We start from the raw sequence: 285,277 nt of genomic DNA on the forward strand, positions 1-285,277 counted from the left end.
AGAATCAACCCTCAAAAGGGCAATGTTGGGATATTTAGTTGTCAAAAAAGTCAAAATTTTCAAACCGTGATAATTAATATGGTTTAAAGATATTTGTTTTTATTCTAGTTTCACCAGGCTTAGTTCGAGAAGTGTACTGCAATATTACTGCAGAGTCAGTTGCTGACAATAGTTCAAAGTTCGAATTAAACCCTGATTTTTATGAAGTTATAGAACTATTTGATCCCCCAGAAGTTTCTAAGGGCCTTTGTTTTCAGAGAATTCATGGTTGGTTCCTTGCACACAGAGATGGCAATTATACTTTTTACAGCTCTTGCAATAACTTCTGCAAATTGTATTTGAGCAATAACAGTGAAGCTGAAAATAAGAAGTTAATCATTCAGCAGTTGGTCAAGTCAAGTTTTAATCAGTTCAGCACTTTGTTATAAAAAATTTTTTTAACTCAGCAAAATTTTTTTTCATTCTGTTTTTATCTAATAACTGCTTAATTCTCCTGAATTAAAAAAAATTATAGAGCTTGAACTTTGAAACTTGTAGCTGTTTTTTTGGAACCACTTTTAGAATGTTTGACAATAATATCAGTATTTCTTTAGCATTTTTAATCATATTATTTTGCAGATAAGAAATTCAGAGCTGAAAAAATGGTTAAAAAGAAAATCTTGATGGTTTAACCATTCTATTTGAATTTAATTAGACTTTTTTATTGTCAACTTTAACTTTTATAACAAAAGTAAAATGTTATAATTAAATGATTTAGGTTATCAAGTGAAGCATCACCCATCATATATTTATTAGGAAACAATAAATATTACATTGAATCTCTGATGTTAACTGATAGTGCGTGTGATTATTTATCAGTGAGTGTTGCTATATCTGAATCTTTAACTGGATCTATATCAGAAAGTAATCTATTGAAAAACTTGCTAAGCCCTCTGAGGATTGGTAAGGGGATGTTTTTTTTTATTTAGGCTTCAGTTTTTTGTATTAACTTTAAAACCTGCGAAAGTATTTAGTTGAGCTTATTAAGTTTTTAAAAATCAGTTTTTAATTTTAAAAAGTTTGTAAAGATTATATTATAAAGAAATGCAGACTATATTAGATATTTGAAATTCGTAATTAAAGAGGATAAAAGTAAACTTCTTTCTTTTGAAAATTTTGTTTAAATAGAATTTAAATTTTAAATCTTAAATTAAATTTTTTTTTTTAAAATTAAAATCTTGAAAAAAACTAAACTTGCATCAGTTTACATAATATGCTGGTTTTTTTCATTTAGAGTTAGCATGATATACATGAACAGTCAGAATAGAATGTACAGATTCATTTTCAACTTTAATCCTGCTAAATTAAAAAGATATATATCTGTTAAACTCTGCTTAAGTAGAGTTCAACAGATATTTATCTTGTAAGAAACCTTTTTTAACAATAAATATAAGAAACAAATGGATTTTACAAAAAAGTATTATTTAGTGCTACTATCTTTTAGGAAGAAAGTTCTTTAGTCTGGTAAATCTAAGTTTAACTTGAAAAATGAGATGTAGTACAAAACATTTTGCCACACAGAGGAAAAACTTTTCCTTTATTTTACATGAATGGAACCATTAAACATGGTGATGGCATTTGGAGATTGAGACATTTGGAGATTGAGACATTTGGCAAAGACCACAAGGACATGGATTCATTAAAAATTAATGCAAGTTCTAAAATATGACAGCATCCTAGGTGTAAAAACTTTTTATTTAACAATATTTAACAAAAAAAAAACAGAAATTGCCATCGCAAATTTATTAAATAAAAACCAAGAACTTTTTAAATTTTACCTAATTTTATTTTATAAAGTTCTCTAAATTGTATTTTATAAATTCCTATGGTTTGTATTAAAAAATTTATCTTAATTTTTTCCAATAAAACACATGCTCTACTTAGTCTTCCAGTGTTGTTGAAGCAATTTACTTTCACTTTATCTACAAGATCCCTATCATCCAGAATTTTTGCAGTGCTTGCAGGTATCTGTGTGTGCATGTGTGTTTAGAGGTGTTTGAAATCTTTTTTTAGGAAATGTTTTTTTTTTCCTTGTAAAAACAACATTCTCTTATTAAATGAAACATCATCAGACTTACCTTCATTTCAGGGAAGTTCTGCCATGCCTTGCTTCCATGATTTTCAGTTTATCATAATTTTTTAATAAATCCAGCATAAAATTGCATTAATATTTAGAGATCCAGTATTCAGTTATTCATAACATGCTTCAATACTTTATCTAACAAGTAATATTGACATCTAATTATAAGTATAGGTTTGCCTTCATCTTTATATTCAAAAATCTTTTGTAGACTTATTAACACTTAACTTTTGCATACTATATTCCTACTGGTTGTTATTGAAGCAATCATTTTGATGTAATTTCAAACATTATTTTTATTCAACACCATCTTTATTTCTTCAGCAATATTTTTCTCTGTGCCACTTTCATGACAATAAGTCTTCAATTTCAAATTCAATTCTATCAAGCTGGATTCATTGACTTTTATTTGCAACTCAAACTCTATCAAGCTGGATTCATTGACTTTTATTTGCAACTCAAACTCTATCAAGCTGGATTCATTGACTTTTATTTGCAACTCAAACTCTATCAAGCTGGATTCATTGACTTTTATTTGCAACTCAAACTCTATCAAGCTGGATTCATTGACTTTTATTTGCAACTCAAACTCTATCAAGCTGGATTCATTGACTTTTATTTGCAACTCAAACTCTATCAAGCTGGATTCATTGACTTTTATTTGCAACTCAAACTCTATCAAGCTGGATTCATTGACTTTTATTTGCAACTCAAACTCTATCAAGCTGGATTCATTGACTTTTATTTGCAACTCAAACTCTATCAAGCTGGATTAATTGACTAGAGTAGAAGTTACTATACTTTTTATAAAAACCAGGCTTATTTTAGGCCCTTCAACAAACAAGTAATTAGCTAAACTGAGCTTTCTATACTTTTGACAATAATGTAATTTAGAAACATTATAGCAACTTGCCTACTTAATTTTCCAAACAATAAAAGCTAGGTAGTAGGTGAATAAAACTAGGTAAAAACTAAAAATTGGAGATCTGAATTAAAGATCCAACCAATAAAACTGTTTTTGGAATGATTTTTGTTTGATTTATATCAAGTTGTTTAATCAGTGTTCTTCAAACATTTGCATATTAAATTGCCTAAAAAATGTTGATCAATTCTGTATTGTAGTATACTACAGAATATATATATATATATATATATATATATATATATATATATATATATATATATATATATATATATATATATATATATATATATATATTACAGAAATACTAAATGATGTATTCTATATCTGAGGAAAACTGTTTTAAGTTTTGAGTAAAAACTAGATTATATTTTTCCTAGAAAAAACCAAGTTTATCTGTTAATGATACAAGCATGCAAAATTGTAAAAAGGTTCATCACACTAATGTATATTATAAAAAGAGTTTTTCTTTCAATATTTAGAGAAATGCATTTCTGCTGATTGTACAACGAATCCTAATGAGAAATGTATACCTGAAAATGGTGTTTATGCAATATGCACTTGTATAAATGGACAGAAAATCATAAATAATCAAATTGTATGCCATGGTATAACTCACTGTTTTTTTTGTTTTTTTAAGTTTTCCAAATAAGTTTTATGTTGCAAATGATATTAACAATACGTAATTTTAGATGGCATTGAGACAGTACAAGACTCAATTTTTATGGAAGAAGAAATTCCTCTAATAAGAGATACTTATTTGGCAACATTAAACACTCTTAATAAAGAATACATGGTATCTTTTGATGTAAAGCCAACAGCATTTTATGATAATTGGGTTAATGTTATTCAATCGACAGGTTATGAAAATAAGGGTTTGAATGGTTTCAGATATCCTGATGTATGGTTTTCTCCTTTTAGTGAAGGGTCATATGGTAATTGGTCTTCAATAAGTAGTTTAGTAAGCAGTGTTTTAAACACAAAACAACTTCTATTAATGCAATGGTCTTCTATAAAGGTTTCACAAGTTTTAGTGGATGACAGCTACATATATTCTGTATATTTAAATGAAACACTGTTGACTTCTTCTATGAACATGGCTCCATTTGTGTTATCAAATATAACAGTTTATGCTGCAGATCCTTGGTATGCTGCAATAAGTGGATCAATTAGAAATCTGATTATTACTTCACAAGGTGCAAATCTTTTTTGTTTTTTTTTTTTTTGCTATTGAGTCTTTAAACATTTTTTTACTTTAGCTAAGAATAGACATTTTTTTTATGAGCAATTAACATCCTTCTTGATAAATACTTATTTCAATGTCTTGTATTTCCTTATTTGAGATTTTTTATTTTTTTTTATACCATTTTCCTCATTAATTGCTTTCTTTAATTTTGACACAACTTTAAACAAATCAAGTTAACTTACAGTTCACATTGCATCCATGGCCCTCTTTATTTTTTACACCCTTATATTGATATACAGCAAATGTCTCTTTAGTTGGTAAAACTATATTACAGTTAAGTGCAAGAATATACATACAATTTCTATACCATTCAGTTTTCTGGTATAAAATTATTATGTTTATACCAATTTTTGAAATATTTATACAAGTTATTTATTAAAACATAAACAATTAAAAAAGGCAATAATTGTTTTTCAAATAATTCAAAGTCATAAAATTTAAATTGATTTCCAAAAAAGTTCATATGCTTATAGTTTATAGATTTTGTTAACATTAATTCCTAATATATTTGTTTACAAGTCTATAAGTAATACATTAACTTGTTTGAAGTCATTTAATGACCAAATGTATGGTAAAATCAAAAAAAATTTTTGTTATAAACATTTACAAAATGGGCAGAAAAAAACACTGCTCTATTGATGAAGACAATAATATCTTAAAATAAAGAATGATGGATTTTCACGAAGAGAAATATTATAATTGGTTGTTGATTGGCATTGTTACAAAATGCAAATAAAAATCAAGATGATAAAGAAAAAAAAATGCAGACCAAGAAAAATGTCAGAATAAATGGATAGAAGAACTTTATGTCAAGCTTAGAGATAAGCCTTTGTGTCAAGATTCCAAATTTTAATTGAGATGTGAGCAAGTGTTTTAAGTGGCGCACAATACAGATGACTGTACAACAAAATTTTAAAAATTTTGCAAAGTGCCACAGAAAAAAAATTTGCAAAATTATGTAAAGTTTGCTAGAGACTATTTCATATGGAATGGAGATGTAGAGTTTAAGGAGTGGAAATATATTTTGTTTAATGATGTAAGCAAGTTTTTGTTATTTGGTAATGATGGGAAAATATTTTTTAGATATCCCAAAAATCAACCATTTAACCTATAAACTAAAAAGATCATAATACACGGTAGAAATATCTTTGTTTAGGGTTGTTTTACATGGTATGGCATAGGTTCCATTTTTCAGATATATAAAGTTATAAAGGATGCTTGCATTAACATATTTAAAAAAATTTCCCTTATGCAGAGTGGAAAATCCTTTTGAAGACATTTTAATATAATAATTTTCCAAAACACAGGGCCAAGCCATATAATTTTGATCCAGACAAATCACCTCAATGTTTTACCTCAGCCCACGCAATTTCTTGCATTGAAATTTTATGGAAATATGCAAAATGCACAATAAAGCTTAACTGTGGACTGCAGTGTAACAAGCTTGGTTCCTAATAAAAAGTGTTATCAAATAAACAAATTAATGCTCAACTGATACAGGTCTATTTTGTGTGACAGAAGGGCCATGACATTAATTATTAGATTTCTATTTACAATTTTATAAATGTTCATAATTATTGTTAACTAATATGTTTATTATATGTATTTATTTTTTTGGTACATCTATTTCATGTATGTATTCAATAAAGATTTAAATACCGATGTAGTTTTTTAAAAGATTGGAAATGAATTCTGCTTTTTTTAATTACTTTTGAAGTAGTTAATTATTTTTAAAAATATATTTTAAAATCAATAACAACAGTTTAGTTTTATTTCTAAAAATCAAAAGCAATTTATTTATTTTTGTGCACTTAACATGCTTTTTATTACTTCCTATTAATTGACATTGAAGTATGCTAACTAAACAATTAAGCTCAAGTAAACAAGTTTTTGGTTCCAATGAGAAAATCATGGCAGTATTATTTCTAATTTTATGTTTTTAAAATTAAATAACAAAAGTAAAATTCTAAAGTTTTTTACTAAATATTTTTTAGCTGAATGGAGTGATTGGTCAACATGTAATTCATCCAGTGGTATTGGGTTTATGAACAGGACACGAAAATGTAGTACCAAAAGGAATATAGAATTATGTTTTGGGAGTAGTACTGAATTTGCTCGTTGTGACAAAGAGTGTCCCGGTAATATTTGAGTTTTATTTTATGTAATATTTAAATGATCTTGTAACTTGAACATTACTTTTATAATGGATATTTAAGTATATTTGTTTTTTTTTGTTAAAAGTTATTGATGCATTGTTGTTAACTGGTAATTGTATTCTTTATTTATTTTCCTAAGAATTGGAATCAATTTTTCTGCCACACGAGATCATTTTACAAAAAAATAACATAGTTGCTACTCTATCGAAAATTTACAAAGAATATGCGCTTTCATTTGATGTGATGCCAATGTCTTATAGTTCTGACTGGCATAGTGTAATTCATTTGACAAATTCAAGTAGTAATATTAAGTATGGAGATAGAAATCCTGCTGTGTTTTTTCATGAGAATAGTAATGGAACAATGCAAGTATGCTCAGCAGTTAATGGTAATAAAAATTATGATTTTTTTACAAGCTCCCTCCCATTGATGCAATGGTCTACTTTAAAGATATCGCAAGAGTTATTTAATGGAAGTTATGTGTATTCAATCACTTTGAATGAAACAATAGTTCATTTAGTTGCAAATAATCAACCGGTGGAGGTATCTAATGTAAAGGTTTATGCTGGAAATCCATGGATTGATCCCCAACATGGGTTGATAAAAAACTTTGTAGTAATAACTGGACCCTCTGGTATGAAATAAGAATAATCTATAAAATTTTTACTGCAAAACAGTTGAAAAGTTGTTTTTCAAGTGTTTTTTCAATGCTTTGTGTTCTGTTTATTACTTTAAATTATTTTTTTAAGAAAGAAAAACAAAATTCAAAAATCTTTTTAGGGATCAGCCATCAATGGAGTGCTTGGTCAAGTTGCAATGTGTCTTGTGGATATGGATGGAGGATTAGGACTCAAGATTACTGTTTGACTGATTATTGGGAAAAATATAATATGGCTAGTGAATTGATAAAATGTTTCAGCAATGATTCTTGTGAAGGTGTGCACTTGATTCTTAACATTTTAATGAATGTCTTTGAAATATATGTTTATTGCAACAAACAGTTTATACCTTGAATCAGTTTGAAATATTCTGATGTTTTTGGTAGCATTTTGTCATTTTATCTCTTTGAATATATCCAAGATATATTTTAATTAAACATAGAAGAATTTTTGTTTTACATGATTTTTGATGTGTTTGTTTTAAAATTGTGTTTTAAATGATATTCTTTCAAGAGGCATGTTTTACTTTATGTTCATTTTAAAATGAGTTCCTTTTTTCTCTAGCGAGTTGGTCTGAATGGAGCAATTGGTCTCAATGCAATGTGTCATCTGGAATTGGTTTCATGAATAGGTCTCGGATATGTGATAGTACAAATACTTTTGAATGGTGTTCTGGAAACAGTAGTGAACTTTCTGCTTGTCCTAATAATACATTGGGTAAGAGTAGTTTTGTGGGACATTTTCTTGTGTTTGTCAAAGAATGTTCTGCATAATACTCTCCATGAAAAGTGTCATCAGTTTTTTTTTTTTTTTTTTTTTTTTTTTTTTTTTTTTTCAAAAATGAATATTTTGTTAACAAATGGTTTTCCCTTGTTTGAATTAGTCAGATATAACACTGGGGAATGAAAAAAAAATTTTTTCTCTGGTGCCTGAAATGTTATAACTGATTCTTATTATATTTTTGAAGCAAATTCCAATGATATCTTTGATTTATTGCTATCAGTTCTTGTTTTTGAGATATTCAAGTTTTTTGGATCTAGCGGTTCTATCGTTGCCTGCATTATTTGTTGAATTTATTTATGAAAAATTTGCTTTATTGTATTTTAGATGTTATGATATATTAAAAATTAGAAGTTAAAAGTTTTTAATATGGCATCATTACAAAAATGCAAAAATGATCCTAATGTATTCTGTTTTCTGCCAGAATTGAAAATCTGTAAAAGAATTTGTTAAAAAAGCGTACTTGGCTTATTTTAGAGTTAAATTAGGAGACCAAGATAAATCTTTGGCACCTCATAGTGTGTGTAAGATGTGCACAGAACATCTGCATCAGTGGACATATGGGGAGAGAAAGTGCATAAAATTTGGTATCCCGATGGTGTGAAAGAGCAATGAAACCCCCCGGATGATTGCTACTTTTGTTCAGTTAATCAACAGAAGCAATCCCTGTAAATGGATATATCCTGATCTGGATTCAGCAAGACGATCCGTTCCACATTGTGACAAGATCCCTGTGTGAACTTATACAAATCTACCAGACATTTCATACGAGTAGAATGAATCTGAGATTGAAACCTGTGGTGATCAAAAAGACATAGACTTTGATGAACCTTCATTATCAAAATCAAGGTTCAGTCAGGAAGAATTGAATAACCTCATCAGAGACATCGGTCTGACAAAGAAGTTGTCAGAATTGTTGGCATCCAGACTAGTAAAAAAAACTGTCTGTTACCAGATACAAAATGCAGCCTTTACTGTAAGCTTCTACACAATGGCAACAAATACAGGTCAGTACTGATTGGTTATTCAGTTGGAATGAAGGAAGATTGTGCAACAATAGCCACTGTACTAGATATTGTACCACAATCATCAATGGGTCATTTGTGTAGATTTGAAAATACTTAATTTTCTTCTTGGTCAGCAATTTGGATATACCAAATTCCCTTATTTTATATGTCTTTGGGACAGTCAAAATAAACAACAACTCTGGATAAGAAGAGAGTGGCCACTAAGAGAAACCATGACAACAGGCAAAAAAAAAATTATCGCAGAGCCATTGGTTGACCAAGAAAAGATAATACTACCACCACTGCACATTAAACTGGGTTTGATGAAAGCAGTGAATAAAGATGGTGCCTGTTTTAGGTACATATGTAAAAGTTTCAATTACTGACCAAGGAAAGGCTGAAAGCAGGTATACTTGATGGACCGCAAATCCGAGAAATTTTGAAGGATCAACCATTTGAGAATTCCATGGAGTTAAGTGAGGCAGCAGCTTGTTCCTCATTTAGTTTGGTTGTCAGTAATTTCCTTGGAAACCATAAAGCGCCTAACTACGTGGAACTTGTGATGAATATGTTCACATCCTTTTCTGCTCTTGGTTGCAGTATGAGCATCAAAGTTTATTATCTCCACAGTCACTTGGATTGGTTTTCAACTTGCCTCAGTGATGTTAGTGATGAGTAGGGTGGGAGATTTCACTAAGAAATAAGGGTGATGGAAGAAAGGTACCAGGGATGATGGGATGCTCATATGATAGCAGACTACTGCCGGAGTATACATCATGAATGTCTGCGAATATTTCATCACAGGAATTCCTTGCTTTCAGTGACATGAGTGACTGTACTTGGTGTATTATATATATATATATATATATATATATATATATATATATATATATATATATATATATATATATATATATATATATATATATATATATATATCACCAAGTTCAGTCACTCATGTCACTGAAAGCACACTTTTCGGAATTCCTGTGATGAAATGTTCGCAGACATTCATGTACCAAACTGACACTTTTTGTCTTATAAATAGACATAGTTAATAGTAGACCATCCAACTATTCGAGCTTTTCAACTATTCGAATATCAAATAGAAAAATCTGAAAATATTCGAGTAATCGAATACTCGAATAATTTATCAAAAAGTTAAAAGACATTAAAAAAATAAAAAATAAAAATAATAATCTAATTAAAAAAGTGTTTAATATTTTATTTTCAACAATTTTATTATTTTATATATATATTATTTTTTTTCTAAAAACATATTTTAAAAATAAAAGAGAACTGAATGTTTTGAAATTTAGACTTGTTCTTCTTTTCGTTTTAATTGCACCTGCTGTTGAGAATACTCTTTCACAAGCTGTTGAGGTAGGGCGTATTGTTATTAAAGCGTTATACAAAACATCCAGCGCTGTCGATCGTTTTTTAAAAGAATCCAATTGACGAAATTCTTAATTCAATTCAATATATTTATCAATTTCGCTGCGATTGCTAACATCACAGTTTTTTGGTTCTGTAATAGAAATTATTGCATTTTGGAGTTTTTTTTGCAATCCGACTGCAACTGGTGATGTTAATTCTATTAAATCATCTGCATCAGATGAGGTAGAATCATTATTAGTTTGCTCTTCTTCAAACATTTGTGGATATATTTGTTCCATAACTTTAACAGCGAATAATATTGCTGCATTTTTTGATGAATATTTAAAATGAGCGTTAGAACTTGGTATATTTCCACTCTGCAGATAAATGATCAATGTCATTAAAACTGGATCTCTTCTTTCATCCATCCTTATTTTGGTTGCATTTATCAGTTTTTTTTGCTATATTAGTTTGCATTGGTTGCAACTTTTCAAACAAAAATTTGTAAACTCCTTCAGCAGTTATGAGATTTGCATCATTTTTACTTAATTCAGTAACAGCAGTTTCAACTGGTGCCAGAACATCAACCAGGTTTTGTAGCGCAAAATTATCATTTTCTGGAATTGGATCAATATTCAATTCGACTAAGGATTTGTTAACACATTCTGATAGAATTAAAAATCGTCAAATCATTACACTCAAAGAATTCCATTGTGTTTTTATGTCTAATTTTAACTTGAGTTTTTTCCCCATTTTTTGAGCTATATTTTGTTGCAAAATAGAATGCTTTGTAGCCGATTTTTTAAACATTCTTATAACACCTCTTAACCTGTTAATAATTTGATCAAAATCTAATGTCATATCATATTCATCTTCCTCAATAAACACCAAATTGTAATCAGAGCACTGATCTTCTGTGGAATCTTCTTCTACATCTTCATCAACAAAATCTTCGGTATTGTCAAACACTTCATTGCGAATAGAATTTTTTGGTATATAAAAACAATCCATCACGGCTAAATGAAGCGCGTGATTATGGCAAAGTTGATTTAAAACACCTAATATATTGCCATATTTTTTCATTATGGCTGCTGCATCGTTAGTAGATGCAATAACATCATTTTTTAAGCTTCAACCAAATGTTTAATTGTTTCTGCATTTGCCTGCTTAATTATTTCCGTTAAACCCAGAACATAGCATTCAATTGTATTTGAGTCTATTCCAATCACATGAGCTGTTACATTTACATAACGTAAAATAGTACAAGCTGTCCATTCATCCACAGTAATAGCAAATTTACGATTTGCTGTTTTTAATTTTTCAAATATTTCCCGCAGTTCAACACATTTTTCTTTATAAAAGCTATTGATACATTTTGAAATAGTTGTCGGACTTTTCGGCATTTTATAACCTTTTTGTTGCACGTAACCAGCTATAGCTTGGGATTTACTCATTGCTGTGATAGCCATTCCATCAAAAGCTGCAACTTTTGACAATATTTCATTTAAAGATTCTTTTTTTACAAATGGCCAAATATTACTTATTTCAGTATTTTGTTTTTTCTTAGGAATATTATTTTCTCCATCATTGTCATTTGATACCGATTTAGATATCAATATGTTGTGTCGTAGCTTCAAATGATTAATCATAGCAGTAGTTGAACTTCTTCATCCTATGTTTGTGTTGTTTTTTTTTTTTCAAAAATGAATTTTTTTTTCAACAAATGGTTTTCCCTTGTTTGAATTAGTCAGATATATACTTTTATGTATAACATTTAGATAACATTGCAACTGTCTTTTTGAACATCTTTCTTTAAATCCCAAAGTGCAAGTAGATGGTTTTTTTATGTCATTTCAGAAAGCAAGAAAAAGGATTTCTAGCTCATTACTAAATGAGTTCAAATTTTGAATATATTATTGAGTTTTTGTAAATAGTCAATTTTTTCATTACAAAAGTTTTTTTCAGCATTTTTTTTTTTTTTTTATTAAATTTTTTTACATATTTTTAATCCAAATAAGGATTTGTTAACATTTGTTTTCTTTAACACTCGTTCCAAAGTTTTTATTTATTTAGTCTAAAATGTTTGTTACGGTTTTTGAGCTCATTTGCATTTAAACTGTGAAAAGAAAATTATTTTGTATTAAATTATTAAAGTCTCTCCTAACATTTTCGATCTTATATTATTTTTATCGTTCAGTTTCGCTTTTAAATATCATTTTTTATGTCATCATTTCTATTTAACATTTAAAAAAAAATTGGTGTTCTTACTTTTTTTATTGAAAGATTTTTTAAGAATCGGAAAATCGCTTTTTATTCAGTCCACAGTTGATATTTTTGTATTGTAAATAAAGTATTAAAAAGTAAAACTACAAAAATAAAATATAAATTACCTTGCTGCATATAAATTCAACAAGAGTTTGCTCTTCTTCACCTATATATTAAAATATCTTTTTATTAACCCATGGCTTTATACCCCCAACGACAAAGTTTTTATAAGTGTTATAAGTTTTTATAAATTTATTTCACAAGTTCAAATGATAATACTACTAATGAAGATAGAAATCCTGCTGTGTTTTTTCATGAGAACAGTAATGGAACAATTCAGATATGCTCAGCAATCAACTGTGATAAAAACTACAGATTTTTGACAAGATCCCTCCCATTGATGCAATGGTCTACTTTAAAGATATCACAAGAGTTATTTAATGGAGCTTATGTGTATTCAATCACTTTGAATGGAACAATAGTTCATTCGGTTAAAAATTATGAAACAGAGGAGATATCTAATGTAATGGTTTATGCAGGAAATCCATGGATTGATCCATACATTGTTATGTATCCAGATCATTGTTATGTATCCAGATCATTGTTATGTATCCTGATCATTACACAAACATGAATTCTAAACATTTAAGTAACACAATTTGATTGTAACATAAACAACAAAATCAACTAATAACTCTGAGTAAAATTGACAAATAATTGAAAACGGTAACTGCAACATCCTTCCCAAAATTCTTTTAGTATAAGAAGATTTTAGTATAAGAGATTTAGTAATTTAATTTAGTATAAGAAGATTTTCATTAGAAAAATAATTGTTTTACATATTTTGTTTGTTTTCTTTGTAAAATTATCAATTTTTTTCTTACACTAACACTGAGTGTAACAACTTAATGATCTTGATGTCTTAATTATTATCATCATCGTTACAGTTTATTACTTCCAAAATAATTAAAATTACTATTTTTCTAATTTTGTCAAAGTTTTTATAATTAACATCATCATAAATTATGATGATAATTTTGAGAAGGATGAAAACAAACAAATTATGCGAAACAAAATGATTATAAAAGATAAACCACATCATTAGGTGCTTAAAGATAAACCACATCATTAGGTGCTTTAAGATAAACCACATCATTAGGTGCAGAAACTGGTAGAACTGACACAGAAAAAGAATTGTGTTCTGCATATTTATGTGTAAATATTTTTTCAATTTTAGTTATAGTATTTGACTGATCTCAAGCTATATTTATCTAATATATGAAAACTACGTTGTAATTTAGAATGAGGCTGCATGTAAACGACTATTTTCTATTGTACTAGAAAATTGGTACAATATTTGGTACAATATTTGGGAAGGATGAAAACGCATAATTTGTTTGTTTTCATCCTTCCCAAATATTGTACCAATTTTGAAACTTAGAAAATATTGATATCAAATCATTATTTCTAAAATAATATATATAAAAATAAGATGTCAGCTGTTGGTGGTGATGCAGCTTTTATGCTGGAAAAAGCACTTGAAGAAATGGATATACTTATAACACAAATGTGCAATCATTTCTGAGGCAACTTAGTTATCAGTTGCAACTCAACCAGTTTTATGAACAGTTCTATCTGTGCAACGGTGTAGAAGTCTTTTGCCAAGAATTGAGAAGTACTTTGAACATCTCTTTTGGTTCCTCTCTGGCTGTTTTGAGATGATTGGCACTGATAAAGGATGCTTAAATTTTGCCTTCATTTGGGCAATATTGCAGATGAGATAAATACAGTTTTATAAATGAATACATTTTGTTGGTTTGATAGTGGAAAAATCAAAGAGCTGTGGTAACTGAACCTTTTTTTATATTTTCACATCTTCGTATGGCTGTTCTACAGGCCTCACAAATACCACAAGGAATCTTTGAATCATCAAAATCAATGGATATTTGAAAAATAGCAATTACCTTTTTTTTACTGTTTATTGCTCTCTAGAGGTTTTTTTTCATGCACAGAAAACATGTTTTCTATTTTGTTCATGATCCTCTTGGTTTATTAGGCATTTTAAATGAACTTGCTGTGAAGTATCATTTTTAAAGTTTAAAAGAAATATAAACAGCATTGCAGTCAGATTTACTTGTTAGTTTACAATCAGCTAATGTGATATTAGCTTTACTAGCCTACCACTCTGGCACTATAAAGGGAAGGGTTTATTGTTAGAAAAAGTTATGTGCATAAATATTAAGTTACCTTTTTAAAAATGTCATTTAAAATTTGTTACATAGAAATTATTTGTAAAATTTATGAAAATAAAGATTATTTAACTTTCCTATTATGACCAATAGATAATAATGGTGCAGCAAGCACAATAGTAGGTAACAAATTTAATAGATTATATATAAGCTCTTACTTTAATTAAAGAAGAATAAGAGATCAAAAATCTTGCTTTTAATATTGCCTAATAACAAAGTAAGTAATAAAATAATGATGCTAACAATAACCTGATGTAATTATATTGTAAGGCATTTTGAAAGCAATTTTCTCCCACGGATGCAACAATTCCATTTCAAAGTTTACATATTTGAAGTCAACTAGGTATCCACTATCACCACCTTAGAGATTTTCTCTGAGTCAAAAAGTTTGTGGGTTAGGGTCAGAAAAAATTCAGTAAAGAACATTTTTAATGTATGGTTTTGAAATTTATGTTTATGGCAACAAATGGTTTTTCCCCTTTGATTGAATCAGTTTGATATATTCTGATGTTTTCAATAGCATTTTGTTATTTTATATTTTTAAACTAATGGTTTTAGTTTAACATGGAAATTTTGAAAAATGAATTTCTTTTATTAAAAGTAAAGGAGTTGATTATAGTTTTAATTGACTTGAATTTAGTTGCTTTAATATGTTTTTACGAAAACTAAACATTCCTCTGAAAAGCTCTACTTTTTCATAGCAACTCTGAATGAAGTTGTCTCTAATTTCCTAAATCTAAAATAATTAACTTTAAGTAAGTTTATTAGTTTTTTTTTTTAATCTAATCTTCCTTTAGGCCATTGGAGCAATTGGTCACCCTGTAGCGTCTTATGTGGTAATGGTTTCAAAAGTAGATCGTGGGTTTGTAATAGCACACAGAGTTTAGAGTTATGTGCAAACAAAACTTCTGAAATATCTGATTGCTACAGTAATGAATCATGCAATGGTAAGTATGAAATGTTTTGTGGTCTTTTTATCTTAACCAGTGTTAATATTTTTTTGTTCTGCAACACCATGTGCTCTGAATGTGGTAACAAAAACTTGAGTAACTAAAATTTGTGAGCTAAAGTTACTGTTTCATAAAAGCAGTCAGTGACCTAAGATGGGCATTTTACAAAAGTTATCCACATGAGATTTATCAGTCTTCATAATTAACATCGATTGTTAACTATAACATTCCTATTATGCCAAATTGTGTTACAAATGTGGTAGCTATCATGAATACATTTTTTAACATGATAACTTATCACCTCTATTGAACCAGATTTTAGTTAACAAAACAGGGGAAGTTTGTAAAGTTTTGTTGTTACAATCAAAACATGTATAACTTCAACATGTAATCAAATATTTTGCATATATAAAATTTATGCATTATAAACAGAGGGGGTAGTAATTGCATAACTCCTAAGTAATAACTTCCTTGATAAGTAATAGTTTTTTTTGATTTTCTTCATAAAAAATGTCCAAGCCTAAGAATAAAGGAAATATTTTTTTAAACATTTCAATTTTTTTTTTTTAATTTATGTACATTCTTGTGCTAGTTATCAGACACTTTAAAATGCCCCCATAAAAAAAAAGAAAGATGACAAAGGGTATTGACTTGCTTCCCCTGTTTTTTTCACTGAAGAAACCCAAGCCAGTTTTTTTTTTTTTTTGGGCTGAGTTGAAATGTGAAATGTAACTTCACTTTAACTTTCATTCTATAATCTTCAACTAATTATTTTCAAATAACTCAATGTCTTGTTTGAATGTTGGCTTCTGGTTTAGTCTAAAACATGTGTTAGCTAAATTATCTAAAAACTTTATTGCTTCTGCTTACCGTTCCAATCAAACTGGAAAGCAAGTTGTAGTATTTCACCCATTTTTCTGCAACTATTTCAAATAATTGATTCCTGACCAATTTTGAATTGCTAAAATCTTTTTAAACTTTTTAAAAATATTTCTGGCTTTGCTATTTTTCTCATGTTTTGAAAATATGAATGGTTAAGGCTTCCATCAAATGTTATTTAGGGGAAGAAAGATGGTGAACAACTAATTATTATTAGTTCAACGTAAACAAACTTCATCAGGCAGTTAAAATATTCTTTAGCTTGAATATTTTTTGATCCATTTGAGTTTTCACTGTTGAGTTTTAGTGATCCTAGTGTTCTTATTTCAAAGCAGTCATTTTCCAATCCATTCTATTCCATATGTAAATATGCCAAGGATATATTGTTATTGAACTCATAGGCATACTGCGCATAACTTGACAGAGTTATGGTATATGCCACACAACACAAGTATATCTTAATCCAACCAAGTTCGGGGTGAGCCAAGTTTCTTAAGATTTCATACATCAATGGAAATTTTCATAAGCTGATTATGGGGATTCACTTCCTTTTTATCAATTATTGCCACAGACCTTTGTTGTTTGATAAATGGGATTTTTACAAATTTTTTTCCTCTGCTGATTTAACATTAAAAAGTTAAATATCTTGAACAAAAAAATCATCAAGCTGCTGATCTACATTATTCAGTTCTGTTTTTAACCGGAATTCTGCAGCTATTTATTTTGTGCTGTGTTTTGTATTTTCATTGTTCTAAAGTTCGCTGTATGTCAATTATACTTTGCTTTCATACACAGATTTTTTTAGGTCTATCTTGAGTAGATTTAATTTTTTTAGGTCTATCTTGAGTAGATTTATTAGGTTTACTGGTTGTGTATATTAATGCAAACACAAATATAAATTTGTGAAAATGTACTTATTTTCATTTAAATAGCATTAAGTATCAATTTATTAACACTAATTATTAAATATTTATTTGAAAAATGAAAGACATAAAATGAAAATTTGCATTTTGGTAATAGATGTGTAATAATGTACAAAAGATGAGTTATGATGTGTTTAGGCCAAGACTATCTTTGCACTTTTTTTTATTCATAAATTTTATTCTAAAAAAGTATTAGATGATATTTATAATTTTATCTATTTGTTGATGTTTCCATATTTATAAAGTTATAAGTTTTTAAATGCAAGTTTTTATCATAAAGTAGTTTAATGATTTTTCACACTTATTTGGTTGAATGGTTTAATTCTAATGATTCAAAAGGGGTTTATCAAATAGACCATATTTAACTATTTTTCTCTGTACTCAATACATTAGGTCTGTACTTGGTCTTCCTTTCTAAGGTCTTGCTAATTAAATTCCAAACCTTTTAAAATCTACATTTGATGAATTCAGTTTATGAATATTGTCATAAAAATTTGTGATGAATGTAAAAGTATTTATTCAGTAAACTCAATTTAAATTCTCTTTTTGACAAGTTCTTAATCCCTTTATTTGTTACTATTACCTTCAGTATTTTTTTTTTTTTCAAACTCAATTGTTTGTTTTCTTTAGGAGAATGGAGCATTTGGAGTGAATGCAGTGAAACATGTGGATTGGGCTATAAATCTAGTTGTTTAAGGAATTTATTATTTGAAGGTCAAAATGAAATCATACGCATAGAAAAGTGCATGAATAAAAAGTGTCCAGGTCTGTGCAATCTAGTTTAAAAACCTATAAACTCTTATATGATAAATGAAAAGTTATTTATTTAGTAGAGTTAGTTTTAAAAAAACCTTAATGATTTTTTTTTTCAGATGTAGTTAGATATATTTTGTTTTTGCTTTAATGTTTTCAAAACTGTTTTGATAATTGTTTTAAGAACTAGTTAAAATTGAAGTTAAAAGTCATTGATAAATATCTTAAATTTGAATATTTAAAATATTAAAACTATAAACCAAATCAAGCAACAAAAAAGATTATAATTTAATACTAACAGGTGATGCGGAAGTTATCAGACAAAATAAAAACTTCAATAACTTATTTATAAATAAAAAAACAAACTACTATTATATTTTTTTTAAATAAAGCATTTATCTTTTAATAAAAATATATAATTTTTTATATGAAAAAACACCACCATCTGCAATTGATCTCAATTTTGCTCTGACGCCTTTCATATGCGACTGTAAAAAGTTTAAATCAATTTCTTGTAGTTTTAGTTTAATGCGATCAATCAAAACTTATTCTGTTGAAGCTTGCCAATCTCCCTCGTAAACCTTCTGTGCCAAATGTCCCCGAAAATTTTCAATTGGTTGTGCTTGAGGCACATTTGGGGGATCAGATTCTTTATCAACGTAATAGACATATTGGTCCATCCAATTTAGAGAATCTTTAGAATAATGAGAACTTGCTAAATCTATTTAAAAAAAATAGTTAAAGTTTCCATGATACTTGTGAATAAATGGAAGAAGTCGTTTTTCTTAACATTCATTAATATAGATTGATGAATTGATCGCTAGAGCCTTGGAAGTGCGAAACAATGGCTCGGACATACCACGGTCAGATATGGCTATCCACATTAATAATTTTTTTGGAAATTTCTCTTTTCCTATAAAACGAACACGTTCTGGGCATGTCTTTTTGTTGTTTGTGTAGTATCCAGAATTTCCAGGCATGTTGTCCCCTGCAAAACAAAAGTATTTTTCGTCATCGATGACTAGAAGCGATTTTGTGTTATAGAGTTGGTTAACTAGTTTCCTGCTTCTTTTCTTTGCCTTTATTTGTTGTTCTATAGTGTATTTTGGAGTCTTTTCACATTTTCTATATTTAATATTTATTTTTTTTAACTGAAGATCAATTGTCGATTGATTTACACCGAATTTAATACCTATTTTTCTCTGACTGACCCCTTTTCGATTGTTGACAAGTCTCGTTAATTCGGCTTTCTTTTCTTTAGTCCAGGATGTTGGACAACCAGGGTGCTTTCTATCAGAAAACGATTGAACAGTTTCAAGTCTTTTTAGGTTATCATATATTGTACTTCGAGCAAATCCTTCCTTTTCAAAATGATTTACGATTATTTTTTTTATATATTAGGTTTATTTACAAAAAACATTTTTAGTCGCTTTCGAAAAGATTTTCGTTCAGCTGCATTTAACCTCATTTTAAATGATTGTGTTTCAAATAATAAAGTTTATATTTTATAGAACGGTTATGCCTACGCATAAAACCACAAAAACTAATTATTATGCTCAAATAATGAAATTAGGATTTGTCCGATAACTTCCGCATCACCCGTTAAACAAATATTTTAAGAAATTATTCTATAAAAAAAATAATCTTATTATTTTTTGTACAAGTGGATGGAAAATGGAGTGAGTGGATAGACAACAAACCATGCTCAGACTCATGTGGTTATGATTTGATACGGCGGAAAAGGTATTGCAATGATCCTTCACCATCAGAGGATGGGCTAGAATGTTGGGGTCCGAGTGAGGATTATCAACTTTGTAACAATAGCACAATATGCCCAGGCTAGTAGCATGACTTTTTCATTTCTGTTTATTGTAACAAATATAGTAATGTATAGTAAATATATAGTTAAAAGTAACAGACAAGTAAAAGTTGCATGTAAAATTTTTAGTGGATGGTGGCTGGACGTTATGGTCTTCATGGGCATTTTGCAACAAGCCATGTCAAGGTGGCAGTCAACTTAGGTCACGTCATTGCACTAACCCAGCACCAAAGTATGGTGGTCTTCCTTGCAATGGAAGTGATAAAGAGTCTATTGTTTGTCATTCAACAGAGTGCAAAAGTATTTCAATCTTTTTTTTTTACCCTTCTCATCTCTAGACATATGCTAGTTACAGTACTGAAGGCTCCCTTTTCCACATCTCTTTTGATTTAATTAAACTAATTTAGATTGGTTTTTATTATTGGTTTAAATTTGGTACTAATATTCAAAAACAAATTTATTTGTGCTGGTTTTAAAATTTTATGAAGGAAAATGTAGTCATTACAATTGACTTTTAGTATTTTGAACTCGTTCCAAGGACTGTTTATATTTTTCTTTCATACAATAAAAAACGAAGAAGTCCAAAGAGAATGGTTACGAATTTTATAAGTTTTAAGTGCTTAAATATTCAAAAACAAATTTATTTGTGCTGGTTTTAAAATTCTATGAAGGAAAATGTAGTCATGCAAAATGTTTTACTTGTTGTGAAATGTTTTTGTGATTTCATTATGTGCTTTCAAGAAGAGGAAACTGATCATACACCATTCATCAAAGTGAACACATCATTGCAATCACAAATTTATTTGTGCTGGTTTTAAAATTCTATGAAGGAAAATGTAGTTTAAAATGCAATTTTTCAAAACATGGACTTCTTTTCACAAAAAAAAGTTACAATCAACTTCAAAGTCAGTTATTGAAAGAAGAACTATAGTGTTCTAGTTCATTTCTAATATGTGACAGATTTTCAAATTTCAGAGTTGTTGCTTTTAGATGCCATAAAAAATATCCTTTTTGAACAATCTTCTCACTACTCTTACAATTAACATAATAATTAATTTAGAATTATAGTTTTAATTATGAAAAGTTATTTCAAAGATCACCATGAATTCATGTTAATGGTTCTTTAGAACATAGTTATGTTTTCACCTGTTTTATGTTCTTAAAATGAATTAATAAAATCTTTCATGAGACCACAGGAGGGAATAATGTTTAACAGGAAATCCCTAAATAAGTTAGAGTATGCAATTAAAAAATATAAATGTTCTTAATTTGTCTGTGGTATACTACCATTAATTTAAAAGTACGTTGAAATATTTATAAAAAAGCCTGTAGAAAATAAGTTTTTTGTTAACTATTATTCTTGTTTACATTACTTTTTAAAGCTGTTTCTAAAAACAAAGAAAAATTAAGTTTTGAACCTTTTTTTTCTTACTAACAAGCAAAATTTATTTGATGTAATTTAAAAACTTTGAGAGTTTTTCAGATAACATTGCCATAAAATCCATTTGACATTTTGAACTTTGACATGGTTATAGAAGTTTTTTTTTTTTTTTTTTTTTGAATTATTAAAACGTTAACATTTTATGAATTTATGAATTTAATGAGTATAAATGATGTAACTAAAAAAATATTTTTTAATTCAAAAGTTAGAAGACCAATTTTAAGGTATTTTAAAATCAAGTTAAATGGGTTTTATAAATATTATTTCATATGAATGTGCTTAACAATCCATATTTTCAATTTAGAGCAGTATCTTTACCTTTCAATCCAAACAACAGGAAAACTTTTAGAGCCAACCAACTGGTTTTTACAATAAAACTTTTGTTTAGTTAAATCAAAAATAATTCATTAATCAAGGTTTTTAAAAACCGCAAGCTAACAATAAAGAAATGACTCTTAACCTAAAAGACTTCATCATGCACTCGGCTAACTTTTTTATACCATGCTGCTTATGAAACCCTTTTATTTGTTAGTTAGAAGCTTATGAATAAATCTGATAGTTGGCTACGATCACAGACTAAATATCTGATAAAATACACAGGAAGAACAATATACTAGGTGCATTTATACGCCAGTCAAAAAAATCTCAATATTGTTACGCCTTTCCCCTTCTTTTTTTTTTTTGCTATCCGACTTAAAAATAACAAGGAATATTAAGAGTACTTTATTATTCTTCCATTAATTTTTAAATTTACATGTAATGTAAGACACTAAAACACTCTGTTTAGAAGTGTCAGTGAACATCAACTTGTTTTTTACGGATGAAGATTATATAGAACAGTATTCTAATCCAACCAAAGAAGCTTCAATGGAACTGAAAAGCAGAATCAAAGCAGCGGTAAATTTATTCAAAATACCATCAATAATAGTTCTGTTGGCTTTCGCATTGCTTAATGGCGTTTTTATTTTGTTTTTTAGATTAAAAACCTTTACATAAAATACGATAAAATCGTTAATTATGACTTGGAATTACACTCCATGAGGTATGCAGAACAATTTTTGTTGTTGTCATTATTATTTATATTGTCATTTTCATTATCTGAATTATTATAATTGTTGTTATTGTTAACATTATCATTATTATTACTGTTGTTGTTATTATCATTACTTAATGTTATCATTTATTGTTAATATAAATTTATTAATTATTATTATTAATTATTAGTTAAATATGTTATTAATTATTTACTATAAATAAAAAATCTTTATGATTTTTTGGGCAGATATTTTTTGGGCAGATATTTTTTTTAGGGATGGAACTGGATAGTGAATCCTTATAAGATAATCGAAATCGACTTGTGGTACGAAATGGTGCTTGTTTGCCAATTTGTTCTGAGCGATATTGAGAATGCGCCTACTATCGCTTTATATTGCCTCAGTTTTGATGAAACCCCTTACTTTCATTTGGAGAAAAAAATTTTAAAAAGTGGTAAACTAAAATGTGTAAAATGTGTTCAAAGGAAATGAAAAAAATCTAAAGCAGTTCTAATTTTAGTTTACGAGATGAAATTCTTCTTGGGTGAATGAGTTCAATATTGCAAAAATACAAAATTTGCCATCTTTAGTCAACTTAAATTCCTTCTTTTTAATCTTTAAATCTCTGTTTTTATTTAATTCAAATGCTCCTTTTGTATGGAAATTGTTATTGGAAAAATCCGTCTTACTGAGACTGATGCCAATACGGTATCGGTATCGTAGGACGGGTATTAAAAAAAATGACCGATCCAGTGACGTAGTGATGCATACTGTAATGGTTAGCATGAAGTAAACAAATGGTGTAAGTCTTTCTCTACATAGGGCTTCGTTCTGAAAATTATCTTATTTGATTTGGTTGATAAGATACTGATGGTGTTATTGTGTCGTATGAAAAGGAATTTTGAAATTCTACAATAAAGTTCTATGAAAAATAACGTTTCCAAGCAAAATAATGAAAGATGGAACATCAAGTCATTAATTAGTAGATAATTCATCGGTTCATCTAAAAATTTCCTCTTCACTACTATCAATATTTGTTAATGATATCTGAGTGGAATTAGATTAATCCGTTCACACGATCCACGTTAAGTATATAAACTGCTATACAAACATTGTTTTCTGTTCCTTATTGAATATATTGATGTTTGGCTTGCTCATGCTGAGTGACCCTTATTTAAGTTTGATAAATAGTTTCAAATAGTTTTTTGGAGAAGATTCCAATACTTGCGTTAATTCATCATCAAAGATAGAATTGTTTTTAATTTAAAATATTTAGGAACAGGACTGATCAATTTTTAATGTTAATGTAGCTTTTAACCGAGTTCTGCAACATGGAAATGTCTTTCAATTCCTTTTGGGGACGACCAAAAAATATTTACAAACTTTTATTGATCGAATAAAGGTGAAGTTTTGGCCAACAGGGAAAAAGCTATTATGTTGCAATTTAAAAAAACTTGTTAAGTTTTTGAAGATGGTTTGCGTAATACTTTTGCAAAACTCATGAGAAAAAAAGATCGAATGATGCCAATCAAATGATACTCGATTATTGAACAAAATGTCAGTTGTTGCTTTTTTTTCGCGTGTAAACTTTTAATGTTTTGATCTTATTTCTCTCTTGTGCTTTGTATTTGATGCTCAATATTTCGGTTTGTGGAATTTAAAATTTTATTTTAAGGGCAATGTTAAGAATAACTACAAATTAGATCGATGATATTTGATTCAGTCTTTCAAGTATAATTTTGTCAAGTGTTAGAACAAGACAGCGTCACGTAATGACGCAGTTCATCATGACGCAGTCCATCAGCACCTTATTCAATTTCAAAAACATTCCCATATACAAATATTTTGACAAGCGGTTGCGTTTAGATGATGTAAGGTAACCAGTTAGAGAAAATTAAATTCTCTCAATATACGCTTCGCTCGCTGGAGCAGCAAGCAGATCTTAGTTGTAGGAAACAACTCTGCATAAAGTGCTCTTCTATTCTTTCAGAAAATAAATAAATTTTTAACATAAATGTCTTATCTCACTCATCATCAATGAGTATTATGCTTGTAACAGAGCTGCTTGCCGTTAATGTCTTGTTCTGGAATTCTAATGCTTTGTTGAATAAATGTGGTAATATTTTCATCTAAGGTGACACCATTTTCTCCACATGCCCGCCAATACTGCTGCTTAGTACCAGCCATAGGACTTGTTACAAAACTATTGTTATCATTACGGTTTCTTCTGCTCACTGCTGCCATGCTGACAAGAAAATAGATAGCTGCTAGCTCAGGTGTCAAGAAGATACCTATTTAAACTGCAACTAATTCGTTAAGTTCTATCAATATTAATATGGTAAATTGTACAATGCTTACAAATGTGTAATACTAATAATAGACATAATCTACATAAATGATGAAAATGCTTCATACAAAGTATAAAAGTCATCACATCAAGGTTTCCACTTTCCACCACTGATATTTTTCCACCACTGATATCTTTCTGCCTTTCTAACTCTTTACTCCAAAAAGCTTCCTCTTGACGTTGCTTCTTCTTACATAATGCGCAGTGTTGGTCATATAACGCATTATCTGATTCAATCAAAGATTTTTCATCTGACAGACTCCAGTCATTAAAATACTTTATAACAGGTTGGGAAACAACTTTTCCTGTATGAGGATGAGGTACTTCTATTACGTCCACAGTTGCATGACATCTTGAAATTTTAGACGAGTCAAAAACGCTTGCCGATATACCCAAGTAAAGACAACTTTATTTGACCAGCAGTTTACACATAACGTTACTTTTCTTATATGTTTCAATTTTTCTTTTATTAGCGCCATCTTCAATTTTTCAAGTTGCCTGTTCAGTGTGACTGATCCTATATCAAACAAAAAATCAAAATTTAATAAAATTATTGTTTTACTTAAGAGTCGTATTGTAAAATGAGTTCAATTTATTAATATATTATAAGAGTATTGTTATACAAATATGCGATAACACAAAGAAGAGCTTGTATGTCACAGCTAGTGGCAGAAGTGTTGCTCGAGTCCATAGTTGTTTGACAGGTTACTTCAAGAGAGCAAAGTTTTGATGATCACGCTATTTATACATATTAACCGGGGGGACATTAATTGTTTAATGACGACTTGATTTCCGCAACATTTGTAGATATTCCACATTAACTGTTTTATGACGATTTGATTACCGCAACACTCCCGCCACCAACAGTAGTCACTAATAGCTGAATATCATTTTCATTCACAAACGTAGCTTCGACAGAATTAAATTTATTTTCTTCAAGTAGACACAGTTTATTAACTGGACGGTTCAAATGCATAATTTTTCCAGCGGAGACGCATCTTACATTTGCTGGACGCACTTGTCCATCTGTTGAAGGTAGAGGTTTTTCAATAATGCCAAGTTTCTATAATCCTGGAACCAAATTCGAGTCTTGGATTATCACTACATCGCCTTTATTTATAATATTGTTACTTCCACTTTTATTATAACTTTTATGAAATTCACGGAGCTATTAAATATTCATTGCGCCATCTATTCCAGAAATGTTCTAAAATAGAGTTTCTATATGCAACCCAGTGGGCACAAGAACGTTTTGCAAACGTTCTTTAAAGATCCCGTGAAACGTTTTTAAATGGTTTTTTGAACGTTCATATGAAACGGTGACCGGACGTTTTCCTAAAAACGTTTTTTGAACGTTTTTTAAGGTCTCACGAAAACGTTTTTTTATGGGTTTTTATTGTGTGTAAATGAAACGTTTTACCCTTTTCAAGGATTATCCTAAATGCATTTATTTAAGTATAAGTTATTTCAGTAAATAACTTATGTTATGCAGAAAAAAAATCTTTTACAAACGAAAATTTAGGAGCAACAGCGTCGATCCCGATAATTTAATAAATTTCTAAGTTTAATTTTCTGTTTATTTATAATATAAGCATACAAAAAAAAAAAGCATACATTTGTAAAAAGCCTACAAAAACGTAATAAAATAATTATGCTATTCTGTCAAGACCTCTCTTCAAATGATCTTCAACTTATCAACCGAATCGAACTTCGTTGTATGCGACACCAGTGTTTCTAAAAACAGAAATACCATAGAATTTTTTTTTTCTCCATATACTAAAATAGTAACTTTTATCTCATTTAAATTAGTAATTTTTATCAATTTTATTATAAAAAATGCTCTTTAAAATTAACTGAAATTTGGTTGAGATTGTTTTCTTGCAACTACTTCTTTGCTACTCATTACTGAGAACATATGCACAAAAATCTTTGTATTACATTATATCTATAACAGTAACAAATATAAAAACTACAAATTAGAAATTAATAGATTAATAGAAATGCACTAAATTGTTGTAAAAATTAAATAATTTTATTTTAATACTTTGTAATAAAATGTGTATAACAAAAACTAAAAAATGTAAAATTTCATACATTAAATAATTAAAAAACAAATAAACTGCTTTTATATATATATATATATATATATATATATATATATATATATATATATATATATATATATATATATATATATATATATATATATATATATATATATATATATATTTATATATATAGTGCACAATAAGCATCAATTTATAAAAATAAATTTATAATAAATATATATACATATTTTTAAATAAATGCATAAATATACATACGTGTATACACAGATATTTAAGGAGTGTTGCTACATTAACTGAGGGTTTTGGTTTGGGCAGGCAAATTATTAATTAAAAATCTTTTATTTATAGTTTTTAAACTTTTTCTAATCTTCTAAGTTAATTTCTTTTTTATTTAAATTTGACATTTAATGGTTATATATATATATATATATATATATATATATATATATATATATATCAAAATACAACAATCACAAAAGAAATATGTAGGCTATGCAGTTATCTATATACTTTATTATAGCTATATAATACTATAATACAAGTTAATAGATTAATAATTCTACTATAATAATTTACTTTAACAAAATTACATTATTATATAAAAATAATTTTATATGACCATATGAAAAATCATAAAGTGTATAACAGTTATATTTAAAAAAGTTTTATTAAAAAACGAAAACTTGTAGAGCATTCATATGAAGGCATTCCATGTTCTTGTAAAGCGTACACATGTGTAATTACATGATTACAGTTTGTTAGATAAGGGTTGTGAAACCATTTTTATAGGTCCAGCAAAAATAGTATATGAAGTAAAAATTATTAGTTTAAGAAGTTTTTAAAACATTTATATACATTTATATACATTTATATACACAAAGAATATTAAAAAATGGAAGTTACTAAGTTGACATGGAACATTGGTAAACCTTAAATTTCGAACTTCAACTCTTGCAAATACTGTTATTTTTGCAGTGGTTATGATAAATTGCATGATTTTAAGTAGCCATGAAGTATTCTGCTGCAGTGGGGGGCGGGTCCTTCGGACCCGCTCATCTCCTGCTGCAATGGGGACTTGCGCAAGTGGGGAACACGCCCTTCGGGCGAGTACACCTCCCCTCCTCCTAGGCGAGCTATTCGGGCTCGCCCACCCCTTACTGTCTTGCGATGTCTTGCGATGTCTTGCCACTGGACTTCTATTTCAATGTCATTCATTGAAATGATAAATACCGACCGATTAAGAGTTACTGAGAACCAACATGACTGCTGTTTATTCCTATTTTCCAAAAAAAATTAAATTGACTTAAGAAATTTTCTTTCCTAATAAAAATGAGATATACAAAATCGTATTTGAAAAATTTGTTGAATGAAAACGGTGTTAGTAAAACAGCAAACGGTGATGCTCGCGGTTGAAAATAGTTTGATCAGTAAAGATGAGCTTTTAGGAAGAGCAAAAGAAAAGAAAATACGTAAAATAAAAGAAGAAAAGCCTGTTGATCCAAAATGGGACTGGCTTCGTTCAGTTAGGAAAAATCCCATCACTGTGAGAATGACTAACATCGAAACAGGTGAAGTGATTGAATACAAGTCTCTTTACAAAGCGATGGCAGGGACTGGTCGCGGATGGAGATATTTAGAGAGCCGAGATGGAAAGGTGGATGATGGAATTAAGATTGAATTTCTAAATTTTAAAAAGCTTGAAAAACGTAAAAACCATTGATTTTTTAACATGTTAAAAGTTAAAAATTGAAAGCACTGAAAAATTTTTTTCTTTCCTTAATAAAAAGATGGAAAGGAAGTATGTGATTGAATTTGATGATATGGGTCGTGCACATGTATTTACTGAAGAGGGCTATGAAATTCATGTGACTAGATGTGAATTTACTGCATATGATGACTGGGGAAGGAATTATACGATTAGATTTGATGACATGGGTTAAGCGCATGTATACGATGCTATAAGCGAAATTCATGCTAATTATCTTGCTGCTTAATTTTTTAATTCTTTTTGAAGAATTGAAAAATTGAATTCGAGTTAAGAAATTTCTTAGTATCTTAAAAAAGATGAACAACGTGCGAGAGTCAAGCTTTTCAATCAATAATCAAGTTGCTCATCATAAAATATTGAACAATAGCCGAGAAATTGAATATCGCTGTCATTCTAAAGAGTGATCTTTTGGATGCTCTTGACGGTAAATATTCTAATTCAAAATTTAATAGCTTAAATAAATTTCTTAGAAACGTTAGAGAACTTCCGAAGGAATACCGAGTTGCTTTTAAAGAAATGCTTCAACTCGCTGAATTAAATACAGTGATGAGCACTTTAAAAATGGTTGTTGAAATGCATATTGTTTTAAAAAGCCGTCAATATAATTCTAAATTACGTGATGCGTATCGTAAAACCATAGAAGATATTAAATCATTTAATAATTCGCGTAAAAATGTTGCTTAATTTTTTTAACTCTTTTCGAAGAATTAAAAAGCAGTCAAGTAATAAAAAAATTGAATTGACTTAAAGAAAATCATGGTATGAATAAAATGAGTGATAATAAAGCTTCATGTAAACTAATCACGAAAGATCGAAAAATTGAATTGACCGAAAATTTTTTTTCTTACCTTAATAAAATGAGCGAAAATAAAGCTTCAAAGAACTTAATCGCCAAAGAGCGAAAAGTACCAATGGCATCATTGCGAAGGGATGCTAAAGAAAGGGCTATAAAAGGTTATACCAGAATGACTAGGGAAAAGCTTGTTGAGGCTATTAAAACAACAAGACCTGTTTTTGGTGCTCAACCCGCAGCTCGTAGACGGACGACTGAGGCAAGACTGGTTCCAGCACCGCGTCCTGTTTCTAACGACTTGATTTCATTCGGGCCTGCTCTCTTGCAAAATAGGGTGACTAGAGATGAACCATCTATCCTTGACATGCCTGTTACTGATTCAACGAATCCTGGTTTATTTTCAAGGATTGCAACGACAGTCTCCAACGGTTTTAATCAAGTGCTTAATGTCATTGATCCGTACGTTCCAACACCTGTGAAGAATACAGTGGGCAATGTCAAAAGTGGAGTGGAAAAAACAATAAAGTCTCTCAAAGGTCTTATATTCCCTGCTCCTACACCGGTTCCTGCTCCAAGACCTGTTCCTGCACCAAGACCGGTTCCCGCACCAAGAGTCAAGTTTGAGTTGACTCAATCAGCTCTCAATTATATCACCAAGCAATTTACATACCGACCTTCTGTCTCCTATCAAGACCCTGCCGCCTTTTTAAGCATGGTCAGAGAAGCAGCGATTAAAGTCGTAGAGAAAAACACAAGAACGAACCTTGTTTTAACCTGCGACATGATTCAAGTTGACGCTATCACTGGTTTGGATAAAATTCGAACTGTAGTCTTCCCGTCTAAATACGATATCATTCTAGAAGGGACTGACGAAAGGGAAAGCTTTGAGACGTGGAAAGAAAGAATTCTTGAAAATATGGTCAATTACAACAAAGAGGGGTCCAATTGGAAAGTTCATAAAATTTTAGAAATAAGCGTAAACATGATTGACTATGAACCTCTTACCGCCTCGTCCTACACTGAGCTTCCTGATGAGTTGAAAAACAAAAAGGTCATCATCAACATAAAAAACATTGACGAACAGTGCTTCAAATGGTCTATCACCAGAGCACTTAATCTGAAAAATAGAGAAAACGAAAGAATCGATGAAGAGTTGATTCTAAAATCAGAAGAGCTCCATTGGGACGGAATGGATTTTCCAGTACCTCTTCCTCAAATTGACAAGTTTGAAAAAATTAATCCAACCCTTAGCGTTAATGTCTTTGGATACGAAAATAAAAAGGTACACCCTTTACGAATTTCCAAATGTTTAAACCGAAAGCATGTTGGTTTGATACTCATTTCAAACGACGTGACAAATCATTATTGCCTCATTAAAAGTTTAAGTCGATTGTTAGCTTCTTCTACATCAAAAGGTAAAAAAAAACAACATTATTGCAGAAATTGCTTGCAAGGTTTTAATTCCGATGAGGTGCTTCTTACACATTGGGAATATTGCTCTGATCACAGCTCGGTTCGTATTGAGCTCCCTGAAAAAGGGACATTCCTTCAGTTTAAAAACTTCAACAGGTCGATGAGGGTTCCGTATGTCGTATACGCAGACTTTGAAAGTTTCATCAAATCTGTTCATGAAAACACCTCCTATCCCGATAGCGAGTCGTACACGAAACAATATCAAAAACACATCCCAAGCTCCTTTTGCTATTACATTAAAGGTCCTGAGGGTTTTAAAGAGAAAATGGTGACGTATACCGCAGAGAACGATGAGGATGATGTAGCTCAAAAATTCATTAACGAGCTTGAAAAAGATTCTAAAGCCATTTTTAACAAACACAAGTATAAAGTAAAGCCTGTTATCACTTATGAAAATCGGAAAAATTACAAAGAGGCTACCCAATGCCATATCTGCAAAAAGGATCTTGACAGCGATAAAGTTTTAGACCACTGCCATCTCACTGGAAAGTACCGTGGAGCTGCTCATAACAAATGCAATTTAGATTATCAAATTCCAAAATTCATCCTGGTCGTCTTTCACAATTTGACTGGTTATGACAGCCATTTGTTTATTAAAAAATTAGGTGGAAAACTCAATTGCATTCCCAACAATGAAGAGAGATACATCAGCTTTTCGAAACATATCAAAGTGGGCGAGTTTAAATCTAAAGACAAAAAATTGGTTGAAGTAATGAGAGAATTGAGATTTATTGACAGTTTTAGGTTCATGGCAAGTTCATTAAAAGAATTAGCAGACAACCTTATTAAAGATTTATGTTATGAATGCGGCAGTTCAGGTCCGGATGCGTGTAAAAAGAGCTGTCCGGATCAAAAAGGAAATAAATGGCATTGCAAAAAAAATTGTGAAGATTGCAAAGTCCAACGAATTAAGAAAGCCGATATTGAATGTAAGAACCTAAATTTGATGTTCAGCGGAACGAAACGAAATTTGCTTCTCGGAAAAGGCGTCTATCCTTATGACTGGGTAGACTCGATTAAAAAATTTTCAGAGACGTCATTCCCTCCTATTAAAGAATTTTACTCTAAACTTCACGACAAAGATATTGAACCTGAAGACTATGAGCATGCGCAAAACGTTTGGAATGAATTTGAGTGCAACACCTTTAGAGACTACTACGATCTTTACAACGTGTCTGACGTCTTGTTTCTAGCTGACAATATGGAAAATTTCAGAGACGTGTGCATGAAAAATTATGGATTAGATCCTGCTTGGTATTACACCTCTCCCGGTTTGGCTTGGGACGCTTGTTTAAAAATGACTAAAATAAACTTGGAGTTGTTAAGCGATCCTGATATACTTCTCATGATTCAAAAAGGAATACGCGGTGGAATCAGCATGATCTCCAACCGACTTGGAACTGCTAACAACAAATATATGGGCGACTTGTATGATCCTTCAAAACCGTCTACATTCATTCAATACTTGGACGCAAACAACTTGTACGGATGGGCGATGAGCAAACCTCTTCCTACTCACGGATTTGAATGGATGGCTGAAGATGAACTCTCCCATTGGAAATCCATGCCTTGCATTCTCGAAGTTGACTTGGAATACCCACAACATCTTCATGATGAACACAACGACTATCCCTTAGCTCCTGAAAGATTGAAAATAGGCAAAGTCGACAAACTTGCCCCCAATTTAAACAGCAAAGAAAAATATGTCATTTATCATGTCAACTTAAAACTTTACGAACAATTAGGTCTTAAAGTAACTAAAATTCATCGAGGCGTTAGATTTGAAGAAAGCGATTGGATGAAGCAATACATTGACCTCAACACCAATATAAGAACCAAATCTAAAAACAATTTTGACAAAGACTTTTTTAAACTCATGAATAATTCTGTGTTTATAAAAACAATGGAAAACATTGAAAATCATGTAGACGTGAGATTGGTGACTGAAGAAAAAGAAGCCTTAAAATTAGCAAAAAATCCCCGTTTTGAAAGTCGCACCATTTTTGACGAAAACCTGATCGCGGTTCACATGAAAAAGGCAAGGTTGGTTTACAACAAGCCCGTTTACTTAGGAATGTGCATACTAGACATAAGCAAAACTCTCATGTTTGAGCACCATTATGACTAGATGAAACCGAAATACGGCGATAAGGCTAAATTGTTAATGACTGACACCGACTCACTTATCTATGAAATCAAAACTGAAGATTTTTACAAAGACATTGCCGCAGACGTGGAGAGCAAGTTTGACACGAGCGACTTTAAAAAAGACCATCCTGCTGTTCAAAGCGCTGAGTTTAAAGTAGGCTTAAACAAAAAAGTCATTGGCATGTTCAAGGACGAGACTGAAGGTAAACAAATTGAAGAGTTTGTTGGGCTTCGACCGAAACTTTATTCCTACAAAATCCATGAAGAAGAAGAACACAAAAAATGCAAAGGAGTAAAGAAAAGCGTTGTTAAGAAAAAGATACAACATCAAGACTATAAAGACTGCTTGTTAGAAGGAACTAAAAAGCTTGCAAAAATGAAAATTATTCGGTCTCATCTTCACGATATTTACACCGAAAAAATTAATAAAATAGCACTTAGCGCTGAAGACGATAAAAGGATCATTTTGAGAGATAAAATCAGCACCTTGGCTATTGGACACTACAAAGATAGGATTTTTGAAAAAAAACTAGGATAGACTTTTACTTCCACTTTTTAATTATTATTTTTTAATTATTATTTTTGGGTTGTTTTAGCTAAAATAAGATGCGGTTTCTGACGCATTGACGTGATTTTTATGCCGTGCGCTAGAATCATCGTGCTGAAAAGGATGCCTTAAGTATGGAAAAGGTATCCATGCGCCAGAACACGCATTTCCCTACTACTTATGGCCACCATATAAATATCAAGACACAATTCAGCTTGCTGCCATTTTTGGCACAGGGCAAATCAATGATGAATGGGTGGTGCATAATTTTCATAATGTTGCTCAAGAAGGTACTTATGTTGTAATGTTGTACATATGATGTAATGTTATGTTGTATCAAAGTTAGAAACTTTTTCTAGCACATCCCCTCCATCCCTTGAGCTCGTGTAGTCGCTGATTTGCTTTCTATACCATATTACATAGCCTATTGTACTTGTGTTTGTGTTAATGAACTTAAAAACATACAATCAATGAATAATGGTAATAATTTTTGTTGTATAGAAATAAAAAATTGCAATATTTATTTAGAAATATTACAGTATACTTCTTGTATCAATCAAGTGCACCTTTTAGATAGCTACTCAAAGGGCGTTGAGAAAGATATTGAGGAAAGACTAATATCAAATGTAAAGAATCAAGATGAAGAGTATTATTTATATATTTGTTTTTTACAATACATCACAAAGAAATTATTACAGTTAGTCATTGCAAGCATGAATTATTATCTATATTAATGAATTATTTTTTACTATATGTCTTGAACTTAATGATAGTTGAACAATCTATTTGAAATGCTTGAGTTTAAAAATTTATTGGTTAGAAGAAAGTGAAATAATAAATTATTTATAATGATTTTGGCGATGCTTCTCTTTATGTAGTTGTCATAAGCTTGTACTGTTGTAAAATACGTTACCGTATGGTCTGCATTATTGCTTACTATATACTGTTACCATACAGTTTGTATTACTGTTTACTATATACTGTTACTATACAGTCTGTATTAATGTTTATTATGTATTATTACTATATAATCTGTATTACTGCATACTTGATATCATTACTACACAGTTTGTATTACTGTTTAATGCTGTTACTATGCAGTTTGTGTTACTGCTTAACATATACTGTTACTAAATAGTCTACTAGTGCTTATTACATAATGTTGCTATAGAGTAAGCACTAGTAGACTAAGAGTAACAGTAACAGTATATAGTGTCTATTAGTGTTTACTATGTACTGCTACTGTATAGTCTGTATTACTGCTTACTATATACTATTACTATTCAATCTGTATTACTACTTGCTATATACTGTCACGGCACACTCAGTATTACTGCTTCATTTCTGTAATATATACAATCTGTATTACTGCTTATTGTATATTGTTACTACATAATATGTATTACGGTTTGATGTATGTTGAAATGTTATTAACTATAATACTGCTTCTCCTAAAAAGACTGTTTTGCCTAAAAAGAAAGTCTCAATATTGCTGTTTTGTTTTTTAAAATTACAATATCTATACATCTTTTCTTCAGCTTGGAATATACACATATGTACTTATATATCTACTCATAATACAAATTATGATAATGTAACAAAATAATGTCTTACTTAACTGTGTTTGCTTTTTGTTAAAGAAATTTGTTAGCATATATATAGCGTCTGTTTAATCTTATACTCAGCCATTGTGAATATTATGAAGTATCTTAAACTTTTGCTTATTGTAACTTGATGTTCAATAAAGTCTTTTTTGCTTGTAACATCGAGAGAAAAAATTTTATAGTAATTAAATAGCATGTAAAAAAAAAAAAAAAGAAAAAAAGTAAAAACAATCAACTGGTAACCATAACGGAATCGCAACTGTTTTAGATAATTGTGGCAAGCCTATGATGATACGGCATTTATACATGTTGCGGTCCACTATCGGTCCATCCAATCTATGTTTGTTGATCAATCAAAAAATGAAACTTTTTTTACTTATTAATTTATTCTGGCAGTTCAATAACTTGTACATTTTTTCAAATGTTCAATACTTGTACATTTTTTCAAATGTACAAGTTATTGAACTGACAAATAGTGACACATTTGAAGAAAAATAATGAAGAAAAATAAACTGACAAATTTGAAGAAAAAAAATGAACTTTACTTGGACACTTCAAATGGCATGGCAACTTTAATATAAATATACACACCCATGCATGCATGTGTATATTTATATTAAAACTGCTAATTATTTGCAGATTTGTAAATTTTCCTAAAGATGGTTTAGTAGGAACCATGTATAGAACGTTTAACACTATACTATATAAAACTTTTAACTATACGAGTGAGATATCCGCAAAGACAAAAATTTAAAATGACCTCCATCGTTGTCGTTTCCGGTGCCTGTCATTAATAAAGAATAACTTTTAGCGAATACTAAATAATTAAAAATTATTTAGGTTGACCCAATCAATGTCATTTCTGGTTTTCCATTTTTGTGAAACGCGATAAACTAAAGTTGCATTATTTATTTCAATGAATGGCAAAGATCTACTGCAAATCAGTAACAAAACATTCAAAATCAGCAAATGAAGAAGAATCTTAGAATAAATCAACTGTAAAATCTAAAAATGAAAATTTTTATGCTCATAATGTTTTTGGTAGGTTTACTTTTAAAAATTGTTTTAGTGGTCAAATTAATTTTTTGCTTTTTATAGTTTTGACATGTTTTATTTCTCATTTTTGTTACCTTCATTTCTCCCCTAAAAACATAAATAGAAGTATTACAATTATAATTGAAAAAAAAACTTGAAAGTAATTGGAATAAAAAGATTTAAAACGAAAAATTATCACCAAAAGTTATGTTAAATAAATTTTTTTAAGATTGACAATCTCTACGTAATTATTCCTTGTCAAAATTTATCTAAATTTCAACTTAACCATTAAAATATACTTCGAAAGGAGTTAATATTTTTAAATGTAATTTGATTTAAGTAAAACACCAGCGTTTTTTTTTTCTTTAATAACAAATAATAATGAATTATAACAAATTAAGTACAAATATCTATATCAGTCTTTCAAAATCGGTTTTTCTAAAATTTATTAAAATTGAATTCTTCATGTTTCAAACAGAGGAAGCTTATGATGTGGGATGTTCGTATTTATACGATTTTTTATACTTTAGGAATATAGGTTTAACAGTTTTAATCGAATGTCTCTTTTGCACAATATCTTAAAAGGTATTGCAAACTTTTATCTTATAACTTTGTAAATCTTAATACAAAATTTATTTTAAATACGATTTAAGATGTGTAAATGATTCCTAGTTTCAAAGATCTTTGAATGCCTTGATTTTGCACGTTTATTCTGTGCATTTTAAAGATGATCAGCTTTAAATGATGATCATTTTCAGGTTCATTAAGATTCTAGTCAGTAATATTGTTAATAGCTATATAACACGCAAATAATTTCTCCATTAAATGGTGGCAGCTCAATTAAATTGGCTTCCTTTACTTTTTAACATGCTCTGACGTGTTTAGACATTTATCTAATTTCATGCGCAACTCGCCTTCGATGTTTAACTAAGTTTTCGTCGGTTTCATCCGCAGGTCCTAAATTGATGTAATATGCGTGGTTAACATTTTTCTATACATACTTGATTAAATAATTTAAATAGACATGAGATCAGGTGATCTTGCTAATTATAATGTGATTGGTTACTTGTTTTTAATAAACCAGAGAGAAGTTTATCTTGTCCTGTGTGCAGTTCAACAACCGTCTTGTTGAAATTTCAAGAGCTTCCTATTCAAGCATTTTAATTGGAAGATAAACCTTTTTGATCATGTCTATTAACAACATTCGTGGTTTTTAACTTGGCTTTAATGTAATTTTTTTGTTGTTCAACATTGTTTTTATTCACTGTCACCTTTTATTTCTTAGTGCTAAGACAATTATGAAAGTCTATGAAGCTTTAACTTTAAAAATATTTATAAAGTTTTACAAGTTTGCGATGATGTTTCTGCTGTAATCACTATCTATCATAATCAACTTTAATGTATGCATAATTGCTCTATCAATATCGCGTTTTCTGTCCGAAAAAAGTTATCTTTTTGATTTTGCACAGACATTTTTGAGAAGATTTTCATTTCTCTTTCAACCAAAACTTTTATAGGTCGACACAACCATTTTAGTTAAAGATGAGGATTGTACCGTTGTAATTAACCTTTATAGGTGTACATTTGTAAAGGGAAGAGTTGTAGAATATGAATATTTATTTATACATCTCTAACATATAAATAAATATTCATCGTTGTTGTTCTTTTTAGTCTCTCTTATTGGTACATTATAACTCGAATAAATGTTAGCATTTCAAATATTGGCTCCTTTTTGCACAGATGAAAGCAGGAACATTTATTGAAATAAAAAAAGACTTCTTTAAACTAAGTTTCTTATGATACCTTTTATCATGTTGGTTCAAAAAATATTAAATTTTTTTTTTTTTTTGAAAGTTGTGACTAGTTGATAATATTTCATTTGCCAATTAAAAATCCGTCTTTTTAAAATTACCAATAATAATGTATGGGTAGATTTTTGTACAAAAGTTTACATCAACAAAATTAAGGCACAATTGGTTCGGAAAATGTTTTTTTAGGGGATATTTTATATTAGGTGGTATACGCATTTGACGCATCCGTCAAAGTAAACTGTTAAGTTCGAGTTTAAGACTTTGCATTAAAGTAACTCTTAGCATTGTGTCATCCAAACGTCTGAATGCAACAATTGATCATCTAGTTTAAGCATTGATAATCGTTAGATATTATCAAGACTACAAATGATCATGTGTAAATCATGTGTAAATTCTCAACACAGAAAAAAAAAAGCGAGATAAGAAAAGTTGTTCCATTCATCTGGAAAACTATCCGTATAGTCAAATCTTAAAGGATATATACAAAGTAAAGATAGACAATTGACTGATTTTTTTAACTCAGTCAAAATAATTGAAAATCCATTAGAGAATGATCTGAAAAAAGAAATGTGATGAACTGTAACCATGGCCGCCGAGAGGGGGGGGGGGTAGACGAGGAAGATTCCCGGGGCACCGTGTGTGTACAAATAATTTTTTTTCATGAAGTCTTATTTATTCATCACTTATTAAATTTTCTTTAGTGCTTCCAAAAAATCTTAAAGACAAAAAATATTTTTAACAAATATGCTTCTTTTTATTCTCGCTATTTTTCTTTTGTAATATTAAAATTCGAATTTTTCAATCGATTTTTTTCAATTGAATTTCAATCGAAATTAAAATTCGAATTTTTTCAATCGACGTTAACTTCATTTGTTAATTTTCTTTTCAAACTTTAACAGTTGACTTGATCTCTCATTAATGCTGCATTTTAAAATTTTCGTTTTAGACACTGCTGATGTTTTTTGTGAGCGTATATTTAAAATTTTAACTTTAGTTTACATTTTGTAAATAACATGTGTTAAATAAAAACTTTTGATAAATATTACAATTGCGTTCAGGGCCGGATTAAACAATTGTGTGGCCCTGAAATTTGAGGGGCCCTTGAGAAAGATTTTCAAGCAAGCAAAGCTAACTTTTAGTACCGTTTACTGGTACTAAAATTGTATTGTAATGTGTTAAAATCTAAAGTAACTAAGCATAAGGTTTGACCATCATATAAATTGGGGGTAATGCTAAAGCAATGTATGGACAAATAAAAACAATCAATAGACATGAAACATATAATGATATAAACATGTATTTTGTCAACTTTGTAAAAATTTGTAAGATTATAAAGAAATGTAAGCCTTTCTAGCTTTTTGCGAAACAAATGTTTTCACAATATCTGAAAAATTAATCTCCCGTAGTAAATCGGATTCTATGCTCATTAGTAACAAATAAGAAAGTCGATTTTGGCTCATGTTGGTCCTTAGTCTGTTTTTGATAAGTTTCAATTTGGAAAACGATCGTTCACCCGAACAATTAGAGACCATTTGGACCAAGTACATCCTTAATAGGATTTCTACATTTCAAAAACTTGAGATGAAGTTATTCGCATTTAAAATTTTGTAAAAGAAAAGTTCTTTGGGCACATTTGCATTAGCATCATAGTCATCCATATAAAGTTTTAGAAGGGCTGAAAATTGAACAAGCTCATTTCCGAGACTTTCTTCAAGGTCAGGCTTGTACTTGTTAACCAAATTGTTCGCAGACATCATTATTTCGTTTGGTTTCATACATTCTTGTAAGCATTTATTCTGTCTTTAAGTGAGACATAAAATTGGTCAATCACTGGGATAAAACTTGTTGTGCGAAACTGATCACTTGGGGATTGCTGAACTTCATCTCCAGTTTCATAACCCAATGGATTGAGGCGAACATTTCTATTCCGCTGACGACGTTGAGCTCGGGAATATTAAGTTGAACCAGATAATTTTTTTTTATTTGTTCTTCATATTGAGCAAAACATTCTCGTTTTTATTCCACGAATGCTTTCAGTGAAGTAAGGGCATCTACAGCAGACTGCAATACCATTTCAGGACTCTGGAGTATCTTGTTTGTGGCATTGAATCGCATTGATGGCAAATTCCTCCAGACTTTTTGCCACGCTGTGCCAAAGTTTTAATTCCTTCTAGATGGCCTTTAGATGATTCATGTTCACTGACACGCACTGAGGCATGTTTCCAATAGCAAAAACCAGAACTTGAAAAATTAGTAGTGATATTTTTGGACCCAGTCAATTTGCAAATAAAGCAGAATACTTTTCCTGTGTGTGAGGAAAAGCACAACCATTTACGTTGACATGTTTCACTATTTGTTGTTTTTTGTAGGAACAAATTTGGGGTACATTTCTGAAAAAAGGTTGAGCCATCAGGTTTTTTCTGTTTCTAAGATATTGAATATTTCCTTAGGGTATCTTAATGACAATTTCGCAACAATGAGGTAGGTCCCTTCTCTACCCAAAATGTTATCATATCCGTTGAAGCTAATTCTGGCCACAAACCAATATCATTGCCAAATCCAAGCATAGAGTCATGTTCGTGTTTAATTGTTACAGCTTTTGCCATCATAGCTACTGTTGCTTCCTGTTGTTCATCTGCTTCTACTATTGTTTGATTGTCACCAATGTCTTGCGATAGAAACTTCTCAATTGATGGTAGTATAGCTGAAGCTCCAGGCAGTGACTTTGAAGAATCTAAAGCTTCATCTCGTTTACTAAAAAAGGCACTAATTTTTCTTGATTTTGCAAAAGCTTCCTGTACTTTTTTCTCTTTTTCTTGAGCTGACTTACGCTTTGAAGATCCACTTTCATAATTGCGAAAAGTGTATGTCTGTCAGACATTATTTTTCTAAAAAAAATTAAATTTTAGCGTTAAATGTTACCGCTATAACTTAATATGTAAACTTATATATATATATATATATATATATATATATATATATATATATATATATATATATATATATATTAGGGATATGACAATTTCATAACCCTATATGCCCTTTCTGACTCTATCCCTAAACCCTATATGACTTTCAAAGCCGAAGTCTTTTTTTGATACTCTGTATCATTATTTAAAATGTTGGTGATCAGCTAATGCTAAAACTGTTCCTAATATATATTTGAAAATAAATGCTATCCAATAGAAGTTTGACCCAAATGTTGAATTTTTTATATGGATAATAACTTATATAAGCTACATCTATTTTCTAAGGGTAACGATAAAAAATACATCTATTTTTATCGTTACCCTTATTTAAGGCATGTCATTGAATTTTTTTTTTCATAATTTGTGGGCCCCCCTTTTGTGGGGGCCCCAGGCTAGCGCTTCGGTTGCCCCCCCCCCCCCCCTTTAATCCGGCTCTGATTGCGTTAAATACAAAATATTATTATTCAAATATTAATATTATTAAAAAAATGTTATTATTCGTAAACTTTAATATGCATTATTTATTTATAAATTCTGTATAAAGAGCTACGTTTTAATTTCTGAAATACAGAATATGATTTCTCGTCATAAATCTGGATACGAAAAACGAAAAGAGCGACAAAAAAGGAATTAAGAAAGTTCTAAATGGAAGCATTGATGCGGACCCATTAAGCGCAAGGAATGAAATGGAATTTGTCGGAATTTCCGCGTAATCTGATATTTCGACATTTTCTTTGTATACCGACTGTGCCAATATCGATATTGGAGTGGTAAAAGTAAATTTAACACCAAAAGACGTAGAAGATGCCATTCTAAGAGGTCCAGTACCACAGTCAACAACATTTCCTGTAGGTAAACACGGTTGTCAATTCCCTACCTATTTATTAAGCTTTCGTTTAAAAAATAAAGAAATAGTTCCTCGTGATTGGTTAGTTTGGAGCAAACCTAAAAATGCTTTGTTTTGTTTTCCTTGTCGTTTATTTTGTAAATTTCATGAGCAAAGATCAATTTTTGCTACAGAAAATGGTTGGCAGGCTAATAGTGGGTACAAAAAATTATATGACAGCATACCTGACCATGAAAAATCGACAATGACGATCCGCTTTTAGAAGAACGTTTAAAAAACGTAAAGCAGACACAAAAAGAAAAGCAGAGATTGCAAGTACATTACTTATCGACAGACATTCAAAATGAATTCATATCATGCTGTGCAGATTATTTGAGAACTTGTATTTTAAAGGAAAGAGAAACTATGAAATATTATTCCCTTATTGTAGACGCAACACCCGATTCTGCGCATACAGAACAAACTACATTCATTTTACGGTACATTACTATTAAGTCCAACAAATTCTCCAGTCTTCTTATTGCATTTGTTAACTGCAATAAGAAGACTGGAGAAGATATTGCTAATTTAATTCTTGAAATGCTGCAAAGGTATAATATTCCTATAAGTGACTGTCGCGCACAATTGGCAATTTTTTCTCCTTGTGCATGTCATAGTTTAAATTTATGTGGTGTTCATGCAGCAGAATCTTGTATTCAAGTTGTAAGATTTTTCGGCACTATACAAAAATTATACAATATATTTAGTAGTAGCCCACAAAGATGGGAAATGTTAAAAAATAATACTGGATGTTCTTTGCACACTATATCAAATACACGGTGGTCTGCAAGAATTCAAAGTGTTAAGCCATTTGCTGAAAAAATTAATGAAATTAAAATAGCAATAAACGCTGTTTTGGAATTCAACTTAACGTCAGAAACACTATCAGATCTTATCAGAATAAAAAAATATATGGAATCTTTTAAATGCTTAGTACTGGCAAAAATATGGCACAAAGTTCTTGCAGCTATAAACTACAGAAGTACTGTTTTACAAGCTCGCAATGCAACAATTGATGGAGAAATAACCAATTTGTCAAGTCTTCTTGTTGAATTAAATACAATAATAGATAGTTGGGATACTATTTTAAATGAATGTAGATTGTTGGACACATCTTTACAGATAAACACAGAATTTTCGGGGAAAAATATACTAAAAGAAAAAAAACAACACACGAGTTAAAAAAGACACTGGCAGAAGAATTTAGAATTAATGCTTTCAATGTTTTTATGGATAGCAATATTGGAAATATGACAAGAAGATTTAATGCAGCAAAAGAAATAGATTCTTTATTCAATGTATTACGGTTGTTCCGTGACTTAAATGATCAAGAAAAACAAAGTAAGTGTGAAAAGTTGCAAAAAATGTATGAAAATGATATTGATGATCATCTTAAAAATGAAATACTTCATTTAAAATCAATTTATGATGCCAATATACAAAATATTTCTCTTCAGCCCGTTGAATTGTTAAATGAAATTAAAAAAAAAAAACTGGATGTGCTGCTTCCAAACATTATAATTGCAATAAGGCTATTTTGCACAATTCCAGTGACAGTTGCCCAAGCAGAAAGATCTTTTAGCATGTTGAAAAGAATAAAAAACGTGTTAAGATCAACAATGACACGAAATCGTTTAAATGACTTAGGACTTTTATCTATTGAAGCCGAAATGGCTGTGAAAATTAATTTTGAAGAAGTTATCAATTTGTTTGCGAGTCGAAAGGCTCGCAAAGCTCTGTTATGAAACAGTGTTTAACATTATTTTTTGTGCACTTTTTCCTAACTTTAACTTTTAAAAGATTTAAATAGTTTTGACTTTAAAAGATTTAATTCATTTTCATACTTTTTTTTTCAATGACCAGAGCAAGCTTCTAGCGGTCCTGGGTATAGCGGTTCTGGGTATCATATTGAGGCCCCGTAAAGAAAACTTCCCCAGGGCCCCAAATTTCTCTCGGCGGCTATGACTGTAACAGTGTAAAAAATTTTAACTCATATTCTTGCAACATTTGATCATTGGACATTCTGAGTTTTAATCTAAAACTTGGAATATATGTTAGGGGAGGGTGGTTGGATTGTTCAAGTTATGCTTTATATTATTTAAAGATTTTGAACATAAAAAATAAAAATTAAGCATTTACTTCATAACGTTTGAATTCAAATGTACATAAAACTTTTCTGAACATTAAATCAATACTCGATATTTTCATTATGACTTAATATCATTAGAACTAACACAACCTTTTTATCTTGAACTTGTAAACATAATGTGTGTGTGTGATTTGCAGTTGCACTGTTCAACTTTTTACAAGCGCAAAGTACTCTTGCCCTAAATCATAACTTTCAGATCTTCAAATCCGAATTGCACTTACCCTTCAAAATTATTAAAAACTTCTTTAAAGTTCGTTTAAGTGAAGCTTTGGTTAAGTAACTACTAATTTCTTTAGCCTTTCATTTGGGCCACAAATGAAAGGCTAAAGAAATTAGTAGTTACTTAACCAAAGCTTCACTTAAACGAACCAAATCGAATTTATTCAGGAGTCATCAAGCAAATGGAAAGAGTGGATTTTTAAAATTTTTTTACGTGCTGCACGCATTTAACAAAGTTCAAAAATCATGTTTTAGATATAACTTGGGTTCATGATTTCGGTACTCTGTATAAATCTCTTCACATCTCAGTTGGTACAGCCTTTTATGTGGTCATCAATCATTTTATTCATTTTTATAAACTAGAAGTCACTTTAATCAATTTTATAATATCAAGAAGCCTGGCTTGGGAAAGTTTAACAAACTAGCAAGTAAGTTAAAAAAAATTTCAATGCACTGAAAATGACGGGAAAGGTTGATATGCAGTATAGAATTTTTTTTACAAATTTGCGACTTTAAGTCGGTATAACTTGACATTGAAATTTAGAGAGATTTGCTATATACAATTACCAAATAATTTTATCGCCTATAAATGTTGTATCATTTTTAAATATATTAGCAAATTAAATCTACTGTAAGACACAAAGACTTTCATCGAAATTTTTTCCCTTAATATTTAGGAACTAATACTTCATTCTTTTACATATTTTTTTTCCGTATATTATTACTACAGTAATAGATACTGAAGTATAAAGTTAATAAGTTTTATTTTCATTGTACTTTATATCATAATAAATACCAATTGAATCAATGATTTCTTTTTAAATGTTTGACGATGATTTTTCAACCGTCACAATAATTTTTGAATATTCATTCAAGGTGAAGGAGATAATTTAGTTTGAATGGGTCGTATTTTTTGTCCACTGATTTAGTTTTTATAACCCACTATTGTTTATGATAAGCATCAGAACCTTGAAAGTCTCGTATGAACTACACTGCCATCAACGATACTTCAAAGTTGATTCATCCCCGATGCCAATTCTGTAGCGGTATTGGTATCGTAGGACGGTTATCGTAAAAAATGACCGATCCAGTGGCCATACGATACTTTCCGTACCAAGACTCTGATGATAAGTTTATGACGCTATGTACATCGGATTTTAAATCGAACGCGTACGGATAAAAACTCGAAAACAATATAAAGTAATCTATTCGCTTATTTTTTATTGGTTATCAGATTGAACATGCATTTTAATAATCATCTTTTTCATCTAGATCGTCACTAACACTTCAGAGCTTTGTTTTAATGAAGAATACACTAGTAAGGCAGTAAGATTTGTAATTATAAAAAGTTATTACTATTTTTTTATACAATCTAAATGAAGTTTAACATCCAATATTACTAAAACTCTACAACAAATGTCATAGTATGCTATGAATAAAAACACTGTTTTTAATGCTCCAAAAAATATTAGTGAGAAATATAACCAATTACTACAGGGTTGGTTTCTAGCTCCACAAAATCATCATCATCATCATCATCATCATCATCATCATCATCATCATCATCATCATCATCATCATCATCATCATCATCATCATCATCATCATCATCATCATCATCATCATCATCATCATCATCATCGACAGCAACTACTTTATGACAAAAATGTATAAACTTTTTGCATGTCTAAAATGCACATTTCTATTGAATAAAAAGGTTGAAAAATTGAAATTTTTGTAGATTTTTTAAATAAGTTTTAAAAACAAGAAGTGATATATTTGAAAGTTTAACAATTGCTGATAAGCTTATACTTTTTTTCAATGCTTTAACAGAGGTATGCTTCAACAGAGGTATGCATCAACAGAAGTATGCTTCAACTGAAGTATGCTTCAACAGAGGTATGCTTCAACTGAGTTATAAACATTTTTAGTAATATTTACTTTTTTTCTTAGATGGTATTAAAACTGTACAAGATTCTGTGTTCATAAATTTTAAAATACCTTTACTAAAAAATTGTACTCTAACAACATTAAAGAATCTTGGTAAGGAGTATACAGTATCATTTGAAGTATATCCAACAAGTTTTTATAATGACTGGGCAAATGTGATACATTTGACAACTGGAGAAGATCAAAATCATTTAGGAGACAGAAATCCAGCTGTTTTTATTAACTTAGCTCAAAAAATTCTTGAAATTACATCAGCAATAAATAACATTAAAAACAGTGTTTTTCATATTCCAATTATTCCGTTACTACAGTGGACTTCAATAAAGATATCACAACAGTTAGTTAATCAAAACTACATATATTACATTTATGTGAATGGATCCATTGTTTACTCAGTTGTGAACAAGACACCAGTGAAAGTATCAAATGTAAAAGTATATGCTAGTGATCCTTGGTATGATGCTCAAAGTGGATTCATCAGAAATTTGGTAATTGTTAGTAGACTAATGACAAATGGTAAAAAAAAATTTTTTTTTTTAAGTAAAGCATTCTATATTAGATATTTTTGATTTATAAAATAAAATTTTAACATAAAATAATAATTCTTTAAAAGGAAACTATGTATATACTGCTCCTTTTATAGGTTGTTAAACATTTGAGTAAATTGAAGGAATGATACTTGAATGATACTTGGAATAATGACTGATTTTTAACAATGATCTGAAGATCATTTTTATATTTCACACTCTAGGTTTAAATGCACAAAGTTAAAGTGCAAAATTTGTTATCAACATCTGACAAGTTATTTATTTTTGAGACTTCTGTTCCTATTTAAAAACATCTGAAGAGCTCAGATCACTTTTCTCTTGCCTCTTTAGTGTTAAGTTAGATACAATGATTAACCTAAAAATTAGCCTAAAAATAACTCTTGAAGATAAACAATTTTTAATTGACCAACAATTAAAAATTATTTATCTTATAGACAAATGTCAATGATTAGAGAAGACAAGAACTGTATATTGCAGCTAAATACATGAAGCACAAATAAAAGATATGAAATATTTACACAACTAACTAACTGAACTAAAAGTCTAATCTCTTAGTGTTAGGAGCATGAATATTCAAAAGACAACCCACCAATATTGTTTTATAAAGCTCCATCAAAATATTTAAAAAAAAACTTTTTCACTCAAAAACAATAAAAATCTCAGTTTCTAAAATAAATTCAAATGCTGGATTTTTGACAATCAACTGTTTCATGCAGCACTACATTGGATTAAAATAACCTTACATCAGGGTATGATAATGGTTAATCTGGCTCTTGCAGCAAAAAAAAAAAAAATACAGGAATCATGTTACACAGTAAGCTTTGATGCACAAGCCTCTAACTATTTTTTAAAAAGTTTTACATCAAATACTTTCTAATCAAATGTTCCTTTAGTTGTACAATTTGATGGGTAAATATTCACAAATCAAAATAGAACCAAATTTTACTGTATGGTGGTAGTCATATCTAGTTTGGGTATTAAAAAAAAACTTTATGCTTTATAATTTCATAAGGCAATGGAGTGGATGCAGGAATATATAAATTGTTTTCTCAGTTTTAAACAACCAAAAATCAAATTAATATTATTTGCTGCTAACCATTGGTATACTGCTTTATAAAGCAGGTTTATTAGAAACTTGATCATAATTAGTAAATCATCTACAGATGGTAAAAAAGTATTTTACATACAAGTACCTTACAAAATTGACTACTTTTTTTTTTTAAATTAACAAAAACTGAATGTAAAAACAAAGACTTCTGACAAAAACAAATAAAATGGTCTTTAATTCTTGTCATTGGTTCTAGTCATTTAGCATGTTTAACAGAAGAAGAAGAAAATTGGATTTGGAATAACAATTTAAGGAAAATGTATTTTTTCACAATTCTTATGTAAATCATGAAACATGATTTTCACAAAACATGATTTTCAAACATTATTAAATGGACTGAACAAAGGAATGAATTTCAAAAGTTGTCTTTCATTTTTACTAATAACTTCCTTCCAAGAGCAACAAGCATCATGTAAAACTTGATTATTGATAAAAGCTATTTTTTTTTTGTGATAAACTCTTAGAGCTTAAATAAAGTAAATCAAATTTTTAAAGTTATTCAACAGCTATTTAATCAGTTGTTTACTGTAATGAGTTTATTCTTACCATTTTTAGCACCGAAGAATTGAATCCAGAAAATTTGTGCTTAAAGAACAAAAATTGGTTCGTATTTTAAGTCCATCTTGGACTTATGTTACTTATGTCAATTTTGTAGATGGACTTAAATTATGACTTGGTTCGTAATTTAAGTCCATCTAAAAAATTGACAGAGTTGTTAGCCTTAAAAAATTTCTATAAATAATTTATTTTATTATTATGCTATGATTACTGGATTGTGATGGATTATTTCATTGAGGAGGAGAATTGTTTTGTTCAGGTTGAATTTAACAATGAATCTATCTTTAAGATTTTGGTAGAAAAAGCCCAGTTCGTGCGTTGCAGATCAGGAGAAAAACACAAGCAGGAATGCATTGTGAGCCCTGTGAAACACCCGGCATCTATAATGGTTTAGTCATCCATATCAACCAGGTGACCAGTCAGTTTTACATTTTTTAAAGAATGATGAAACAAGATCAGTACAAAATTGTCCTGCTGACGAGACAGAATCCATAGCTAGGAGAGTGGTTTCCTAATGGTGAAAGAATGATTTTTATGCAAGATGGTACTCTGTCTCACACTGCAAAACCCATAAAGACATTCCTTGCAAGTGATAATATCCAACTACTTGATTGACCTAGTAATTCTCCAGACCTAGTAATTCTCCAGACCTATTGAAATTTTAAGCGAAGTTGTCAAGCACAAAGTCAGTGATAACATAATAATAAGTAAACAGAAACTCACAGAAAATGACTAATTGAAGTATGGTGTTAAGATCCAGATGTTAAAGCATTAATCTAGTGAATGAAAATGTTTCTTAGTTGAAAACACACAAATTTTATATGTATTTTACTAATTTTACAAATTTTGTATGTATTAATTTACTGATATAGAACCAGTAAATTAATACTATTAAAAAGTGCTGAATACAACTGAAGGAAATTCCATAATGGTTTTGATAAAAATACTAAAAGTTTTTTTTATATGTAATAATTTGTAATAAAAAACTGGAATGTAGTTTGTAATAAAATCATTATATGTAATTGCCTATTATTTTGCACACAGCTGTACATAATTTCTGAATTTAAACTTTGAATAAAAAAAAATTGTTAATGAAGAACAAAATTTTTAATAAAATTTGGCAACTTTTGTTAAACTTTTTTTTGTTTTTATAGTAAAACAAGTTTATTAGGAGTATAATACCAAAATTTTATTTTTCCAACATGTAGATTCAGTGCAATTCAAAAAATGGTGGGCTGTAACTAAAAAAAATGCAACTAAATTTGATAATATAACAAGGATACTTCTATGTTTAATGCTGTTTTTCTGTATTAAAATAGTACTCAGTAAAGTTAATTGAAAAAAAAATAGAGAAATAAATTAATTAACTAAAAGATAGTAACATAAGAAAGTAAATAACTAAAAGTCTCCCTTGTATTAAGGTATCGATTCTAATGCATTGAAGTAAAAAAAATGTGAAAAGAAAATAGATAACTAAAAAGAAACTTGTGAAAAGAAGTTTGGCTTTTGCTAAAAAGTATCTATGCCAATTGAGTACTGAAAATAAGTTTTGTACAAGCGTACTAAATAGTCTGGTTTCTTGGTGCATCTTCAATTTACAGCTTATGTGATGATTTTTGTGAGCTCTCTATATGTGACTATCCACAGTAAATAACTTTAATTACGCAATGCAACTTGATGATAGCTGTTGTGATTGCTGATAGAGTACTCACAGGAAAGCCATTTAAACTATATAAAGTTATGATGTAATTCTTAAGTATTAACTGATCTCAGAAGTCTCAATATTTCAAAGTGTTTTAAAGTGTGATTTGTTTAATAGTTTTAGCCATATTGATATAGTGAATAACTGTAAAAATGATAAACATAATAATATTAATTCTTCTTTAGTTTCTAGTGGGTAATTATGCATAGGATTAGTGGATTAAAACTTAATCTAAATATTTTCATTCACCAGTTATGGAATAATTGATCTACTTTATGCACCACAAAATGTAGCTAAAAATATTTCAAAATCAGTTAGTTCAGTTAAAAGCATAGCTGATACTATAGTAAAAAAAATATTTGATTTGACTGCCCGACTATTATAAAATACGGGTATTAAACTTTATTTTGATAATATTCAAAGTTGTTGCTTTTTTTAAGTAATAGTATCTGACTATAACTTTTTTTTTGCTGTGTGAGTTAAATAAAATAGTGTTGATAATTTTCTTTACTTTAATTATAAAAGTAATACACTTAATAACATTCAGTTTTTCTTTTACAGTTTCTAATGGTTTAATACATGAGGTTTACAAAAATGATAATGTCATACACAGTATTGATTCTCTAACACGAAATCCTAAATATCCACATTCACCTGACAGTTATGGAATTATTGATGTCTTTGATGCACCACAAAATATAGATGATTATTTTGGACAAAGAATACGTGGTTGGCTTTTTGTTCCGGAAACTGGCAATTATACTTTTTACACCTCTTGTGATGATTTTTGTGAACTTTATTTAAGCAGTGATGCTACTTCAACAAATAAAGCAATAATTATAAGCCAAACATCTTGCTCTCTATATATGAACTTTACAGAGTAAGTTTTTAAGATAAAAATCTACTGTTGATGTTTTTTAATTGTAATTACTATATCAATAATCTATTTTAAATAAATATAATATTATTAAATCTAATATTTTATCTTTATTTTCCTTAATATAGAATTTATTTATTTAACAGAATGGAGTAAATTAAAGGCAAAAAGCTCTATAGAACATTTGATTCCAATTATTTTTCCAGGCTAACTATTCTATAATAATTTAGCTGGCCAATGAAAAATTTCAATGATACAAATGAAAATTTTTTTCAATTTTAAACTTTTTTTTTAAACTTTCTCTATAGGTTGATTTTTCAATTGAATCAGTGATTGCAGAAACTACATAAGTCACGATTCTTAAATTTTACAGGAATGAGAAAAAAAGTGTTTTAAAAAGAAACTAAAGATTATTTAAATTTGGGGTTTGGTTTATTTAAGACTACTATTCTTTCTTGTTAATTCAAGCTTAAAAACATTTTTGTAAGTATATGGTGGGCTGATATATGATCAGTTATATTGATTTAAAATTTTAATGTTGTTAATGACTTATATCGTTTCTGCAATCATCGATTCAATTATATTGTTTAACTAATTTGATATTGGTAGATCCCATATGTAACTAAATTATGCAAAATTATACAAAAATTTTTGCATTAATCTTAATATAATATGCATAGAGTGAAAACATTTTTTACTTAATTTTTTTTCTTTTCATTTTTTTATTACTTTTATTTTATCATACAAAAAATTAGTTTCAGCTTTGAAAGCATATAAATGTTTTGGAGAGTCTGACTCCTCAATTTGGATATTTTGGTGTTTTCGATGTCTTATTATGATATTTTGAGTACTAGAACTAAGTAAATAAAGTCAGTACTTAGAACAACTTGTTAATTCTTAGTTCCAGGTGAATTTTTAAGGTTAGTAAGTCTCAATATTGAATTACTAAAGAAACATAAAAAAATTTAGCAGCCTAAAATATCTTACTTTTTGTTTTTATTCAAAATGGAGTCTCACTAATTGACTTGTGTTTTATAGGTTCAAGTTTCAATCTTCAGAGATAAAGTTTTTAGAAGGAAACAAAAAGTACTACATTGAAGCTTTGATGTCAGAGGTTGAAGTTGATGATCATTTATCTATTGGTGTTCAAATATTTAATACAAAACCAATATTAGTTATTCCAAGCATCATGTTAAGTCCTTTGCGCATAGGTAAATCTACTTTTGTTAAGTATTTTCATGAAAGGAAACTATGATATAAAAAAGTCATGACTAAATATATGTTTAAAAATACATTTTCATCAATTTCTACTTTTAAAGTAAATGCCTGTTTAATGTATGTAGTTTCTATCAACTGTTATTTAAATATAAATCAAAATGTTTAGTTTTTTTTATTTTTGATCCCACAAAATATAGTTATTGGTATATGAAATTAAAAACTATTTCTATGCTAACTTTTACCATACGTCAACACAAACTTTGTTTTATACTTTAATTGCATAGCTTCTGCATGAATATAAATTTGTTTGCAAAAAATAAGCAAAAAACATTAAACAATTGAAAAATTAGTAAACTATTATGTATTAATAATAGTAAATTAAGCATTAATAATTTTACTCCCAAAATTATAGTTAAGTTATTATTTATATGGTTTAAGTCAACATCATTTTCAAACCACAACATCATTTTTGATATTGTGGTTTGAAGCGTTTTACTCATTACAAGGATATATTACTTTTACTTTTTTATTGCATTTTCACTCAACTACAAACCTTTTAGTACTGTGCTTGTTGAAAGTTTGTAACTTGGTCATGTGGAATCACCTGTACTAGGCTGTTTCATTAAACTAAAATTTTTCATTTACATTTTAAAATGAAAATCTTTTCAAATGTTACTATAAGTTCAATTGAAAATCTTTTCAAGTTTGTGTTGTTTTTTTTTAATAAGTTACTCAATGAATGAGCTTAAAAAATATCAATTTTTAAAACTCTATTCAAGCACATTTCACAAGTAAACAACTGTGTGGCTTTTAGAATTTCAGATTTTCTCATAACTCACATTTTACTACTTTTCAGATGCATATCTTATTATTATATACATTTCTTTTATAAGATAATTTTTGTTTGTGTACATATATAACCTATGTGTACAACTATGTGTGTATATATGTAAGCTAAATCATAATTCTTCAGTTAAAAATTATTACAATGAAAATTTAATGTTAAGCAAGATCAAGCATAGTTTTGGAATGATCTAAAAAAACACAATCACTATGAAATGTTGTATGAGAAAGAAAATATGAGGAAAATTTTCTTATTTCATTTTTTGACATTTAAAAAACTGTTATTTAGATACTTGTATTCAGTGGTAATAGAATTTATGCTTTTTTTTCTTTTCTTTTCTTTTTTTTTTTTTTTTTTTCTTTTCAATTTAAAAGTTAAAAAACTAAAAGCTCTTCACATTTCTAGTTTATTTTTTCATTTTTTTTTTCTTTAAAAATCTGTATTTTTCTGTTTACCATAATCTCTTAATCTGTTTTTCTGTTTACCATAATATCTTAAAAATAATCTGTTATTGTTTATGATATTTTAAAAGGAAAACAAATTAGCATATTTATCATGTTAAGTTACATTTGTTAAAATATTACCAAATAATATTTTCAGTGTGCAAAAATGACAACAGGTTTTCAAAGTAAAAAATCAATTACAAATTTTTTATAAGATAGTACATTAGAAAAGAAAAGACCTTTCTCAATATCTTCTCTAATAAGTTTTTATTAGATGAAACTCAAAATGCTTAGCATTCATGTCAATGAGATTTTATGTAATATTTTATATTACCTTTGTCATAGAAACGTGTGTTTCTGCTGACTGTCCACGGTCTAGCAATGAAGAATGTGTATTTGAAAATGGAGCAGATTATGGGATTTGTACTTGTAAAGATGGACAAGAAATTAAAGAGAATCAATTAGTTTGTCGAGGTACGTTTTAGTTTTTTGTTTAATTCAACCAATGTATTAACAAAAAAATTCTCATCATTTTATATAATTTTAAGAGTTTACAGTTTTTTTTTTTGTTTTTTTTTTGTTTTTGTAAGTTTTCTTTTCAATTTGTTTTCCACAAAAATTCGCTTTTTTTATTTCAAAATTTACAAAAAAAAAAAATTAAATTAGAAAATCAATATATTGAAAAAGGAATGCTTTTTGTTTTTTCTCAAATAAAATGGGAATGTTTTTTAATAATTTAACAATCTTTACATTAAAACTTTCCGACCTATCAATTTTTTCTCAATTATAGGGAGAAAAAAAATGTGTTCACCAATTTAATCAAATTGTTTTAAATTAATATTTTTAGATACAATTGGAGAGTTACAGCAATCTTCTGTGAACTTAGAAGCTGAAGTCCCTTTAACAAGAAACACATATATTGCAACTCTAAAAACTCTTTATAAAGAGTACTCAGTGTCATTTGAATTGAAACTGACTTCTTTTTCTTTGAATAATTTTTTTTTTACAAATATCATTCATTTGAAAACAGGTGGACAGATAGGAAAGTACAAGGACAGAAATCTAGGTGTCTGGTTTAATTCAGATTATAGTTTTAGCAAAATTGCTTTACATATTTCATCTGCAAAAGATAGCACAATTGATAAATCTTATAATACAAAACAACCTCTCCCTTTGCTGTGTTGGTCTTCTATCAGAATAAAACAAGTGTTAGTTGATGGTCTTTACAATTATTCTATTACTATAAACAACACACTTGTATATTCTACCATAAATAATGATGCAGATAATTTTTCAAATGTGACTGTGTATGCTGCTGATCCTTGGCATTTAGCGCAAAGTGGTTTAATAAGAAACTTGATGATAATCAGCACACCTTACAGTAAAATATACATTTTTTTTTTTTTTTTTTTATTAAGATTTGTTAACAATTTTCACAGATCTAATCATTTTAGAAAATGAAAAATGTTCAAATTGCTGAAAAGTTTATAGGCAGTTTAAAAAAATTGCAGTAACTCTGGAAAAAAATTTTCCTGTTCTTCATTTTGATTAAATCTATAAGAGGTTATTACAGGTATCAAAATGGAAAGCATTGCCGAAGATACTTTTGTGATTTTTTTGTTTTGTTTACAAATAATAAATTGTTTACCACTAAATTATGCATCCAAAATGATGAGATTTTTTACTGTTTGTAAACTTTTTTCTGCTGTTGTTTATAAAATTTAATAATAAGGAAAGATCTTCTAATCTCACATCATATTTAATACAGAGAGTAGCTATAACTTTTTTTCATTTCTATTATTTTGTTGATGTGCATGCTTGTTTTTTATTATAGTTTCGCATGGATTAGTACAAGAAGTTTATTACAACATTAGCTCAGTTTCTTTTTTTAATTTAAATACAAGTTTTCCACTGAATCCTGACTTTTATCAAGTTACAGATGACTTTAATGGACCACAAGTACTTATCGGCTATTACATTCAGCGGATGCGTGGTTGGTTTTTGCCATATCATGATGGCAATTATACTTTTAACTGCTCTCGCAAAATGTTTTGTGAATTGTATTTGAGCAATGGCATTGAATCTCAAAATAAGAAATTGATTACTCAGCAGTTACCAAATTCAACCCTTGACCAGTATAAATCATATTTTTACATTTTATTTAAATTTTTGTTTCATTTTTTTATGATAATATTTTAAGATTTTTTCGAACTTTTATAGAAGAATTATAAACTCTGGCTTTGGATTATGAATGGATCACATCATTTATTAGTTATTAAATTTTCATCTTTTCCCTTTAATGGTACAGTAAATGTATCAAAATAACTGAAGATAAAATTTGTAGTCTTGACAGTTTTTGATTTTTTTGTTTTTTTTGTTTTTTTGATTTTGTTATTTTAAAAGTTTAAATTTTATATCATTTTATTAAAGGAATATTAAAAGTAACTAAAGAAAAATAAAAATCATGATATAATTAGATCAGAATTTAAAAATGATCAGAGTTTAGGAGAAATTTTTGTTAAATTATAAGTTTTACATAAAAATTTAATTCAAGGGTGGGAGATTGAAGAAAAAATAAACTCCAAGTTCCCCCATAAAAAAAATAAATACCAGTTGATGCACTCCCCTATAATTTGGTAATCACCTTACTTGTGTTGCCAATTTATAATATTGTTATTTTCTTTAAATTTGTTGCATATCACAGTTGATAACTCACTGGGCATCACAAATAAAAACGTTATAAATGGGAATTCGTAATTTTAAACTTGTGTGCATTTAATTTTACGCAGTATGCAAGTCAGTGGAAAAAAACAAACTTTATTCACATTAATAAAATCAAATCATATATACAAATTTTTAGATGAGTGTGGAGTTTCAAACTATTTTCACACTAGTTACAAAAATTTCTGCTACATTAGTATCAATACAGTAGGCTCTTTACATCATCATAAATAAATATTAGATAAAGGAATGAAAGGAAAAAAAGTTTTTTTTTATTTATTTCTGTATTAGTTCTTGTTTTTTATTTAGTAACGTTTCAAAGGAGATATATTTGTCTCAGAGAAAAAAATATTACATTGAAGCCCAAATGTTTTCTAATATTCCATCTGACTATTTATCAATTAGTGTTCTTACTCCTGATGCTGAGTTAATATTATCTAAAAACATGTTAAGTCCAGTGCATTTAGGTAAATAGTTCTGTTTGCTACAAAGTAAATCCAATTTTAGTTTCACCATGTACTTAAAATATATTTTATTTAACAGTTTTGAATATTTTAATTTAAAAATAGTAACTACTTTCTTTTATTAAGATTGTTGTTTATAAATTTCTCTTCTTTAGATTTGCGATGCTCTTAAAATATTTTGTGTATAATTTTCTTTACTGCATTATTTACAAATGTCAAGCCAAAAATCAAAAACCTAATTTTTATGAAGACAGATTTATACATATTTCTTTTTCAAGGAATTTGTTTAATTTTTTAAACATTTTAGAAATATGTGCATTTACTAACTGCAATGGATCTGTATTTGAGAAATGTATTCTTGAAAATGATCTTTACGCAATATGTACTTGTGTAAATGGGCAGAAAATCATAGACAATCAAATTGTTTGTCATGGTATAATAAAACATTACTCTATAAAATAATCTTTTGGGAAAATGTGTTAAACTATGAGATGTTTAATTTTATATTTTAAATGATATTGAGAATGTTTGTTTTAAGATGGCAGGGAGACAATGCAAGATTCAATATTTATGGAAGAAGAAATTCCTCTAATAAGAGATACTTATGTAGCAACATTAAACACTCTTAATAAAGAATACATGGTATCTTTTGATGTAATGCCAACAGCTTTTTATGACACTCAGCTTTGTTTTGTTCGATTGACAGTCTATGAAAACAGCAAATTGAATGGTTACATTAATCCTGACAAACAGTTTTTTCCCTTTAGCGAAGGGTCCTTAGGTATTTGGTCTTCAATAAATGATGATGAAATAAGCTGTGCTTTTTACACTAAAGAACTTCCATTAATGCAATGGTCTTCTGTAAACATTTCACAAGTTTTTGTGGATAACATCTACAATTATTCTGTATATATCAATGGAATACCTGTTTTCTCTACAACAAATATTACTCCAGTGATATTATCAAATGTTACAGTTTATGCTGCTGATCCTTGGTATGGTGCTACATATGGATTCATCAGAAATTTGATTGTTACAACTTATGGTACATGCTAATATTGTTTTGTTTAAAAAAAAAAATTATGAAGATGTATTTAAGGAAAAACCTACATTTAAGCCACCAATGAGAATAACGTTTTTTATATAAAATATTCATGATAAATATAGTTAAGTTTTATATATATATATATATATATATATATATATATATATATATATATATATATATATATATATATATATATATATATATATATATATATGAACACTAAACTTTAACCTGGGTTGTATTAGAAAGAAAAAAAAGACTCTCAATTCTGCCACAGGAAGGTTAAAATATAGTTCAAACATAAATTCAGTTCCCAAAGTACTTTAATTTATTTTAAACTGTTTCATAATTTGAAATGAAATAGAGTAAAAGAAGTTTTTTCACTTTGGTGTGAAAAGCTTTAACCCTTGCAGATTTGCAACAGTTAAAGGATAGTTCTAAGTTATATAACTAGTCGAATTCAAAAGATAATTTCAAATTCATTAGGCTGTGATAAACTGATATTAGTTATTCCTCTAGTAAAAAGATTGAATTTAAATTGTATCTATGAAATATGCAAGACAGTTAAATAAAATTCCAAAAACCTTGAGAAACAACTTGAGTTGTCAGTTAAACAATTCAAAAGCACACCAAGTATGTTACCACAAATTGAGGACATTGTTCATCTCTTACCTCAATAATGTGCCTCATATTTGCACCAAAACATGTTGATTAGAAAAATTTGGTAAGTTGTGTCACCAATAACCATAGATTAGAAAAGCATGGGAAATCAAATGACAAGCTATCAATTTATTATTTGGGATCAGATTTCATTTTTTTAGTTTTAGAGTTCAAGGTAACTGTCACTACTTCAAAAGCTCAAATTCACTTTTTTTCTCTGGGATTGTTACCAAAACTTTTGAAATTGAAGATTTCTATTACTAATTAGGTTATTTTTTTGACCTCCTATGGGCAATTTTAGAGGTGGTTTTTATCTTTTTTAGCAATTTGGTCAAAATGGAATGAGTGGTCAGAATGCAATACATCATGTGGAATGAGCAATAGGGTAAGAATTCGTACTTGCAACTCAACAAATATGAATTGCCTAGGAAATGATATTGATCAGATTGCCTGCAATGTTTCATGTTTAGGTAAGAAAAGTATGTAAAATAGAGTTAGAAGTTTGATTTAGTTCTGAAAATATTTTAACCAAGACTTAACCAGAGAATAAAAAAAAAAAAATAAATGTATAAAGTATTTAATTAACTTGTAATATTTTTTTTCATTTTTAAAAAAATAAATTTCATTCATTTAAATTTTGTGTTTGAATAGTAAGTTGGGCAGATTGGAGTGATTGGTTTATGTGCGATCTATTATCTGGGATCAATTTCATGAACAGGTCCCGGGTTTGCAACAGCACAAGCATTTTTGAAATATGTTCTGGGAGCAGCACTGAAGTTATTGAATGTTTTGAAAATGATACTTGTGGTAAAAACATTTATTTCAAACATTTGTTATTAAATATAAGAACTTTAAACTAAATTTTTAAGTAAGCTTTGTTGTTAAAAACCTTTTTTTTTTTGATAATTTTTTTACCTGCTGTTATAATTTTCTTTTTGCATTGTTAATAGATTCATTGTTTGTCAATAATCAGTTGGATTTGAATAAAGGTAGAATTCTTAAAGTTTTCAAGAATCTTTTCAAAGAGTTCTCAGTATCATTTGAAGTGAATCCGTCTTACTCTGGTGACAATTCAACTGATTGGTTAAACATTTTGCATTTAACAATAGGAGAAGATATTAGAAGGTATGGTGATAGAGTTCCAGGTGTTTGGTTAAATTCTATAACACAATATTTGTATATAAGTTCTGCAATAAATGGTGAAGTTGACTATCCTGTATATTTGAAAAGTGTTTTTCCTTTTTCACAATGGACTAATATAACAATAGTGCAAGAATTTGTGAATGAGAGTTATTGGTTTTCAGTGTATGTGAATGGAACATTTAAAACTAGTTCAGAAAATAGAAATGCAAGTGTGTTTCATGCAGTTACAGTTTATGCCTGTGATCCTTGGCATGTAAATTTTACTGGTTTCATGAGAAACCTGAAAATTCTTACAGGATTTAATGGTAATTGTAATGATTTTGATATATATAATTGTTTATAAAGGGCTTTTTTTGTATAATATAAAGTTTTTTAAAAGCAACTAAGAAAGATAAAATAAAATGATGCAGATCCAATATAACACTTAACAGTGGTTTTGCAAATTTTACAAAAAATTCACAGATAAACACTTACTTTATTGTGTTTTGGTTAAAAGACGACTTGTTTTTATTTTCATCTTGTAATGCTGCTAAAAAAAGATAATAGGAGTTACACTATTTAATTTCTTTCTTTTTATTCTGCAAATTTTATTTATCATTTAATGTTAAATAAGATGAAAAAACAGTTAAGTAGCTCTAACAGTTATTCACCATTAAAATTCCTTCAGTTTTTTCTTAAAATTTATTTTTTTTTCAATTTTTCTTAAAACTTATTCAGCTTTAAAAAATGATTAAAAAAAAAAACAAGAAAAAAAAAGATTTTTAAAGTCTTGAAGATTTTCAAGAAATGTTTAATACTTACATGGTATTTGTAATTAAGGAGTTAAGATTATGGAATATAAAACAGTAAGTTTTAATCCTGGAGAAAATGCAAAACTTCTGTTGTGACTATGATAATAAAAATGGTGATTTTGCTTGATTAGTTTTTAGAATTATGTTTAAAAATTTTTTAAACAAAATATTTCTTCAGGAACAAGGCCAGAATGGGGTGAATGGTCAAATTGCAGCACAAAATGTGGGATTGGTTTTATTAGAAGAACTCAAGTGTTTTGCATGAGTAACATGGAGGATATCAGTGAAACAATGAGCTGTTTCTCTAATGAAAGTTGCCCAGGTAAAAATTAAATATTAACTCAGCATCAGGAAAGCTGTGTAAGTACTCAACTGAAAGAAAAAATCTTTTTTTAGCTTAAAACAATTCTTTTTAAAAGTTTTTTTTTTTTAAAGAAGGATCCATACTTTGCTTCAAAGTTTTCATAATATTTAAGATATTTTTACATATATATATATATATATATATATATATATATATATATATATATATATATATATATATATATATATATATATATATATATATATATATATATATATATATATATATATATATATATATATATATATATATATTAGAGTAGGTCGATTTTACAATTTTTCTCCAATATCAAATTGAGTAATGTTGCAGTTACTGTATCTAGGGTACAACAACAACTCCACCAAATTTCAGGAATACTGTATTAAAAATGGCTTGCAGATTTGTATTTAAAGTTTTCAATTATGCCCTATACTTGTAAGTTTCTAAAATATTTGGAATTTCAATCTTTGAAATTTTAAATTCCAAACAAGTATCTCGTTTCAAAATATCTCAATTTGAATATATAATGCAACCAATAAAAATGTTTGTTAAGTTACAGCAGCCAATCAAATTTATCGCATCTGGCAATTGTAAAATAAATTAACTGATAAATATAAAGTAGTAAACAAAAACTTGAACAAAAACTACAAGTATTATCAACGAAAAAAAATGCCGAAAATTATAGTTACACCTATTACACGAAAAACAAGTGGAAAGAAGTATGGTGGTGGTCCATGTGAAGTATTAATGACGGAGCCAAGTACTTGCAGACAGGTTATTCAATACTACTACTATCTTATTCATGTGAAGCCAACTGCAGATATCATAGAAGTTTCTGAACATATTAAAAATAATTTAAAATCAATTTGGGCTGCAGTGAATCCTAATCTACCCCTAATAACTGACAAATCTATTGCTAAAAAAGGTAAAGGATCTTCTTATTCTAGTGAAAAACATTAATCTCAAGCATGGTAGAGCAAGTACCAAACGAAATCTTGATGCAAATTTGGATAAGCTTTTCGATATGTTTGTGCTTGTTCTTGCTCATTGGATATGCTACCTTGCAGTGATAGAAAAGTATCATGCAATAAAGCGAATTGCTCAGAAGAACATATTATATGTATTTGCCCTCAAAACGTGAAAGTACCTCTTGAAGATAGAGATTATCTTTGAGATCAGAGGCAGAAAACTGGTCCAAAAGGAGCTTATCAACTTTCTTCAGTTTATAAAGTAGCTTTCAAAAGAAACAAGAGTATTGATAATGAGCGACAACAACTATCTCAAAGGGTAGTTGATAAAGCAGAATCTCTCATACAACAAACAATGTCATCTGCAGAAACTAGCTGTTCAACTGAAACTGAGGTAAACTTATTGTAACTTTATTGATATGTTTTAAGTACACGCAAATTTTTTATGCTGCAATTTCTTTCAGGAAGAAGCTGAATGGCAACCAATAAAGAAATTTCTTGGAGACTACAACTTAACTAAACTTCCCAGGTTTGCTATGGAAATAGTCAAAAATGAGTGTTCGTCAAACTTTGGTGCAGCTCTTGCAAATGCTTTACTACATGACATTAAACATATTTTGAGAAAAGATGTTGATATCAATCACATCTTGATTGACAAATGCAAATTAGATAGGGCTAAAGCACAAGTAAAGATAGTTAGTGAAGGTAAAGATCTAGAAAAAAAATAAACAGTTAGTTTGCCTTGGTGTGGATAGCAAACTTGATCAGACCACTCAAACTTCTTGCATAATAAACTCAACTGAAGGGGAATTCCTCAAAAAATCTTGTGAACCTGAACATCACCTCACATTTACTTATGAAGATGGAAAATCTACTGGAACCTATTTGACTCATAGAACAATTCCTATTATTGGCGCGACTGGTTTAGTACTTGCAAAAGAGACGTTCAGTGTTTTACAAGAGTTTAACAGTGTTGAAAGTATTCAGGCAGTTCTTCTTGATAATACTGCTACCAATACTGGCCCAATAATTGGTTTAGTGGTAAAACTTGAAGAGTTGTTAAAACGAAAACTGCACCTCATTGGGTGTGCGCTACATCAAAACGAACTTCCTTTAAGAGCTCTTTTTAAAAAACTAGATGGTGTAACAACTGGACCAGGAAGCTTTAGTGGCATTCTTGGCAAAAGATGTGCTGAAAATATTCAAGATTCGCATCAAGTTTTGTTTGATTCTGTCACAAATCATATAGTTGATTGATATATTCCAAAAGAAGTACTGAAAGACCTTAGTAGTGATCAAAGACTTTTATTTGAGTATTGCAAAGGAGTAGGGTCTGGTAAAGTTGCTGATAAATGGGCTGCTTATGAAATTGGTCCACTTAACCATCCAAGGTGGTTAACTCTAGCTTTCGCATTCTCTGTTTATATACAAGAGACAATCAACCAAAACAGTCTTTAAAAAAACTAGTCTCCTTTATTGTTCAAGTTTATGCTCTAGCATGGTTTGAAATAAGGACATCATCCAAGCTGCACGACTCTCCTTGTCTTCGACTAAATATTCTCCCATTTAATGATGTGATACATATTGTGAAGCAGAACATTAAAAATAACGCATTCTGCCAAAGACCTGAAAACATTCTCTATGCCATGATTAAAGATGATGACAACAAGATCGGAAACCATGGTTTTCAATCAATACTGACTCTTAGACAAAGGTATCTTTTTAAATTATTTAATTATTCTATTAAATTATCTTATTATTCTTTCAAATTATCTTATTATTCTTTTAAACACAATCATAACTCAGTATTGATCACAATTTTATATTTACAGAATGAACTTGACCAATTTTTAAAATGAATTGAAAAAAATTCCTGTAATAACTTTTAATGGCAATTACTGGTATGAGTTGTTAGATCTCACTGCTCCAGACGTTACACACCTCCTACTACGCAACATTTTACAGTTCAAGAAATTCAATACTTCATAGACAATTCTATTAAACCAGATATTTGGACTTCCCATCTCACTCCCTGAGTGTAGAGCGAACTGTTAAACTATTATCGGAAGCATCCTATTACGTTTATGGGTTTGAGAATCGACAGAGCTGCATCTTGACAAAATTGCTCAGCAGAAAGATGCATCAAGCATATATGTCAAAAGGATATTATTCCCATTCATATGATGATATTTTTAAATAAATTCAAAAAGTTACTAAATTAGATAAGCAACATTTTATAAATTTAGAATCATAAATTATAAAAAAGGTGTTAAGAAAACTTTTTAACATATCCTCACAAGTAAAAATTTTAATTTCTGCTTATTGCGCCTTTTATAGCTTTTTTTGTAAAATCCCAATAATCATTAAAATTAAATCCGCAAACCATTTTTCATTGAAAATTGCTGAAATTTTTTGAGGTATCTAATTTCAACTACCTCCAACTACTGCAACATTATGCAATTGGCCAGGATAAAATCAACCTACCCTAATATATATATATATATATATATATATATATATATATATATATATATATATATATATATATATATATATATATATATATATATATATATATATTAGGGTAGGTTGATTTTATATATATAAAAAGTATAGGTCATGGATTTATATATATATTATATATATAAATCCATGACCTATACTTTTAGTAAAATATGTTTTATTCTCAGCAATCAATGTTAATATAAATGTAGTTTTTTTTTATTTTTATGTTTAATACTTACACATACAGAAAGAGAGATAAGTATCTGAACAAAACATTTTATTGTGAAAAATAAACTTTGTCAGATTGTTTCAGAAAAACATGTTTTTGATAAATACTTTTATAATTATTCTAAAAACAAATTTAATAACGATTTTATATAGCAAAAAAATAATCAACAATAATTAACTTGCATTAATAACTCCTGAAGGAGTGTTAAAACTTCAACGAAAAATAATTATCCAAACATGTTTTGTAAACAAAGTTTTGAAATTGATTATTAAAAAAAGTTTTAAATCAATAGTTTTAAAAACATAATTGTTTTACAACAAGTCAAGCCTCCTTGAGAAAGATTTTGGGTTACAAGTGAGCTCATGTATTATCCGAAATAGTTTGAAAGAAAGTGGATTCAAAGCAAAAGTTCCGGGCAAGAAATCATTCTTTTCAAAATTCCATCAAAAATGAAGACTTGCATTTGCTAAAAAATATGCAAATATGCTGGTATTACTCTAGAGGAAAGTTTTATGGACGGATGAGTCAAAATTTAATCTCGTGAAGTCCAATGGAGCTCAAAAAGTATGAAGAAAAAAGATGAAGCATTCACAGTCAGTTGTATTCGAGGCACAGTAAAATTTAGTGTATAAAATGTATGGGGATTGATGGCTCGGAACGGAACAGAAAAACTGGAGTTTATTGATGAAGTTATGGACTTTGAGGTTTATCTTAACATTCTCAATAAAAATCTTCTGGCTTCAACTAAAAAACTGTGATTAGGAAAACATTTTATCTTCCAACAAGAAAATGACCCTAAACATACGTCAAAGAAAGCAAATGAGTTTTTTATCCAAATGCAAATTGAATTACTTGAATGGCCAGCGCAAAGTCCAGATCTCAATCCAATTGAAATCTCTGGGCTATTCTGGATAAAAAATGTGGCAAACAATGTCTAAAAAGAAAAGAAGAGCTAAAGATCATGCTGCAAGAAGCTTGGACTGGTATCGACTCAGAAATAACAAAAAAATTAGTAAAATTAATGTCATGTCAACTTGCAGAAGTCATAAAAGTTAAAGGTGGTCCAACTAATTACTCGGAGAAGCGCTCATCTTTAAGCCTTAATCTTTAAAAGTTTGAACGGATACTTATTTATTGCTAAAAAATTGCAAAAGTTTGCCTGTTCATCCACAAACAAAAAAATCTAAAAAGTTGTTTAAATGTATCTTAATTTTTTATCAATTCAATATTATTATTGATATTTTTTTTTGCATATTGAATTTTTTATCAATTCAATATTATTATTGATATTTTTTTTTGCATATTGCATTTTTGCATTTGGTTGTAAGCACTTTTTAAGTCAAAGGTAGAGAATACCTTCTATTTTGCAAGTTCATTTATCATATCATCTATTCTGGGGAGAGGATATGCATCTAATTCAGTGTAAAGGTTAACTGTTTGAGAGTAATCAATGCAAAGTATTTTTTTGTTTGATTTAGTAAGATCCTTTACAACCACTACCTGGGCTCTCCATGGCAAGAAGCATGGCTCAATCATACCATCTGATAATAGCTGTGATATTTCACTTTCAATAAAATTTTGGTCATCTTTATTAAACCTTCTTGATTTAGTAGCTATTGGCTGTGTTTTGTTTGTACTCGTAAACAAGGAAGGTATTTTTATTTGAGCCATTTGCAGTGCACATAGGTTATTTTTCCTTGTGACTATTAAGTCTTCTTTTTCTCCACCAAATGGAAAAATAAGATTTTTGTGTTGCTTTTGGAAGTCATATCCAAGTATGATATGACTACAAAGGTTTTCCAAGACACCAAATTGAACATTATTATACAGTAAACCATTCAGTTCGAGGTTAACTGAACAACAATCCACCAAACCAGACTCCATTGTTGTGAGGGCCATAGAATTTTTTCTTTTACTGGGTAACGTTTTTATTTTCAAATTATCAATAATTTTTTTGCTTATAAAGTTATCTGAACTACAAGAATCAATTAGTGCTGTTAATGATTCATCATTAATTTTGACAACAAAAGATGCATGAGAAAGGCTCTCAGGACAACCACTTGAAACAGTACACAAACTTGGTTTATGCACTGCAGCAGTAACACTTTGGGTCTTATTGATTGGCCGGCCAAGACAAACTTTGGAGAAATCTCCTTTTTTTCCACATTTAAAACATGTAACATTTTGAGCCGGACAATTTTTCCAAGCAAAGGTTTGATCGAGTTGGTTGTGAGATTGATTACCACAATAAATACAATTTGTTTGTGGATGAAAAGGCAAAGCATTGAGTGCTGCTGAAGATTCTTCCGGTAACTTTATAGTAGCAACAATATTTGGACTGGTTGATGATGAGGGGGGTTTCTGTAAATATGACTCAGAGTTCCTCTGAGCAATATCAAGAGAGCAAGCTTGGTTAAATGCTGATTGTAAACTCAATGTTGATTTTTCAAGAAGGCGTTGGCGAATGTAATTTGAAGTTATTCCAGAAATAAAAGCGTCTCTTATTTGTTCCTCTCGATATTGTTCATCTGAGGCATCTTTATAATTACAGTTTTTGCTAAGTTTGCGTAGTTCCTGAAGAAAGTCTTCAAGAGATTCACCTGATGTTTGATGCCTTATTAGTAATTGATGCCTTGCAAAAATTTCATTAGGGGCTTTTATATATAAGTTGAATAAATTGTGATGAACCCAATAAAAACATAAACCTCTTGATAAAGGCTTTATTTAACAATAATGTACTATTCTAAAGATACAATAATTTAAATATAACACTAAAAGTTCATAACACAAAAAGTTCAAAAACAATAATATAAACACAAAGATTCACAACAAATTGATTTGTATAGGTTAATAAGTAGAAACACAGTGGGAATATTATTTCTAGAATAAGTGTTTTGTACTCTTGTTAATGGTGTCTCCACCTTTGTTGTGCTGTAAAGTTTTTTCTCTTTTAAAGAATTTCAGTCCTGAGCATTATTCTTTTTTTAAATTTGGTTTTCTAAATGTCATTTGTTATATATTCAGACTCAGAAAAACATTTGATGGTTGCATTTATCAACAGAAATTCAGAACCAAATATTTGGCTCTAAATAATTAGTTCTAAAGCAATATTATAAATTCATTTTCATTTGCAATTATGTTTGGTTTGCATGGTCTGACTGAGACTGAGAGACTGAGCTTTAAATACCTTAGAGAAAGAATAGCATAGACCTTAATATTAGGATTAGTAAAAATGTTTTTGAATAGAAAAAGTTAGAAACTTTTAGATAAAAAAGTTTTTTTTGATATACCTAAATGATGAATATGTACCTGACTATTATGCAATCTATGCTTAAATTGTATTACCTAGTACACTAAGCTTGTCTAACTACTGTACCAACACCTATAAAATACTGAGATGCTTGATATAGAGAACTAAAAATCAAAATTTCATAGACAGAAACATGATTAGCAGTGTAGGGCTTACATAGAACCTTGGTCTCTCCATTTACTTACTACCTTCCACTATGCTATATACACATATGGACTGAGCATTTTCTACTTAATATAAACATACATATTCTAGTCATCCTGTGTTCCTTAGCATAAAAATCAGCTGATGGTACTATTAAATGTATATTTTATATATAGCTGATATTATATAATCAACTGATACTACTATTATATGTATATTTTATATATATGTTTTATGTATATATATTTTGTACAGCATGTGCCCTTAAAATCCTCTCTATTTTTGGTGCCCTTTTTTATGTTTTAAATGTAATTAGAATCTTTTAACTATTTGTCTTTTTCCTGTTACTATAGTCAATTGGTCAGAATGGAGTGATTGGTTTATCTACAATATATCATCTGGCTATAAATTCATGAACAGGTCCCGGGTTTGTGATAGCAAAATTAATTTTGAACAGTGTTCTGGGGAGAGCATTGAAACCATGGAATCTTTTGAAAGTGACACTTGTGGTATAAAAATGTTAAGCTTTTTTATTTAACAGAATTATTTCTGTTAAGTTTATGCTATATTTGTAAATTATTTTTGTGCAATTCTTTCCTGAAATTTTTAATGCTTTTTGTAATATGTTGTAATATAATTTTGTAACAGGTAATATGTTTTGTTGATGACATAATAATAAGTTTTGTTTTTAAATTTGGATTAACCTTTATTTTTTACTAATAGATTTTACTTAATTTGATGTATTTAATTTATTTTAAAAAATATGTGTAATTTGTTTGAATTATTCACAGCTTCATTGTTTGTCAATAATCAGTTGGATTTGAGAGATGATAGAACTCTAAATGTTTTCAAGAATCTTTTTAAAGAGTATTCATTATCGTTTGAAGTGAATCCGTCTTACTCTAATGACCAGTCAAATATATTGTTAAACATATTGCAATTAACAATAGGAAAAAGAAATGCATATTATGGTGATGGATTTCCAAGCGTTTGGTTAAATCCTGCAACACAGCATTTGTATGTAAGTTCTGCAATAAATGGTACAGTTGACTGTTCTGTAGAATTGAAAAATGTTACTCCTTTTGCACAATGGACTAATATAACTATAGTGCAAGAACTTGTCAACAAAAGTTATTGGTTTTCAGTGTATGTAAATGGAACATCACAATCTAGGTTGCAAAACACAAATGTAAGAGAGTTTCACAATGTCACAGTTTATGCTTGTGATCCTTGGCATGAAAAGTTGTCTGGATTTATCAGAAACCTGAAAGTTTTGACAGGAATTAATGGTAAAAATTTTAATAAATTTTTTTTTTTGTGTGCATTTTTAAATATAGCGGTTTAAAAAAAGTTAATAACAGATAATAAATTTGTTTTGAAATATATTGTAATAATGAAAACATAACAATACAAATATAAATTTAAATACCAATGGATCTCTTCACCTGAGTTGTTAGGAATTAAGTTGCAACTGTTAAAAGTGTAGAAAAATGCAATGTATTTCAGTTTTTGACAAACAGGAAAGTTTTATGCACATGCAATATTAGTAATTTTTACTTGTATGATGTGAGATAAGTGACAAAGGAAGTGAAATTTTATATCTTTTTTTTTAAAATCTTGTTTTGCTTTTTTTGTTTTTATGCAAACTGTTTGTTTTGCAAATAAAATATTCCTTTTTCTAAAGATTTACTAAACTTGATTCCATATTAACTTTAAGGCAGGCATAATGAATTGCTCTAGTGTCACTTGTATTTTACACAAGAAAGGCTATAAAATGGTTTGAGTTTCTTACATAAGTTAGGAACAAAACTAAATCTTGTTCCTGGAGAAACTGCAAAAAAAAGCATGGTTTATGCTGTGATTTTGATAATAAAAAAAGTGGTTGTGCTTGGTTAGTTTTATGGATTGTTTAAAAACATTTCGAAACAAAGTATTTCTTTAGGAACTAGATCAATATGGGGTGAGTGGTCAAGCTGCAGCACAAAATGTGGGATTGGTTTTATTAAAAGAACTCAAATGTCTTGTATGAGTAACATAGAGGGTATCAATGAAACAATGAGCTGCTCCTCTAATGAAAGCTGTGAAGGTACTCAAGTTAAAGTAAAATTTTTAGTTCAATAAAAGTCTTTTTCTATTACTTCAATTGTTTATAGGAAGTTTGTAACAATTTAACAGTTAACACTTGTGCTTAGTTGTTTCTTTCTTAAATTACTAAGGTTAACTTGAAGATGAGTTTTAAAATATTTTATATATGATTTGGTTATTTGTGAAAACTTTTATGTTTATCTTGCAAAGTTTTTGGGAGAAAGTGAGAATACTGTAAAACCTCTAACTTTATATACTTAGTACTTCTTGTTTTTGATGATGATAATTTATTTTGTTTGGTCAATTCTTAGAAGCTTGGCATCATGTATAAAATTTTGTGTTTTATAAAGTGCATTGATTGTCATTTTTTTTATAAAAAATGAACAAGGAATGTTTTGCATTTGCTTTAATGTGATAAAAGTTCAGAAGCTGCACCTTGATTACACTTAAAGCAAATTACACCACCAGATTAAAGGTAAATTTGAGTACACATCAGGAGTTTATTAACTGTACGTCTCACCTCAGTCAAGGTAAGAAAGGGATTGAAAAAAGATTTCAAACAAAAAAGAGATGTATTTGAAAAAGGTAAAAAGATCCCCAAGGATTTGAGCACCAAGTTAATGTTGTTAAGGTTATCAATTAACTTATTAATTGAATTTGATTGTCAATTATATTAGAATAGATGAGAAACTGAAAATTGTTTATAATGTTGGTCAAAATGTTTAAATTAAACATTTCTTAAATAAAACCAATTTGATTATTGAGTTTGCTTAATGCTAAAGTACCTGAATTGCTAACAACAGTGAACAGTCAATAAATTTTAATGAAAATGAAATTTAAATTTGTTGAAAGAATGCAACTGTTTGCTTGTTTTATTATGGTCTCAGGTGAAAATGCGATTGCCACTGTCAGCAAAAACTTTTTTTAGCTTAATGCTTGCAATGTACACAAATCTTTTTGAGATTCCAATTAAAATTCTGAGAACCTACTAGGATTATATTATTGCTTTGACATGATTGTTTTTTTACAGGATAGTTACAATAGTTACACTGATAGTTTCATGATTTTTATTAGGTATTTGCAATTTAATTAGACAACTTTTATTTTGAGTGCTACAAAGTCTTCTAATTTCAAGATAATAGCCAGTGGTAACGTCAGAGGTGTAAAAAATACTCTGAAATATGAATAACAAATCATTGCTATTTTGTGTCATGTCTCACATGGAACAACTTTACAACAATTGATGTTAATGTTTTACCATCCCTAGGGGAATATTTACACATTAAGTAGGTTTATGAAACTATGTATAGAGAGGCTAATTGTAGTATTAAACAATCTAGAAACAGTATAAAAGCACAACCTAAAGATTCATCCATAGAAAAAAAAACAACATAATTTATATTTTGATTTTTTTTTTAAAAAAAAACATGATTTTTTCACACATTTTTTATTTCATTTACTATTGCAGCAAATAATTTAAACTTTGTTCTTTTATACTCCCAAAATTTGTAGTCAAAAAAAGTTGCTACAGAAGGCATTATAAATTCATGGCAAACTTAGTTCTTTAAAATCTTTTTTTAAATTTTTGTCCTGACATTTTTTGTTACTTTTTGTTAGTTATACAAACACATCACTACAATCCTGGTTTTTTATTTTTCTTAAACTCATAAAGTCCTTGTCTTAGCATGTAAAAGATCAATCCTAAGGATTCCATTTTCTATCTTTCTACCTTTGATTTAATTAGTAACAAAATTCTTACTAACAAGCAATTCATTGCTTGGCTCACAATTGAGTCTTTAATCACTCATAATCAGCTTGAATTTATTGTTATAGCTAACTGGGGACAATGGAGTAACTGGTCAAGCTGCAATATGTTCTCTGGTATTGGTTTCAACAACAGATCACGACTCTGTAATAAGTCAAGCATTTTTGAATGGTGTTCAGGCAATTCCAGCAATGTTTTGTTTTGTTATAGCAATGAAACGTGCAAAGGTACGTATATACAAACAAAAACTGAATAATTAAGTTTTTTTAAATACATAAAGAATACTCTGAAACGTTGATTTATTTCTAAAGTCTAATATCATTTAAGGTATAAAAGTTTCTAAAAACATGAATGGTTTTTTCTCTTTCTCTTTAATCAAAATAGCTCTAGTCTAGTTGTTTTAGTAAAGTTATTACTCTTGTCTCTAGGGATATGTGAGTTCGAGTTTGAAACTTGATAAGTTTGAAAAATTGAGTAAGCTTGAATTATTTGGCTATGAAATATTTTAATCATTTGAACTTGAAAAACTTGAAGAAAAAATTTAATAGGTTTCTGAAAACTCGATAAGTTTGACTCTAAAGTTTATGACAGTATTTGATATTTGTTTTAACCAAGTTTATTGGTTTGTTTTCAATTGTATCAATTTTTTTTTCCTACTTTTAGTTCTTTATTACTCTTACAAGAATAATTAAATTCACAGCTTTAATTTTTATTACTAATTTTTTTTACTTAATTTGCTTTTAATCAATCCAATACTGACAAATTAAAGTTTGAAAAAGTCAAGATTCTTTCAGACATAACCAAGTTTTTCAAGATTGTTTACATGAAGTTTATTCATTTGCATGTGGCTAGGCTGCATGACCCAGAAAAATTTCTTTCTGATGCTGATTCTGAGGCTGGAATGCAAAAAACTATCTGTGTTTTGCAAGAAGTTGGAAAGTTTTGGCCATTAGTCTCCATCATGCCAAGATCTTTGTATTTCTTGAAGCCAAAGCAGTCCTGAGATATTTTTCTAATTCCATTCTGATGTCCTATTAGCAATTTTTGCTGCTCAACTGAGCTGTTTGGATTGGCTCAGGTAGAAGAGTTGATAACTTGAAAAACTGGATCTTCTTCCTCATCAAATGTTGGAAATGATAGTAAAGGAATGAGGGGTTTGGATTCTGCAGTTAAATTTTGAACTGCTAAGATTAAATCTTGGGTAATCTTATCTAAGAGAAGGTCTTTTGTGACTGGATCCAGCACGTATGCTATTTAATACTTAACCAACTCAGATACTAGATTTGGATAGTAGAAAAAATGGTCTTTAAGAAGATTTTTTGCAAATTATTTTCGGCCTTGGTTTGAATAAATAACTTTGGTGATCATTGTTTGGATCCTGAATAAAAAATAAATGATTTGGCTCTTTCTACCCTTGATAAAAGTTTAGAGGACAGATCAAATTGCTCCATAATTAGAAAACAGGCTATAAGCACTGTAAATTCAAGGGGACATGGGACAAACTTGTCAATTTTTAAATCTTTTGTTTCTACAATCTGTTCCTACAACCTCAACTGCAGCTCTTAAATAAAGTATTAACTTCATGTAATAGAACTTACTATTTGATCTGGTTTTACATAGGAAAGTAATTATCTGTAGGCCAATTTTAGAAAACGGAATGTCTTATGGATTAAGCTTTCCATCTTTCACAACTTATATTTTATTAAAACTCTTTGTAACAATTAGGTATGCGTGTGATTAACACACATTTCAGTTTGTATCTCAGTGCTTAATTCCACAGCCAGCTTGATATTGAATTCAAGATTGCTTATGCACCGATCGTTTATTTTTGTGTTTCTTCTTGACTTTCAAATAACAATGTGGCTATGAGTTGGTCTAACTTTTTACTGACATTAAATCCAGTGTGAGTGCAATGGAAAGGGTTTGGGGCCACTAAAAAAGCCTTAAGTTTAACATCGTCATTGATGAAATGAGTTATAAGAGACATATAGACATTACTGCTCCTCCTTGTCCATGTATCAATTGCAAATGCTATGCCACCAAGTTTTTTGCATGACTTTTTTTATCTCTTGATGAACGGTGTTTTGAACCTTGTCATGCAATTAAGGAAGTTTCTGTCTAGAATATGTTGTACTTAATTTGACAGTCATTTTTAGATCCACAATGTTCATTAGCCTATGAAATCCTCTCCTTTTAGCTGTATTATAAGGAAGATTACCCTCACAGATGAAAACTGTCATTTCAAAATGGATCATTGTACTCTTAATAAGTCGACTTTAGGAATGATGTCTTGTTTGTGGGTTGCTTAAGTTAATTCCGTTGCAGAAAGTTCTAGAACATTTAATGACATTGTGGATTTAATAGTTTTAATAGTTTTTACCAGTAAAAACCAAAAAATTGTAAATATGTGGTTCTAATTTTGCTTTTTAGGCTTTCATCACAATGAGCTTTTTTTCCCAACATTATAATTATCTTTTTAACAGAACGTTAGCTGCCAAAGCTTGCTAGTGTGACAAAGGCCTTAAAGTGAAAAACTGTTCACTGGAGCTGTTCTTCAACTTAAAGCTCCAGTGAACAGTCATTGAAATTATCAACAATTAGTATTTTTAAATTTGTTTTTGAACAAAGCCGATTTCTATTTTTAATTTAACATTATGCAATTAACTTTTTGAATCATCATCTTATTAACATGACGTTCAATTGTTATCATGTTAATAACAATGATTCAGTATTGGATCAATATTCTCTAAAAATTGTGTTTGTTAAAAAACTTTGTTAAAACATATAAACTTAATAAATTTGTGATACTTGATAAACTTGTGCAACTCAATTGAAATAATTGAGTGAAAATAAAACTCGACAAAGCTTGAACTCGAATTATTTGAAAAATTTTGCTATTTGACAAACTTGAACAAAAATATATTGAAAAACTTGAACAAAATTTTTGAGTTTGAAGAACTCAAACTTGCTAAATTTGACGAACTTGTTTGTGCTTGCTTGTCTCTAAGGTGCTTGTTTTTTGTTATTGTATTTAAAAATTTTTTAAAAACTTTATTAAACATTAATTACTTAATATAAATACAATATAGATTTGTGGCTAGAAATAAGTACGAAATAAATACGCTAGAAATAAGAAACAAGAAATATATTTATTTCTTGTAACATAAAAACATAGTTGCTGTAAAAACATAGTTGCTGTAAAAACATAGTTGCTGTAAAAATAAAAGCGTATTGTGTTCACCTCATACATACAGCTATGTTTTAGGTATTTGGTCAAAATGGAGTGATTGGTCAGAATGTAATGTGGCTTGTGGTAATGGTTCCATAAGAAGGTGGAGAGATTGTAACCGCACAAATTTTTGTTGTTATGGCAACAAATCTGAGACAACTGATTGTTTTAACTATTGCCAAGGTGACATGCTTTTTTTTTTTTTTTTTTTTTTTTTTTAGTTTGTTTTTTGTTAACTTTTTTTGTTTTTATCAATTTTATTACTTTTCTTGCAAATAAAAAAACCTAAATAGTTCTACTCTTCAAGGTAAAAAGTTTTTTCTGAAATTTGAAGGTTTTACATAGTTGTGGTTCTTATCATCTAAGATATTTAAGAGCATATTTGTAGCGATTTTCATTTAATCATTTGAGATTTTCTACAATTTTATTGATATTATATTTTCGAAGATTGATAATATGATATTGTGTTTTCCTTTCATTCCGTTTGTTTTTAAGAGTGTAATCTGTTTTCTGACAATTTATTGGTGTTGCTTTATCAGGGGAATGGACTGTTTGGAGTGCTTGCACTCAAACCTGTGGTTATGGTTCGTATAAAATCAGCTATTTAAGGAATGCCGCTAATGGCTACAAGCGAACTGAAAGTTGCAATCTCAACGACTGCCCAGGTAATTTTATATATCTAGCTGTACATCCATTTGCTTTTTAACTTGTGTAATTAGAAAATCAGCAGTAAAATAAGTGGGGTATTAGTCAAAATTTGGCTTTAGGAAGGCTATTTCATCATATCTGTCATGCTCCATGTAATGGATACCTTTCTACTGTTCTAGAATTTCGTGAAATAGTTTCTTTTCAAAAATATTTTTTGTGATATAAACACTTCTGAAAATATTTCAATAAACAAAAATTTTACAAATAATATTTTGGGTAATTTTAAGTTTTTTCGAAATTAGCGAGGTAAAGTTTAACAGATGGATGAGCTATTTTAAAAGTAACACCACTGAAACTAAAAATCTTTAGTTAACAGACTTTTATCTTAGAATGTAAACAAATCGTCGGTTAAAAGCAAAAAGCGAATGAATAATATTTTTGCTAAATTGAGTTTTTTCTACATCCCATTTCAATGGAAATATTTAAAAAAGTCAATACAAATTGTTTTTAACCCCGGCATATTACCGTGGTGTGACCTAACAAAATCCTATGCTTTAAGAAAGTCCTAATTTAAGAAATGACGAATTTCGTATATATAAAATAAATATTTTGGGAAAATGAAACACTTTTTAAAAAATCGCATGGTTTAAAATTGGGTGTATATTGCATAGGTAACTTTACATGTTTTTTTTTTGTTTTTTTTTAGTGAATGGTATGTGGGGTACATGGGAAGATTTTGGACCCTGTTCAAAAACATGTGGTAATGGCTTGAGGTTTCGTAGAAGGCAATGCAACAACCCACCTCCTGCAAACAATGGAGACAGTTGTACAGGTTTAAATGAAGACTTTGAGGATTGCGATGCGAAATTGATATGTCCAGGTTTAAAATTTTCTGTTGGAATTTCAACTTTTCATTTTTTTAAAACTTCCATATCTTTTTATAACTTTTTACAACTTCCATATCACTACGATGTTTGATGAATTGTATTCGAGTTTAAATTTTTTTTATTCAGCAATAAGAGAAATAAAATAGATTTATTTTTGAAGTGACTTATGGGACACATGGTATTTAAACAATCAGTATTACTTTTTATAATTTTTTACAACTTCCATTTCATCTCGGTGTTTGATGAACTGTATTCGAGTTTAAATTTTTTTTATTCAGCAATCTATTTATTTAGTGGACGGAGGATGGTCAAGTTGGTCTTCATGGTCGGTTTGTAACCAGCCATGTTTAGGAGGCAATCATCAAAGAATTCGAGATTGCACTAACCCAAGGCCACACTATGGTGGGCTGGGTTGTAAAGGAAATAATACGGAAATAAACGTCTGTCCTACTCGGAGTTGCAAGTGTAAAAGTGTTTATCTGGTTTTTGTTATATGATTAATGATTCGTTTTAAGCTCATTTTCATTTTACTTTTTTCTTTTCGATTTGTTTTATAGCTGTAGTACTCAATTTGCAGATAGTTTTTACAGATGAGGAATATTTAGAGGGTTACTCAAAACTGGCCAGCGGTGTTTCCGCTGAGCTCACGGCTCGAATACAAATGGCGGTAATTATAAAATGATCAAAGAAAATAATATCTAGAAATATCATAGAATAAATTTTTGTGTTTGTTGTCTCTTTTACTTTGCAAAGTTTCTTTGTAAATATTTTTAGTTCATTTACTAAATTTTACCACTTTAGTTGATGAATCTTTATGCTTTGAGAGGTAAAAATGTGGAATATGGGTTGACATTGCACTCCATCAGGTAAGAAAAGATTTTCAAAAAAAGCATTCATGACAAATAAATTTTCATTTTAACTTTATTTTTTTTTTAAATTTGAAACTTCACTTTAAATGAAGTTTGTCTTTGATGAAAATCCTAAGAGTGTCAACGCATTCTGTTGAATGTTCGGCAAGTTGCATTTTTGGCCCTACTTTATTCTGATGATTTGAAGTGTGGAAATTGAAAATTTTTTAACTTATAAGACCGGCAAAAGAATGGTTATCTTCTACTACAGTAAATTTTTGTAAACAAGTTTTGTAAACCTCTTAAGTTAAAAGCTAGAGTAATGACATTTTTCAACATCAACCAAATTGCACCGAGTTGATAGTCTTAAAAGGATGGGTTGGGTGATGCCATGTCGCATATTTTTTTCCTGAAATAAACCTTTTTACAATGTATAATTAGTAATACAAGAATTTTACCATGTTTTAATATAATGTAGAATAATGAAGTTTTCAATACTATTTCTAATTTCAGCATCTATATTCGAAAGAAAAATTGTTGGTAAATTTTTGCATTTGGTGTTGTTATTTTTTGTTTTTTTTATTCGAACATTCGAACTTTAGGGATGCGACATATTGAAGCTTCCAAATAAATTGGGAACACAAGAGAAGGTAACAACTTTTATCTAAGATTTGTTAATTTTTTTTTTCTTTTCATTACAATATAGTGTGCGAATATGATATTGACAAATGAAATATGTATTCTTTAAAATAATTTTTAATTTAGAGAAAATCAAAAAGCTGCATATACTTTCAACGAAGTTAAAAACCAATGTTCTACCGTTGCTGATTTATACATAAATGTATAAGTAGTACATGCATACATGCAACCATGCATATTCGTTTATACATACATACATACATACATACATACATACATACATACATACATACATACATACATACATACATACATACATACATACATACATACATACATACATACATACATACATACATACATACATATATGCATACATACATCAGATATTTAATGTAATCCTTAGCAGGTTTTCTTCAATAAATTACAATATTTTACTTTTGTGTTAAGCTTTTATTTGTTCGTTCAATAAAAACGTCGAAGTGTCAAAGTTTTTAAGCTAGGCTTAATAATCTGGCGTTTCATTTTTCATATACTCTATTAACTCTTCTTGATTTGTTTTAAAGACCTAAGCAATCATTTCTTTTAGTTTGTTAACAGCTTTCTTTAGTTTTTCGGTTTTTAATCCGCATGTAACATTTCTAATGATTGTAAACAATCAATCATAATAAAATTGGGAAGAACTAAGCAGAAGCTTAAAAAATTTTCTTTAAACAGGAGGCAGTTTTGACTAAACTTCCTATCGGTAATCGGTTATGTAAAACCGGTGGTTTAGTGATGATAAACTCTTACTTCAAAAAGTTGTACTAGCGAAACTAGTAAAAAATGGTAAAATTTATTCTTAACATTAACAAGTACGTTAACATTAAGTTTGTCTTACTTATTATTCATTAAAAACTTATTATTCATTAAAAGGCTGACTTGTTAATCTATGAAAGCATCTTTTAATGGAATATGCACTTCTTAGATACACATCTTATCATACGTATCTTATCATTTTACTTTATCGCATCAGTATCCTTTCATTTAAAGGAATTAGTTTATAATTTAGGTGTCAAAAAAAAAATTAAATTTAAATATGAGGCAAAAGACTAATACATGAAAAGGAGTAATAAAGTTTAAGATTTAGAGTAGCGTTCAAAGATTTGGGAACGAATTTATTTTTTCAGCTTTTATCTTTTCATCCAATTTAAGTGAAGTTTTCCCAAACTTTAGTCCGCTAGTGTATATCCCTTGCAATATGATTGCAATATCCGTTGCAAAATGATTGCAATATCCCTTGCAAAATGATTGAATGTTTATGAGAAATTTTAATTAATAGTATTTTCATTCTGTTAAAACACTAAATTATTACAATGAAATATTCAATGCAGCCGTCGTTGCTTGAGCCATCACCGCTGATTAAAGACGTCGTTAACCCTTTTAAAAAATTATCAATCTTCTCTAGCGTTCGGATTTCAGATTCATCTGACCGAACTAAACATCTTCCACTAATCGCGAGTTTTTTTTCAAAGTTTTTTATGCCTAATTTAAGAGGAGCTCGCTGAAATCGATTTTAATACTGAGTTTAATGCAAAAACAAGGAGATTGGGTTCCGTATTAAACTAAGCCAAGAAATGTCGAACCCTTCTTTTTTATCTGAAAACAACTGCTCCGAAACGAAAATCGGAATTTTTTTTCGCATCGAGTTGTGATGGAGAACGAAAAGTGGACCCACTGCGACAAGCCAAAGTGAAGAGTATTATGGGGAAAACCCTGCTGTCATTAAGTTTAACGACAAAACCGAATGTTTATGACAAGATTTGTATCCGGTGGGATCACCTCGCTGTGATCTACTATAAGTTACTGCAGCTTAACGAAACCATTACTGGTGAATGTTACCAACAACGATTAATGCAGTTGAGCTGAGCATTGAGCTCAAATGCTCCCAATATGCCAAAAGACATGAAAAAGTGACGTTTTAGCAAGAAAATGTTAAGCTACACGTTGTAAAAGTTGTCAAGAATACTTTGAAGGTGCTTCAATGGGATGTCCAACTTTACTAATAGTTTTCACCAGATATGAATTCTTCCGACTACCATATGTTCTAGTTGATGACTCATGGTCTGACCGGCGGCACTTCACTTCTTACGAAGAAACTAAAAATAGGGTTAATTCTTGGATTTTCTCAATAAATGGGAAATTTTATTCTGCCTTGAAGATGAGGAAAAGTATTTGCCAACGATAGACAATATCTTGAATTAAATGAATTGTACCGATTTTTCTGAATAAAGTTTCTAAGAAACAAAAAAAAGCTTTAAAACTTGTTTGTAGCCACAATAAATGTTGTACAAGTTTATTAATGTATATGATCCTCAACTTCTACTTGCATATTAATGAGATTGTAAATGAACTCGTTCTCTAATATAAATATTACTTTTTTGTCTGATTATCAAGCTCCAATTAAATATTGTCATGATAAATTGCTAGGTTTTTATCCGTATTGCTGATTTTCTCATATTCAGCGAAATCGTGAAGAAAATGGCAGGGGCGGGTAAAACAGCAATCATCGCATACTTTGTCTCATACTATTTCACATTTAAAATCTAAAATTTTATACAATTAAAAGTTTAACGGCAATAATCCTTTATAAATGTAATAGTTCAATTAAATTTAGAAAATAATAACCATCCATTTTTTTTTTTTTTTTTTTTTTAAAAAAAAAAAAGCCCTTTTTATCAAAATAAGTAAAAATTTGGATTAAACCAGAATATTTGTGATTACTAATGCAATTTTGTCTTCTTATTTTTGTCTTAATTTGGATGTTGTTGAGAAGGATTCAAAGCATGGCATTTTCCTTGGGAATTTGGTTGAAATAATGGCATTATATTGGCATTATCCGCAATAGTACATTATTTATTCTAGCCTGATAAATTCGAGGGTGGATGTTGTCATGTAACCACCTTTGTAAGGTCGCTAAAAAGGTACGATGTTAACAATGTTACTTGTCAAAGCAACCAGTCTGCTTTTTACCATCTAGGAGTCACCACTAGATCTGATTAAACCACAATTGTCGCATTCGCAGCTTGGTGGCAACACAATCGTTTGCAACCCAATTTTTTTGTTCAGAGGGCTAAAAGTGATCTTTTCTCCAAAATCATAATTGTCCGAGTGTGCCAACATGTCTTTGAAGGGGTTTTTAGTCTAAAACATTGCGGTTGAATATACAGAGACTTCCAGACTGCTTTCAGTTGAATATACAGAGATGTCCAGGCTGCTTGCCTAAATTTGACCGCTCAATGGATTTTTAAGACACCCATATGATCGTTTATGCTGGACAAAACGCTCTCTTTGCATAAATTCCGGACCAGCTTCACGAATTCAAGAAATTTACCCTCCATTTACCAAACAATGTTGATAGCCACTAATCGATGAATCATGTACGACCATCGCTTTCTTTGCAAGCGGGTAGTTATAATACAAGTATTCAGGATATGCAATATTAGTCTTTTAAAGTATATATTCTGCAGCATCAGGAGTAGCAAACACTGATGGTAAGTTCAGGTCCACTGACGGACCACTAAAACTCTCCTAATGGTAGAAATTGATTCATCGCCCACCTATATAGATTATATGCGTGTCAAGATTTATGATCAAATTATATGGTTTTGAGCAGTCATACTCTGGACACTGTGGATTTTTATTCTTAGCGAATCTTTTTCATTTTATTATTTTGCATCAGTCAGTAAATTACATCAACAGCTTTTGGGCTCATTACAGTTGTAAAAGTGTGTTGGTCTTTTTCGATTTCATGATTTAATGGAGTAACTACACTTTAGACTTTTACAAATCCAGTTTTATTGATTAAAAGAAATTCTAAAAGTTTAGGATATGAGTATTTTTTTTACAACCACTTTATCTCTTTTCCTTGAAACAGCGCCGCATGGCACTACAATTGCTTGCAACAGCTGCAGTCAGAGATAAAATACTAAAAACGTATGCCGGCATCTAGGATGTCAAATTTCAGCTTAGTCTTTCTAACGTGTTTTCCATTTTTGAGGGCATAAGAACGTTTTACTGATAAACCAATGCTTTAACTTTTGTATTATAGTAGTATATAACTCCGAGCGAAGTCAATATATTTTCCTCCAAATATACAGTATGAAGTATGGATAAAGGAATTCCACAGATAGCAGTTATTTTCAGGATTACGGCTTTTGAAAATCATTAATTTAGCACATTCTGATAACACTGGTCTGCGTAAAAAATGTTCCTAGGGTTTTCTTAGGTGATTCTCAATGAAATTTGCCTTCTAAATCCGAATCTAGAATTCAGATTTGTCAATCAGGTCTAGTTTTTAAGACACAGACTTAGGACTCTATACCGCATATAACAGCTGAGTGTCCATTTTATTGCGATTCCCAGGTGACAGTTGTGTATTAATATATCTATAAACAGTATCTAAAGTATATTTATAAAGTTTTATTTATCGTTGTGAATTTTTTTACAGGCTATTATAAAAGATAAATAAAATTTATTTCATAAAAAAGAATAGAAAATGTAAAAACAGTGCCGAGAGATTCTGCTATGTGTGTGGAAAGGTAACTTTTAGTGATCAGCAATGCACCATAACTGCGTAAAGTCCCTTTACAGTGCATATTTCGGAATAAGGTTTGGCAATTAAGACAAAAGCTTTGCCCCACATATATGCTGCAAAGCCTGTGTCGTAGCCTTAAGGTGTTGGAATGAGGGCACAGCAAACTGTATGTCATTTGGTGTACCGATGGTATGGAGAGAAGGGAAGGACCATACTACAGACTGCTATTTTTGTCTGACCAATCTTCAAGGTAAGATAATTTCTTAAAAAAGTAATATTTAACTAATCCAAACATATTTATTTTTTTATAGTCTAATGAAGTTAGAATTGTTTACAAAAGTTGTGTTGAAATTCAACAAAAAAATTCTTTAAATTGTAAAGAAAAGTGGATAAGAATCTGAAAATAAATATGTGAGTTTTTTCAGGTGTCAATAAGAAAAACAAACACATGGTGATCTATCCTGATATTCCTTCTGCCATTAAGCCAGTACCACATGGTCCAGGAGTTCCAGTTCCTTCTCTACCTGAGAAAGACGAACTAGAAGAAGGTATGGAAGGCGTATAAGTGGAAGACACTGACATATCTGTGACATATGAGCCAACGTCTAACATGACTTTGCCAAGACCACTAACTCAAAGTCAATTAAATGACTTGACCAGAAATCTTGGTCTTTCTAAAGAGAATGCACAACTTCTTGGTTCCCGTCTTAGAGAGAGCAATCTCCTCTCCAAAGAAACTGCCTTCTATTGGTATAGAAACAGAGAAGAAAAGTTTCAAAGGTTCTTTGAAGTTGATTTTTCTAGCTCGTTGGCATATTGCAATGATGTAAAAGGCTTAATAGAGGCACTTTGCGTACAAACCAAGAGAATTGAGGCTCTTTATTGATTCCTTTAGCAGAAGCCTAAAGGCAGTACTCCTACACATTGGCAATAAAATGGCATCTGTACCTATTGGACATTCAGTTCAGTTGACAGAAAGTTACAAGAACATGAAAATATTGATTGATGCAATCAAATACTCCAACCACAATTGACTAACATGTGGTGACCTTAACGTAAAATACTTATTAGTTTTCTTGTCAATATAAAGCTTTTCTTTGAAAATACTTTAACACCTGTGAGTAATTTTTTAGAAAGAAATAGAAATACATTTTAACTTACTAAGATTTTATTTTCTACGAATAAATCTTTTCTTTTCAGGTTGTGTCCTTTCTACTTTGGATGCAAGGGGGTACACAAAATACCTTTGCTTCTTATGCCTATGGGATTGTTATTTCAATAACCTGACCTAATTAAGCAAAATGAATGTGATATTCGGGTTTAGGAGGCCAATTTCATTAGGAATTATCTAAGAAACCACCATGAACAGAAAATATTTTTTCAAACGCAACTACTATAAAATGCGGGTTCTGGCTCATTTCCATTTTCTATAGAAAAAATGGCATATCAGGTTCTGGCTCATTTCCATTTTCTATAGAAAAAATGGCATATCAGGTTCTGGCTCATTTCCATTTTTGCGCATTTTCATAATGAGATGACATTATGAAAAAAGGTTGTGAATGTCCTAATTTATTCTTTGTAGTAGTTCAAGTATGGAAAAAGGTGTTTATATTTTTCTCTTCGCGTTTCTCTAATTCTTTGTGCATGTTGTTTTTGTCGTTGTTCTTCAAATCCATGTTTTAGTAAGAGTTTAGTATTGAGATGAATGGGTAAGGTATTTAATTTTTTAATTTTATTAAGATAATTTTCATCAATTCTTTTTTTGTGATTATCATCGTGGAATTGTATAGCAATTCTGTGTAATTCTGGGTCAAAAGTGGGTTTAATTATTTCCTGTAGTTCGCTGTAAAGGAATTCCTCAAATTCTTCTTGTTCTGTAATACTCATTTTTTATAACAAGAAAAAATTTATTTAAGTCATTTTAAAAAAGTTTTTTTCACTGTATATTTTACAAAATTAAATTTAAAAAAGGGATGCTTGAGAATGGAGAGTTTGGTCCGAGAAGCAAACCAGCGCCGATAGATTCATATCCTCTTCCGCTTTTAACGTAAACTCCGTCTTTGAATGATCCTCCTTTAGGCCAGGGTGTTAAAAATAATCCGTTTCCTCTGTGCGTTCCCATTTTCATTCCATTTCCATTCTTTTTCAAATAAACGATACCTCTTCCTGCAATTTTATCAACCATAGCAGAACCTGCAGAAGATCCTACACCTGCTAACAATCCGGTGGCAAGAGCTGGAACTACTCTTGTTGCAAGTGTACTACCCAACATACCCAATAAAGGTAGAAGAGCTCCAATAAATCCTCCTTTCACATTTGCGTTATGTTCCAATTGGGTTTTGCTCATTTTAATGGTGACTCCAACTCCTCGATGGAGAGCGTCCAAAAGTTTTCGATGTTGATTTTGTGTTACAAGTAAAACGTCGTTTCCGTTAAAATCATCTTTTGAAATACGGATGCTCACAGGTTTACCTGCTATCATTGATTTTTTTATTTTTTCAATCTGTCCCTGAGACACATTTAATTTAACACTAACATATTTGCTCATTTTTAAATGTGGGAAAAAATATTTATTTCACTTCTCGAATGTGATAACGGATCGTAATGTCCTCTCCACGAAAATCAACCAAATTTCCATTTTGGTCAACAACGCGAGTGATCATTGTGGAAATTTCTGGGACTTTGACAGGGAGGTAAACCAAATGAGTGGGTCTTTCGATGATTTTAAACCCAGGACCAACAGCTGGATAAAAAGAGTAGATGCAATTGAGTTGGGAGCCGTTGATGTAAGCCGACCCGATGACGTTGTTGAGGATTCTGATCGTGTTGATGCTTGAAATTCTAACAATATCGTCAGACTCATATTCGGAATTAGGATCCAATTGTCTTTTTGTGAATCCTAAAAGTGAGGCGATGCTGTTATCCACATTCAAATCCATCATATAATTCAATCCAAGTGTGATGGTTGATTTTAAAGTTTTTAAATTGGATCCTATTTTTATGTTATCAGGAGAGTAGCTGATTTTATTTGTTGTCACGTAGCTAAGGCTTTGAGTTGCATAATTTTTTATTGTGTTTGAGACGGTCTTTTGTAAATAATTGTTAATGTCTTTAATGTCATAGCTCCCGTCTGGAATGGTGACATTTTCCCAATTGATTCCGTTGTTCATGCTATACCGGAAAGCTGTTGTACGTCTCAAGCCCAAGAAAAGCCATTTCATAAGTTTTTCCTTTGTCAAAAACGATTTTGTCTAAAAATTCTGTTATGATTACGTTGGAATTTCCATCCACGTCGATGATTATGCCTGGCATTTTTTATTATGTGACATTTTTTTTAGATCCTTCAGATCCGTGAAAAATTCTTCGAATTTTTTTAAATCCTTCGGATTCATGGAATTTCACAAGTGAAATTTTAAATGGCTTCTTTTGGAAAATAAAAAGTGTCAAATCCGCTTCGATATTTTCCATTATCCTTTTTTGACGACAAATCAATCACCGCAAATCCGTGAGGTTCAGACCAACAATGTCTGCAAAACTTTTCAAACTCTTTTTTTCCCATATCGCTCGAAACGTGGTCTTGATAAATGTGGTTAATGTTTTTTAAGTCTTGGGGAAAGAGACAGATAAAATTGGTGTTTTCTCTGATCGTTTGTCTTGGGAGCATGAAATAATTTTGAGCGAGGTAAAAGCAGTCGACGTTAGAGTGTCTTCCTCGGATGTAATATTTTTCACACTTGTTTTGTTTGGTTAGTTGCAAATCGTCAAAGATCATTAAATTGTTTTTGGATGAATCAAGATCTTCAGGATTAGGCACATCGTCAGCCGTTTCAAAAAATTCACACTCCATACCCTCGGTTTCGGAAAAATTTTTTGAAAGATCGTTGATAACGCATTCAGGGTCTAGTTTCAATTTTTCAATTTCGGTTTGTACCTTGAACAAGTCGAGAATTATTTTTTTTGGCAATTTTTTTTCGAACGAACTTTTTAGTATTTTGTACTCAGGTTGGAAAAGAGATTTTCCAAAAACTTGCAAATGGTTATAATCCAACCATCCAGGTCTGAGCAATAAATTGAGAAGCAACGTTGTTTTTCCACATCCGGATTTTCCAACGATGATTCCTCGAATCACAAAAAACAACCGGCATATAGTCAAAGGGGCTTGCAACGTTTGCGGAACGACCAAATGTAAGTTTGTTTCTTCGCATGCACTCAAAGGATCATCTTCGCATACGGCAAAAGGAGGAGACTTGGTGGAATCGATCAATAATTTTTCAAAAAAAATAAAGCTTCCATGGGCAAAATTTCCAGGAGAAATGCACATTCCAGGAATGAATTTTGCAGGACCTGGCACAAACTTGGACAAAAGACTCACATCCACCGATATGTATCAAGAGTGGAGCAAACCAGTAGACCGAGTGGACAATGCAGCATACCATCACGATTTAGCTTATAAATATTTAAACGACGTTCAAAGCAGAAATTTGGCAGATCAAATGATGCTTGAAGAGATGAACTCCATTCCAAACCCCACTCAAAAAGAGATAAACGAAAGAAAACTGATCACACCCATCATCAAAGCCAAAGCTAAATTCGGATTAGGTGTATCCGAAGGATCTAAAAAAAAGCACCGGAGAACCTGAAATGGACGGATCAACTTGCAAACGAGCTTCATAAACCAGTCATTCATCATTTTAAAAGAAGAAAAGTGTTTGTGAACGACATGGATGAAATATGGGCTGCAGATTTGGTTGACATGCAATCGTTTTCAAAATTCAACAACGGCGTAAAATATTTGCTCATGGTGATCGACGTGTTTTCAAAGTATGGATGGATCGTTCCGTTAAAGAGTAAAACTGGAGTTGATGTAGCTAACGCTCTAAGCAAAATATTTGAGGAGAGAAGGTGTACAAAGATGTGGGTAGACAAAGGTAAAGAGTTTTATAACAAGCATGTGAAAGCGTTGGGAGTGCAATTGTATTCCACTGAAAACGAGGAAAAAAGTTCTGTTGTTGAACGATGGAATAGAACGATGAAAGAGAGAATGTTTAAATATTTTTCAGCCAACAACACTCATAAATACATTGACGTATTAGATGAAATGGTGGAAAATTATAACAACGCCAAACACTCTTCCATCAAAATGACTCCAGTGGAAGCTAGGGATAAAAAGAATAAATATAGGGTTTGGATGAACCTGAATGGAAAGACGCAAACAGAAAGAGCAGGACCAAAATTCTTAATGGGTGACAAAGTGAGGATCGTAAAAAAGAAGTCTCATTTTGAAAAGGGGTATACACCGAGATGGACTGAAGAGGTTTTTACCGTGTTAAATGTTCAGCATACGAATCCACCCACGTATAAAATTGCTGATGCTAACGGTGAAGAAATTAAAGGTACATTTTATGAACAAGAAATGCAAAAGACCAATCAAAACATATTTAGAATTGAAAAAGTCATTCGCAAGCAAAAGAACAGATCTTTAGTCAAATGGTTTGGATATCCAGACTCTTTCAACTCATGGGTGAATAATGAAGAATTGATACGTTTGCAAAAATAGTCGCGTCGTTTTGTATGGCAAGAAAAAAAAATTTTTGATTTTGAGTTAAATAAAAATCTTGTATATAGAAAAGAAATGAATGCGACAATGAATGAGATGATTATAAAAATAAATGTGCTTGAAGCTGATATGTATGAAAGCATGAAACATATTGACTTGAATAGGTTCATGTCTAAGTACCAATTGATGTTGAATGAATTGCGTTGTAGTATGCATGAAGCAGTGAATTTAGATAATAGGAATGATATCCTTGAAAAGATGTTTTATTTTGAAAGTGAATTGGTTGATGATTTTTTAGAAGTGGAAGATTATTTTCGATGGGATAGTAGAAATATGAAATTGGAAACATACATGAATAACTTGCATAGACACTGTGGTATAATTAGTAAAATAATTCAAATGATGATAAAGTTAATTCCTTAGCCAAGGGGTAGAATAATAAAGAAGTGAAAAAAATTTTTATTTTGAGTTAAATAAAAATCTTGTATATAGAAAAGAAATGAATTTTATTACAATTGAAAATTTTGATGAGAGCAAATTATCAGTTGGGGAAATTTACGCAGCAACAAAACCAGTAGTCTATCAAAAAGTGTCAGTAAAGTATTCTTATCCAACTGGAGATGGTCCTCTTGTATTACGAACACCTACATTATTTTCGTATGGTGTGTGTGAGAATAAAGATCCGGTAACACAAAAATTGACTGGATATTCCATGTCCTTTGTTTGCTTTGATGCTAAAAAGGGTAAAACTGAAGAAGAAGCAAATTTTATTAGCACAATGGAAAAGATTACTTTGTTTATTAGAGGTGAAGTAGATAAATTGTCATCCAAACTTAAAAAAGGAGGAAGAAGAAAGCAAATTAACTCTAACGAATTGAGTATTTTAAAATATAAAGCTGACCATGCTGATGCAGCGCCAGTGTTTTATGCTAAAATGTATATAACTAAAAAATCGAAGAATTTTCATGGATCTGAAGGATCTAAAAATGAAGACGAAATATTCATTACTTCTACATTTCATAGAAAGAAAACAGCTCTTGATATAAAAAATGGAGTCAAAGGAGAACGTCATAATAAAAATTTGGTCTTATCTTCTGGACATGATTTTATCAATCAACGATGTTACGCTATTGGAGCACTTAGAATTGATGGGGTGTATATTGGTCCTTCGATTGTGTCTATTCAAGTTAAACTGTCCGAAGCCATCATCGTAAAAAATGCGTCTTTACCTCATAGCATCATGATGTGTGAAAACTTGGATTTGGGAGAAATGGATTCTGACGAGGAAATGTAAAAAGCATAAAAAACTGAAAATAAAACGACTTAAAACATTTTATTTTCATATTAAAAATGCATGTCCCACACAAGTTGTTTAAAAACAGCGCCTCAGCAGAGATTCACAATTTTAATTTCCATCTGAGTCATTTAGAGGATAGAATCAAAGAGTTGGAACGAAAAAATATGAAAAATATTATTGTAACAAAGAAAAAGTTGGATTATCCCACCTATTTCAACATCTACAGACAGCACGAGATTTTTGCTCAGCAAGACATTAAATTTCCTCCTGTATCTCACAAGCAGATATCGTTGTCTGTAGGTTTACAATTAGACAAAGGAATTGCTGTCGTCACTTTGATGAATAAAATAAGCAACCAATTGAATTATTTCAAAAACGATGCTATTTTTTCCGAGTCTGTGGATGACATAGTTATGACCATACACAATTACAGCAACCAGGAAGTCACCGTTAAAAAAGGTGAAAAGCTTTGTAAAATAAACTACATCGATTCGAATTAAAAAAAATGTGTCTTTGTTAAAAAGATGGAGATAATCAAAAACACTGAAAAAATTTATCCAGTTCTTCCAACGGCACCATCAGATGGAGGACATATTTACCGGCTTCAAAAAATAAGCGAGATCCAAAAAGAAATAGAGGATGAAAAAGTGAAACGAATGGCTTTGAGTAAAAAATACCATCGAGCGGCAAAAATAATTCGTTTCACCGACGACGGATTGCAAACGGTATGCATTGGTTTAGGGGTTACAGGGATTGCACTTTTATCAACCGTCGTTGCCACTCCAGTTTCGATTGCGTGTGAAGGGGTTGCTGTTGTATTGGGAGCTTTATCCATTTTCGGAAATCATCAGAACAAAAAAATGATGCTAAAGGCTGAAAAGCACGAAAAATTGAAAGTTCTTTCCGAGTCAAAATTGAATACGATTAGTGACCACATTTCAAAATCTCTCATGGATGGATTTGTAAGTGATTCCGAGTACGAACTCATTCTCAGTGAGCTTCAAAAATTCAAAGTCATGAGAGAAGAAATCCGAACCAAGACAAAAAGCGCCATTGACGAATTGACTAAAGAGTCGTTGATCCAAAAAGGAAGAGAAGACGCGATAAAAGCATTCAACAACCTGTTCAAGAAAAATTAAAGATTTTTCCATGGATTCGCGTACGGATTTAAGAAATCGTAAACGCAATCGAGTTTTTGTTTTAAGTTTTTTTTCTCCGTATTCTAAAAATGTCTTTTTTTAGAATACAAGATCCTGAAAAGCGAGATGAGATTTTGAGAGAATATAAAGCTAATAGAGAAAAGCTTTACAATGAGAGTCTCAACACCAACATTTCAGATGCAAATTATCAGACTGATTTGAGCAAGTTTTTTAAGCCTCTGATTGAGAGCAATGAAAATATAAAAAACGAACTAAAAAGCATTGCATACAGAGAGGTTGAAAACACTCCACTGGCTTTGACTTATCCAGAAAATGAGACGTCTTTTGAAAGTCCAAAAAGTGATAAAACTTTTGGAAAAATGAATGTTGGAAATATTGCTTTGGAATATTTATCCAAATATGCAGCCAAAAAATTTTATGCAGACAGAGTGTTTGGAATTCACGCAAAAGAACGCGGAAAAATGTTTATTGGAGACAAAGAAATTTTTATCGACAATAACGACGTTATTATTGATGGAGAAAAGTACGAGGGGACGACAGGTCTTTGGGAGTTGATCACAAGATCCAAGCCTGATACAACAAAGGTGTCAGACGAGGACATGAAAAATTATGAAAAAATACTCGTTGAAACGCATGCAATCGAGAAGGAAGGGACACCAACCATACCAAAATCTTCGGGAGGTGAAAAGTGGAAAACGATTGTTTCAAAAATTTGGAAAAAAAATTACACAAAAACGAGTGGAAGAAAAGGTCGAGGAGTGATCATTCTTCCGAGCAATCCAAATGTGCTTACGCAAAGGCTTAACTTGAGCATTGCCGCAGGACATGCTGGAAATATAGCATCGAGAAACGAAGCCGTTGCCATTTGTGACGAGCTTTTGAGACAGGGGGAAATAAACAAAGAAGAATACAGAGCGATTCAAAAATACATCGAGTCGTGAAAACAGATCTAAAAAAATATTTTCTCATTTTAAAAAAATGCTCATTGTGAACAACAGAAGATATTTTAAAAAGAACGTCGTTGGAGGTGGGGGAATCATGGACGCGATTAAAAATTTTTTGAGGAGAATGGCAGCCACAAATGCTTCACGATCGTCTCTTCATTTATTGAGAAAAGCAGTAGCAAGCGAAATTGGAAGAGAAGCAATCACAGCCGCCAAATCTGCTGGAAAAGAATTAGCCTCTTCAGCTATATCTACTGCTAAAGACGTTGCCATCGACAAAGGAAAAAAAGCGCTTGAAAAAGTTTACGCCAAGACAGGAACAATGAATCCAAACCAATTACTCACCACGATTGTAAACGAAGCGGCAAAGACTGATCCGTATATTAATCCAATGGAAGAGCTGCATAAAAAAATGTTTGGTTCTTCCATTCAAGTGAAAAAGAAAATGACGAAAAAGAATGCGGCTAGAATCCAAGATCTCGTTAAAATGGGGAGCGGGCTTTTGATTGCTTAATTTTTTTAACAAATCAAAAATGACATAAATTTTTTTTTCTCATTTTAAAAATGATAAACACCGATAGATTAAGAGTTGATGAAATGCCAGAGTATGACACTGGAATTGAAAAAGTTGATTTTTTCGAGTACCTCCCAACAAACCTCGATTTAAATTCATCAGGATCGATCGTTTTTGAAATTGATTGCCAATCTGTGCAAACAGTTCCGTCTGATGCTTACATCCTCGTTGAAGGGGTTCTCAAAAAAGCGGATGGAACTGCATACACAGCAACAGACAACATTGCTCTGGTGAACAACGCCATCATGTATTTGTTCAGCGATGCCACCTATGATTTATCAGGACAACAAGTGGAAAGAGTCATGTATCCAGGTCAAGGAACAACCATGCTTGGATTGTTGAAATACCCTTTTGGTTTTCAGCTTGCCGATGGTTTGAAGCAAATGTGGTATAAAGACACTTCAAACGCCACCGGAAATTCAGGGTTTGTTGTAAGACGAGACCACTTGTTTGCAGACACGACATCCATTGGCGCATTTTCGTTCAAGATACCATTAAAACACACTTTTGGTTTTTGCGAAACTTACGACAAAGTCGTTTATGGATTCAGACACACCATTACCTTTACAAAAAAAGAATACGACGACGCCATTTACAGAGCCGAGACTGTTGCCGCAGGAATGATCGACATTAAAAAATTCAGACTTTTTATGCCTAGAATTGAGTAGGATGTTTCGAAGAAAGCCGAATTCTTGAAATTAATGGCGAGTAAAATTTCCGTCCCAGTGGCCTATAAGTCAAACAAAGTCGAAAGACAAGCCATTCCTGCCGGTCTCACAGAATTTACTTGGACCCTTGGAAGAATCACGGACAAAAGCGTTCCGAGATATATCGTGTTTGGGCTTCAGACAAACAAGAATTCCAGTCAAATCGTAAATCCAGCCATTTTCAAACATTGTGATGTCAGCAATTTTTTCGTAACCGTCAATGGAATAAAATATCCAAATTACAATTACGACTTGAATTTTGGAGAAAAGAAAATTACCATGGCTCATTCTGACGCGTTCTCTTTTGACGATAAATATTATGGTACAAACGAACTTGTTTGTCAATCTGGTTTGTCTCTGCTTGAATATAAAAATTTGTTTCCGTTGTTTTTTGTAGACATTAGCAAGCAAAAAGAAAGAGTTGTTTCTGAAACGGCAGAATTGGTGGTCAACCTCAAATTTCGAACAGCAGTACCAGAAAACACCGTTACTACTATAAAAAGCGGGTTCAAGCTCATTGGCATTTTTGCGCAGGCTCATTGTCATTTTCTATAGAAAAAATGTCATATCAGGTTCAAGCTCATTGGCATTTTTGCGCAAGCTCATTGGCATTTTTGCGCATTTTCATAATGAGATGACATTATGAAAAAGGGTGTGAATGACTTATTCTTTGTAGTAGTTCAAGTATGGAAAAAGATGTTTATATTTTTCTCTTCGCGTTTCTCTAATTCTTTGTGCATGTTGTTTTTGTCGTTGTTCTTCAAATCCATGTCGTAGTAAGAGTTTAGTATTGGTATGAATGGGCAAGGTATTTAATTTTTTAATTTTATTAATATAATTTTCATCAATTTTTTTTTTGTGATTATCATCGTGGAATTGTATGGCCAATCTGTGTAATTCTGGATCAAAAGTGTTTATTTCCAGTAGTTCGCTGTAAAGGAATTCCTCAAATTCTTCTTGTTCTGTAATACTCATTGTTATTTTTTTATATGAAAAGAAATTTATTTAAGTCATTTTAAAAAAGTTTTTTTCACTGTATATTTTACAAAATTAAATTTAAAAAAGGGATGCTTGAGAATGGAGAGTTTGGTCCGAGAAGCAAACCAGCTCCGATAGATTCATATCCTCTTCCGCTTTTAACGTAAACTCCGTCTTTGAATGATCCTCCTTTAGGCCAGGGTGTTAAAAATAATCCGTTTCCTCTGTGCGTTCCCATTTTCATTCCATTTCCATTCTTTTTCAAATAAACGATACCTCTTCCTGCAATTTTATCAACCATAGCAGAACCTGCAGAAGATCCTACACCTGCTAACAATCCGGTGGCAAGAGCTGGAACTACTCTTGTTGCAAGTGTACTACCCAACATACCCAATAAAGGTAGAAGAGCTCCAATAAATCCTCCTTTCACATTTGCGTTATGTTCCAATTGGGTTTTGCTCATTTTAATGGTGACTCCAACTCCTCGATGGAGAGCGTCCAAAAGTTTTCGATGTTGATTTTGTGTTACAAGTAAAACGTCGTTTCCGTTAAAATCATCTTTTGAAATACGGATGCTCACAGGTTTACCTGCTATCATTGATTTTTTTATTTTTTCAATCTGTCCCTGAGACACATTTAATTTAACACTAACATATTTGCTCATTTTTAAATGGGAGAAAAAATATTTATTTCACTTCTCGAATGTGATAACGGATCGTAATGTCCTCTCCACGAAAATCAACCAAATTTCCATGTTGGTCAACAACGCGAGTGATCATTGTGGAGATTTCTGGAACCTTAACAGGGAGGTAAGTCAAATGGGTTGGTCTTTCAATGATTTTAAACCCAGGACCTACAGCTGGATAAAAAGAGTAGATGCAATTGAGTTGGGAGCCGTTGACGTAAGACGACCCGATGACGTTGTTGAGGATTCTGATCGTGTTGATGCTTGAAATTCTAACAATATCGTCAGACTCGTATTCCGAATTGGGATCCAATTGTCTTTTTGTAAATCCTAAAACTGATGCGATGCTGTTTTCCACGTTCAAATCCATCATATAATTCAATCCAAGTGTGATGGTTAATTTTAAAGTTTTTAAATTGGATCCGATTTTTATGTTATAGGGAGAGTAGCTGATTTTATTTGCTGTGACGTAGCTTGCGCTTTGGGATGCATAATTTTTTATTGTGTTTGAGACGGTCTTTTGTAAATAATTGTTAATGTCTTTAATGTCATAGCTCCCGTCTGGAATGGTGACATTTTCCCAATGGGTTCCGTTGTTCATGCTATACCGAAAAGAGTTGTTTTTGCTGATGATGTTTGGAAAGCTGTTGTACGTCTCAAGTCCTAGAAAAGCCATTTCATAAGTTTTTTCTTTTTCAAAAACGATTTTGTCTAAAAATTCTGTTATGATTACGTTGGAATATCCATCCACGTCGATGATTATACCTGACATTTTTTATTATGCAACATTTTTTAAATGGCTTCTTTTGGAAAATAAAAAGTGTCAAATCCGCTTCGATATTTTCCATTGTCCTTTTTTGACGACAAATCAATCACCGCAAATCCGTGAGGTTCAGACCAACAATGTATGCAAAACTTTTCAAACTCTTTTTTTTCCATATCGCTAGAAACGTGGTCTCGATAAATGTGATCAACGTTTTTTGAGTCTTGAGGAAAGAGGCAAATAAAGTTGGTGTTTTCTCTGATCGTTTGTCTTGGGAGCATGAAATAATTTTGAGCGAGGTAAAAGCAGTCGACGTTAGAGTGTCTTCCTCGGATGTAATATTTTTCACATTTGTTTTGTTTGGTAAGTTGCAAATCGTCAAAGATCATTAAATTGTTTTTGGATGAATCAAGATCTTCAGGATTAGGCACATCGTCAGCCGTTTCAAAAAATTCACACTCCATACCCTCGGTTTCGGAAAAATTTTTTGAAAGATCGTTGATAACACATTCAGGGTCTAGTTTCAATTTTTCAATTTCGGTTTGTACCTTGAACAAGTCGAGAATTATTTTTTTTGGTAATTTTTTTTCGAACGAACTTTTTAGTATTTTGTACTCGGGTTGGAAAAGAGATTTTCCAAAAACTTGCAAATGGTTATAATCCAACCATCCAGGTCTGAGCAATAAATTGAGAAGCAACGTTGTTTTTCCACATCCGGATTTTCCAACGATGATTCCTCGAATGCTTCTCGGTAAAAGCTTGTTGTTGTTTCTTTTGATTTTTCCAATATTCCATGACAAATCAGACACTTCCATTTTTAGTTTAAAAATATTTTTTTTAAATAAAATGTATTGTGTTAAATGCAAAAGGAAAACAGAAACGAATCATTTGAGAAACGAAATCACAAAAAACAACCGACATATGGTTAAAGGAGTTTGCAACGTTTGCGGAACGACCAAATGTAAGTTTGTTTCTTCGCATGCGTTCAAAGGATCATCTTCGCATACGGCAAAAGGAGGAGACTTGGTAGAAACGATTAACAATTTTTCAAAAAAAATAAAGCTTCCATGGGCAAAATTTCCAGGAGAAATGCACATTCCAGGAATGAATTTTGCAGGACCTGGTACAAACTTGGACAAAAGACTCACATCCACCGATATGTATCAAGAGTGGAGTAAACCGGTGGATAGAGTGGACAATGCAGCATACCATCACGATTTAGCTTATAAATATTTAAACGACGTTCAAAGCAGAAATTTGGCGGATCAAATGATGCTTGAAGAAATGAACTCCATTCCAAACCCTACTCAAAAAGAGATAAACGAAAGAAAACTGATCACTCCCATCATCAAAGCCAAAGCTAAATTCGGATTAGGTCTAAAAAAAAAGCACCGGAGAACCTGAAATGGACGGATCAACTTGCAAACGAGCTTCATAAACCAGTCATTCATCATTTTAAAAGAAGAAAAGTGTTTGTGAACGACATGGATGAAATATGGGCTGCAGATTTGGTTGACATGCAATCGTTTTCAAAATTCAACAACGGCGTAAAATATTTGCTCATGGTGATCGACGTGTTTTCAAAGTATGGATGGATCGTTCCGTTAAAGAGTAAAACTGGAGTTGATGTAGCTAACGCTCTAAGCAAAATATTTGAGGAGAGAAGGTGTACAAAGATGTGGGTAGACAAAGGTAAAGAGTTTTATAACAAGCATGTGAAAGCGTTGGGAGTGCAATTGTATTCCACTGAAAACGAGGAAAAAAGTTCTGTTGTTGAACGATGGAATAGAACGATGAAAGAGAGAATGTTTAAATATTTTTCAGCCAACAACACTCATAAATACATTGACGTATTAGATGAAATGGTGGAAAATTATAACAACGCCAAACACTCTTCCATCAAAATGACTCCAGTGGAAGCTAGGGATAAAAAGAATAAATATAGGGTTTGGATGAGCCTGAATGGAAAGACGCAAACAGAAAGAGCAGAACCAAAATTTTCAATGGGAGACAAAGTGAGGATTGTAAAAAAGAAGTCTCATTTTGAAAAGGGGTATACACCGAGATGGACTGAAGAGGTTTTTACCGTGTTAAATGTTCAGCATACGAATCCACCCACGTATAAAATCGCTGATGCTAACGGTGAAGAAATTAAAGGTACGTTTTATGAACAAGAAATGCAAAAGACAGCTCAAGACATATTCAGAATTGAAAAAGTCATTCGAAAGCAAAAGAACAGATCTTTAGTAAAATGGTTTGGATATCCAGATTCATTTAACTCTTGGGTGAATAATGAAGAATTGATACGTTTGCAAAAATAGTCGCGTCGTTTTGTATAGCAAGAAAAAAAATTTTTGATTTTGAGTTAAATAAAAATCTTGTATATAGAAAAGAAATGAATGCGACAATGAATGAGATGATTATAAAAATAAATGTGCTTGAAGCTGATATGTATGAATGCATGAAACATATTGACTTGAATAAGTTTATGTCTAAGTACCAATTGATGTTGAATGAATTACGCTGTAGTATGTATGAAGCAGAGAATTTAGATGATATGAAAGATATCCTTAAAAAGATGTTTTATTTTGAAAGTGAATTGGTTGATGATTTTTTAGAAGTGGAAGATTATTTTCGATGGGATAGTAGAAATATTAAATTGGAAACAACCATGAATAACTTGCGTAGACACTGTGATATATTTGGTGAAATAATTCAAATGATGATAAAGAAGTGAAAAAATTTTTATTTTGAGTTAAATAAAAATCTTGTATAAGAAAAGAAATGAATTTTATTACAATTGAAAATTTTGATGAGAGCAAATTATCAGTTGGAGAAATTTACACAGCAACAAAACCAGTAGTATATCAAAAAGTGACAGTAAAATATTCTTATCCAACTGGAGATGGACCTCTTGTATTACGAACACCTACATTATTTTCGTATGGTGTGTGTGAGAATAAAGATCCGGCAACACAAAAACTGAATGGTTATTCCATGTCCTTCGTTTGCTTTGATGCTAAAAAGGGAAAGACAGAAGAAGAAGCAAAGTTTATTAGCACAATGGAAAAGATTACTTTGTTTATTAGAGGTAAAGTAGATAAATTGTCATCCAAACTTAAAAAAGGAGGAAGAAAAAAGCAAATTAATTCAGACGAATTGAGTATTTTAAAATATAAAGCTGACAATGCTGATGCAGCGCCAGTGTTTTATGCTAAAATGTATATAACTAAAAATTCGAAGAATTTTAATGGATCTGAAGGATCTAAAAATGAAGACGAAATATTCATTACTTCTACATTTCATAGAAAGAAAACAGCTCTTGATATAAAAAATGGAGTCAAAGGAGAACGTCATAATAAAAATTTGGTCTTATCTTCTGGACATGATTTTATCAACCAAAGATGTTATGCTATTGGAGGACTTAGAATTGAGGGGGTGTATATTGGTCCTTCGATTGTGTCTATTCAAGTTAAACTGTCCGAAGCCATCATCGTAAAAAATGCGTCTTTACCTCATAGCATCATGATGTGTGAAAACTTGGATTTAGAGGTAAAAGAATCAGACGAGGAAATGTAAAGCACAAAAACTGAAAATAAAACGACTTAAAACATTTTATTTTCATATTAAAAATGCATGCCCCACACAAGTTGTTTAAAAACAGCGCCTCAGTAGAGATTCACAATTTTAATTTCCAGCTGAGTCATTTAGAGGATAGAGTCAAAGAGTTGGAACGAAAAAATATGAAAAATATTATTGTAACAAAGAAAAAGTTGGATTATCCCACCTATTTCAACATCAACAGGCAGCACGAGATTTTTGCTCAACAAGACATTAAATTTCCTCCTGTATCTCACAAGCAGATATCGTTGTCTGTAGGTTTACAATTAGACAAAGGAATTGCTGTCGTCACTTTGATGGATAAAATAAGCAACCAATTGAATTATTTCAAAAACGATGCTATTTTTTCCGAGTCTGTGGATGACATAGTTATGACCATACACAATTATAACAACCAGGAAGTCATCGTTAAAAAAGGTGAAAAGCTTTGTAAAATAAACTACATCGATTCGAATTAAAAAAAATGTGTCTTTGTTAAAAAGATGGAGATAATCAAAAACACTGAAAAAATTTATCCAGTTCTTCCAACGGCACCATCAGATGGAGGGCATTTATATCGACTTCAAAAAATAAGTGAGATCCAAAAAGAAATAGAGGATGAAAAAGTGAAACGAATGGCTTTGAGTAAAAAATACCATCGAGCGGCAAAAATAATTCGTTTCACCGACGACGGATTACAAACGGTATGCATTGGTTTAGGGGTTACAGGGATTGCACTTTTATCAACCGTCGTTGCCACTCCAGTTTCGATTGCGTGTGAAGGGGTTGCTGTTGTATTGGGAGCTTTATCCATTTTCGGAAATCATCAGAACAAAAAAATGATGTTAAAGGCTGAAAAGCACGAAAAATTGAAAGTTCTTTCCGAGTCAAAATTGAATACGATTAGCGACCACATTTCAAAATCTCTTATGGATGGATTTGTGAGTGATTCCGAGTACGAACTCATTCTCAGCGAGCTTCAAAAATTCAAAACTATGACTGAAGAAATCCGAACCAAGACAAAAAGCGTCATTGACGAATTGACTAAAGAGTCGTTGATCCAAAAAGGAAGAGAAGACGCGATAAAAGCATTCAACAACTTGTTTAAGAAAAATTAAAGAATCCAAAAAGAAATCGTAAACGCAATCGAGTTTTTGTTTTAAGTTTTTTTCTCCGTATTCTAAAAATGTCTTTTTTTAGAATACAAGATCCTGAAAAGCGAGATGAGATTTTGAGAGAATATAGAGCTAATAGAGAAAAGCTTTATAATGAGAGTCTCAACACCAACATTTCAGATGCAAATTATCAGACTGATTTGAGCAAGTTTTTTAAGCCTCTGATTGAGAGCAATGAGAAGACGTTCAAAAAGATAAAATCCGAGGTTAAAAACGAGGTTAAAAAAGAGGAGGAGAGCATCAAGCAAGAAGCGCCTTTAGAGTCGTCTATTTTTCCTGAGGATGATCAGTTCATAAAAAGTTTGTTTGATCTGGACACAAGAGCTGAATTTAAAAGAAGCTTTAAGAACAAGTTTGAATTGAGCAAAAGCGATGGTCAATATACGATTGGAAAAATGGGGGTGATGTTTGAAGGAAACGATATGATTGTTGGAGGCGAAAGGTATGAAGGAACCAAAGGTCTTTGGGAGTTGATGACCAATCCAAACGTTTCAAAAAACGTGACAGCAGAAGATGTATTTAATTACTCGAAAATTTTAGTAGAGAGTGAGGCCGTAAAGTCGGATGCGAGACACAACAAGCCTAAAGTAACAGAGGTTGAGAAATACAATAAATTCATCATACCTATTGAAAACAGACTTAAAGAAAAAAAAGGTCATGGTTTGATTATCCTTCCGAGCGATCCTAATGCGTTGGTGGAAAAACTTCAATTGAGTATTGCTGCAGGACATGCTGGAAATATAGCATCGAGAAACGAAGCCGTTGCCATTTGTGACGAGCTTTTGAGACAGGGGGAAATAAACAAAGAAGAATACAGAGCAATTCAAAAATACATCGAGTCGTGAAAACGGATCTAAAAAAATATTTTCTCATTTTAAAAAAATGCTCATTGTGAACAACAGAAGATATTTTAAAAAGAACGTCGTTGGAGGTGGAGGAATCATGGACGCGATTAAAAATTTTTTGAGGAGAATGGCAGCTTCAAACGCTTCACGATCGTCTCTTCATTTATTGAGAAAAGCAGCAGCAAGCGAAATTGGAAGAGAAGCAATCACAGCCGCCAAATCAGCTGGAAAAGAATTAGCCTCTTCAGCTATATCCACTGCTAAAGACGTTGCCATCGACAAAGGAAAAAAAGCGCTTGAAAAAGTTTACGCCAAGACAGGTACGGTGAATCCAAACCAATTACTCACCACGATTGTAAACGAAGCGGCAAAGACTGATCCGTATATTAATCCAATGGAAGAGCTGCATAAAAAAATGTTTGGTTCTTCCATTCAAGTGAAAAAGAAAATGACGAAAAAGAATGCGGCTAGAATCCAAGATCTCGTTAAAATGGGTAGCGGGCTTTTGATTGCTTGATTTTTTTAACGAATCAAAAATGACATAAATTTTTTTTTTCTCATTTTAAAAATGATAAACACCGATAGATTAAGAGTTGATGAAATGCCAGAGTATGACACTGGAATTGAAAAAGTTGATTTTTTCGAGTACCTCCCAACAAACCTCGATTTAAATTCATCAGGATCGATCGTTTTTGAGATTGATTGTCAATCTGTGCAAACAGTACCATCAGAGGCTTACATCCTCGTTGAAGGGGTTCTCAAAAAAGCAGATGGAACTGCATACACAGCAACAGACAACATTGCTCTGGTGAACAACGCCATCATGTATTTGTTTAATGATGTCACCTATGATTTATCAGGACAACAAGTGGAAAGAGTCATGTATCCAGGTCAAGGAACAACCATGCTTGGATTGTTGAAATACCCTTTTGGTTTTCAGCTTGCAGATGGTTTGAAGCAAATGTGGTATAAAGACACTTCAAACGCCACCGGAAATCCAGGATTTGTTGTAAGACGAGACCACTTGTTTGCAGACACGACATCCATTGGTGCATTTTCGTTCAAGATACCATTAAAACACATTTTTGGTTTTTGCGAAACTTACGACAAAGTTGTTTATGGCTTCAGACACATCATTACCTTCACAAAAAAAGAATACGACGACGCCATTTACAGAGCCGAGACTGTTGCTGCAGGAATGATCGACCTTAAAAAATTCAGACTTTTTATGCCTAGAATTGAGTTGGATGTTTCGAAGAAATCCGAATTCTTGAAATTAATGACGAGTAAAATTTCCGTCCCAGTAGCCTATAAGTCAAGCAAAGTCGAAAGACAAGTCGTTCCTGCTGGTCTCACAGAATTCACTTGGACCCTAGGAAGAATCGTAGACAAAAGCGTTCCGAGATATATCGTGCTTGGACTTCAGACAAACAAGAATTCCAGTCAAATTGTAAATCCAGCCATTTTCAACCATTGTGATGTTAGCAATTTTTTCGTAACCGTCAATGGAATAAAATATCCAAATTACAATTACGATTTGAATTTTGGAGAAAAGAAAATTACCATGGCACATTCTGACGCGTTCTCTTTTGACGATAAATATTACGGTACAAACGAACTTGTTTGTCAATCTGGTTTGACTCTGATTGATTATAAAAATTTGTTTCCGTTGTTTTTTGTAGACATTAGTAAGCAAAAAGAAAGAGTTGTTTCTGAAACGGCAGAATTGGTAGTCAACCTCAAATTTCGAACAGCAGTACCAGAAAACACCGTTATTTTTGCAGTGATCATTTCAGACAGATTGATCAAATTCGATTCCGACGGAACCAACATGAACGTTGTTTATTAGGTTTGAAAGTTCGTCATGAGATTCTTAATAAAAATGATTTAAATAAATTTTTTTTCTTTTTAAAAATAAAACATGAGATATACAAAAAATTATCTGAAAAATTTGCTTATGGAAAATGGAATCACATTAACCTCAAACAAATTGTTGCCTTTGATGATGATTGCGATTGAGAATAATCTAATAAGTAAAGATTCGCTTTTGAAAGGTGTAAAAGAACACAGGCCAGTAGGTCGACCAAAAAAAGAAATAAAAATGAAAAATGAGAAAACGGAAAAAAAACCGATCGATCCAAAATACGAGAGACTTGGTTCAATTCGAAATAAACCTGTGTCTGTGAAAACAACCAATATGGAAACCGGGGAAGTGGCTGAATACAAATCCCTTTACAAAGCAATGAAAAAGACAGGACATGGATGGAGATATTTAGAACGTCGAAATGGAAAAGTGGAAGATGGAATAAAGATTGAAATTTTAAATTCGGAAAAGCTAGAAAGAAAAAGTCCGTGAGAAATGTAAAAAAAATTTTTTCAATTCTTTTTTCAGAGAATTGAAAAGAAATAAAAATATTAGAAAAATGATTTTGGGTTAAATAAATTTCTTGCTATAATAAAAATGGAAAACAAAACGTTGAAAGAATTAAAAGAAATTGCTAAAGAGCAAAAAATTAAATATTATTACAATTTGAGAAAGGCTGATCTTGTAAGAGTCTTGCAACCTTCAAGACCTGTGGTAAAGCCTCCTATTGCTCCGAAACCAGCGATCATTCCACCGAGATCTGTAGTAAAACCTCCTATTGCTCCGAAACCAATTCATTTGCAAAAACACATCCTTGATGAACCGGTTTTAGATTTAACACCTGCCATAACACCAAAACCAGTCATTCCACCGAGACCTTCATTTTTTTCAAGTCTGAAGGCAGCTGCAAAAAGTGTGGCGTCGTATGTTAAAACTAAGTTTGATGATGTTAAAGATTGGATAGAACCCTACGTTCCTGAAGTAGTCAAGGAGAAGGTAAACGAATCAGCGGAACAAATCGATAAAAAGATACTGTCTATCAAATCACTTGTATTAAAAACAGTGTATAAACAGCCCTTGCCAAGGCCTTATAAAATAAAATTCAAGTTGACTGAACACGCGTTGGGTAGTACTGTTAGGTTATATTCTTACAAGCCTTCTTCTCAATATCAAGACATTGCATCCTTTTTTAATTTGGTAAGAGAGTCTGCCATTCAAACCATGGAAGGAGAAAGGAATACAAAGGTAAGAATTATTTTAACGTGTAAAATGAAATCTGTAAGCATGATGACTGGTGAAGAAGTGACTCGGGAAGCAAGCTTTTCATCCAGCTCGGAAATTATTCGAGCAGCTACAGTTGTAAGAGAACTCATGGGTGAGATGGAAGAAAAAGTCTTGGAAAGTAGTGTCAAATACAATGCTTTAGGTTCTAATAGCATCCTATCTAAGATTTTAAGAATGGATATAAACTTTATCGATTACACACCTCTCAGCGGTGGATCCTACATTGAGCTGACTGACGATCTAAAAGACAAAAAGGCAATCATCAACATGAAAAACAACGACAATCAATGCTTTAAATGGTCAGTTACCAGAGCGTTGAATCTGAAAAATAAAAACAACGAAAGAATTGATGAAGACTTGATTGAAAAGTCAAAAGAGCTGAATTGGGAAGGAATGGAGTTTCCTGTGAATTACCATAATATTGGCAAGTTTGAAAAAAATAATCCAGACATTAGCATCAACGTTTTTGAGTATGAAAATAAAAAACCCAACCCTTTGAAAGTATCTGGCTTTCTCGATCGAAAGCATAATGTTGATTTGCTGTATATTAAAAACGAAGACACAGAGCATTACTGTCTCATTAATAGTTTCAGTCGATTTGCCGGCTCCTCAGCATCAAAAGGTAAAAGAAAACAACATTTTTGCAGAAGGTGTCTTCAATGTTATGATCAAGAAGAAAAGCTTCAAAAACATCGAGAAGATTGTTATAAAAACGCGCCAATGAGAATTGAACTTCCTAAAAAGGGTGCAACTCTTCAGTTTAAAGGCATCGGAAAGTCAATGAGGGTTCCATTTATCGTATATGCTGACTTTGAAAGCTTTATCAAACCTATCGATGACAACACTGAGTATAATAATAAAGATTCATATACCAAAAAGTTTCAAAGACACATTCCAAGTTCCTTTTCCTATTACATCAAATGTTTTGATGAAACCGTTTTAGAGCACGATCCAGTCATTTCCGTATCGTCAAACGAGAACCAAGACGTGGCTCAATTTTTTGCTGAAAATTTGGAAAGCGCAATAAAAGAAATTTTTGGAAAAATCGAGAAAAAAAAGATGGTTTTGACGGAAGAGGACGAAATTAATTTCAAATCAGCAACAGTTTGCCACATTTGCAATAAAAATCTCAAAGACGACAAAGTACACGATCACTGTCATTTTACTGGAAAATATCGAGGAGCGGCTCACGACGATTGCAATAAAAAATATCAAGTTCCAAAATTCATCCCGGTCGTTTTTCATAACTTGTCTGGATACGACGCTCATTTGTTCATCAAGAAATTAGGTGGAAAGATCACTTGTATACCCAACAATGAAGAAAAATATATCAGTTTCTCGAAAAAAATCAAAGTGGGAGAGTACATTGGAAAAGATGGAAAACCAAAAAACAAAAAAATTGAATTGAGGTTCATCGACAGCTTTAAATTCCTTTCCTTCAGTTTGGATACTTTGTCTAAAAATTTAAAGCAAGAGCAGTTTAAAAGTCTTGCATTACATTTTGAAGGTGAAAAATTTAATTTGCTTTGTAAAAAAGGTGTGTACCCTTACGATTGGGTGGACGGATTCGATAAATTTCAAGAAACGCAATTACCGCCAAAAGAAGCGTTTTTCTCAAAACTTAGACACGAGGGAATAAGCGATGAAGAATACACGCATGCGCAAAAGGTTTGGAACACGTTTCAATGCAAAACGTTCAGAGATTATCACGATTTGTACAACGTGTCGGATGTGTTGATACTGGCAGATGTCTTTGAAACTTTTAGAGACACTTGTATGAAACATTACAGTCTTGATCCTGCTTGGTATTACACCTCCCCTGGTTTGGCTTGGGATGCTATGCTAAAGAAAACTGAAGTTGTAATAGAGCTTATAACCGATATTGATATGCTCAACATGATTCGAAAAGGAATACGCGGTGGAATCTGCATGATCTCCAATCGACATGGAACTGCTAACAACAAATACATGAGTGATGATTATAAGCCTTCAGAACCTTCGAAGTTTCTTCAATATTTAGACGCCAATAATCTTTATGGATATGCTATGAGCAAACCTCTTCCAGTTAGAGGATTTAGATGGATGACTGAGGATGAACTTTTAAATTGGAAATCCATGCCTTGCATTCTCGAAGTCGATTTAGATTACCCTGAAAGTCTTCACGATTTACACAATGATTACCCTTTAGCTCCTGAAAGAATGCTCGTTGGAAAAGTGGAAAAGTTAGTTCCCAATTTAAACAACAAAGAAAAATATGTCATTCACCATGAAAACCTAAAACTCTATGAACGAATGGGGTTGATCATTACCAAAATTCATCGTGCTATCACCTTTGAAGAAGAACCTTTCATGAAAGACTACATTGACTTCAACACCAAAGAAAGAGCAAAAGCTACAAGCGAATCTGATAAAGAATTTTTCAAGCTCATGAACAACTCTGTCTTTGGGAAAACCATGGAGAATATTCTAAAACGCGTTGATGTTAGACTCATTACCACGAGAAAAGAAGCTATAAAATTATCTAAAAAAATTAAATATAAACGAAACACCATTTTTGATGAAAACTTAATCGCGGTTCACATGGAAAAGACATTTGTTTTTTACGACAAACCTGTTTTCTTGGGAATGAGCATCCTAGACATCAGCAAAACACTCATGTATGAACATCACTACGACTACATGAAACCTAAATACGAGGATAAGGTGAAATTACTCATGACTGATACTGACTCGCTCTTTTATGAAATAGAAACGGAGGACTTTTACAAAGACATTGCCGATGACGTTGAAAGCAAGTTTGACACTAGCGAATTCGCGAAAGATCATCCTGCCGTTCAAAACTTTGGATTTGACGTTGGGTTTAAAAATAAAAAGGTTATCGGTAAGTTTAAGGATGAAGCAGGTGGTAAGCAAATTAAAGAGTTTGTTGGGCTTCGTCCTAAGCTCTACTCTTACAAGATCCTTGAAAAAGAAGAGAAAAAATGCAAAGGAATTCAGAATTGTGTGGTTAAAAAACACATCACTCATCAAGATTATAAAGACTGCTTAATGACTAAAGAAAAACAGCTCAGAAAAATGAACGTCATACGATCTCATCATCACGATGTTTACACCGAAGAAATTAACAAAGTCGCACTCAGCTCTAACGACGACAAAAGGATCATTTTGGAAGATGGAATACACACGTTGGCTTATGGTCACTACAAATTAAAAAAGGTAAGTGATAAAGACGAGTAACAAAAATGAAAGATTTAAAAAAATAACAAAATAAAAAAATGAGAAACAAAAAAATAAATGTGGAGGGAATTGTTTTACCAAACGAGGCTTTATCCACTATTCAGTTGATGGAAGCAGCAAAAAAACTAAAAATAAAAAACTTTCGAGGAGTTTTTGTCAGAGACGCGTTGCCAAAAAAGCCAAGAAAAAAAGAATGCGGAATTGTTAACACAGGGGATTCGAGCACAGATGGGTTTCATTGGGTGTGTTGGTTCAAAGACGGTGATAAAAAATTCAGCTTTGACTCTTACGCTCAGCCACCTCTCGTCGAGCTCGTTGACTATTTGAAAAGTCCTGTCTTTTACAACAGTGAAAGGGTACAATTTTGAAACACGTCTTATTGTGGACACTTGTGTCTTTACGTCTTGAAAAAATGCGAAGAGGGAGACAGCTTTCAAGACGTTGTCAACACCCTTTGGTGATTTTTTAAAAGTTTTACTCATTTAAAAAATTCGAAGAATTTTCCATGAATCCGCAAACGGATTTAAAAAATTTTTACCCCATTAAAAAATGATTGACAAATTCAACAGAAGCGAAATCAGTGTTTATTTTGATAGTGTTGCATCAGACTCAGCCAGCAACGTTTATATTAAAACGGACGGATCGAGCACCATCACTGCAGATTTGGATTACAACTCTCATAAAATCATCAACCTGGGTGAACCTACCAACGCACACGATGCTGCTACGAAAAATTACGTAGACAATCACGTGACAGGTGGTACTGGAACTGTAGTTGGAACTGCAGATTTGGATTTGAACTTTCACAAGGCAATCAATTTGAACGAACCGACCAATTTGCATGACGCCGCCACAAAAAATTACGTCGATGTGAGTTCGAGTCTATGTGTTAAAACAGATGGATCCAGCACGATCACAGGGATCATCGACATGAACTCACACAAGTTGATCAATGTGAGCGATCCTACCAATTTAAAAGACGCAGCGACAAAAGGGTATGTAGACACCAAAGTCTCTTACAACACTATTTCATACACCGACATTAACATGACTTCTCACAAATTGACTAATTTAGCTGAACCTACATCAGCTTCGGATTCAGCTACTAAAAATTACGTAGACACTCATGCTTCAGGTGGAACAACTGTAGGTGTAGCAGATTTGGATTTGAATTCACACAAATTGATCAACGTGACTGATCCAACCAACGCGCAAGATGGATCGACAAAAAATTACGTGGACTTGCTGTTGCAAAAATCGAGTTTGACCAGTGTCGTTCCAGGATCCAGTTTTACCAGTTTAGGGTTTAAGTCTCAGACGGTTGCGGCGCTAACCACTTCTCCTGTGTTTGCGTTTTCTGGAAAATCTGGTGTGCTGAGAAGGTTGTGGCTGGCTTTATACAGCTCCTCTGGTACGAATATTCCAGGTCAAGTTTTTATTCGAATCTTTACTGATGGAGAAATCAATGTAGGGAATTATGCAGAAACCACGGAAGGAATAGGAGTGGATCAAACAGGACTTGCCACTGATTTGCTTTTTTCTCCTTTAGGAGGAGCTTTTTACGCCAACTCTTTGCAGGGATGTAACATGTTTAACACCACTTCCTTGGGAGGATATTTCACGTTGGACATGCCTTTCAGAAACGACGTTTCCATTCAACTCGTCAACAGAAATGCTACTGCCATCACGTATTGGATTCAACCGTTCATTTCCACACTTGCCTCCATTCCTGCAACCATCCCTCTTTACAAGCTATACTGCAGAACGTTTCGATATTTGAATACCACTTATGGCAGTGAATACGTTTTGATGAACACCAACGGAAAAGGAAATGGTGTGTCGTTGAAATACATAAAGATGCACATCATTGGCGCCTCTGGAAACTGGTGGGAATCTAGAGTCAGAATGTACGATGGGAATTTACCTCCAGGTAACGGCGCTGTTCTCACTCCTTGGACACCGTACAACACCAACAATTACACGTATTTTCCAGAATATGACGGTGACAGCACATGCTTCTTTTCATCATCTGGATTAGAAGATTTTTACTTGTCGTCATGGAACGGCTCAAATTTAACTTCCTTCAACAACAAATCCACTGGACTTTTGTATCAATCCACTTCATCCATCGGTTCCACCACCACCATCTCTTTTTACAGAAATTTTGGAGAAGCAGATTCTATGCCTACTGTCGCAGCTGGTAGAAGACTCGTTGTCACGCTCAACTCTGGTGATGCTCAAGTTGGTCAATCCGGAAGCTTTTACCTTCTTCTAGGACAAGTCTATTATTACGCTTAAAAAATCACTAGTGATTTCCATTGATCCGAAGGATCTAATATACAGTGAAAAAAAACTTTTTTAAAATGACTTAAATAAATTTCTTTTCATATAAAAAAATAACAATGAGTATTACAGAACAAGAAGAATTTGAGGAATTCCTTTACAGCGAACTACCGGAAATAAACACTTTTGATCCAGAATTACACAGATTGGCCATACAATTCCACGATGATAATCACAAAAAAAGAATTGATGAAAATTATATTAATAAAATTAAAAAATTAAATACCTTACCCATTCATACCAATACTAAACTCTTACTACGACATGGATTTGAAGAACAACGACAAAAACAACATGCACAAAGAATTAGAGAAACGCGAAGAGAAAAATATAAACATCTTTTTCCATACTTGAACTACTACAAAGAATAAGTCATTCACACCCTTTTTCATAATGTCATCTCATTATGAAAATGCGCAAAAATGCCAATGAGCTTGCGCAAAAATGCCAATGAGCTTGAACCTGATATGACATTTTTTCTATAGAAAATGACAATGAGCCTGCGCAAAAATGCCAATGAGCTTGAACCCGCTTTTTATAGTAGTACCGTTATTTTTGCAGTGATCATTTCCGACAAATTGCTCAATTTCGTTTCCAACGGAACCAGCATGAACGTTGTTTATTAGGTTTGAAATACCGTCATGAGATTCTTAACAAAAATGATTTAAATAAATTTTTTTCTTTTTAAAAATAAAACATGAGATATACAAAAAATTATCTGAAAAATTTGCTTATGGAAAATGGAATCACATTAACCTCAAACAAATTGTTGTCTTTGATGATGATTGCGATTGATAATAATCTAATAAGTAAAGATTCGCTTTTGAAAGGTGTAAAAGAGCACAGGTCAGTGGGTCGACGAAAAAAAGAAATAAAAATGAAAAATGAGAAAACGGAAAAAAAACCGATCGATCCAAAATACGAGAGACTTGGTTCAATTCGAAATAAACCTGTGTCTGTGAAAACAACCAATATGGAAACCGGGGAAGTGACTGAATACAAATCCCTTTACAAAGCAATGAAAAAGACAGGGCATGGATGGAGATTTCTGGAACGTCGAAATGGAAAAGTGGAAGATGGAATAAAGATTAAAATTTTAAATTCGGAAAAACAAGAAAGAAAAAGTCCGTGAGAAATGTAAAAAAAATTTTTTCAATTCTTTTTTCAGAGAATTGAAAAGAAATAAAAAATATTAGAAAAATGATTTTGAGTTAAATAAATTTCTTGCTATAATAAAAATGGAAAACAAAACGTTGAAAGAATTAAAAGAAATTGCTAAAGAGCAAAAAATAAGAGGATATTCTAAAATAAGAAAGGCTGATCTTGTAAGAGTCTTGCAACCTCCTAGAGTTGTGGTAAAACCTCCTATTGCTCCCAAACCAGCAATCATTCCACCAAAACCTGTGGTAAAACCTCCTATTGCTCCGAAACCAATTCATTTGCAAAAACACATCCTTGATGAACCGGTTTTAGATTTAACACCTGTCATAACACCAAAACCAGTCATTCCACCGAGACCTTCATTTATTTCAAGTCTGACGGCAACTGCAAAAAGTGTAGCGTCGTATGTTAAAACTAAGTTTAATGATATTAAAGAATGGATAGAACCCTACGTTCCTGAAGTAGTCAAGGAGAATGTAAGTGAATCAGTGGAACAAATCGATAAAAAGATAAAGTCTATCAAATCACTTGTATTAAAAACAGTGTATAAACAGCCCGTGTCAAAGCCTTATAAAATAAAATTCAAGTTGACTGAACACGCGTTGGGTAGTACTGTTAGGTTATGTTCTTACGAGCCTTCTTCTCAATATCAAGACATTGCATCCTTTTTTAATTTGGTAAGAGAGTCTGCCATTCAAACCATGGAAGGAGAAAGGAATACAAAGGTAAGAATTATTTTAACGTGCGAAATGAAATCTGTAAGCATCATGACTGGTGAAGAAGTGACTCGGGAAGCAAGCTTTTCATCCAGCTCGGAAATTATTCGAGCAGCTACAGTTGTAAGAGAACTCATGGGTGAGATGGAAGAAAAAGTCTTGGAAAGTAGTGTCAAATACAATGCTTTAGGTTCTAATAGCACCATATCTAAGATTTTAAGAATAGATATAAACTTTATCGATTATACACCTCTCAGCGGTGGATCCTACATTGAGCTGACTGACGATCTAAAAGACAAAAAAGCAATCATCAACATGAAAAACAACGACAATCAATGCTTTAAATGGTCAGTTACCAGAGCGTTGAATCTGAAAAAGTTTGAAAAAAATAATCCAGACATTAGCATCAACGTTTTTGAGTATGAAAATAAAAAACCCAACCCTTTGAAAGTATCTGACTTTCTCGATCGAAAGCATAATGTTGATTTGCTGTATATTAAAAACGAAGACACAGAACATTACTGTCTCATTAATAGTTTCAGTCGATTTGCCGGCTCCTCAGTATCAAAAGGTAAAAGAAAACAACATTTTTGCAGAAGGTGTCTTCAATGTTATGATCAAGAAGAAAAGCTTCAAAAACATCGAGAAGATTGTTATAAAAACGCACCAATGAGAATTGAACTTCCTAAAAAGGGTGCAACTCTTCAGTTTAAAGGCATCGGAAAGTCAATGAGGGTTCCATTTATCGTATATGCTGACTTTGAAAGCTTTATCAGGCCTATTGATGACAACACTGAATATAATAATAAAGAGTCTTACACAAAAAAGTTTCAAAGACACATTCCAAGTTCCTTTTCCTATTACATCAAATGTTTTGATGAAACCGTTTATGATGCTGAACCATCCATTTCCGAATCGTCAAACGAGAACCAAGACGTGGCTCAATTTTTTGTCGAAAGTTTGGAAAAAGAAATAAAAGAAATTTTTGGAAAAATCTAGAAAAAAAAGATGGTTTTGACAAAAGAGGACGAAAATAATTTCAAATCCGCAACAGTTTGCCACATTTGCAATAAAAATCTCAAAGACGACAAAGTACGCGATCACTGTCATTTTACTGGAAAATATCGAGGAGCGGCTCACGAAGATTGCAATAAAAAATTTCAAATTCCAAAATTCATCCCGGTCGTTTTTCATAACTTGTCTGGATACGACGCTCATTTGTTCATCAAGAAATTAGGTGGAAAGATCACTTGTATACCCAACAATGAAGAAAAATATATCAGTTTCTCGAAAAAAATCAAAGTGGGAGAGTACATTGGAAAAGATGGAAAACCAAAAAACAAAAAAATTGAATTGAGGTTCATCGACAGCTTTAAATTCCTTTCCTTCAGTTTGGATACTTTGTCTAAAAATTTAAAGCAAGAGCAGTTTAAAAGTCTTGCATTACATTTTGAAGGTGAAAAATTTAATTTGCTTTGTAAAAAAGGCGTATACCCTTACGATTGGGTGGACGGATTCGATAAATTTCAAGAAACGCAATTACCGCCAAAAGAAGCGTTTTTCTCAAAACTTAGACACGAGAGAATAAGCGATGAAGAATACGCGCATGCGCAAAAGGTTTGGAACACGTTTCAATGCAAAACGTTCAGAGATTATCACGATTTGTACAACGTGTCGGATGTGTTGATACTGGCAGATGTCTTTGAAACTTTTAGAGACACTTGTATGAAACATTACAGTCTTGATCCTGCTTGGTATTACACCTCCCCTGGTTTGGCTTGGGATGCTATGCTAAAGAAAACTGAAGTTGTAATAGAGCTTATAACCGATATTGATATGCTCAACATGATTCGAAAAGGAATACGCGGTGGAATCTGCATGATCTCCAATCGACATGGAACTGCTAACAACAAATACATGAGTGATGATTATAAACCTTCAGAACCTTCGAAATTCCTTCAATATTTAGACGCCAATAATCTTTATGGATATGCTATGAGCAAACCTCTTCCAGTTAGAGGATTTAGATGGATGACTGAGGATGAACTTTTAAATTGGAAATCCATGCCTTGCATTCTCGAAGTTGATTTAGATTATCCTGAAGGTCTTCACGATTTACACAATGATTATCCTTTAGCTCCTGAAAGAATGCTCGTTGGAAAAGTGGAAAAGTTAGTTCCCAATTTAAACAACAAAGAAAAATATGTCATTCACCGAGAAAACCTAAAACTCTATGAACGAATGGGGTTGATCACTACTAAAATTCATCGAGGTATCACCTTTGAAGAAGAACCTTTCATTAAAAAGTATATTGATCTCAACACCGATAAGAGAAAAGAAGCTACAAATGAATCTGATAAAGAATTTTTCAAACTCATGAACAACTCTGTCTTTGGGAAAACCATGGAGAATATTCTAAAACGCGTTGATGTTAGACTCATTACCACGAGAAAAGAAGCTATAAAATTATCTAAAAAAACTAAATATAAAAGAAACACCATTTTTGATGAAAACTTAATCGCGGTTCACATGGAAAAGACATTTGTTTTTTACGACAAACCTGTTTTCTTGGGAATGAGCATCCTAGACATCAGCAAAACACTCATGTATGAACATCACTACGACTACATGAAACCTAAATACGGAGATAAGCTGAAATTACTCATGACTGATACTGACTCGCTCTTTTATGAAATAGAAACGGAAGACTTTTACAAAGACATTGCTGATGACGTTGAAAGCAAGTTTGACACGAGCGACTTTCCTAAAGATCATCCTGCCGTTCAAAACTTTGCATTTGACGTTGGGTTTAAAAATAAAAAGGTTATCGGTAAGTTTAAGGATGAAACAGGTGGTAAGCAAATTAAAGAGTTTGTTGGGCTTCGTCCTAAGCTCTACTCTTATGAGGTCTTTAATGAAAAAAAAGAACACAAAAAATGCAAAGGAATTCAGAAATGTGTAGTTGAAAAGCACATCACTCATCAAGATTATAAAGAATGCTTAATGACTAAAGAAGAACAGCTCAGAAAAATGAATGTCTTACGATCTCATCATCACGATGTCTACACCGAAGAAATCAACAAAGTCGCACTCAGCTCTAACGACGACAAAAAGATCATTTTGGAAGATGGAATACACACGTTGGCTTATGGTCACTACAAATTAAAAAAATCGGCAGAGGCAGAGGCAGAGGAAGAACACGGTGCAGAGGAAGAACCAGAACCAAAGACAGAGGTAAAAAGGTTGATCGCAGAGTGCAGAAAGATAATCGAGGAAAACAAAGAAATTTCAGGTAAGTCAAAAAGGTTGATCGAAGAGTGCAGAGGGGTAATCGCGGAGACAAAAAGGTAAGTGATAAAGGTGAGGAGAAACAAATTTAAAAAAATTCGAAGAATTTTTCAAGGATCTGAAAGATCTAAAAAAAAATAACAAAATAAAAAAATGAGAAACAAAAAAATAAATGTGGAGGGAATTGTTTTACCAAACGAGGCTTTATCCACTATTCAGTTGATGGAAGCAGCAAAAAAACTAAAAATAAAAAACTTTCGAGATGTTTTTGTCAGAGACGCGTTACCAAAAAAGCCAAGAAAAAAAGAATGTGGAATTGTCAACACGGGGGATTCGAGCACAGATGGATTTCATTGGGTGTGTTGGTTCAAAGACGGAGACGAAAAGTTCAGCTTTGACTCTTACGCTCAGCCACCTCTCGTCGAGCTCGTTGACTATTTGAAAAGCCCTGTCTTTTACAACAGTGAAAGGGTTCAATTTGGAAACACGTCTTATTGTGGACACTTGTGTCTTTACGTCTTGAAAAAATGCGAAGAGGGAGACAGCTTTCAAGACGTTGTCAACACCCTTTGGTGATTTTTTAAAAGTTTCACCCATTTAAAAAATTTTTTCCCATTAAAAAATGATTGACAAATTCAACAGAAGCGAATTCAGTGTTTATTTTGATAATCTTGCATCAGACTCAACCAGCAACGTTTATATTAAAACGGACGGATCGAGCACCATCACTGCAGATTTGGATTACAACTCTCATAAAATCATCAACCTGGGTGAACCTACCAACGCACACGATGCCGCCACAAAATATTACGTGGACAATCACGTGACAGGTGGTACTGGAACTGTAGTTGGAACTGCAGATTTGGATTTGAACTTTCACAAGGCAATCAATTTGAACGAACCGACCAATTTGCATGACACCGCCACAAAAAATTACGTCGACGTCAGCTCGAGTCAGTGTGTTAAACAAACGGATCCAGTACGATCACTGGAATCATCGACATGAACTCACACAAGTTGATCAACGTTTCAGATCCTACCAATTTAAAAGACGCAGCGACAAAAGGGTATGTAGACACCAAAGTCTCTTACAACACTATTTCATACACCGACATTAACATGACGTCGCACAAATTAACTAATTTAGCTGAACCTACATCAGCTTCAGATTCGGCTACTAAAAATTACGTAGACACGCATGCGTCAGGTGGAACGACTGTTGGAAATGCAGATTTGGATTTGAACTCTCACAAATTGATCAACGTGCTCGATCCAACCAACGCGCAAGATGGATCGACAAAAAATTACGTGGACTTGCTGTTGCAAAAATCGAGTTTGACCAGTGTCGTTCCAGGATCCAGTTTTACCAGTTTAGGGTTTAAGTCTCAGACGGTTGCGGCGCTAACCACTTCTCCTGTGTTTGCGTTTTCTGGAAAATCTGGTGTGCTGAGAAGATTGTGGCTGGCTTTATACAGCACCTCTGGTACGAATATTCCAGGTCAAGTTTTTATTCGAATCTTTACAGATGGAGAAATCAATGTAGGGAATTATGCAGAAACCACGGAAGGAATCGGCGTGGATCAAACAGGACTTGCCACTGATTTGCTTTTTTCTCCTTTAGGAGGAGCTTTTTACGCCAACTCTTTGAAGGGATGCAACATGTTTAACACCACTTCCTTGGGAGGATATTTCACGTTGGACATGCCTTTCAGAAACGACGTCTCCATTCAACTCGTCAACAGAAATGCTACTGCCATCACGTATTGGATTCAACCGTTCATTTCCACACTTGCTTCCATTCCTGCAACCATCCCTCTTTTCAAGCTGTACTGCAGAACGTTTCGATATTTGAATACCACTTATGGCAGCGAATACGTTTTGATGAACACCAACGGAAAAGGAAATGGTGTGTCGTTGAAATACATCAGGATGCACATCATTGGAGCTTCTGGAAACTGGTGGGAATCAAGAGTCCGAATGTACGATGGGAATTTACCTCCAGGTAACGGCACTGTTCTCACTCCTTGGACACCGTACAACACCAACAATTACACGTATTTTCCAGGATATGACGGTGACAGTACATGCTTCTTTTCCTCTTCAGGACTGGAAGATTTTTACTTATCCTCATGGAACGGATCAAATGTGACTTCATTCAACAACAAATCGACTGGACTGTTGTATCAATCCACTTCATCCATCGGATCCACATCTACCATTTCTTTTTACGGAAATTTCGGAGAAGCAGATTCTATGCCTACTGTCGCAGCTGGTAGAAGACTCGTTGTCACGCTCAACTCTGGTGATGCTCAAGTCGGTCAATCTGGAAGCTTTTACCTTCTTCTAGGACAAGTCTATTATTACGCTTAAAAAATCGAAGATTTCCCATGAATCCGCAAACGGATTTAAAAATTCGAAGAATTTCCATTGATCCAAATGATCTAATGTACAGATGAAAGAAAATTTTGAAAATGACTTAAATAAATTTCTTGCTATAATAAAAAGATGGAGAGGAAGTATGTGATTGAATTTGATACCATGGGTCGTGCGCATCTGTTTGATGAAGAAAAAGAAATTCATGCGGCTGGATGCGAATTTACTGCACATGACGAGTGGGGAAGAAAGTATACGATTAGATTTGATGAAATGGGTCAAGCACATGTATACAACTCAATAAGCGAAATTTTTGCCAATTATCTTGTTTCATAAGCTTTTAATTCTCCCGCGAAGAGAAAAATATAAACACCTTTTTCCATACTTGAACTACTACAAAGAATAAATTAGGACATTCACAACCTTTTTTCATAATGTCATCTCATTATGAAAATGCGCAAAAATGGAAATGAGCCAGAACCTGATATGCCATTTTTTCTATAGAAAATGGAAATGAGCCAGAACCCGCATTTTATAGTAGTAACGCAGCCCTGTGTAATGTAAGCGAAATGAAAATTTAGCATTGACTACAACGGTGCTAGCTTCTATTTCAGAGATGTAAGTGAATATTGTGACATAATACTCCTTTATCTAGATTCCTCTGTCACACTTCGGGGTGTGACAAAAACAACTGAAATTTCTTTTTATTTTATTTTTTATTAGAAATAAAATTTGTTATCTAATACTTTTACCCGTGATTGATAACAAAAATTTCCATATATGTGCTTCATGTACTACATGTAATTTTTCACAATATATTCTTTATGTTATTTGTAATTTTTAACCATATATGCGAGTTATCGTCAAATATGTAATGAGGCACATTACATGTAAACGTGAAGAAAGGAAAACCTGTAAATGTGAAGAAACCTGTAAACGTGAAGAAAGCTGTAAACGTGAAGAAAGGAAAATCGAGGACATTTAAAAAAGGTCTCCGTCATTCCATAGCGTTGCACTAAAAATGATTAACCTTCAATAAATACTTAATATTTGAAATTTTTAAATTCAACCACATCAAAGTCGTCTCTCATTTTTTATTATGTGAAACTCAATAAACTATAGTTGCATTATTTATTACGATGAATGGCATAGGCTTTTAGCAGTGATCTTTAACAAAACTAAACATTAAAATCCAGCAATGTAAAAGAATCAAAGAATAAGTTGGTGTTTAAAAATCTAAAAAATGAAAATTTGATTTCTTTAATCGTGTATTTCAATAAGAGTACACTTTATGTTTTTATATTGTCGTCAAGTTTTAATTCACATTAATATTATCTTAATTTCTTTTTCTTTATTTAAATATCTTCCCTATAACATGATTTTAAACTACAATCATATTTCTAAAAAGGACTTAGGGTTAAAAGGTTGCAGAGTTAGATCCTACCACCATCTTGTCGGTATAAAAATTCTCGGTGGTTCTTTAGTATCTTCCTTAGTATCTTCCTTATTATCTTTCTTAGTATCTTCCTTCTTTTTTCAAATTTCTTTTAGAACCATTTGACAAATATTTCTTTCAAGCCCAATTTTTAGGTTTCATTAAAAGTTTGCTAAGGAAAAAAATTCAAAATCAATTATTTCTAATATAATCAATGATAAAAATAGCGAAAAACGCTTAAAAATGTTCAATATCTCATTTACGTATAGTTGACAAAATATCTCATTTATGTATTGTTCACAAAATTTACCTTACATTTAAGCATACTCCCATGCTCATACATAATCTAATGTATTCTAAAGTACATTTTGTTCTTTTTAAAAAACCAATCGACTTAGTTAACAAAATTAAGAACGTTAAAACTATAATTTTTGATACACTTTTATGATTACATACATGTTATAACTACATTTAAGTTTCCCGCTGTGAAGAAGAGAGTTATATAAAATCAAATTGATGCTAGTGCTGTGTTCTTCATAATAGATCATATCTTCAAGTTACTATCTTTAGATCTTTATTTTATCATTTCTACGCATTACTTAAGCTATTTGTTGAGATTTCTTGGATTTCTAGATTTCTGAACAGGGGAGTTAAGCAAATAAATTTTTTTAATGTTCTCTACAAGGACAAGTGAATCCTATTTGAACGCATGGCCTCCTCTGTTTTTAAAAAGTAACAACTTTTCTTAACTTTCTTTTCTCTTCTAAACCTGTCTTTCAGTCTCTAACTGGTTAATGATTTCTCTCATAAAAATATTTTGATTTACCCCTATATTTACAAAATCTAAGGCAAACTAAATCTACTTAGGGAATCTTTCTTAGATGATATCAAAAAGTACCTCTATTGAACAATTACTCTAACCCTTAGACTTGCAGGCTGATATATCTACGTAGCTGACATAAAATTGCAATTGTAACTAATATTTTAAAAACTAAGCTGCTGGAAAATTAAATTACAAACTGATCATCCTCACGTGATTAGTTTTCCCATCCCGTTCCCGTAGCTAAACGGATGAGTGGAAACTGACCCTTATAATGGCAATAAAGATTTAACACGAGGTTTTTTTACTGGGGAGCAAAAAAAAAAAACGCAGTAAAAAAAACTCATACTACACCGGTGTAAATTTTTTTTTCCCAAAAATTATTTCCAAATCTCTTGTTAGACTTTTGATCGGAACTTTTCAAACCTACAAACGTTTTCTATTAACTTTAAAAGTATTGTTTTTTGTTTTTACCAATTTAATATTACCCGTCTTACTATTTTGTTATTAAGAGGGGAGGAAGTAATTAGGATGAGTGCGAAGCAGAGACTTCGGTAGATAGTGAAGAGATACATCTTTAATGTTTTCTCGAGAAGCAATAGTAGAGAAATATACAAATAACTCCCCTAAATGACTGAACTTGTTTTTTTTTAACAGCAGCAACTCCACTCTCAAGTCAGGAAAGTTAGGAAAATGATTAGTTTTGTTATAACAATTTAAAGATGAATCATCATAACATTTCTGAGTTATTATTTAATCTTAAATTGTAAACCTCGAAAGAAAAAAAGAAAAGTAAAAAAATTATTAAATAAGTGACACTTTTGACTTTCACGCGAGTATATACAATAAAAAAGATATAGTATATATACAAATCAGTAAAAGATAAAACAAAAATGCAACAGCTTTATTGCTAGTTTTAAAATTTAAAAATAACCGAATAATATGTTAACATTAAACTTTGAAGTGTACAATCCGACATACGCCATTGATTACTAAAAATTTAATTTAATAATGACCGAATTAAACGTAGATCTTTAAAGAATACAAAATATTCCAACAAACAAGAACTTGGAGGCTCATTTGATAGAAAAACTGAGAAAGTTTCTGTGTCTATAGGACACAACAACTAGCGCATGTAAGGAAACACCTTTAAAAGTTGAATCATGGAGGCATATATCTACTTTGTTAAAAGTAGAAGGTAGCTTTTTATTATGCCAAGCAAATTTTAACAAAAGCATGTCTAAATAATAAAATGTTTTTATATAACATATCCTAGTAAACATAATCTTTTTTTTTTTTTTGTGTGTGTAAGTAGAAAAAAAACTCTGACTTCAGCGTGGACAAAGTTGAGAGAAAAATTTTGTAGATGCTTGAATCGTCAAAAAAAGGCCACCATGTCTGGAACTGGTGGGGAACAATTACCATCATGTCAGTTCTTCACAAAATTAATGTTTATGAAAGATGCCATCGGGGGGTAAAGTTGACTAGTTCCAACATAAAATGAAATATTTTTGCAGCATAGCATCCAGTTGAACACAGAGCACTTGAAAATAAAGACAATTTGATTAAAGCATCAAGTTCAAGAGATAATCTGACTGGAAAATGAAACAAGTTGTAAATTCAATTGCATTACCACAGATCATCTTGTCACCAAACCATATGAAAAGAAAATGAAAATTGATCCATTACAAGTTGCTCTTAAGAAAGCTATAATGAATGATGTGGAGCAAACTGATGGAAATAAACAACAATGATCTGGATACTCTGTAAAAGTTTAGTAAGCTCTTTTCAAAATCTTTAAAAAAAGAGAAAAACAAAATAGCAAAAATAAAAGTTATCGAAATCCTCTTTAAAATGGAAATTTAATTTTCAAACAAAATATATTTTATATACTGAGATATTAGTTATTTTTGACATTCAATATACATTTAAGGTAAACAATAAAACACTTCAAAAATAAAAACAAAAAAAATAACTAAAAAAAGTAAATAGGTGTGTGTGGGGGTGTGTATTTATATATATATACACACACACACACACACACACACACACACACACACACCTACACACACACACACATTAATTTTATATATATATATACACACATATATAATTTTATATATATATATATATATATATATATATATATATATATATATATATATATATATATATATATATATATATATATATATATATATATATATATATATATATATAAGTATATATGTGTGTGTATGTGTGTGTGTGTGTGTGTGTATTTATACACACACATGTATATTTTTTTTAGTCATACACACACGCATGTATAAAAAGGTAAAGGAACTTCATCTTTGATCAAATGTATTTTGAGTACAAGTAACCATATCATTATTGCCATGGAACCTGTCCTAAAGTCTCAAAATAATTCGCTCACTATTTTTGCATCACAAGTATAATTGTTTTAGACAAATTGTTCTTGTAAAAGTGTTATTTTTGCATCACGAGTATAATTATTTGAGACAAATTGTTCTTGTAAAAGTGTTATTTCTAGGTAATCCGAAACATTACTTTGCCGTTCTTCAGCTTGCAAACCAGGGGATGTATTGTAATCAACAAATTTTGAAGGGCAATATTGACTTAATGGTTCAAACTGACAACCATGCATAAGGTAGTTATGCAGAGCAGTTGAAGCTTTAGTCACGTTAGTTACAACTTTTTCGTTGTAATAATTGGTTTGCGAAAAAGTTTTGCATCTTGCTGCCAAAATACCAAAAACATTTTCTATTGTTCTGCGTGCCACGTGACAATCTGTAATTATATATTCTTTCCTTCAAAGGTAATATTTCTTTAGGGTGTGGCTTCATTAAATAATTTTTGAGAGGAAATGGTTTGTCTCCAATTATAACATATGGCAGCTTTATGCTTGAACCTATTGGTTCATAAGGTTTTGGGATATGTAATAACTTTGATTCGAAGCAATTCTCATTTTACTATTTCACCACCATCACTGTTTCTACCAGTATCACCAATGTCAACAAGTGTAAATTCATAGTTTACATCACAAACAGCCATCAAAACAATAGAGTGAGGTTTTTTTTAATTCAAGTAGAACGAGCCGGATCTTGAAGGGGGCTTGCATACAATTTTTTCCATCTATACTAAAGCCCCTATGCAATTGGAGAAGTTCCATTTCTTCTCGAACTTGTTTGCTACAAATCTCCATTCATTTTCGCTTTTTGGATTGCTAATATATTCCTTAGCCAGCAAAATAGTCATATAACAATAGAAGTTTCGGACGCTACTCCACTACCCCCCTCCCTTCCTAATTTTACGATTGATTCTGATCGAGAATTTTATGCTGATTAAGAATCGTATAAAAACATAGGTCTCAAAACCAATGGAAAGCGCTCTAATCTGAAGTTGAGAGAACAAAAATATACAAGAATTCGCTAATATTCGTCATCTTGAGTTAACTTAACGATCTCATAAAACACTAGTACCCAACGAGAAAGGGAAATTTGGTTGAAATGTGTAACCATGCAAGCACGTGCTGATAGTGGAAAAAAATATAGAATTGTATCTAAAATTAGGCGGGTGTAATACTGAATACGAATATACTTTTTTTACGTTAAACAAACAGGTGGCAAGAACAGTTTTGCAAATTTGACAATTGAAAACCTTCTTGTTTTTGCGGGCACAAGCGTCTCTATACTATAAGCATAATGTAGATATTTTATTGACCTATGTTTGCTGTAGCGACTAGCTTTGCATATAAATCGAATACAATCTAGACTTCTTTTTGATTTATTTGAATATACATTTTATTCTTTCGAAGTTTTTTCAAGTTTTTAAGTGATATTACCAGAGAAAAATTTAGAATTAGTGCATACACTGATTTATGTCTATTAGTCTAAAATGAGCAATTTGAATTTTTCATTGTTGTTTAGCATTGCAAAAATACCAATATTAAGAGTTTAAAAGCAACAATTGCCATCATTTGGTTTGTAATAAAATTATATCCAGTTACCCAGCTAACCCTGGTGTCCTAAGTTACCCCTGCTGTCCCAAGTATACCTAGTTCAATACCAGGGCTGTCAAATTTGCTAAAGCTAAATTAAAGTTTTTGTCCTAAGTTTCCCTGCTTTTCCATGTATACTCAGTTGATAGTATGAAAATACTTTTGCAATTATGAGAAAAAAAGTCTATAGATAAAATAGAAAAAACAGTGGAAGATTTATTTCTTTAAGTTAACTTAATGAAATTAATCTTTTGCTGTTTTTTCTATTTTACCTATACTGTCAAACTTGTTGAAACTAAGTTTTACATTTTTATCCTAAATTACTCCTTTTTTGTCCCAAATATACCTAGTTGACAGAATTGTTAAGCAATATTTGATTGATAGTTATGTAAAAGTCCTGAAGGTTTTTTTTTTGATGTTATACCATTTGTAAAAGTTTTAAGTACAAAATATGAAGGAGTTGTTAAATATGATTAACTATTGAATAGCTCCTCAGGTCGCCCAAAAATTTGTTTTGTTTGCCTGGTAGATAAAGTTGAAAGTCTTTGATACACAAAGTTGCTTGTTTCTTATTCTTATTAACTTATTGTATTAATTGTGTTTTTAAAAGTTATGTCCAGATAAAAGTCTTTTACTGATGTATTTCAAGATTTTTCAAGTAAAAAATTGTCACCAAGCTTTTTTTTTGTCATTGTATTTAGAATACAATTATTTATACACTTAAAAGATCTTTTTAACTTTAGATTTTTATAATGTTAAAGATCGATGCTTTAATCAAGATTATGCCAGTAAGACAAAAAATTGAAATTATGAAAATTAACTTTATTAAACAAAAAATTTTACTTTTATTAAGAATAAATCGTTAACATTTAGAGTTGCTCTTCAATTGTTTTTTAGTCACTCCTGGATTACTGACAGAAATTTACTACAGTAACAATATATACAATGAAAGTGTAAACAGCTTTACTGATGCATTAAAGAGGTATTTAAATTCCTCACTTATACCAGATCGTTACAAAATCATTAATGCTTTTGATGTACCACAAAATGTCAGTAATGATTATTGGCAAAGAATTAGAGGTTGTCTTCTTGTAACAAGTGATGGGAATTACAGTTTTTAAGTTCATGCAATGGTTTTTGTGAGTTGTATTTAAGTAATGACACTAATCCAAAAAATAAAGTGCTGATCATCAATAAAACACAGGGATCACTTTACCCTGAACTCACAAAGTGGGTTTCTTTTTATACAACTTTTACTATATTAATGTTAATTATCAATACATTATGGCTTTATCTAATATTATAAACATAAAAAGAAAATAATACATCCTGTTAAATTCATGTTTGTGACATAGTACAAGTAATAAAAGGGGAATTAAAATAAAAAGCTTTGATTTTCTTTAACTAAACTTGTGCCTAGTGAAAGCTAGTTATTAAGAAAAATTCAATTACCTTTTTTGTAACGAAAACTTGAAATATATTTTATTTTTTCATTTAAAAAAAGGTCTTTAACTTTAAAAATAATTCCAAACAAATTTTTAAGATTATAACAGCAATTGTAAGTTCAAACATTCTTAAAAATAAAGCTAAGCGTTTATTTAAGATTACTGGATAAGTTCTCACAAGCTGGATAAATTTTCACTATCAAACTATTTAAAAGTTACTTAAACTTTAAGTGTTTTATGCAAATTGCGTTTTGGCAAAGACAGCATAAAAAAAAGAAGCTTTTTAAAGGGTAAATTCAATTGGAAATTTGTCTATATAAGGAGTTTTATACAGGAACCCCAAAGTATTAAGAAGTTGTTAAGTACTTTTGCATTGGTTTTTAAAAATATTATTTTAACAGTTTGGGTGCCAAAATAAAACCTACAATTTTATTGTTTGAATGTTTTACTAAGAGCAAGCCTACCATTTATACATAACAATAATGTTATTATTACAACAGTTATAAGTATTATTACTACTATTATTACTTTAGTTATTATTGTTACCTAAAGTAGCATTTGTTACCTTTGAACTTTTTTATGATGCTAGTCAAACTTCTATGGTTATTTTGAATAAAAATATGAAGTATTACATTGAGGCTTTTGTTGAAAATAACAGTTTTAATGAGTTATTCTATGCTGAAGTTACACTTGGAAAAACATCTTCACTAAAGCCAGTTACAACCAATATGTTAAGCGGAATTCGAATTGGTATAAATTTTTTATTAAATTTATTACTGTGCCTTTATTTAAAAATAAAAGTCTGGTGTATCAATTATCACCTAAGCCTTAAGCTATTTGTTAAAGAATTTTATTCATTTAAGAAGGAGCAGAAATCTTTTTACTCTTTTGATTAGCTTACTTGTCTACTCCAATTTTTTGACTTTCTGTAAAGTAGTTGGAAATAATATGGAATGTACTTTTCTTTTATATGATAAACTTTTTTTTCTATGAAAACGTTTTAGATATAGCATTGTTTTATATTTAACTTAAATCTTTTAGGGGTATGCATGTCAGACTGTAAAAGTCTAAAATATGAAAAGATGTGTATTTGAAAACAATAAATTTGGGATTTGTACTTGCATAAATGGGCAAAAAATTTTAAACAATCAGATTGTTTGTCAAGGTATGGTTGTCATAAAAACACTTAAGATTTATTTTGAAATGTAAAAGAAAAAAATTAAAATAAGCATTTTTGGAAATGTAAATCCAAATTTATTGTAAGGGAATATTTTTAAAATATTTTAAAAATTTTTGGGCAACCTGAGGAGCTATTCAATAGTTAATCATATTTAACAACTCCTTCATATTTTGTACTTAAAACTTTTATAAATGATATAACATCAAAAAAAAACCTTCAGGACTTTTACATAACTATCAATCAAATATTGCTTAACAATTCTGTCAACTAGGTATATTTGGGACAAAAAAGGAGTAATTTAGGATAAAAATGTAAAACTTAGTTTCAACAAGTTTGACAGTATAGGTAAAATAGAAAAAACAGCAAAAGATTAATTTCATTAAGTTAACTTAAAGAAATAAATCTTCCACTGTTTTTTCTATTTTATCTATAGACTTTTTTTCTCATAATTGCAAAAGTATTTTCATACTATCAACTGAGTACAGTGGCGTTGCGTGAGAAAATTCCAGGGGGGGGGGAGAGACCTTATTTTTCCCAACTGCTTAACATAGTTTTCACAACTGTTTTTTATAATTTAAGAATTCAAAAAATCAATTTTTGTCCTATTTACAAAATCTACTGATTGTTATACTACATTGCACTCACTTTCATGAATTGTCAATTATCAGTATTTATTGACTTCTTTTAACAAAACATAGCTTCCTTTACATTTATACAAAATATTCAATTCAAAAAACGTCTAAAGGTTTTACCCATTCATAGTGAAACTGTATCAGTCCAAAAAAATGTTACAATTTACAAATCCAATAAACTTTACAAACCATTTTGGCAGCATATATAGCAGTTTAAAATTTTACGGAAATGAATTAGTACAAAGGAATATGGAAAATATTATTTTATTTCAAAACTTATACGCACAATATTTTATCATCACTATCATTTTTTGTCTACTGTTTGATTTTAATATGACGTTTCTTCAATTGAACTCATCGTTTAACAAGATGTTCGGGGTTAACTCCTTTACAAAGTTCTTTTTCGCACTTTAGTAGCATGAGGCTATCCAATCTCTCGTCACTCATTGTTGTTCTCAGATGTGATTTTACAATCTTGAGTTGACTGAATGAACGCTCATTTGATGCTACACCATAACCAGCTGTGATTACAAAAATGCATAATTTAAGGGCTTGTTTCAGTATATCCTTTAACTTCACAACATGGTACAAAATGTCTTGCAGCGTCTTAGCTGGTGTTCTTGATGACTTAAAATCTTCATGACCTTCTTTTAAACAGATATCTATCAAAATTTCCATCTGGCTTTTCAGCACATGAACGTCTGGAATATGATCCTTGTATCCAGGAGGAAAAAGTTTGTTTGCTTTTGTTAAGTTTTCAATACTCAAATTATCCTTATTTAAAGGAAAACTAAAAATTTTGGTGATAGGGGCAAATATTTCCTTTAATGCTGCCGAGTTTTCTGTTAAACCCATGGCTAGAAAGTCTATGACCTCTTTGAATTCTTTCCGGTAAAAAGCTTTCATCTCCATTGCTATTAATCTATGGTGTCGTTCGTAATCATTTTCTGCATCAATGTATAATTTCCTAGAAAATATTACTGCACTTTCAATCAAATTATTCATAGCATCTGTATCGTTACTGATATTTTGTATGTTCTTGGCAGTACTTTCAATTACATTTATACTGTCGATAACATTGAAGTTTGGACTTTCTAAGATTTCTGTTAATATTTTTATCTTCTCAATGATATTCTTCATGAAGAAAAGAGTAATAATGAAATCAAAAGTTGTTACTTTTTTCAGAAGTCCCATTGCCTTAGTTCTTGTGTTAGTATCAAAAATCTTATTATTTGAGATGCTCTGAAGAAGATCAACAACCTTCTCTAAACACTGATTTAAAGCCTTAACAGATTTTGCTCGTGCGGTCCATCTTGTTCTAGACAGGTTTACAAGCTGTAGTGCACTGTCAATGTCTTCCAGTTTTTCTTTTAAATGACTAAATCTTTTTGTGCTTGATGTGAAGAAAACATGCAACTGTTCGAGGACATTAAACAATTCTCGTATTAAAGTATTAACATTGCATGCATGTTCAAGAGCAGTGTTTGTTCTGTGGTCTTGACAAGGTATGTAGGGTACATTATGGCCAACTTCTTCTGTTATATACTTTTGTACTCCTTTAAATTGTCCAGACATTGAATTCGCGTAATCATACGACTGAAAAGCCATCTTTGATGTGTCAATGCCTTCTTTATGTAAAGAAGATAAAATTAGCTCAGCCATCCCTTTTCCAGTCTTATCAGTGCATTCAACGGATTTTAAAAGCCTTTCCCGAATCTCACCGTTTTCACTGGCTGTTCTCACAACTATACTCATTATGTCCTTATGTGACATATCGGGAGTAGTGTCGGCCATCACGGAAAAAAAATTGGAGCTATTAATTTCTTCTATGATCTTTCCCTTTAATTCAGTTGCAATTAAACTAATCATTTCATTTTGAGACGATGGACTTGTGTATGTAACTCTATATGGACGAAGGGCTCTATCTTCAATCCAGGCTTTTAGTGTAGGATTGTGGCGAGAGATAAGATTCACTACTGCAACAAAGTTACCTTGATTAGCACTGTCCGATTCCCTAAACGCTAGCCCTTGGCTTCCTAAAGTCTTGCATGTATCAATAAGAATTTCAACAGCTTTTCTATTCTGTACCTCTATTTTTTGCTCTTCTATAAGAGCAAGTCTATTGGATTTATCAATAAGGTGATCTATATGACCTTTTTTCGTAAGAAAGCAACAATATTCACTTAATGCAACTTTATGTGCTTGAGAGGTAAAGTGTGCCTGAAGCTTTCCAAGTTTTTCTTTCCCATAGCTTTTCATCTTGGACCAAGATCTTACCCCAACATTTATCCAAGCATCTTCAGTTTTTCCCTTCTTTCCAAATACCTTAGGGAAAAGCCGGCAGACAAAACAAAATGTGGCATCCTTCTGGGTACTGTATTCTAAATGTTCAAACTCTTTGTACCACTGGGGATTAAATCTATTTTTACTGTCACTTGGGAAACTAGCAAGTTTTGGTTGGTGTGGTCCTAACTGGATTAAATACGATTTTTGATTATCTGTAATTGTATGTGGACGTAATCCTGGGTCATGGCTTATCAATGCTGATGAATCTGATTTGTCAATTATAATACTTTGAGCTTTGATATCGAGTTTTCTTAAAAAAGCATTTCCCATTTTCAAAACATTTTTTGACATTTCCACCACAGAACTTGTTGCATTTACAATTTCAATCGCAGCGAATTTTTCATTTACTAATTCTTCTTTACAGTATTTTTTATAAATGTCATTACAATCTTTAAGATTATCTATTAAAACACCCAAATTCCCCATGAACAAAGTCCAACATGTTGTTTCACTGCTTACTTCAGAAGTATCCAAGTTAATAATATTCATGTCATCCTTTTCATCTCGGTCAGGAAACTGGTTTAAATGATCTGATTTAGAATTTAGTTCTGTAAGTTTCTCTGCTTGTTCCTGGACTACAACATAACCCAAGTTTTCCCCTTTTGCATCATTATCTTGAATTTTTGAACTTGCATCCTCTTCAAATTTTTTATCAGAAGATGTTGATTCTTCTTCTATGGATATACTACATGTTGAAGTCGATGTTTCAATTATTATCAAGTCTAACTTTGTATGTTCACTACTTTGTATTTCATCATCCACTTCGACATCATCACCAGCATTCTGAGGTACCATTTTTCGTTTTTTTGAAGCTAAGGAGGCTAGAAAAGGATTCTCTGGGGCTCCCACTGTTTGTATATGAACCTTTCTACCACCATGAACGGATCTTTCATGACTGGTTTTATATTCGTTGTTAAATACTGCTTTGCATACGCAACATTGTAATTTATATCTTTTGCTTTTCATAGTTAGTGCTGGAAAACAAATGCAGATACTATAATTTACCGTAATTTTTAACTGATTTAATGTTTATAAAAGTTATCACTCTTAATAAGTGTGATAACTTTTATAAACATTAAATAAGACAAATGTTGAAATCAATTCATGGAAATAAATATTCACGTTTCAAAGTATAAAGTATGAAAAAAAAAAGAATAACTGCTTTTAGTCAAACATACAGCATAAACTTTCAGCTGCCATTTTTATTGTTGATAACAAAAAAAAAGTAGCGCGAAAAAAAAAACAACGCGGAAATCAAAAGGGCTCTTCTTTATGACTCCACAATTTATTTCGTCTTGTGGAAAACAGCCATAAGTCGTTTAATAAACGTAAAGTTTATTTGTCCAAGTCAAAAAAGAATTAGATCTTTGATGGATTTTTGCAAACATTTTAATTTTATTTAACTAGAAAGTATTTTTTGATTTTATCACCTATTTCCCAACTGTCCCAACTCTCGGCAAGGAAATTCCCAACTTTTCTCTTTTTTAGATTCTGGGAGGGGGAGACTCCCCCCCCCTACCCCCTCCAAGGCGACGCCCCTGACTGAGTATACATGGAAAAGCAGGGAAACTTAGGACAAAAACTTTAATTTAGCTTTAGCAAGTTTGACAGCCCTGGTATTGAACTAGGTATACTTGGGACAGCAGGGGTAACTTAGGATACCAGGGTTAGAAATATTTTTCTATGTTTTTCTATATTTTTTTATCTAAAAATTTGCTAATATTTAATATACACAAGTGAAAAACTGCTAGGGTCTAGTAATTAAATTATGACTTATGTTGAGAACAGAACTGTTGAAGTTATAAAGCAAATAATAGTAGCAAAAAAGAAATACTTTATATATATATATGTGTGTGTGTGTGTGTGTGTGTGTGTGTGTGTGTGTGTGTGTGTGTGTGTGTGTGTGTGTGTGTGTGTGTGTGTGTGTGTGTGTGTGTGTGTGTGTGTGTGTGTGTATAAATAAATATAAACTTAACCAAAAAGTTAATTCACCACTTATACATTTTGATTTATTTTAATTGTTGTCAATATTATATATTTAGACAAACATATTAAGAATAGAACATATGAACACAACTATTTCAATGATAATAATAAAATTGACTTTAACATGGTGAAAAAAAAAAACTAAAACCAAAAATATGGTTTGTTTAACAAAATAAAGTAAAATGATTATTACTGTTATGCACACTAATACACCATAAATTAAAAGATTTTTGACTTGTCAATTACTATTGTTACCACCTCTTGATGTTATTATAGCTGACAGCGGCGTGGCATACTTTCAATTAGAGATCTAATCGTTTCTTAAGGGATATCTTCCCACACGCAGATAAGACTTTGTCACAGCACTTCTAGGTTGTTAGGTGGTGGATGTTGGTTTCTAAAATGGCGTTCCTTTATGTTCCAAAGCTGCTCTCTTGGGTTCATATCTGGACTGCAAGCTGGCCACTCCAAAACTTAAATATTAACATAGCTGCTGCCTGAGGTGGTAAATTTAAGTCTTCTTCTTATGGTTTCTTGACTAACAGCAGTTCCATGAACCTCAGCAAGTTGTATTTGGAGACTTTGTGCAGTAGTGAACTGTTCTCCCCAAGTTCGAAGCATTAAAAGTTGGTCCTCTATAGCATTGGTATATTGTGGTTTGCCTTGGCCAAGTTATCTAACATGATTATTGGTTTCTACAAACTTTTCTAGAACTCTACAACTGTTAGATGAGAAAAAACGGCAAAAGACGTTTCTTGAGGCATTCTTTTATGTATATTTTGGTGTTAATTGTTCCCGTAGTCACAAAACAAGAGCTTCTTTCACCACATTCACAAATTGCTTGCCAAACTAAGAATTTTTTAGCGAATTTTTGGATTCCAATGCATTTATATTTGGAATTCAGTTTCTTGCGATTAATTGCTGAATAATGTTGGTGTCCTGGAAGAGATCGGAAATATGCAGCACAATAAGTTTCATCGTCAATAATCAAACAAGATTTTTTAGAACATAATTTTTTATAGAGCAGCTTTGAACATCGAATTGTGACATTTTCTTGCTTTTCTTCACGATGAGGAACTTTTTTCTTTTTATAAGATTTATAACCACAATTTCTCTTTACTCTTTGTATAGTGGAAGCACTTGTCTTAAATTTATTCGCTAATGTTCGAACAGAAATCTCCGGTTTTCTGTCTAAGGCATCTTTTACCTTTTTACCAAGATCTCGTCTAACAAAACATTTTTTTCTTCCACTTCCTGATTTTCTTATGATTGTACCAGTGTCCTTAAATCGTTTCACACCGCTCTGCACTGTTCTCAAAGCAATCAGCAGCTTTTTAGAAATTGTTTTGTTTGATACACCAGGATTTTCAACGAGAAAATGCAAAATTTTTTCTCGCTTCTTATCTTGATTTGATGACATTTCAATTAAAGCAAATTGTTTTAATAACAGAGTTGTTTAAATTTTGAACAACATTAATACAATCACATTTTAAAACAATTAGCTATTTTAAATGATGTACAGTTTCTGTAAACACCACATCAGAACACGCACAGATTTTTTCTGGTACATGTCTTACATAACATTTATCAAAATAAGTTGAAATTTATAAGTGGTGCATTAATTTTGCGGTTAAGTGTATATATATATACATTTTTAACATAATTACTTAATCTAGTATTGCATATTTCATTAACTGCAACTTTACATTTTAGTTTGTATTTCAATTAGTAAATAAAATCTAAGAATAATAAATAATAATAATAATAAATAATAATAATAATAATAATAATAATAAAATCTAGAAATTCTGTTTTCTCAACAAAGAAAATTTTTTAAAAGACATCACTAAAACTATAAATTACTTTATAACTGAATTTCCTGTAACATCAATCTACTTCCTTTATTGAGTAAATTCAAATAATATTTTCATTGTTGATGATATTCATGAAAAGTAGTTTTAAGATGTTGTTTAAGATGTTGATGTAATTTAAGATGTTGATGATATTCATGAAAAGTAGTTTCTTAATAAATGAATTTGTCAAGAAGCTCATCTCTAGATTAAAAAGACATATACTCAGATGATTTTCTGTAAATGTGTTGTTAAAAATCTGCACAAAGCAGCAACAACCATGACAATCTGCTAGTACACTGTACACATTTGCTTCTTAGCAATTGGTGATTATTTGCTTATGTATGTGGTGTGTAAAGGTAAATAGCTACATAACACATGGTGTTCTTGATGTAAAGGTAAATAGCTACATAATACATGGTGTTCTTGAAGATGTGTTGTGACCTGTTCTGATTCTGTGTGAATGGAAGGGGAGCAATTAATTCAGTAGTTCACAAATTAATTCAGTAGTTCACATTTGTTGCCTGAACTAGCAGCATAAATGTGACCAAATTTTTAATTTTTGGTACAGTACATATTTTAACAGGTTGTTTAGCTTGTCATACAAAATGACGTAGAGTTGTTGTGTATACCGGCTTATTCAATCAGCATTCTGTAGCCATTTGGTGCAGGGCTCATTTAAGACTGTAAAAAAGGCTAATTGAAAGAATCATATCACTTACTATCATTTGAGCTGTTGCAGAAATTATATAATGTTGCGTTTCTGGATTACTGATGTGCTTAAAAGATGAAGGTGCATTTTCCAACATATTCAATGGTTGTAGAATATTAACTGAATGTCTCACTTCAGACTAGGTAAAAAGCTGATTGAGAAAAGATGCATCTTACAAACAAAAGTTTAAAGAAAGCCAAAAAGAACATTAAGGATTTTAGCACTAAGTTAATATTACATAGTTTACATTTAAACTTATTAACTTTGATTGTCATATTCATAATTTATATTATAAAATTATTCAAAATATTCTTATACTCATATATATATTTAAAATTGTCATAACTTAAATTATATTTAAATAGATGGCAAGTTTAATGTTGTTTATTATATAGGCCTAAATGTTTAAATTAAATTTTTCTCAAGTTTAAAAATAAATTTGGTTATTGAGTTTGTTAAATGCTACAGATATCTGATTTGCTTCCATCTAACAACAGTGAGCTATTATGCAGTTGAAAGGAGGCAACTAATCACTTAGTTTCTTCTGTTTGTAATCAACTGGAGAAATTTGCAACTGTTATCAAAAACTTTTTATAAATTTAAATGCTTGCAATATACACAAAACCTCTTGAGATGCTCATTGACATTCTGAGAACTAATTAGGCTTATATAATTGCTTATTTACATGATTATTTTAACAGGACAGTTACAATTCCAAGTACTTTTTATTAGGCATTTGTAAGTTGCAATTAAACAAGACATTTTTATTTTTGAGCACTGTAGTGTTTTCTAATTATGGGTTTTAAGAACAATTTGGGGAGTAACATTGATATAGATGTAAAATTTACCCTGCAATATAAGGTAACATTGACACATTATAGTAAAACATTTGCAATAAGCAATAAAGATACTGATTTCTTGCTCAGTCCTATAATAACAATTAATGGTTTATCTGGTTTTCACTTATTTGTGCATATAGTTAACAGTTTAAATAATTGAGCTGTTCAAGAAAAAATATATGATAACTATGTAATTAGGTTGATAGAAGGTTTTCTTGATGTTTTAGTTTTTTGTTGCAAATTCATGAAATGCAAATGCTTTCTTGTTGTAATGCTGTATATTTTGCCACCAGTCTTACCAAATTTGATATGAGAAAAATTAAAAGTAGTTTGTAATGTCAAATCTCTGCTATTTTGTGTCATCTCTCATATGGAACAACTACATAAAAATTGATGTCAATTCTTTGCCATCCCTAATGGAACATTTGCATGTTAAGTAGGTTTATAAAACTATGCGTATAGTGAGGCTAACTATTGTATTAAGCAATCTAGAAACAGTATGAAAGCACAACCACCAAAAATTTGCCCATTGAAAAAATAAATAATGATTTATATTTTATGATTTTTTTTTTTAAACTATGATTGCCTCAAAAATATGTCACCCCAGTTTACCTTAAATTTGTTTGTATTATATGTTGCAATCAACAAACCCCAGAATTTCTTTCAGTCAAAAAACCATTTGCATCCCATTACTATTGTTAACTCTTATACAAGATTATCAACTTATGTATTTAAGCAAGTTAACTTAATTTTCTAATAATGCTATTACACTTTTTAAGAAACCACTTTTAACTCAGACAGTAAACAGTTTATTAGAACTTTTGACATCAATAGGAAAATTTCTGCTCCACCTTTACTCATCAAATCTTTTCTCCTTTTGTACTTATTAAAGCTTCTTGGAAAGAATGGAGTAGTTGGTTTTGTGGAAATGGCTTTAGAAACAGATCTGGAGAATGCAACAGGAAAAATGATTTTGATTATTGCATTGGCAATAGCACAGAGATTGCAAACTCTTTTGGTAATAAAATATGTGAAGGTATGAGATTTTGCACAAGTAGCAGTTTATGATTAGTTTGTTTGTTATTGTTGCTGAGTATAAAATAGTATATACATAGTGTGCTTGTTCAACAATAAATTTTTAATAAATTATTGTTTTGTAATCACCATAAAGATTGCAACAGAACATTTTTTAAATTCCCTAACACACCAACTATTAGTACAATATATAGAGTTGTAAACTTGTTAAAAGTAATATTTTAAATTGCATTTTACTTTTGTACTCTTTTATTCACCTACTATTTCTTTGATTTTTTCACACTATTTTATTTTATTTGCTATTACAGAAAATATTTTAAATTCAGTTCCACTACACTCTCAAACATTTTATAAACTCATGGCAAATTTAGTTCTTTAAAATCTTTTTTTTTAATTTGAGTCCTGACATTTTTTCTTACTTTTTGTTAGTTATACAATCAGATCAATACAATACTGGTTTTTATATTTCTTGAACTCATAAAGTCCTTGTCTTAGCATGCAAAAGATCAATCTTAAGGGTTCCGTTTTTCAACTTTCTATTTTTGATTTAATTAATAACTGAATTCTTACTGACAAGCAATTGATTGCTTGGCTCTCAATTGAGTCTTTAATTATTCATAATCAGTTTGAATTTATTGTTACAGCTAACTGGGGACAATGGAGTAATTGGTCAAGCTGCAATATGTTCTCTGGTATTGGTTTCAATAACAGATCACGGCTCTGTAATAAGTCAAGCATTTTTGAATGGTGTTCAGGCAATTCCAGCAATTTTTTGTTTTGCTATAGCAATGAAACATGCAAAGATACATATATACAAACAAAAACTGAATAATTAAGTTTTTTTAAATACATAAAGAATACTCTGAAACGTTGATTTATTTCTAAAGCCTAATATCATTCAAGGTATAAAGGTTTTTAATAACATGAATGGTTTTTTCTCTTTCTCTTTAACCAAAATAGCTCTAGTCTAGTCGCTCTAGTAAAGTTATTATTCTTGTCTCTAGGTGTTTGTTTTTTGTTGTTGTATTTATTATTGTCTTAGCTTTAAATAAATAACATAAATAGAGGGATGTGCAAAAGTTTCTATACAATAAAAAAAACTCAGCTATATTTCATTAATGAAATCGTCTCAGTAAATATTATCATATTAAAAGCATTTTACAAATTTACAAAGAAGCTATGAATAACAAAATGTTAATCCATGTGCCTAAAAATGTGGTTTTGATGCAAGATGGTGCAAAGTGCCATGCAAAAAAGATGGCAATGGCACAGGTTAATGAGAATCACACAAATGTTTGAACAAATTGGTCAGGAAAGTCTCCAGATCTAGATCCTCTGAAAAATTGCTGGTCTTATTTAAAGGATAAGGGATATAAAGAACCAAGAGTTCGAACAAATGACACGCTATTTTCCAGGATTAAAAATGAATGGGAAAACATACCTGCTCAATATATTTAAAACTTGTGTGAAAGTTTTTTGTTGTAGAATTTTGGACTGCTTAGCGAATAATGGCTATCATACAGGTTATTGACATACTGTATGATAATACTGTATGTCAATAACCTAATAAAAGTCTTGAGTATGTCAATAACCTGTATTAAGCCGTGATCTGTTGTTGAAACCTGTATTATATTTTAGTAACCTGTATGATACAGGGTATTGAGTATGTCAATAACCTGTATCATACAGGTTACTAAAATACTCAAGACTTTGTTTTATTATGATCATGAAAGCAGATTTAACTTGATTGCTTCCGAAAAAATATTCCGGTTTTTTTATTTCAAGACACGAGTGTGTGGAAATGTTTGCGTTACCCTGTACAATATAAATATATTTTTGGCTAAATGTATTTGTTTATTGTAATATTATAGTTGCTGTAAAAATACATTTTTTTTTTATAAGAAACTTGTTTATAAGAAACTAGTTCTAAAAGCCCCAAAATCCTTAGAAGCTGTTTGTACGTAAGTTACTTTTTGTAAAGTTACTTTTTTCGTAATAACTATTCGTACTAAGTTCCTTTTCGATAAAAAACTTATTTTGAGTTCAAGGAATATTTCCTAACTTGAGTTCTGTTCAGGGACAAACCTGAGGATTATATCACATTGAATGATATTGATGAAGTTCAAAAGTTTTAGTTGACAAATTGTAAAACATTGCTTGTTAACATGTTTTCAAATTGCATTTTATTTACTTTTTCTCTCTTTCGAAACTTAAGAAACTTTTAGTACTAGAGTTGTAAAAAAGTAACCTTAAAATAAAAAACTTTCTAATACTAGATCATTTGCTTGGTTTCTTAAAAAAAAAACACACAAAAAACAAAACAAAACAACGTGTAAAAGCCTATTATGTTCACCTCGCACAGCTATATATGCTACAGCTGTAAAAATAAAGGTGTATTGTGTTCACCTCCTACATACAGCTATGTTTTAGGTATTTGGTCAGAATGGAATGATTGGTCAGAATGCAATGTGGCTTGTGGTTATGGTTCCAAAAGAAGGCGGAGAGATTGTAACGTTACAAATTTTTGTTGTTATGGCAACGAATTTGAGACAACTAGTTGTTTTAATAATTGCAAAGGTGTTTTGGATTTTTTTTTTTTTGGTTGTTTGTTTGTTTTAGCCACTTATAAACATTTTTAGCTTTGTTGTTATTATTTTAATTATTGGAAGCAAAAAAGCCTAAGTTCTTTTTTTTTTTTTTAGGTAAAAAGTTTCATTTTCGTCTGAAATTTGAAAGTTTTTTGCGGTTCTCATCATATTTAAGAGCATATCTGTGGCGTATTTTAATCGCTTTGTGATTTTCTACAAAAAGGTTTACTGATATTTCATTTTCTAAGGTTTTTTTTTTTCAGTTCGTTTGTTTTTAAGAGTGTAATCTGTTTTCTGACAATTTATTGGTGTTGCTTTATCAGGGGAATGGACTGTTTGGAGTGCTTGCACTCAAACCTGTGGTTATGGTTCGTATAAAATCAGCTATTTAAGGAATGCCGCTAATGGCTACAAGCGAACTGAAAGTTGCAATCTCAACGACTGCCCAGGTAATTTTATATATCTAGCTGTACATCCATTTGCTTTTTAACTTGTGTAATTAGAAAATCAGCAGTAAATAAGTGGGGTATTAGTCAAAATTTGGCTTTAGGAAGGCTATTTCATCATATCTGTCATGCTCCATGTAATGGATACCTTTCTACTGTTCTAGAATTTCGTGAAATAGTTTCTTTTCAAAAATATTTTTTGTGATATAAACACTTCTGAAAAGATTTCAATAAACAAAAATTTTACAAATTTTGGGTCATTTTAAGTTGTTTCGAAGTAAGCGACGTAAAGTTTAACAGATGGATTAAAAATAACACCACTGAAACTAAAAATCTTTAGTTAACAGACTTTTATCTTAGAATGTAAAGAAATCGTCGGTTAAAAGCAAAAAGCGAATGAATAATATTTTTGCTAAATTGAGTTTTTACTACATCCCATTTCAATGGAAATATTTAAAAAAGTCAATACAAATTGTTTTTAACCCCGACAGATTACCGTTGTGTGACCTAACAAAGTCCCCTATGCTTTAAGAAAGTCCTAATTTAAGAAATGACGAATTTCTTATACATAAAATAAACATTTGGGGAAAATAACTTATTTATTTTAACTAGATATCTAGTTAGTTTAAGAGCTGCGCTTGAGATTGTAGGAGCAAGAAAATTTCAAAATTTGGCAAGCTTATCCTATGTCCCCTTGAGTTTACTGTATTCCGATTCTGGGGCAATAACAATAACATTAATTATAATTATCGTGCGTCGAATAATGGCTATCACGAATCATTTGATATCTAAATATATCTTAACCCATTTGAGATATGATTTTATAAAACACTTTTTAAAAAGTCGCATGGTTTAAAGTTGGGTGTATATTGTATCGGTAACTTTATATATGTTATTTTTTTTTTTTTTTAGTGAATGGTATGTGGGGTACATGGGAAGATTTTGGACCCTGTTCAAAAACATGTGGTAATGGCTCGAGGTTTCGTAGAAGACAATGCAACAATCCAACTCCTGCAAACGGTGCAGACAGTTGTACAGGTTTAAATGAAGACTTTGAGGATTGCGATGCGGAGTTGATATGTCCAGGTTTAAAATTTTCTTTTGGAATTTCAACTTTTCATTTTTTTAAAAGCTTCCATATCTTTTTATAACTTTTTACAACTTCCATATCACTACGATGTTTGATGAGTTGTATTCGAATTAAAATTTTTTTAATCAGCAATCTATTTATTTAGTGGACGGAGGATGGTCAAGTTGGTTTTCATGGTCGGTTTGTAACCTGCCATGTTTAGGAGGCAATCATCAAAGAATTCGAGATTGCACTAACCCAAGGCCACGTTATGGCGGGCTGAATTGTGAAGGAAATAATACAGAAATAAACGTCTGTCCTACTCAGAGTTGCAAGTGTAAAAGTGTTTATCTGGTTTTTGTTAAATGATTAATAATTCGTATTATGCTCATTTTCATTTTATTTTCTTCTTTTTGATTTGTTTTGTAGCTGTAGTACTCAACTTGCAGATAGTTTTTACAGATGAGGAATATTTTGAGGGATACTCACAACTGGCCAGCGGTGTTTCTACTGAATTCACGGCTCGAAAACAAAAGATGGTAACTTTAAAATGATCAAGGAAAATAATAATTAGAAATATCATATTGTAAATTTTTTTTGTTTTTTTTTTACTTTGCATACTTTGTTCGTAAATTTTTTTAGTTTATTTGTTAATTTTTAACATTTTAGTTGATGAATCTTTATGCTTTGAGTGGTAAAAAGGTACAGTTTGGGTTAAGATTGCACTCTATTAGGTAAGAAAACATCTTTTTTTTTAAATGCGCCTAGCAGACTTGTTCCATGACAAACGTCATGAACAGACAAATGAATAGATAAATCCAAGTTTCGTTTGCCATGAAACTTGTTTCATGGCAAATGAGAATATAATTTGTTTGTTCTTGGCAAACTATTTTCTTATTTTAGTATTTGTTTTTCAATTTTTTAATTTTAAAATCATTTCACTCCAGGTTATTCATCAGACTTTTTTTGTTTAAAAATATTGTCCTGTGAATAGAATAGAAAAGTACTTAGCCATTTATTAGGTTGTGCAAGATCAAGCAGTAGTTATAATTTTTTTTTTTGTAAAAGATCAGAGATTATTTACATTAATTATTAAAAAGTTCTATTTGCAGTTGTTACTGCTACTAATTCTTTAATTCGAAAATAACTTTAGGAACGCCTTAAAGTGACGCTTTTGAAGGAAATGAAAACACAAGAGAAGGTAACAATTTTTATTGAGTACTTGTTGATTTCTTTTTCCTTATAAGTTTTACACCGTTGAAATATGATAAATATACATATATATATAAATATTTAACATATAACTACCTTTAAATTTAGAGAAAACCATCATTTGGTTGCCGCTTCTTCTTTGTATACGTTTTACATATATATAGCTATTTCAAGTTGCATTATTTTCAAATACCAAATCTCGTCCTTGTATAAGAGTGCTCAATATTTTGTATAAATATATATATATATATATATATATATATATATATATATATATATATATATATATATATATATATATATATATATAGGGTAAAGTAGGGTAATTTCGGCAGGGAGATAATTTCGGCACCCCTTCAAAAAACACCTAAAAATATTTATTTATTGGAATAATTAAATCATAGTTGGGTATTGTAGCAAGATAAACAATTTTCCTAAAAATATTGCTTTAAACTTTTATTTTTACATATAGGTGCATTAATTTATGATTATTAGCTTTTTCTTAACATTTTTACCTATTTGAAAATGTTGGATAAATGATTTTTTCTCGAAAATTTTTACCAAAAGTTGTTATTTATTTTATTCAAAAATATAAACTGAATAAAATGTGAGCAGCAATAAGATAAAAATCAAAGTGTGTTACAAGATATAAAAGTTTCTCCAAGGACTGCTCTAAGGAGATAATTTCGGCTTATTAATAGTTTTTAATTTCGGCAGTGCCGAATTTGCCGACCTGTGCTTTCTCTGAAACCAAAATGTAAATAACCGTTTGAAATATTATGTATAGAAGAAGTTGATTTTAGTAATTCAGATAGTAATAAGATAATAACGAGTTAGGAAAAACTTGAATTCGTTAGTGTCTCTGTGAAACTTAATAAAATAATAGTTCCCCACCATATAAATTAAATTTATGTCATACAATAAATTAATAGTTCATTAATTATATATATATATATATATATATATATATATATATATATATATATATATATATATATATATATATATATATATATATATATATATATATTATTGTGTGTTAGCATTATATAATGGATTCAAAACGTGTAAAATATGGTAATTGGTCAAATGAATCATTAAAACTAGCAGTAAATGCAGTTTTAGTTGATGGATGCTCGAAATATTCTGCTGCTAAACAATATAAAATACCAAGGCAAACGCTACATGACTATATAAAACGAGTTTCTGTTGATAATTGTGTTAAAAAGTTAAGAGCAGGGCACCCAATAACACTCTCAGCTTTTCAAGAAAAAGAACTTGTTGAAGTTCTTCTGACTATGTCACAGAGATTATTTGGTCTGTCTCCAAAAGATGTAAAACAAATGGTATTCCAGTTTTGTGAAGAAAATGGGATTATTCATAAGTTTAATTGTGCAACTAAGTCAGCAGGAAAAGAATGGTTTAGGGGTTTTTTGAAACGTCATAATAAACTCTCTGTAAGAGTTGCTGAATCAACGTCATTGCATCGAGCCATTGGTTTTAATAGAATAAAAGTTAATCGTTTTTATGATGAACTAGAAAAAATAATGTTTAATGCTGATGAAATGCAGATTATTCCACCAGCAAACTTATTCAACGTAGACGAATCTGGATTGTCTATATGCCATAAACCAGGAAAAGTTGTTGCCCTGAAGGGAAAACATAGTGTTGGTGGCTTAACAAGCTCTGAAAGAGGAAAAACAATCACAATAGTTTGTTGCCAATCAGCAAGCGGATTTTTTGTCCCTCCAATGTTGATTTATCCACGTATTCGAGTGAGACCTGAATTTTTAGATAAAGCCCCAATCGGTTCTATTTCTGGTGGCAGCAAAAATGGGTGGATAACAACTGATTTGTTTGAAAAATGGTTTGATCATTTTTTAAAAGCAGTCCAGCCACAGTCAAGAGACCAACCAGTTCTTCTAATTTTAGATGGACATTCAAGTCATAAAAAAAATCTTAGTGTTATTATAAAAGCTCGCAAGACAAATGTTATTATACTATCACTTCCGTCTCACTGCACGCACAAACTGCAACCACTTGATGTTTCATTTTTTAAAAGTCTCAAAATATTCTATGATCAAGAAGTTGGTACTTGGCTTCGTCACCATCCAGGTCGTCCTGTAACTGAATTAGAGGTTAGTGAATTATTTGGAATAGCTTATGGGAAAGCTGCAACTGTTCAAAATTGTCAGTCAGGGTTTAAAAAATGTGGAATATATCCATTTGATAGAAATGTGTTTACTGAAGAAGACTTTGCTGCAGCTAAGGCTACTGATCACTCGTATATTGTATCAAAAATTTCAAAACCAAATATTACCTCTGAAATGCACCCTACTCTCGACAATGGGTTAGACTCTGCTAAAGATTTAGATCATGTTGATTTTGTCACAGAATGTGTAATTGCTTCTCAAAAAGGTAAATCATTTTAAAAGATGTATTATTTTTACTATCTTCCACCATTTATTTAAAACACAAATGTAATTTTTTTAAAATCAAGCAAAATAATAACTTATCTGTTGTTTTATTAACCTAAAAAAAAGTTTCTTAAACAAATAGTTCAAATTTTTTATAATTTATATGTTGCCTAATTTTATTCACCTTTTTTAGTTAAATATTTTTATTTAGAATCTGCTTCACCAAACTCATCATTTACACTTCAGAAGTCATTAGAATTAGCCACCTCTGATGAAACCTCACAACCTCATGGTGTTACATTCGGATCACTAGCTGGACTTGACATTAAAAATAAAAAACGAACAGGTATAAAAAGGAGGGTAAATCATGCTGAAAAAATTACTGGATCACCATATAAATCTCAGCTAGAGGAATCTTTAACTTTGAAATATAAGAACAGGCAGCCACGTAAAAAGTGCATTAAAGAAAATATATCTACACATCAAAAGACGTGTTTGAGTAACCTTGATGCTAAAAGTGCAATTAATAAACAACTTTGTGCAATGTGTCAATACAGTTATGGGGATCCTGTCGATCCATACTTAAAGGATAATTGGGATAAATGCCATAAATGCTGTAGATGGTGGCATGAGACATGTGCTGCTATATGTGGTGTTTATGCTAAAAAAGTATTTACTTGTGATGACTGTATGAAACACTGATTCTTTAAGCTGTTTTTTAACTTTCTTAAATAAATCTCTTTTTATAAAGTTTTCTTTGTATTTTATTTTTTTATGTTTAACTATTGTAGTTATGTAAAATATTATTTTATGAACTACTTATGAGCTTATAAACATGAATTCTTATTTAAACAGAATTTAGAAATAATCATCGAAATCATAGAAATTAGTAATCATTTTATTTACAATTTTACTTTACAGGCACATTTTTCTAATAAGGTTTCTGTTTTGGGTGATGTATTCATACTTTACTAAAATAGGTGGTTCAAAAAATATGAATCTTTGCAATTGCAACGCCCTTAATTAAATGTCAATTAGGTGTAACAAATTCCATTTAAGAGACAATTACTTTATACAATGCAGATTTATAGCTGTTTATAATATTTTAATTATATTAATGCGTTTTCAACGAACATCTTAATTTTCTTAAGTATGCCGAATTTACCGTATCATTGTGCCGAAATTACCATACTAGGTCGCTAATTTCGTCATTTTTGAGTATTTTGTAAAACAAATTTTACATAAAACTTTGTAAGTTTGAAACAATTTTTTAACTATTACTTAATAGATATATCTGCAGGACATCGATATGCATGATTTTTTAACGTTATTAAAGCAACCATTGTCTATAAACAACAAAATAGCTTAATACGCCGAAATTACCCTACTTTACCCTATATATATATATATATATATATATATATATATATATATATATATATATATATATATATATATATATATATATATATATATATATATATATATATATATATATATATTCATGACTGATGATTGTCGTAACTATTTCATGACTGATGATTGTCGTAAGGTATGAAACTTTAAGTACCATACATAGTTCTTGTTTCTTCGTTTTATATATATATATTAGAGAAGAGACTTACGATTTCGATTAACCGAAATAGCGTCAGTTTAATCGCGAAAGAGGAAAATAATGATCTTCCGAAAATCGATTAAATTAGTTGTATTTTCGTAATAAGCGTAATTATTTGATTCGAAACTTACGTTCAAACGGAATTAATTGAAATCTCAATCGTAATAATTTGTATCTTTACGTCAGTTACGAAACTTCCGTTAATAATTTGCGTTAAAATTCGTAAATTACGATATGGGTTTTTTTTATAAATGGTGTTATTTATATCACTTTATTTGTTTACAAAATAGTACTCCACATACCAAATCAGTTCTCATTTTAAAGAAAGAGTTTTTGAAGTCTAATTTTTACTGGTATTTTTATTAGTATTGTTAAGTTTACTGAATTTATTAAGATATTGATAATGAAATTTATCTCTTGTTATTTGTGATAGGAAGAAATTTACGTCAAAATTATTTTGTTGTAATTTTTTATATGAAGGGACATCCCGATCCTATATTTATGCGTGGTTTTGGTGTTTGGGTGTTTTATGGGTGTCAGTCCCTTTTCGATACGCCACACTGGCAAAAATATTGCAGAATACCTCGATAAACTAATCGAGTGTAACGAAACCCTAAACTTAGTCCAGTGTCGAGTTGCTGTAGTTGACCAGGCATACAACATGAAAACTGCACTCTCCCTTTCCCTAAAAGTGGAATCACTAAACGAAGGTTCAATCCAATGTGCAGATCACAAATTGAACACGATTCTCAGCAACTCCATTGAAAAGGCTGATGTCTTGAAGTCTGCTATTGATGCCGGGACGAAAGTGACAACCAGGATACATGACTCTCTTCTAGCACAGCTGCAGCTTCTTGCAGAGTGTGAAGCTAACCATTGTGAGTTAGTTAAGGCTTAGAAAATGATTTAAAGTAGTTACGAAACAAATTGAAATAGTTTAATTATTTTAACGAAGAACCCAGCGGGCACACGACGTTGAAACAACGTTGAAATAACGTTGATCGACGTTGATCAACGTTATTTCAACGTTGTTTCAACGTCATGTGCCCGCTGAAATACCCTGGTTAAACAGTCTTTCAACATTTGCTGAAAGTTTTTTTTCTCAAATCATAATTTTATTTCAACACAACCATAATGTCATGGAGTTTTGGTTTCTTCAGCATTCAATTTTTGTATATTTACTATATCTTTTATATCTCCGATACTTCATGAGAGTAACTGTCATGTGAGGTGGGAGATTTAAAAAAAAAAACAACGATCAAAAAAGACGTACACAAGATGATTTCTCAATCTTTCATGTAAATAAATAAGTGAAAAGAACTAAGTTAAAAACAAAAAGATATACAGACGGAGACTTATTTAACCATAAATAATTGATAAAAACAACGGCCAGAGAAGACGCACCCACTTTATTAACCTGTCATTAAAATGATAAAACGGAAAACAACCTAAAACTCTAAAAGCTCAAAAAATAGAATTTTATGGGAGGGAGACGGATAGAAGGAGGAAGATGGATTTTTAAAGAGAAGTAAAAAGAAGGTTTTCAAGAAGAGAATTCAACAGAAAGAGAATTTTTGTGATTAAAAATATTTGGATAAACAAGAAATTTTATGAGTGAATAAAAGAGAAAAAGAAGTAGGGAATTAAACAGAAGTCAGAAGAAATATTAGTAAAAGAAAAATAATCAGAAGTTTTCGGCCGTTTCAAATAAAGGAGAGATATTCGTATAAAAAAGAAGAACAGAAAGCGGAGCAATTGATAAAAGTACTGGGTCCGCCAAATAACTTTTTTTTTTTTGAAAATGCTATAAAAAAAAACTACTGAATATTTTCTCAAATGTCTTTTTTTATTTGAAGGTACAATCCTTCCGGTTAATAATGGAAAATAATTTCATTCAAATGGCTGCCTCGGCTGGCCATGCAGTAGCCTACACGATCGGTCCAATTTTTAAGCACATTATCGATTGTGTGCAGCTGTATTTCACCAATGGTTTCACGAATATTGTCCTTTAAAGCGTCAATTGTCTCTGGCTTGTCGGCGTAACACTTATTTTTGAGGGCACCCCACAAATAATAGTCCAACGGTGTAAAATCGCAGCTCCGAGGTGGCCAAACGACACCAGCTCTGCGGCTGATAATGCGATCTTCAAAAACAGGGCGCAAAACATCGAGTGTAGCTTCGGCTGTGTGGCACGTAGCGCCGTCCTGTTGAAACCAAATGTTGCATCAATATCCTCCTCTTCAATTTTTGTGAACAAAAATTCCGTCAACATGGCCCGATAACGATCGCCATTGACTGTAACGGCCACTCCTTGCTCATTTTCGAAGAAAAATGGCCCAATTATGCCCAAAATACGCACCAAACAGTGGTCCAAAATACGCACCAAACAGTGACTCGTTTTGGGTGCATCGGCTTTTCAATGTATGCGTGCGGGTTTTCTGTGCCCCAAATGCGACAATTTTGCTTGTTTACATACCCGCCAAGATCAAAATGAGCTTCATCTGAAAAGATGATTTTTTTGGCAAAATCGGTATCTTCTGTAAGTCAATCGCAGGCCCACTTAGCAAAGCGAAAACGCATTGGATGGTCAGTTGGCTTCAACTCCTGAACCAATTGGACTTTGTATGGCGTCATACCAAGGTCTTTATACAAAATTCGTCTCAATGATGTCCCCGAAATGTTCAATTGTTGAGAACGACTGTGAATTGATGTTGATGGCGCTTCACGCACACTTTCTGCCACAGCAGCAATATTCTCGGGTATACGCACTGTTATTGGCTTTTCACGCTTTGGTTTATCGATGAGGATGCCAGTTTCTTTCACTTTTTTCACAAGATAACGAACATACGGAGCTGACGGTGCTTCTCTTCTTCCAAAATCCGTACGCAATTTTCGCACACATTCTGCAACATTACCATGATTTTCAAAATAATGTCGCAATATTTCCCAGCGTTGTTCAAGCGTATACACAACCATGTTCGTTCAGCGGAGGGATAAAACTAATTATCTGTCAAATCAGACATGAGCGAAGTGTTACCATTCACGAAATAAGCACTAGTTGAAAAAAAAAAAGTTAGATGGCGGACCCGATAGATGAAGAGAGTATTATTTGTATTTTATAAACGTAATAAATAAGAGAACTAACCATTACACACTAATAGAACGTTTATTGAGTTATATTGTATAATAGAATTTACTGAGGGCGGTAAACACGACATTAACCCTTTACCGATTAGACCTTGCCCATTTTTAACCAAACTATCCCCACACCAGCAACCTCGATCCCAATCTCTACATTTACCTTCAACATGACCCTAGAACCCATATCTCCCTAAATCCTAAACCTTACTACAGCTACATATTACAAACAACTTACCAACAAATAATTTATTTATTTACTAAAAACGCCGCCCTCGGAACTCGGAATAGTTTTACGTATGTCTTGCGAGTTATGGATAATACAAAATTGAATGCTGAAGTTTAATTTTACCCGTTAATGTATTAAGATATTTAAAACGGAGAATGCAAGTTGTCAAATAGTTAAAAACAGAAAATTGTTTTAAATTTTGATTTTTTTTCGCACTTGCATTTGTAACTCCTGTTTTACCACAGTTCCAAATTTATTTTACACGAAAATTATGACGATTGTATACAGTTTTTACGCTTTTACAGTAATTCTTTACGTTATACTGAATAAAACTAGTACTTCATCTTTTTTTCAGAAAGGAACTTCAAATAGAAGACGTATTTTCTAGGTGAGGACGAACTATAACAAATTAACTATATCAGCGTTCAAGAATGAAAATGTGCTTCATATCTAATCCAATAGGGTCTAAAGCATTCTAATGAGAAAAAAATTTTGTTATGTACAATAAAAATTATCATTTTTTCGACAGACGTCCTTCAGGAATTCCTAAGGAAAGATCTAAATTGCACTGGAAAAATCCAGCCAAACGTTCTCGGTCATGAATTTTCATGACATTTTTTGTGAAATTTCGTCACAATCAGAACTCCAGTCGTATGCTAATTTCATTGTTTCAATGGTTGTAAGACCATAATGCATTTTTTAGAAAATTTTGAAATACTCTACCAATTGTAGCTTTTGTTCTGCTGTGCAAATTTTTCACTCATAAGATTTGCTATATATGAACATTGAGAGTGTACTAGGGGTTTTCGCAACCTTAACGTCACGAGCTAAACAAAAAATTTAATACATTCCGTGTTTTTCTCCAAATCTCTCTTATGGTCCGTGACGGGTTTTAGTCTTGTCATTCCATTCTCTGTTCGTTTTTTTGTTTTTGTTTTTTTTAAATTTTTCCATATTCTTGGCATCTACAGAAACCATATGTCAGTTTCATTAAAATAAATTAGAAAGACAGTTAAACACTGTAAACCTGATTTTAAAATGTTATTGCATATATGCAGAAAGATTGAAAGTTCCTATACCACCTTTACATAGTAGTATAGAAAATATCTAAAACCTCCTTCATGTTGCGACCTTCCAGTAGACATGTTAAATTACAAAATCATTACAGTTTTAAATGGTCCGCTTATAGTTTATGTTAGCATTATCTGTAAATATTTGAGCAATCATCATTGTTTTCATTAAAATTAACTAAATAACATTAGCTTTGTTTAACAGCCTCAAAGACAGATATCTATCCCACTCATGATTTATTTTTTATTCACTAAATCAAAGATTAATATTTCGCCCACGCGGACAAAACCTCATATGAAATTGAATTAACACAAGGCATGCCAACGACTACACCTTTTGACAAATATAAGTAGTAATAAAAGCTGCTAAATTCAATAAATCTATATGCCCACTCTTCCTGAGTCCCTTAGTTCCGCTAGAATTACGAGTAAAAGGTTTACAAGTTTTTAAAGTTTAATGACATTTTAGGCCAAATGAAAATGAGCAATTGATTTTACTTAGTAATTGGTCAGCTTTACGTGAATAAAAACTTCAGCAATTTTCCTCATACTTTTATTCACGTAAAGGTAAGCAATTTACTCAGTAATTGCTCAATTTTACGTGAATAAAAACTTAAGAAATGTTGTTGATTTACTGAGTAAAAGCAATTGCTCATTTTTTATTCACCCGGCCTTTTATGTCTTTAGACGCATTTAATTATGTTGCGAATTTAAAATAATCTGTATAAAAAACATTTAAAATAACCAATTTAGCTATTTGTTAAGATATTCAGTATATATATGCATATTAAATGAGCAAATACAAATTAAATTCAGTATATATATACATATTAAATGAGATATTTTGTATAAATATTTATAAAGATGTTTAATATAATTTGTTTAACTGCGTGTTCTGCTAATGAGAATTTCTCATAAAATGTTGCGAAATTAGAAAAAAATTTAACTCGATAGCAGTGCGTAAGACAAAATAAAAATCCAAAGATGAACGTGAATTCATAAGAGAATAATAACACAGAGATCGATTCGATTGACGTTCAAATTAAATCTGTCAAATTAAAAATGTGAAACGCAAAAAAAAATTATTAAAATAAATGAAATACCTGATTCATGATTTATTTTATTAATAAATGATTTATTTAAACAAATAGAATACTTGATTAATTTTTTGTTTATTTGTTAAGACTTGTTTTTTACTACGAAAACAAGCGTCAAGTTTTAAGCAAACACATCAAGTAAAATCAATTTTTAACAAATAAAGAAAAAAATAAGTGTTTTTAACATTAAAATAAAATTTCATATGATGCAGAAGCTTTCTGTAGCTTTTTATTCATTTTACAAATGCAGCATATTCATGCATGCTCAAAGCCCAACTCATTTAGAACCATTGTATATAGAATCAATGCCGATTGATGCTTATAAAATATTTATATATATAAATATATATCGCTTCGTGCCAAATGCCATAAGACAACTAAGCATGATTTATTAAAATGAATGTAAGAGATCTGTAACAAAACTACGGGTCTAAATAAATTAGGGATACGAAAAGTAAACAAGCAAAATGAAAGTTTGTATTTTACTGACCATTCTGGTAAAAAAAATTTCATCCATATTTTGTTTATTATTATCATTATTATTAGTTTATTTTATGTATTTTTATATATTTTTGGTGTTTTTTAAGTTTCTATTTGTGTGTTCCCATTTTATTTAGCGTTTCCATGTACATTAACTACTTTTTTTTATTTGTATTTCTTACTTGAGTAATAGTTACTAACAATTGTTGTGCTCTTGTAGCAGAGTTTAATGCTCTGCTAATGTGATGTAAAAAAAGTTACAGGCTTATGGTTGTTTCAATTTTTAGCGGGTTTAGTCTTATATTTTGTTGATGCTAAATATAAAAAAAATACAAAAATATCATTTCATATTAAATGGTTTTGAAAACCTGTAAAAGATTTGAAAATCACTTATTTAAATGAGGTTTTTTTAAATGAGGTTTAGTCCGCCTACCTTCCCTATCCTTCTCTTCGCGCATTGTTTAACGCGAATGGAGAAGGAAGTGCTTTTTAACCTGTTTTACTATTATGATTATTATTATTATTATTATTATTATTATTATTATTATTATTATTATTATTATTATTATTATTATTATTATTATTATTTTTTTTTTTATTGCTTTTGTTGTTGTTGTTGTTGTTGTTGTTGTTGTTGTTGTTGTTGTTGTTGTTGTTGTTGTTGTTGTTGTTGTTGTTGTTGTTGTTGTCATTGTTGTTGTTGTCATTTTTAAACCAAGAAATTTATTGGAAATTCATTAATAGTTTTTTTACTTATTGAACGAAAAATGGACTACCAAACAAAGTGTGATAAATAAAAAAAAAAGATTTCTGTTACAGCTTCTACTTTAATTTTTAAAAAAACTGTTCAAAACCTGAACTATGACAACTGAAGGAGAAATTTTAGAAAGGTGAAAAAAGTTTGAGGTTGATTTCAAGATTGACCTTTTTTTAAAATAAGATTACAAGTAAAGAGTAGTAAAACGTTCGCCGATTCAGTTTTATTTAACAACGCATTAATAGAGATAAAGGGGATTCGAATCGACAATCGGGTTGTATCCTGTGTATCTTTATCTCACGCCCACTAATATACATTTCCAGCGCTTTTAATTACACACCCGAAAAAGAAACGAGTGCTTATAAAACGTGATATAAATAATAAGTGTAATGCTGAGATTTCGACTGAAAACTAAAAACTCGGCAAAAAAGATCAAAATATTTAAGTTCTCAAAAAAGTGCACAGTTTTATGATAATCTTTGGTACTTTTTTAAAATATTTTTGAGGGGTGAAAGTTCTGAATTTCAAAAAGGTCATGGATCTGTTGCTGAACATGAAACCATCCTTCATACCTATTATCTGCTAGTTGCTTAAAATATCTTAATGCATTTATTTTTTGTTTGCTAAATAAACTGTTCCATCCGTGAAAATTTTTAAATAAATTAAGACGAAAACAAAAGAAAAAGGATGAACAAAATTGTAAAGATTTTGCAAGCAATAAGCTAATAGATTAAAAACACATGCATAGGTTCATATATTAACGCACTAGACACAAGATTGAACTGGTTCTCAGGCTGTTAAGAAAAATCGCAATGTTTACATTGCACAGTGGGCCAGAATTCACTTTTACTGGACAAAATTCATAACTAATTTAATATTAGGGCTATATTGACTAAAATTAGGATGAGTAATAATATGATGTCTGCGCTTCTTATGAAGGTGTTATTTTTGTAATTCGTTGCTATGGATACCTAATTTTGGGTAGCAAAAACATTTTTTTTTAAGATATTTTTACAAGTGCTATGTTCACCAAATTTTACATAAGTACCAATATGAGGTCACGCTTTTTAAAAAAGTAAATATATTTTTTATTTAGTTGCTATGGATACCTAATTTTACTTAGCAACAGCTAAATTTTATTAGTTGTATATGTTTTATTTGTGCTAAGTACACTATTTAGCACGTGTTTTATTATGAAATCCTCCCTTTGATCCTCGCTCGCAGAAAGCAATTCTTTTTTCAGTTTAATATGTGTTTTTACACGTGTCATATTAACTAGTGTTATTACACGTGCTATTACTCGTTGCTAGATAAACTTGGTTTCCTGTAAAATAATTATATTCTAGCTTAGTTAATTAGTTTTTCTAATTAGCAGATTTTACAAGCTTCTACATTACTTTTCAAATTTGTATGGGTGTTATTGTACCCATGCATTCACAATCACCGAAAATCTTTGACAATGTATGCTACAAGTAGTACAAGCTTAGTAAGTGGTAGGTCTACATATTTAAAAATACAAAATAATTATGTACAACATAATTCAGGCGAAATTACAAAATAAAAGAATGGCTTTCTTTTAAGAGTTGCACAACACCATATGGAAAATTTTCTTTTTTAGGGTGCTTAGGTGATCGTAAAGCACTGATTACTGGATCGGATGAGCACATAAAGCGCCGTAAAAGGTCTTCGTTTGTCTTTAAACGCGAACACTTCCTTGAAAAAAATTCACGGAATTTTTTAAAGTCTTTATTTCGTGCTTCTAAGGCCTCTTCACTCATCATCCCAATTGGCAACACCATCTCATCAACAACCTGCCACCCATGTATCAAGATTTTGTGCAAGCTCTGTGGCATATAGTACCAGGGATAAAGTTTTATAAAAAGCTGTGCTGTTTCTAAGCAATGGTCTTTTAATTTATCGGCATCAATCATAAAACCAGATGACAAAGTACAAAGCACAACATATATCCTTTTAATTAAATGCACATCAACATTAATAATTGCTGCTGTTTGTTCAGCATTTCTGAAGAAGCGTCGGGCAGTATTGCCATTATTTGATGATCCAGAACCACCAGACCTGGGGATATCAATCACCAGCCCAACTTCATTTCTGAACCGAGATTGAATTAAATTCTTTTTAGCTTTAACTTTTTCTTTGTCTGCATCTGACCTTGATGCCCATTTCTTCACTTCAGCTTTGTAGCCGACTTTTAACAAACACTCCATGCTACGAATCCATGCATGAAGTGTTGACAAACCATACTTCAATCCGGTTGGAGTTAATGGCAAATTGCAAACAATATTAAGTTGGTTCATTTGAGTTGGTATTGAACCACAAACTGAGCAGCACTGACTTGAATTAGTAACTGTAGATAATGCAGTGGCTACTTTTCCATCTATCATAGTAACATCAACTTTGTGAAGAACAGTTAAGTTTTCATACTTAGGCACAGCAGTTGTAGTTAAGTTTCCAATAGCATTTTCAAGAAATTGATGCTCTGCATTCATTACATCAGTTGTCTCCTTTACAAACCTAAACCGCACAATTCGGCAGTACAATGTTGATGACGGATGTGGATTTCTCCAAACAATCTTCTCCACTTCACCAGAGAATCCTGTCAATTCAAGTGGTACAAAGCAGGTAAGAAACAAATTTGCTTCTTGGACAAAGCTTCTGTTTTCCAGCTCATCAGTAACTTGTGTATAAATGTTTTGCCCAGTTGACCCATCAAAACCTACCTTTGAGCGCAGAACTAGCCTATCAAAACAAACGAATTGATAACATCATGTTGTACTTCCAACAGCCGCAGAACAGTATGATCTACCAATGCTTGGAAATTGATGCCTGCAGAGTAATCTGTTGCTGTCCATGATTCACGACTAGGCAAACACCTCTCTTTTGCTTCACGTACATCATTGTATGGTGGATATAAATTACTTTTTTTGCTTTTCGCATTGTTTCTTAAGCGCTGATACTGAGATTTGCTCATCTCATTATCTAACAAAAGAGCCAACGCTTCTTCAGATGTATTATCAGAATGATCTAGTTCAGCATCTTTGTTATTAGCCAACTTTATTGCTATCTGAGCATCTTTTCTTCTACCTTCTTTCCACAGGTGTGTGCCACTAGCAAACAACAGCTCACAAGAATTTGAAGCTGACAAAGTTGCAACTTTTCTTTTCTTTGTTTTTGAAGACGAATCTTCAAATGGTAATGTAAGTCTGCCGAGTTGTTTATTTTTACTCTCCTTCATTAATGTGGTATTAAAATCATTTTCAAGCCAAGCTGAATTCTTCCTAATAAACTTTGCATCGGTTCGTTTACTTCGAGTCCATCTTTTACCATATTCAGAAATAAATAAATGAAATTGACTCTCAAACTTTTTGCCTTGAAACTTCAAATCATGTTCTTTAATAAAGTTGTATACAAGTATACTGTCTTCTTTTTTATGTATTGACAGACTGTTGAGTCTAATAAACTGGTGAATTTCGTTTCTTGTGACACTCATTAAGCCTAAATAAAAACAGCAGTTCAACATCTAAAATGAGTAACCCCAACCAAACCAATTAAAATAGATTACTAAATCCATTTGGTTTGACAAGCGCTAAATTAACAAGAACTAAATTTGAATTACGATATATATATATATATATATATATATATATATATATATATATATATATATATATATATATATATATATATATATATATATATATATATATATATATATATATATATATATATATTATTGTTCAGTACTACGATTAGCATGAGTAAGATCGTATTATATGTTTTCCGCGTTTTTTAAAATTTTGTGCAAATAAAAATTTTTGAGCGCAATTACAGATTTTTTGTTAGGAAAGAGATGTTCAAATGTGAAAGAAAACCAAGGTGGCACCTAGTGGCAGCCATATTTATGAAATTATTAAAGGAAACATATAGAAGCTTCAAAATATCTAAGTATAAAAGCAAGATGTAGCAATAAAAAAAAATACTTTGTTAAATAAAAACAAAAGTCATACAATAAAATATAAAATAATAAGCTTGTTTAAAGTAGCTGCAAATTTGTTAATTACATACCAATTTGAGTCAAACAACTTTTAAAATCCAGATAATATATAGAGTTATAATATAATATTTTAAAAAGCGCAATATTTTATGTAAATGTTATTTATTTCCATCGATTTTTTAAACAACATTTTTCTCTTTATAATTTTTTTTTTCTAATTTACATTTGCGTCTACTTCAACCACATCATTTGTATATCCATTAAAATTTTAAGTGTATATAAACAGTTTTAAACTGTTTTATAATATCTATATAATTGATTAAAACCATTATGACATTAAAATTCTGACTTTGGTTTTTATACTTTTGTCCAGTCACTGGCCCACTGTGCATTGCATTCCAAAAATTAATTTGTTTATAACGTGCCGATAATATATATACATACACACTAACACTTTGATTTCTTATTTTAGATTGCGAATACTGCTAATCAATGCATCAACCAAAACTATACCAGTAAGTCATCATAGGTACCCAAGTGTGTTTTATTATTGCAATTTTTATCATCATCATCATCATCATCATCATCATCATCATCATCATCATCATCATCATCATCATCATCATCATCATCATCATCATCAGCAGCATCAGCATCATCATCATCATCATCATCATCATCATCATCATCATCATCATCACCACCACCATCACCACCATCATCATCATCATCATCATCATCATCATCATCATCATCATCATCATCATCATCATCATCATCATCATATTATTGTTATTATCATTGTTATTGTTTTTGTTGTTGTTGTTGCCTCACTGTGTCACAAAATGACTATTAATTCGAATCTCTTGTCCCGAGAAAACCCTTTGGAGGTTTGAGAGTACACATGTGTAGAATTACACTAGAGTTGGTTTTGAAATCTTTCATCATCGTCCGAGAAAGAAAAATCAGTTTAAAGTTTTTAATTTTATGCTTATTTAATAAGGTCAATAAACTAAGAGTTTTTTTTTCTTTCTCAAAAAAACTGTTTATTTTGGTTATTTGTTTTACAAATAGTACATACAAAATATTTTAGCAAAAAAGTAATTAACTAAAAAATTCCGGGAAAAACCTGCAAACAGTTTAGAAACCGTTTTAAAAGAACAAGGTGTGCGTCATTTTTCAAAATGCCTAACCAAGCAAAAACTCAAGAATGCAACAGGAAAACTGTCTGTTTTCTCTGTATGAACAAAGCTAACAGGCAGCTGACTGATTTTATGATTAAATGCAGTCAAAAAATTTTGGGCCAAAGAATCAACTTTGAAGACCAAAGAGTACCAATTGGAATCTGTGAAAACTGTCGAGTAAGTCTCAGAAGAAGAGGTGAAGGGAGAGATGTCCAACTTCCTTCCTTGCCAGACTATCAAAACATAAAGATCCGTCCTGCAACAAGAGAATCAGCATGTGATTGCTTGATTTGTAGTGTGAGAAAAAGCAAAATTCAGAAGCCCTCAGATAAGTGGAGCAACAAACACTGCCAGTCAGCTTATAGAACAGCCAATTGTTGAGAAAAGATGTTCAGCATGCTTTTCATTGATAGGAAGAGGCATCCCTCATGTCTGTACTAAAGCAATGTTACGACAGAACTTACTCGAAGTTGCAGAAAAGGACAAAAAAGCAGCAGAAAGAGTGGCTGTTTCTGTAATTGCCAACAAAGTTCCTTCCCCCCATGGCACTGTCCGTCTCAATCAAGGAGTAGGAAGACCCTTTCCAGTAACTCCAGGTAAAAACTGTACTTTTTAAACAAAAAAAACTTTTGTCAAAGGGCATAGCAATAAAATATACACTATGAATTTCGGAAATGATACAATGGTAACTTTCGGTGATTTTTTGCAGGTCCATCGCGACAAAGAGAATTATTTCCTTCATCTACACCCACCTTGACTGCACAACATCTAGTACAAGTTCAAAACCAGATTGGTCTTTCAAATAGAGGAATGAATATGCTTGCTTCAACTCTAAACAAAGTAGTTCCACAGCGTGTTGTGGAGAAAAATTTCAGAGAAAAGTTTGAATCTCTTGGAAAGCAACTTTCTGACCTCTTTGTCACCTCAGAAATTACTGATACATCCAAAAGCACTAGCCAAGAGTCTAAACATTTATTGGTGCACTGCAATGAAATGGAGTCATTAAGAAACACTGTTGCTGAAATCAGAGGCCCTCAGTCAGACCAGCTTATTAAGGTGGGGATAGATGGTGGAGGCGGGTTCGTGAAAGTTTCTTTGGTATTATGAGCTTAGAAACACTAGATACTTCTCCTCCATTGAAGAAGCCTCTCTTTAAAAATTCAGGAGTGAAGCGTCAGGAGTGACTCAGGAGTGAAGCGTCAACTTTTGGTGGCCATTGCAGAAAATGTCTCTGAAAACTATGACAATGTCAAACAAATCCTGGATAAACTGTGTTTAGAGAGAATGTCTTTTGTGTTGTCATGCGACATGAAGCTTGCTAACATAATTTGTGGCTTGCAATCTCACTCTTGTGCACACCCTTGCACCTGGTGTGACATTGAGTCAAAGAATCTTCATCACAGTGGTGAGCTTTGAACATTTGGCTCCATTCGTTCTGATTTTGAAGGCTTCCAAGCAGCCGGTGCCCAAACAAAAAAGGCAAGGGACTTTCAAAATGTTGTTCACCAGCCAATAATAAGACTTTCTGATGATACTCTTGTCCTAGATTTTATTCCTCCTATGGAACTTCACCTTCTTATTGGTGTTGTGAACCACCTCTTTAAGAACCTCTTTCAGGTTTGGCAAAATGCAGATGAGTGGCCAAAGATGATCAACATTCAACAACAACCTTTTCATGGAGGACAATTTGCTGGCAGTGTAGTGTAGTGTAGAAAGCTTTTGAGAAATGTTGACTCACTTCAACAACTTGCAGAGAAGCATGCTTGCTTTTTGGCATTTCCATTTATTGAAACCCTCAGAAAATTTGATGTTGTTGTTCATGCCTGCTTTGGGAATACACTCCAACAGAACTACTGTGAGCTTATTGAAGAGTTTAAAGCTTCCTATCTCAACCTTCCAAACACAAGTGTTACCCCCAAAGCACATGCTGTTTTCTTCCATGTGATACAGTTTATTGATTGCCACAACCACTCTCTGGGCATCTTTTCTGAGCAAGCCACAGAGTCACTTCACCACAACTTCAGTCTTCATTGGCAACGTTTCAAGAGGCCAGCCATCCATCGGGATTATCCCAGGAATCTTCGAAACTGTTTGATCGAGTATAACAGTAAACATTTATTTTGATTTCTATTTGTGGAAGAGACATTTACAGTTATTAACTACATATGCTATGTAAGAGTTTAATAAAGGCTTGCTTCTTAATCAATTGAGTAGAATAATTTTGTATAAGTATCTAGAATCATTAATTTTTTTCACAGCTTGAATTTCAAAGCTGAAAGTAGAAAACTGTTTGTCTTTCAAGAATAGTTTGTATGTATTTTTTTTGGTTTTGCTTTGTTTAGAGTTGCAAACACATTATATGTTGAAGAAATTTATATGTTATAATAGAGAACAAGATTTTTTTAAAGAAATTATTTTTTTGTAAAATTTTTATTCTGAGCAATAAAATTAAAAACTTTGAACTGATTTTTCTTTCTCGAACGATGATGAAAGATTTCAAAACCAACTCTAGTGTTATTCTACACATGTGTACTCTCAAACCTCCAAAGGGTTTTCTCGGGACAATAGGTTCGAATTAAAAGTCATTTCGTGACACTGTGGCCTTTTTTTGTTGTTGCTGTTAACAATGATTATAATAACAATCATAAACTTATCATCATAAGCTTTGAAACCAATCAATAGTGCAATAAGTTATACATAGTTTATATGATTTTTTTTTCTCTTTTAAAACAGAAGTTTTTAATAAATTTATTTAAAAAACATTCTGAATGTATTTAAAGCTATAATAGCATCAGGAAATTTTAAAATACTTGCATTTGTTATAGTATCTCCTGGATTAATACGTGAAGTTTACAACAACAGTACAACTGTATTCAGTATTGAAGCATTAAAGAGAAATCCTAAATATCCTCTGTCACCCGACAGTTACGGAACTATCAATATTTTTGATGCTCCACAAAATGTTGGTGATTATTATGGACAAAGAATACGTGGGTGGTTTATTGCTCCTGAAACTGGAAACTATACTTTTTATAGCTCATGTGATGACTTTTGTGAGCTGTATTTAAGCAATGATACAGACCCAAAAAACAAAGTTTTGATTATAAATCAGCCAAGTTATTCAACTTACAGAGATTTTTTTAAGTAATTTTGTTTATTTAATTTTTTTCATATTGTTTTTTCCTTTTTTAGAATATCCATTTTTTACTGTCTTTTTAGCATTTCCAGGTTATAATTGTTTTCATATATCAATCTTATTCTTTTTAACATATTTTTCATCAACTGGTCTTCTTCAGTACCAATTTTCTAAACTTCAACTTGTTGGTTTACAAGAAATGCTGGAATTTGTTTCTTCTCAAGTATCACCTTTTTTTTTTTGGTTACACTAGTTGAAGTCCTTTATATCATACTGAGCATAGTAAATCAATTTATTTTCTTAAATGCCTATGACAAGCAACTTAAAAGAAAAGAAAAAAAACAGAAAAAAAGAAGAAAAAAAATGTATAGAATTCTGGTTTGTAACCCTAAATGTTTTAATGAGAAAACAAAAAACCTATCAGTTGTGTCTCTCTGGTTAAGTTTAGCTATAACCAGGGTGATAGATTCAATTAAAAACAGTAAAATAGTCTTATTGAAGTTAAACAAACATTATTTTTCAAGTATGCTAGAAATTTAAAATAATTTTAGGATGAAACCCAATGTTTATAAAGTTGGTTCATGAAGTTGTTTACCATTACATCAATATTTAAGAAATTAAAAAATAGTCAAAAAAATAGATCTCTGATGGCTTAAGACCAAATCATTTCTTTCAATACTTAAAATAGTGTTCAATTTTTTTAGTATATGAAACAAAAGTTGGTTGAAAATCTAAATTTTTTGAGGGTTGTTATGTTGCCACTGTTAAGATGGAATAGGAGTTAGGCTTAAGAACTATATCATAGTGAGCAAGGATGTTAGCAGACTTTATAAACATTGCACAGTGTCTATTTTTTCCAATTGAGTACAGAATACCTTATGGATCCACTAGCTAGATTTGTCATTGACATGGGAGGTAGATTAATCCTAATAGTCTCTCTCAGCTCTATTCATCATTTAATATTCATACATTAAATGATGTACATTTCTGTAAATATATTAAAATGTATTTAACTATAACCAGTTAGTTTTTTTTTTTTTTTTTGCCAAAAATCTTGTGTTTATTTTTTAAATGACTGAACTTTCTTTTCTTTAAGAGGAGTTACCTAAAAGATTTTTTTTAAAGGTGTTTATATCTACTCATGCACTTGTAATTCAATTAAAAAAATTCTGGGTATCTTTTTATGAAATAAAAACCCTAAAATTTCATGCTGGGTGTTTTCAAAAAGTCAGTGTTTTGATTGTGATATGAGTTATCTACAGCTTTTTTTTGAATGCAAGTTTCTTTTTTTTTTTAAAGATTTTAATTTATTTTTCTTCTAACTTTTTTGAAAAACTATAAAATCACTGAGAATCATGAATCCTACTTAAGGCTCTATTCTTTAGATACCCATACCAATCTTCAAGGAATGTCTCTTTAAATGGAACAGTAAAGTATTATATTGAGGCTTTAATGTTAGAGCATACTGTTAATGATCACCTATCTATTGGTGTTTATACACCTAGTGCAAGCTCAGTACTTGTTATTCCAAGCACTTTGTTAAGTCCTTTGCGCATTGGTAAAATTTTTTAAAATTATTTCTGTTAAAACTTTAGTTTTTTAATTTTAGTAAAATTTATTGAATACTTAAGTAATAAATTATAATTCTACTTTTAAATAAGAATGATAATCTATTACATAAGTAAAATACTATTTTTAATAATTTTTTTTTTCAGATTTCTGTTGATCACTTTAAAAACTGTATAACTTGTAAACTCACAGAATCTCAGATTTAAATACATTTCATTTTATGCTACACCAATTATTTCAAAATATCTTATAACTGTTTTAGAAACTTGTCCTTCTGATGGCTACTCAATGTCTGTACTTGAAATATGTATACATGAAAATAATGTTTATGCAATTTGTACTTGCAAGTATGGACAGAAAATTATCGATGGGCTAATAGTTTGTCATAGTATGAATTTTTACTTTTGCTGCAATCTTACAGAGATAATGAAAGTTGAAAGGAGCAGTATGATAATAAAATGATGACAATTTTTCATTTTAAAGAGTTTCTTATTACACTTGAGAGAGTTTTCAGTTTTGATTGTATTAAAGGAAATGATTATCTGAAATACATATTTTTCAATCTTTTTTAAAATAAAGTAATGAAAGTTTGTACCTTTAATTTATTTTTTTCATTCATTTGATCAAAAATTGTTTCACTTTTATAGATATGTCTGAAATAATTCAAGATTCAATATTTATAAAGGATGAAATTCCTTTGATAGGAAACACTTATGTGGCAACATTACGGAATCTGTATAATATATACACTGTATCTTTTGATGTGAAACCAACAGCTTTTTATGATTTTTGGACCAATGTCATTCACTTGACAAATGATGTACATTTTCACTTTTATGGGGGCAATAATCTTGCTGTAATGTTTAGTTTTCTAAGTAAAGGATCGTTAGGGATTTGGTCAACAATAAACAGTACAATTTTTTATAAAAAGCAACTTCCTTTAATGGAATGGTCTTCTATAAATATTTCACAAGTTTTAGTGAATGAAAGCTACATATATTCTGTTTTTTTAAATGGAACAGTTGTTTTTTCTTCTGCAAACATGGCTTCAGTTACACTATCAAATGTAAAAGTATATACTGCTGACCCTTGGTATGCTGCTCAAAGTGGATTTATCAGAAATCTTATTGTTAATACACATGGTACAATTTAATCTTTGTTTCATTTGAAAATTTTTTGACTTCAATTTAAATTAAATTAATCTAATTCTAAAGATTTTCTGAAAACCATTTCAATCTATTAAAACATTCTTTAAAAAATGTTTTAAATTTTTATAATGCACAGAATAAAAAATTTAAAAATGAAATTGAAAAACTTAATGTTTTAATCAACAAAAAAAAAAGTTTTGTTTTTATGAACGTCTTTTTATTAATTGACAGCATTAATTTTAAATACTTTATAAAAGGTTTGAAATATTTTAATGCTAAAGAAATAATCAATTTTCATTAATACAGCTCTTTGATTGTTTATTATTATATATATATTTTAAAGATTTTTTAAAGTTTTGTGGTTGTTTTTTTTTTGTTGTTGTTGTTGTTTTTTTTTTAAATTTGTTAAGACTTTATGCTTGTTATACAATTTTTGCTCTTCAGAGACAGAAACCTTGAGCTTTGTCTGCCTAAATCAAATCAGTTTGCAATAGCATATAATGCTATAAGCATTTCATCAAAGAATAATTGTAAATAAGTTCAAGGTTTAGATCATTCTAATTGAAAATTTTAGGTTTTTTCTTTTTACTTCTTTAGTGGCTTTGTCAGAATGGAGTGTGTGGTCCAGTTGCAATACATCATGTGGAATGAGTACAATGGTAAGAACTCGTATTTGCAGTACAACAGCCACAAATTGCACAAGTGTTGAACGTATCAATTGCAGTGTTTTGTGTGTAGGTGAGAAAAGTAATTGAAAAAAAAAATTGTTTTAGCTTTTTAAATATTTCATTATAAAAGATATTAACTTATGTAAATAATAAACAGTTAATAAAACATGAGATTAGAAGCATCAAAGTATGTTTTGTCTCCACATTTTTTAAAATAGCCTTTTGATTTTCATGCTTTTACTTCATAAATACTTGATCCAATTTTTTTTTTACAAAAAAAAAAAAAAATTTTAAAAAAAGTTTTTAGATTTTCAAGTCAACTTTTTCATGTTTAAATATTTATACAAGGCCATTATTGCAAAAGGTTATTTTTTCTTTTTTGTGACAAATGTTAGATAAACTTTTTAAAATCTATAATATTTTTATGCAGTAAATTGGAATGAATGGGCTGATTGGGTTACTTGCAATTTATCGGCTGGTATCAAATTTATGAATAGATCTCGAGTTTGCAGCAGCAAAAATATTTTTGAATGGTGTCCTGGGAGCAGTACCGAAACCATAGAGTGTTTTGAAAACAATACTTGTGGTATGAAAAGTTTTACTTTTGAATTGGTTTTATAAAATTTAAAGCTTAACGCACAAATTACAATTGCTCTTTTATACATAAGTATAAAATCAATTGTATACACATTAAAGTTCAACAGCAAGCTTTTACTAAAAATTTAAAAAAGCTCTCTTTTTTTTATGTGAATTAGACTGTCATGAAATTTTATTTTACAGTTGAATTTTTGTTTTAAAACTTACTGTTTGTTACTTTTTCGACATGACAATAGATTCATTGTTTGTCAGCACTCAGATGGATATCAGAGTTGATAGAACTCTGAAAGTTTTCAAGAACTTGTTTAAAGAGTTCTCAGTATCATTTGAAGTGAATCCATCTCACTCCAACAACCTGACAAACGATTGGTTGAACATCTTGCATTTGACATTAGGAAAAAACATTGAAAGATATGGAGATCGAGTTCCTGGCATCTGGTTAAATCCTACATCAGGAACTTTGTATATAAGTTCTGCAGTGCAGGGTGAAATTGATTATTCTGTGACTATTGAATCTCTTAATTTATTTGCACAATGGACAAATGTAACAGTTTTGCAAGAACTGGTTAATGGAAACTATTGGTTTGAAATCTATGTGAATGGAACTTTAAACTATAGTGTGCAAAACACCGATGCTAGAGAGTTTCATGCTATTACAGTTTTTGTCTCTGATCCATGGCATCTATCTTTACCTGGTTTTATAAGAAACCTGAGAATTCTTACAGGAATTAATGGTAAAGATTGTTAACATTTTTTTAAATTAGTTTTGAGTACTTTCAGCAAATCAAAAAGTTTGACAAAAACATTTAAAAGTAAAAATTTGGAAACTTTCATTACATTTCATTTTGTTGCAATTTTAAGTTTATAATGACAGCAAAAAATGCCAGTATTTAATGCAATCGTTTTCCAGAGCTGTTAGCAATCATAATGATACATTTTAAATGAATTTAACCATTGAAAACCACACTTGGGTAATTGTGTGATTAATGTTATGCCAACCAGATGTAGAAGGGTAATCTTACCTGCAATGCAGATGACAACTCCCACATCTTTTACCACATAAAACCCACTTGAAAGGAGCCGTACAATAATTGCAAATTGCTATGATATTTGATTATATTATCTTTCTAATTAAATGTTTAAATGAAAAGTTTGCATTACTAGTTTTTACATGTAGAGATGTTGTGGAACGTATTATAATGTTAAATTAAAAATTAAGCAGCTGTTTGTTTAAGAAAAGTAAGACTTTATATTCAAAATACTTTTCAAATATGTGCATAATTATACAATATGTGCATAATTACTCTTGGATAAGTATAATTATGTACCTATGTCAAAGAAAATAAAAACAAAAATTTACATAAATTTGCATAAATTTACTAAATAGAAATATAGTAAGGCTATTTTTTAATTTAGAAAAATTTGTAACAGTGTTTTGCAGGAGGCAAACATTTTATTTCTTATAGAGTTATAAATAATTTTAAGTATTAGCTAAATTAAAGAGTAATGAAAAAAATGTGTTTATTTTAAAATGTTTTAGTGGTTTAGTTAGATAAATGATAGCAAAAATATTTTTCCTGAACCCAAGCTTTACCCTTGCGAACATAAATCAACCTAATATAGCTTCTATTTTTGATTGTCTCAACAATATATATAACATTTGTACTAAGCTTACTTTTTCTTACCTTTTAATTTTGCTAGTGTTAACAAGTAGACTTTTTTTTTGCATACTGCAAAGTTTTTTCAGATGTTAACCTTTTGTACCCAAATAACAACTCTCTTTACTTCAAATCAAACAGCTCCTGAAAGAGACTATTGGTATTTTTTTAACAAGTTTAAAGAATTTGAATAACTAGAATTTGAAAATTTTTGTTCCTGCCCAAAATTTTGTTTCTGGTTGATAAAATTGTTATGAAATTTAAATGTAAATAATCCTATAAAACCAAAAAAATGGAGAGTAAAGATTTATGTACTTTGTGATTGAAACACAGAATATAATTGTGGGATTCTTCCATATTATAGCAGCATTACAATCAAAAAGTTGATCAGACCTGACCTCCTGGTGACTACTGGAATTCCATTGCACTTATATTAAATCCTAATAAATTCTGTTCCTGGCACACAAGGCCACCACATGTTCACAAAGAGATATTACACAACTTTTATAAAAGCCAAAGATATAGCTAAAATGAAGTGTTATTTGACTGGCACAATACAAACTAAGTAGAAATATGTCAATAATTTTTTTTTAGAAAATCCTATTTCAACAATTTAATCATTTTAAAACTGTTTGAAAAAAAGTCAACTATAAAAAATCATTGGTTCTTTATGCTGACAAAGGAAAGATTTTAAAACATTTAAGCAAGCATCAAAACAGTTTAAACCAAAAATTTTAACTCTAGTGATTTTTAAAACTGGTATAAAATCTAACCAGAATTATTTACATGAAGAAAATTTTACTAAGGGCGCAAATTAGCTTAACCCAACCTTCCTTCCATTTCAGCTAGTCATAACTAATTTTAGACTGAAACCTGGCATTTAGTTTTGAAATTAGGCATTTTTTGAACGTATCTATTCTTGAGAGTATTATCCGTCTCTCAATTTTTGGCTGCAAACTAAAGCAGAAGTTTTATTTATTTAAATTTATTGTAAAGTAAGATACTGACATGTAAGCTTAAAAGTTTCCATTTAGGGACAAGGTCAGAATGGGGTGAGTGGTCAAGTTGCAGCACAAAATGTGGCATTGGTTTTATTAGAAGAACTCAAGTGTTTTGTATGAGTAACATGGAGGATATCAGTGAAACAATGAGCTGCTTCTCTAATGAAAGTTGCCAGGGTACTAAAATTTGCCAATAAAACAGTTTTTTATTTATCTACTTGTTTTTATGCATTTTAGGAAATTTAAATTTATTGCAATTAATGTTTGTTTATTTCTTTATATAAAGAATGAAAAGTTTGGTAAAAGGTGAATTTCAAAATATTTTGTTATTTCATAAATGTTTTAAGTTCATTTCATAAGTAAAAAAAAAAAATTTTCTAATTTTTCAAGAAAGATTTTGTTTTAATACTAAAATATTATCAAATATATTTGTAATTGTTAAAGCAAATTGTAAGCAATATTTGACTTTGGCTAAGCAGTATCATACTAGAATTTCAAATGACTGCGGTAACAGTTTAGTCACTGTTTATAAATATATTTGTAAAAAATAATTTTATTTGTAAATATACCAGCAAATATACCTCTGAAATTAAGATTTTTCTTCAGATAATTGGTATTAACTTTTAAAAATATATTTTTGATGTTATTTTTTAACAACTCAATTGGTTTGCATAATGTGAAAAAGGTTAACAAATCCAAAACTCATTTACAGTTGGATTACTTTTTACAAATCACTTTTTGTTCTTTTGTTTCTTCCGAACAGTTGTTGAAATGTTCTTGTAAATATTCATATTCTGGTAAAATAATATTGGTCCTGAACCTATCTTTTATCTTTTTAATGTCTGTTCCTACCAATATCCTTTTAAATACATTCAAAATTTCAGCTTTCACTTGTAAGGATCAACCTCCTTTTTTTGAATTTTTCTTAACTCTCCCAAAATACACCTCACATTTGTCTCCATTCCACATTCTTTGCCATACTCAAAACCGGCATGAATAAGGTGTTATTTTCTCACATTAATTGAATTTAGAAAAACTATCATGAATAAGGTGTTATTATCTTGCTATTTGAATTTTTAAATTTTTGTAATGACATTTAGTCATGCTAAAGTGTTTTTGTAGCTAACTGGGCAAAATGGAGTGATTGGTCAAATTGCAATGAATCATTTGGCATTGGTTTAAATAACAGATCCCGAATTTGCAATAAGACAAGCAGTTATGAGTGGTGCTCTGGCAACAGTACTGAAGTATTAGTTTGTTTTAATGATGAAACTTGCAAAGGTAGGAATAAAAAAGGTTTCTTTCTAAAATGTTTGTCATACAAACTTATTTTCAATATATTTAGCTTGTTTTAAAAGTTTTTTGCATTCTATTTCTTTTTTAGTTTTAGGTGTTAAGTTTTTTCAAAATGAATAAATTACAATCTTCTTATTCCTTTGAAATGAATTAAATCGTTCATCACAATTGTTTATATATTTAGACAGTTAATAAAGTTCCATTTAAAAATTGCAATAATAGTATCATCTGTTCTAAAATTTTGTTTCAACCTTTAAAAATAATGTACAATAGTGTTCAATTTAATTAGTTAAATTTATTTTTCAAAAGTCAAACAAGCATAAGTTTGCATATAAGTTTACCAAAGCATTATCTTTAAATGCAGGTAAGTTCTATTTTGATAGACTTAAAAAAATTCATATTACCAAAAATGGCTGATATAGAACTTTACTTGTTACAATTTGTTGTTAGTGAATGTATTTTTGTGTTAACAAATACTTAAGTAAAAGGAAAAATTCTCCTTTTTTCTAATTTTCATGTTTGTCAAAACTTAGTATTTTGATGGATATGTATTTATTTTTCCGCATTGTTCATTTTTGTTTCATTTACTTTATATATTAAGTCTGAAAATTACTCATGATTATTCCACCATTATTCATTCATGACAAAAGTTATGATATATAAAGTAAAAATTAAGATTTAGTTATATATTATTATATATTATTTAATTATATCATATATTATATCATGTCATATGTATATATATATCATATCATATCATATAAATATATATCATATATCATATAACTTTATATATATATAATCATATACTATTTAATTATAATCTTTTTATAAATATCTTATACATGTAGATTTAATTTAGGCATTTGGTCACAATGGAGTAACTGGTCACAATGTAATGTAGCTTGTGGTATTGGGTCCATAATAAGGGTGCGTGATTGTAACAGCACAAATTTATGCTGTTATGGCAGTAAATCTGAGACAATTGATTGTTACAATAATTGCCAAGGTTAGAAAATAAGTCTGCTTATACTCTTTTAGTACCATTATAATTATTATTCATGTCATTTGAACTACGAAAATCGTTTTTTATGGTATTAGTATAAACTATTTTATTTAGCTTGAATGTTGAAGATTGCATACATCAATCTTTTTTAAGCAAACTCTTGAGAGATCTACGTGTTAACCTGTAGATTTGTGTGTTTACTTGTTGATCACCATGTTTACCTGTAGAAGTTTTTCCTATAGATTTTTCACCAAAAATATGTTTTCACTAAAGTTTCTCTTGTTAAATTTATTCTTAATCAAATACTATTTTTTTTAAAAAAAAAAGGTATACTTATTTTATACTAGGAGAATGGACCGCCTGGAGTGATTGCACTCAGACATGTGGATTTAACTCTTATAAAGTCAGTTACTTATGGAATTGGTTGGTTGCACCAATTGAGTATAAGCGAGTTGAAAATTGTATTCTTCAAGATTGCCCAGGTAGAATTATCATCTACATGGAGACTTTAGGAAACTATTAAATTTATTAAATTTTTGTTAACAACTAAAAATATCTTCTACAAACTTCAGTTTTTCTTCAATTTGTAATTGACATTTAAGCTGTGGATGAAAAGAATTTTATTGCAATAAGATTTTCGAAACTTGGTCTAAGTTTTTGAATTTTTCTTACTCTTGCTGTTTAAAAGCTAATATATATATATATATGTGTGTGTGTGTGTGTGTGTGTGTGTGTGTGTGTGTGTGTGTGTGTGTGTGTGTGTGTGTGTGTGTGTGTGTGTGTGTGTGTGTGTGTGTGTGTGTGTGTGATTTTTTAAACTGAAGTTGTATCAACAAATACACTTCTTTGCTGGTAACCAAGGTTTTAAATTCAAGCTTACAAAACTCCATGATAGCGCATTAAATTTTTACCCAAGTTTTTAGTGAAATGTTTCAAATTATGATTATCATTTGAAATATTCACCAAATACCAACAGCTTTAGATATATTTGCAATCAAAATTTCATTAAAGTGTACACGTAAATTTTTAGAGTGCAGTTTTTAAAATTGTAAGATGAGATATTTTTAAAGCTATCAAAAAAAATTAGTAGGATATGTGGTGGATTTTTTTTAGTGGATGGCATGTGGGGTGCATGGGAGAATTATGGGCCATGTTCTAAAACATGTGGTAGTGACGGCTTGAGAAGTCGTAAACGATACTGTAACAATCCACCTCCAGCAAATAATGGAGATTATTGCAAAGGTTTAAACGAAACACTTGAGGATTGTGAAATGGATACAATATGTCCAGGTTTTAAAATTTTTTCAGATCTTCAATTTTGCTTATGGAATGCTGATAACAGCCAAGTTTTCAATAAATTTTGTTTAAATGCACATTCTGCTGTATCGGATTACTTTTTTTCAGTGATCTATATAATTTAGTTAACGGAGGATGGTCCGAATGGTCTTTTTGGTCACTTTGTAGTCAACCGTGTTTAAATAGCGAGCGTCGTAGAGTACGAGAATGCATGAACTCAACACCACGTTATGGTGGACGGTATTGTGAAGGAAATGATACTGAAATAATCCGATGTCCTTTGAAGATTTGCAAATGTAAAGTTATTTGTTTGGTATTATTTGATGATGGTTATTTTTTTTTTTTAGTAATATCTTTGTTTTTTATTTATGCTTTATATTTTTTTCGCGTTACCTTTTTTTACACTTACATTTTTTTTAATACTTTCTTGATCATTTTTCCCTCGCTTTATAGCTGCATTACTTAGCATGCAGATGATTTTAACGAACGAAGATTTTAAAGAACAGTATTCAAACTTGTCAAGTGAAGTTTCTGTAAAGTTTAAAGAACGAATAAAAAGAACAGTATATACAAATATTATTGAAAATTTTACTGAAACGTTAAAACAAATGTTACAAAAACAAAGTTTGTTTTAGTAAATATTTTTTTGCTCTTTTTTTTATTACAGATGACAAATTTCTATGGGATGAGGAATAAAATGTTGCATCTTGACTTCACATTCCACTCTATCACGTAAGTCTTTCTGGCTACAAGTGAGTTAAAAAAGAGGCTGAAAATAAAAAAACCATGATTGAAATAGGTTTTGAGTGTTGGAAACATCATGAGTGTTAGCAATACATCTGCTGTGAATATACTAGACGCCATATACTAGACAGGGTTCTGAAAGTTATTATGTATGGAAGAGCTCAATGCAAAGCTCCCTTCACTAAATATTACATATTCAAGCATACCTCAGGTGCAGAAAAGTTATGAAATATCGATCAAAGGATTTCAGCAAAGAAATACGTAAATTCAGCAAGACAATCAAACACAGAAATTGAGTGGATTGCATTTGATTTTCTTGCTGTAAATGGGAGGAATGATGAGGAAGGGGGGGGGGTAGTTATTATTCGAAAGTACTTTAGATGAATATCTAAACAGATACCTCTTAAATAACTCATTTTTAGTTGATTAATTTCTTTCTCATTCTAACAATCCAAAATTTTTGGAAAAATTTTTGATATGTTTCTTGTTTATTTTGCCTTTAAAAATTAGTTCTTTTTTTGTTTCACGTTTTTTTATTCTTATATATGAAATAACTAAATTATCTTTATACAACTTAAATGTTTTATCACCGTTCTGTTTTTTTACTATATATTTAAACATTTTATTTTAGAAATGGGTCTGGATATTAACTCGTTGAGATGAGTAAGATGTAGGGAAATGAAAGACATTTTCCTGGCTCGGATTTGACATAGATTGTTATTTCTCAACAAGTTTTATGATGTATAAATATTTTCATATATAAAATTTTTGTGTAATATAAATATTAAAATATTTAAATTTAGAAAATTTTTTGCTCAGTTAAATTATATATATGAAAAATCCACAGTTTAAATTTCATTTTCTATGAAAAATCATTGTTTATGTGGTGTAGTAAACTCTTCAGTCGTAATAAGTATTTCTCGTAATAATGCAATGAGTAGGGGCTTGTATGTCTTCTATCGATTAATAAATGATGCACTTGTAACGAAGATCTGATATCAGAACTATATCCTGGCATTGCTCACCAATTAATGATATTTTTTGTGATTCTATTTTTTTCTTTTGATAGTTCTTCTTTTGTTTTTAAATTTTAAGGAATAGATTTTCTTCGCTTTACTTACATATACGTGAGTTTTCTGTGATGAATGCAGTTTTTTTTTAACATCGGTGTGGGAAACCGTTGTTTTACTTAAGTTTAAAACGTTTATTCTCCATATTCAACGTTTCGAAGTCCGAGATGCATTCATTTGAATTTATTTCAGATTTCAAACAGTTGTACTTAAGCTTCAATCCAGCTTTGATTTCTGAAATTTTTTTATTAATTACCAAGATAAAGGCAAAGTTTAGGAGGGTTCATAAACTGCCCCGGCGTGTCACCTAAAAATTTACCAATTAAGCATTTTTTTTTTTTTTTTTTTTTTTTTTTTACAACCTTTTCTTTTATAAATGACGGTTTATATGTCTATGTGTGTTTACGAAGAAAATTCTCAGATACCTATTAGGTTTTTAATACGTCATCTTGTCATCGCTTAGTCGGACTTCAATAAAACACCTAAATGAGATCTCGAACGTTTTGTGCCTGCTTGATCATCTTTATTACTGTGTGTGCACATTTTAACCCTTTGCCCTCCGGATATATCTCTTGCTCCATCCTACCTGTTGCAATTTCAAGTAAAAATTGTAGATTTTGAATTAAATCTATTTAAAAGTAAATTAAAAAAAAGATACAACGTAAACTGAAATTCAAATAACATGTACGTAAGACGACCTACAGTCGCCTTATTAGTCGTCAACAGGTTTATGAAAGAAATTATCATTTCGACATATAGTCATCAAGTGCAAAGGGTCAAAGACCTTGAAGTTTCGGCACCTATGTTATGAGACACATATTTCTTACAAACATTTCTTTTAAACAGAGACTTGTTAAAAACCCAATATATATTAGCTATATTTACAAAATACAGCAAATTTTTATTCAAAATTTGTTTAATTACTGCGTCTGATTTATGAATGATTTATTTTTTACTGACCGAACTTTGAGCTCATTATGGTTCAGTTTAAATTGAGAATTCAACGTTTTGCATCTTCAACTACTCGAATACTTGATTGGTATTATAAAATAATAATTTTACTACTAAAGTCAAATGAATTAAAGTGAAGATCTTGATTTATATATGTTTAAAAAATATATTTAAATTCGTCTTCATTTTAAAAGAATATTGTAAAATTTCAATTTAAAAATATACGAGTACATTCAAGGTAAAATGCTACATTTTGCCTAAAGACATATCCATTTTTGAAAAAAATAACAGAAAATAAAATGAAAATGTTTGTACTTTTAATTTGGGTATGTTTTTTTTTTTGTTTTTTTTTGATGTTTTTGCTTTTAGTGCTCGTAAGTTTTCGTATTTCGATACCCATAATAGTTTTTACTACCTTTAACGTTCTTCACGTATTTTGTAAAGTATTACATTGATTGATAAAAATTGTACAAAATCCAGTCCTCAAAATAAAATTTTTTGACTATAACGTAACTCAAAATTTATAATGACTGGAAATGTGAGAGAATAAAATGTAAAGAATAGAATGAGGTTTAGAAGATCTAAAGTAAAATCAACGTAAGAATGTTTAAGACGATTGACATTTTATTAATTTGATTATAGTACTTTTTTATTTCTTATTGCATTATAGTTGGGCACCATACCAAAAACAGATCAAGACAATTAGTGTGAGTTTTTGATTTCTTGAGTTTTTTTCTTGCAACAAAGGGAGCATTCAAAACATTTTAACATTTTTTTCATATTGATATTAGCTGTACACACATCTTATTAGAATTGCATCAAAACTCTCAGCTCTTGAGCTTTACAAACTTAATAATAGTAAGTACTCTGATAAGCAGACCCAAGCAATTATATTCTTCTGTACGCCACATAAATGATGTTGATGATCAATAAAGATGTAAGATCTAATCTTCGCGACTTTGTTTTTGTTAGCCTCAACGATGAGAGAGATTCACTAAAAACTGTCAAAATAACATGCCTCAAAAAAGAAAGACTTTAGCACAAGCTTATCATAGTCAGGTGCAATCGTAGAAAAACTAATTTCTAAGCTGCAACTTTAAGTTCTTATCTAGACTTATTGGCTCAAATCCTATAACGTTTTCTGTTATAGGCAGGAAGTGATGAAAATCCTCCGACTTATTTACAAAATTACGCATGTTTTCACCGATGCATTTCTTTGTTGCTGAGCTGTGCCATGTAATTTAACGGGTTGTTACCTCTCATGATGCAATAGGTTTTAAAGAAATAAATAAATTCTGTTACAGTAAACATTTCTACAGTAATTCTTCTACAATAATTTAAAAATCTTGTTATGAAAGATTCAACAGTCTTGTTATGAACCTTTTTATGCATTTTCTCTCAATATGCTCAATTTGTGATTTTGTGATTTTGTAAAAGTTTAACACTTTTAAATATGCAATATATTTGTCTTTTTCTTGACTTTCGTTAACTTTATTGTCTATAATTCGTTTGTAAACTTAGACATTTTTTCACTGATGAAGTTCTTTGTTGCTGAGCTATGCCATATAGTTTTACTGGTTATTACCCCTCATGGTACAATTGGTTTTATAAGACAGGACTACCTTTTTTGGGCAGTAGTATCTTAATGTTTTTTTTTTCTTGGTAAAAAATAAGAAAAATACTTTAGTGGGACAATATGAATAATGACAATACTGTAATGGGATATTTCTTTAAAGATATATAAATCAAGATCTTTATTTTAATTCATTTCACTTATACTTTTTTGGTAGTATTATTCTTTTATAATACCAATTAAATAATCAAGATATTAAAGTCGCAAAACGTTGAATTCTAAGTAAAAAATAAATCATTCATTAATAAGACGCTGTAATAAATCATTCATTAATAAGACGCTGTAATAAAACAAAGTTTGAATAAAAAATCGCTACGTTAACTATATATTTCTTTTTTTTTAACTTTCGTCTTTTTCTAAATTTTCGTTAAGAAAAAGACAAATATATTTGATAGTGTTTAACTTTTGCAAAACGCACCCTTGTTATTTATAAACAGCTTTAATATACTCATTAAAAGTAGACTGCGCGTGTTATCAAAATTGAAGAATAGACTTTTTAATTGTGGAGGAGTTACAACTTTGAGTCTTGACAAATGGACTTTGATGGATTTATTGGTAAACGTCATTTCGGTTTTTTATAATCAAGCATTGTCATCAGTCCATTTGCCCCGATACAGTACGATAAGCCCACTGTTGAAGAAAAGAAGAAGAGAAAAGTGCTTATTTGCGTTTCCGTTAATAACGAACATTTAAAAAAAGCTCAAATTTTTATGAAATTCTTTTAAGACAAATCAAAGTTTACTGGTATAGAACTTTTTACGGATAAATTAATTTTGTTTCATGATTTCAAAATATCGAGCAATATTGCTGTTTGATTTAAATTAACTAAAATTAAATTTAACTAAACAGCAATATTGCGCGATATCTTGAAATGCTGAAACAAAAAGTGAAATGGTATGTGAAAAACCTTTATGAATATTTATAAATTTTTATGCGGGTTATATAAATTATTTAAAATTTGATTTATTTAAAATTACTGATAGAGAAATTTGAACTTCATTTATGATTTGTTGACAACGGAAAAACAAAGACAATGAAGTTTCTAGTTACAACAGATGTAATTATGCTATCAACAAAAAATTTTTTTAAAAATTACTTGATATCTAGCTAGTTAAAATAACTAAATTATTTTATTCCCCAAATGTTTATTTTATATATACAAAAATTAGGACTTTCTTAAAGCATAGGACTTTGGTCACACCACGGTATATCATTCAAGAATTTTTTCGTAAATTCTTAAGAAAGATCCTTGGCGGCGCCAGAGGGACGCTAGAGGGTGTTGAAGCTCCCCTAGGAAAAGTAATTGCACCTCCATAGCATCCCCCAATAAATTTAATTTTTTTTTTCTCTAATTAATTTAATACTTGCTCTAGTAAAACGCTTAGTTCCCCATTAGCAAATGCATAAAAAGATTTTTGGAGTCGCTACTGAAAAAGATATAAATAAAGATGTTCAGTAACAATTCCACACAATAAATAAAATTTCAATAACTTTCTATGGGTGAAACACATTGAAAGTGAAACACATTGAAAGTTATTTAAATTTTACAAAACATGTTGATATAAGTCGAAAAAAAAAAATTTGTTAAAGAAATATTTATGATTACAAAGCATATATAAAATTATATATGGCTAAGGTTTAATAGTTTTTTCTTAAAAATACTAAAACAATTATTTATTACTTTTAGGCACTTTAGAACAATGGAGTAATTGGTCAACTTGTAACACAACATGTGGGTATGGGGCAATGAATAGAACAAGAGGGTGCTGTGTAAGAAATGGCGACCAGTCAGATATCTGTTCAAGTGGTACTCTTTATGATCATTGATTTTTACCACATTGCATAATTCCTTTAAAAAATTGACAAATTTTTTAATCATTTAAATTTTACAGTATTATATTTATGATAATTGTAGCTTAAGAATTAGCTAAATAATCTTCAATATTTGCAGACTTATTCTAATGCAATCAAAATCTCAAATCTTATTTTTAAAAAAACCAGGCAAATAAGATGGTCATAAAAATCATGTGGATAAATCTTCCTGTGCTGTGATTGTTCAGTGTTTCCAAAGAAAAAAAAAATCTTTTTATTATTGTAGTTTCGCATAAAAAAGATCGTTTTTAGTTGTGCGTAAAGGCCGATGTATCTTTGTAAAATTCAACACAATTTATATACAGATTGATTCCCTAGGTATTCACACATATCTTTTCACACATACAATTATTTACAAGTAGACATTCCCTAGGCATTCACACTTATCTTTTCACAAATACAATTATTTACAAGTAATGCTATAAGGCATTCACAAATCTTTTCACACATACAATTATTTACAAGTAACGCTATAATGACATTTCCTTTTACGCACACAATTATTCACAAGTAACGCTATAATTACACTCCCCCTTGGTCATAATGACCACTTCACCTCACGGACTATATCGCTCAGGTGCCATCCTTTTTCGGGTGCTTCTTCGCAACATTGGCGTCTGGTTTGTCTCGTCTTCAGGCAACACAACGCACAGCTCTTCATCATCTTCTAGATCCTCATTCGACTTGTTATCAACTCTGACGGGTCTTAGGTCGCGTATGTGCCGGCATACTTTGTCCACTTCAACCGTTTGCTCCGAAATGATTCCTGTAACTCGCCCAATCTTGTATTGAGAGTCACATCGGTTGTCCGGGGGCTTTACCCATACTTCATCGCCAAGTTTAAACTTGTTGGTGATCTTCTCATGAGGTTCATATGCGTTTTTATCGTCGTCAATTCCTCTAACTCTTATTTCGTAATGGTATAATTTATTTGCGGGTGCTGTAGATGACTTACAACAGTCTTTTGGGTTGACGTTATACCAATAAACTGCCTCGGGTATGCTGCACGGAACTCTCTTCGCCGTTCTTTTCACTGTTCGATGGCACCGTTCTGCAATTCCATTCCCTGAAGGAACGTAAGCGCACCTGAAGCGAAGTTTAACGTTCCATTTGTTCATAAATTGTGAAAATAATGTGCTTCGAAATGCTGTATCATTATCCGTCAGTATTTCGTTTGGACCGCCTCGTTCAAGAAAGATTGCGTTTAGTTCCTGAATGACACATGCACTAGTTTGGTCTTTAAGATGGCGCCATATTGCATATCGTGAAGGCCCACAGTCAATCAGGGTAAGAAAATGTTGCCCCTCATAATGAGTTATATCCATACCAAGCCGTTGCCACGTCCCTTTTACTTCAATCTTCCCTTTCGGCCACTTTATCGGACTTGGATCAATTGATTGGCAGGCTACACATTTTTCAACCACTTGCCTGACTTCTTCCCTGCTTACTGATGGGTTAATTCTACGAACAAAATACAATGTTCTCTTCACACCATAATGTCCCGTGGACTTATGAACATGGTTTATTTCTTTGGGAGATAGAGAAGCACTAATCGTTCCACCTGCAGCAAGTTCAGTGGGCTTATTGATCATTTTCAACCAACTTCCAGGCACTCGAGTAAGTACATCGGCTAAGTTAGACTCCGAGGGTACTAGTTTAATATCCACTCTGAGTTTGTATTCGTCCACAATATTCGTAATGGTTTGAAGCCGTCTTCTAATCAGCATTTCGTTTGAAGCCTTTGTCTTCAATCTGGATTTTCCAGTCAGTGCATCGGTGACCCAATGTAATACTGCTTTCGAATCAGTGCAAATATGCAAGACATTCATCTTCCAATTGAGACCCATGTTTAGTCCTTTGATTACTGCATCGAGTTCAGACATGTTTATATGTGTTGTATCATCTTTTCTTAGCCAACAAGCGTCTTCAATTATATTGCCATCAACTTCAATACTCACACCTAGCGCTAGTGAACTAGCATCCACCCACACTGTTGCCTCGTTGCCATAAACATTCCAAACTCCTTTGGCAGGATCGTTGTTACGTGTTCTTTTTACCATATCGTTCACCATTTTTTCAACAAATTCGCATTGTATCTTCTCATCCCATGTTTTCGTTAGGGCGTTTGCCGTCCTTATAACAAATGACGAAGCTACACGCAACCAACCACAAACTGGAAGATTCCCTGTCATTTTTCCACATAAAGAGAAGATTTTTCGCCTCGTTAGAGAACTTGGAATTTCACCAAAATCGTTGTCTCTCTTCCAAAATAACTTCTTATTTTCAATCCCAACTTGTAATCCTAGAACTCTCGCCCCTTCGGACACACGAACCGCCGGCTTACAATGTAATCCATACATATCCAAATGATCAAGTACACTGCGAACTGATACGATGTCTTCATTTACAAGAATATCATCAATGTATGATGATGTTCCCTTCCAGATCTTTTCGTCTTGCGATAGAACTTTGTCCAAAACTGCTTTCATAATGACGGGCGCAACGTTCAGGCCAAATCCCAAACGTGTTAAACAAAACCTCTGTCCACGGAACACAACAGTTTGGTAAGCCCAGAGTTCCTCGCTGATTTTGAGTTGCATGTAGGCCGAAGATAAATCAATAATTGAAATATTTTCTCCAAGCCGTCTCCAGTCTCGAAGTTTGTCAGCACATGCATCCGTGTTCGCCGTAAATGGTTCAATAAACGTGTTCAACTCCCTGAAGTCTAACACTGGTCGCACTTTCCCTTTGTTTTGCTGCACCACTGCCATAAGTGGAACCAAACCTTTTACTGGACCGTGTTTTTTCGCTTCGTACTTTTGCAGCCATTTTTTCTCTATCCACCCTTCAATTTCTTTTTCGTAATCGTGTTTTATGCCGATGGGGATGGTATATTCAACAATTCTATTCACGAGATTTTCAGGTTTGGTATTCCATTTCCAAGCAATTATCCATTCTCTATTTTTCTTTTCAAATGAAGCTGTGAAATCCTGAGCCGTTATATTCATATCATGAACATCTATTAATAAATCGCTTTTTAGACCAAGTAAACATGCTTCTTTTTTCATAAAACAAACATTCCGTGTTGCAGAAATCGATACTCCACCAAGTGCCACTATTCCATTCATACCCATTATGAAACAAAAACCCAGTGGTTTGAAATTGACCACAAGTGCTTCCACACACACTGTATTTCCATTTGGGGCGGTGATTCGAGTTTGGCTAACACCTTCGCACTGCTGTTGTTGTCCATTTACAGTTACCACGCTAACTTCTTTCTTCGTTATTTTTGTCGCACATTTTTTATAGATGATGCAGTAGGTACATCCTGAGTCAATTAGCACATCCTGAAATACACCGTTAACATCCAAGAGCATGGTAGGTAACGCCATTATTGATTGTTTAGGGAGAGAACTGGCGCAGACGTCTTCTCCCTCACTCCGTTTTTTGGACACATTCTTGACATGTGTCCATACTCTTGACACGAGTAACACAGCACATCGCTTGACTCCCTTCTTCTACTTGACTTGTTTCGATAATTATGTCTTCTTAAATGACAATCTCTCGCAAAGTGATTGGGAAGTTTGCACTCATAGCACACTGATTGCGTTTTATCTTCTAGCAACCTCGGATCATCACTTTTCATTGCAGCTACAGCAAATTTTTCCACCATCCCGTTGTTCCGTTCCTCGATCATCAGAGTCCTTGCTCGCGCAAGTATTTGAACAGTTGTAAGATCGTCCATACGAGAACTCGATCTCAGCATCCGTCGGACTTCCTCGGGGAGCCCAGCAACAAAAGCACACGCGATCGCTTTGTCTGGTAGCCCACCAATTAGGGTAGACAATCTTCGTAGTTCTGCCAAATAAACATCAACTGCTTCTCCATGTTTCAGCTTTCTCGTGACAAACTGCTCGTAGGCTGTGAATGCATCAACGGCAAAAGCTTCAAGCAAAGCCTCCTTTATTTTCTTAAAATTTTCTTTATCAGTCTCTGCTAACTGTTGATACACTACGAATGCACCATCAGTGAGACGGAGAGGAACCACACGTGCCAGATCGGTTACACCAATTATTTTACATACCAATTCAACCTTTTCCAGCCACTCCGCAACTGACTGTTGATCGTTTCCGCTAAACTCTGGAATTAACTTTAAATCAAGTTTAGTCGCCATTTTGCCGAAATAGCTTGTAGTTTCGCATAAAAAAGATCGTTTTTAGTTGTGCGTAAAGGCCGATGTATCTTTGTAAAATTCAACACAATTTATATACAGATTAATTCCCTAGGTATTCACACATATCTTTTCACACATACAATTATTTACAAGTAGGCATTCCCTAGGCATTCACACTTATCTTTTCACAAATACAATTATTTACAAGTAATGCTATAAGGCATTCACAAATCTTTTCACACATACAATTATTTACAAGTAACGCTATAATGACATTTCCTTTTACGCACACAATTATTCACAAGTAACGCTATAATTACACTCCCCCTTGGTCATAATGACCACTTCACCTCACGGACTATATCGCTCAGGTGCCATCCTTTTTCGGGTGCTTCTTCGCAACATTGGCGTCTGGTTTGTCTCGTCTTCAGGCAACACAACGCACAGCTCTTCATCATCTTCTAGATCCTCATTCGACTTGTTATCAACTCTGACGGGTCTTAGGTCGCGTATGTGCCGGCATACTTTGTCCAATTATATATTAATAGATATATTAGTTTACATTTATTTTGCAAATAAAACAAAGGCAAAATAAATAATGTAAAATATTATATTTTAAAACTTAATATTGATCATTTTATTCTCTAAATAATCAATATTTGTTACTTAAGCTCAGAAGATTTTTCTGGCAATTTATGAGACATTTGGCAGAAAAGTTTTTTAAATAGTTTTTTGTGTAATGAGTTATGAAGTTTAAATGCTTAATTTGCCAAATTTTCAAACTATTTTTTTGAATTAACAATAATACTTAATATTCATTTTACAGATAATCTAACTTGGAAAGATTGTCTATGTGATCAGAGTAATTATGGTGCAAAATCATTTCCTTGTTTATTCACTAAGCCTACATCTTACATTTCAATGGAAGGTATAATTATTGATTTTGTAAAATTAAGAAATGTCCAAAAAATGTTTTCTGATAATTGCAGCTTCAGAAGCTAAATAGTCTTGATTATTTGCAGATCTATTATAATGCAACCAAAATCTCACATCTTATGCAAAAAACTAGGCAAAGAAGTTAGTCATAAAAATCATGCAGATAAATTTTTCTGTGCTGTGCATTGCTCAATGTTTCATGAGATAAAAAATTTTCTCTTTAAATATAATAATAGATATATTAGTTTACATATATTTTGCAAATAACAACATTAAGGCAAAATAAATAATGAAAAATATTATATTTTAAAACTTAATATTGATCATTTTATTCTCTAAATAATCAATATTTGTTACTTAAGCTCAGAAGATTTTTCTGGCAATTTCTGAGACATTTGGCAAAAAGGTTTTTAAAATAATTTTTTAATTAATGAGTTATGAAGTTTGAAAGATTAATTTGCTAAGTTTTTTCAAACTATTATTTGAATTAACAACAATACTTTATATTTATTTTACAGATATTTTAATTTGGAAAAATTGTCTATGTAATCCAACTAAGTCCAGTACAAGATCATTAAATTGTTTATTCGCTGAGTTTACATCTTGCAACATTTCAAATGAAGGTATAATGATTGAGTTTTTAAAATTAATAAATTTCCGAAAAGTAAATCTTTAAAAATATATTTAAACAATCTTTAAATATAATAACGTGTTAAAAGAAATATTTTTAAATACAATTCTGTAATATTTATTTCTATAGTTTTTCATGTTATATATTTTTTGTTATTATCTTTTCTTTTTAGGCAACTGGAATAATTGGAGCCCATGGTCAACCTGTTATAATCAGGACAGCAGTAAATTCATGAATAGATCACGATCTTGTAATAAAACTTGTGCTGGTTGTGTTGGAAAAGACACTGAAGTAATCCGTTGCCTTTCTGTAGATTGTAAGCAGTCTCCTCTTAGTTTTTATTGTTCCTAGCTTGGTAATTGTTTGCTGTTTTCAAGTTCTCCATAACTATTTTACATAAATTATACATAAGTTATTACATAAATTATTTAAATAAAGATCATTTTTTCAGCAAAGTAATTAATGTAATGTCTTATTATTAAAAAAGTATTGTAATAAGTTAAATATAGATATTTTAAAATATTGATTTTATTCATTTTACCTAAAGATTTTAAACATAAAAGGCTAATTTAAAAATGTGAAAAGTCTTTGACATAAAAGGTTTTTTTAACTAATTTACTCTGATAATTTAATCATTCCATAATTGTAATCAATTTTGTAATAACACTTATGCAGATTATGTCTGAATGATACTGAAGTAATTTCTTTCCATGTTGAATGTAAGCAGTGTCTTATTTTAAAATTCTATGTTCTCTTTGTGAATTAAATATTTAACTTGAATAAAAATGTCTTTTATTATAAATCTTGTCTTTTGAATCTTCTGTTAACCTTTTTTTATATTTAACCTTTTGAATTAAGTTTAATTTTTATCATACTTAATTGATTTTAACTAAAATCACTTAAATCCTTTAAAAATACAAAACTTTCTATTTTTTTGGACTTTTAAAAGCCCTTGACATTAATCTAACTTATATAGTCAAGGTTGATTTTGTACAACTCTATAGATAGCAAGATAGTTGGTCTGACTTTTTATAAAATACATTCCCTGATCAAGTTATTAGTCCACCTTATCTTATTATCTTATTATCCACTTATCAATTTTGTAGAGTTTTGAGGGTTTTATTTTTTAAGTGCCATTTAAATCAGAATGAAATTTTTTTTCTAACTGATTTATATTTTTTTGTTTATAACTTAATCAGCTTTTAAGAATATAAAATTACTTTAAGGGTGGCAGGGAGACAAGCGCCCTCTATTTATTTTACAAAATTCATGTTTTGTCATATTGTTTTGATATGTTTTCTTTAAGTGTAGTGATGCTTTTTGTTAACCATTGTGATTTAATTACATAAAATTTGTATTATAATATAATTTTGAAGAATTTTTAAACAAGTATTTCAATATTTTGTTATGTTTTCTTATAGAAACCAATTTTTATTTTTTTAAAATGATTTTTAGTAAAAACATTTATTAAAAGTTCTAAATTACAAAATGGGAGAAAAAAAAGACATTAGTTCTGAAAAAAAAAATGCTTGGAAAAAAAAAGTATCATTTGACCAATAAGCATTACTCGATACAAGTGAAATATCAAGGAAATGTGGTATATCAAAAAACACTGTAAAAAAAAATTCAAGACAAATTGAAAAATGGGCCTCCCATTATGTGTTTGGAGACAAAGTAAATTTTGTCAAAAAAAGAAAATAACACCAAGGAATAAGAGAATGCTAGTAAAAATCTTTTAAATAAATATATATATTTGCAACATGTTCTGCAATTACCAGCAAGTTAAATGAGGTGGAACTAAATATAGCAACAATCACTGTTCGACAAAGTTTGCATGATTTGGGTATTAGAAGTAGAAGGCTGAGCATATTGAGCATATTCTTTATAATGTTATATGTTATCAAGATTATGCCTTGGTGCATTTATTAATTGTTGAACCTTATTACTTTTACTTCTGAATTTTTCAATATGCTTGCCTTTTGTTTTAAATAGCTTTAATCCTAGTTGGGTATACTTTTTGTCCATATGTTCAAATTCAACTTCAAAAATCAGCGGAAATGTTCATAAAATAGAACTATATACAAAACTAAAACTTAAAAACGTAAATATATATTTAGCGGAATTGCCACTGTTTTTATCCAAAACACGCTTTTATTTGAAATTAGTTCATTATCAACTTTATCTACCCTCATTATCTCAGATAAACTCTCCTTTCATTCCACAGTATATTTATAAAATTTTTAACTGTAAATAGAGTTCTAGACAAAAAAAAAATTGTAATTAAAACTAAAGTATAATTTAACTTTTTCTTTGTATTTTTCAAAACATTTATATTTTTTTAAGATTTCACCTAAAAAGTAGTTATTAAATGTTTTTCCTCAAAAGATAATTTAAATTGGATAATAAAACATTTAGTTACTTATCTTTAGAGAACAATAGCAGAAATACTTTGAATATTTTAGTAGATATTGCATTTTTAGGCTTGAACAGTTTTTAAACTGCAATGTTGATTTTTGCTAAGGTTTTATTAATTATTTGGAGAAAAAAACGTTCTTTGTTTGTAGATATGGGCAAGTAAAAAGATTTATTAACACAAAAAATGATTAAAATTATATCTCTGCTAACCAAGATTAGTTATTCTCAATGAGATTTTGCTAAAAAATGTTATGTTTTCTTGGGTATCTAATCAAAATATTAAGAAAAAATCAGACAATGTGGAGGATTTAACATCGAAAAGAATAAGATTCTAATTCTAAAAGTTATGAATAACTGTTAAAACCTCATAGTTTTCAATAGTTTAATAAGATACTCTGAGCAAGATACTCGGAGACTTTATCTGTCAGAGGAATGGAATTTACCAAAAATATATATACAAGAAGCACTTCCCAGAACATAAAGTTTATCATGAAATTTACAGGTACTCTAATGATGATTAATTAAGAATAATATTTGATATATATAATTACAAATATACATATGTTTTTTTAATCTTATTTGTGATTATTGTAATCTCTGATTTTAAGATAGATACATTAAGACATGGAAACTTGTTTTTTTTTTCTTTTTTTTCTTTTCAGAAAAACATTCAAATAGTTTCTATTGCAGATGAAAAAAATTGAACATTGTTAAAGTATTCTAGTCTTTTTTTTTTTCTTTTTTTTAAAATAATGAAAACCTTCATATTTCTTAATAAAAAAAACAAGTTTTGAAAAAATAAAGCCCATGAAAATCTCCAATTTTTGTTATTCGGGAAAAGCCACAGATGTCTAAATTTCACAAATTTGAAAATCACAGACATTATCAGCTGCGTGATAATGTCTGTGATTTTCAAGACCAAAAATCACATAATGAATTTGTCAAATTGTCTTCATGTGGTGATAAAAAATAGGAGGATCAACAAAATATTGAGAATTTATGATATTAAGCATTTGCTTATAATTTTTTTTTGTATTTTATGTTAGAAAGTAATCATATTTTATATAGATATAAAATTTATTTCTGTATTTTTAAAAAAAAAAAAAACAAAGCAAGTTTTACTACCCGAATGACAAAAAATATAAAAAAAGTAATGTGGGCTGATAATTTGATCAGAGGCTGTATACTATTTCTGTAGAATTAAATAATTAAATTCAATTTTACAGATGAAAAAAAAAGATTTTTCAAAAAGAGCCAGAAATAAGACCCAGTTTTAATCAACTTCTAAAATCAAGGTTGAGTTTACAACTTGATTTTGTTGATCTTTGAGCTAGTTATGGTTCAGTTTAAATTGAGAACTTAATATTCTGTGACTTTAATTACTCGAATATTTAATGGTTTTATAAAAGAATACTACTACTAATTTATTGAGTTTATGTGATGAATTAAAATAAAAGATCTTGATTTACCTTCAACTTATTCCAGTTACACAAAGAGAGAGAAAATTTACAATGAATAATGTAAAATTTAAATTTAAATAAAATAAATTAAAAAAATTAATATGCACATTCACAGTATAATGCTACATATTGCCTAAAAACAAATGCGGGAGATTTTTGGAAAAATAACATATAAAAAATAATTATTTTTTTTTTGTTTTTTGTTGTAAGTTATTGTTAGATAGTAAACCCAACTTGTTATGAAATTAAAAAAAAAAATTTTAATGATAGCCAAAAAATAAAGCCAGTTTTAATCAATTTTTAAAATCAAGGTTAAGTTTACAACTTGATTTTAGAAGTGCTTCAACTTTAGTTAATTTTACAAAATCAACAAATTTGAGTTTGATCATGAGAAATTCATCCTGACTATCTTTATTTGAATAAAAAAAAACTTAAATAATAAAAAAGTTTTTTTTACAGAAAATATAAGTTGGCAAAATTTAGTAAATTTAGTTGGGGTTCATTTTATTTTAATTCTACTGTGAATTCAAATAATGATTTTTATTGAATTAAAAATATTTCATTCAAGTTTTATTAAAAGTTTGAACAAATTCAAATACTTTGTTTTTCTTTTGGTTTGATTTATATTTAAATAGTCTAGTTCTTTAAAATTTTTTCAATTGCATATTTTTAGCTTCTTGGGGAAAATGGAGCTCCTGGTCAAGTTGTAATATTTCATATAGCTATGGGTTTATGAACAGAACTCGAGATTGTAATGTATCAAATGTTGAACATTGTTTAGGCAACAGTACTGAAGTAAAAATGTGCTTTGAAAATAAAACTTGTGAAGGTAAAAGATAGTCAAAGTTTTTTTAGTTATTTTTTATCAATAGAAAGGTTTTTTTTCAATTATCTTTTGGTGCAAAATTCATTTCTCAAAAATTTTAAATGTTTTAAAAATAGTATGGTAGCTTTTTTTTTTTTTTTTTTTTTTTTTTTTTGTAAATATGTTGTTTAATTTGTTTTATAATTGTTAGTTATTCTCAGTTTCTCACCCCTTTTTTCACAATTTCTTAAAATTACAACCTTTGAAGTAAGTTTGTTCTGAGTAGAAGTATGAGACAGTCATTATTTTAAATGTTTATATACAATAGAACCAATCATTACTATACAATGTGGTGATGGCTTCACTAAGCGATCACGCATTTGTAACCTAATAAATGGTTTTGAATGGTGCTCCAGTGAAAAACTGATAAGGTGAATTTATCTGAAAAAACATGTAGTGGTAACTGCTGATCCTATTAAGAAAAGTTTTAGAATATTTTCCAAATAATAAAAAAATTAGAATTCTGAAAATCTAAAAACATTGAAACACACCATTTCATTTAGTTAAATGGTGAAGAAAGGTTATACAACTGAAAAATGAAATATTTTAGCTGCATTTGAATGAAATAACTTATTTTTAAAAAGAAGATTAGTTTATTAAGAGTATTGGAGCAAATGTGAGATTTGCTGGAAATTTTTTTTTCTATTCATTTCAATCTATCATTTTTTAACTAAGATTGTTTTTACCATCTAAAAGTGTCAGCTTTATTTTTATTGATTTTTTTCATGTTCCTTTTATTATGTTACTTCAATTAGCTCAAAACCTTTATATTTTAATTAATTGCACATATTTAATTGATTGCACATATTTATGTCTTAAATTTATTGCATAATTTTAGCTTCTTGTGGAAAATGGAGCTCTTGGTCAAGTTGTAATGTTTCATATGGTTATGGATTTATGAACAGAACTCGAGATTGCAATGTATCAAATGATGTAGAACAGTGCTTTGGCAACGGCACTGAAGTAAAGGAGTGTTTTGAAAATAAAACTTGTGAAGGTAAAAGATAGAGATTAAAGTTTAAAAAACATAGAAAAAATAAATAAAAAACATAGAAAAGCTAAAAACATTATTTTTCATATGTGAAATTTTTTATGTGAAATCCTCTTTAATTTTATGATTAAATTTATATAAAAATGGTTTATTGAATAAGAGTATAGGATCATCTTTATAGTTTCATTGTTACATTAGTTTTTAACTAATAAACCAGATTGATTTTAGTTAGCATTTTATAGGGTTTTTTTTTATGGATTTTTTAATTGTTATTTTCATCAATAGAACTTCTTTTTATTACTTGCTTAAATTCATTAAAGTATCAAACCCATTAGATGTTTGCACTCAATGGAGTATTTGGTCACAGTGTAATGTTTCATGTGGTGATGGTTTCGCTAACAGAACACGCATTTGTAATACAACTAAAAATTTTGGATGGTGTTCCAGTAATCTTACTGATTTCAGACACTGTGTTGAAACTACTACTCGCAAAGGTACTTCTACTCATTTATTATCTTCTAAGATTAGTTAAGTCCCAGCTTAATTCCAAGTTTAGTAATGTAGTTTTTATTATTATTATTTTTTTTTAAATACTGTTTTAGAAAAATTTGCAATTTTTTTAAATGATATTTTTAAAAACAAAGTGTTGACCTTGACTTTGATGCAGAATTCTGTCCTCTTATCAAACTGTTGATTAATTTAAGAACCTCAGCCAATTTATGAATATATAAATAGTTAGACACTACAGTATATTCTATATTGCACCCTATGATTCACTTTGTGCATTCTATGTGTGTGTGCAATATTTTTGTAATATTGCTAAATCAAGGTAATGTAAATGTAGATAGATAAGTAAAAAAATGCTAAAAAGAAATCCTTTATCAATATATGCTTTCATATTATCCTAATAGGGTGTCTATGGTTTCTTTCCCTGAGCATATTCTTTATATAAACCATGATAATGTCTGTGATTTTCAAGACCAGTATTCATGTTATAGTTTTAAATTATAAGAAACACAAACGTCTAACAATACCTTAGTATTACATTTCAAAAGTTTAAGTTCTGCTATCTTTTTTAAGTTCTGCTATCTTTTTAAAGTTATGCTCTGTCATTTTGTGAAGTTCAATAAAAATTGTAGTTTTGTTACTTTTATTAAAGTTGATATTTTTAAATAAAAAATAGCAAGAGAACGTCAATTATCAGTAGAAATACACTTGGGAATATTTACAGTGTGACAAAAAAAATATTTATCGGGACAAATTGCAAAAAAATTTAAAATTTCTACTCCAATGTTATGGAATATTATCAGAAACAATTGGAAATGATCAGGACTTCTGCTACAGAAGAAAGGAAAATTGCTGCCACTAGGAACAGAAATAGACAATTAACTGCCTCAGAAATTACAAATAGTATGAAGATTTCCTGAGAAGATCCAGTGGGCAAAACAGCATGAACAATCGACTGTTGATGATCGGAAACATGTTCGTAGGACTAATGAGTTAAAGTTTCAAATTTCTGGTTAGAAGAGAAAAGTATTTGATCGAAGATAAGTTGGTGAATGGGGTAACAAAACAGTGTGTTATGCACCTATAAATCATGATGGAGGTAGTATCATGGTGTGAAGTTGTTTTGGTGGTAATATTACTGTTGTTATTGTTTAAAGACTTTAGTAAATTAGGGGACTTTAGTAAATAACGCCAATCCTAAGGAAACTCAAGTAATTGGAGAATCACACATTTTTCAAGAAGATAATGACCCAAAGCATTTCTCAAAACTTTGTAGGAATCATTTAAGTGAATTAGAAAAAAACTATAATTGAAAGAATGATTTACCCCACCCAATCACTTGATCATTCCCCTGATAAACTTTTATAGGATGAATAAGACAAAAATTTGAAAAAATAAATACTAATGAGTAAAAAAGATATGTGATGAAAACTTAAAAGTGATTGGTACAAAAAAAGCTTTAAAAAATTGGAAAATTTATTATGCGAAGCAGTTATTGTGAAATATTAAGCTTTTGAGATGTTTTTAAAAATTAGGTTGAGAGATAAAATTAATCTTGTTGGTAATTTTTCTTAACAGTTGGAAGAAAGTTACTCTCTACCAAACAAGTTTGTGGGCGTACTATTCTAAAGCATACATTTAGTAAAACTCAGTTTACAAAAAATTGAGACATAAAAAATACATCAAGTTCTTATTTTCTAGGAAAAAGTGTAAATTGCTACCAAAAAAAATCTACATATCAATTAATGAGAAGCTTTGTGCAGAAAAAGCAAGAAGCAAAATATTCCAAGAAAAGGCTGGCTCAGAGAAGAAAAAAGTAATTGTTTCTTTATTCAATAATGCCATTGATATTGTGTATTCAAATGTATTTGCTATGATGGTAGTTGAAGAAGATGAAGTATTCTTAAATTTGCAAATTTAAAAAGATTGACCTGGATCTGTATAATTGATTTTAAGTACTATATAGAATATAATAGTATTAAAAAATAAGAAAAATAATAATATGGAAAAAAGAAGAAAAACAAGAATCAAATCTGTTAAAAGAAAACAATTCAGTAATACTGAACTGGAAGAAGCAAATAAGTTTGAAATTTTTCATTAACATGATAGGGGAATGTATTTTCTAGAAATAAGGTATTAGATCTGTAAACTTCTCAGATGAATTTGTTCTATTGGATGATTCCAGAAATAATAGCAGCAGCATTGAAGATTTACTACCAAAATTAGAGAGTGAAGTGAAGTTTGTTAAGATTTTCATCAAATGGAAGCTGAACTGTCAAAGACACAAATAAGCAAGAAGGGCATGAGATTCATGTCAACCATACTTGTTGTTGCAGTGTTTAAATGAACCAAAATTAATGACAACAATACTGTCTACAAAATATGGGTATAAACAGATCATTAATTAAATTGATTCCTAAGAATGTTTGAAAAATGCAACAGAAAATTTTAAAGAAGATTCAAAAAATCTAGTTAAGATGCTGTCATAGTTCATTGAGGCAGAAAGCTTCTTTGACATTACCACAAATAGAAGCTGATACTGGATGACAACAAGCTGTTGCTGTTTACAAATTGCTTAATAATCAACACTTAACAGGATAAGGCCACTATGCTATGATACAACAGCATCAAACACCAATTAATCAAATGGTGTATGATTATTTTGAAACAATAGCTACAAGGATATCTTTTATATATAAAACGGCCTCCAATTGAAATTTAAACCCAGATATGATGAACCAAGTATTAATAAAACATTGAATACCAAATTGGAAGATATTCTTAATTTTGAAAAAAGTTGTTTAGTATAATTACAGCCTTAAGAGGATTTAAAAAGCTTTTGAAATTAACTTTGATTTTCCTTGCTGGTTCTCCTTCTTAAGGGATAGTTTTTTGAATTCCTGGTACCTTTCCTCGTGCATGGTGGATGGGAAAAGCTACTTAAATAGTTTAACTTAACAAAGAAAGAAATCTAGGCACCCACAAGCATTTGTACATTTCTTGTTAAAATTTAAAAAAATATACTTAGTTTGATCTGAGCTTCTGACGCTCCTCATCATGATTTTTTTTGTTTACTAAAAATATTATATTAAAAATATTCTTGAAAAGTTTTTGTGGAAATTAAAACCCAAAAACCAATTTTAAAAGCTGAAGGAAGTCAATTGATTCTATTTGTTTTGGAGTAAAACCTATTTTGGGTTTGTTTTAAAAAAAAACCAAGTGCTTTATAATTATGAGTTTTTTAGAAATTTTTCAATTTTAGTTGTAAATTCTGACTGTTCTTTGTTGCTATATAATTTTATTAGGAGTATGGGCAACATGGAGTGAATGTTCTGTAACATGTGGAATTGGTAATAGAAGTAGCATTTTTTTGTCAGAAAAAGCAACAAATGTGGGTATGAGAGTGGAATATTGCACTACAACTAATTGTCCAGGTATTGACACAAAAATTTTAGATATCAAAAAAATTATATGGTAGTAATTGATAATTTTTATACTCATCATTTTCCATCTGTTTCTTTGAATTAAAAAAAAAAAAAAAGCAAAAAAAGAAAATAAATATTGAGATATTAAACATTTTGTGCTTCGTTCTTTAAATAATAGTAAATTTTGGCAGTATACCTATCTATTGTTTTTTCTTGTTATATACTGTAGGGAAAGGTTTATTGAATAACTGTTTTTATTAGAGATAAAACTTTATGAGAAAAAGTTGTGGAATTGATGAATAATGCTCTGCTTTTTTTAGTGGATGGAATGTGGGGTGAATGGGTGGACTTAGGATGTTCAAAAACATGTGATGGTGGAATGTCAAAAACATGTGATGGTGGAATGAAGACTCTCAAGAGAAGTTGTGATAATCCTTCTCCTGCAAATTTTGGTCGAAATTGTATGGGTTTCAGTAATTACACTCTGACTTGTGATAATGAGCAGATTTGCCCAGGTTCTTACATTTTCCATAATTTTAATCTTCACTACTATTGTTTTAATTTTCACTATTATTATTTTAACATTCAATATTTTTATTTTAACATAAGAAGTAAAATGTTAAAACTATAATAAAAATATTTGATACTAAAAAATAAGTTAAAACTTTTCATCATAGTATTTAATGTTTTTATTTTTACAATAATTTTTATGTTATTATATATTTTATGAATATATTTTTGTATTAATATATTTTAAAAACACTTTTTAACTTTTAATATTATTACAACTGAGGGAAATTGAGGTGTCTTCTTTCAACAACTTTTCAGTAAAAGGCAGTTGGTCGATGTGGTCTCCTTGGTCATCATGCAGCCAGCCATGCCTTGGCGGTAAACAGTTTAGAGTCCGTGACTGCTCTAATCCAACTCCAAAGTACAATGGTCTTTTTTGCCAAGGAATTAGTAAACAAATTGTTGATTGTCCAATTAGACAAAATTGCAAAAGTAAAATCTTATTGATACTTAATTTTTGTTAATTTTTATGCTCATTATAGCTACTGATAACCGTTTTTGTTGTTTTTTTTGTTTGTTTTTTTTGTTTGTTTTTTTTTAAAAAATTTATTTTATATTTTTTATTATTCCAGAATTTATTTAAATTATTCCGATATTTAAGACGCAATTTCTGTTAATGTTTCTTATTGTAGACGTAGCTGTTAATTTGAATCTGTATATTGATCAATATTCTCTGCTAACAGATGACTCTTCACAAGCTCTTAAAGAAAAAATCAGGATTGCAGTAAGAAATTTTTAAAATTTATTTGTAACTTCATTTATAATTGTCATTTTGTAACACTTTTTGTTATTAATTTTAACTATCGTTGTCTTGTATTAATGTGCAAGTTTTTTAAAACTATGATTATTATGTTATAATAATATCTATGCTATAAAAATGAATGTCTGTCCGTTTGTTTGTTCTCTATGCATATCCACAGTTGTAGACCAATCTGTATCATATTTTGCATTGGGGTTATTTTCACCTAGGGAAGGTTTTTGACCAGTTTCTGACCACCCCGGACTCAATGTTCAGGGTGCCAATGGCCAGAAACTAGTTCCAACTCCCTCAACCATTCCTTGGCCCCTGGCGAGGAGGTGAAGGTGGAGTGTGGCAACTCTGTAGTAGGATTGGTCCAAAAGAGCTGAAATTCTGCACATGGTCGTAACTTCAGTCCCAGAAATCAATGGCGATATTCCTTTCCTGGTCATGAACATTCCTAAGTCAGTGGCCTAATCTAACAGAAAAGAAATATTTAAACAAAAAAACTCGCATAACTTTAAAACAAAAAAATACATTTTTCATTAAACAAATCCCATAAAATATCCCATTTTACTATGAAATACCCGACTTTTTGTGCTGGGTATTCAAGCTTGTTTATAATATGTTTAATTTAGATAAAGAACTTTTACGAGAGTCACAAAAGAAATGTAACTTTTGATATCGTCCTGCATTCTGTAAAGTAAGTATCTAATACAAAGATTTTATTGTTCTGATAGAAAAAAGGAAAGTTTTGTTGAGAACTGGTAACTATTCTCTCATAAAAGTCTATGAATGAACAATAATCACATTTCATTTAAAGACTTATTGCGGTTTTAACATAAAGAACTCAAAAACGAAGAGTTGGCTAATTTTTGTGAATACTTTTTATTAGCAAATTGAGTTCACTAATTGTTATAGCATCTATTAAAAGTGTTTTACTTAAAAACAATGAAATTTCTTGACATTTTATTTGAAATGTTTTGTCATTAAACGACGAGACACAAATCACTCAACAAGACTTTATCCTGGGTCGTAAAATATTTTTCAATAGGGCTTTTAGTAAGACATGGTTACTAAAGTTTTTTGCACGTCCTTAAGACAAAAAGGTATGCTATAATTTAAGTGGTCTTTTTGAAATCTTTCTTTTACAGCTGTAATTTTTAACATTACTTAATTTATTTATGGATATATTTTTATGAATTTTATTAGACAACCGTGATTTATGTCGATTTTTTTCTGCAATTCCGATGTGTCTGCTCCGCTTTTTATTGCTGGTTTATGGTAAATTTGATATTAAAATGTAATTGCTTATTTCGTTACTTGGTTTTATTCCATTATTTTGAGACGTTCGTGTTTTTATTTACTCAAAGCTGCCTTGAAGCTTTTTTTTTTAGATATTAGGTGACTTAAAGTTTAGTAACGCTTTGCTACTAAAATTTGTAAATTCAGTAAAAAAAAAGTTATTTTTTGCGTTTCATTTTTCGCTGATCAAATTTAATATCAGTAATATTTATTATATTTATTATATTTGTAATATAAATTTTGTGGTTTTAAAGGTTTTTTTTTTTTTTTTTTTTTTGCTACCAAATGTTAACCCTTTTTAATGTTTTAAACTTTTTTATGATTTGTTTGCTGACCCCCAACACAGTTTTAGACATCAAGGAAGTTTTAATTTTTTTTTTTTTTTTTTTTTAAATACATTTATCCGAGTAAAACTAAATTCTCACTAAAATTATCCTGAAATAAAAGAGGATAATCATTCAAATGTCCATCTGTTTAAAAAAAGAAATTTTCAAGTTTTTAACTAAAAGAAACTAAAACAGTTTTCCTATTTTATTATCTTAATATTTATTTCGTAGTAATACAACTCTAATGGAAATACACACACACACACACACACACACACACACACACACACACACACACACACACACACACACACACACACACACACACACACACACACACACACACACACACACACACACGGATATATCTATAGAGTTTAGTTTCAGTCGACGGATTGATTTAAGAAATAATAACTCTTGTGAATAACTCTGCGGTTTTATTTCTTTCGAGAAGGAGAGTTACCAAAGGCATTTAAAATTATTTCCAAAAGCTCTTTATAGTCCTCTCAAATCTGCAGTTGTATTAGAAAAAATTTTCAAAATCAAGAGTATCTTTCTAATCGATATGAAATGCTTTATTAATTCGCTAATTTCGGGTTTAAATTTCCACTTGTCAATCTGAAGCACACTAATCATAGAAGATATCCCTAAATAATACAAAAGCTATTTATTCGATCAGTATTTGACTCTGTTGTGTCACAGCGGCCTTAACATTGTTGTGTCACAGCTCAGCGGCCTTAACTTTGTTAAGAGTCGATTATTAAACAGTTTGTAACCTGCGTCAGCTTGTTGTCATTTAGTACCAGATTCTACTTTTGGTATTTTAAGTAATTGCTCAACTTCTTCATTATAATAATAAAATTTTATAAATATAAACAGTTTTAGTTATTGAAGGAAGATTTCTGTTCTAATAAAATATGATGGCGTTCAAATCGATTCTTTGAATCTTTCTTCTACTTTTTTCGAACATTCTTTCGGTATCGATGAATCAATGATCTCTTTATAACTTAATATCAAGTTCAAAAGTTGCTATCAAAATGTCGACCCATCGTACCTTTTGTGGACAGCATCCACATTGGTGGATGTGTGTGTGTGTGTGTGTGTGTGTGTGTGTGTGTGTGTGTGTATATACGAACGTACATACATACATACATACATACATACATACATACATACATACATACATACATATTATTAAGCTCCAAGACATGGGACTCAAAAGATCCAACAAATTTAATATTTGTTTTAATATAATTTTTTTATTATAACTAATGGACAATTTTTGGTCTCAAAACTTTTAGTCTTTCTCCATATCAGATTTGAATTCACTTGATTATTCAATCTGGAGCAAGGTATGTAAAAAAACCACTCAAGCTTCTCTTAAGTTTTCCATAATAAAATACCTCGTCATCTTTAGGTCCATGATAGAGACTGTCATTGAAAAAAACGGAGATTTAATGACTTTTATGATAATTTTCAAAGTGTAAAATGCGAGTAAAGTTTTCAAAGATATTGGTTAATGTTCAAGAGGCTTTTAAACAGTTCCTTGGCGTAGTTATCCGGAGAAATAAGAGTGTTGTTATTCGTAACGTGAAAAAACATGAAAAAACGTAACGTTATTCATTATCAAACTGTTATTAAATAAAATCATGGATTGAGCTCTAAGTACTATATCTATAATAGTGTATAAAGTTGTGTAGTATTTTGTTAATTAAACAAATAACTTATCAAATATTTAAAGTAAAAAACGCGCAAAAAATTTCAGGACTTAATCTGAAATTATTTTGTTAATTAAATATCATCCAAGCATAACATTTCATACAAACTTGGTTATAAAGTTTCTTATTGAGGTCTTTTTTTTTTCTCCCCTTCCCTTTCTTCTCTATACCCCCTTCTTCACCCCTTTGCGTTACGGGATTAGTCTTAGCTCAGCTCTGCGTATCAAAGTGCTTTTTTTTATTTTTACCAGTTAATATGCATCTCCAATGCCTCCCACTCTGACAGCTTTAGAAACGCCTGTGATTGAACGTTTATTAATAAATTATGATTACTTAAAAAAAAAAAAGAAACAGAAAAAAGTTTCTAGACAGAAAAATTACAAAATGAATGAATAGCTGTTATTAATAAAAAGATCTTGATAAGCAAGGTATTGTTTAAAAATTTATCATTTTATTTGTTACCGTTTGCATTTACATTTTACTTGCATAAATGGACATCATAAGTCACCATAGAAACAGTAAGGTGTTATAAAAATCTGATTAATAGAATGCCACAATGTGCTAAAATACAAGGAAAAATGGAAAAAGGAATTTACAAAACTGTACAAAAATGAAAATGAATTTATTTATGCTTTTAGTTTGGGTACGTGTAATATTATCATTATTATTATTATTTTTGTTAATTTTTTTACTTTTGGATGCACACACATGCATATATATACATATATAGATATGTAGATATATGACGTTGTTTATGCGTAGTAGATAATAACATTGGTAGATGAAACATCAAAAAATGTTAGTTCTAAATTTTACAGCTCTAATCATCTGCGTGTAAAAAGACTATATAACGCTCGGACCGAAAGGCTATATAACGCTCGGACCGAAAGACTATATAACGCTCGGACCGAAAGACTATATAACGCTCGGACCGAAAGACTATATAACGCTCGGACCGAAAGACTATATAACGCTCGGACCGAAAGACTATATAACGCTCGGACCGAAAGACTAATATGTCTAAGATGTTTAGAATGCTATGTTTTTACTTTTAAGTAGAAAAGCATATTTATTTTTTTCTTTTGTGTGCCTGTGAAATATTTGCCTATAACTTAGGATAACAATGCGGTTTATATTGTTCCTCACGAAAACCAAAGTTATAAAAGTAGAAGGTGTTATTTTTTATTTATTTTATGATGCAGATGACCAACACGGCAAGAATTTATCCAGCCATCACTGGTAAGTTTCCTTTTTTCCCTTAAAACAAAACAAACTTCCAAAAGTGTCATTTGGTTATTGTTAAAAAAAAGGAAGGAAGGGGCAAAATATTAAAAAAGGAAAGAAGTCGCGCAAAGTTATTTTCCCGATCTAAAATTTTGTTTCATTTCGTGTAAAAGAATAGAAAAGTTATCTCTGGTTTTACACTTTAACTATTTGCGATATTTTGATATTATGCGATATCATGCAGTGGAGTAGTTAGATGAGAGCAATTTAAAGAAAGAAATTTAATGTAAAAACAAAATACAGTTTGAGAGAGGGGCAGGAAAACTTTTGCTAAAGTATTCGTCAATACTTTTTCATTATATTTAAACAGGTTTAATTAGCAATTTAGTATTTATTAAAGGCAATCACATAAGTATAACACATACAGTATTGGACAAAACATTTGCAACCATCATCGAACAATGCTAAAAAGTGTTCCTAATTTTACATGCCTTAAAAACGAAATGAACTATACTACCACAGCAAACAGTTCAGGAGTCTGGAGTCATAGTATGCCATGACATGAGCAATCAGCTGACAGGTGACAGCACATAGGCAGAATTTCGTTGACAAGTGCCATTTTGCAGCGGACAAAACAAGTGCAACTTTTTTGGTTTGTTTCATTTTCTTAAGTCTGGTCCGTGTCAACGTCACGGAAGTTTTTTAATGATTAAAGGAAGTATCCAGAAGTTTCCAGAAGTTTCCAGAAGCATTCAGAAGCTTCCAGAAGTTTCCAGAAGAAGCATCTGGAAGCATCCAGTAGCATCCAGAAATATCCAGAAACATTCAGAAGCATCCAGACGCATCCAGAAGCTTCCAGAAGCATCGAAAAGAAGCATCTAGAATCTTCCAGAACAGGTTCACACAGGTTCATTTTGTTATATAAGAGACATGTAAATCGACATGTAATTCAGTCAGTATACGGAAGTCAATCAGTCAATATTATCAAGACAGTTTATCGAAGTGAGTTTTATCAAAGTGTTTTATCGAAGAACATCAATACAAGAAGTGAAATACAACAAGTGTTTCATTACATCAATGCAGTCCACATCCAACCAAAACGTTGTATTCCACAGAGCATTATTGTATCATCACAAGGTAAATGTAACACGGTAAGCCTTGAGAAGCGTGATTATTTATTTTTATTATTTTTATGACTTCAAGTGCAAAAATGGCTCCCTACAGTCTTGGATTGGAACTAAGAAAGAAAATTATTGGCGATTACGTAAGTGGAATGTCACAAAAAAGTATTTGTGATAAATATCGCGTGAAATAATGGACCGTATCAAGACTATGTTCCAAATATCGTTCTACGGGGAAGTTGGCAGCAGATAACAAAGGTGGAAGACCGCGTTCCACCACTTCTAGAGAGGATTCTATGATCGTCAGATCCGTCAAGAAGGATCCCTGGATATCATCAGTCGAGATACAAAAGCAATTAGAGCTGCCTGTATCGGACCGAACAATCAGACGACGTGCTGTTGAAGCCGGATTGATTTCTCGACGCCCTGCAAAGAAACCGCTGATTTCACTAAAAAACCAGAAGAAAAGACTACATCTCATATTGACTGGAACGTGCAGAAATGGCGAACTGTCCTGTTCAGTGATGAACCGAAGTTCAACATCATTGGGAGCGATGGCATTTGCCGTGTACGTCGATCGGCCGGAAAACGCCTCGATTTACGTTACTGCCATAAGACCGTGAAGCATGGTGGAGGCAATGTAATGGTCTGGGGGTGTTTTTCTGCTAACGGTCTAGGTCCAATACATCGAAACGATGGAATAATGGACCGTTTCATGTATAAAAGTATCCTGAAAGATGTTATGTTACCTCATGCTGAATCGAATATGCCAATAAAATGGGTTTTTCAGCAAGACGATGATCCGAAACACACTGCAAAAGTAGTCAAGCAGTGGTTTCAAGACAACCACCTATCGGTGATGGATTGGCCGCCTCAATCTCCGGATCTCAACCCTATCGAGAACCTGTGGGAGATCTTCAACCGCAGAATTAATCGTGAAGATGTTCGTAATAAGGATCAACTGTTTGAACAAATCCAAAAGGCCTGGGCAGCGATTCCACAAAGTTTCATTGATCACCTGATCGAATCTATGCCTCGAAAATGCAAGGCTGTGATCGACAACAAAGGATTCGCCACGAAATATTGATGCAAAATACAGCTTGGTCAACATTTTGTCGAGTTGCACTTGTTTTGTCCAGAAGGAAATCAACTTTTTTTAATACTTTTGATTAATTTATTAATTTTCGTGTATAAATAATGAAGTTTGTGATGAATAAAACTTGAAGAACTTTGTCTCTAAACAGTTACATAGTTATTTCTCTAAATTGAAAAAAATACAGCATTTTTATATAAAGAAACTTAATTAGTATTATTTGGTTGCAAATGTTTTGTCCAATACTGTATATATTAAAAAGATAAATAAAATGTATATATAATATAATATTTATATTATTCTACAATTTAGACTTAAATTTTTTCAACCTTTAGCAATCACTTTTTTAAAAATACAGGCTATTTAATTAAGTATTTCTTTTTTTGGCTGTGATTGGAAGCTAAACAAACAACATTGTATCAAAGAGAAGATGCTGCTGCTTTTACAAGTAAATGTCAATTTATTTGTGAATGTAGCAGCATCTACTCTTTATTGTATAAAATTGTTGTTTTGAAAAGAGACGAATCACGTATACTCTTTTCGTATACACTAAGTGTTTTCCATGTTTATGAACAAACCCGGAAATTTTAATAAAAAGAAAGGAAATGAAAGTGACGCTCAATCAGATTTTTCGCTTGGTAACGAGTCTATAAACCTGGTACTAATTTGAAGAATAGAAAAATGTGTAAATTACGCCAAAAAAACAGGATTTTTCTCACTGAAAAAAATTTCCGTTAATTGCAATTTTTCAAACAAAATTAAGCTGAATTTTTTGAGTAAATTACACAAAATTTTTCACGCAAAAAAATCTACTGCAAATTCTAAATATTGCGTCTTTTCGTAAAATTTTAACCAAAGAATGATTATGCAAAGTGTAGTGCAAAGGTTTGTGATTTTTTTTTCAAACCACAGATGTCTACTTTGGTAAACAAAAAGATTTGTCCTCGAAAAACGTAGTTGCATAATTTTTTAAAATTTCAGTGAATAGTCAGTGTTTTAACAATATTTTTTACATTCTTCTAAAAGTAAGGATTGGCTGAGAAGCATTCTTTAACTTTATTTAAAATATTTAAAAATCCGTTCAACTTGAAGTAGAAGTTTTTATCAAAATGCTAAGGTTACACTATTGATTGCAATATAGGGCATAAAAGACCAAACAATAGGCGTCCGTCAATTTACAAAACAAGGGTTTGAAAGTTGTAGTATTTACAAAAATGAATGAAAAGTTTTTTATTACAAAACAGTTTTAGTATTCAACCCCTTGTTTTGGAGCAATCGACCCCAATTCAAACACTGTGATTGTGTGATTTTTACTTATGTGTAAATCTAAATAAAAGGATACAATGAGCTAAAGAGAAGTATTATGATATTTCCAACATTAGTGGAGAAGAGGTTAACCATTCATTAAAAAAGCTAATGAGCAAGTTAGTCATCTTCATAAACGAAGCTTTGTTTTAACAAAAGTTGAATATTATATATCACTGATACCCGAATTTTTTCATCTCTAAGTTTAAGAAATGCAAACCCTTTTTTTGACACATAAAACCTTTATTTTCCTACGCAAATATCTTTATAGGATTGGGTACTGTTTTTTTGCGTAAATTACGCATTTTTCAGCTTTAAAGGATTGGCCCAAGATGTATCCACTCTCTTCAAAAACAATATTACTTATCCTGACGCATTTGTGATAAAATTACACACTTTCTTGGATACGAACAAAGTGTAAACATTTATTACTCGTTTAAATCTTATTGTGAGAAATTCACACTCCAAACAATATGAAGCATTTTAAAACTAAGAATAAACCCAAGCTTACAGCGTAACTAGTAGTACCATTAGTTGCGTACAAGTTACGTTTAAATTACGTACAAATTACTTGCAAGTTACGTACAAGTTACGAACGAGTTACGTAAAAGTTGCATACAAGTTACGTTCAAGTTACATAAAAGAAACTCTAAGCTATCAATCTTACGCGTTGAAACTTTTCGATCTAATAAAGAACAGTTAAATTCGAACGTATTAAAATGTAAGAATTAAAGTTCATACATTTTTTTGCTTTTTTTTTTAAAATGTTTGAACCTTAGCAAAAAACTGCGATACATTAAAAGTTATATGAATATAAACATGTCACATAAAAAAACTGGCTGTTTTAAACGCATAAAGAGTTTTTTTTTAATGAACTTTGGAAAATTTGATTTATCTTAAAAGATTGATATAAAAATTTGTTTTTTTTTCGAATACATACATACATACATACATACATACATACATACATACATACATACATACATACATACATACATACATACATACATACATACATACATACATACATACATACATACATACATACATACATACATACATACATACATACATACATACATACATACATACATACATACATACATACATACATACATACATACATACATACATACATACATACATACATACATACATACATACATACATACATACATACATACATACATACATACATACATACATACATACATACATACATACATACATACATACATACATACATACATACATACATACATACATACATACATACATACATACATACATACATACATACATACATACATACATACATACATACATACATACATACATACATACATACATACATACATACATACATACATACATACATACATACATACATACATACATACATACATACATACATACATAGGCGCCGACTTTTGATTTTGACCAAGTTCATTACCAATCTTCCCCATACCAGGTTATCCAGTTCTTCATTTTGACAATTGATAATGGGCAAGTGATCTCTTCTGGGTCATTGTATTTCTTAAATATGTCTTAATTCTTCTAAACATAAAATGATCGCTTTGTAGTACATGTTGTTATTGAAGCTTTCATAATTAAGTGCACGAATTTTTTTAGCTCTGTTAGATCAATCATGCTATTTTCATGACATTTAAAACGTCCGTGAAAGATGCTGCTTTTAAATGTTTGGCGTCAATGTCATGCAACTTAAAATCGATCTTTATCCAGATTTACTTTATAAAAGTTACAAATTGTTTTTGGAGAGACTGTTTGAAAGCTTATTGAATTAGTTAGAAAAAACTCTGTATTCAATAACAACCATTGGGAGTCAGAGGTAAACCTTGATGCTAGGCCGCCTAAAACAAAATCAATAACTTCTTTGTAGACTTTATTGTAATGCTCTTTTGCAGTGAAAATGTTTGGCTCTGAAAATCCACAATCAATTCTAATTGGTTACTTTCTTTTCCTTGGTTCATTTAAACTAAGAAGTTTCCATTCCTCTTTTAAATCTTCCCACGTGACAAAATTCAATTTTTTTATCTTATTTGGAAATAGTTTTGCGTTGCTTTGTCAAGACTGAGCGTTGAACGCCTCAGGGAAGAATTATCATAAACCCTGAGATTGGGTTTAGTAAAATTGTTTTCGGACAGATGTCCAGAGTAAACTAAAGACTCACGCAGATGAAGAATTTAAAGACTCACGCAGATGAAAGAGTTTCTATGCCCCAATGTCGCACACGCGCAAGATCGCTAAACAGCCCTTTCTTAATCAATGCTACCTAGTAATTCAGAGTCATCAAAGAGATCCCTAAAACTTTGATTTCCTTTAAAATTGAAGTTTCTGATTTATAATTAAATTAAAACTCTCCTAAAGGTATTTCTAACCTTATTCTCTTAGTTCTAGGCTGGTGCTAAAATTCATTTTAAAAACTGAAGTTTCTGATTAAATTTCTGATTAAATTAAGATTGTCCTAAAGATATTTCTAGCCTTATTCTCTAAGGTCTCACTTTGAGTCAATATTCGTTTAAATATTGACCTTTCTCAGTGTATTTCTAGTCTGATTCTCTTAGTTCTAGCCTAGTGTCAATATTCGTTTTAATATTGATATTTATTTAGTTACTTTCATTTAGTTACATTCACGGGATTTATTTTCGCGTCTTATTTGCAAAAATAAATTCCGCCAAGATATTTTCCGCGAAAAATTTCCTAAAACAGTTTAAAAGAAATTTGCTTGAAAAAAAATACATTTCTTTTTTACAAATTAAATCTACTTTTGAACATATTTATCAAAAGTTGCTAAATGTGACATGATTGTTCTTTCCCCTATGATCTTCAAATGTAAATTTATATATTTAAATGCTTAACTATACAAAATTACTAAACAAAGTAAAATGTTTTAGTGACTTTTTTGTTTATTTCCGACAGGTAAAATGAAAACATAGTTACTTTTAACTAATTTTGTCACATGCAATCATCTGACCAAATTCTGAGATTTGGCATAGCCAATACTCGTTCTGTATATTTTCTGACTTTGGCAAACTCCTTGTCACAAATTCTGGTAAAATCCTTGTCAAAAATACATCATTTGATTTTGCAGACAAAGCTTCACAAAATTTGTCAATTTTTGACAGATCTAGTTATGTTTTTGGTAATGGTAATGGAATTTATTATAGATTGTTAGTTCCTTGACAGATACTTAAACAATTATTAATTATCTAAGAGTAATTAATTTTAATTTAATTATCTATTTTTAATGTAGAAGATAAAATTTTGTTCCATTATTAATGAACATTTACCATTTATACTCTTTATTTATTACTTTGTTTTAAATTATTCTGTGGTTATCATTTTACTGTAGTTTTTTTCTAACTATTGAAATCTCAAGTTCTTATATATTTTTAGTTTCATCAGGTGTATTACGTGAAGTTTACAAATGTGATACTGCATTAGCAAACATTTTGAGATTGATAAAAAATCCGAAATTTCCACAGTATCCTGATTACTATGAAATTATTGATGTAGTTAATGCACCAAATAACTTTAGTAGCACCTGTGGAGTGCGAGTTCGTGGTTGGTTCTTTCCAACAATGACAGGAACTTATACATTTTTCACTTCAAGTAATGATAGCCTCTACCAGTTTTATCTCAGCAGTGACCAGAATCCTGAAAATAAGACTTTGTTTTTAGAACAAGATAAAAAATATAATCTTCAGAATAGGTATGTGTTGATAATTTTCTTTTTTTCTGCCATATGTGTGTGTGTGTACAGGGTGGCGCATATGTTGCTATACCATTCTAAAATAAACTTTTTTGTTTACCAAGCTTAAAAATTACAACTTCATTTTGATAATGTATAAAAAATGATGTCATGCAATTGTCCTCAATTTTCAGCTTCTCAAATGCAAGCTCTTTGTAAGACATTGTCCATGACAGTTTTTAGTATTTGAGGCTGTATGGAATGAATTTCCTACTGTATGTTTGCTTCATATTGTAGGATTGTTCGAGGCTTACTTATGTACATCTTCTCTTTAAGATATCCCCAAACAAAAAAGTCTGGTGCTGTCAAATAAGGTAATCGTAGAGTCTATAAAAAATTGCATTCAAATTTGCATAGTGGCTCTAGCTGTATGTGCAGTTACATCATCTTGCAGCCACTTTTACTCAGCTATATTTGCTATCTCAGGCTGAACAAAATTTAACAGCAATTCTCTCTACAGCTCTCCAGTTAGAATAACTGCATTTTCATAAGGATCCTCAAAGAATTGAAAGTAATTAATCCTTTTTGAGGTTACTCCACACCATACTGTAACCTTGCAAGAGACTTACATGAATGTTATGTGGGTTTTCGGTACCCCAAAATCTTATATTCTGTTTATTCACATGTCTGTCCAAATGAAAATAGGCCTCATCTCCCATGATCAATTTGTGAATATAGTTGATGTTAAATCTTGCAATTTTCTAAAATCTGACAGCGTAATTCAGCCTCTATTGCAAGTCTTATGGTTATATAGGTTGCATATATATATATATATATATATATATATATATATATATATATATATATATATATATATATATATATATATATATATATATATATGTAGATGTATGTATGTATGTATGTATGTATGTATGTATGTATGTATGTATGTATGTATGTATTATATAAAGGTCAATTGTAAAACTTACTTAATAAAACTTTTTTTTCATATTTAGGTCAATTGTTTTGCTTCAAAATGTAAGATACTACACTGAGACTATAATTTATGGCAATCAGGGTATTGATTATTTACCTATTGGAGTTCTTCTCCCAAACGAAATTCAAAGAAAAACACCTATTCCAATATTTATGTTCAGTTCCATTTGGATAGGTCTGTAAAATTGTAATATGTCAATCTAATTAGTTTTTTTCTTAAGTTATGAGTAAATGATATGCGTGTATATATATATATATATATATATATATATATATATATATATATATATATATATATATATATATATATATATATATATATATATATATATATATATATACATACATATATATATATATATATATATATATATATATATATATATATATATATATATATATTATATACACAGATTTTATGCAATTTTACAATATGAATTTTTTGTTTGCTTTACAGATACTTGTATCTCCACTAACTGTGTAAGAACTATTAATGATAAATGTATTTTTGAAAATGGTTCTTTTGCAATCTGCACTTGTAAATATGGACAGAAAATCTTAAATAATGCTATTGTTTGTAGAGGTAAGTCTTTTTTATAAAAGTTCTTCATTAAGTTAACACTTGAGCTACTCACAACCACCTGGACCAATTTAGCATCCACTTTCATAGACATTCAGCATTACACTCACTTAAAATAGTAGTTTATGTTTAGTAGGGTGGGTCATTTTTAAAAACTTTTTGAATCAAGGTTTGGCTGGCCATTTTTCTTATGCTTTTGTCTATATGATACTAATAGCCGATTCTCTTTTTTTTAATATTAAATTTACAAGGCCTTCATTCCTTCAATGTCCTAGATTTAAGGGAAACAGGTTATGAAAATAAGAATATCAAGGATGAGTCTGAGTATGTATAAAAAATGACCAAAAAGTTTTAAAATAAGGATAATTCATTATACAGGTATCAGTATAGAACTTTGACAGCAAGAGTGACTTTTACTTGGTGAGTATACAAAGAGTGACTTTTACTTGGTGAGTATACAAAGAAGAAAGTATTGGTACTAAAGATATTAATAATATTTTTTAAATTTTCCTAAACTTTTTATTGTGCTCTCATTTGAATGCACGTGTGAAATTCAAAAAAATATTTTGAATGAAAAATCTGAAAATATCCAAAGGAAACATTTATAAAAAGATTATTAAAGTATTTCAAAAGTTTAAGCATGATCCATAGTTTAAGTATAAAAATAGTTTTCGAACAGAATATGGTAATTTTTCTAATTATTTCATAAAAACAAATTTAAAAACTAACAGCAATACTCCACTACTACATAAATCTAAAACGAAGATTATAAAACAAAGACTGGGATAAAAATACCAAACTAAATATAAAACAAAATTCTTTCAGACCACATTACACATGATCAAAAACAGCACAAAACCTGGAAACAATGCTAAACAATGAGGTTTAATTAAGTTAAATAAAGCAGATAATTAAATTAGAAAATAGCTAATTGTATTAATTACAACAGACTAAAGATATTAATCAGTGCAAGTTGTTAAGTAATTAAATGAGCCTTTAATTATTGTTCTGACCCATTACTACTAATATTTCTTTCCTAAATATTGTATATTTACATTTTTATACTATATTTTATATGTATAAGAATTTACCCAAAAGTTTTGCTTTTTTAGAGGTGGAAAGGATTGATTCTATGCAAGATTTGTCAGTTTACATGAAGAATGAAGTATCTCTAGTAAGAGACTCATATCTTGCAACTCTAGAGAGAATTCTTGATGTTTTTACTATATCATTTGAGGTGAAGCCATTATCTTATCATGTGGGATACAGAAGTGTACTTTATTTGATACAAAAGGATGAAAATTTAATTACGGACAGATATCTAACTGTTTGGTTTAAGAACAAAAGTTTAAATATTTTTCCAGCAGGTGGAAATCTTTCCAGCGGTTTTCAATATGATACTCCTCTCCCTTTGTTAAAATGGTCTTATGTGAAGATATTACAAGAGATGGTTAATAATAACTGGATGTTCACCATAAGTTTGAATGGAGATATTGTTTACTCTAGCTTAACTCAAAACCCCTGGAGTTTATTAAATCCTAAAGTATATATTTCAGATCCATGGAATTTTGCTCAAAATGGGTCTATCAGAAATCTAGTTATCATCAGTGGAACTTATGGTAATGCTTAGCTAGAAAATACTTTTCAACAATAAAACAAAATAAATTCATTAATTTTTGTTAATTTTTACAGGTCTTTTTATGGGTCTTTTTATGTTTTCAAAGATACAAACTTAATTAATTGGTTAATTAGTATGAGCTAAGTTTTTAAAACTTTTTAAAAGTTACTTAAAAATCTTTTTAGACTCAATGTTTTTGGATCATGAGATTCCTTTAAAAAATAATAATCCACTTGCAGCTTTAAATATGCTTCATGAAGACTTTATGCTGAAATTTGAATTGAAACCTACATCATTTTCTGCATATTATACAAATGTTCTGCATGTAACAACTAAACTGAACAACCAATACGGGTATAGTAACCCAGCAATTTATTTTCAAAGTCCCCAAATTGGGCAAGTTTACATTGTTTCTGGAATAAATGGAACAGTAAACAATAGTTATTTTTCAACAACTTTTTTCCCTTTAAATCAATGGACAAGCATAAAAATTGTACAACAGTCCATTAATGGTATATATATTTACACCGTTGCTGTGAATGAATCAATAGAGTATTCCACAATAAACACTCAGCCAGCAATATTCAACAATGTATATGTTTATGCTTCCAATGATTTATTACCAGAGCAGCCAGGTTTTATCAGGAGCTTAAATATTGTTAGTAGAAAGAAAGGTTTGTAATTTTTTCTTTAATTTGTTTATAAGAAAAAGTTTTTTTTATCAAGTTTTATTAAATCGTTTTCAAAAACTGTTCAAAAAATTGATTTTTTTTTTTTAATTTATTTTACTAAGTTTTTATTTTTGTTAAATCCAGAATAAATTGATTATTCATGTTTTGCTAAAATTATACACAGGGCTTTGTCCACACCAAAAAACATAAATGTTTTTTGGTCTAGGCATTTAGTAATTGAACAATCAAATACTTTACTAAAAAATTACATTGACTTTCAACATGAACCTTTTTATGTACAAATAACTACTGAAGATCAATTACTTAAATAAGTAAATAAATAAGTAATTACTTAAATAAATTGTAATAGTATATAACTACTATAACTAGAGTAATCAATCCTATACTGAGGGAAGTGGAACAAATTTGGGTCTAAAAAAAAAATTAACAATATGAAGTTGAAAAATTTTTTACTTAAGTTTATAATTTAAGTTTTAACAATTAACTTTAACATAAAATTGTATAGCACAATGGTCAGAATGGAGTGAATGGTCAAGTTGCAATTCAGTATGTGATGTCATAAACAGAGCCCGTACATGTGAAAGCTATTGGTCAGGCTGTACTGGGAATAACACTGAGTTGGTAATCTGTAAGAACTGCTGTTCAGGTGTGTGGACTTTTCATGATAAAACTGAAAACAATAACTTCTATTATTTTTTAATTTTTTTCAATTATTTTTTTAAAGTAACAATTCTCTGGGTTATACTAGCTTAAGCATGGAAACTAAATACACTTTTAAAAAAGTTAAACACACTTTTAAAAAATCAAGTATGTTTATAATATATTCCTATATTGATTGTAGAGTCTTTCAACGGTTCTTTTAGTTTTTGTTTATTTGCTGTTAAATTTTATTTAAATATGTAAAAAATATATTTATTTAATTTTTTTTTTTTTTTCTTTTTTTTTTTTTTAAGTTTGATAAGTTTTTCAAAAAGTGATTTTAAACCAAAAGGAATATAGTAAAATTTTAATGTAAAAGACATCAAAGATGTAAAAATTACCGGAAAACAAGACTAAAATTGTTTTGAAATCATCTGTTATATGCTAAGCTTTAGTATTCAAATTAAAATCATCAAATTTTTACAAATAAGTTCATTACACTGTCAGATGTGTAGTTTTGGTCTCATTCCCAAAAAAAACTAACCATAAAAAATATTTTATTAAATAACATCCCAAAAATTGTTATTGTACTGCACTTAGTATGTTCAGCCTCTTTCTTATGAATGATGGTCTTGTAATCTAAAATAATTTTCATGCTCTTAAAAGTAAATGCAATTATTAATGTTATAGACAATAAAATCCCAACTTTAAACCTCAAAATCCTGAGTATTTTGCATGAAAATTGCTTTTTTAATAAAAAGTAATCTGTGCGTAGATCTGACCCCTCTCCCTGCTAATCCAGATTGTAATTTTCCAAGTCCAGTGCAGATAGGGATACTTAAAATATGTAATAATTTTTTTTATTATTGTAATGTAAAAGTTATTTTTTATTTTACTATAAACTAAAATTCTGCTTCTTTAAAGTTGTATGTAAAATGTTTCATAGAAAATTTATAAATCATTTTCTATTAAAAATATTTTTTCCTAAAAACAGAATAAAATGTTGAAACATTTGAGTTCATATTTATCTTAGTTGTTCAAGGAGAATGGAGTGCCTGGTCAACTTGCAACACATCGTGTGGCTATGGGGAAATGAATAGAACAAGAGAGTACTGTTTGATTAACTATCTGGATGTGAATATTGGAAAAGACATTGAAATTGCAGACTGTTTCAGTAACAGTTCTTGTGAATGTATGGATTTTTAGTTCATTACATTATTTTATTAAAACATTAGTGATAAGTTGTTAACTAAGTAGTTGTTAGCAATCAAACTCACAAAAATTTTTAGATGCAGACATAAACCCTAATCTTAAAAATGACATGGATTAATTTTTTGTTGATCTGTACTTTCCTTCTTTTTCTCTTTTAAGCTGTTGCTTGATTTCCGTGTTTTAAACCAGTTTATAATTTTTTTTTTCTGGGATCTCTCTATCTTTTAATTTTTATATTTCAAATATTAAATAGCTTCTAATAATATTGAATTTTTATAATCTTAATGATGTTTTATAATCTTAATGATGTTTTATAATCTTAATGATGTAGATATATTCTTAAGATATAATGAAAAAGGTGAAGATAAGTTCAACTTCATGATTAGATAAGATGACATAATCGTAAATGTTATTTTTAAATATTAAAGAATTTATTTGATATAAAAAAGAATTCTGCTGATATACTTCAAGTATTAAGTTTGTATAATTAGTTTTCGATTGTGAGAGAAAAATATACAAATCAAAAAAGAATACAATAAAGACAATTGTGTAAATTTCCAAATAACTTTAAGCCCCTCTTATTTGACCATACTTAGAAGTTTGATTGTAAGCTTTTATTTGACCATAATAATTTATTTGATTGATAACTTTGTAATGTTTTATTAGAAAGTTGTCAATCAAATAGTAAACCTCGTAAAACCCCTTTATAAAAGATTAAAAAAACAGTTTACAAGTACATTGAGTAAAAGAAATGCATAGGGATTTTGCTAATGGTATTCATAAATTTATTTATGGTTTGATAATAAAGATTCTTTTAGCATTCAACTCTACAAATTTTTTACCCTAAGAATTTTAAGTTTGTAATAACTAAAAGTTTTAACAATTAAATCAAGTCAATTTTTATAAGTTTTGTTTAATATATGTAAAATATATTTTTTTTTTATTTTTTGCTTTTTTGTTATTATTTTGTGTTATTTTGTTGTTATTTTGTTATATATTGTGAATTTCCTCTATAATTAATAATTTAATTTATAAAAGTTTGCTTGTAAACAATATTTCACTAAATCTTTAGTAACTATCCCTGGTAATATTAATTTTTCTATTTCAGTAGATGAGCCATGATGGCTAGCTTCAAATTATTTTTAATTTTACTATGACAACAATGGTATTTTGATTGATTAGGTTGTAGTTTTTTAATTTGTCATCTACATCTTCAAACTTTTTGACTTTCAACTTCTGTTGACTAAACTTGTTGAGTTTCAACTTCTGTTTTATAACGCTTGATTTTGTTGGATAATCATTCAGTTTGAGATATTGTCACCAAAAGCCTCTAAGCATTTTTTTTAAAAAAAGATTTCTTTGCAAAGCCTCATGTAATTAAATGTATAATTTGTCTTTTCATTCTACCTATCTAACTTCTTTTGCTACAACTTAATAAATATAAAATATAAAGTTATGAAAATTAGTAAATGCATTCAGAATTATATGTTGATATATTTCTATTGTATATTAGCCTGAAAGTTTCGTTCAATAAATAACTCAGTTCTAGATGATTCAGAGGGGAATGGTTTTTTTGTTTTGTTTTTTATATTTTTTTTTATATATAGCTTTTTTCTATAGATTTCTTGATAACTTTGTTTTTATGTTTTTTTCTATTTCCACTGTGGAAATCAAATCATACTTTTTTTTAAAAAAAACTTATATTTAAAAAAATTAGAAAAACTGATGATAGATCTAAATAAAAATTGATTTCAAAAATATATATTATTATCAATTATAATATTTATTATAATATAGAAGTAAATGTAAAGTTTAACAAAATTTCTAATGTCTGATAAACACAAAAACATCCTTTTAATTCATGTATATATAATAAATGCATATTTATATACTTTGCACTTGTTGTTCTATTCTTTCATTAATTACTATCAATTAATTGAATTGTTAATTGAATGAAAGTTAAAGTGATAAATGTAATACCTAAAAGTTTAGTTCAAACCTTTCAAGTGAGGTGCCTCATTTTTAAATTTTTTTTTTAATGATTAGCTCAAGACTCAGTCCTGTTTGATGATGAAATACCATTAGTCAAAGGTAAACTCATAGCAATCTTGAAGAATGTTTATAAGGAATACATGATATCATTTCAATTAAAGCCAGCATCTTTTGATAATACAACTTACAGACATGTCCTCCACTTAACAGCTAATGGGAACAATGATCAATATGGTGATAGAAATCCTCTTGTTTATTTTACGAACCGAACAGGAAGTTTAAGCATTTCATCAGCAATAAACAGTTCAAAAAATTATGTTATTACTGTCAAGACACTTTCATTAATGGAGTGGACTTTAGTAAAAATATCGCAAGAGTTTGTCAACCAAAATGCTATTTTTTCCGTCACTGTGAATGGAACCCTTGTAAAATCTATTGTAAATGCTAAGCCTGTAGATTTACAAAATGTTAAAGTGTATGCTACAGGGCCCTGGTCATCATCACAAAATGGTTCTATTAAGAACTTGGTCATCATCAGCGGAACCTACAGTAAAGATTTTGTTATTATTAAAATCTTTATTTCTTCTCAAATGACATTTTGTAACTTGTTTTGTGAAAAAATTTGCAAAAATATACAGCCATGATAAATGTAAATACAGTTATGAATTATTTTAAAGACCAGATGAATTTGTAAACAAACAGAATCTAGATTTCCACATGATTTCTAAGTGAAGGCGTTTTTATTTTATTGTTTAATTTTAAGTTTATTTTTTAAGTTTAATTTTAAAGAGTTTCAGAATATTAGCAAGTGAAATGAAAAAATTTAAAACTTTACAAAGTACAAAAGTAAAAGTGCCATTAAAAAAAGCTGCTAAATTCTAAAGAGCTTGAAATGAACTTACGGAAATATATATTTTGAATATTTTAGTAAGTAAATAATTCAATATATAGCTTCTGGATAATGTTGAATTTTAATAAATATTTTCAGATGTTTCCAGCATAAAAAATGATTCTAATTTTCATTTATTTTGTGATTTAAAATTTATGTGTAAAATATAAACTGAAGGTCATCTTTTTGACAATAATTTCCCTGTACAGAGAATACTTCACCAAGAATTTTATAAGCTGTTAGTTTATCACAATGTTAAGTGTAATTAACAATGTAACAAGCTAGTATCTTATTGAAAACAAGTTCAATCCCCAAAGTTAGAAAATTAGCAAATGATGACTATTCATTGGCTTTTTAGATCAAATATGTAAATAAATCTCTTGAAAAGTTAAAATTTAGGCTTTCCATATAACGGATGAAAAAAGACATTTTTTATTGTAAACATCATGAAATCATATTTTACAAAACAGAAGATAATGTTCTTAACAACTTTATAATTCTGAATATGTGTTTAAATTAATAGACTAATTAATAGACTAATTACTTTAAAATCATGCAACAATTATTTTTATTAGAATTTTTTTTTATTTCATGTAATTTTTGAAGAACTGTTAAGATATAATCACATATAATTTTGTAAATTAAAAACCTTTAGTTGAAATCAATTGATCTATCCTTATGTAATATGCATATAGTTATATAGCATATAGTATAAATTGCAAAATAACTTTTTAAAATATTTTAAACAAAAGAGCATACTGCAAAAATGCAAATTTAAAAAAAATCAAAGAAAGCTAACAAGGTTGCCTAAAATTCGGAAAATGTAACTTAATCTATTTAAATTAATTTTTTAGTTATAAAAAAAAATACAGCTGTGTGCAGAAATGAATGGTGATTAGAAAAATATCAATTTGAAAAAAATATTGTGTTTTAGTAGGAGGTTAAGCTTGCCTTTATTTTCCTCATTTCAGCTTTAAATTAAGTATAAGAACATAAGAAAAATAGAAACAAATGTTATTACTTATAAAAAAGAGGGCACACATTAAAATGTCCAAAAACATGACTTTATGAATTTTTAGTTCTTTCCATTCCCTTAGGTCTTTTGACACTAAGCAGTTAATGGGGATTTTCTAACTAAAAACATATAAAGTTACTTATTACAACATCAGTTTAATAAAAATTATTTTAGTAAAATTTTATTTTACAATATCTTGTAAAATGAATTTTTTTAAGAACTATTTGCCTTTACTGTTGTTAGATTGAGCTCTACTGCAACTACTCTGTGATTTTTTACCATATGTGTGACATCAGTATTTGTTAAACAAATTTATTTGATTATATGATCAAATGTTGCAGTAATCATGAAAATGCAATAAAAGTAAAAATGATTACTTTTACTGCACTTAGGATTTACATAAAATTTGATTAAAGAATGAAAATATCAGCTGATGTTTACAGTAGGTTTTTTAGGTCTGATATGTTTCAAAAAAATCAATATTTAGTTAAATTTTTGTCAATACATTAGGTTTTATTAAGTACCTGGTTAAGATTGAGGTTTCTTTTTTCTTTTTCTTTTTAGGTTCAATGTTTATTGATCACGAGATAAAGATAAAAGATGACACTCTTCTAACTATGCTAAATGTTTTCTACGAAGACTTTGTAGTGTCGTTTGAAGTGAAGTTTACCTCAAATACATCTGGAAATGTCCTGCATTTATTAGATGAAATTCAATTTAAGAATTGTTGCGTGTATGTTGATGTTGATAAAGATAAATTGCTTATTTATTCAGGGATAAATACTTTAAATGTATCAGATAACATTTCTCAGTCAAGTATGCCACCAATAAATACATGGACTTTAATCAAAATTTCACAGCATTTTATCAATAGCAGTTACAGAAACACTATATCTATTAATCAAACAGTAGTGTTTTCTACTATTAACACACAACCTAAAGTCTTCTCTAGTATCAAAGTGTATGCTTCTAATGCATCGCAAGGTTCAATTAGAAATTTATATATCTCTAGCAAAACACAAGGCAAGTATGTTTTTAATACATTTATAAAAAACTTTTCTATTCAATATATTGTAATATTAAGTGTGAACAATAGTTTTTTTTAAAAAAATTATTGTTGTTGCTGTTATTATTGTTATTTTATTATTATTGTTATTATTGTTGTTATTATTATTTTTATTTTTTATTGTTATTATTATTATTATTATTATTATTATTATCATCATCATCATCATCATCATCATAATCATCATCATAATCATCATCATCATCATCATCATCATCATCATCATCATCATCATCATCATCATTATTATTATTATCATTATTATTATTAACCTATTGCATTTTTTATGGTGTGTGGCAACGAACCCTGTCAGAGGATTGGTCAGCGCATTTTTCATAAATTTTCACTAAATTTTGTATTAAATATATTAAGTCTTTTTCCATTAACGGCTAAAAATTAAATATAGCATATTGCTTTTTCTGATTTTGTGACAAAGTGTGATTGCTGGAGCATTTTCTCTTTCTTCTTAAACTATAAATTTTTGAGAAAATTAATTTCACTTACTTGATCATTTTTATTAAAATATTCTACATATAAATTGTGGGTTTCATTATGTAGCAATTTGGTCAAAATGGAGTGAGTGGTCAAGCTGCAATTTATCGTGTTTTAAAAATAGAACTCGGGTTTGCAGCAGAAATCAATGGATAGATTGCTTTGGCAGCAACATTGATTTTATGCCATGCAACACTTCTTATCAAGGTATAATATATAATTCTAATCTCAATAGTATCTTGATAACCCACATACCTAAAACGGTCACTTTGTAGATACTTTATCAAGCTAGTTTATTAAAAGCATGGTTTGAATTAAACTTTGGTAAAACTATGTTTACACTTTAATTATGACAAAATACATAAAGAAAAAAACAGATTTTTTTGTGATAAAGTGATAAAATGATGAGTTTCATCAATAATATGATTATTGTATTATAATACTAAATACAAACAGATACAATGGGCAACTATTTATTAGTATACCTAAAATACAAATAAATGTTACTTATCTGTATATATTTAAATTATTTACAATGTACTTGCTAATAATATTTGTTTGTATTGTTTCATTTGAAATTAAAAATGTTGTAATTTTAGTTTTTTGATATGTTGACTTCTTTGTCCTTTTTTTTTTTAAGTTTAAGTTTTTTTTTTCTTTTTTGCTTTGAAATTTTTTCTGATCAGTAAAATGTAGTTTGGCAAATTAGTATATTTCAAGCTGACAAAGAAAGATGCTCTGAAAGAGAGTGATATTATTTATAAAGTAATTTTTTAGTGTTTTTTTTTTTTTTTTTTTACTAAATATGGAAACAAATCAAGTGTTTCATTATTTCTGTAAAAACAGTTTTTATAAATATTTAATTTTATAGATAAGAAATTTAAAGAACTCAAAATAATCCATAATTTTTAATAAATTACTTTTTTTCTATTTTCCATTGGCATTCAAAAATGCTTTTCTATAATTTTCATGTTTCTGTTTTTTCATTACTATTGTTTTGTTTTTAGCTAGTTGGTATATGTGGAGTTCTTGGTCAACTTGCAGTATTCAAGATGGCAGTTGGTTCATGAGTCGATCACGAGCTTGTAATGACACTTGTGAAAGTTGTGTTGGTAATGACACTGAAATAATTGGTTGTTCTTCTTTTGAATGTAAGTAGCCTCCTGTTTCAAAACTCTTTTTTTTTAGTTTACAATTCAAATTTAACTATTATTGTTTATGACTAATAATTTTTTGCTAGTTTAGGGTTTCCAATAACTAATCTACTCTATATTTACTTTTTGTTGGTCAAATATTTAATTTGACTAAAGATTTTTTTTTTCAAATTGATTAATTTAATGCCTCATCAGAATGTAAGATAATTTTGAAATAAGTTTTTTAAAGAGATATAAAAATATTGGTTGTATTCATGAGTCAATTTTCTTAACATTTTAAAGATTAATTTTGACACAAAAGGCATGCTCTTTTTTAAATTTCCAAACAACATGCTCCTATTGCAAAATTCTCACTAATTACAAAAATACACTCCTAGCCTATGAGACAATAGTCACCTCTCAAAAGTCACCGTAAAAAAACTTGTTCTGTAAGATATTTTAATCATTCCATTATTCTTTTTGATTTAACTATAAAATTGTAAGCTCTTTACAAACTTTTTGTAATCCAAACCTTCCTTAACTTCATTCTTAAATTATGTTCATGCTATTTTTGTTATGCCATTATTATGTTTATGCTAATTATAATTATATTCTTTCCTAAATTATTAACTATCCTTGACTTAAATTGTTATTTTTCCAGAGAGTTTTTTCTATTGATTGTTTCTTTTCTGATTTTGAGTGTTCTTGAAATATGCAATAGTTCAAAAATATAAAAACTCTATATGCATCCTATAAAAAATATCCAATAATTAAATAATACAAAGATGAAAATAAAATGGTACAAGCATGTCATACATTTTGAAACTAATATAATTATGAATTTGTATAAGTTTTTTCTCCAAATTGAATGAGAAAGGATCATTTGTTGGTATTATTCCTATTTCTAGTTATTATCAATTATGGTTCAATTTGTTGCTATCATTTGAGTATAGACTTTCAGGGAAGGCCCTTTAAAACAAAGAAATTCTTAACTTTTAAGTGAAAAGAAAAACGTTTTAAGTTTTAAGAGATTGAAAAACTTTCAGAATTTTACAAAGGTTTTTTGTACTTTGCAGTATCATAATTTAAAAAATTTTGCAACAATTATTGTTTGGAAAACTAATGGTGTTAAACTAATTTTAAATAACCTACCAATTTATTTTTATTTGTAATTAAGATATTCTAAAGCTTCAATTAAAACCTATATTTTGAAACTGCACAATTGCAGAAGTTTCTGAAAAAATTTTCTGAAACTTCAGCAGTTATAAAGTTTAAAATTTTCATATATTATAGAAACACTACTGTAATACTTGTTCTAATAGGTTTAGCAAATTGTATTCTTTTAAATTATACTATCTATTTTGGAAATATTAGAGTAATATTTTCTCTATGTAGGTAAAACTGTATTATACATTTATGTACATAATATGTACATATATTATAATAAATTATGCAAAGCTTAAGGTCGATTAGTAATAAAAAATATGATTATAATTATAATACTTACATTTGGGGGGTTAATTTTTCACCTTTTAAAAAAATTAGTTTTGCATACTTTTTAAACATGTTCTATATGATAAAATAATACTAAGTTTAAAAAATTAGCTTTTGAAAAAAAGTTTTAGAGGTCCCTCAGGACCCATGATTATTTCACAGGTCCCCATATCAGAAATAAATTCTTTTCAAAAACAAAAATTTTAAAAGAAAAAAGTTCAATAAAAGTAGTGTTTTTATTTATAATTTATTTTAAAATAATAATTTTGGAAAAAATGCCCTAAAACAAATTTAGTTATTTATGTCTTAAATTTATTGCATATTTTTAGCTTCTTGGGGGAAATGGAGCTCTTGGTCAAGTTGTAATGTTTCATATGGCTTGGGATTTATGAACAGAACTCGAGATTGTAATGTTTCAAATAATGTAGAATGGTGTTCTGGCAACAGCATTGAAGTGATCGAGTGTTTTGAAAATAAAACTTTTGTTGGTAAAAAAACATTAATAAAGTTAAGAAAATAGTAATCATATAAAAACACTAGCTAAAAAACCTGGTGCAATGCGCCAGGTTTTTCAGCTATTAGATGTAAAACTTTACTGTATTAATTAGAAATGCAATTGTAGCTATGTAGTGATTTTTTTGGGAACTAAACCACACTGTGGTAATGTAGCTTTTTCACAACATACACATCGATAAATCACATTAATCTTCTCTCCAAACAAAAATCTGTTGTTGATTTATACTGTATACTTTTCCAAAAATATCCCTCAAGAATTGTCGTAAAAAAACACTAACACATATTTACAGTTTTTTGGTTTTCACTGGTAAAAACTATTAAAATTATTAGCTCCATAATCCCCTCCTCGCTGGGAAAAGTAGTGGTTGGAGGGGGCTGGAACTTGGTCCCAGCCACAAGCACCCTGAAAATGCATTCCTGGGTGCTCCGAATCTGGCTTCTACCCTGAACAAATTTACTTTAATGATTGTAACTTTCAGAAGTTGTGAAAAAAAGGGGTGAGAAACTGAGAATAACTAACAACTATAAAACAAATTAAACAAAAAATCATGCTATTTCTAAAAAAATTTAAAATTTTTGAGAAGTAAATTTAGCACCAAAAGTTAGTTAAAAGAAATTTCCTATTGAATAAAGGTGATGAAGGCCATGCAGTTTAATTTAATACATAAAGCCCAAAGTTTGTATGTGTGTATGTGTGTGTTCTTTATACAAATCCACGGTTTTGATCTGATCTTCAACAAATTTTGCACGCAGGTCAAATTTTTTACAAGGGAAGGTTTTAGGTATGAGACAATCATTATTTTAGATGTTTGTACACAATGGAGCCAATGGTCACTTTGCAATGTATCAAGTGGTGATGGTTTTACTACACGATCACGCATGTGTAACACAACAATGGGGTTTAAATGGTGCTCCAGTGAAATAACTGATAACAAATACTGCTTTGAAACATCTGCATGTACTGGTAACGGCTAGTTTCTTATACAAAATCATAGTTTTAGAACATTTTCTTATCAATAAAAGGTTCACTGTTTGGAAAATCCAAAAACATGGATGTACATTATATCATCCAGTGAAATGGTTGCAGAACAGTTAAACTGATGTTATCTTTTTTTTGCTTCATTTGTTGAAATTGAAATTTTGTTCTCTACTGTAAAAAAATTTTTTAGAAGCTAAGCTTCTAAAGAGTATTAGAGCACATGTGAGATTTGCCAGAAACTTTTTTTCTATCTATTAGATTGATTCACTGACACATTAAGGTTGTTTTAAAATCTGAAAATGCTAACATCATTGTTATCATTATTATCTTTTTTTTAATTTTAATATAGTAGTCAATCAGCTCAAATCTTTATGTTTTGTACTGTTTGTTTTAAGCTTCTTGGGGAAAATGGAGCTATTGGTCAAGTTGTAATGTTTCATATGGCTGGGGATTTATGAACAGAACTCGAGATTGTAATGTTTCAAATAATGTAGAATGGTGTTCTGGCAACAGCACTGAAATAATTGAGTGTTTTGAAAATAATACTTGTGATGGTAAGAGATAGTCATAAAACTCTGTTAATCTTAAAAACATAGTGTTTATATGTTTTTATATACCTTGATCTGTATAACTTTTTTTATTCTTTTATGAGCTTTTCACAGCTTTTTTTTTGACTATTATTTTTAACAAAGGTTTTTTAATTGTCATTTGATGCTGAAATAATAATGTTAAATACATTTTTTAAATGTTTTGGAAGCAGTATGGTAACTTTTTTTTTTACAGATTATTTTATAATTTGTTTCATAGTTGTTAAATACTCTCAGTTTCTCACCCATTTTTTTTATAACTTCTGATCTACAGTCATTAAAGTAAATTTTTCTGGGTAGAAGTACGAGACAATCATTATTTTAGATGTTTGTACACAATGGAGTAAATGGTCACTTTGTAATGTATCATGTGGTGATGGTTTTACTACGCGATCACGTATGTGTAACACAACAATGGGCTTTGAATGGTGCTCCAGTGAAATAACTGATAACAAATCATGTTTTGAAACATCTGGATGTACTGGTAACTGCTAGTATCTTAAACAAAATCATAGTTTTAGAACATTTTTGTTTGTTATGCAAAAACTGTAAATCATAACTTTAGGATTATCCAAAAAACTATTTTTTTAAAAGGGTTTTTCATTTATTCATTGATTTTTTTTTTATTATCTTGCTCTTAAGAGTATTTTGCTTTGCTGACTAGAGGTGATATGGTCATATCTCTGCTCAAATCACTATTGTAAGATGTACTACATAGGGTTAGGACTATTGTAATTGTTATGAAAACAATAACAGTAACAATAATTATTGTTATTGTATAAACTTAATTTAGAAACAATAACAATACTTGTGATTTACAACTATTGTAATTCTGTAATACAATAACAATAAATGTTGTATTGCAATTAATCTTTATAAAACAATAACAATATTTGAAAAAAAAGTGTATTGTAATGACCCACTACAATAACAATAAATATTGTATTGTAATTCGTCTTTGTAATACTATAACAATATATTGTTATTGTAATAAAAAAATTTATTTTATTGTCAAAATTTAATAAATGTTTTAATAGTCCAGTTGCCGACTATATACCCTTGTACCCTTGAAATAGGGTACAACTAATATTTAATGATTGATTCTTTTTTACTGAAACATAATGGGAGGGGGAAGGGGTGTCAGAATGGTAATATGGGCAATTCTAAATAGTAAGGCTATCATCAGACAGGCAATATTTTGCGGCCATTTAGAACTTAGAAATACATAACAAGATAGGTGATGCGAAATCTAAATATGATCCGAAGGTGATCAAGATTAATACCGATTGCGTATTATATTATATTTTAAAGATCATCACCGCATTTGCTACTTTTTAATCAACATATGTAAAATAATGTTTTTACCCTATTTATACAATTTTAATCGATTAAAAAGAGATAACTTGATTTTTTAATAATCATCATAAATGTGCTATGTATGGCACACTCATGGTAATTTGTCAGCACAACCACGTATAATTATAGGATCGGCATGTCTAAGTTACAAAAATAATTTTAACTTAAATTTCTTCTAAACAAAATATGTAAAAAATAAAATTTGCAATATATTTCAAATCCGTAAATAAAAAATAGCAAAAATAATAGCAAGTTCGTCAGAGATGAATATAAATACATTAAAATACGTTAGCTTTTGTAAAGTAATACACTACAATAGTTATTGTAATTGTTTTCATCAAAACAATACAATAGTTATTGTAATTTTATTTCATTAAAACAATACAATACAATAGTTCTCGAATTTTATTGTATTGTTAGAAAAAAAACAATACAATACTTATTGTAATTATTTTTCATCACAGCAATACAATACCAAAAAAAAAAATTTTTATTGTTTCTGTAATATTACAATACAATATTATTGTATTGTAATGTGCAATTGTATTTAATTTTTACAAATACAATTACAATAGTCCTAACGCTAGTACTACACACTTACAAAATCATCTTATTAACTTGTTTTATCATTTAAAGAAAGTAATGGAAAAGCTCGCAATTCATAGTGCAATGTTTAAAGAGATTACAATACAATCACAATCTTTAACAAAATAAACTAAATTCAAATAAATTGTAAAATTATTACTATTTAGAAGAATGGACAACATGGACTGAATGCTCTGTAACATGTGGAATTGGTAATAGATTAAGCTATTCTTTACCAGATACTCCAACAAATTTTGGTATGAGAGTGGAAAATTGTAGTAAAATGAATTGTTCAGGTTTTTGTTCAACATATTTTGTTATTGTTCTACATATTTTGTTGTTTTATGTTATTGTTCTACATATTTTGTTATTGTCTACATATTTTGTTGTTTTATGTTATTGTTCTACATATTTTGTTCAACATATTTTGTTATTGTACTCTTAGCAATAGAACAGCTGTTTGATTGTTCTATTGCTAAAAGTAGAGCTGTTCTATTGTTTTTATAATTGTTCAACATATTTTATTAGTTATAAATGTTGTAAGTAGATAATAACTATTCTTTAAGGGTGGCGAATGGAAGATGGAATACTAACGTTTTTTATGAACTGCAAGGTTCATCTTTTGTTTTCTTAATTAACCAGACTATGCTTTTTAGTGGATGGGATGTGGGGTGAGTGGGAGAGCATTGCATGTTCAAATACATGTGGTAGCAAGTCAATGAATGTCAAGAGAAGTTGTAACAACCCTCCTCCTGCTAATTATGGTCTTTATTGTATGGGTTTTAGTAATTACAATTTTACCTGTGATGCTGATCAAGTTTGCCCAGGTTTATAGTTTTTGCTTTTTCAATTAAGTTATTTTAAAATCTTTGAACTTAATTACTATTGATACTGCAAATGTCCTATTTCTAGTAAATGGCAATTGGTCAAATTGGTCTTCGTGGTCCTCATGCAGCCAGCCATGCCTAGGAGGTACAAAGTTTAGAGTCCGCGATTGCTCAAATCCAACTCCTAAGTATGGTGGCCTTTATTGTGAAGGAAACAGTAAAGATGCTATAAACTGCCACTTGCAAAACTGCAAAAGTAAAATCTTTTAGTTTTTAGATTTCTAATAATTAAATTTTTCACTGCATGACACAGATTTTTTAGCAAGCATAGTTTAAATTGACTTTGAATAATTTTAGGGTGCTGATTCTGAATCTGAAATCCATTTTGCTCCATCGTGTTTTATTTTTACCCGCAAGATACTCCAAGTAGTTAACATTTTTAGAAATAACACGGATTAAATTTTTTAGAAACAACAAAATATAATTATAACAAGTTATAATTATAACAAATTATACTTATATGTATGAAATAGTAATTACATGGACCTGTAATTATAATTTCATGCATATAAGTATAATTTCAATAAACTCAATTATAGATAAAGAAATAAAACAATTGTAAAAATAATATTATCATATAAACAATAAGAATGTTACTCATATTAATTCATAAGAAGTAGTGCCAGCAAAAATCTGCCATCATATGTGGATTGGCGCATTCTTGATACCTGGTTTTAATCAACCTAATCACTTTATGATACCATTTGCCACTCTCTATGTTTATCCCCATGTTTATCGCTAACCTTATACAAGTTTGCAGGAAGAAAAAAAAACCAGGTGACTCTTCAAAAAATGAATCCTTAACACTATTTTCATGCCTTGTGCATGAAGTGAATGTTAACTCAGAATTTTTACATTCAGCTACTAAATATGCTAAATATGCTAAATCATTATCTGGTTTACTAAATGAATAAACAGACATAAAAATAAGAGTAGGTTTAAAGAATACATGATGTAAAAAAGTAAATTTTCTTTGAAACAATGAAACTTTGTGCACAGCTCTAACAAATACATCTTTTTACGGAAAATATTTTTTCTGTAAGTATATTTTAAAAGGGGGATTTCTCATCTCAAAATTTCGATGTGATAGAGAAAAAAGGACTTCTAAAAAACGTAATTCAAAATTATTTGAAATCGCTTAAGTTATCCATCCATCCGCTAAAGAATTTATTTTAATTTTGTTGTACGTTGTTATTCATTTAGTTAATAGTTTTTTGTGGTTCAACTTTGCATATTTTATACTTTTCACTTTTAAGATGTCTATAGCTCTTAATTGCAGGTGTAGCTGTTTATTTGAGCTTGTATTTTATGGGTGAAGATTATGTTGATCAGGATCCTCAAAAAATCAACGATTCACCACTGAAAGAAAAAATCGTGGTTGCGGTAAAAACCAATTATATTTATTGAATTTAATTTACAATTTAGTAATACTAATTGCTTACATCATGTTAATTTATATTTTAGTAGTCATCATATGTTGATTTATATTTTTGTAGTTATAATATATTATTTATAATACATTGGTAAATAATATTAACATTGTAATTTTATTAATAGTAATAATAATTTACATTATAACAGTAATATAATATTTATATTAAAATAATATATATTAATTTTAATATTGATTTTGATTTAATAATATTATCTGTTTTTTTTAAATCGTTGTAATAATTTAATTTAGATGAAGAACTTTTACAATAAGCATAAAAAAAATGTAACTTTCAATGTCGTCCTGCATTCTGTACAGTAAGTGACATTTTTTCAGGTTTTTAATTGGCTTAGAAATATTCTCTTCGACGTTCCGTGGAAAATTTACGATATTTATACAGAATGAAATGATTGTAAACTTTCAGATGACTCTTGTAAGCATTGACAAAAATAGTTTTTTTGATTGTTTTAACGAATGAAAATCTCAAAAATGAAAAATCTGCAAAAGTTCATAATTAAAAACGTTTGTAGTAAAATAATTTTTTGAGGAAAATAGTGTTTTGATGAGGGAAATGTTACTATATATATTTACATAGAATAAATCAAAATTGGATAAAATAAATTCTTCGTAATCCCAGATTCTGTAAGTAACACCTGATGACTAAAAAATGAGACAACTTTAAAATTGTTTTTATACCCATAGTTACATAGCTATCAAATTTAATTTAAAATAAGTTTGTAAACAATTATATGATATTTAAAAAAATATATTTATTGGTTTTCAATAACATCATTAAAAGTAATTCGACCTAGACGAACTGAAGTCATTGAGGCATAACGTTTTGCCACTTCCGGATCTATTGTGTTAAGACAATTCACGATACGCCGTTTGAGTTGAGGAATGCTTGTTGCTAGCCAATTATCCTCATAGACTAAGCGTTTCAACTGACCCCAAAAGTCCTCAATTGGTCGAGCTTCTAGTAGATTGGTGGATTTTTTACCTTTGGCAGGTATTTGATGTTATTGGCATCGAGAAAAGAAACCACTTCCTTTGCATAGTGCGAGCTAGCTAAATCTGGCCAGAACAAGTACTTTTCATTTTTATAATGTTCATCAATGAAGGGTATTAACCGCTTGCGGAGACATCCTATGTATGTTTGTTTGTTGATTGCCTGGCCACTTTCAAAAAACATTGGTTTTGAAGTCCCTTTGGGCGATATAATCAAAGGGACTAGCACCTTTTCCTCGTACTTCTTCTTTCTTTTGAATTTGACGTTGCTAGTTGTAGATGACACGTCGCTAGAATAGAAGCCATCGTTGCCAGCCAATGTTGTATTCGCATATGTGAAATATGATTCGCCATCCAAAACAAAATCAAAATTCCTAAAATTGCAATATATATGCCGACACAAAGGTTTGATTCGAGCTAGTTGGCTTTCGCTTCGATGTGGAATCTTTTTCTTCTTGTAGTATCTAATATTCGTCTTCTTTTTAAGAATTTTAGATATATACGATTGGTCACAATCGAATCTTCGAGCTACTTGACGTTGTGAAACACCGTGATGATGATCAAATTCCTTTTTCAATTGGTCTATGTGCTTTTTGTCCATTTTCTTTCTTCTTTGGACCGCTTCCTTTTTTTCGTTGATTGCCTAAATTATTGTCTACACGTTCTGAAGCACGATATATGGTCGCTTTCGATGCTCCTTCATCTAGAAAGTGTTTTACTGTGAAGATTTTTGGTTTTTCCAGATGAGAATTTCTAAATTGGCAAATGCGTTTTCTTAGGTCTTCTTGCAAACTTGTTTTATACGGAGCCATTTTAATTAATATTTTAAAACTATAATATAATTTTAATAGAGTATTAAATTCCCTATAAATATACTAATTTATTTCAATTGCATTATTATGAATAGCATACATAAATTGATTTAAATTTTGTCTCATTTTTTAGTCATCAGGATTTAGGTTATTGTGTTGTATTTGTGTTGTATTTTTGTTTTAATAGTGTTTTAATTGTGTTTTAATACTTTTGTAGTTGTGTTGTATTTGTGTTGAGCTTAAAAATCTTCAACTTTAACTTTACGATTTCTTTTAAGATCTCTCATTTCCTAAATCTTCATAAAAAATGGCAGAGGATCTGCGTGCTTCTCTGAATTCAATTATCTTTAAGTTTTCCGAACTTTTTTTAATAATTTGAATGTCATCGGTTATCATCTCTCTTTTTTATATAAACTTTTCTGTTCCTTTTTTACCATGTTGGCAGAGCAAGTACGTCTTTTTGCGTTTACGTCTACTTGTGACGCTTTTTGTCTCATATTTATTTTTGTCTCATTTATTTATCTCTCTTTTTTTTTTTTTTTTTTTTTTTTTTATATATATTTTTTGTCTCATATTTCTTCCTTACAGTGAATTAAAATTACGGTAAAAGTGTCTAAAATACAACCACTTGTTTTCCTGTCTTTTTTTAATCTAGAGATGGAAACAACTCTGTTTATATTCCTTAAACTCCTTACTTTTTGTTGTCGTTTTTTATGGCTACTTTGGTGGAGTTGGGAACGATTTTGTCGATATTCCATAAATATTTTTTTGCTGTTGTTTTTTATTCGCTTTATTTATTGCTGCGAGAAAAATCGGTTTTTCTAAACAATCTTATTAAATTTTTTAAATTTTTGATTCTAGTAAAATTTCTCATTTGGTTTTTAAGTTTTAAATCTTTTAAATTTAACTTTAATTTGAACATTAGGAGTATTTATTTGTGCGTATGTAATATTCATTTTAATTTTTTTTTATTTCATGTAATATTGAGAAAGTTTTTCTATTTTTGTCATTTCGAACTTTTAATTGTTTTTGTTCAACAGAAAAAAAAAAATTTTCTTATTAATATTTTTTTGTACAATGTGAGGATCACTTAGGTAACTCGTTGGGTGGACGAATTTTTTAGCCCCAATTAACTAAAATTGCAGCCATTCAACTGTGCCCCTTCTCGAATCGTCAATAATCCTGGTTACGTCTATGATGCACCCGAGCGTTGATTTCGATTTCTTCTTTTTAATTTAAATTACACTTAAGGGGGAAACCCCCTCTAAATTTACCCAAATTTTATAAAAAATATTTTTATTTGTTTATGCATTTTAATGTATGCAGAATTCAAAATTATTTGTTTTATTACTGATTTTAATTATTAAATTCTTCAAGTTTAGCATTTTAAGGTACCTTAAAATTTATACCATAGCAACGCCCATAGCAACGGTGTAGCACCTCATTAAAAATCCTAATAACTTATGTGTATTTTTAAATAGCTGCAGTAAAATGCTTGGTTTGGCTTCTTTACTTATCCACCGAGCAAAAAAAGTCTGGTTTATCAAGTCAGATTACAGTTTTCTGTTATTCTGAAGCTTTTAAAGTTGTCAATTTTCTTAATTTTTTTAAAAAATGGGTAAAGCGTGTAGAATAAAATCAAGAACAATAGTTAAAAAAAGGAGGAGAGGTTTCTTAGGGAAGAAATTTAACAATCTTGACAAAGAAAATATTGAAATGGAGTTAAATGATAATCCTTCTGTAACAATTTTGATTGATTCAAATAATACAACTGTCAATAATAACTCTGTAAATAACGAATCTGGATTAAATTTATTTTCTGCATCTGTATCTGCGAAGAAGGTAAAGCCAATTGAATGTTCCAGAGCTTTTACAAGAATGAAAATATCTGGATATAGGATTATAGATTGCTCTATATTATCTGATATATTTAGTGCTTTAGCATGCCTTCAATGTGGCGAGTGTTCATCCTTGTCATTGTCCGAAAAAATGCAAGACAAAAAAAGGACTTGTCTCTAAGTTACTTATCAAGTGCTTTAACTGCAAATATGAAAATGAGTTTTATACTTCAAAACAATGTAACAGAGGATATGATATTAATTGTAGAACAGTATACGCAATGCGTGCACTTGGACAGGGACATTCTGGTATAAAAGCATTCACCACTTTAATGAATATGCTACAACCAATGACTCAAAATAATTATGATAAGTTAGCTGTGAAAATAGGTGGTGTCACACAAAAAGTTGATGAAGATACCGTGTTTGATGCAGTAGCAGAATTGCTTTAACATGTTGCTAATGATGAAGTTTTTGATATTGGTGTGTCGTGTGATGGTACTTGGCAGAGAAGAGGCTTTTCATCATTAAACAGTTTTTTAATATTGGTATGAAAGCTTCAGTGTTAGTTTTTGAACAATTAAATATGTTACCAGGTGCTTTCATGGTTAAAGGTTCCAATAAAATAAACAATAAAAGAATAAAACAATCTAATTATAGAATGAATGAAAAGAATAAGTTGAGGCGACAGTTAAATAGAGCAAAAAAAATTTTTAAAAATGACAATAATTTGGAAAAAGAGGGTATAACTTATGAACCAGGAGGATTTTAAATTCTGTTTTTTAGAATTAATGAGGTTAATGATTGCTTTTTTATACATTTTTTTGTGTTATTTAATAAAAAAATTGTTAATTTGCTTTTTTCTCAGTATGAAGTATTTAAGACGCCGGCCAACATTGCTCACTAACCATTCAAGAGCCGTTTCTAAAATTTTCAGTGGTTGTTTATTAACTGGTATAGAGTGTTTTAAGTTGAATAGTTTTTTGTTTTTTTTTACACCTGCTGTTTATGCTGTTTTAGTACCATATTATTGAATATTGGACTTTGACTTCAAAATACCTAATTTTATATTTGTAAAAAAAAATTATGTTCAACTTAAAACACTCTTCTACTCTATATAAACACCATATAAAAATTTCAACTTGGGTTATTTTGCTCCCTGCCCACAATATTGGCCGGCGTGAAACCTGTTTTTGCTGTTTTTTGGTAATGTTTTATGGTTTCCATAGCAACATGTTACCTTTTTTTTTTTTTGGTACTTTTTTCTTATTTTTTTTATATATGCTATTGATCTGACAATTTTTTTTTTTCTAAAAATTGATTTTAAAATTAGAGGGGGTTTCTCCCTTAACCCTTTTTTTCCTGCCCCGATTATATTTTGTAGTAAAGTCTTCGTGGTAAAAAACATTTATTGCGTGGGTTTGGGTGTCGGTCACGCTTTATTAGCTTCAGTATATAGTGCCCACCACTTTGTAATTATGACAGATTTTTTTTTAATTAATTTTTTGTTATTACATTGGTATTCGTGTCTTTTATGAGCTCTGCAAACCAAGGCAAGACTAATTGTTGGCTGGAAGAGAGGAGCATATTCCTGTGGGATGACACTTTTACCCAAAAGCGATAACAGCCTTTTCTTTTTTGCAGCCGATAGTGAGAGATAACCACTGTATGCAGGTAAAGGGTGGCGCAAATGTTTCTGCACAATAAAAAAAACTCAGCTTCATTTCATTAATGAAAACGTCTCTGTAAAAAGTGATTAATATATTAAAAATATTTTCCAAGTTTGTAAAGAAGCTTTGAATAATAAAAAGTTGTGCCTAAAAGTGCGATTTTGATGCAAGATGGCGTAAGGTGCTTTACATTAAAGACTGCAATCGCATGGATTGATAAGAACCTCACTAATGTTTGGACATATTGTTTAGGAAACTCTCCAGATCTAAATCCTCTGGAAAATTACTGGTCTTATTTAAAGGATACACTGTTGTAAAAAATGACCAAAAACTACTTTGAGCTGACCCGAGAAAACTGCTTTGACAGGGTGAAACTACAATGTTTCCTGACTCCAAAAATGTAAAATTTGAAATCTAACTATTTCGTCCGAGAAAATAATTTCAATTTTTAGTTTTTAGTACTTTGCACAATAGGGCGAAATGACAGCTTTTCAAATTTTGCATTTTTACAGCATTCAAAAACTCTTCAAAATAAGCATTTATTACTCCAAAACATAACTGTCTAAAATTCACTTGAATAATAGTTTATTCTGACACAACTGATATAGTTTTTCATTAACAAGATGGAAATAATAAACACTTTCTTAAATAATTCTTTTAATTATTCTAAGCCAAAACACAAAGACAACCTCTTGATTCTAAACACAGAAAGAGCAAATGGTACATAAAATAAATTCTTCTCAATATTTGATTCTTCACAAATGCTTGCTGTTGTAGTCCAAAACACATGAAAGAAGCCTCTTTGCATACTCAGGATGATTGCGGTCTCTTTTGTATCTCTGCCAATGTGAGCTGAAATTATGATGCATTGATTCTGTTGCCTGCTCACTAAAGATCCCCAAGGGAGCCCTTTTGATCTCAATGAATTGCTTCACATGGAAGAAAACAGCATGAACTTTTGGAGTCACACTGATGTTCATGATTGCCAAATATGAGTCTCTGAAGCGATCAATTTTTTCAGAAAAGTCATCCTCCAGAACCATACCAAAACATGCTGTCACCACAGACTTAAACTTTCGAAGGGCATCAATGATTCCAAAGACTTGAAAAGCAGACTCAGTCTCTGCAATTCTTTGAAGGAGGTCAAGATTGCTGAGAAGCTTGTGACAGGCATTCCCTGCAAACTGCCCACCATGGTATGGTTCTTGTTGAATGTGGAGAGCTGAGGGCCACTTAACAACATTGGGCCAAACTTCTGTCATGGCTTTGTACATGTGATTGACCACACCAAGGAGAAGATGGAGTTCCATTGGTGGTATGAGCTCCAAGATGAGTTTGTTTTCAGAACCAGATAGCAAAGGCTCATGCACTACATTGCCAAAAGATCTTGCCTTTTTGATATCACCACCAGACTTAGCAAACTCTTGATAACAGGCAACAAGTGAGCCTAGTGTCCTCAAAGATCCTGATTGAGAAAGATGCTTTGATTCTGTGTTGCACCAAGAGCAAGGGTGAGTACTTGCATGGCTCTAAAGGCCACAAAGGATGTTGGCAAGTTTCATGTCGCATGAGACAACAAAGTTGACTTTGTCTAACTTGATTAAAGACAAGATCTGCCTCACATTTTCAAAGTTTTCTGATAGTCCTTCTGATAAAGCCACAAGCATTTGACGCTTTACACTACTGTCTTTGGCAGTCCTCTGAGTTAAAAGTTTTTTCCGTGGTGGTGACCTTGAATCACAGTGAGAATCCAACTCCATGATGCCAAGAGAAACTTTCAGAAATCCTCCACCTCCATCAATTCCCAACTTGACAATATGATTCTGGAAAACTCTTCGAGAAAGCAGGACTTCATTCAAAAGCTCGGCAAGATCCTTGCAATGCACAACCACAAAGTCAGTGGAGTTACTCTCTGATAAAACTTGGATGCTGGTTTGAGTAAAAAACTCAGACAACTGTTTGCAATGGCTTCAAACTTAGCTAGAAAACTAGTCTCCACAATCTTGGTGTCACTGACTCTGTTGATGGTTGATGCCAATTTCTTCATGCCAAGGTTGGACAGTCCTGTGTTTAGCTGAACTTGTACAAGATCTTCAGTTTTGATGCTGGGTTCAGGAAAAAGAGCTCTTGCACTTGAGCTTCCTAAAAATGAAATTATATTAACACTTTTTGTAATTTTAAGTTTTAAAATTAAAGGTATTCCCTCTGAACCTGCCATCTTTATATGTATATATAAAAGTATCACCTGTTTTAACTCTAAGTGGTGGGCCGCCTTTAGGATGCGATATTTTGGCAGTACCACCTGGTGTGGAAGGTTTAGTAGAGATGACTTGAGTAGCTATTTGCTCTGCAGCGAGTGGATCAGCTGTAGCTAGCTGCTTGAGATTCTCTCTAAAAGTGAATGGAGTGCACTGATGTGGCAGACCTCTTCCAACTAGACTCAAACAATCACCACATCTTTGAGGGGTACAATCTTCCACAGGTTTAGAATAGTCCACTGGGCTGTTCTCATTCAACTTCAAATGTCCAACTTGACAAATAAGACAGTTGCAACCTTGATCTCTTGTTGGTGGTCTAACTTTTATAGATGAGAAAGGAAACAAAGGTGGCAGGTTAACATCTTTTCCTTCATCTTTTCTCCGAAGAATTGTTCGACATGAGTCACAAATGCCTCTTGGCACTCTGGTATCAGTCAAATCAAGACTTGTATGGTAATGCTTGAGGATCTTTTCAACAAGGAACTGTGTCAACTCTCGAGAGTACTTCTTCAGACACAAGACACAGACAGATTTCCGACAATCTTCATGATTTTTTGAAAAATTTGGCATTTTGAAATTTTTCTCACACAACTGATAAGTGAAACACTTTAAATAAACATGTTCACTGCCAATTCCCGGAATTTTTAGCTTGTTTACAATTTTGATGCAAAACTTAAAACAAACATGTTCACTGCCTATTCCCGGAATTTTTAGCTTATTTACAATTTTGATGCAACAAAATGTTTATAATATAGTTCAACCATGAAATTATAGGTAAAATTTTATCTTCTGAGTTAAAATAAATACAAATTATACTTGCTATATAGACTGTTATGTTTTAGAGTGATAAATGCTAGTTTTTGAATGCTGTAAAAATGCAAAATTTGAAAAGCTGTCATTTTGCCCTATTGTGCAAAGTACTAAAAACTAAAAATCAAAATTATTTTCTTGGACGAAATAGTTAGATTTCAAATTTTACATTTTTGGAGTCAGGAAACATTGTAGTTTCACCCTGTCAAAGCGGTTTTCTCGGGTCAGCTCAAAGTAGTTTTTGGTCATTTTTTACAACAGTGGATATGGTATATAAGAATCTAGAATTTAAACAAAGGACCAGCCAATTTCCAGGATTAAAAACGAATGGGAGATCTTACTCGCTCAATATATCGAAAATTTGTGTGAAAGTTTTTGTCGTAGATTTTTGGACTACTTAGCAAATAATGATTATCATACAGGTTATTAACATACTCAAGACTTTGTTTTATCATGATCATGAAAGCAGATTAAACTTGATTGTTTTCTAAAAAATTTTCTGAATTTTTGTTTCAAAACACGAATGTGTAAAAACGTTTGCGCCACCCTGTACTAATGGCAGTCTAAAAGCCATTGTTGGTTGGCCAAACTCTATACTGAAGTACTGAGCTCCTTGAGTGTAATACTTTACATAGAGTATTTGTACTGAATGGTCGGCTTGTACTGAATGGTCGGTTCAAAATACATCTATTTTGTTTTTATCGATTGGATTGTTTGAGCAAATAACTATGACCCGATTCCGTAAACTTCAAATAGAGTGCATCTTTTGGAAAATTTGAACCGCAGAAAGGATCTGCGACCACGAATTAACTTAAGTTTTGACCACAGGTGTCCGAAAGTTTTTCTTGAACAGGTGCTAATTTGCATGCACAGAAATTAATTGTACAACACTGTTTTGCTGATAGCTTGTAATGAGAATGATTTTTGTTGATATTTCCAGCCAATCAAGTATCTATTTTATTATTTATGTTATATTTCAACTATTTTTCTCACCAACTAATTATATTTTTTGTCGAAGAGTGTGGCATCTAAACAAAAATATTTTAACGAAACTCTATGAAAACTTTTTATTTGTTTAAAAAAAAGTAGAAGAAGTTGCAAATATTCCTTTTGCTACAGTAGGGGTCATTCTAAAGAAACAGACAATATGACACACTTGATATTCGTACGAAGAAACGTCGAAGTTAACTCCAAGAAATGATAAGGAGATTGTAAAAATCAAAATGCGCAATAAATTTACAAATAAACTGAAAAACCTCACAGAAACCACATTTTCACCAACATCGATTTGAAATCGTATTTATAAAACAGGGTATATGGCTTGTAAGAAATCATTTTGAACAAAAAAATCATATGAAGAAATGACTGAAGTTTGCAAAAAGGTATTTTTTTAAAGGTATCTTTTTGTAAAATGATTCTTTAGTCTGATGAATACAAGTTTAATTTTAAAAAATGGCGAATAAAAATAGAGAACAAAAAATTTAGCGAAAGAGAGGAGAAGTTTGTAGTTTGAGTTGCATGAGAGAAACAGTGAAAAATATTGGTGGAAATGTAATGATTTGGCGTTACATGGCATGGCATGGTGTTGCAATTTTGTGTTGCAATAGGACAATGATAAAAAATACTACTAAAAAAACTCGAGTCAAATGCATTTGATTTTAGTGGAATCGATGCTAAAACAGTTGGTATTTCTACCAACTGTTAAAAGCAAAAAGGGGAGCAAATAAATATTGAAATATTCAGTACCGTCGCATATTTTTAGATTCAAAAAAAAAATTTCCTTCATTTATTTTGATTTTTTTGGCATGTAGGAGTTATGGGTGTTTGTTTTTAGGTTGTTTATGTGTGATTGAACCTCCTGTAACCAATTTACTTGTGATTGAATCTCCTGTAACCAATTTACGTGTGATTGAACCTCCTGTAACCAATTTACGTGTGATTGAACCTCCTGTAACCAGTTTACGTGTGATTGAACCTCCTGTAACCAGTTTACGTGTGATTGAACCTCCTGTAACCAGTTTACGTGTGATTGAACCTCCTGTAACCAAATTTTTTTTATCTTAGATTAAGAACATTTTTAAGAAAATAAATAGGTAAACTTTAAACTTTATATTTTTATAATATAAAATCAAATACTTTCAGTTCCCTTTGTAAATCATAACTCAAATTAAACGTCATTTTAGAGACCTACATTATTGTAGACTGTCTTTACAACTGAATTGATGTAATTTCAGTTGTTTTAAAGTGTTTTTTTTTAAATCAGACAGTCACATGATAAGTTAAATAGACAGTTACATGGCAACTTATCAGACAGTCACATGATAACTTAATGAATGTTGTTGTTTCTTTGGGATTCATGATTAGTAAAGTGAGTGATATTTCCAGACGTAAGTTGGGTTAAATAAATGTTCTTCAGCAAAAAACGGGTCAAACCCAGAGGACGATTGCCGAAATTCTCAAAACCTCCCAAGCTGCAATCAGAAGGATTTGTACCAAAGCACAGAGAATGGGCTGCTTTAGCTGAAAAAGGATAACAAGTGTTAGATTTGACAGAAATCAAGTTGTTGAACAGAATTGTAAGATGCCAGCAAGAAGGCTGATTGTTGAATAGAGTTGTAAGATGCCAGCAAGAAAGCTGATTGTTGAACAAAATTTTAAGATGCCAGCAAGAAAGCTGATTGTTTAACAAAATTGTAAGATGCCAGCAAGAAAGCTGATTATTGTTTTGGAAGACTAAAACATCAACATTTTACTTAGATTCTTTTAAAGGAGAAGTTATGAATTAAAATGATGAAAGTATTTACTTCTTCAAATCGACACATAGAAGAGGCTGGCTCCCAGCAATACCACTTGAACGATTCTAATACGTCTGATATGAGTATGATATGAGAAAATGGTATTAATAATGAAAATTTAAAAACAATGAATGCCATGGACACTGTGGCATTTCATCACGTGGGAAAGAACGGCCAGCACCAAACAAAATTTAAATATACAGAGAACTTTTTTTCTGGGAACTTTCATTTGAAGAAAGACTTCATTTGGAAAAAAAAATATTGTTATTATCATTTTGTAAATAATTTAATTCAAAAAAAAAAAAAAAAAAAAAAAAGCGTCAAAAAACAAAAGCACAGGAAAAAATGGCACAAGAAAATTTCACTCATATTTAAACTTTATTTAGTAAAGTAATTTTTAAAAAAATTTACCACACTCCAGTTATCTTGAGAAAAAGTCTATTCTTAGTCCGAGAAAGACGTTTTTTAATTATCGTAGGTGTAAGCTTCGACTTCTTCAGCGGTTTTCTGCACTTGAACCTTAGTTACAACTCCAAAATTGACTTTATTTGCGGCCACTGCTTTTACTTGATGATCCAAGTTTGCCACATTTATGAATTCATTTGAATATAGTGTATAGATGAATTCATTTGAGCTGGCCGCTTCAAAAAAATGATGTGAACAGTAGCCTCGATCTATACAATGTTATACAAGAAAACACCTTAGCAAATTTATTCAAGCATTGACGAGTTGATCCGACTCAGCAGCATCATGGTGTTGAGTTGAGCTAATATCATCGACGAGTTAACGAGAGCTAGCTGCCTAGAGGATTTCACTCGAGCTAGAATTATTGAGTTAATTCATGGTAGTCACCTTAATGGGTTAATTCAGATAAGGGTTAGAGGAGGTTAAGTTACGGAGTTAACGTGGATTTTGAGGAGAAGTCTTCAATTCAGAATTTTTAGCTGCTGCTTAAATTTACCATGACTATTATTTTAGGTTTAATGCACAGTATGTTATTCAGCACGCGTTGGGTTATTTTATCACGTCGGATACTAATAGTAGTGAGTTCACTTATAGCGGGTGCTGATCGTGCGGCTAAAAACAAAATGTTTGATTGTAAGGTCTTGAGGGACGACATATTGCTTGAGTTTGTCAAATAATTCGAGTCCAAGTTTGTCAAGTTTTATTTTCACTGAAATATTATGATCGAATTTATCAAGCTTCACAAGTTCTTTAAGCTATAAATACAGTTTGAGTGGTTTTTTTATGAACATATTTGAGGCATTTTCTAAAGTATAAAACAAATGCGAAACTTTTGTAGAAACAGAGTTTTTGATGAATAAAGAAGATTTAAAATTGCCACGTTGTGTTCTCTGCGAGAAAGCTACACAAACACAACAATTATTTGAGAATATCAATTAATTTAATACTAGAATCGTTATTTTGTTAACACGATTTTAAAAATTTGTTAATTTTTTAACATCATATTAATAGCATAACGATTCAAAAAGTTAAATTGTAATAATTAATGTAGAGTGTAATGTCCGCCGAGTTATATGTTTGATTTAAATGATTATTTGTGCTTTTTATGATAAATAATATATGAAATCTAAAAAACGAAAACAATAAATTAGAAAATACACCTACTAACAAACAATTCATTGTAAAATTTATATTATGGAGCTTATAGAGTAGTCGAGGCAAAAAATGGCGACATCGGAAAAGTACTAAAAAAATACACAAAATTAAGGCGAATGAAGGACCAAGGAATGAAACCAGACCTTGACAAAAAATTCTATTTAAGCTTTTTTACATTTCGCTATACTTTTTTTAGTCATTTAAAAATTATCTTTAAAGGTTTATTTTATCATTTACAGACTTTGTTTACACGAAAAAAGTTCCCAAATTTACAAATGTTCATCTTAAAAAAATGATAAAATTTGTTCGTACCGACAACTAATTTCGATTACCTTGGTGTAATTGTTTACTAATTTGTCAACGCGTGAAGTAGTTACTTTATCCTGAACAGTCTTATTAAACAAATGCTATAAAAGTTTAAACTACCACGTGATATAAATTTCTGTTTTGAATCTGTCGGCAGCCATTTTAACAGATTTTTTGTTGACGGTAGAAAATTTCGAGTTTGTCGGAAACTCGATGGCTCGCTGATTTTTGCGGCCTCTTTGATGTAAAATAATAAGTTGCACGTCCATCTCTTAAGATGAGTTTCCACTCATCCGTTTTAGCTTCTGCAAAGGGAAAGGGATGAGAGAATTAAACATGTGAGCATGCGCAGTTTTTAATATAAATTTGAAAACTAATCACTGCGCATGCTCACGTGATTAATTTTCCCATCCCTTTCCCTTTTCCGTAGTTAAAACGGATGAATGGAAACTCACCTTTAAGGTGAGTTTCGACTCATCTGTTTTAACTTCTTTCACGTGATTAATTTTTCTATCGCTTTCCAGTAGCTAAAACGGGTGTGTGGAAATTCACCTTTATACGTCCATGATAATTTTTCCCGAAAGTTTTAACTTTAGGGCACAAGTTTTAACTTTCGTCACACTAGTAAACTTTGGTAGCTGATTGTTTAGAAAAAAAAAAATTAGTACTGTGAATTCTTGTAAGAGTTACTAAGAATTAAAAGTAGGAAATTTTTTTATAAGAAAAAATTGATTTAATAATAAAAATTGATTTAATAATAAAAATTGATTTAATAATAAAAAATGATTTAATAATAAAAAAAATTGATAAAATTGAAAAATTCGATAAGCTTTAAATTTAAAACAAATATCAAATACTGTCATAAACTTTAGAGTCAAATTAATCGAGTTTTAGAAACCAATAAAAATTTTTCTTCAAGTTTTGCGAGTTCAAACGTTTCAAATAGTTCAAGTTTATCGAGTTTCTCAAATTTATCAAGTTTCAAACTCGATCTCGCATGTTCCTAATTCAGTAGTGTAGCCTTACGTGGACTAACATTACAGATGGATTTTAATAGCTATTTAAAAACTCTTTTTATTACTAACGCTCCACCTCTAATGCCCACTTTGACCACACCACCGCACAGTGAGTTAAAATCCAAAAAAACCGGCTTGTTCCCTATGTTTGCACCCCCACGTTTTTGAACTTCCGCCAGTGTTCGCCTACATGTTTTTTTTTTTTATAAAAAAAAAACATTCTTTTAGCCGTTTTTTGACTTGTATTTAAAATTTATAATGACAAACAAAACACTTTTTCTGTCAATAGTAAAATTGAATTGATAGGCTTGGGTTGGCCTAAAGATCTAGACATTTTTATGTTATGTTATAAAAGAACAGAGAGGTAGTAAGACCTGAGTTAATTTTAAGATGTGAATATCCAAAATCTTTTCTAAAACTTGCCATTAAGCATTAAGGATTTTTTAGGACAGTTTTTTTTTTCTTAAATATTCTGTGCCTTAAATTTTAAAATTACGACCGTTAAACTTTCGTCAGTTTTATCAAAGCCATTTTTAGATACGATTTCTGAACATTCCAGCAAATATTTTTTGCTCTACATAGTTTTTAGTGACCAAGTGGCGAAGACTGAGGGGTGTGACAATGGAAGTATTGATGAACCTGAAATAATGAATCTGAAGAAAAATCTATTAATATTTAATTGCAAATTCAAATCTAAATTGATGAAACATTCAAGAACCTTCTCAAGACTTCTGGAAAATGAGCGAACCTGGTTGGATAAAGAAGTAATAGTTAACAGAAAAGATGTCGCTGCGGCTCCGGGTACAAAGAACAAGGACTGAGAAGATCTAAGTGAGAGAAGCAAAAGATCTAAGGTTGTAACAAATCAATTGAATTCAAACCAATTCAAAAAGTATTTTACTCACTTAAATATTAAACATTATATTGTTTAAGGTTACCAAGTTGATTGAAAATCCCGCTGAAGCATTGGCATTAGCTTCAGTAAGAAAAGCCTCTGAGATCCTACCAAAAAATATTTTATTCTTGTCATGGAAAATGCTACAAATCCTGTTAAAAGCACGGAGGTTAGTTTTCCAACCAAAATGAAGATTGAATATGCCTTGAGCTTTACATTCATGTGGTTTGAAAGTATTGCCAAATATCACAACGCGAACTTTCCGTTTCGAAAATATGAAATTTTAATATAAATTTAGAGAAATTCTTTTAGTTTTATTGCGATAAATTTGGACATCCAAATACCGAGCTTTTCAAAATGTTCATATCGGGCCTGTCCGGGAGTCGAACCCGGGACCTCACGCACCCGAAGCGCGAATCATACCACTAGACCAACAGGCCTTCATGAGCTGTGGAAAAATATAAATAATAAAATATATATGCTTTTAATTTTTTTTTTAAACGAAGAACTTGAAAAAGCTTTAATATTTTATACAAAATTCTGATAAGTTTGTAGGCGCTACTCGACTTTCTCCCCCCCCCTAATTTTATGATTGATTCTGATAGAGAATTTTATGCTGATTAAGAATCGTATAAAAACATGGGTCTCAAAATCAATGGAAAGTGCTCTAATTCGAAGTCAAAGTTGTAAAAAATCCCACTAAAAACCCTAATATTCGCCATTTTGAAAATATTAAGTTAATGATCTTTTAGCTGACAAAAGCAAATTATTAATAGCATGGTTTTTACGTTAAAAAATTCGTTAAAGTATGTTTATCTTGCACAATTTTTTGTGGCAAAGAAAATAACCGTTTTTTGATTTATTAGAGAATAAACTATATTGCAAGTAATGTACTTTTGTAATAAAATTTAAAAAAGAATTTAACAGTTTAGTTTCCTAAAAGAAGAACTTTTGAAACTCAGTTCATTGTTGTTCTATCACATGTAAAGTTAAGAAAACGTAACCTTCAAACCGTTTTTTTTAATAAAAAAAACCAGCGTACGATACAATAATAATTATTCATCAATTTTTCTACATTATCACATTCTACGTTCAACCTTTATTTGAAATCTTCTATTAATTTCATTTCGTTATAACACTTTCGTTACAATACTTTAAAAAAAATAATTATAAGGCTTATGGAAACCAGGTCTGTTTATTGCGCAATAAAACGGTAATTAATTTTCGTTAAAAATGAAAGCGTTTTGAAAAAAAATGGCGAATATTAGGGTTTTTAGTGGGATTTTTTACAACTTTGACTTCGAATTAGAGCACTTTCCATTGATTTTGAGACCCATGTTTTTATACGATTCTTAATCAGCATAAAATTCTCTATCAGAATCAATCATAAAAATAGGGGGGGGAGAAAGTCGAGTAGCGCCAAGTTTGTATGAAGTACTTAAGATTTTTTCAAGATTTTTTCAAGATTTTTTTTTATGGAAAACAAATACGCGCCAAAAAATATTGCTGTGTTTGCCAAGCTTGTAACACGTAAAACCTATCTATGCGAAGAAATTTCAGTGCCGAATTGCTTTTTTTTTTTTAAAAAAATGTTGTTTGTTTTCATCCAAGCGTTATTTTCAAATTACTATAAAATATTGTACCGTTTATTAATATTCTAAAATTAACTAAACTGCAAATTGAGACACTCAAAATCAATGTATTTTGATTTTCACAAAAATGAGCACATGTAAAACTTAAAGTAGTTGGCCATCAAACTAACTTTTTTAAGCTAAGGTTAATATTATAATAGACATTTCTCTAATTCGATTGCGCAACTAATTTCTCAGCTTGAAAAAGAGGCCAGTAAGGACAAAAATGTAAACAGATAAAAACTCTTTCTCGAAATTATAAAATTAAAAACATAATTTCGCTCCAAAAGATGTCTCATTCCAACCCAAGCATTTTCAGACCAAACGAAGTGAAAAAAGGTGGAAGAGGGATGTATTGCTGTATTCCACTGTGCGGAAGTTCGTTTTATAATAACAATATGGAAAAGACTAACATTGCTCTATTTTCTTTCCCAATTAAGAAAAACAAATTTGATGTTTACAGAGCTTGGTGTAGCGAAATATTTAAATATAAGCGTAAAGGAGGTGCTGATAAATTTGAAATAATGAAACACACGAAAGTGTGTGAAATTTCACTATAGGCATGAGGAAATAAAAGTTAGTTCAGGATGCGGTAAAAAAAACTTTAAAATCAGGGAATGACGTTCCTAGCATTTTTTCATTTAAGACACCACAAGATAAGTTACTTAGAAAATCTCAATGCAAAAAGTTAAAGTATCCAGAGTTTACAACTAATATTGATACTGAAACTCATACAATAATCGATTCTACCAAAAACTTAGATTGTGAAAATTGTAAACTTTTATCATCCGAAAAAACAATCATAGAAAAAAAAATAGAAGTATGTCATGAAAGTTACAGAAGCTTGAAGAATATAAAACTTTAAAAATAATAAACGACCAGCTAAAAAATAATATTTTTAGCTACCAAAATTTTGAAAAAGAAAAAATAGTTTGCCGCTATTTGTTTACATTTTTGTCCTTACTGACCTCTTTTTCAAGCTGAGAAATTAGTTGCGCAATCGAATTAGAGAAATGTCTATTGCTTCTTGAGTGTAGCATAACTCTAACTTTAATTACAGCTCAAATGATGAGCATAAAACACGCTGGTATCTTTTCAGCTGCTCTTGGATAACTTATTTAACTAATGTAACGTTGTAAAGTTGCTGTCAGCCAGATTACTTTTATTTTATTTGTATTCGACTGATTTTTCGAGGACCCAACGAGTCCCCAAATAATCAATCCTCATTTCGGGAGTTCAAAAGAATTTCTCAAATAAACATTTTTACCGAGCACTCTATGTTTTTTTTCAAAATCAGTACAAAAAATAATTTAAAGTATTTGATAAAAAACAAACCCCGTAAATTTAAGATTACCGTTTGTTCCCGGGTGTCCAACGAACCGGGTGTCTAAATTAAACCATTTCATGGATTTCATTAATCTTCAATAAAAAATTTACTTTTTTTAAAAAATAGCAAACGTTATTTTTCGACCATTCGTCGATGCGCATTTATTAGCGTTAAAACTTAGTGCCAGAGAGATTTTAAACAAGATGTAAACTGTCTCAATGGATCCGGAGAATTAGACTGCTTACATAGTGGTAAAGCGGTTTATCAAATGGATCGCAAAGAAACATGATTTTTTAAGAACTCAAGAAGATTATTTAAGGAAAGGAACAGAATTTTCAAAAAGTGCGAGCATCTCATTTTATAACCACAAACCCCAATGCAAAGCCCATTCGTCGCCATCAGAATCCTCATTAGATGATGTCATTAACTCATCTTCGTCAAAACTGCTTTCCGGATCATATGCACAACAATCGCACAATCCGTCCAACTTTTTATTAAAGTAATAGTTTGACATGCGCATCACAGCATACTTAAAATGTTTTACACGATGAGAGGGATGTATAAATTCTTTGACTTCCGTCCAAACGTCACAATTTCGTTTAGCTACAGCAGAGTATTTGTAAACACTGTCATCGCTCCAAGCGGAGACACCCATAGTTAAAATTTCATCGTCCATTGCTAAAGCTACATTTATTGGGCCAGGCACTCCTATGCTTACTAAATTCCACTTATTACTTTTTTCGTCTAAAAATTCAAAGTTCGGCAAATCAAAAAACCCGTTACTACCTCCAAAAACATACAGCTTTTCGTTGTAGAACACAGATGAGCACGATATTCTTTTCTGGCACATATTTGGCAGCAACTCCCAAGATTGCTTACGTATACAATACTTTTCAACAGTCTCTGACGCATCAACACCGTCCACGTTTTGATTTCCCCCTATTACATAAACGTATTTGTGAGAAGAGGTTGCGCAAGAATTAACTCGACCATGTACAGTATCAGCAATAGGGGACCAACTGTTCTTAACTATATCATAGCATTCTACTTTTTTAGAAAGATTTTCGATAAAATTTTGAAGATTTCTACCACCGATCACGTAAAGTCTATCTTGAAAAAAGGTCGCGCAATGTTGATCGCGTGCATTTACCATTGGTGTAAGTTTATTCCATTTAATTTCTGTGACATCATAAGAGTATAAATCGCGTGAAAAAACCGTAGTTAAACCGTTTGACCCGCCGGTGACGTAAAGAATGTTGTTATTAACGCTTAGAAATCCTGGCAAACGGTATTCAGGAAACCGTTCAAGTCTACAAAATTTTTGATTGCCAATATTATAACAAAACGTTTCTCCTCGTTTATTGACACAAAATATAACAGACTCTACTTTCTGCGAAGTTCGACAGGTTATTGAATGGCGACGAAAGTGACGAGCTTGATGCCGTTGTTCAAAGGATAATATTGACGTGTAACTGGCCTCTGGATACATCATATCTAGACCTAATTGTTAAAAAAACAAACGTTTTTCTTTACAAGTGAAAAAGAAACAAAAAGCCTACCACTCTTACAATGGCTTCGCCGATTCAATACCTTTTTTATTTTTTTTATTGAAAATAAGTACAAGTGAAGAGAATCGAAGCCAGGGTAATCGAGCTTATATAATAACTATAATTGTAACAGGTTTTTCTGTATATTTCTTGTTGATTGATAGCACGGTTGCTCGTAATAAAAGTGTTAGTATAAGTATTACTGACCTTCCACAAACTTCATGAGTTGAACTCGAGCGTTTTCTGATAAAAAAGGAAATCGAATTGCTTTAAACAATATCCGTAATTGAGATTCCTCAAGCTCGTGAACTCGCTCGTTCAACCATTTTTCAATTACAAGCGCCACACTGTCTTCTGATTGACAAATAATGTCGTCCGAAACCAGTAGAGATTTAAACTCGTGTAGTCCTGTCTTTAAAATCTCTCTTTCTTTTATTATAAGTTCAAAATTCTTTTTGGTAAACTCTCTACACTTGGATAGCAGCTGTTTGTTTGAATATGCCTCTGCGATACTCTTTATACGGAGACAATTCGTAGCATTCATTTGTCTGGTTAAATGGCGAAAACATTCTGATATTACATCATTCAACAAAAATAAATTAGCCGCATGAAGTAAGTCTACTATAGAATGCATGTCCATTTTTAAAGTACCTTCGTAAAAATACTCGAGCAGTTCTTCAAACACCTCACTTGTCACAGTACTTATGCAGATTTCACTTTTGCTCGCTTCAACCAATGAGCTTGCAAACATGACCTTGAAGTACTCTGAACACGAAGCGAGAATATTTTTATGAACGAAAAACTTCTTCCCGTCAACATTTAATGTTATGTCACACAAGGTACCATCTTTACGGAATTGTGCCATTGACGACATGATATTTTTTGAATAAGAAGGTTCTCGTAAACAAACACGGTCACCGCCGGCTATTTCAACAATCATTTTTTACCAAGCGAAACAAATGGTATTGTAAAGCAAAATATATTTACTAAAATAAACGTCAAATTTTTGTAAAACCGTTAAAAAATAATATTCACCAACAGATGAATGATAAAGAATTTTTTTAAATTAAAAAAAAAAATACTTTAATAGAAAACTTGAATTTGATAAAAGGAAGTCATTTATAAAATGTTCGGTCATTTCAAAAGTTATGCTTACGAGCCAACGATGGATTCTTATTACTCAACTTATCAGAATAACGATGTATTAAGGATTAATTATTTGAAATAATCCGAAACTTCAATTTTATGATATCCAACTTAACACGTTTATAAAATATGCAATTTTTTGTAATGTATATTTCACAAATTTGCAATGTGTTTACATTAGACAAGTAAAGCCATAAATAAAAAATAATTTTATATTAAAAAAATTACAACACTTACAAGTGGTGAATTCATAGCTACATATAAATAAATGTACTATGTAAATTTAAAAAAGCATGATTTGCTAATGTTAAATCTGTTAATGAATAGTGGATAAAAAAAAAAAAAAAAAATTATTTCTAACAACTCTTTATACTAAAAATATTTCCAGCATTTAAGCTGAATTACAATATATTTAACACATATTTAACAATCATAGCTCATCATCATCATCATCATTTACACATAAAAAAAACAGTGCACTTAAATAATAATAAATCAAAATCAAAATAAATTAACTAAACAAAAAAAAAAACAACATAAAACTATTGCATTTGCTTTAACTATTCAGCTCGCAGTGGTCCTTTTGCAAGAGTAAACTGGTTTTGAAGAAGAGAGGAGTCTGGGCCTGCAATAACATACAACAGAACAATATCAAAATAATGAAGGACTTAAAAAAACAAATTAACTGGTATTGCTGTTATTTTATATACCTTTAGCAAGCACCCCTGAACCAACAGGCTGGATAAGCGAGCCTTTAGCTAGAGACAATACTCCATCATTTTCAGCATGATACAATGGCCCAGTAACAAGACTTGCATCTGCTCCCTTACACTGAATATGATCTTCTCTGAATAAGAAAAAATACTTTTGAAAGGACCATCTTTAATGAAGTTTTAAAAAAACAAAGCTGAAAATTTATATTTATATCACAAACATGAGACCATGTTAAAAAGCTTTTACCTAAGTAAAGATGGATCTGATCCAAGGGTGGGTAATTTCTGTTGCAACTTGTAGAATGATACATCAGATGAATTAACACTTGTAATTGTAGCAGTGCTTTGTGAAGAAAAGTAAAGTGTTTTTAATCATTTAGCATTCACAAGCTATAAAAAAAAATTAAGATTTACATAAAGAAAGCAAAAAATTTAAAAAGGTTGGAAATTTAAAGGAAATTAAAAAAATGTTTTGTCACTATAATAACTTGTTTATAAATAAAAATCTTTATTTTTAAAACTAATTTTATTCAAGCAGCACCAAGCAACATTCCTTTCATGTAAATGAAGATATCTTTAGGATTTCCATGATCATGACATCTTGATATACTTTTACAATAAAAATTTGGGAAAATAGTAGACTAGTTAGTGTCACCATTTTGCTAGTAAACTTTATTTGGATTATACATTTAACAATAAAGAATATTAAACAATAAAAAATGTTTACTTGTTACTGACTTCTTGCATAGATACCAACTGCTTTAAGGAGTTAGAATCAGTTGCTAATGAAGTCTCAACTACAGAGGAGCCTTAAAAAGAATTTTAGGAATCTTAAAAAGTAAATCCTGCAAATATCTGAACTCAGCTACTCTTTTGTGTATGTTGTGTTAAAAAAATTATTAATAAAAAGAAACAATTTTGGTAATGATATAATGCTCTGTAGTTGTATTTTTATAAATGCATTCAATGCATCACGAAAAGAAGTCACAAAGAAAAATGATATAAACATTGTTTTTATACAAAATACCAGCAGCATCAACTACCTTCATTACTCTGCCGCTTGGAATCAGAGCTAATATTGTTGAATGAGATCTCCATATTTGACAATCTAAAATAAAAAAGATTAAAAGTTTAAATGAACAGGAAATTAATTTTTGAAAAACATTTCAAAATTAGTATCAGCCGTACTTTTTCCCAATAGTTGACATTAAATCAACATCCTCAGATTTTATTTCCTCTTTGTCAAGTTTTTCACTTTCCTCCCTTTCTTGCTCTTCCTTCCTCTTTCTTTCATCGATATCTTGTTGTTCTTTTCTTCTTTTTTCTTCCATTAATAAATTTTTTTTTCTCCTCTCTTCAGCTTCAAGTTTTGCTTTTTTTTCCTCTTCTTCGAATCTGCTTAAAGAAGAACTTGCTTTTTGCTCACCTTTTTTTGCTATCAAATAAAATCGTTCAAAGAAAAAGCTCATCTAGAAGATTGACTTTATGCAAACTTTAATTTTATATGCTTTTAATCAAGTTAATTTTAATCTGAGTAGATTTACAACCCGCCAGAATTAATTTTGTACTTTTTCTTTTTGAATGATAATAAAAAAAAGTTGATCATTGAAAAAAAAAAGAAAGTTGATCGTTAAACAACTCACACAACTCACACAACAGAAATTGTTAAATATTTAATGGAATAAAAAATAGAATGTTTTCTTTATCTTACAAAATACTGACAACTTTAAAATTAAATAAGTTAAAAAACTATACTTCCTTACTGAAACCCATGCCTTTGAAAATACTTGTTGTCAATTCCAAGTTATAGTCACCCTAGGATTAAAATAACTGTCACACTAGTATAACAAGTAACTTTAACAGCATTTTAATTAGTTTTATTCAAATGATTGGAAAATGTTATAACAGAAAATGTTATAAATGTTATAAAGTTGTTTAAAATGAGAATTAAGTTGCTGAAAGTATCCATAAAATTATACAGTGGTTATTACATTGAGGAAGAATAAAAATTTTTTTTGTGAATAAAAAGTCAGAGATTTTTAAACAATAAAAATACATACAGCAGCTAATGTATCACTTATAGCAGAATCTGATACTCCATAAAGATCCAAATCATTCTTTAGTTGTCTTATTACTAAAATAAAAAAAAACATTTTTACTTTGTTCTTTCATAATTTGAATTTTTTCACAATGTACTGTTGTGAGTACTTTGTTGCAGCAACTTTAGTAACAAATTTATTTAAACTATAAATAAGACTGGCTCTAGACACCTTTAAAAGTATTCTTAAGATACCTAGTAGATTTTTTCGTAGCTAAAAATTACAATTATAGATGATAACTTTTTTTTAATACTATCTTATATGAAACACTCTACGAAGATGAAAATACATTTACATAAAAGATATACATACAATCATTTTTTTTCGCATCAGATATGTCACAGTTAACATCTTTAAGCAATGATGGTCCTGCTTTTGGAGCATTTAACTAAGAAAAATATAATAACTACAACATTAAAAGTAATTATTAACTTAAAAATTACTTTAATTACTACTAAAATGCATTTTAGAACAGAAAAACAAAATATCTGATGAGGACAAAAAAGTAAAAACAATTAGCATAATGTTTTATTTAATGCATTTAAATTCAAAATGTTTTAAGGAATGCATCTATATCCATGCTTTGAATAGAAAACTGGTTTTAATGCTACATTAAAAATTTGCTCAAACATTTTGTATTACGTTGTGATTTAGATAATTTAAGATTATGTCTGAAGATTCTAAAGTAAAAAAAAAAATGAACACTTTGCTACTAATGCAACACAAAAAGTCAAAAGTTGCTTAGATTAGTTGCTTATACTTACTACTGCATCCAAAAAAACTTAAATGCAAAATGTGGGTTATTAATGCTTTACTTAAGTAAAATGTAATCATAAATTATAAAAAAAAACATTAGAAATATAAGAATTGGATCATAGTATTATAAATTTAAAAAACTCTAAAAACTTTGTTTCTTCTCTAGCAGTTATGCAAATTAATTATAAAATGAAATTTTTATCAGAAAAACAACTTTAAAGTTAGTACAAATTTTTGCTGAAGTTGAAAACCATCATTCAGAATTAATTAATTGTTCATAAAGCTTCATATAAATCAATTATTCTCAAATTTCAAGTCCAATCTCTCTCCAACATTTTCAGTTCTTCTTAAAAACTCAAGGAATCTTCTTAAAAACTCAAGGAATCTTCTTAAAAACTCAAGGAATCTTCTTAAAAACTCAAAGAATCTTCTTAAAAACTTAAGGAATCTTCTTAAAAACTCAAGGAATCTTCTTAAAAACTCAAGGAATCTTGAGGTTTTTTTTATAACTTGTGCTTCTTCTGATACAACTACAGCCATTAAACTCATTCTTAAATGAAAATCTTTCTTAAAAAAAAACTCATTGTTAAATGAAATAGTTGAAATATCATTCATATATTGAGTTTTGATTAATTTCTAAGGGAAATAGTTGCTATATAAGTTCATTGTTAAAACAACCAATATCTTTCTTTGAAGATTAAGTGTGTTCTCCATTTTTGTAGACCCACAATTATGAAGGTATCAGATAAGAGATAATAACCATTTCTTTTGCCTGCTTTTTTGTTTATGTAAAAATTTCAGTATTAAAAAAATTATTATTCATTTCTTTCAACTTTATAAGATTTTGAAAATGAAGTGATTTGTTTAAAAATCTAAATGCTTTTCTTTTTTTTCTTATTGTAGACTCTTTGCCAAAGAATTGATTAATAATGTGATAAAATTATTTTTTTTTTTAAAGTTGATTATTAACTCTACTTAATACTTTCACCTTTCTTATTGTTTATGTAATGCCACCTTTTACTTTTCTTAGATTTTTGATGTTTTCACTAACACCTAGGAAAAGCTTTACTCAGTCATTACATTAATTACCCATTATTTCAGTGCCATGCCATTTCCTTCTGTCTTCATTCTCAATGAAATCTTTGATTTCATATTCAGTTTCCATATCCAAAAAATCCCTGAAAAAATCACAACTTTCTATGCTGCTTTTTTCTTGAATATAGCGGCACATCACAAACTGCAAAATGAATGGCGTGGAGTTTTAACAACATGTTTTGATGATATTTGTTTTCAAAAACTAGTCATCTATGCACAATCATCTGTTGTTAATCCAACAGTATCATTATTTCTATTTCAAAAACATTCTTATGCATTTTAACAAAGCTTTTTAGTTTAAGAGCATTACACTTTCCTTTGATATGAACCATTCCTGCATTTCATTGTTATCTAGAGTTACATTTATAAATTGTTCACCTCTTATACACAACAAATGGTTGAGTATAACATGCAGACAGTTTGATGATTTGATGTATGACAGTTTGATGAAGAGGCAGATGATTTGCAGTTGTCATATTTCTCATAACTATCTTCAGATTGTTTGGAAAATTATAATCATAGTGATTGACAAGAATCTCATAACCAAAGTATTGGTAAATCCATAATCAGCTACTATCACATCAGTCAAAAAGCCCTGGGACCCACAGAGGGACTACAAAAAAAAATCATGTATGTATTAGATTGTACTAAACTTTAAAAGATATGAGTTAATGTTCTTTTTTCTTCTCAATAGCATTTAACATGGTATATCAACTATTTTTTTAATCTTTGGCAAAGGTTTTATTTACTATGGTTAGTACAATAAGTTCTTTCCATCCTCATAAATAAATCAACTCCAAACTTCTTTTGGTATTCTAAACTGATTTTTTTATGATTTAGCAAAGATTGATTTTGAAAGTTAGTTTTGCTATGCTATTGCTATGAAAGGTTTTTGCAGTGGGTATATGACATTTTAAACAATGATTTTTATGATTGTTTAAAAATATAAATTTAAGAACTTTAAAATAAACTTAGATGATTATTTTACAGAATATCTATTCAAAACATTAAACTTATTTTTCTTGTTAATATTATAAAAATCATAAAAAAATGTAAGATAAAAAGATTAACTAAAACTTTTACTACTATTACAAAAACATAAGTTTTTTTAGGAAACTCTAATACTATTTTATTAAAATTATATTTGAATATATATGAATATATATGAATATATATATGAATACATTTTTTAAAGAAGCTCTGTTACTTCTGTTGCTATCAACATCTACTGGAGTATTTCCAAAATTTGGATAATTTGTTACAAATCCTTTATACTGAGGCTGTGACACCTAAGAATTAAACAACTTTTTTTAATCAAATTATATATGCTTAATAATTTATTATTATATAGTTTTTGTTATTTAACAATAGGAATAAAATTAAATATTATTAGTACATGGGTCTTTGATGTGAATTTAAACTAAAAAGTGTACTTCTTGTAAAGGTACTCCTTCTCTGGTAGATGGCTGCACTGGTTGACTTAAAAGAACTTGTGCTTGAATGTGTTGTTGCTGTTTTAGTTGCTGCTGCTGCTTTTGATACTGCTGTAGTTGCTGTTGCTGCTGCTGCAGACTATGTTGCTGTTGTTGTTGTTGCAGCTGTTGCTGTTGTTGCAGCTGTTGTTGTTGCTGCTGCTGTTGTTGCTGTTGCTGCTGTTGTTGCTGTTGCTGTTGTTGTTGCTGCTGATAGCTGCTTTGTGGTTGTCCTATATTTGGTGGATGCCATTGTGTTTTTTTAGTAGTATGGTCAATGTAAAAGCTAACATTAAAATAATACCTGTTAAGAGGTTTTTTTGCCACATAAAAATATTATAGCTAATAATATATAATATGTAAATAATAAGTGATATATCATATATCATATATATATATATATATATATATATATATATATATATATATATATATATATATATATATATATATATATATATATATATATATATATATATGTTTTGTTAAAAAAACTTGTAAAGATTAAAGATTTGAAAGAAATTGTTATAAAACATCAGTTGTTTTAATTTTTTTATTACATATATTTTTGAATAGCAAATACATATCAATGGAGATGACATAACATATATATACCCAGTGATGACATGAAATAACATCTATAGTACCCAGTGTAAAGATTTATATATCATGCTTGAAAGAATAGAGATGACACAACAAAACTAAGTGGTACCCTGGAGATGACACAACAAAAGTATCCTTACACTGGCTACTTTAGTGCCCAGTGTAAAGATTTGCATATCATCATTGAAAGAAGTATTGCAATTATCAATTCCAAAAAAGATTGAATTATCTCAACCTCCAGTTTCAAGCAAATCTGAAAACAAATAGCTTAAAGGTATGGCAATTAACCTTACCTTGTATCTTGAAACTTTAGGTATTTTACCAATTGTGAAAATTTTCAGAAAAATTTTAATGAAAGTAGTCTTGAAGAACTTTTCAAAACTTTTAAATCAAAATCTCAGTGACAAAAATTAGAACTTGGAATACTTTTCCTTTAGGCCAAAAAAAACTTCAAAGGATTTAATGAAGCTTTTGGCATGTTTTGTTGATAATAATAATGTATAATACATCAATGTCCTGTTTGTCCAACTGCTGATTCTTTTAGATATTGCTTAAAAGTATAAGTGTGACTAAGACACCAGTTATAAATAGTAGGTGAACACAAATTACTTTTTGTTCGATCCTATAATGTAGTAACTTTTTGAAATCTTAAAAAAAGAAAAAAAAAACTTCCTGTTGGTGAGTGTAAACTATCTGTATAAAAAAGGCTACATAATAAATTTCTAATGTTTTGTGTCACATCAAAGGATATTTAACCTCAATACACATTCTAGCAACAAGCGTAAAACAGTTTATTCCAAATATATGGACATTTTACAGAGCTTATACTTAATTGCTTATGATCTAATACTTAACATAGTTAATAAATTGTGATATAATTAAACCAATTAAAGAGATCAATTAAACAAATTGACATGGAGTGGAACATATAAATCTATGTAAAAATATCCATGAAAGTTTACTAATTTATGATAAAAATAAATTATTATTGAAGAAGACCATAGACATTAGCCCTTTATTTTCTATACATTTCTTTTTATATTACTAATGGTTTTGAGAACATAATTATATAAAAATATAGGAGACTTGCTTTAGATAGCTGGTTTGATGTAGTGCAATGAAATCATTGCAATATATCTATCACAAATATACTTTTTGAACTAAATATAATTTTTTATGGGAATTAACAATAAATGTGTGGAAAACAGCAAAATAAAGATAATGGTAGATAATAGCTTCTGCTCTGAAAATCATAACTTAGTAATATTTTAAATTATATTTAATTTTTAAACGGTTAAAGTGTTAATCTTAAAATTGAGTTTTGAATAGTTAGTTTAATGCAACAATTTATACAATATAATTAAAAATATTTAATCAAAAATTATTTATAAAACAATAATGATTATCATAAGAATTTTATAGAACTTATAACTAATAATTGAATTACATAGTTCACAATAAAAAATTAATAAATACAATTTAACAATATTATCAAAACAAATAATTTGATGAATTTTTGTCAAAAGATACATTTCATGTAAGACATGAAATGTATCTTTTGACAAAAATTCGAAGATGAAGATTAAGAAACTTTTAATACCCAAATTCCAGATATTTTGTGTGAATATAATATTAAAATCTTTTAGGAAGGTAGGTTAGTTAGATAATTGTACAATTCTTATGTTTTAACAAAACAGTATCAATATTATTATACAGCTTGTTAAAAAATGGAAATTTTTTCTCCGACATGTTATAAAAAGAGTCAAATACCTATAACTTACTCTAAAACTCTACTAGATCCACAAAACTATCCTCTTCTATTTTTAAAATTAAGTTAACCAAATTTAGAATAGTTCCACATAAAACTTTAACATATATATAAAGTACTTACTATCGTTGATAAGTTGGATCATATCGAGCCTCCCACCCGGGAGGAAGGGAAGTAGCCATTTAAATTATTACGCTAGAAATGTCACAACTGTTGTTGTTTACTTTTGCGGATTAAGAAAATCGATTTGGTCGTGTTTTTCTTAAATTATACTGCTGATCAAAATGTACAGAGAATGTACATGTTAGTACCCTTTAAAGACTAAGCTACTACTTTGAAGTTCTAAAAAGATAAAATAAAATTGTGCAAAGTAAATTTACTGGGGTTGATATAAGTATTTATTTAAAGCCCACACCTCCCTCTCCCCCCTCCCCGTCCCTCTCCCCCTCCTCCCCCCCCCTATTTTTAAGGGGGTCCTATACCATCAAACTTGTGTCGCTGACGTTTGACCTTAAAACACTTTTTACTGCATATAATAGGATGCCCAGGTATAAAAAAAGAAAAAAAACCAAAAAAATTTTAAAAAGTTTTTTTACGGGGTTAATAAACCATGTTGGGACCCGAAATACCCCAATTACTGTTTCCTTAATAACTTTTAAACCATATTTACTTATTAAATAAAATTTTACAAAAAGTTTTTTATTACTATGAAGAACAATTTGAACTAAAATCAATAAAATTTATTGAGTAGTTTATATTTTATAGATAAAAGACCATTAATATCAAAAAGTGACTATAGTTATGTTAGTTCTTATATCAAAATTTCAAAAAATACAAAGTAAAAAACTTTCATTTTAGTTCAGGTTGTAAATCAAACTTAAATGAATAACTTGGGAAATTTTTAGGTCAAATTGTAAAACCTAGGAGATTTTATTCTGGAAACAGTGACTAAAAATAGGCAAAAATCAAAAACAGAGAAAAACAAAAATAAGAAAATAAATAGAAAATAACAAGTATCAAAATAACATCACACATAAAAAAATCAATATGCTCCAGTTATATAAGACTCATAGTCATTTATGTTTGTCTGTTCATCAATAAAACCCTTTCTTTTAGCTCTTAAAACTTTTCTTTGCTTTTTATATTGGAACTACTTGACTTCTTGTTAGCTTTTTTTATTCTACATAAATCTCGTTTTGGACCATTTATGCAAAATGAAGCTCCAGGAGTAATGTTTAAAAATTTAAATATATTATGAAGCCCATTAAATCCATCATTAAAATGAATAACTGCTGAACAAACACCAATTTTAATTATTTTTTGACTGCAATATTGATTTTTAGGGCATCGAGACCAAATCATTGCATTAAGTGATTCATTGACATTCTGGGTCATTCCATGCAAACATTTAATCAATAAACTATCGGTACTTAGGTCCATAAAAGTTTATACTTTCATATACTGGTTATACTTTCATTAGCAGCAGTCATGTATGAATCTAACATTTTGTTGTTAATTTCGTTATAAGCTTTGAGATTTATAGGATCTGTTAAACTTAGTATACGCGAAAAGGTCTGAATTGATGCAAGACCTTTGCCAATTTCTCGAAGTGCCATAACACATCTAGTGTTAATGTCAAAACATTTTTGACCACTTTTATTTGGTAAAATAATTTCTTTAGAGGTAAAAATATTTTTACTCCATTGACAATAAGTACAGGAAAGTCTCAGTTTATTTGCCCATCCTTTCTTTTCTGTTGTTAAATTTTGAGTACATAATCCCATTTGATTACATTCTGGGCAAACTGAATACAAACATATTGTTTCTGCCAAAATATTAAAGTCTATTAGCAAATAAGATGTATTCAAATCTGCTTCCTTCACGTTATTATTTTTCAATTTTAAACCACTTGCTGAACATGGAGCTTCATTTATAATGATTTCTGAAGTAGGAATTGAATTATTTATTGTTTTTGGTGGAGCAACTACAAATCGATTTCCATGAAATACTCTTTTTAAAGGTTTGTAACCTGACTTTCTTCGACCCATAACAAAATTTTAACTGCAGTACCAATTTACTAAATTCAAACAAATTAAATGAAGCACAAGGCGATGGCTCCGCGCAAAATCGGACTATCTGCAATCTCCGCCAAAAACAAAATTGGCATATCTGCAATCTCCGCGTAAAACAAAATTGGACTATCTGCATTTTCCGCCAGCTTTATTTTTGAACTATCTGCATTCTCCGGGCGTTCAAAGTTTTTATTGCATGAAATTATGCGCCTTGTCAAAATGTGATTTCACTACAAATGGCAGATCTCATGAAATAAGTTGTTAATAAGAAGACAGTAATTGCATTATTTTCCATCTATTCCTGAGATATAAATCTGTTTAAGTTTTAACACAAAGTTTCACTTGCCACATTTGATTTTGTTTAGAAGTAATTATTTTAAATAGTTATATGACATATGGTATGTTAATGCAAATGAAAAATTTACAATATTTTTAGAACATCATTTTAGCGGCTAAAATAAGAACAGTCTGCATCTACTTTAATCTCAAGTCTGAACTTAGTAAGCGTATACACATCATGAATTGATCAAAGTGTAGCTGATCGCAAAACCAATTTTATGTATTCAAATTTAATTTGAAATTAAAATGCTGCTGGATTAAGAAAACGTTTTACAGTTTTACGAGGCTTATTCGAAACATTGTTTGGTGTTTTTCAAGTTTGTCTATTTTCAACAGAAAAAAAAAAGTAGTGTTACTGTGTTATCTATACTATATAGGTATACTATATAGCATATAGCAGTCAGTCATGTTTTGGTTAAATGTGAAAATAACAAGTTGGTTTGTTTAGCTTACAAAATTAATTAATTCAAGTGTATAATTGCTATCGTCAAATAAAATATGTTAGATCTTAAAAATATGTTAGGACTACAAAATTATAGATGTTTTTAGATAAGTTGTGTTTGTATGTTAAATTATAATTTCTAAAGTTAAAAGTTACCTAAATGTGACTATAATTTAAATTCAAGTAATTAATATTGTCTATTACAAATGTAATAATTTATTATATTGGGTATACTGTAAAAGTAATAAAAGCCTGATATTCAGATCAATGTGCAAGTTAAGGATATGTTTATTTAAAACAGCAGTTTTTTGTTATTTTGTAATTATTCTTTTATAGAAAAAATACAGCTATTTTTGATTGTATCATAGTTATTACTATCATAGTAAAAAAATTACAACCCTTTTTTATATATCATTACATCCCAAAGTCTTGGATATGTAAAAATTATCAAATATAATTGGACCAAAATTGTTTGATCATCACTGCAGTTGAGGTGACATCTGATTAAACCAATGTTTAATGGTTTAGAGCTCAAATCCAACTGAACCTTAGGTTCAGTTTGATTTTGATCCTAATTATTGATAAACCAAGTTTAAGAAAAGTTGGAAACCATAATGTTTAATACTCAGGCATGAGTTTTTAACTAGTTTGTGTTCAGTTAAGTGGCATCTCCAAAAAAGAATGGTTTTAAGTAGACAACAAAGAAAACTCCACATAGTTTGATTGCTTAATGAACAAAAATAGCTTAATAACAATAATTTTGTTAGTTACGATCAAGGTTACAATATATATATATTTATATATATATATATATGTGTGTGTGTGTGTGTATATACATGTATATATAAATATATGTATACATATATATATATATTTATATATATATATGTATATATAAATATATGTATGTATATATATATATACATATATATATGTACATATATTTATATATATACGTATAGTATATATATATACATACATATATTTATATATACACAAAATTATTGTGATATGTGTATATATATATATATATATATATATATATATATATATATATATATATAAATTAGCAAAAATACTTATCTAATTTTTTCTTTGACAGCTTGTTTTACCATCAGTAGGTTCATCAGGAAGTCTGATGAACCTAGTGATGGTGAAAGATAAGTTTATAAATATATAAGGTTAATATATAACATGTTAACTAATGATTAATTTGTTAACCTTCCTGATTACTTATTGATGGTGAAACAAGTTGTGGAAGAAAAAATTAGATAAGTGTTTTTACTAATTTATTACTGCTATGCTCTTTAAGACCATTGAGCACTCTATTTATAGAATACACTAACATAGTTATATATATATATATATATATATATATATATATATATATATATATATATATATATATATATATATACACAGGGTGTCTGCCAATATTATAAGTTGGATTTCCCTAGCTTTTCCCTGATATTTACCTATTTCTCGTTTAGAAAAATGCTCTTCAACTGCAAAAATACAAACAATAATACAACCCACATTAAATATATCAAGAGAAGTTCATAAAACTATCTGCCAAATAAACTTTTAGATTACGTGAACTATATACAACTTATTTAAGTTATATAAGTTTGATAAAGACTCATCTTTCCTGATTTTTCTAAAATTTAACCTAATTTCTCTGATAATCCCCTGATTATTTTGAAGATATCCGAATTCCCTGGCATTTCCCTGATTTCGCAGACATCCTGTATATATTTATATGCAGATCTTGTGTATAAAGACCACTTAGCAACATTGCAACATAACATTACAAGAATTTAATTTGATCTAAACTTATTAGTCACAACAACAAGGCTAAATAAAATTGACAAAGTATGTATGATGAATTTAGCAATTAGTATGTAACATAACAATGTTTTGTTACATATGCTATATTATTATTAACAATAACATAAGTTATTTTTAACATATTTATCTTAATTAAAACTACTTGATTACTCACAAACTTAATCAAGTTATGATCAAGGTTTTGTGTTTAAATAATCGCTATTAATAAATGTTTAAATAATCGCTATTATTTAAAAAATTGTAGAATTTTATAAAAAACTTCAAATATTTAAAGAAACACCACCAAAAATTTATGCACCCGAAAAACGCAGATAGTCCAAAAATGTATCTGGCAAAAATGCAGATAGTCCAATTTTGTTTTACGCGGAGATTGCAGATATGCCAATTTTGTTTTTGGCGGAGATTGCAGATATGCCAAATTTGTTTTCCGCGGAGATTGCAGATAGTCCGATTTTGCGCGGAGCCATCGAAGGTTAATATAGTTTTGTTCTTGCAAAGTATAGCCAAAAAATGAGTTTGAAAGTTGGCAAACTATACTTTAAAAATGCAGCGTTAACATTTTCAAACATTCATTTTAGCAGTGGGTAAAAAAGATCAGAGGAAACTTTTTTAATTTTAAAAATTACGTTGCTAGGGGCGTAACTACGCAAAACAATTTCAGCACTTTGTTTAAAATTAAAAATATACCAACTTGTGTTCTGAATTTATTTAAAATTATTAAAAAAACTTAAACTAGTATAAATTTTGCACAAAATTATGTAAAAAAAAAAAAATTTGAAATTTTCCATTTTTAATGGTATAGGACCACCTTAATATCACATGATGCAAATAAATCTTGAAAAGCATATTTAGCTTATTGGTCGATATTTGCATAACGAGCTGCTCGATCTCAAGATTCTTATACTTGGAATCTTTTTTTTAAAATCTTTTGCTCTCTTAATTCCACCTTTGTGCAGCAGGTTTAGAAACGCAATCCTGCGCTTCATTCTGAATGCAATGTATGACAGTTGTATCTATCGATTGAGGTTATTTTTCAGAAATTTTATAGGCGGAAGCGTTTTGGTGAAACAGGCGAAAAACATCTTAAAATTTCCCAGAGTTGGCACAGGCATTTTTTATTAGCTATATCTTTCTAGCTCTATTTTCTGTTTGTTGTGGCGTTGTAAATGATATTTGTAATTGATATTTTGTTTTTATTACGTTACTTTTATTATATTTTGTTTATATTTATACATTTTATAAACGTTGTTTTTATTATGTCATTGTTATTTGTTTTTATTATCATTTTATTACTATATTACATTGTAATTAATGTTTTAACAATAAGTCAATTTTTAAGGGTGATATATTATCAAAAAAAAGATTTAAAAGATTGTTGTAGCAGTGGCTTTTCGATATGAGAGGCAAATGGGGATGTAAGTTACATATCTTTAAACTTGGTTGTTATAAAAACTGATCAAAAAGTGATAGACATATTACTTATAATAATAATAATAATAATAATAATAATAATAATAATAATAATAATAATAATAATAATAATAATAATAATAATAATAATAATAATAATAATAATAATAATAATAATAATAATAATAATAATAATAATAATAATAATAATAATAATAATAATAATAATAATAATAATAATAATAATAATAATAATAATAATAATGATAATAATAATAACAATAATAATCAGAGTGTGCTGTGAAGTATAAAACGCTTTCAAACATATTGTCAATATTCCCTTGACACATTAACCAGTCTCTTGGGTCATTTTCCGGAGAAAAAAACGTGGTTCGATGCATCTGTAATATTAGGTTTTGGATATTACTTAACTTTTTAGAAACTTTTTTTTTTAGAAATTTTTTATGGCAAGATGAATTAGATTTGTCTTTTTTTGAAAGTTTGAATCTCTATTTGACGGTACGAACTTACAAGAAATCAGAAAAAAATCATAATAACAATAAAATTAAACTGTGTTAAATCTTGTAACAATATTGGTTTATACAGTTTAATATCATGAGTAAACAGTAGAGTTTGATTGCAATGTTAAGCGATGTAGTGTTATATAATAAATGTAATATGATTAAGCTTTAACCCAAATATAAATACAGTTAGTTGGGTGGCATCATGTCTTTTCTTTTTTTTTTTTTTTTTTTTTTTTGTAATGCGTAATTTTACAAATTGAAGTTCAGGGTTCTTATTATGTACTAAATTTTTAATTAAAATTTTATTATTTTGAATTTTTAAAAAACAAAAATTAAACGTCAAATCTTCATAATATCTTTTTTGTTTACAGACAACTCTAATCTATTCTCAAAAAAAAATATGCAAAAAAAATATGCAAAATAAAAATATGCAAAAAAAAATAGGCAAAAATCCTCTTTAACATAGTTTATTAAGAGTTAGTCAAATTTAAAAAATAATAAATTATCATCAATCGTAGTGAAAACTAAGTATAAATACAAGTTCATTAACACTTTTTTAAATGTTTTATGCAAAAAATAAAGTAAAGTGTTGATTTTCATTTTAAAAAAATAATAATTTAGCAATATCAAACCTTAAATATATAACTTTTTAACTGTTTACATTGACTAAAAACTTTATCGTAAACAAAAGCATGTTTGCAGCATAATCTTTGAAGGAGATCCTTGCGAGGCTTTGCTCTGAGAGCCTTAAATGTATATAAACCCGTGTTAAACAGGTCGAATAGGTTGAACAGTTCACGATGAAGTTTAGGTCACACTTCAAAAAACATATTTAACAATCGAACTAAAAGTTCTAGTAGAGAAATAAAAACATCATTGCAATCAGATTTTTTGTTTCTATAAGAAGAGGTAAAAAGGTTTTTATTAATTTTCTGTTAATTTTCTTTAAATGATTTGTCAAAATAATCTGTCAAAGATGATCTGAAAATATTTCTTAACTTTTAATTTTGGGTTCTCATCCTAATAATAGTAAAATTTTGCGAGAAAAAAACATTTAACACACTTTTGTGCTGAATAAAATTTCAATTCAAATGATATAATTTGTTTTTCGTGGAAATTTCAATCCGTCAAACAAAGATACAAAGCCATCAATACCTGGATTGCACCAATGACATCATCTACACCAACAACGCTATATATACAATTTCAAGAAGCATTAAATCAGTCAATTTAATCGCGCTAAAAGAAGAAATTAGATTGCTGAATGTCTCAGAAAAAGCAAACAAAGTTGCCAAAAAGCAAAAACTATCGTTTAGCATTGGTGATGTAGTTGATAATTATGATTAGCAAGCAAATCGTTCAAAAAGTGATTAAATGCAAGAAATGCAGAAAAAGGTTTCTTGAAGCTTTTTTAACATGTGAAAAAGATGTGCGTGGTCACTGACTCCGCAAACAAATGTCTTGCAAAAAACATGCCATGGCGATGAATTATTTTGATCACAAAAATGTAAATTGTAGTTTCGATATTCTTTTCTCTGTTATTTTACATGTAATAAGTAATGACCCGACTTTATCTTCTGTTAAACGGGTCAGTTTTTTAACTTAATTTTGGTTTTTTTTTTTTTTGACTATTCATTTTTTAAAAAAAAAATTGTATTATTTTACAATTTTCAATTTTCTTTTTTTAATAGTAATAATAATAAAAAAAAGTTCAAGCCTTTATATAAAAAAAAAATTATATTTACTCTAAAGTGTGACCACAATTTTACTCTACTTTTCTTGTTTTTACTATTACAGGGGATCACATAAAGGTTGAGGAAAGAGACAATAAAATAGGACAAAGGAAGGTATTTATTTCATTTGTCTTTAATCATTTGTCCTGTTAGAAATCATTTCACAGAAAAGAATTACTCAGTATCAAGAGTTAGAATAAATATACTTACCCATATAGGAGAGTCTGATATCATCCACGTTTTTTGTTCTGTTTGATTGATGCCTAAACTGTTTATCACTAAAATTTCAATTTGTAGAGTCAATTTATTAAAAAGATATTGCGAGAATTCTAAAGCTTTATGTTGTATTAATTCTTAGTTTATTGTTAAAGAAACTTTTCGATCAGCCTACTTTTTACCGTTTTGATATTATTTTTATTTTGAATAAAAAGTAATCTCGGCGTGAATGATTACTACTTGTTTTGATTAATTCCCTGGTCCACTTATTGAAAGAGAACAAATGATCAACAAATTTTCATACAAAAATACAATTTTTAATTCCAGAATTCCAGCAAAAAAAGTACATTTTGAATGTTTTGAAGTACCAGATGAACTAGCGCTCTGAGACTTTAAAATATTCTGTTAAACATGAAGGCAAAACCAGTGTTCTGTTTTCATGATACAATAGAAATTTCATCAAATAAAAAACTACATTGCAAAAAATTTTCAAATAAAATTAAAATAAGTCAAAAAGCACACATACCAGCTGTATATTTGTACTTGTCAGTAAAAAAAATAAATAAAAATACACTTTTGAATCCTATGTAATCATTTGTGACCTTTTTTTGCAACAAGATTGGTGTAGTCTGATTTATAACATTACAAAAACTAGTTTTGATAAAGGATTTAAGAGGTTAAAATTTTGATGATCTCCTTGCATCAAAAAACCAATTTTTAGTTATTAGTTATGAACATTACACAATTTATTACGTTATTGAATATCCATGATGGTGATTTTAAGAAAGTTAGAGCTAATATAAGGATATCTCAGGAAATAACGGGAGTTTGATTAAAAATTATTGTGTGGTTTAAGCTTAAATTTTTTTTCAACAAGTATCAGAAAATTCATCATTAAATGATTTTGGTTGATTTGTTATCAAAGATTCGGTATAATGTTTTGCTAAATCTCTGACATTTTATTAGTAAATAAAAAAAACTTTCTTCAAATAATCAGGAAAAGTAAATTACCCCTCAACCTCTCACAATGTGCAAACACACATATCTTTATATATAATTGGGATCCACAAAGTTATTTTGGTGAAAAAATACATCATGAGTATAAATACCATTCGAGTTTTATGGTTATATCATACTAAAGGGATTTTAAATAAAAGAGATTATTCGATTATCAGGTTTATCTTGTCAGGCATCTCTACAAAATAGTACCATACTAAAAGTGGTTCTGGGCACCAAATCTTCAATGAAACCGTCGCAATCGACCACCATTTTTATTCGTGAAATGAACACCATACAAACGTAGCTAATAATTGTGGAGTCATTTGGAGTGTCCAAACAGCCTAGATGTGCATAGGTCACAATAAAAGCGCAGGGGAACCTAAAAACAAATCCCAGTTCCGGTTTACAAAAAAAGCCACTGAAAGGGTCGATCAAGTCAGATATAAAAAGATAATGCACGCCTTACAACAACCCAGATTACTTCTAAATTAACAAATATTTTCAAGTAAAGTTATTTGAATTTACTTATACATGACGGGCTGATTTTTTGAAATACATTCTAGTTGAAAACCATTGATTTTAAAAAAGAACTGGAAACGAGTGAAATTCGGTAAATAGTATTTACACTGGACAACTTTGGTGTAAAGTGTCATTAAGTGACAAAAGTAAATATAATTTGTTTTCATTTGATAGTACTAAGCATGTTAGATATCCCAATAACAAAAGTGTAACCAACCATAAAACACGGCAACAACCATAAAAAAAGGAGGTAGTAGTGTAATGGTGTGGGAATGTCTTTCCTTAATTGTGTAAGGTCTTTGAATAAAATTGAGGGCATCACAGATGACAAATACAATACCGATTTGCTGAAAAATTATATGCTGTTACATGCCATATCAAAAATGCGTCAAAGATGGTAGATGGTATTTCCAGCATAATAATGACCCTAAACACACTATAGATTTTGTGAAATAATAGTTAATATCTAATAAAGCCCGTGTGTTTTACTGCCCTAGTGAAAAGCCCATTGTCTTAAGTGAGATTGATCTAAATTCCGTTGAACATTTATAGAAGGAGTTTGATTGCCAAGTAAGAGAAGAAAATTATGCTAACAAAAAGATTTGTTTGCAACTTTACACCAAAAACTGTGTGTTCCATGCGATTGAATTCGCATTGTTTGTCAACGATTCGGTTTGTCAAAGAAATCATAATTAAACTCTTTAAACAAAGAAAACATACTCAAAGTTTTTCTCTTGAGCGTAAAAAGTTTACAACAAGTGTAGTAATCGGTTGTGGGCTTCACGCCATTTTAAAAATTTATAAAAGTGTTTGGCGTAGGAGTAAAAACACGATTAAAGCGAAGAGAGGCTTTTACAATCTCTAAAAAGTTGTAAAAATATAACAGGAAAAACACAAAAACTAATGATATAATAATGAAAATAAAAAATTGTTTAAGCTAGTAATTTTTTTTTTTTCCTTAAATGTAACACTTCCATCCTGTTTTATTTCCCGGATATTTATGTTAATTGCAGGATTGTCAAAAGCAGGTTTACATTTTCGGTATTTTATTCGTTTACTTTTTTTCTTGCATTCTTAAAGACGTTTTATAAATTCCTTTCCTCACCTACTGAGATCTTTCGGAATAATTTGATTTCGTACGCAATATTGTTGAAAAAAATTATTTTCCATGAAGACTTTTTAAGGGAGAATTAGCTTTCAAAAAAATAAATTTTTTCTCACTGACCCCTGCCTCAAAAGAGGAGGCACATAAAAAAAAAAAATTCAATTCAAATGCAGTTTAAATTTCAGTTTTTATATGTGTCTATAATCGTTTAAAATTAAAATCTTGAAAAACTGAAAATAGAAAAGGAGTATACCACAGGTGCAGAAAGTTTTTTTTGAAAAAAAAAGTTTTATGAAAGAAAAAGTTACTAAACAAGAGAATGATGAAATATAACAAAATTTATCCTAAAAATAGATATTTAACGTTAAATACTCCGTCGAATGGAAACGGAAATTTCAATTCGGTTAACAAAATTATCACTCCACCTGATGTGAAATTTGCGAAAACAAGCAGCTTTGAATTAAAGCTTATTAATTTGCTCGCTTCGTCTTCATGTGGGATCTCTGATCCGTACATCGTAGAAGTTGGAAAAAAGTGTGGATATACCACCAATTGGTTGATAAACTAATTATTATAAGAGCACGCGCTAAATTATAATAAATCAATATGGCACAAAATATATATAGACTTATGTAATAAAGGTTAAGCAAGTGTTCTGGTAGTCTCAAAAAAAAATATTAGCAGTGATTTATTCAGCTTCGAAATACCTCGAAATTATTACCACGAAATCTCTCTTTACCTTTAGCGGGGACCCGTTGGTTACGCGAAGCTCTTTTTTTTAATCTTTCGTACTTTTAGCTAATTTTCGTACTTTTTGTGTGCCAAATTGTTAAAGAGTGTCACGTAATGTTTTAGCGCTATAGAATAGATAGTGCTAATAAATAAAGCTAGATATAAAATTTCGTAGTGGACGGATTAGCAAAGATCTAAGATGTTGTAGCACACGATGTTGAGAGAGAAAAAGAGAGAGAAAGAGAGAGACTTTTTAAACTGAGAACTAATTGACTTTATTAGCTCTAAATAATTATACAGCTGTTCAAATGAATTGAGGGGGGGGGGGGGGGAAGGTGGGTGTTTCCTTATAGCATAATAATGAAGCTGTATTACATTGAAGCAATTTAAAACCATTTGAAACTATTTAAAATTATTTTTGTAAAAAAAAATAAATTTTGAACAAAATAATCTTTTCTTCTTAAAAACTCTTTGATCGATTTGTTTAGAAATCGTTTTTCGACTTTTTTTTTTTTTTTTCAATTTTTCTACTTTAATAGAAAGCGCACTAATAATTAACTTTAATTAGCATCAATTTGAAATCTTTTTGGAACGTTCCATCCGGAGTCTCATTTAAACATATTCTAAACGTCCGCGCAATAAAACATTGTTTAGCAACCAAATACAAATAACATTTTGATTTAAAAGTCAATATTTTGAGCTTTTTTTAAAAATCGTTAAGCTGTTCGTAATTACAAATTTTTATGTATTTCTTATGGAGAACTTATAACTAGGATCTAATTTCTATCCAAAATAAAAATAAAAACAAGAATAAAAGTATATTGTATTGATAAACTTAGCACATCGAACTTAAGACCCAATATTTCAAGCCAATATTAAGAACCAATATTTCCAAATCAATTGTCTAATTTATAAATACATAGAAATGTTTATGGAATCTTTAAATAATTTTCATGATCTCATGTTCAAAGATTTAAACACTCATCATGAGATCTTGATGGCCCAACCTCATAATTTAAGTTCATAAAAACGAATAATATTATTCGTTTTTAAGCATATGCTTATTTTAAAATTACTAATCAGTGAAAGATTATTTGTGGATCAAAATACTTAAAAATAAGAGCTTAAATTTTATGTTTCAGCTTTTACATACACTTCTGGTTGCACTGTTTCATCAGGATTGCCTCACTTCTTGATGTTAAAATTAGTTCCAAGTTTGTCCTCCGTAAGGTTTTTAATTTTGAGGGCAGAGCTAAGAAGCTTGAGGGAAAGCGTTCACACGTAAGAAATTTAAATTATTTAACTAATTATGATTTTGGAAGATTCGATTCGTTAATCGTTTTTAATGAACAAAACGCGGTTAACTAACAACCAAGAAATATTTCTTTTCGGAGGATAATTTTCCACATTTTACAAATAAAAAAATTTTGGAGAATGAAAACTTTGTAATTTCTCGAAGCTTTCATTGATTTTGAGATCATCTTTAAATTTTTTTTTTTTTTTTAAGTTGATTTTGTTTCTAAAAGAATCTTCTTATTTCGCGTAATTACTAAAAAATAAAAACATCTGCAATCACCAAATATATAGAATTAAAGAAGTAACATACAAAAAATATACACGAAAAAATAAAGATAAGAATGTGATAAACTATCAAAAATATTTTGATGAAACAAAAAAGAATTTGGTATGATGCATAAGCATTTTTTATGATAAAAAAAAAAAAAAAGCTACTTTTTTAAAGCATTAATCACTTAACTTGAACTTAAAGTGAAATTTTATACTGAATTACAAATTTTCATCGATATTTCATCCAAGGTTTGTGACGTCATCTGAAATTTGTCACATCCATATAATAAGTGTTAAAATATTCATCAAGTTAAAAATAAAGTCTTAAAAATATTACCGCTAAAGTTAAAAAAGATTTTTGTTCAACGGAAAATGTTTAATTATTTAAGCCTTTAACATAGGGGAACCTGTTGTACCTTTGACCACGTTGTACCTTTAGTCACTCTGTCATATTGGCCGACTATTATCATTTTGCAAAAAATTGAAGTGCCATTTGAAATATTAGTCCATGACGATTCTTTTTACCTTAAAATATCATGGTAGGGGAAGATTGTGTTGATCCACAAGAAATTATTAGTTTTAGCTCTTAAAAAGTAAATATTTATCTTTATCTTATTTTGATAACAAAACTGTCATAAATAATGGTTTGGCTAATGTATGATATTACTTACATTAACCAACATCTTTTTTTTATTATGGAAAAGTTTAAATAATTATTTCTAACCCTAAATGGGGTTTGAGATGATAATTGTTGAAGAAACCCATCTCGTGTACCTTTGACCAGCGTAGGACGTTGTACCTTTGACTGGTTTGTACTGCGCTTTAATTTTTTGCGTACTTAAAGAGGACACTTTTATGAAATTTTTCATCAAATTTATCAGACAGCTGTGCTCTTGCAAGTAAAAATCAGCGAAAGGCGTACTATTACTTTCTTGCTGGTATTTTGAAAGTTTTAAATATAATATAAGTGATAAAATGATATTAACAAATTATATTTTTATATATTTCTATATCTTATGCATTGTTTTATTTAATTTATTGATAAATAAGAGTAAATTTTACACTTGACACACAATCCATTATTGGAATGTATATTTTTATGTACTTATAATGCTTGATAATCAGTTTTAATAATTAAGTTAGTTGGCAGCTGTAGCAACTTGATAATTAAGTTGATTATATAGTTGTACTTGATTTCTGTACAGCAATAAGGAAGTAAGAGCAAATAAATATATAATCATTTCTGTTAATATGTTTTAATCTTAAAATGCCAAGGAGTAAGGTTGGTGTTTTTCGTAAGAAGATTTGCGAGAAGGATATGTTTGATGCAGTGAATTTTGTTCTTCTACAAAAAATGATTCTAAGTAAAGCAGCAAGACATTGCAACATTAAAAAATCAACTTTGATATATCAGTTAAAGCAGTTAAAAAAATATGGAAGAACCCAGTATTTGTATTTACATAAGAAACCAAAAAAAGTATTCTCAACAAAAGAAGAATTAATTTTGGTGAAATACTTGGCAGATGCTGCAAATATGCATTATGGGCTCACATTAAAGCAAATCAGATTCTTTGCATATGAGTATGCTTTAGCAAACCATAAAAAAATTGAAGCTTCATGGATAAAGAATAAATGTGCTGGTGAACAATGGCTACGAGATTTTCGGAAAAGATATAATGATAAGTTATCCCTACGTAAACTGCAGCCAACAAGTCTTGGTAGATCTTCTGCATTCAATAAAGAAACTGTAAGAATTGTGTTTAAAAATTATAGAAATGTTTTAGAACGTTATCATTTTGAGCCATCAAACATTTGGAATTGTGATGAAACAGGAATTACCACAGTTCATGTACCACCAAAAATCCTAGCCCCAAAGGGCAAAAAGCAAATAGGAAGTATGACTAGTGCAGAACGAGGCAATAATGTAACAATGATTGCAGCCATTAATGCTACTGGAAGTAGCATTCCACCATTACTTGTATTTCCGCGTGCAAAATTTAAGGACTACATAATGAATGGTGCTCCTCCTGGAAGTGTAGGAGCAGCTAATAAATCTGGATGGTCAAATGAAGTCATTTTTCTGCAATTTCTTGAGCATTTTATTAGTAATGTACGACCTTCGGTAGAAAAACCAGTTCTTTTATTAATGGATAACCATGAAAGTCATGTTAACATTTCTATTATTGAATTAGCTAAAAGATCGGGCATAATTTTAATGACATTTCATCCTCACACAACCCACAAAATGCAACCCCTTGATCGTGGTGTTTTTGGTCCATTTAAAATATTTTATAATAATGCCATGAATAATTGGATGATATCACCAGGAAATGCTGGTAAACCAGTTACAATTTATGATATATCTTACCTTGTTGGTCAAGCTTATCCTCATGTTTTTGTACCGAATAATATTGTTAACAGTTTTAAATGTACTGGGTTTTTTCCCTTTAATGAAAATATTTTTACTGAAATTGACTTCTTAGCTGCAACTGTTACTGATAGGCCAATAGTGGATACTGAAACTTGCATTTCTAATAATAGCAATGAGGTTGAAACCACTTCTGGCAATTTACCATCAACATTGGAAATTGTTTCACCTGAAATAATATGACCTCACCCAAAAGCCAAATTAAGAAAGGCAGTTATTTCAAAAAGGCGTAAGGAAAATCACGCATTTTAACTGATACACCTGAAATGAAAGTTATTTTACATTCAAAATCTAATAATGAACAATGTCAAAAACCTTTTTCAAGACAAATAAAATCCATGGCAAAACAGATTATTTTTAATCAACATTCTGACACAAGTTTAAATAATGAAAGCTTTGATGAAATTGATTTTGGAATAAATATACTTGACAATGAATCAGAAAATAGTGAAATTGTTTCAGGAAATTTCTTACTTGTCAAGTTAAGTGGAAAGAAATACTCTAGACATTATGTGGCAGAAGTTATTGAAGTTGTTGGTTTAGTTTACAAAGTTAAGTATCTTAAGAAATCAGGGGACAATAAATTTATACTAGAAGATGACAATATTTATGATGTAGAACTTGAAGATATTATAATGAAAGTTCCATCACCAAGTGTTGGTCATGGATCATCTAGACGTCAGTATCTTATGTTTGATGTTGATCTGACATCTTTTACTGTACAGTAATGTTATTTAAAGTTAAAAACCTATTTAGGGGATATTAATCTACTTAGGGCAAGATTTTTTGTATGATCATATCATACAAAAAACTTCCTATTGATATCGACATAATTACTTAAAATATAAAACTCCGCCAAGTAAAAGGGTTTTAAAATCGGTAACCTTAGGTACAATGAGTTCATTTCTAATTGTACCTAGGCCACCAGCTAGTATAGCAAGTTATAGAAATATATTTTTGCTCTTAAATTATCTAAAAGATAGTAACAACTTAATTAAAAGCATTTTGTACAATTCAATCACATTTGAAGTTTCCAATCTTAACCCTAACCGTCCCATGTAAATAGCATCCAACTCAAAAAAATGTGACTAAATCGAAATAGTATTGATAATTGATGTCATTTTCTTTTATTTACTACAAAAAAACAAAATCATAAGGATTATGACCGTAGATGTTACTTTAAAACACGGCCCTAAGTACAAGGACAACGAATGGCCCTTTGTACAAGACTAGATACAAAACAAGATCTATCAAAAAATCCAAACCAAGGGAGACTTATGTAATGCTGCAGTTAGTAGTTATTTTTCAAAGCAAAATTAATAAATTGAATTACAACGAAACGTTTTACTTGGGATTGTAATATAAAAGCGACAAGAAACAAAATTTTACTTTAGACCATCAAAAAATGTTTTTTGGTTATAACTTGCTGCGGCAATGTTTTTTAATTTCTTACAAAATGGTTTTATGTAAGCTTTTATTGACATGTGGTTGGCTAGAAATTTCTTTATAACATATAGCAAAGCTGTAATATGTCATGATTACTTATTAAAAGTCCAAATATTCATGAGAACTTGTTAATAACATTACGGTCAAAGGAACAACACACCTCGGTCAAAGGTACAACGTACATGTTGTACCATTGACTATTTGAGTACTTTTTTAAAAACGCTCAAAAATGATACTTTTTGGTTGAATGAGAAAAAAGGCAAAAGTATAATTTTTGCGCAAAATATAAGAGAATAACATAAACTTTGAATGGTATAAATTGATTCAACCGTGGAGCAAAAAAACGCCCGGAAACAAAAAGTGGTCAGAGGTACAACATGTTCCCCTATATATATATATATATATATATATATATATATATATATATATATATATATATATATATATATATATATATATATATATATATATATATATATATATATATATATATATATATATATATATATATATATATATATTAAATTTAGAAGAAATCATTTCTTTTGACGGCCAACAATATATTTTGAGCTTATACGCGTCATTTAATTTAACTCCGAAAATTCTTGAAAAGATGTAAAGATATAAGTATTATCCATATCCGATTATGAAGAAGGAAATACTTATATGTACAAGTACAATTAGAACGCCTAAATTGGAATTCGTTTGTTGATCCAGATATCTTAGCTTATGGAAGATAACACTTTCAAAGAATAACATTAAAAACATTGTTTTGATGATGCTTTTTTTCTCCTGATAGATTTAAACTGAGTCTCTTGATATTGAAAATGTAGTAATCGAGACTGTCTTACATGCGGCTTTTTCCATGGAGAATAAAGTCAATTTCTCTTCATGATATTCAATTGAATTAATCTTTAATTCTTAATTGAATTATTTCACCAAAATCAGCAAAAATAAATCCTTTTCAATGGTGATAAAAACACATAAAAAATAAATTCCGATATCATTTTTTATCTAGGCTGTTCTGAACAAATTATTATTACAAAATCTTTATAATAAATAACTAAATTCAACTTAACCGGATTCTGTGGTTATATATTGGTCTAGCCGTTAAATACAATTCATTGTAAAAGAGCGATGTACACCTGTCTGCACTAATAAAAAAAAAATTTTAAAGCATCTAATTAACTATCCATATGCATTTGCTTTTTTTTTTTTTTTTTTTTTTTTTATTTGAAATCAACAACAACAAAAATGTTAGTTCTGCCTCGAGTACGGTTTCCTAGCAACTGTATGCACATTTGACAAAAAAAAATCGCTTTCTAACTTGAATAGCAATATCCGAATATACTAAACATATATTGGGATTTCTTATCTAATTAATTAGTTTCTTTCATTATGAATAAAAACTCAGAAAAAAGTAGTAGTTGCTCAAAATTCAAGATAGATATAAAATAATCACTTAGTTTAGTAAAATTTGTGTGTAGATTCTACATTCTCATTTGGTCGGTGAGACGAATGTGTATGGTATCGTTCTTATAAGCGTACAAACAAGATCTAAGAAGCTGTTTTCACTGCTGTTTTATAGATCATGTATTATACTGTACATCTTAATTATGTATTATCTTCATGTTGTTGATCAGATCACACTTACACATACACTTGCCTACTTATATACTAAATATAGCTATGCAGTGCAAGGTAAACATAAATTAAACAAACTCTGTATCATGTAAAAGTTATTTGAAAAAATTAGGTAAAAAAAGCAAAAAGATATATCAAAGAAAGGTTGATGGGCTGTGTTTTAAATAAAAATGCTGTTTCGAAGAAAAAAGTTTCGGCTAAGTCTCGCAAGAATACTCTTGTCAATAAACCTACTGTCAAGGTGGCTGCAGGTAAAGGTATTGATGTAACGAATGGTAGCTCTTCAAAAATCATCTTTATTTTTGGTATGTCTTATTTTCATATTTATAAAGTTTTTATACTGTTTGATTGTATTTAGCTATCTATACATTTGCATTTTAGGTAGATTGTAATTGCTTTATTTATAGCTGCATGTAGCTAAAGATACTAGCAGTGAGAAAGTTGCATGTATTCAAATAAAGCAAGAAATTTTAATGAAGTTGAAAAGTTAACCTAATAAGATATATGTTAGTTTTAAATGTTAGCTTAATAAGGTTTATTGGCCATTGGAGTTTGTCGGCAGAGTTTGTGTCTTATGTGGAAACTGCATAAGTCACTGCATAAATTTAATGAAACTGTGGTTGTATAAAGTTGATTTAGTTTGAGAAAAACTTTTGACTACATTTTTAAATTGATGCATGGGTATTGCTTCATAAATGATTGTTTCATTGTTAAATTTGAAAAAGAAGTTTTGACCAAGTTTATTCATAAAATCCCAGATATCTAACCAGGCTGTAATGTTTAATGATGTTTTAACCAAATTTAAAAAGTTAAATTGGACATGATAAGAGGCAATAGATTAAAAGGTTTACAATTGAAAACTACTAGTTTTAAAACCTTTGTCTTAAGCTCAGGTCATATCTTCAAATAGATCTATGTTAGTATAACATCAGTATCATTGTTTCATTTTTCTTTTGTAGTATTTTATATTTACTTATTAATGGATAATGACAGATTAAGTACAATGTTCTTCATCAGTCATTTATGATAAGTCAAGTTTTCTCAAGTTTGTTAGAACTTTTTTAATTTTAAATGTCTAAAAATTTGATAGCTTTCAAAAATAAGTTTAACAGGTTTAATTGAAAGTACTATTGTGAAATATTTTCAAGGATTGAAACAAAATTGTTGAAGGCAACTGATTTTAATTTTATATTAGAATTTTATAACTTCGTACTTTTAAATAAATAGGTAAATTTGATTTTGATTTATTTGAAAAGGCTATGCCCGTTGCAACAATGATGCTTGTAACTAGTATTTTTAACTTTATCTTTTGAAAATCTTGTCATCACTCTATTTGTTGTTTTAGATAACTTCCTTGTTTGTTTGCAGGTGGTCCTGGATCTGGGAAAGGAACTGTAGTTTCCAATCTTGTTGAAATGTTTAATTTTCGATTTATCTGTGGTGAAGACCTAATATTAGAAAATCTTAGTGCTAAAATTCAAAATTCCGAGGCTGATAATAATGTTACAAAAACGTATCAACTTGTTAAACTTTTAAATGAAGATTCTTCAATTGTAACATTGCATTTGGTAATGGAATTAATAAAAAAAGAAATTTTAAAATATCCAGGTGTGGGTGGTTTTATTTTTTATTTATCGCTTGCATATGATAAGTAGTTTTTTAATGAATCATTAATTAGTACATGAGTAAAAGATTGATGAGCACTTAACTTAGATTTTACTATTGTAATGTTTTTTTAAACAGAGTAAATTTATGCTGTAGTTTCTCCTTCTTTATACAGATCCCATAAAAATCTTAAGGAACTTGATATAAACAACTTTTCATTTTAGGGTTGATCTTTTTCAAAAACTAAATCAAATTAATTTTTTTTCTCATTAATTGTGAACAAGAGTTCATCGATTTAAGACAGAGGAGAATAGGGTACAGCAAAGTTTTAACCTTAGTGCCATATTTTATTTAAAAGTTTGTTTATAAAAACATTTTTCTAATTCAGATTCAAGTCATTTTTCTAATTCAGATTTTCATCATATGTGAAAAAATAATATATTTACTTCTCAGGTGAAACTGTGCTAGTTGATATGGTTCCTAATATGAAGTTTCTATTGCACAGTCCTACATTTGTCAAGGATTGTGTAGCAGAGATGATTGCATTTGAAGAAACGGTAAAAGTTCAAACTTTTGTCTCATTTAGCAAATACATGCTTTTTATTTTGTTAAGAAATAGTTTTGAAAGCAAAAAAGAGTAAACTAAAATGAGTTATAGATGCAACAAGCACTTTTCTTAATTGAAAAAATAATTTCAAAGCACTTTTATTTCTATCTATAGTTATATATTTTGTTACTTATTGTACCTAAAACAACATATTAGTAACACATTCAGCAAAATTTTTTTGAAGGTGTTTTCAGTAGAACAGTTATGAGTTGCTTATACAGTTATACAATTTAGTGTATTAAATGATTTATCTATACTTAATAACTAGGTGCTAATTGTAGCCACCATGGTTTTTATTAAGATCAGCAATAAAATTTTTAACAAAGAAAGACTATTATAATTTTGGGCTGTTGTGATAAGGCTACCTATGCATAATAGTCTAAAAATATTTAATTTAAAGGTCTTCTATCTTTCACCAACCTAAAGCCCAATCTACTAGTTTTGTTTGTATCTGGAAAATTGTGAAATACTATGTTTAAAATTTTTTTTTAGCACCCAATTGCATTTGCTATCAACTTGGCATTAGATCAAAATCAACTCTTAGTCAACATTAATCAAAAACATGCTTGTACAAAGGCACCTTTAGCTGGACAAGACAGTACAACTAATGGCAAAGTAAACACTTCTGATGAAATGGATACTTCTCGTACAACTCAAAGATTTAATGTCTATATGAATTCAGTAAAAGACTTTATAGCATACTTTGATAATGGATCACGTTTATTAACTGTAGATACTTCTCTAGGATCTGTTGATGCTGTTTGGGAGGGTGTAAAAAATTATGTACTAGACAGTGAATTTTGTATACCAACCAAAGGCATAGAGCAAATTATTTTAATTAAAACTAGTGAGTTGATTTTTTTCTAATTTTATTTGTTTTTTGAATTGTTTAACTTTGTGCTATGCTTTAAAATGACTGTTTTTCACTTTGCTAATCCCCTATAGTTTACTTTCAGGATTTTTTTTATCACTATAAGTGTCTTGCTAATATCTATCAGCATTATTAACTAAAAAATTTGCAAAGTTTTTATTTTAAGTTTTTTTATGTTGCTGTTTTATATGTAGAAGAGCAAGACTATGAAGATGTAGATCGAGATAGATATCCAATGTTGGATGTAAATTGTAAAGATCTTGTAGAGAATATAGTTGACACGCCTCCTGTGAGTTGAACTGCATGAATTTTATCATAGTCTTGATTGTTTAAAAAATTTTTAAATTCATTTGCTTTACCTATCTTTTTTTTTTTAAAATTTAGCTATAAATATTTTTTTAGGAAAACATCATGTCAAAGCTGCGCTGTCACATGCGTGAAAATGCTGTCGGTTGGAAAACTTTTCTAGTTGATGTTCAAGGATCTTCTCTTTGTAATGCCACACGCTTAAAAGAGGTTTTTGTTGTTTTTCTTTTCTTTTAATTGCTTTCTTTACTTTGTTTTCAGTCTAAATTAAAATTAGTTTTAGTTTAAATTGAATCCATTCATCCATACTCCATCCTTACCCGTATTAGCTACTATCTTTAATGCAGATTTTAGTTACATCGATCACGTCTTTTTTTATTCGAATTTTTAATCTAATGCCTTTTAAATTTTTAGATTAAGAAAAGGGAGTTAGTATTTTTAGAACAAGAAATCGGACAACTTGATTATTTCATGCATAAATTGAAGAGAAGAACATACCGAAAAAAGTCAATGATAAGAAAGTGTGCTCAAATTTACAAGTCAGTGACCACCAGTGCTAACGAGGCCCTCATTTTTCCCTCTGAATTTGACAAAGAGCTCTGTCATATGATAGCTCTATGTTATCTTAACGCATAGAATTCTATAATTCATATTTTTATACTTAGATAGTTCATATATTTTTGATTGTTGTAAGGAAAAAAGTTATTTTATTGTAAATAATTTGTAAATAGCTCCAATAATAATATCTAGGTTGCTTGGTTACTGACGCTTTATTCTTCGTGTTCTATCTATGTTCTCTATTGCAATTTTCGGAGAGTGGACTCTTACATTTTTAATTAGTTAACGAACGTAAATATAAAAATTCATGCAATATGAGTTAGCTCAGTTTATAATTGCTAGTTTAATTTCTAGCTTAATTGCTAGTCTTTAATGCTTGTTAAACACGTTCTTAAAATCTACCTTACCGTTTTTGCAGTATATCTAAGCACAAGATAAGACTTCGTGTTAAAGAAACATGGAGCTTGCTACCTAAAACTCTATGAAAACCTTTAATTTGGTCATTTCTTTTTTTTGATAAACTGTCCCAATTAAATTTCTTTAACGAAAAGAACGATGCCCACAACTTCTAAGTGCCTCCTAGGCCTGTCCTCCATTCGCAGCTACTTGTTAATATAATTTGTATTAAATTTTAATGACTTGAGGAGGAGAAAAAAACAAAAAAAAAAAAACTATTTTTAGGTTTTCCTACAATTATCATTTTCTCTTATGGTAGTTTTCGCTGTAATTCCATGTAACTGTCTATAACTGTTATAAGTGACCAAAATATTTGTAGACACTTTGTTTAGATGACAAACACTCATTGGCAGACAAAGCTTTATTATTTGAACAAAAATGTCAAAGAAGCAAATGTAGCTATGACTTAAAGAAACTTCTTAATTATAATAATTGCAATGTATTATAATGAAGACCACAGAGGAAAAACCAGACGTGTCAAAAACTTTTATTTGTTGTCCGTCGTTTTTTCTTCCCGAATCAAATACTGAGATCTGACTATGCAAACAAATTGAAAAATCACCAGTGAAGAGCAATTAAAAGTACTTTATCCAAAGGAGAGTAAGGTACTTTCAAACTTTAAAATCCAAATTTCTCACAAATTGTGAAATGCGACGTCTGTTTATTTCCCTATGGTCTTCATACGTCATTAATTATTAAAATGACGTTTTTATCAGTAAAGCAATCGGCATAAATTATTTAAATGCAAATATATTAAATGTTTAGCTTGAAAAATTAAAATAACTTCACTCTAAAAGTTAGGGTTTTATAGTTTATCTTGGATAGCACCTTAAGGGAAAATAGGCTTAAAAAAAGGATAGTTATGATGCATAGGCGTTTACGATGATGTCAGTGTAATGAAGGAAAAGAAATGGCAAGAGCCTCCATGCTTGAAGGACCTAAGGATTTTTTAAATATTTTTTCACAGAGAAAGATTATAACCTAGATTTAGTTTAAATCTTATGTTATGTTTGGATAAATCTAATCAACGAAATAATTGCTGATTTAGCATTAATTTTTTTTTTTTTTTACGTAAATCTGCTTTTAATATCAAACTGAAAGCAATAACAAAATACTGTTATTCTTTAGTTGATAATGACTTTTTATTCATTTTTTGTTTATTTATCTTTTATTTCGTTTTTAAACAATATTTACAAAATTGCATACTGATGACAAATAAAACGATGGCCAGACGAAGAAGAAGACATGAGTTTGCTTTATCTTTGAGCCCCGAATTTAATTATTGTTTTTTACGAGCCATTTTAAATTATATAGTATTGCAAAAACATAGAGCAAAACTGTGCTAAACGGACTTCAAAATAAATGCAGTTTCTTTTTTTTTTGAAAATTTTTTATTTCTATTATTGAAGAAAATTGAAAATTGTGCATAAGGTAACACCCCCTCCCCCTCCAAAAAAAAAAAAAGAGGTTTAAGTGAAATATTTCCTGGTTATATATGTCAAAATAGGCAATTTTACCAAAATTGAGTCTCAAAAGGCCCTTAGAAATCTAGGTGTAAAAACTGAAAAAAACCGAATATTACATATTTTTAATGATTTTTCACACAAAGTAGATATTTCCTTTTTTTCACAATAATTTTAGGTAACGCTACAGTTAAGCGGCGTAAAATATAAAATACGTTGAAGAGAATAGAAATGCATTTAAATAGAATAACTTTCTGCATGCAATAATTAAATAGTTTTCAATAATTAAAAATTTTCTTAATTAAATAATTTTCCGCAAGCGATTTTTAAAATGAGTTGTTTAAAACATGAAAGTTGATGCTTGATATTCTAAAAATAGTGCAACGCGCTTGATTTATTATTATATTGTTTGTAATTATACCACTTCACTTTTATTATTTTTATTTATATTTATCATACTATTTATAGTATTATATTATGTTGTGTTACACTATTTATAATTATATTATATATATTACCTGTTATGTAAACGGATATTATATTTACATGTAGTATTATCAGGTGATTAATTATTTTAATTCTTATCTGTTTAATTATTTGTTGTAATAAATTTTTTATCAATTTATTAAAACTAAATATTAATAAAGCATTACTAAATATTGTTAACAATATGCTTGTTTCGACAACAAAATATCATAAAAATAGCACAATAGCAATTGAAAAAGTTATAAAAAAATACTCAAAATTCTTAAACTCAAAAAAAGTAAATGAATAAAATAAATTAATAACTAATAATATTTTGAAATATCTATTTTGGTTTTAATAATTATTAAGATGTTTTTAGTGTCAACGAAAGAAAGCGCAAAAAGCGCTAAAAAGATTTTTGGGTGGTTAACTGTAGTAAACCTAAGTAAAAATATAGCTTCACTTATTTTCTATTTCTCTTTTTTTTTTTAATAATTAATTAGTCAAAACAATCTGTCAAAGAAATTCTGAATATATTTTAATTTTGGATTCTCATCTTATATAGTAAAGTTTTGAAAGAAAAAACCTTTTATTGAAAAACGTTTTAAAAACTTTATTCTGCGCAAAAGCACTATTTTGTGCAGAATAAATGTTTAATTCTTATGACAAATTTTTTTTTTTTAAAGGAAGTTACAATACAAATGAAAAATTTAAAAAATTGAAAATGTTTTATTATTTGGGTGAAATGGGTAATCAACACACGGTGCATAGGAATATGCTCTAAGACCTTGCAACACATCCCCAGAAATATTTTTTTTGATTATCATTAGAAAATATTTCCTCATTCAAAAAATGTAAACGATAACTTTTTTAGTGGGGGCCTGGGGAGAAATCACATATTTTAGGGGAGCGCCCAGGAATTTTGTTGTTCAAGATAGGTAACTAAGAAGCATGTGGCGTACTCAAATTTTTAGTATGTTGATACTGGTAGCAAATGAGGATGACTTGCCAAAAAATAGGGTAATTGGAGCTAAACCAACCCCGCCCCGATCCCTAACTGCCCCCTTCCTAGAACTACGTCTCCTTTAATCGTAAAATTTTTTTTTTGTTTTATCATAAACTAGATCAAAATTCATCGACAGATTTCAAATTTCATCAAAAAATCTCTTTTCGTTTAAGATTTATAACAATGCAAAGCTTAAAATTACCCCCTAAAATAACTTTAAATGGTCTCAACTTTTAAACGAAAATTTTTTTTTTGATGTAATTTGAAATCTGTTGATGAACTTTGATCTAGTTTAATATAAAACAAGCAAAAAATTGAAAAGTGTTTTTAGGAACCATACCCTGGGGAGGGCTATTAGGGGTCGAGAAGGATTTGCTGCAATTATTTATTACAGTAAAAAAAAAAAAAACTCTGATTTTTATGGTTACATTATGATTGATATTTTACATTTCAAAGTCATACTAAAAGTTTGTTCATAGGAGATTTAACACTTTACTTTTTACAAACTACATTCCAGCAAATAGAAAGCTACTTTAAAAGTGCTTGTAGTTATAAGCAACAACCGCGTTTTTCAGTGCCTCTATATAATTTGGGCTGTGCTCTCCAACTTTTCTCATTCGCCAAAATTGATTGAAATCCTGATGAATGGATTTGAGAGCTTGTTCAGTCCAGTAACCTAAGCCTATAGAATAGTAGAAGTACAAAAGAAATGCAAGTTTATTCAATAAATATTCGTCGTAAGTTATGCAAATCCTACGATTCAACTGTTGAAATAGAGTATTTAATTACTAAGATTATAAATTATTTTTAATCAAATTTAAAAGCTATTTATCATACCAAAGACTCCACCTTTCATGTTGATAAATTCAATAACATGTTTCTCAATTATGTGTACCTTCAAAGGAATTGTAGCCCTTAGATTTCTATAGCTAGAGAACTCCTCTAGATCTTTAACATACGTGGAGCTTAATGATTTTCCAAAACAACCATGGACTATTTTTTCAAAATCTCCAAGTACCTTAATGTATTTGGCAGCGGAAACTCAAAGAAATCGAGTATTTAATTGAAATAGAGTACTTAATTACTGAGATTATAAATTGTTTTTTGTCAAATTTAAAAGTTATTTATTATACCGAAGACTCCACTTTTCATGTTAATGAATTCGATAATATGTTGATCAACTATGTGTATCTTCATAGGAATTGTAGAAATATTTACAAGTTCTGGTATTTCTTTGTTTTTCTCGCCTGTTAGTAAAAGGAGGATTAACAACATTTGTGTACTTTTTTGCTTTTTTTAAATTTGCATCATCAGCCATCCATTGGTCGTACAATCTACACAAAGATTCTAGAGTATAATGATCAGCTTTTTGAAAGTCAGGAGATGACGTATGTAATACAGACAAGAGTACAATTGAATAATTTTCCAATCATTTCGTTGTTCTCAATCAGTTTAATATTGAAACCAGATTCCACACTTTTCCGTCCTGCTTCACTTCTCAGAAATTGTGTAACTTCAATCATGTTGCGATTACTTAGAAATCATAATGAATTTATTACAAAAATTTGCTTTAAACTCATAACAAATTTGTTTTTAAAAGTATTTTTAAGCAACAAAACTTTACCGGGCATGTAGTTTTAATTGAAGTTTGTTCAATTTATCTAAAGAAAGAGAGGTTTCTTAACATCACTCTTTCCGAAAGAGACAGTGAGTTGCTTTGGAAACATTCAACCATAGGGGCCATTACTTTTTCCATTTTTGATTTGCGCCCATTTTCACAAATAAAACATTAACATTTTCTCTCTCAAATAACTCTGGTATTCAGGTCTAAACTTTATAGCATATGTACAGCAACTATAATAACTTAAGTAACGTAACTTGATTTTAACTAAACTTTGTTAAACATTAATATAGTTATAATTACCTTCATAACATGGCCATAGCAGCCGAGAGAAATTTCGGACCCCGGGGAAGTTTTCTTAAGGGGCCCTCATTATGATCAATTATATACCCAGGACCAAAAGAAGCGTGCTCTGGTCATTGAAAAGTAAAAATAAAAGTTAATTAAATCTCTTAAAAGTCAAAACAACTTAAATCTTTTAAAAATTATTTTAAAAAGTGATTTGTACACACACGGGGCCCCGGGAATCTTCCCCGTCTACCCCCCCCCCCTCTCGGCGGCCATGAACATGGCCGCATAGTGAAGTAAGGATCAGTCCCTGCATAAAATGGTCGCATAGTGAAGTAAGGATCAGTTATTACATTTGCTATACATATGCTATAAAATTTAGTCGACTAACTTTTTAGTCTAACTATAATTTGTCGACTAACTTTTTAGTCTAACTAAAATTAGTCGACTAAGAATTTAGTCTAACTTAAAATTACTCGACTAACTTTTTAGTCTAACTAAAATTACTCGACTAACTTTTTAGTCTAACTAAAATTAGTTGACTAAAACAAGATTTAGTTCTAAAAAAAATGAGTAACCTATACCATGAAATTATATGAACATAATATAGATTATGACAAATAAATCAATTTAAAGACATTCAACAAAATTTATTGTTTTTAAGAAATTTAAAATACGTAATATAATTTGTGACAATTAAGTAATAAAAATGTTTTGTTTATACCTAGTATTGCCCCAAATTTTCTTTTATTGAATTAAATAAAAATTGGTTTGTTAGCAGAATAACTCCGTCAAAAAGCAGCTGATATCTTATATCGAAAACATAATTAGTTATTAGCATTTTAATAATAATTTTTAAAAGAAAAACAAAATTGAGAGTTGAATAAGATATATGTTCAATACACAATATAGAAATAATAAAAAATGTTAATTGCCTAACTGTTTCAATCTTATTGTTGTCACTGTAAATATCTGCGTTATTATGAGTGTATAACGAAATAAATTACGTATTATTACCTCAAAAAATCATTGCAGGTATTATATAAAGGAAATCCGAAAATGCTTCTGCACATAACACACCTTTCAAAAACATGGCAGCATTTTTTTTTTATAAATGATTTTACATGTTTTTTATAATTTATAATTCACTTTAATTAGAAATTGAAAAAATCCAGATCTGAACCGCTTTTCATTGAAATTTAAAACAAGTACTTAATAAGAACGGGGGACTAATTAGATAAGTTTTATTACAAAATCCCAAGTGTCTATGTTGCAAACCTTTCTCCAAAAACCTGAAAAACTCTGAAAATCGAACTTTGAAATAGATGCCATGCAGATATAAATTGTAACTTATAGCAATTTGTAATTAAAAACATGGCGCTCAAACCACTTCACAACTAACGCATAACAAGATTTAAAAAAAGTATTTTTTGGGTAACAGTAACATATTTTTCGCAAATTAAAAATTTAGTCGACTAAGTTTAGTTAGATTAAAAAAATTTAGTCGATTAAACTCAGTAGGACTACAAAGTTAGTTGACTAATATTAGTTACGCTAAAATGTCAGTCGACTAACTTTAGTTATACTAAAAATGTAGTCGACTAATTTTAGTTAGACTAAAAAGTTAATCGACTAAATTTAGTTACGGTTTTTTTAGTTAAGTTAGTTACAATTTTAAGTTTTGGTCACAACACTGTTTCAATTATTTTGTTCTATCTCCAAGTTTTAACTTTGGGAGAAAGTTTTTGATTTTTTTCTTAAAGTAAAAATTATTTAAAATTTTAGCTTTGATTTTTAAAGAAATAATAATTATGCTTTACTTAATTTATGTTTAAACAATTTATTTAGAAAAAATTTATTGTAAAATAGAGCGTATTTTTAAAGCAATCATTACTAAAATTAACACATTTTCTCCCAACTTTTAAAATAGGAGATAGAACAAAATAATTCTAACCTCGCGATTTATTTTGTATATCAATACGTGTGAGGAGTTATTATGCAACTAATAACAATTAGCAACTGCTAGCTTTTACTAATTGTTAATAATTAAAGGTTGCTTTGCTTTGTTTTTATTTCAATAAAAATGTAAATAGAAAGTAATGAAAATTACATATCCGATCGTAAATTTCGATGTTAAACATTTTTAAAAACTTTAAAAAAAAGTTGATAAATCTATCACAAACATTTCTAAAAATCTAAATACAGGGGCATGGGCATGATTTTGTGGTGTTCGAAACGATCCCCCGAATTCCCGTTCGGGTATGGTTCCTAAAAACCCTTTTCAATTTTTTACTTGTTTTATATTAAACTAGATCAAAATTCATCGACAGATTTCAAATTACATCGAAAAAAAAATTTTCGTTTAAATGTTAAGACCATTTAAAGTTATTTCAGGGGGTAATTTTAAGCTTTGCATGGTCATAAATCTTAAACGAAAAGAGATTTTTTGATGAAATTTGAAATCTGTCGATGAATTTTGATCAAGTTTATGATAGAACAAACAAAACATTTTTACGATTAAAGGAGACGTAGTTCTAGGAAAGGGGTAGTTAGGGGTCGGGGCGGGGTTGGTTTAGCTCCAATTACCCTATTTTTTTGCAACTCATCCTCATTCGACACCAGTATCAACATACTAGAAACTCGAGTATGCACCATGTCGCTTAGTTACCTATCTTGAACAACAAAATTCCTTGGCACTCCCCTAA

At 29.9% G+C, this 285,277-nt stretch overlaps 8 protein-coding genes, 2 long non-coding RNA genes, 1 other non-coding gene and 2 pseudogenes across 21 annotated transcripts in view; 8 read left to right on the plus strand and 5 right to left on the minus strand.

Annotated features, from left to right (window-relative positions):
- Window positions 1-23,083, plus strand: part of LOC145186670 (uncharacterized) — a 166,711-nt gene extending 143,628 nt beyond the window's left edge. The window contains exons 58-72 of the mRNA XM_090094553.1: window positions 109-409; window positions 758-942; window positions 3,524-3,649; window positions 3,734-4,237; window positions 6,282-6,425; window positions 6,583-7,077; window positions 7,224-7,379; window positions 7,667-7,819; window positions 15,578-15,727; window positions 18,163-18,297; window positions 19,950-20,123; window positions 20,234-20,404; window positions 22,333-22,442; window positions 22,523-22,587; window positions 22,856-23,083. Coding sequence (XP_089950679.1) covers window positions 109-409; window positions 758-942; window positions 3,524-3,649; window positions 3,734-4,237; window positions 6,282-6,425; window positions 6,583-7,077; window positions 7,224-7,379; window positions 7,667-7,819; window positions 15,578-15,727; window positions 18,163-18,297; window positions 19,950-20,123; window positions 20,234-20,404; window positions 22,333-22,442; window positions 22,523-22,587; window positions 22,856-22,871 — 2,885 coding nt within the window. The 3' untranslated portion in view covers window positions 22,872-23,083. The remainder of the gene's footprint in view (window positions 1-108; window positions 410-757; window positions 943-3,523; window positions 3,650-3,733; window positions 4,238-6,281; window positions 6,426-6,582; window positions 7,078-7,223; window positions 7,380-7,666; window positions 7,820-15,577; window positions 15,728-18,162; window positions 18,298-19,949; window positions 20,124-20,233; window positions 20,405-22,332; window positions 22,443-22,522; window positions 22,588-22,855) is intronic.
- A 13,148-nt stretch (window positions 23,084-36,231) lies between these two features.
- On the plus strand, window positions 36,232-228,001 carry LOC145186595 (uncharacterized). Its single transcript, XM_090094555.1, has 108 exons — window positions 36,232-36,369; window positions 45,670-45,715; window positions 46,351-46,863; window positions 50,825-51,143; window positions 52,179-52,351; window positions 53,991-54,119; window positions 54,493-55,026; window positions 55,480-55,780; window positions 56,676-56,833; window positions 57,138-57,263; window positions 57,369-57,875; window positions 58,862-59,008; window positions 59,190-59,345; window positions 59,489-59,986; window positions 60,651-60,794; window positions 68,325-68,480; window positions 68,763-69,260; window positions 69,914-70,057; window positions 71,890-72,048; window positions 75,087-75,233; window positions 75,590-75,715; window positions 76,405-76,578; window positions 76,880-77,050; window positions 77,143-77,252; window positions 77,387-77,451; window positions 78,199-78,274; window positions 82,960-83,023; window positions 83,074-83,196; window positions 84,620-84,695; window positions 88,274-88,581; window positions 88,751-88,890; window positions 89,164-89,495; window positions 90,934-91,599; window positions 92,188-92,484; window positions 97,702-97,841; window positions 97,932-98,018; window positions 98,144-98,260; window positions 98,495-98,865; window positions 100,247-100,929; window positions 101,519-101,741; window positions 101,874-102,021; window positions 104,530-105,384; window positions 108,394-108,900; window positions 111,936-112,496; window positions 114,717-114,830; window positions 115,860-116,480; window positions 124,198-124,242; window positions 124,352-124,545; window positions 125,433-125,649; window positions 135,337-135,480; window positions 136,124-136,288; window positions 137,910-138,056; window positions 138,391-138,516; window positions 139,426-139,599; window positions 139,749-139,919; window positions 140,012-140,121; window positions 154,140-154,237; window positions 154,713-154,812; window positions 156,082-156,124; window positions 159,619-159,937; window positions 161,315-161,487; window positions 161,761-161,886; window positions 162,146-162,640; window positions 163,244-163,384; window positions 163,745-163,900; window positions 164,148-164,645; window positions 166,604-166,747; window positions 167,693-167,851; window positions 168,729-168,875; window positions 169,220-169,354; window positions 169,986-170,162; window positions 170,294-170,464; window positions 170,622-170,731; window positions 170,836-170,900; window positions 180,934-181,121; window positions 181,439-181,540; window positions 182,067-182,171; window positions 182,352-182,495; window positions 186,728-186,883; window positions 187,758-187,916; window positions 188,231-188,404; window positions 191,723-191,851; window positions 192,163-192,357; window positions 192,671-192,844; window positions 193,045-193,136; window positions 193,790-193,854; window positions 204,240-204,412; window positions 204,661-204,976; window positions 205,975-206,129; window positions 206,412-206,537; window positions 207,647-208,153; window positions 208,338-208,826; window positions 209,350-209,490; window positions 210,517-210,675; window positions 212,742-213,236; window positions 215,156-215,614; window positions 216,216-216,356; window positions 217,157-217,300; window positions 219,106-219,264; window positions 220,098-220,256; window positions 220,667-220,825; window positions 221,184-221,342; window positions 222,967-223,095; window positions 223,456-223,626; window positions 223,712-223,882; window positions 224,966-225,069; window positions 225,371-225,435; window positions 227,594-228,001. Exons 1-108 carry the CDS (start codon window positions 36,340-36,342, stop codon window positions 227,622-227,624), a joined length of 23,085 nt encoding a protein of 7,694 aa, XP_089950681.1. The 5' UTR covers window positions 36,232-36,339; the 3' UTR covers window positions 227,625-228,001.
- On the plus strand, window positions 41,718-42,357 carry LOC149884729 (uncharacterized; annotated as a pseudogene).
- LOC149884730 (uncharacterized) lies at window positions 62,319-63,799 on the plus strand (annotated as a pseudogene).
- LOC149884731 (zinc finger MYM-type protein 1-like) lies at window positions 126,744-130,267 on the minus strand. Its single transcript, XM_090095076.1, has 2 exons — window positions 130,236-130,267; window positions 126,744-130,031 (listed from the first exon to the last, which is right to left on the minus strand). Exons 1-2 carry the CDS (start codon window positions 130,255-130,257, stop codon window positions 127,066-127,068), a joined length of 2,988 nt encoding a protein of 995 aa, XP_089951202.1. The 5' UTR covers window positions 130,258-130,267; the 3' UTR covers window positions 126,744-127,065.
- LOC145186683 (uncharacterized) lies at window positions 139,861-145,740 on the plus strand. 2 transcript variants are annotated; one of them, XM_090095133.1, is made up of 6 exons: window positions 139,861-139,919; window positions 140,012-140,168; window positions 140,252-140,316; window positions 140,736-140,783; window positions 144,824-145,179; window positions 145,307-145,740. In XM_090095133.1, the coding sequence occupies exons 5-6, from the start codon at window positions 145,061-145,063 to the stop codon at window positions 145,722-145,724; spliced, it is 537 nt and encodes a 178-aa protein (XP_089951259.1). In that variant the 5' UTR covers window positions 139,861-139,919; window positions 140,012-140,168; window positions 140,252-140,316; window positions 140,736-140,783; window positions 144,824-145,060; the 3' UTR covers window positions 145,725-145,740. The 2 variants fall into 2 exon arrangements, 1 of the variants encoding a protein (XP_089951259.1); XR_016454774.1 differs by lacking the exons at window positions 139,861-139,919; window positions 140,012-140,168; window positions 144,824-145,179; window positions 145,307-145,740 and adding an exon at window positions 140,903-141,046 and having other exon boundaries at window positions 140,177-140,316.
- LOC149884732 (uncharacterized) lies at window positions 156,157-159,237 on the plus strand. The gene is made up of 2 exons (XM_090095131.1): window positions 156,157-157,389; window positions 157,503-159,237. Exons 1-2 carry the CDS (start codon window positions 157,239-157,241, stop codon window positions 157,898-157,900), a joined length of 549 nt encoding a protein of 182 aa, XP_089951257.1. The 5' UTR covers window positions 156,157-157,238; the 3' UTR covers window positions 157,901-159,237.
- Window positions 173,034-174,358, plus strand: LOC149884733 (uncharacterized). The gene is made up of 3 exons (XR_016454779.1): window positions 173,034-173,259; window positions 173,604-173,640; window positions 174,084-174,358. It is a non-coding gene; the product is annotated as an uncharacterized LOC149884733 (long non-coding RNA).
- A 7,299-nt stretch (window positions 228,002-235,300) lies between the features above and the next one.
- Window positions 235,301-235,722, minus strand: LOC149884734 (uncharacterized). The gene is made up of 2 exons (XR_016454644.1): window positions 235,651-235,722; window positions 235,301-235,552 (listed from the first exon to the last, which is right to left on the minus strand). It is a non-coding gene; the product is annotated as an uncharacterized LOC149884734 (long non-coding RNA).
- A 4,792-nt stretch (window positions 235,723-240,514) lies between these two features.
- Trnap-cgg (transfer RNA proline (anticodon CGG)) lies at window positions 240,515-240,586 on the minus strand. The gene has a single exon. It is a non-coding gene; the product is annotated as a tRNA-Pro (tRNA).
- A 2,451-nt stretch (window positions 240,587-243,037) lies between these two features.
- Window positions 243,038-245,661, minus strand: LOC145186696 (kelch repeat and BTB domain-containing protein 8-like). Its single transcript, XM_080062903.2, has 2 exons — window positions 244,859-245,661; window positions 243,038-244,604 (listed from the first exon to the last, which is right to left on the minus strand). The coding sequence occupies exons 1-2, from the start codon at window positions 245,589-245,591 to the stop codon at window positions 243,463-243,465; spliced, it is 1,875 nt and encodes a 624-aa protein (XP_079919029.2). The 5' UTR covers window positions 245,592-245,661; the 3' UTR covers window positions 243,038-243,462.
- A 526-nt stretch (window positions 245,662-246,187) lies between these two features.
- Window positions 246,188-254,690, minus strand: LOC145186346 (uncharacterized). 3 transcript variants are annotated; one of them, XR_016455072.1, is made up of 12 exons: window positions 254,427-254,647; window positions 251,894-252,218; window positions 251,645-251,749; window positions 248,922-248,997; window positions 248,571-248,644; window positions 248,274-248,325; window positions 247,699-247,945; window positions 247,554-247,618; window positions 247,238-247,319; window positions 246,758-246,900; window positions 246,508-246,644; window positions 246,188-246,422 (listed from the first exon to the last, which is right to left on the minus strand). XR_016455072.1 is itself a non-coding variant. In XM_090096259.1 (12 exons), exons 1-12 carry the CDS (start codon window positions 254,483-254,485, stop codon window positions 246,358-246,360), a joined length of 1,383 nt encoding a protein of 460 aa, XP_089952385.1. In that variant the 5' UTR covers window positions 254,486-254,690; the 3' UTR covers window positions 246,188-246,357. The 3 variants fall into 3 exon arrangements, 2 of the variants coding, with proteins under 2 accessions (XP_089952385.1, XP_089952386.1); XM_090096259.1 differs by having other exon boundaries at window positions 246,758-246,853; window positions 254,427-254,690; XM_090096260.1 differs by lacking the exon at window positions 251,645-251,749 and having other exon boundaries at window positions 246,758-246,853; window positions 254,427-254,675.
- Window positions 254,691-260,338: 5,648 nt separating this feature from the next.
- Window positions 260,339-277,477, plus strand: LOC145187041 (uncharacterized). 8 transcript variants are annotated; one of them, XM_090095884.1, is made up of 10 exons: window positions 261,802-261,847; window positions 262,076-262,445; window positions 262,736-262,785; window positions 273,170-273,631; window positions 274,695-274,934; window positions 275,385-275,488; window positions 276,031-276,385; window positions 276,604-276,698; window positions 276,812-276,925; window positions 277,130-277,477. In XM_090095884.1, exons 4-10 carry the CDS (start codon window positions 273,475-273,477, stop codon window positions 277,349-277,351), a joined length of 1,287 nt encoding a protein of 428 aa, XP_089952010.1. In that variant the 5' UTR covers window positions 261,802-261,847; window positions 262,076-262,445; window positions 262,736-262,785; window positions 273,170-273,474; the 3' UTR covers window positions 277,352-277,477. The 8 variants fall into 8 exon arrangements, with proteins under 8 accessions (XP_089952012.1, XP_089952013.1, XP_089952008.1 ...); XM_090095886.1 differs by lacking the exons at window positions 261,802-261,847; window positions 262,076-262,445 and adding an exon at window positions 260,339-260,419; XM_090095887.1 differs by having other exon boundaries at window positions 261,713-262,445; window positions 274,672-274,934.
- Window positions 277,478-285,277: the final 7,800 nt, after the last annotated feature.

The sequence above is a fragment of the Hydra viridissima genome, unplaced genomic scaffold (genome assembly GCF_058129835.1).
Source record: "Hydra viridissima isolate aposymbiotic clone 2 unplaced genomic scaffold, HvirCarnegie_v1 scaffold_8, whole genome shotgun sequence".
NCBI classification, from domain to species: domain Eukaryota; kingdom Metazoa; phylum Cnidaria; class Hydrozoa; order Anthoathecata; family Hydridae; genus Hydra; species Hydra viridissima.

Excerpts from the sequence above, each read along its gene's own strand:
- LOC145186595 (XM_090094555.1), top strand. The coding sequence starts at position 36,340 with ATGAAAATTTTTATGCTCATAATGTTTTTG. Across the intron at positions 78,275-82,959 it reads TTGCTGATTTATACATAAAT|TCTAATGAAGTTAGAATTGT; the intron begins GTATAAGTAGTA and ends ATTTTTTTATAG. Across the intron at positions 220,826-221,183 it reads TGAAAATAATACTTGTGATG|ATGTTTGTACACAATGGAGT; the intron begins GTAAGAGATAGT and ends TCATTATTTTAG.
- LOC149884731 (XM_090095076.1), bottom strand. The coding sequence starts at position 130,257 with ATGGCAGCTGAAAGTTTATGCT. Across the intron at positions 130,032-130,235 it reads GGCAGCTGAAAGTTTATGCT|CACTAACTATGAAAAGCAAA; the intron begins GTATGTTTGACT and ends TTTGTTTTCCAG.
- LOC145186683 (XM_090095133.1), top strand. The coding sequence starts at position 145,061 with ATGGGTTTTTTTTATAAATGGTGTTATTTATATCACTTTATTTGTTTA. Across the intron at positions 145,180-145,306 it reads TTGAAGTCTAATTTTTACTG|GGACATCCCGATCCTATATT; the intron begins GTATTTTTATTA and ends TTTTATATGAAG.
- LOC149884732 (XM_090095131.1), top strand. The coding sequence starts at position 157,239 with ATGTTACGACAGAACTTACTCGAAGTTGCAGAAAAGGACAAAAAAGCA. Across the intron at positions 157,390-157,502 it reads ACCCTTTCCAGTAACTCCAG|GTCCATCGCGACAAAGAGAA; the intron begins GTAAAAACTGTA and ends GATTTTTTGCAG.
- LOC145186696 (XM_080062903.2), bottom strand. The coding sequence starts at position 245,591 with ATGATTGTTGAAATAGCCGGCGGTGACCGTGTTTGTTTACGAGAACCT. Across the intron at positions 244,605-244,858 it reads ACTCATGAAGTTTGTGGAAG|GTCTAGATATGATGTATCCA; the intron begins GTCAGTAATACT and ends TTTAACAATTAG.
- LOC145186346 (XM_090096259.1), bottom strand. The coding sequence starts at position 254,485 with ATGGCTACTTCCCTTCCTCCCGGGTGGGAGGCTCGATATGATCCAACT. Across the intron at positions 248,998-251,644 it reads ACAGAGCTTCTTTAAAAAAT|TTAAATGCTCCAAAAGCAGG; the intron begins GTATTCATATAT and ends TATTTTTCTTAG. Across the intron at positions 247,320-247,553 it reads CAAGCGGCAGAGTAATGAAG|GCTCCTCTGTAGTTGAGACT; the intron begins GTAGTTGATGCT and ends ATTCTTTTTAAG.
- LOC145187041 (XM_090095886.1), top strand. The coding sequence starts at position 273,475 with ATGGGCTGTGTTTTAAATAAAAATGCTGTTTCGAAGAAAAAAGTTTCG. Across the intron at positions 275,489-276,030 it reads TGATTGCATTTGAAGAAACG|CACCCAATTGCATTTGCTAT; the intron begins GTAAAAGTTCAA and ends ATTTTTTTTTAG. Across the intron at positions 276,699-276,811 it reads ATATAGTTGACACGCCTCCT|GAAAACATCATGTCAAAGCT; the intron begins GTGAGTTGAACT and ends ATATTTTTTTAG.